At 41.2% G+C, this 263,225-nt stretch overlaps 4 protein-coding genes across 12 annotated transcripts; 3 read left to right on the forward strand and 1 right to left on the reverse strand.

The window, feature by feature from the left end:
• Positions 1–6,826: 6,826 nt before the first annotated feature.
• On the forward strand, positions 6,827–40,215 carry mapkap1 (MAPK associated protein 1). 2 transcript variants are annotated; one of them, XM_047373028.1, is made up of 13 exons: positions 6,827–7,080; positions 8,929–9,043; positions 10,317–10,755; positions 18,162–18,251; positions 19,401–19,549; positions 27,524–27,696; positions 29,285–29,461; positions 30,899–31,008; positions 33,274–33,381; positions 34,101–34,241; positions 35,893–36,018; positions 36,795–36,892; positions 39,139–40,215. In XM_047373028.1, the coding sequence occupies exons 3-13, from the start codon at positions 10,473–10,475 to the stop codon at positions 39,259–39,261; spliced, it is 1,578 nt and encodes a 525-aa protein (XP_047228984.1). In that variant the 5' UTR covers positions 6,827–7,080; positions 8,929–9,043; positions 10,317–10,472; the 3' UTR covers positions 39,262–40,215. The 2 variants fall into 2 exon arrangements, with proteins under 2 accessions (XP_047228984.1, XP_047228985.1); XM_047373029.1 differs by lacking the exon at positions 35,893–36,018.
• Positions 40,216–43,166: 2,951 nt separating this feature from the next.
• ajm1 (apical junction component 1 homolog) lies at positions 43,167–72,672 on the forward strand. Of its 2 annotated transcripts, XM_047372917.1 has the most exons (4): positions 43,167–44,085; positions 48,077–48,196; positions 48,283–48,535; positions 67,419–72,672. In XM_047372917.1, the coding sequence occupies exon 4, from the start codon at positions 67,473–67,475 to the stop codon at positions 70,740–70,742; it is 3,270 nt and encodes a 1,089-aa protein (XP_047228873.1). In that variant the 5' UTR covers positions 43,167–44,085; positions 48,077–48,196; positions 48,283–48,535; positions 67,419–67,472; the 3' UTR covers positions 70,743–72,672. The 2 variants fall into 2 exon arrangements, with proteins under 2 accessions (XP_047228873.1, XP_047228874.1); XM_047372918.1 differs by having other exon boundaries at positions 48,077–48,535.
• LOC124872670 (major intrinsically disordered NOTCH2-binding receptor 1-like homolog) lies at positions 52,683–115,543 on the forward strand. Of its 5 annotated transcripts, none has more exons than XM_047372919.1 (4): positions 52,683–52,905; positions 87,746–88,079; positions 100,051–100,299; positions 115,146–115,543. In XM_047372919.1, the coding sequence occupies exons 2-4, from the start codon at positions 87,933–87,935 to the stop codon at positions 115,338–115,340; spliced, it is 591 nt and encodes a 196-aa protein (XP_047228875.1). In that variant the 5' UTR covers positions 52,683–52,905; positions 87,746–87,932; the 3' UTR covers positions 115,341–115,543. The 5 variants fall into 5 exon arrangements, with proteins under 5 accessions (XP_047228875.1, XP_047228876.1, XP_047228877.1 ...); XM_047372920.1 differs by lacking the exons at positions 87,746–88,079; positions 100,051–100,299; positions 115,146–115,543 and adding exons at positions 59,967–60,186; positions 60,486–60,618; positions 60,891–61,095; XM_047372921.1 differs by lacking the exons at positions 87,746–88,079; positions 100,051–100,299; positions 115,146–115,543 and adding exons at positions 59,967–60,186; positions 60,512–60,618; positions 60,891–61,064.
• A 3,446-nt stretch (positions 115,544–118,989) lies between these two features.
• LOC124872343 (solute carrier family 12 member 2-like) lies at positions 118,990–209,700 on the reverse strand. Of its 3 annotated transcripts, XM_047372229.1 has the most exons (27): positions 208,601–209,685; positions 169,947–170,066; positions 167,641–167,716; positions 163,853–163,948; positions 162,204–162,343; positions 161,959–162,069; positions 161,764–161,872; positions 161,500–161,627; positions 161,068–161,152; positions 160,809–160,969; positions 160,178–160,285; positions 159,953–160,076; positions 157,121–157,222; positions 155,724–155,879; positions 154,186–154,285; positions 152,029–152,140; positions 146,498–146,638; positions 145,757–145,863; positions 143,424–143,503; positions 139,642–139,785; positions 137,593–137,640; positions 136,758–136,880; positions 135,652–135,763; positions 125,572–125,658; positions 124,145–124,280; positions 123,360–123,427; positions 118,990–122,165 (listed from the first exon to the last, which is right to left on the reverse strand). In XM_047372229.1, exons 1-27 carry the CDS (start codon positions 209,126–209,128, stop codon positions 122,030–122,032), a joined length of 3,438 nt encoding a protein of 1,145 aa, XP_047228185.1. In that variant the 5' UTR covers positions 209,129–209,685; the 3' UTR covers positions 118,990–122,029. The 3 variants fall into 3 exon arrangements, 2 of the variants coding, with proteins under 2 accessions (XP_047228185.1, XP_047228186.1); XM_047372230.1 differs by lacking the exon at positions 137,593–137,640 and having other exon boundaries at positions 208,601–209,689; XR_007039266.1 differs by lacking the exons at positions 118,990–122,165; positions 123,360–123,427; positions 124,145–124,280; positions 125,572–125,658 and having other exon boundaries at positions 136,758–136,882; positions 137,594–137,640; positions 208,601–209,700.
• Between the last annotated feature and the right edge of the window lie 53,525 nt (positions 209,701–263,225).

Consider the following 263,225-nt stretch of genomic DNA (forward strand, 5'->3'; position numbering starts at 1 on the left):
AACATCTGCGCTAGACGTGACTGCTAGGGAGGCAGCCACCACTGCTCTAACGCAATGTGGAAGGGCACACGCCACTGCATCCATTTTGGTTGAATAGTAGGCTACTGGTTTATATTTACTTCCATGTAGCTGTGTCAACACGGAGGTCATGAAATTTCCTTTGCAGTCTACCATTTGTACAAAGTCTTTGTTGTAATCTGGTAATGCTAACACACAACTTCCCACCATAGTTTGTTTCAATTTACAGAGTGCATCTTCTGCTTCAGAACTCCATTTTAGGTAGTCAGACATTTTAAGTTCCTCTTTGTACATCAGGCTTTGCAAGGGTGCTGTTAGCTCTGCATAATTTGGCACCCAACTTCTACAGTAATTAGTGAGTCCTAAAAAAGACATCATTTGTTTCTTTGTCAATGGTTTTGGTGCTTGCAGAATTGCAGTTTTCCTTTCTTCCATTATTGTTTTTCCCCCTGAACTGAGCTGATGGCCCAGATATTTCACACTTTCCTTACAAAACTGTAATTTGTTTTTGCTGACTTTGTGGCCTTCTTTAGCCAAATGTTTCAGGAGTGCTATGGAGTCTTTTTTGCATTTTTCTTCGGTTTCAGATGCAACTAGTATGTCATCCACATACGTGAGCAATTGGCTCTGTTGTGGTGGGTCAAAAGTGGCCAAGCTGGATGTAAGAACTTGGGAGTAGATGGTGGGGCTTTCACAATATCCTTGTGGTAATCTGGTATAAGTGTATCTTTTCCCTTTAAAGGTGAAAGCAAACCAGTATTGACTGTCTTTGTGTAGTGGTACAGAAAAGAATGCATTGCTTATGTCCACCACAGTGAAGTATTTTGCTTTTGGGTTCAAAGAGTTTAATAACGTGTGTGGATCTGCTACACACGGAGATCTTTGTATTACTGCATTATTTACCGCTTGTAAATCTTGAACCATCCTCCATCCCACAGATGGGGGTGCCTTTTTTACAGGGAATATTGGTGTGTTACAGGGTGATTCAGCACACTCAATTAATACTCCAGCCTTCTTTAAATCTTCAATAACAGGTTCTATTCCCACCATTGCATCTGGTTTTAGAGGATATTGTTTAACTCTGGGTCTGTACTCTGTTTTTGGTCTTATCACAACAGGAAGTGCTCCTTTTACCAGGCCAACATCAGTAGGTCCTTGTGACCATAGTCTCTCAGGAACTTGTTTAAGTAGTTCCTCTTCTTCTTTTGTGAAAAAGATGTGTCATTTTTGTTTTGGGTCTAGGTGCACTCCAGCCTGGACAGTTACTGTCCAGAACAATGCCTTTTTGGTCATTTCAGTGGACTGGCTATACCATGTGTTCATGCCGGTTACCACCCAATCCCTTGCTCTTTCACCTCTGTCCACTAGTTTTGCTAAGTTTTTCCATTCTTCCTTTTTGTCTTTGCATAAGGATATGTGTGGCCCAGAAAGTTGTCTGAACAGTGGTTTGACAGTTTCTGGCAATATTACTGCAGCTGCTGCATTTGCTTCTACATCTGAGTACACATATGAGACTGTTATCTTTGTTGGGGTCATCCTGTTCAGTTCACTCATGTACTTGGTGTCTGGCTTTGCAGTATACCACATTGTCACATGTAATTCATCTGGTGACATAACATCTTGTGGGCTCCGCATTGATTGTTTGCCTTCATCCACTAACGATGCCCCTGTTGCAGTTGGCGGTTTGTTAGGGATGTCTAAAGTGTAGTAATAATTTGGTGTTCCCGTCCCTTGTACTACATAGACTTCCTCAGGTTTGCCTCTGACCACTCTCAAACCCTCTGGGGTTGGTGTTAGGCTTAGGCAGAGGGCTATTAAGCCATCTCTTCCTAATAGGTTCACTGGACATTCTGGTAACATCAAAACTGATAACTGACATGTTTTTCCTTCTGGATCTCTGATCCATAAGGGTTCTGTTTCATTTACTTGTTCGATTTTACCTTGTGCGGCCTGAACTGTGGTACATTTCCCACTGGGTCTCACATATGGTAATTGTTCTCTAATTGTTGTCCTGCAAGCTCCACTATCACAAAGAAACGTGATAGGTGTGCCTTGTACCAGCAGGGTTATTTCAGGTCTTATTTTTTCAACATAGAATAGGTCATCTAAATTTAGTATTTCCTCATCTTCTGAGGTGGTTTTCTCTTGTATTAAATTTTGATCCAATTCTGTCCCGTTTGTCTCACGATCTAGTCATGCATTTTTAGTTTGTGGGGGAGGACCTCCCCTACAATCCCTGGCTAGATGTCCTTCTTTACCGCAGGACCAACATGCTCTAGGATTTTGTGCTCCAAAGTGTCCTCTACCTCTTCCTCTACCTCGGCCTCTGCCTTTTCCCCTGCCCTGTGACTGTTGATAGTACACAGTGTTGTCCTCCTCTTGGTAAAACACTGCGTCTCTGACTGTGTCCTTTTTACCCTTTTTACTTTTTATAACTTTTTCAGCATGCAGCGCATGATTTATGTAGTCTGCAAGCGAGCCCCCACTCATTCCTATGTAGTGCCGGTTCACCCAGCCATGTATGTCGGGTGTTGAGCCTGAGTGGAGTGCATTTTTTAGTTGCTGCTGATAAGCACCATTTTCATCCTCGCTTGGTTCCAGTCCACTGTGAACTTTAAAAACTTTCGCCATTCTTACTCTGTATTCATCAAAAGGTTCATCTGGTTTTTGTTTACATCTTCCTATTTCAGTGTAATTTGCTCTCTTTTTATATTTTCCTTTTACTCTATCCAGGAGAGGATCTAACTGGGTTGTTAGCTCTCCGCTACCAGCTGCAAGAGGTGCTCCTAATGTAGTTGATGGATTATAACCTCCCTTCACGTGATACCAGTCAGGGCCTAGTTTGCACATCCATGCTTGTTGGACTTCCATTCCATTCAGATGGTAGGCTTTTCTAAGATCCTCCATCTGCCTCACACTCTCATCCACATCCTCTCTAGGGTGTGGGATTCCTTCTACAGCCTTTTTAACATCATCTTGGGTCCAAGTTCGATAAACTCTAATTATGTCTGATTGGCCTTCTGCGCCTGCTCGTGGGTTAGGGAGTTCAATGAGGGGAAAAGTTTGCACATCCCCTCCTTCATCTAGGGTCATGGGACTAACCCTAGGTAATGGAGATAATAAATGTCCCAATGTTGCAGACCATTTACCCACTGCACCAGTGCTTCGAGTAGCAATTGGTGTTCGTGGTGTATATCCAGGTGGTGATGGTGGTGGTGGAGCAGTGGGTGCATCTATATCATTTCTCCCCACTGCCCCTCCCTGTTGCTGCAGTAACTGCTGTTGCAACGCTAAGTAGGGACCAGAATATTCATTATCTTCCCTTCTGTGAAACATTATGTTCTCATGTCCTGCTTCTTTCCATTTTGCTTCCTCTTTTTCTCTCTTTTGCTCTTCTTCACTTGCTTTTTTTTTCTCTTTATTTTGTCGCTTCCTTTCCTCTCTTTCCTGTTTTGCCAGTCTTTCTCCTTCCTCACGTTGTTTTGCTATTTTAACCCAGACTTGAGTCTGTGCATAACCTTCCTTTCTCATTTGTTTTTCATTATTTTTGCATTTAATTTTTATTTTATTCTGTAATTCTGTTAGGGCACTTGTAGACAGCTTTCCATTATAATTATAGGTTTTTATCCAATAACATAGGGGTTCTACTGCATCTTGATTTTCTTTTTCTACCGCTTTCCAATCTTTGCATGTAAGGTTATCAAGTAACTTTTGTTTCTCTTTACTTTGCCCCTTTCCCATTTTGAACTAAATTTAGATCCAGTATGTTTTTTAATACCTGGTGTATTCTAAATACTGGATTTATGTATTTGAAAACAGGATGGTGATCAAGAAGTCAGTTGTGGTAAAATCCACTTCAACCCTGTTCAGGTGGGATTTTCTTGCCTACAAGCATCCACAAAGGCTCACCATTTACTATCTGTTTTCAGTTTATATGAAAAGTAAGGACCTAATGGTCATTACGATTCCATTCACTCTTCCACACGTTTTTCAGTCACACTTTTTTACGCATTTTACTCTTACTGTAATTACTTTCACAAAAACATAACAGAGGACTCCGCCGTCCTGTGTAGAGTTTAATTAGTCTATTTCAACTAAGGGAGTCTACCCTCCTGCGGAATTTAACTGTCTATTTTAGTTCAACAGAGGACTCCGCCGTCCTGTGTAGAGTTTAATTAGTCTATTTCAACTAAGGGAGTCTACCCTCCTGCGGAATTTAACTGTTTATTTTAGTTCACCTGATAGTGTCTAGAATTGTCAGGGTTTCTCTATACTGTACTATTTTAGGTCATTTGCATTTCATCACTCATTCCTTTTAAATGAAAGACCTACTCACTGGTTCTCTGTGTCCTCGGGAGTACCGTCAGCCGTCAGACCCCAGCCTGTCAGGGAGGGACCAGTCCCGGAAAGGGTATTAGTACTGTGGCCACAGATTTGTCTGGAATCTCACTCACCCACTGGGATCGTCAAGCGTCTTGGTATCCGGCTCGAAGGACCATTTATGTTAGGTTTAAACACCAAACACTTTCACAATTCTGCACAAAGAAAGACACAGAGAAGTTAGTTCATTTTAACCTGCAGGTGAGAGTGTCTCAGAGGCTGCTCAATTACAATCCTCCATACCACACTCTGAAACAGCCCCTGCTCTCTCTGCCTTTTATTCATAAGAGAAGAGGCCCTGGTTACAGAATGTTCCAAGCACAAAACAGGGAGAGATGCACACTCATATTGATTAGAAACAGCTGCACTGACAGAATGTTCTAGAACATCCTGTCTCTATCTTGCAGCTCTTGTACATATAAGATATAATCACTCTGAACAGCAAGCTTCACTTCTATTAAAGTTAAAACATATATAATCATTAATTAACCCTAACAGGTATAAACAGATAATATTTATACATTCCAAAAGAAACTCTGTCAAAGATAAGACTATCAATGAAAAGCATTTAATTCAATCAGGTAATATGTGCAATTAATATGCACAATAACAACCTAGACTACTAACTGACCTTGGAGCTCGAAGCTCTGCGCTTTTTGGCAAAAATTTGACTTCTGAGAAGGCAAAAAACCAGGGGGGAAAGTACCTTGACTTTTATAAGTCCAAATGTCTTGATATAGTGTCGCATCCATCCTAGACTCATACAACAAAGGCTATTTCTTCTCGTCTTTGAGGCAACATAAATGATTATTTGCCAATTAAGAGTACTGACCAATGAACAGTTAACAAGGACTGTTACGTTGCCTAATGAAACTCGAATGATATAAAAAAGTAAAATGTGCGGTACAATAAAAATTGATAATTAAAACTACAAACCCAATAAAGTAACATACAAAGTTCATATAATTAACGTTTAAACAACATTATTCAAACATTATTTTTGTTTGAAATATATTCAAACTTTATTCGCTTTCATTTTGAAAAGGTCTTACAATGTTGTAAAGTTCAACAGGAAAAGATGGGGTGAAATGTCAAAGAAAAAAATGCATTAAAAAACAGGTCAATTTTAAGAACGTGATAAGTAAATTGAACAGTTTTGGCATTTTTAAGGGTTTATAAGATGATACAAAGGACAAAGTGCACTTTGAAACCAAGACTTTGATCCATTTGATGAATTGTGAAATACCCCCAAACTGTACTTTTGGGGATCTTTTTCAGCGTGGGAGTGTCTGTACTAAGCAAGATCTATTAAACATGATCCATCTCAATGACATAAAACATTTTTATGCAGAAATTGCTTTTCATGGGTCTTAGAATAAGCCATGATCAATTTCTGGTAGGTAAAATACCTCCATATTGTCCATGCTGGGGTTTTCTTGAGAGTAGGATGGACTGTGTTCAGCAAAATCGATAAAATATATTCCCTCTAAATGGAATAAAGTTATTTTAGGCAGAAATAACATTTCATGGGTCAGAAAATAAGCCTTGATCACTTTTTGGCAAACAAAATAGTGCAATATTTTTCATGTTGTGCATTTTATTTAGTGTGGAATGGGCAGTGTTTAGTAAGATCAGTAAAATATAATTTCTCAGACTGAAGCAGAGCACTTTTTGGCTGAAATTACATTTCAAAGGTCAGAGAAAAAGGCCATAATCAATTTTTGGCAGAGGAAAAACACCTAGATTTCTGGCTATTTTAGCAATTTTATAGGTGCACCGCAAGTCATTTAAGGCAGAAATTACATTTCATTGGTCAGGACATATTGGCCATAATAATTTTTTTGCAGAGAAACCATTGATTTTTGGCCAGTTGGGACTTCAGGCCTTCACTGAGATCTGTAAAATATAGTTCCTCTGAGTGAAATAAAGTTTATAATTTTGAAAGAACTCTCAAAACCAGACACTCTGGGCGCGCTCCTGCAGCAAGCTCCTCCTCCTCTAGCTGCTCGCTCCTCCGCGGGGACGCGCCCGAAAATACCCGATCAGTTTTTGTCAGACCATCACTTTATGGTACAACAACTGAATTTCAAATTGCAAGCCACAAAAACAAATGAAGAGGTTCCTCACCAACCCCAACATCAAAATCTATTTGCTGTTGCTTTACCAAGCTGTTTATTTGCCCTACATTCGGTCCGTATCTCGTTAGAGCAGTTGTACACAAAGTACTAAGCCTTTTGTCATATTTAACATGTCCTTTAAGTGGACCATACATAAGATGCTCTGAATACACAGTTATCGACTTATATCGCTAACAGTAGTTGACATAGTCACTTTGGACAGCAATAAAGATTAGGTTTGGAGGGCAGATTTGGCTTTCTGACTTGCAAGTAGTTCTATGTGACGTCAATCATAGATCACAGTTCCGACTTCCGAGGTGAAATAAACGCACCACAGTAGACAGAGTTGGCTTGCAGTTATGTTATGACTCCGTTAAATTGCATATGTTAACAATGAAAATAACTGTTTGCTTTATCTCCAGTTAACACGGATATAATGCCGTGTTGTAGATCTTTGCTCCCCCTGTGGGCTTTCTGAAGGTGGGTCTTTGGGAGGTTATGATAGCGGCTAACTACAGCCAGCTAACCAGATCCAGCCTCCGTGATTCCTCGGTTGGTTTACGAGGTAACTAAATCCAACAGATGCTATCTGTAGCCGTCTTGTGTACAGTGACATGCTGGTATCAGTGTACAATGTGTACCCCGATGCTGGATGTGTTTGTAGAGCGCAGGCGAAGCAATTTTTTTACACGTTTTAAGGCAGCTATTTTGCAAGGTTAGATCAGGAGGCACAACAATAGCTTCCTGAGCTAACATCTGCCTGCTCGGGTTTGTCTGATTATTTTTGACCATTAGTTTAAAACACGTTCTTTATATGAGCTCACCATAAAACTGCCTGTGCTGAAATGAATGTAAATTGTGAACAATATCATGACACTGAAGCTGTCCTTAACATCAGCTTGATGACATGTCTGAGACTTTCTGAGCCGACACCAGCTCCTCATATACAGGGGTTGGACAATGAAACTGAAACACCTGGTTTTATACCACAATAATTTATTAGTATGGTGTAGGGCCTCCTTTTGTGGCCAATACAGCGTCAATTCGTCTTGGGAATGACATATACAAGTCCTGCACAGTGGTCAGAGGGATTTTAAGCCATTCTTCTTGCAGGATAGTGGCCAGGTCACTACGTGATACTGGTGGAGGAAAACGTTTCCTGACTCGCTCCTCCAAAACACCCCAAAGTGGCTCAATAATATTTAGATCTGGTGACTGTGCTGGCCATGGGAGATGTTCAACTTCACTTTCATGTTCATCAAACCAATCTTTCACCAGTCTTGCTGTGTGTATTGGTGCATTGTCATCCTGATACACGGCACCGCCTTCAGGATACAATGTTTGAACCATTGGATGCACATGGTCCTCAAGAATGGTTCGGTAGTCCTTGGCAGTGACGCACCCATCTAGCACAAGTATTGGGCCAAGGGAATGCCATGATATGGCAGCCCAAATCATCACTGATACACCCCCATGCTTCACTCTGGGCATGCAACAGTCTGGGTGGTACGCTTCTTTGGGGCTTCTCCACACCGTAACTCTCCCAGATGTGGGGAAAACAGTAAAGGTGGACTCATCAGAGAACAATACATCTTTCACATTGTCCACAGCCCAATATTTGCGCTCCTTGCACCATTGAAACCGACGTTTGGCATTGGCATGAGTGACCAAAGGTTTGGCTATAGCAGCCTGGCCGTGTATATTGACCCTGTGGAGCTCCAGACGGACAGTTCTGGTGGAAACAGGAGAGTTGAGGTGCACATTTAATTCTGCCGTGATTTGGGCAGCCGTGGTTTTATGTTTTTTGGATACAATCCAGGTTAGCAACCGAACATCCCTTTCAGACAGCTTCCTCTTGCGTCCACAGTTAATCCTGTTGGATGTGGTTCGTCCTTCTTGGTGGTATGCTGACATTACCCTGGATACCGTGGTTCTTGATACATCACAAAGACTTGCTGTCTTGGTCACAGATGCGCCAGCAAGACGTGCACCAACAATTTGTCCTCTTTTGAACTCTGGTATGTCACCCACAATGTTGTGTGCATTTCAATATTTTGAGCAAAACTGTGCTCTTACCCTGCTAATACAACCTTCACACTCTGCTCTTACTGGTGCAATGTGCAATCAATGAAGACTGGCTACCAGGCTGCTCCAATTTAGCCATGAAACCTCCCACACTAAAATGACAGGTGTTTCAGTTTCATTGTCCAACCCCTGTATGTTTCCTTTTTCCTGACAGGACCTCAGTGTGAAATACACAATCTCCTGATGAACACATATAGCTATAGGCTTCTTCCATTGGAACTGATTTAGCCTTGCCAACAGCAACGCTCTAAAGTTTGTTGAAATTATAGACAGCCTTGTGTTTATGGTTGACTTTTTTAAAGAGGTTTATGTTTGCTGTTCTTTGCAGGTGTCCTCTCATGTCTGTCTGGGAAGTGTCTGAACTACAAACTTTGAATCAGATTCTTGGTTTGGTGCTTCAGTTTATCACTGATCAGTGTTCTGTTTCACAAAACGAAAATAAGGTAAGATAGAATTTCCGTGTTACCCTAGTTTCATTCATTCCAGATTGTATTTCATAAAAGCAGTCACCCATACACTGATTAGGCATACATTTATAAATAGTGTTTGTTGATCCCCCTTTAGCTGTTAAGTAGTCTTTACGTATGAGGGCATGGACTCCACTGGACCCCTGAAAGTGTAATGTGGTATCTGGCACCAAAATGTTAGCAGCAGATCCTTACATAGCCAGTATTGTTCGATATGCCTGATTGGTGTGTGTTACAGTAGAGTTTTACACTTTGAAGGTAGCTTGCTCCAGCCCATACTCACAGCCAGACTTAACTTATAATTGGTAGAAGTCCTGCCAGATGCATGTGTTTTGACTTCACAGTGGTGGAGCTAAACCTGGCAGGTCAAACACACCGAAACCTAATGTACCAAAATCAAATGTCCCATCTTTGTTGATTACTGATAATAATAGAACATATGCGAGCTTTATTAAGAAGTTCAAATTAAAAATTTAAACTCTATAGTCTTACCTACAAACAGTGCTGGAAAAAGAGGTGGTGAAAATTTGAGGTCTTTGCTTTATATTAATTCAAATTATATTTCATTCTGCACAAAATGTTTGGAGCACAGTATCCAGATTTAGCCCTAAGCAAAGCTGGGCAGATATATTTATCAAAGCAATTTTCTCAAACACCTTTGAAGTCAGGCTGTAAAACTTCTGTTTGGAATTTTAAGGTCATAATTTGAGACATCAACAGTACTAAATTCACATTGTCTTTATTTAAGATTTTCCCTGTTCATAAAGGTTTATATTTAACAATTGAATTGAAAACACTGTTGAATAAACCAACAACAAAAATCATTTTGTTTCCCTAAATTTCTTAAAAGACTCTACATCAATAACCAGACAACAGGTTACATCTCAAGGATTAAATAAGAACTCCGTTGTTGAATATTCCAGCTGCTTTCATTTTTGTGTTGCAGCAACAGGGGACCACCTATAATACTTTAGAAATGAGGCTCTCACCTTAATCTAGTGGTTACCATGTTACCAGCAGATATGAAAGCAGCAACGTGTGTGCAACCTGGTATGCAACCTGGTACCTCCCAGAGCAACAGAAAGAAATGTGTTGTAGTTCATGTTTACCCAGTAAAGTTGATATTTCATTGAAATCACAGTTTTGTTTTGTAATTGTAGCAATGAGGATAAAATTGTCTGTGTGAATAAAGTAACAGCCCTGTTTTTCAGCCTGTTTCATGTCTGAACAGTTTTCTCACTCTAACCAGGTGCTGTCACTTCTACGATGGAGCAGAGTCAATAGTTAGAAGAGCAGCAGGAGGAAATGTTTCTTCATCATAAGCCACTGCATTAACACAGTTCAACAGGGGTGGGGCTCTTTTGGCCATACTTTACTTTAGGTTCTACTTTGTGAAGCTGAGGAAATGGCTTTCTTGGACAATCCAACAATTATTCTGGCCCACATCAGACAGTCTCACGTGACCAGTGATGATACAGGAATGTGTGAGATGGTTTTAATAGACCAGGATGTGGATCTGGAGAAGTGTCAGCTAACTCTGGTGCCTGGCAGCAGCTGTGGATCATCTGGGTCAACCTCTCTTAGTGAAGGCAGTGGTAGCATGGTGGACAATCATACCTGTGACCTCTCTCAATCTATGGACATTACCTCCAGCTGGGATTTTGGCATCCGTCGACGGTCCAATACAGGTAAGCCCATCTACAGCCCCTGGCTGGTTTGTTGGGCAGGCTTTCTGTTAGCCCAGTCTGAAGTGGTCAGTATGGCTCAGGCAGCCAGAAAGCCTGTTCCACTGTAGTTCTGAGGGGTTGTGTCTGATCTGTGGCTCAATTTAGAGTGTGTGCCATTGAAATGATTGCTGTTCTGGGGAAATCATGGGATCAGATGTATTTTGATGGTTTAAAAATAATTCAGTAAAATGTGGAGAATAGACCGCATGAAATTGGAAGTAACCACTTGTAGACACCAGGACCAGTTCAGTCCAGTTTATTTATATAGGGGCAATTCACAATGAATTTAATCCAACCATACAGTCAAATTCAAAATCAGTTGCATCCATTCCAGTTTGATCCAAGTTATCAAACAATGCAGACTGTTGGCAGCATTGAGTGTGCTCTGCTATTCTGTGAAAGAAGAGAGATGAGCAGTTTAATTATGCACCTGTGACTCAGGTAGTCACACAGGTAGTTACCCTAACCCTAGCCAGTGTCATCTATGTGAAGCTGATAGGGAGAACTGTGTAGTAAGGCACAGCATTGTTACACTCTCCTGTTATTGGTGTCATATTATTTAAATTCCGCACTGGGCCACTGGTTGCTGAAATCCTATATATTCCACATATAACCAGTATGTCTTAGCAGCATCATTAAAGCAAGTGCTGTATGAAAAGAACAAAGAATATTACATTGTTTGTTTACTTATATAATTTACATATCACAGATACGATGTAACATTCTTATTGTTACCTATGTAACATATATTTATTTGTTGTCATTGACATGTTTTATTTGATTAGTACACAACTGTAAAAAAAAGGTTATAAACTCCCAAAGGAATCCAACAACAGTCTCATTCTGGAATCCAAGCAGAGCTCTTTGGTATTTCATAAGACCCTGCTGTGATAATATAACTTTAACCTTAGCAGATCTTAAAAGAGGGAAATATAATTTCAGATGGAAAGACCTGATGATATTTACTGCTTTTAAGTTTCTTGGACAAAAAAGAAGCCAAACTGCTGAAGCAGTGTGTGGAAAGTTTTAACCTGTGACTCAGTAGAAAGCAATAACTAAATGTTTTGTTCAGTATTCCGATCAGGTCATTTTGATTTTGTGACATTGCAACACTTAAGTTTTATTTACTTCTCAGCCATTCTGTCTTAAATCTGTTGCTGTGCTTGGAATCATTGTCCTATTTCACATTTGACTCTAGAAACTGTTGCATACAGAGGAGTTCATGGTCCACTTAATGACTGTAAAGTGCTCAGGTCATATGGCTGCAAAACAAGCCCACATCATTAACCCTCCATCAACGTGCTTGTTGATGAGAAGTCCTTGTTTTGACATAGTGGTGTTTTTCTGCTGTCTGTTATGGCTGAGCAACTCTTTTATCTTGTCTGTTTAGACTGTTTCTCCACAACTGATGGTTGTTCATGAGCAGCTTTGGAACATTAGCCATGCTGCATTTTATTCAAGAGAAGAGATAAGTCTTCTAAATGAGCCATACTTTTTTGTGAGTCTTTTTTTAACTCCACCTAAAAATCATTTTTCATGACTATCTTTCTGGAATTGGCTTAGTCCTCCTGAATCCTCCAGAGTTGCAAACTACTGAAACTTCTTTGTTTAAAAAGGGTCTCACACATACTCACAATCTATTGATCAGTGCATCAGTCTGCATATGGCAGCGACAGTTAAGTTCTAAATTATTCATACACATACCTGCAGTTTCATATTGAAATTACTATCATTCAACTAAGAAGTTTGTTTCTGATAGGAGACGAGATAGACATCTCTCCAAATGTAATAAAAAAAGAAAGTAGGAGGAGTATCATTCTTGAAAAATGTATTAATCTGTATTTATTTACATTTGTTTAAAAAATGGTTTGTTGAATAATCAATGAAAATAAGTCCATAAAAAAGATTTGTTGGCATTACAGCAGCCAAACCAATGTTAGAATTCCTGACCAGATTTTTATATGTTTGAACCCTATTCTTTAGCTTCCTCCATAGATTCTGAGATTCAAGTTGGGTCTCTGGCTGGGTCACTCCAACTCATTAATATTGCTTCTAGTCAGAGAAATGTGTTAAATATAAACCTAAACCTGCCAGGGCTATGAATCATTTCCAGCCTAACTGTACCAAAGAGGAACCAGTTTGATCAAAGGTATCTTTTCACACACTGTTTCTGCTTTGCTAGTCTTATAAGTAGAGCCTCAAGTTGTATGATTCTGGTGCATATTATGTTTTGTTACATTCTCTTTGTTGTTTTACTGCCTGGTGTGCAATCAATTGCCCCTAGGGGGTGTTGGACATCATGAACTACACAAAAATGTACAACATAAATATGTTACAGGTTCCTTGATTTTGCTTAGTAACTCTTACTTTTTAAATATTCTGCAGACAGAATCCTTGTACCTGGTGACCCAGTGATTCAGTCAGGATCTGGATCCTTGGGGAATGTTAAAAAATCATTTAAAACAGTTTGCCACACTAACATCAAATTCTTTTACATTTGTTATCATTGTCCTGATAGTATATTTTCCAGCAATTTAGGAGAGAACCTTCTTTGATACCATTAATACCAAATTTGCCATGGGATGTTCAATCGTATTGATTTTAATGTTTTCTAATCCACAAATCACTCATCTGAGGATTAGTGTTTTTAATCTGGGATGTGGGTTTGCTTGATGGAGAGATGCACCGATGATTTAAATCTGGTTACTCCAGTAGTTCCAAACGGTTTTGTTTTAAACTCATTTTAGCCATGCAGGAAGTCTGTATTTGGAGTCTTCCACTCAGACAGAAGAATCACTGACTATAATGTTGGTGGTTGTGATGTTCCAAAGTAACACATACAGTGCCTAATAAAATGTTTACATGCTTTGAACCTTTTAGGCAATTTGTCAAATCTACAAACTTTAACGTATTTTATTGGGATGTTATGTGTTAGGCAAACATAAAGTAGTGCATAGATTTAAAGTTGAAGAAACAGGATTCATGGTTTTCTGAATTTAATTTAAAAATGTAAACGTGTGTTGTGCATTCATATTCAGCTGTACCCTGATACCATAAAATGAAACATTTTTCTTCAGACGTCACCTAATTAGCCAGTACAGTTCACTTTTGTGTAATATATGCCTCTTTTCATTCGCGGTTCCAGCACCACACAGCTCCACTTCACTCGTCCTTGCTCTATTCTGCACTAAACCTGTTGTGTTTCCATTGACACAGTGACGTCTGATGTTATGGCTTGAAACCCCATCTCAACCATCAGAGATGTGGATTCTGGGACCTGCTGACAAGCAGGTACCAAGTAAGCCAGTACTGGGCTGGAAAAGCCAGTCATGGAAACAGTTGCAGAATGGGCTGAGTGGAGCCAGCCAAAGCAGAACTCATGGAAAAGAGACAGTATTCTTCGTTAGAAAACTATATAAAACGATATATCCAAAGCTTAGTACATCTTATTGAGCACTGTTTAGTCCAGCTGTATGACACAATTGCAAACCTAACAAACAAGCCTATGGTAATTCTGGAGGAGCTGGAGTGGTCCACCGCTCTGGTGAGAGAGTCCATTGACTGGACAGCTGCTAGTCGTACACTCCACAAATTCAGCCTTTATTCAATTCAATTCAGTTTTATTTATATAGTGCCAATTCACAACACATGTTGTTTCAAGGCACTTCACAACAGTCAGGTTCATACATTCCAATTAATCCTAACCATTGAACAGTGCAGTCAGAGTTAGCTTTTTATTCAAATTGGATAAACCCAGCAGATTGCATCCAGTCAGTGACTTGCAGCATTCACTCCTCCCGGATGAGCATGTAGAGACAGTGGACAGTCACTGGCGTTGACTTTGCAGCAATCCCTCATACTGAGCATGCATGTAGCGACAGTGGAGAGGAAAAACTCCCTTTTAACAGGAAGAAACCTCCAGCAGAACCAGGCTCAGTATGAGCGGCCATCTGCCACGACCAACTGGGGGTTTGAGAGAACAGAGCAGAGACACAAAAAGAACACAGAAGCACTGATCCAGGAGTACTTTCTATGGGAAGGAAAAGTAAATGTTGATGGATGTAGCTCCTTTAGTCATTTCACCTAGAAAGAAAGAACAGATAAACTCTGAGCCAGTTTTCAAGGTTAGAGTCCGAAAGAGAGCACATAGAGTTTGTTACAGTAGAAGCTCAGTCAATCTCCATGTCTAGGAGAGAGAAAGGGTTAAACACTAAAAGACAGGGTCATGTGGATCATCGGTAGAAGGTGAGCATTAAGTTGTTGCCCGCAGAAGCTCGGACAATTCCCCTCTCCAGAAAGGTGTCACAGGTAGACACAGAGTCAGGCCAGGTGTAGCTTCTAGGAAGAGAAAAGAGAGAGAACAAAGTTAAAAGCTGAAATAACAGCAAATAATGCAAAATTAGAGAGTAGTGTGAGAATGTAGCGAAGAGGGTGAAAGTGGTCATTATGTCCTCCAGCAGCCTAAGCCTATAGCAGCATAACTACAGAGGTAGTTTCAGTTCAGATTATTTAGTTAAACGGAGCTTATTTACAACAATGTCGTCTCAAGGAACCCCACAAAGGGTCCCACTGATGGTCATTGTTATACTAAAAACCACAAGGATTGGGATACCTCTCTCTGTCAGACTGATCACAACCATCGGAAAAGAGAAGGAGTCATACAGGTAGCAGAAATGGAGGGTGTGTTTGCACCTCAACCATAACTGAGCCGGTTTAGGCTAAACCTGACTCCCCCTTATTCCATCCAACAGGGAGGGAGGAAGGCTCCCTCCCTGATAAACTAAGCCACTCTAACTATGAGTTTGATCAAAAAGGAAAGTTTTAAGCCTAGCCTTAAAAGTAGACAGGGTGTCTGCCTCACGGACTAAAACTGGGAGCTGGTTCCACAGGAGAGGAGCCTGATAACTTATTGAAAAACCTCTAAAAGAAAGTTGTCCTTTAAAGAAACCCATAAGATATCCCATTTGCCACAAGCCAGGTAGTGGACAAGGATTGTCAATATAATCAATATTTCGATATAATTGATACTAAAACGATTAATTATTCAAAGCAGAAAGAAAATATTCTGCAAAAATGACCAGAAATACAAAAACTAGAGGGCTGCTGCTGAATACATTTACATGGACCAGATCTTTGTTTATATTGTTGAATATTTGTTTTGAATGCGCCAGATCCATGTTTGTTTTGAAACAATTTGTTTTAATATAGAAAGATCCTTAATTTTTCCTTCAGTTGTAAAATGTATTTGTATCAACAGCAAATTGACAGGAAAAAGGAAGCGCACAGTGGCTCACTATAGATAAGCAGTTATATTGAAATGATGGTATGACTGAATCAAAGATGCATATGTCTGTAAAGGATATTTAGACTTATTTTAGATGTTATCTTGTCTACTTTTTTTACCAAACAGGGAAGTGACACGTTTTAATGACTGACTGAGTCTGAGGTCCTCTGCAAAGACCACTGAGCAGAAATTTTAGGTTCAAGATGTGCAAAACCTGGAGAGACATCCAAAAAGACTTGAAGCAAAATGTAGTTTTACTTTGAACTGTTCGAATTGTATTTTGTTTTCCACTTCAAAATTATGCATGACCTTATGTTGGACTATCAGGTAAAATCCCAATAAAATACACAGAAGTTTGAGTTCATAATGTTACAAAATAGGAAATAGGTCAAAGGACGTGCAAGACACTGTAAGGAAAATCGTCATGTGACTGGTCGGCCTGTAAAGCTTTATCGGAATTCAAATGGGTCTATTTCCTTCTTGATTGATTGGTGCATCTCTGGTTTGATGAGCTACAGAAATCTGCATTTAGTGAGCCCTAATCAAATTGTAAGAATGAAAATCTGTTTTAAGCGGCTTTCAGGCAGTTTCACCTTGAAAGGTGAATGTAGTTTTGTTATGAGGGAGTCCAAAGGTAGATATCATGTTTCCTTTTGGCTCTCTTGATATTTGTGAAATGTTTGGTGGTGTGAAACTCTGGGTTATGGGAATAGGATTGGATTCTACAATCCTCTGAAATTTCGCACCTGGATTTAAATACCGACTTGTGGTGGCTGTCTCGTCAGGATTCCAACAGGAACGCTGTGAAAAGTCTGGTGCTGCTGGTAAGATGAGTGGGGTAAACCAGTACCTTGGTAATAAAGTTCAATGTTTTAACCTTTGTTTTCCTTGAACTATTAATATTTTTGTGTGTGTGCTTTAAATCAACACATTGCTGTTCTCCACTGTAATGCACATTTAGATGGATGACCACCAGTGTTGGTATTCTATACTTTGGCCGTTTTATACTAAATTATTCAATTCAGTTTTATTTATATAGCGGCAAGTCCCAACACACGTTGTCTCAATGCACTTTACAAAGTATTTGGAATGGTGCGGGGTGGTTGGGGAAGTTAGATTTAACTACTGAGTGTTAGCCCATTCTAAAATGGCCAAACTATGTGTAGGGCAGCTAAGTAAAATAATAAACTGATAAAGTTTGTCCATGTAGAGCCCACTGGTGGCCATTGTTATACTAAAAAGCACAAGGATTGGGGTACCTCTCTCTGTCAGACTGATTATAACCATTGGAAAAGAGAAGGTGTCATACAGGTAGCAGAAATTGAGGGTGTGTTTGCAGCTCAACCATAACTGAGTCGGCTTAGGCTAAACCTGACTCCCCCTTACTCCATCCAACAGGGAAGGAGGCGGAGGTAAAAATAATTGGAGAGCGTTGTTTCCATTTGCATTGTGTGAAAGGTGGGTAACTTTAAAATGGGCTAAGTCAATTCAATCGAATCATATAGATTTCAAGTCAGTGACATACATTCCAATTAATCCTAACCATTGAACAGTGCAGTCAGATTCAATTATTTATTCAACTTGGATAAAAAGTTTTTCTATCTAAAGAAACCCTGCAGATTGCATCCAGTCAGAGACTTGCAGCATTCACTCCTCCCAGATGAGCATGTAGAGACAGTGGACAGTCACTGGCGTTGACTTTGCAGCAATCCCTCATACTGAAAAAAAAAAACAGGTTTGCCTTTCTTCTTCTGGAAGGTTTATCAAAATCAGCATGGGGGTTCCCGCCCCTTAAGTTTTTGTTAGTTTTTTTTATCAGGGATTGGAGATTTAGGTATAAAATTCCAAATGGTATCGGGATTTTTATTTCTTCCTTTTTGAAGCTTTTTTTATTTGTGACATACCTGGATAATGTGTATGTGAAATGAAACATGCATAAATAGAAATGATGCAGAAGACTGTATAATATTCCAAAGTGTTGTCATGATGTAATTGACATGAACAATGAATTTTGTTCTTCAACAGATTTCTAGTAACTTGGAATTGTTTGCATGTAACACGTAAAATGTGTTTCTGTTTGCAGCACAAAGACTTGAAAGACTAAGAAAAGAACGGCAAAACCAAATCAAATGTAAAAATGTTCAGTGGAAGGAAAGGACAACCTCCCATTCTGGTATGGTTCCTGCAATTTTTCTATTTTTATTTTTGCCTCGCAGCAAGAAGGTGTTTGAGTTTGAATCTTTGACGGGGATCTTTCTTCATGGAGTTTGCATGTACTCTTTGTGCATGTGTGGGTTTCTCTGGGTTCCTCTGCTTCCTACCACAGTCCAAAAAACCCATGACAGTTAGGTTAATTGGTCTCTAAATTGTTTATCATCTAACTTGTCCGTCTATAAATTGGTAGTAGAAACTGTTTTATGTTGTAGAGGTTTTTGTTTTTACAAAAGTCTTGATGTTGCCCTGAAAAAAAAAGTTAAAGAATATGAATAATCTTTTTTACTTGAACTCTCTCAAAGCTAAAGATGATTTATCAGCATCCAAGGCTAAGTTATCATATTAGTAACAGACATGTGCTTCTTCGTACTGCTTGGAAATCTAATCTTAAAAACCTTTACCTTTTTAATAATTTTCCGTGATCTCTAAATGAAATTAAGTGGGAAATAAACAAAAAATGTAATCAAGAAATAAACACTGGCACATTAAGTATTTTATATTATCTTATAGTGTGGTTCTGAAAAGTGTAAACATGTCTGTTAAAATGCCAGGTGTTTGTGAGACAATGATAAATCATTTTAAAACTTGTTTCTCTTATACATTAATACATGACGTTTATTCTGCAGTGAAAAACAACCACATTTGTTTGGAAGATTAGATGTAAAAACATAAAGTAACAGCCTGCTGCCATAGATGTGAACACCTTAAAACTGCACTTTTGAGGGCCTCTGTATGTGCACCACAGGCTTGGTTGTAGTAGTGTTTTTTTAATTTTTTGTTTTATATAAAGTTACCTAAACAATTAGGTGTTGGCTCAATACAGCCAATCAAAACATGCTATAAAAGTAGACCTGCTAGATCTGATTATCAGTATTAAAACTCTCTTATGCTTGTTTAAACACTAAAAATGTGCTGTGTAAAAAGGCTAAAATCAATAATGTAGCTGTCTAGGTAATTACAACCAGAGAAGTTTACATTCATGCTCTTTTCTTGTCCCCTCTCTTTACACGGTAAGAATAAATCTTTATTTATATTATAGATATTTACTGAATGTTGTAGGGTTGTTTCATACGTTTTGTCTTTTGTTGCTTTCTTGCTCTGTGTCCAGCGGAGGATTTGGGGTCTCTGTTTGAAAAACGGGACTACAAAGACAGGCCGCAAACAACAGGGGCCAAATCCACCTTATCACTGCGACTGGAACAGTGTCCCCAGCAGCTCAACAATCCGTTCAATGAATATTCTAAGTTTGATGGCAAGGTAAGCTGGTGGAGAATGATGGACTAATAGAACATTTGCTAGTGATGTTTTGATGATGACCCCCGGAGCTTTATAGCCTTCCAGCTAATCTGCTGGTCAAAGCTGGTTTAACAGTCAGCTAGGTCATTTTATTATATATAGTAAATATATATATATATATATATATATATATATACAGTACAGACCAAAAGTTTGATGTTGATGAGCTTTAAGAGGTAGTCACCTGAAATGGTTTTCACTTCACAGGTGTGCCCTGTCAGGTTTAATAAGTGTGATTTCAAGCCTTATAAATGGGGTTGGGACCATCAGTTGTGTTGTACAGGAGGTGGATACAGTACACAGCTGATAGTCCTACTGAATAGACTGTTAGAATTTGTATTATGGCAAGAAAATAGCAGCTAAGTAAAGAAAAACAAGTGGCCATCATTACTTTAAGAAATGAAGGTCAGTCAGTCCGAACAATTGGGAAAACTTTGAAAGTGTCCCCAAGTGCAGTCGTAAAAACTATCAAGCGCTACAGAGAAACTGGCTCACATGAGGACCGCCCCAGGAAAGGAAGACCAAGAGTCACCTCTGCTGCGGACGATAAGTTCATCCGAGTCTTTGTGCGGCACAGAAGAGGTGAACGGATGGACTCTACATGCCTGGTTCCCACCGTGAAGCATGGAGGAGGAGGTGTGATGGTGTGAGGCTCCTTTGGTGGTGACACAGTTGGGGATTTATTCAAAATTGAAGGCATAATGAACCAGCATGGCTACCACAGCATCTTGCAGCGGCATGCTATTCCATCCGGTTTGCGTTTAGTTGGACCATCATTTATTTTTCAACAGGACAATGACCCCAAACCCACCTCCAGGCTGTGTAAGGGCTATTTGACCAGGAAGGAGAGTGATGGGGTGCTGCACCAGATGACCTGGCCTCCACAGTCACCGGACCTGAACCCAATCGAGATGGTTTGGGGTGAGCTGGACCGCAGAGTGAAGGCAAAAGGGCCAACAAGTGCTAAGCATCTCTGCGAACTCCTTCAAGACTGTTGGAAAACCATTTCAGGTGACTACCTCTTGAAGCTCATCAACAAAATGCCAAGAGTGTGCGGAGCAGAAATCAAACCAAAAAGTGGCTACTTTGAAGAACCTAGAATATAAGACATATTTTCAGTTGTTTCACATTTTTTTGTTCAGTATATAATTTCACATGTGTTCATTCATAGTTTTGATGCCTTCAGTGTGAAGCTACAATATTCATAGTCATGAAAATAAAGAAAACTCTTTGAATGAGAAGGTGTGTCCAAACTTTTGGTCTGTATTATATATATATATATATATATATATATAATTTATCAGCACAGATCAATGTTTCATTAAGTCGTGGACATTTTAAGCAAAAACTCTGATAGGTGGCAAGTTTAGAGAAAGATAATGTGATATTGTACACTATTCTCAATAGAGCGCATCATAAGGTCTCTGACACAGGGGATCATCACACAACAGCCACAAAGAACCAAACAACCCAAAACAGCAAAAATTGAACAAATTATAGAGATTATTACTCCCTTCTATGCTCGAAAAACAAAATCAAATCACCAATCAAAAGCAGATAATCAAAAGTAGATGTGTCCACTCCGGAATTTTTAACTAATTCATTCCCCAGACTAGGACCTAGTTTTTGCTAAAAAGTTTGCAAATTGATACAAGTTCCGTTTCACCCATGGTGCCTCCAAAGGATTTTGCATTGGCCTTGGAAAAGCACTTTGTTTGAAAATGCATGTAATGGTCCCTCAGCCAGGCTCGGGAGGGTGGTCCTGGTTTTCTGATAAGAAGCACACAAAAACCATGACGGATTCTGACAATATACCAACATATCATGCTCATACAGGGGCGTAGATAAGTCAGTCAGTGGTGCTTCCCATGTGTGCTGGTCTACCAAACAATATGTCATGAGGACTGAGATTTACCCGTGCTCTTTTTCTATTTCTTATTAGTGCGAGGGGCAAAATGTTTGTCCATGATAGACCTGTCTCTTCACACATTTTTTTTTTAAATTTAAGCTTAAGTGTGCCGTTCTCTCTCTCGACAGCCATGCAGACTGGGGATAATAGGCCCAATGTGTTTTTAATGTGAAACCCAGTACTTGGCTTACTTCCTGTAAAGCTATATTTACAAAATGTGTGCCATTATTACTATTGCCAAGTTTGTACATACAACAAACAAGGAATTTGACTCCGGTACACTTTGCTCTCTAGGTTTTTTATTTTTTGGTTTTTTTGTGTGTTATAAGATACATTCTGCATATATCTTTATGTCCTTAAATACATATATACAATATACACTTATACAAGGTGGACTTGCGACTTCAGTATGAGGTTGTTTGGTACTCTATGCACCTTTCTATTTATATATGTGTATATTGTACATAGTAAATATGTATATTCTGTAATGCAAAAACAAACCAAAGAGCAAAGTGTACCGGAGTCAAATTCCTTGTTTGTATGTACGAACTTGGCAATAAAGCTGATTCTGATTCTGATTATTAAATGTTCATCAGAGAAACAGCCTGGGGGAAGAAACTGTCCCTGTGGCGGCTGGTTTTAGTGAACAGTGCTCTGTAGCGGCGGCCCAAAGGTAAAACTGAACAGTTTATGTGCAGGGTGTGTTGGGTCTGCAGAGATTTTAGCAGCTCTTTTCCTGACCCTAGACCTGTATAAGTCCTGGATGGAGGGAAGGTCAGCCCTTATTATTCTCTCTGCATTCCTGATTATTCGTTGCAGTCTGGACCTGTCCTGTTTTGTGGATGAGCCAAACCACACTGAGATGGATGAAGACAGGACAGATGGCAGTGTAGAAGATGACTAGCAGTTCCTGTGGAAGGTTGTACTTCTTGAGTTGCCTCAGGAGGTACAGTCTCTGCTGGGCCTTCTTTCGAACAGTGTCTATGTGTGAAGACCATCTCAAGTCCTCAGAGATGGTGGTTCCTAGGAGCCTGAAGTGGTCCACGGCCAATACAGTTTTGTTGAGGATGGTGAGGGGGGTGTACGGGGGTGGTGTTCTTTGAAAGTCCACCACCATTTCCACAGTCTTGAGTGGGTTGAGTTCAAGGTAGTTCTGACTACACCAGTGTACCAGCCGATCCACCTGCTGTCTGTATGCAGACTCATCACCGTCCTGGATCAGTCCAATGACAGTGGTGTCATCTGCAAACTTAAGGAGTTTCACGGACAAGTCCGCTGAGGTGCAGTCATTTGTGTACAGAGAGAAGAGGAATGGGGATAGAACACACCCCTGGGGGGCACCAGTACTTATTGATCTGGTTCGGGAGAAGATGCTCCCCAGTCTCACCTGCTGCTGTCAGTCCATCAGGAAGCTGTTGATCCACTGACAGGTGGAGGCTGGGACGTTGAGCTGGATGAGCTTCTGGTGGAGGATGTCTGGTATGATGGTGTTGAAGGCCGAGCTGAAGTCTACAAACAGGATCCTGGCGTACGTCCCTGGACGGTCGAGGTGTTGCAGGATGAAGTGTAGACCTAAGTTAACAGCATCATCTGCTGACCTGTTTGCTCAGTAAGCAAATTGCAGGGTGTCTTGCAGGGGGCCTGTGATGTCTTTCAGGTGCTTCAACACCAGCCGCTCAAAGGATTTCATGACCACAGACGTCAGGGCTACAGGCCTGTAGTCATTTAATCCTACGACGGTGGGTTTCTTGGGAACCGGGATGATGGTGGATCGTTTGAGGCAGGAGGGGACCTCATATGTCTCCAGTGACTCTTTGAAGATCCGGGTGAAGATCGGAGCGAGTTAATTTGCACAGGCTTTCAGACATGATGGGGAGACGTTATCAGGTCCTCCAGCTTTCTTTGTTTCCATGCACTGAAAGAGCCTGTTTACATCTTCCTCGGAGATCTTTAGTGCAGGCAGAGGATCTGAAGGTAGGGGGTTGGTTGTTTTACGGGTCGAATTTGTTCCTGAATGGGATGAGGAGGAGATGATTTGAGGCATGAACAGCTTCCTGTCATGTCTAGTAGAAGCCATTCAGAGAGTTGGCCAGGCGAGGATTCTGTTCAGGATGGGTGGGGGGGCTCCTATAGGCAGGATTCTCTGACCAGTCCATACCGCCGAAGCATCACCAGTAGAAAGGCTCTTCAGCTTTTCACTGTAGCTTCTCTTGGCTGCTTTCATCTCCTTTGTTAGTCTGTTCCTGGTCTGCCTGTACTGCGCCCAATCTCCACTGCTGTGAGCTTCTTCCTTTTCCCTGCGCAGATTCCTGAGGTGTGGAGTAAACCATGGCTTGTTGTTCCCAAAGGTGCAGAAGGTCTTGGTCTGCACACACATGTCCTCACAAAAACTGATGTATGATGTCACCACATCAGTTAGTTGGTTTAAGTCAGTGGCTGAGGTTTCAAAAACAGTCCAGTCTGTGCATTCAAAGCAGGCCTGTAGCATCTGCTTTGATTCCTCAGTCCACTTCTTAACAGTGTGAACCTTGGGTTTGGAAGCTCTTAGTTTCTGTCTGTAGGTTGGGATGAGGTGGATAAGAGAATGATCTGAAAAACCCAGAGCAGCCCTGGTAACAGCATGATATGAGTCCTTTAAAGCTGTGTAACAATGGTCCAGTGTGTTTTTGTCTCTGGTGGGACACTTAATATGCTGTCTGTATTTGGGGAGTTCATTTGAGAGGTTTGCTCTGTTAAAATCTCCCAGTATTATGATGAAAGAGTCCGTGTATTTTTTCTCCACGTCTGTAATCAGCTCAGCGAGATGTTTTTCAGCGGCACAAGTGCAGCCATGCGGTGGAAAATATGAGCCAATTATAATAAAAGAGGAAAACTCTTTTCTTTTTTTTTTTACAGATTATGGAAAATGACTCCAGATCAGGACTACATGTTTTTCCAGCACTTTTATGTCTCTGCACCAACCTTCGTTTATATAAAAGCAGATTCCTTCTCCTCGCTTCTTCCCCGATAGCTTCGCGCTGCGATCCGCTCTGAACAGCTGGAAGCCCGGCATCAGCAGTGCGTGATCCGGGATGTTTCCACTCAGCCATGTCTCGGTGAAGCAGAGAACCGCTGATCCGCGGAGGTCCGTGTTTTTACCGGTGAGGAGAAGCAGCTCGTCCATCTTGTTACTTAGAGAGCGGACATTTGCCAGATGGATTGAAGGCAGTGGTGCGCGAAGTCCTCTTTGGTGGAGCTTTACCAGTGCCAGCGTGCTTTGCCCTCTGACGCTTTTGGCGGAGTATCCCGTAGAGTGCTGCGGCTCTGCTCGTCAGGAGTTCGATGAAGCTCGGATTGATGAAAGATGGTGAAAAAAACCCCAGAGAGGACTCTCTGATGTTGAGAAGTTCCTCTCTGCTGAATGAGACCACAGAATTGTGGCCCGAGACCACAGTACTGTGTCTCGAAAAACATATAAACACACAAAATACACAAAGAGAGAGCGAAGCTCCGAGGCTGCCATTGTCGGCACCATCTTGATTGTCTGTCAAGGTCATCTTGATGACCTGTGGTATTCCCCATCGGGGAATTATTTCAGAGAGTAAGGCCTTTGCTACTGCACTGCTGTCTGCCTGTTTTCTGGGGAACGCCTCTACCCATTTAGAGAACATGTCAACCACCACTAGACATTATTTCTTGCCTTCAGAAGGTGTTAATTAAATCCATCATTAGATGTTGAAAGGGGCCTTCAGGTGGGGGATGTGCTGCCAACCCTTTTGTCTGAATTTTACCGTGATTGTGCGAGGCACAAATAAAACATTTTTTACAGTGATTTTCTGCTACCACTGTAAATCCTTTTGTGAACCACTGTTTTGCTACCATATCAAGCATTCCCCCTTTGGAGACATGGTCTAACCCATGACTCAACTTTGCAAACCTGGGGAAAAAATGTTTGGGGAGGCTAGATTTTCCATCAGCTAAAAACCAACCTTTTTCAGAGTTAGAACATCCATTGCATTGCCAGAGCTTTCTTTCTACTGGCGAGGCAAAGGACTGCTTTTCAATTAAAGATAAAGAGGGTTCGGGGGTTGACTGTGAGGACAGAAAGGCAGCCGAAAGAAGAAGAGTAGCAGCGGCTTTTGCAGCTGTGTCAGCTGAGGCGTTTCCCAGGGAAACCGGATCAGTGTTGTGTGAGTGAGCAGTGCATTTAACAACAGCTGATTTAGAGGGTAACAAAATCCTAAAGGTCAGAGACCTGAGTAGCATTAAGAATAGGTTTACCAGGAGCGATGTTTCCACAATGCGCTAAAATCATGAACTACGGCAAATGAGTACCGGCTGTCAGAATAACTGGTAACAGACTTCCCTTCAGCCAATTTGCTGGCTTCTGTTAAAGCCAGGAGTTCTGGAGATTGTGCAAAAAAATGTTGTGTTAAAGGACCTGACAGTAGAACTTCAAAATCTGAGCATGCAGGAAAGCCCACTAGGTTAGCACCCAAGTCGCTTAACAGTAATGTTGGGCATGTTGAGGACAGAAGCAACAGGTCTAAGGTGTCCACCATGTTGTTGTAGGAGGACGGAGGACATGAAACCTTTTCATCCACCATCTGAATAAAAGGTTTCGCAGGATGGGGCAAAGCCAAAGCTGGAGCCTGTTGGAGTGCATTTTTTAAGTCTTGAAATGCTTTTTCTGCCTCAGGTGTCCAGGTAATGCAATCATGGGCAGATAGATTTTACCCATAGATCAAAGAAGACAAGGGACTTTCCAGAACAGAACAACTGGGAATGAAGCCATTCCCAGGAAGGACATCATTTGCTTTTTTTGCATGGTTTAGGAATGTTGGCATCTGCTTGAGTGCGCTCTGTGGACAAAGAATGGGAGGCAGCTGAAATCACATGTCCCAAGAAAGTAACTTTACTTTGAACAAAAACTACAGTTTTGACAGAGAGGCCTTATGTCCTTTAGCACAAAGGTGATGTAACAGTTTCAAAGTGTCTGATTTGCATTGCTGCTCAGTTGGCGCGCAAATTAAAAGATCATTCACATACTGAAGGAGGACAGAACTTTCAGTAAGAGGTAAGTCAGCCAATCAGTGCAGCATTGTAGATAGTAGGACTTTCACAATAACCTTGACAGTCTAGTGAAAGTGTAAGGTTTACCATCAAACTCAAATGCAAACCAAAATTGGGTATCAGGATGCACTGGGAAAAATGCCTCCACTCCACTCGCCATGTTTGGAGGAAGAAGATGGATGAGTACAACCCCAAGAACACCATCCCTACTGTGAAGCATGGAGGTGGAAACATCCTTCTTTGGGGATGCTTCTCTGCAAAGGGGACATCTGCACCGTATTGCGGGGAGGATGGATGGGGCCATGTATCAGGAGATCTTAGCCAACAACCTCCTTCCCTCAGTAAGGCCATGAAGATGGGTCCTGGCTGGGTCTTCCTGCATGACAACGACCCGAAGCACACAGCCAGGGCAACTAAGGAGTGGCTCCGTAAGAAGCATCTCAAGGTCCTGGAGTGGCCTAGCCAGTCTCCAGACCTGAACCCAATGGAAAATCTTTGGAGGGAGATGAAAGTCCATATTGCTCAGCGATTGCCCGAAAACTGAAGGATCTGGAGAAAATCTGTATGCAGGAGTCGTCCAGAATCCCTGCTGGAGTGTGTGGAAACCTGGTCAAGAACTACAGGAAAAGTCTGATATCTGGAATTGCAAACAAATGTTTTGGTACCAAATATTAAGTTTTGTTTTTGGATCAAATACTTTTGTCATGCAATAAAATGCTAATTAATTAATTAAAAGTCACACAATGTGATTTTCTGGAATTTTGTTTTAGATTCCGTCACTCAACCGGCAGTGTGTCAAATACTTGTTCTCCCACTGTATATTGTGTTCAAGTGTCAATAAAAAAATACGTTGTAGAAAGGAAATGGCCAAATAAGCTACAGCAGAGTTACTGAACAAATACAAGTTTGATATTCTGCATTGTTTTTTTGTTGGTATGTTGTACATAAAATGTTTCCTCTGTCTTTATGTCAAGGGTCACATTGGTACCACAGCTACCAAGAAGATAGACGTCTACCTCTCAATGCAGATGGCTCAGGAGAAAGTGCATCCAATGACAGTGGTGACCATCGCAAATGCGCGTGTTCACGACCTCATTGGACTCATCTGCTGGCAGTACACAAGTGAGGGACGAGAACCCAAACTCAAGTGAGAACGAACAGATCCCAAATCCAGTTTTATATAATACTAAATGTTGGAGCCCTTTTCTTCACTAACATGGTGTTTTCTCTCCACCTGCTTTCTTACAGTGGCTTGTAAAAGTATTCATACCCCTTGAACTTTTCCACATATTGTCACATTACAACCACAAACATAAATATATTTTATTGGAATCTTATGTAAAAGAGTGATAGACAATTGTGAAGTGGAAAGAAAATTATACATGATTTATTTATTTTTTTTATAAATAAAAAAACTGGTAAGGGCATTGTGTAAATTTATTCAGCCCTCCTGAGTCAATACTTTGTGGAACCACCTTTTGCTGCAATTACAGCTGCAAGTCTTTTAGGTTATGTCTCTACCAGATTTGCACATCTAGTGACTGAAATTTTGCCCATTCTTCTTTGTAAAACATCTCAAGCTCAGTCATTTGTGGAAAGCAGTTTTCAGATCTTGCCACAGATTCTCGATTGGGTTTAGGTCTGGACTTTGACTGGACCATTCTAACACATGAATATGTTTTGTTTTAAACCATCCCCTTGTAGCCTTGGCTTTATGTTTAGGGCCGTTGTTCCTGCTGGAAGGTGAACCTCCGCCCATGTCTCAAGTCTTTTGCAGACTCCAACAGGTTTTCTTCTAAGATTGCCCTGTATTTGGCTCCATCCATCTTCCCATCAACTCTGACCACCTTCCCTGTCCCCACTGAAGAGCAGCAGCCCCAGCGCATGATGCTGCCACCACCATATTTGACAGTGGATGATTGTGTGTTCAGAGTGATGTGCAGTGTTAGTTCTCCGCCACACACAGCGTTTTGCATTTTGGCCAAAAAGTTCAATTTTGGTCTCGTCTGACCATTCTTCCACATGTTTGCTATGTCCTCAACATGGCTTCTGGCAAACTGCAAACGGGACTTCCTGTGGTTTTCTTTGAACAATGGCTTTCTTCTTGCCACTCTTCCATAAAGACCATTAGTCCATAAAGACTAATAGTTGTCCTGTGGACAGATTCCTCCACCTGAGCTGTGGATCTCTGCAGTTCGTCCAGAGTCACCATGGGCCTCTTGGCAGCATCTCTGATCCGTGCTCTACTTGTTCGGCCTGTAAGTTTATGTGGACGGCCTTGTCTTGGTAGGTTTACAGTTGTGCCATACTCTTTAAATTTCCAGATGATGGATTTAACAGAGCTACGTGAGATGTTCAAAGCTTGGGAAATCTTTTTATAGCCTAAACCTGCTGTAAACATCTCCACAACTTTATCAATGACCTGTCTGGTGTTCCATGGACTTCATAATGCTGTTTGCTCTCCACTATTCTCTTAACCAATTTCTGTGGCCGTCACAGACCAGCTGTATTTGTACTGAGATTAGATTACACGGAGATGGACTCTATTTAGCCATTGGCAATCATCAGATAACTATTGGAGGTAAATTGGTTGCCCTCAGATAAAGGGAGCTGAATACTTTTGCACACTATACTTTTCAGTTTTGAATACTTTTTAATGAATACATTTACAAGCCACTGTATATACAGGGTATTGCTAACAATATTATTTTGCTTCATTGTGCGTCCATTTACAGTGAGAACGTGGAAGCCTACTGCCTCCACATTGCTGAGGATGATGGTGAGGTGGATACTGACTTCCCACCACTTGATTCAAACGAACCAATCCACAAGTTTGGCTTCAGCACTCTGGCATTGGTGGAGAAGTACTCTTCACCTGGCTTGACTTCTAGGCAGTCACTGTTTGTCAGAATGTAAGTATAAAAATGTACATAGTCAGTATTTTAAAACATGTTTGCGTTTTCGTTGTCCAATGAGCTAACCCCTCCTCCCACTTCCCTATTTCTGAGGGGATTGCTCAATCCAGCTCTCCATCCAACACGTCCGGACTTCCATAAACCTGAAAGATCTTACCAAGCAGGTTTACTGAAAGTTCTGTTTAAGCTGGTGTCGGGAAATGACACGCCTAACCTATGACAGTCTGCATCCAAAAGTCTCGCCCTTCTTCAACTAGTGGCCTGGACAATCGAGCCGCGCACCGCAGTCATCCACTCCTCGACAGTCACTTCTGTTAACGGCTGCTCATTTCCTAATTTTACAACTTGGACTTGGTATATGGGTTAGGTTAATTTTAGTGACTCTGCACGAGCCCCAAAGGCGCTGTTTTAACAAGTTTGGCTTAAGGCAACCTATAAAGACCCCCTAAAATCTCTTAGAACCAGGCAGCAAGACTTTTTTACCACCAACAAAAAACGAACAATAAGGTGACTCAAATAATTGACTGTCCACAATTTATCTAGATTTTGTAGATGCTTTCTTTAATTAGTAACAGCTTAAATTCAGCAGCACATAATCATTTCAATAATAGAAATGAATCATTCAACTTAACCTGTCTTTTCCTGATGCTGAAACTAGTGAGTTTGGAGAGGCTTTGAAGACAGAGGCTCATCCATGCACCCAATGGGGATGTTTCTTTGGGAAATGAGTGGATTTTCTTGAAAGAAAGGCAACTTAAATCTTCAGTTTTCTTCCTCTAAGTGGACAGGCACTGATGGTCCAGGTTTCAATGGTGAAACAGGAACATTGTTGTCATAGGTCTCAGAAAATAGTAACTTCCAGAGGCTGAAGGGTCAAAGGAAACCCTAGAGGTATAACTGAGGTTGATTCAGGACTTCCAGAAGCCTGAAACTTAGGGCAATCGACCAAGTTCACTTCAGTTGTCTGGCTTTAGTCTCTTCTTCCCTCCTTGTGTTGCTTGGTGGTCTTCAAAAGACTCGCTGTCAGCACGCAACAATACTTGAAGAGAATAGAAAATCATCAAACATCATTTCTTTGGTTACACTTGTAGTTTATATTTCTGCAAAAGATAATATATGACTCCATACAGGCCTCTCCTGTCTTTTAGTCCCAGAATGTGAAATATACATATTTTACGTTTTATTGGTTTAACTGTGAGCATTTAATAATTGTTGCATGGATTACATGCAAAAATCTCACCTTATTTTGACAATGTTTTAGAATGAAACTTCCTTTATTGTATTGTTTGTCTCACAATTCAACCATTCGAGTCAGGCAGTCTGCTGTAAGACAGAGACACATTACCACCAATTTCTTGCTTTGAAACGCTTACTGTACATTTACAGTCAGTTAGAACTGCCCATATCTAAGTGTTTTTATATTTTTCCTTTTAGAAATGCTGCTCAAGGTTTCTCTTTAATTCCTGTGGATAGTCTGAAGGTAACCATGAAGGAGATCCTCCAGAAAGCACTCAAGAAAAGAAAAGGTTCACAGAAAGGATCAGGTAATCGTGCTTTGATTCTTTAGGACATTTTTATGTAGCCACAAAGAGGAGGCCTTTTTTAGCTGCCTCTGGCTGTTCAGAATTGATCGCACAAGTTGGCGTAGCTTTGAGCTTTTATTAAGCTGTTTTCAAAGGACTACGTGAGGAATGGAGTGAAACTTACTGGTGTCAGTCCTAACTGCTACACATCAAGTTTCTAAAACATTTCCCATTCTTAAAGGGGACATACTATGCTATTAAATCCCTCCTTTTCACACTGAAATCATTCAGTTGTGGTCTATATAAAGTGGAACTGCAATGCTTTGTAGCTCCACAGGCCCCTCTTTTACCCATGTTCTGAGGTGCATTTGAGAGCAACTTGTTTTGGTGGTGTCACTTTAAATGCTATTGAGGCACTTCACACCCCGCCTCTCGAGGTCAAAGAGCACTTCAGTTTAACCTGTTCGGCCATTTTTGTAGTTTAATACAAGAGATTAGGGCAGCTCCTCAACAGAACCTGACGTCTGATTGGCTGCTTCATACAGCTAGTCAAGACTTGTTTCTTCCAAGTTTGCTATAACTCTGAGGTTAATGTCTTTGCTGGAAAGTGCAAAAATAACTTCAATTAATCTTACATTTAGGCTTAAATATTGCGACTGTTTATATTAAACTCCAAACTAGTCAAACACATACTCTCAAAAAAAGAAAGAAAAAAAAACACTGTTAGTTCAAGGGAGGCAAACCTCTAATAACTTAACAGACATATTTTTCTTTTTTATTGTTAATATTGACTAGCCAATTTCTAAGCTGCAACCATTGCGAGTTACATAGAGCAACACAGTTAACAAGCTGTGCATGCTCCTATGGTGTTCTCAGGCTAGACCAGCTGCCCCATGTGCACACCGATGCCCTGGCGGAGGGCATGGGCCACTCTGGACACGGCTCTGCCCTCTTGCGCAAAGGCCTATAATCTATCAATTCATCATCATCATCTATCAAGCAGAATGTAGCCTTTGCCTCTCTGGGTCCGTCTGGACCACAAACATAAAGCATCTGCTCGCAGAACAACTTCAAACCCAGCTTTCTGCATGCGGAGCTATGCACTCAGAGGCGCCTGCAAAAATGAACAGAGAGGGGAAATAAACTTGTCAGAGCAGAGGCTGAGATGACAAACCTGCTGCTGTGAATAGCAACGACAAAGGTTAACAAACTGTAACAGTCCAGAAAAGCAGGAGAAGAACAGAACAGAAGGAAAAATCAGCAACCGGACCATTTCTAATGATGCAGCGCAACAAAACCTGCATGTTTCAACCGTCACAACAGAGGATCTGTTTGCTTTTCCTCTAGTTCTGCTGGGGGCTGTAGCAGCCAGCCAGTAGCACACGCAGGTTAAATAGGGCAGTCTGCACCTCTTTTGCACCTGTTATACCTGTGGGCAACACGCCCAATTATTGCAAGTGCATTTTTTTATTTGTTTTTTAGCAATTTAGCGCCCCTTACTTGGAATCTTTGAAGATCAGGGCCTTTTAGCCCTAAGCTGGAGAGCCTTTGCTAAAACAAGATTTTATTTCAAATTTTGGGCAGCTGCTCTTCAAATATTTCTGTAAAACCTTCCCTTAATGTCTGCTGACTCCTGTTACCATCATCTTCCTCTAAAATAGTTGAGTCTCTTTAAATGTCCAGCATAAGCTGTAAAATAGCTGCCTTCAGTAATTGCATTTCAGTAATCACAAAAGGTTTTACATGAGGCCCCTGACTAAACTGTGTTTTAGGTGATGCTTTGTCAAAACAAAGTTAGGAGCAGGAAAATGTCCAAAATCTCTTGGTACACTGTGGCATTAAGAGTTCCTTTTACTGGAACCGAGGGCTAACCCAACTCTTTGAAAACTGCCCTACACACCATAATCCTCTCTGCACCAATTTTACACTTGACACGCTACAGTAAGACGAGTGCTGTCTTCTTGTAACTACCAAACTGAACCCAGACTCGTCCATTGGATTGGCAGACAGAGAGGCATGATTAATTGTTTCAGAGAACAGTCTCTACTGCTCTAGAGTAATTACTGAAGTCCTGACCCTGTTTTTCTGTGCCTTGACATTTGAAAAATGAAATAATCAGTTAATTTATACATTGTAGAAACTCCAAAACAGCTACCTCACTAAACATGAATCGGCCCTTTCATTAGATACAAACCATCAAGAAGAAATTACCTGACAACTGACTGACTGACAAACAATTGGAACACTTGCCAAGAACAATGGAAAATGAAACTGACTCTCCAACAGGGCCTATGTATCGACTGGAGAAGCAAATGGAGCCAAATGTTGCAGTAGACCTGGATTCTACTCTGGAAAACCAGAACCAGCTGGAGTTTTGCCTGGTCAGAGAAAACAGTGAGTAAACCCACGATGAAGGTCTACTGCAAATTCATTCTAGTGGCTGTTGTGGTCATTAGTGGTGGCAATACACCGCCCCAGAATTTGTAGACTCCAGCTGCTTTTCAGCTAACCATATATTCTTTAAACTCTTTTATCTTCAACATGAGTTAATTTCTGTACAATGTACAGCAAGTTTAGAACCACAGTCATGTAAAGACAATGTACAACTTCATGATCGCCTTCGTGATTTTGGGGGTTTATGTATTTGTACATGTCTTGGCTTTTTATGGCTTTATTTTATTTTTTAACTAACTTTTACATTTTTCTTTATATTTATTTAATCAGTAATGGCATCAGATAATCTGTGGTGTGTGGCTTAGTACACTAAAAGTCAGATTTAAATACTTTCATGCCCAGTAAAGATCAGAACATTTTGATACTAGATTACAACAAGATCAATTATTTAAAGATTTCTGTTACTGTTTTCTGTTTCTGTTACAGATAGAAACTTAGTATATTGTTTTTCTCTCCTTTAACGATTCAGTTAGCCAATAAAAATGCTTTCTTTATGGCTCTGGGATAATTCACATATCACAGTTTGCAAATCAGGATCTTGTCCAAACAGAATTCCGCTGAAAACCCCATACATGTTGGTAAAGGTTTTGTGAATGGGCAGAGATGTTAAAATCAGGAGCTCTCGGGTTTTAGCTCATGTAATTCTACTTCTGTTACAGGCTCCAGAGGTGAGGAGAGCTCAGAGGAAGACCCTACTATTGACATCACCACAGTCCAAGACATGTTGAGCAGTCACCACTACAAGTCCTTCAAAATCAGCTTGATCCATAAGCTGCGTTTCACCACAGATGTCCAGCTAGGTACATACTGCCCGTCTGTTTTTGGATAGATTCTTCTTGTATAAGCTTTGTTTTAAAAGCAGTTAAATGTATCAAATGTTTACCAACTATTAAAATATGTCCTGAATGTTCCTTGCTAGAGGTATTACTGTTGAAACGAACAGAAAGTGAAGAATTAACCAAATTTGCCAGATTTATCCATCAAAGCATCTGTTGATGTATTTAGAGACCATAAAAGGTGAAAGTTTCCAGTTTTGATGCATTGATATGCTGACCACCAGTCAGGAATACCTTGAATAATTTGAATACTTTGACAGATTGAATAATTATCTCTGTTACAAATGATCACAACCTGAACCATTAGGTAATAACTAAAAAGGGAGACACACTGATATCAACAGACCAGTTAGTATGTTTTATTAAATTATATAAGGTCTGATCAAAAATAAATGTCCCACTAGAGATTAATTTAAGACCACCGAGTATCCCAGTACGTCAGTTGTAGAGGGTGTCTGTGTTTATAACAGTGAAAATGTGCAAGTGTTTCTTCATGCATACTAAGATCACAGCGCTGTTCGCTGTGTTGGGAGAGCAAGATCAGCCGTGGAAGAGCAACAATGTCTAAACAGTCAACACCTGCCTTCAGAGCTCTCCCACCTTACCTGTGTAACAAACACAAAAATCTTCTTTGTTTTCACTTTGTTCACTAATGTGTTTTAACAGATAGAAAAATACTTGAAAAACTCCTAATCATCTCAGAAACATATAATGACATTTAAAGCTTTAAAAACAATAAGAAGTATTTTTTTAATAATTGTTTAACTGGAAGCCAGTGGTGAGATCATAAGATGAGAGTGATGTACTCAGGACTGATTTATTTTAATGCCTTTTACTTAACCCTGTCCACTTGTACCTGAATCAGCCAGGACAAATGTCTGTCATAAGTCAGGAGGATTTTTGGCTAGTTGCCTTTTTTCCAGTGTCTGTCCAGCATACAAGTATACCATGTATCACAAAAACGTTTTTGTGTTTATTGACATTAACTAAATGATAACTACACAAAAAGACAGACAGGAGCAGCACAGCAGTAGAAGTGTCTGCCTTGTCAATACAAACAAGTAGCTGCATCACAGTAGATTTACAGGGCCCATGGCATGCTGCCTTGGTGAAGCCAGTTTATATAATGTGACTGTTTTTATTTGTTGACCTAAAGAGAGTAGATGACATGAGTGCATGTTGTTGCATCTAAAGGTGTTAGATAAAAAATTATTGGATCGTTAGAGGTTAGAATGAGTTGACCATTTGCCAACTCAGACATTGTGATATATATACTCACCACAAATTGCCTGCCCTTTGCTCTTCTGTGCTCTTGCAGATACATCCGATTCAGCAGTTTACATTAACTTAGTACTGCTATGTGGCTTCCCTTTTAATTACATTAAAATACATTTTTGAGTTTGGCAAAACAGACTAAGACTGAGTTTACTTCAGGTCTTAAAGTTGTGTGTGTTCTGAACTAAATGATATGTTTTTGTTTAAAATATTATTTTGTACGGGAAACTTTGGATGAATAATGCTAGTGATTTTAACACTAAAAGTGATATGATACCTTTGCTATGTGGGCCATCCCTGTTAAAAGTGTAACAGTAAACTGATACAAAACTCTTTGCAGGCATTTCAGGAGAAAAAGTAGAAATCGATCCTGTTACCAATCAGAAGTTTTGGATTCGACAAAAACCTATCTCTATTGACTCGGACCACCTTTGTGCCTGTGACCTTGTAGAGGAGAGAAGCCCCAGTGAGTGTTCTCAGAAGGTTCTCTAAAGAGAGCGTGTGTCTGAAAAGTGACTATTTACTCATTCAGATGCATTCTCACATAAAGGAGAAAAGAGTTGTGTAATGTTTTAAAAAGAACTGTGTAACAATCTTTCACACCTCACTGTTAGAAAGTTCTCCTATTCCTTAGGCATGAAAATCAAATAACAGAGCAGAAAGATTGAATTGTTATAATTCTAAAATGTCATCATGACATTACTTGTTCCTCATCAAGCACTTGACTTATTGATTTGTAGCATTTAACTGCGTTTCCATTCAGCAGAGCACTGATCTCTTTTTTGTAAGGCCTTCAACCTAACTAAAAAGTTCCACTCATCGTCATAAGTTACAGGTTTTATATGTAGCCCACCAACCCAATCAAAGTTACTAAATCTTCAGCATGAGGGATAGACTTGTGAGTCAATACAAAATTATCAGTCTAAACATAAAACTGTTCCTTTCGGTGAAAGAGAGTCCTGATTAGAATTACTTTGCATTTAACTGGAGCTACAAGCTCCCTTGAGTACATTTCTGAACCATATCTCCTGCACATATCACATTGGTAATAGGTTTCTTTAGTTAACAAACACATGAAGCTACTCACTCAGACAGAAAGATCATTTATTTTTTAATTTTCTGGTTTAGATCTTTGTTTACTTCTGAAATTGTACAAATGCATGACCTATAATTTGTGAAAAGTGTTTTTTTATGCCTTCTGTCCTTATTGTGCTATTAAGAATGTTTTCTGTTGTTCTAAAGGTCACTCCATTTTTAAGATTACTTATCACAGCAACCATGACTATAAGGCTCTCTACTTTGAGTCTGATGCTGCTACTGTCAATGAAATTGTGCTCAAGGTGAGTTCCATCTGAATGATGTGTACACACACACATATATATATATATGTATGTATGTGTGTGTGTGTGTGTGTGTGTGTGTGTGTGTACGTATGTGCTGACAACAAAATGACACAAAAGTCATCAATGGAAAGATTTGGAGTCACACACAAAATTAAAGTGGAAAAACACACTATAGGCTGATCCAACTTTGATGTAATGTCCTTAAAACAAGTCAAAATCAGGCTCAGCATTGTGTGTGGCCTCCAAAGAAATGCCACCCCACACCATTACTGACCCACTGCCAAACCGGTCATGCTGAAGGATGTTGCAGGCAGCAGATCTCTCTCCACGGTGTCTCCAGACTCTGTCATGTCTGTCACATGTGCTCAGTGTGAACCTGCTTTCATCTATCAAGACCACAGGGTGCCAGTGGCGAATTTGCCAATCCTGGTGTTCTCTGGCAAATGCCACACGTCCTGCACGGTGTTGAGCTGTGAGCACAACCCCCATTTGTGGACGTCACACCCTCATACCATCCTCATGGAGTCGGTTTCTAACCGTTTGTGCAGACACATGCACATTTGTGGCCTGCTGGAGGTCATTTTGCCGGGCTCTGGCAGTGCTCCTCCTGTTCCTCCTTGTACAAAGGCGGAGGTAGCGGTCCTGCTGCTGGGTTGGTGCCTTCCTACGGCCTCCTCCATGTCTCCTGGTGTACTGGCCTGTCTCCTGGTAGCGCCTCCAGGCTCTGGACACTACGCTGACAGACACAGCAAACCTTCTTGCCACAGCTCACATTGATGTGCCATCCTGGATGAGCTGTACTACCTGAGCCACTTGTGTGGGTTGTAGAGTCCGTCTCATGCTACCACAAGTGTGAAAGCACCACCAACATTCAAAAGAGACCAAAACATCATCCAGAAAGCATAGGTACTGAGAAGTGGTCTGTGGTCCCCACCTGCAGAACCACTCCTTTATTGAGTGTCTTGCTAATCACCAAAGATTTTCCCCTGTTGTCTATTTCATTTGAACAACAAGATGTGAAACTGATTGTCAATCAGTGTTGCTTCCTAAGTGGACTGTTTGATTTTACAGAAGTTTGATTTACACATATATATCTAATATGAGGGCTGCACGGTGGTGCAGTTGGTAGCACTGTTCCCTTGCAGCAAGAAGGTCCTGGGTTCGATTCCCAGCCGGGGGTCTTTCTGCATGGAGTTTGCATGTTCTCCCCGTGCATGCGTGGGTTCTCACCGGGTACTCCGGCTTCCTCCCACAGTCCAAAGACATGCCTGTTAGGTTAATTGGTAACTCTAAATTGCCCTTAGGTGTATGAATGAGTGTGTGTTTGGTTGTTTGTGTGTTGCCCTGCGATGGACTGGTGACCTGTCCAGAGTGTACCCCGCCTCTCGCCCATAGACTGCTGGAGATAGGCACCAGCTTCCCCCGTGACCCACTATGGAATAAGCGGTAGAAAATGACTGACTGACTATGACTATCTAATATGTTCCTTACCCCACATGGTAGTATCTGTTACCCCGCTCAAATGCAGTGCTTCTTGAGGGGTTGAAGGTCATAGGCATCCATTGTTGGTTTTCAGCCTTGCTGCTTACTTGCAGAGATTTCTCCAGGTTTTCTGAATCTTTTCATGATATTATGGACTATAGATGATGAAATCCTCAAATTCCTTGCAATTGTACGTTGAGAAATTCTCTTAATCTGTTGGACTACTTGCTCATGCAGTTTTTCACAAAGTGGTGAACCTCGCCCCATCCTTGCTTGTGAATGTATGACCCTTTCAGGGATCCTGAAATGATTATCTGGTTTAAAAGTCAGAGAAAATAGATATGTTTTTAAGAGAGATTTAAACAGAGGGAGTGAAGAAGCCCGAGGGGAGACTATTTTGTATTTTATACCCAATCATGACACTCAGCTGTTTCTAGTTATCCTGTTCACCTTTGGAATGTTCCAAACAGGTGCTTTTGGAGCTTTCCTCAACTTTCCCCAGCTTTTTTAGAACATGTTGCAAGCATCAAGTTTCAAATGAGTGAATATTTGCAAAAAACAATGACGTTTATTAATATTTTGTCTTTGTAGTGGATTCAATTGCATACAGGTTGAATCTGTGTTCTGTTTTTATTTACATTTTACACGTCCCAACTTCATTGGAACTGGGGTTGTATATATCTATGTTGCAAAGTCTAAGATAGACCTTATGAAAACAACTTGGCATGCTAAATCGTTTCTTTTCTCTTTTCCTTTGCTAGGTGAACTACATCCTGGAGTCCCGGGCTAGCACTTCTCGGGCAGATTACTATGCCCAAAAGCAACGCAAACTCAGCCGCCGGACTAGCTTTAGTTTCCAGAAGGAGAAGAAAACTGGCCAGTAGATGCACACTGCTGATGGTCTGTCTCTGAGAATGCACAGTTATATCCGTCAGAGGCCTTTCACTCCAGCACAATGAGCATCTTGGATGTATTTCAGGATTTCAGATACAGAGACCAGAAAACAGGAGTTATTCTGCTTTCAGCTGTTGCAGGTTGAATGCCTCTGTAACTCCCATAAAAGAGCAGAATTTATAAGAAAGGTGAACTTAGTTCTTTTTCTAGAATTTACACATCGATGTTTGGACAGGTTAGCTGTCGTGTTGCAGTCAGATGTTTTCTTCATTTACTGCCTCTGTATTTGAGCACTGCTCTCCAGGATGGAAGAAGTTAGGCATGTGAACCTAACACAATACGCTAAATGCTGAACATCAGTTTCATTTCTCTATTGTTAATAGATTTGAATCCTCACAATTTTTTAGGTATTGTTAATAGACATTTTATAAAGCCAAGGCTTTACACCTCAGGCATGAGAGTTATTTACGTTCTGCAGCCGATGTATTTGGTACTCTTATCTTAAAGTAGCACTGTCAACAACAACATCCCCTGTTAGATATTTCCACAGTACTGTTGTAAACGCTGTTCATTACAATGTGATTTATCCTTTCAATTTGCAAAATCTTCATCAACACTTCAAGTTCTGTTCACAAACATAAAAAAATAACTCATAATATTATCTACATAATAATATATAACAATATATATATATATATATATATATATATATATATATATATATATATATATTCATCCATGAATGTCTTGGATTCTGTTTAGAAAATGTGCATGAGATCACAGTGCAGATATTGCAGCGCTTGTTTTATTTCCGGCACATTTTGCTTTTTGATGTCTACCTTATTTTTGGCATCAATACCACATGAATAAAATTGCTGTAAGATTGTTTAACACAGTCATCTATATTGTCATATTTACATGAATAAAAATTTCTTTCAGAATTATTTGCTAATAGTTCAAATATGAGTTATTGAAAAATGAATTGCTATACAAAGTACCATAACTGCACAAGATTTCCTTAGGAAAGCTTTAGGTATCAGACTCTGGGATCTGGCACTGATTGCAAATAACATTTCCTCTTTTCTTATCTGTCTCTTCCTATATTGTGTTAGACTTACTTTAAATAAGAGTATTTCTGTCTAAACTGTAAGATATATTAACTTCCAGTGCAGGTGTCCTGGACATCTGCTTTTACAAGACGGGTAAGATTTCTAGCAGTGGGATTTGGATTAAAATATACATCAATGCAAATACAAGGAAGGTGCTGTGCTGATAACAAACATGCATGCTTTAGCAGGAAAATTATTTGCATTCCTTTTCTAGTTCTGTCTGAGTTCAAATAGTTATGTACAAAAGGGTAAATGTTGCCTGTTTTATTTTTTTGAGGTAAAAAAAAAAAAACATACATTGAGAGAAACTTGTCAAAGTGGAAGGTCTTGACTGAATAATTAGAAAATCATAAACCTTCAGAGAATTATTTTTAGGCTGTTTAACAATTTTAAATAATTATAGTGTTCTTTGTTGCATTTCTGTGACTCTTATGAATTAGTCACAAAACGGACTCTTCTAACAATGAACACTTGATCTATACTGATATTTAAAAACAGTTACACTGCCATCTACTGGTGTGTACCTTTATGACCCCCCAACATGTGGACTCTGGATATGAAACGGTCACACATATGTATTGTATTACACCCTTCATCATCAGAGGATCAGGATGTCTTGTTGCCTCTTTTAAACAGCTTGCTTTTTGACTGTTTAATGTTTCTATTTCTATTTGTGGGTCATATTAGGACAATTGGTTGCCTTTGAAAAGAACCGAACACAGAGGATTATACACGTTCAATTCATAGCATCGGCTATGAATTGAGATTCTTAATGGTTGTGTGTTTTAAGTTTTTATTTTAGCATATTTTAGCAACACACCCCCCGCTCAACAACTGACTGCCGGCACTTATTTATTTTCCACTCACAGCATTGATTAGCAATTACTTATCAAAAAATCGGACTTATTTAGTGCAGTACCGGTGTTGTGCCGTAAAGTGATGGTCTGCCACAAACTGATCGGGGAAGATCGGGCGCGTCCCCGCGAAGGAGCGAGAGGGGGGGGGGGGGGCTTGCTGCAGGAGCGCGCCCAGCCTGTCAGCTGAGTGTCTGGTTTTGAGAGTTCTTTCTCGGTGGTTTAGCTCTTGAAGTCAACAAATAAAACAATTATATCTGTATGGTCAATATTACAGCAAAGGCGTGTCTCGTTTATCCTTTTCTTATAAAACTTGCGACGTTCTCACTATGAAAGTTTCGGTTTCACGCTTTCGTCGTTTGTCATAAATATCTGCAAATTTATATTTTAAACTATAGCAGTAAGAATAAACTTTTGATCATTTATCTGCACTAACTTTGCTTGGATTTAGAACCACTCTGTCACGCAACTTTAATGTGATGGATGTAACTTAATAAATGACTAAATAAAATTTAAAAAAAAGTTTTTTGACGTATATTTTTTTCCAAGGTGGTTATTATTCATTTATTTTGACAAAAAATAAATAAATAAAAATAGAACAAGTACTGCCCAATCAAACGTTGCAAAATTTCGAAATTATAAACTGTATTTCACTCAGAGGAACTATATTTTACAGATCTCACTGAAGGCCTGAATTAAGTCCCAAATGGCCAAAAATCAATGTTTTTCTTTGCTAAAAAATGATTATGGCCAATATGTCTTGACCAATGAAATGTAATTTCTGCCTTAAATGACTATTTTACTGATGGGCTGAATTTCACAGACCTCTGAGAATGCACTCTGTGCAAAATAGCCAGAAATCTAGGTGTTTTTCCACTGCCAAAAATTGATTATGGCCTTTTTTCTGACCATTGAAATGTAATTTCAGCCTAAAAGTGCTCTGCTTCAGTCTGAGAAATTATATTTTACTGATCTTACTGAAAACTGCCCATTTCACACTAAATAAAATACACAAAATGAAAAATATTGCACTATTTTGTTTGCCAAAAATTGATCAAGGCTTGTTTTCTGACCCTTGAAATGTTATTTCTGCCTAAAATAACTTTATTCCATTTAGAGGGATTATTTTTATCGATTTTGCTGAGCACAATCTATCCCACACTAAACAAAAGCCCAGCATGGACAATATCTAGGTATTTCACTTGCCAAAAAGTGATTAAGGCTTGTTTCCTGACCCATAAAATGCAATTTCTGCCTACAATAACTTTATTTCATTCAAAGGGAATATACTTTACTGATCCTGCAACAAACAATCATTCCCACACTGAAAAAGGTCCCCAAATGGACCAAATAGGACTATTTCATCTGCCAAAAATTGATAATGTATTATTTTCTTACTCATGAGACAATATTTCTGTCTAAAATTGCTGCATTTCATTGAGGGGGATCATATTTAAGACATCTTGCTGAGCACAGACACTCACACACTGAAAAAGATCCCCAAAAGTACAATTTGGGGGTATTTCACCTGCCGAAAACTGATTACAGCTTAGTCTATGACCCATGGAATAATATTTCTGTCTAAAAGTGCTTTATTTTAATTAGGGGGATCATATTTAAGACATCTTGCTGAGCACAGACCCTCCCACACAAAAAAAAAAATCCCCAAAAGTACAATTTGGGGGTATTTCACAATTTTTCAAATGGGCAAAAATCTTGGTTTTTCTCTGCCAAATAGTATTCATACCACAAATTTTTAAAGAGAAAGACTAATCTGCCGTAAAATGTGTATTTTTCTTTCCTGTCGATTTTAATTATCCACATCAAAGGGCACTTTGTCCTTTGTATCATCTTAGAAACCCTTAAAATTTCCAAAACTGTTGGGGGGGGGGGGGGGGGGGGGATGTCTATATTTTGGCATCAAACGTTGGTCCATGTAACATATTTTTTGGTGACATTTCCAACACTGCTCCAGATAAAGAATTGGAAAATGAGGTGAGATGTCAAAACTGAAATTTTACTGTGCAACAGCTGTGTATTAACTGATTTTGATAAGGGAAAAAGTCCATGCATTTTTGTGCAGTTATGATATTTTAAAAACAGTTTCACATGTTTATTTATAACAGGTTATTAATGTGTACCTTACACTCCTGGTCAGAAAATATAATCAAGACAATACTGACAAGCCCTTTGTCATTGACACATTTGAAATGACAAGCATATGGCAGCAGAACAAACCAAAACTTAGGGTAAGAAATGTCCTTTTCTAACCATAATTTGCAGGTCCTTCACAAAAACATATTAAGACTTTGATTTCTCACAAATAACTTCTGTTACATTGTCTTACAGATTGACCCAAAATCATATAAATATATCCTGGGAATAGTAAATGAAAGAAACCATTGGATGCTTGTGGTCCTGTTCTTCAAAATTAGATTTGTCTGCCTCTTAAAAGTACTTAGCCAAAACTATTTGTTATCTACATTTCTTTTTTAAATTCATATTGTATCTTCAAATATGAACGTTCTGATACCAGGAGAAAAGAGAAGTATTTTCTTTGACTCATTAGTTGAGAGTAAAATGAAAACCAAGCATTGCCAAGACATTTCCAGATGAACATTCTTGTATTACCGTTTACAATTGTCCAAAACGTGCAGTGGAAGGTAATAGGTTTGCATCATGGATAATTGTGAACTTATTGATCACCTAATTCATTTCATTTGTTTAACTATACATGTCTTTTAGATCATTCATGAGACTCAGTGGGCTAAATGTATCTCAATGGGCATGTGATACCGTTACTCACCCTGGTCAACAAGACTCCACCTCATGTGGTGTGTACGCACTTATGGTATGTAAATATTTGATTTTCCAAAATTTATTGAAAGGCTTTTCAAATTTCTTCAAGTAAATGTTTTTTAAACAAAACATACACCAAGACTTAAATTGTTCAAACCTTAAAAAATGTATGAAGTGTAAGGAATTAAGGTAAACGGTACAGCAGGTAAAGGGAGAGGTCTAGGAAACACTAAGTAGTGGCAAGGATGGGATATAAAGAGAGGGGATTAATGGTAAAAAGGCCTGTGTTGCATGACAATTTGCCAATAGATGCCATTATGCTGTATTAAAGGTTTTGTTGAAAATGGCTAGAGGAGAAAATCATAAAAAGACTGGCTGGCAATTTTGATGAGTGTTGAACTTAGGGTACATTAAAAACTATGACCGGTGTGGGTACCACCCTGACTTAAGCCCACAGAGCTTTCGAAGAAATTTCCACCTAAAAATAAATCCACCTTGGTGTAGAAGCAAACCTTGTTACTTCTGTAAATGCATTGCATAAAATGAGCATTTCACAGTGTGAGCAATATTCTCCACTGATAAATCTCTACACTTGACTGTGGCTCAAGTGGTAGGAACTTATCCTTTAACCGGCGGTTCGAACCCCCGCTCTGTCTGTCACAGTCGTTGTGTCTGCTGATGGAGGAGGGGTGGCCTAGTGGTTAGAGACCAGGGCATTTGCATCCCAAAGAGGCCACAAGTTCCCTGGTTTGTATCCCACAGACTGCCACTCTGGGTCCCTGAGCAAGACCCTTAGCCCCAGAATGCTCCACGGGTGCCACACAATGGCAGCTCGCTGCTCCCTAAGGGATGGGTTAGATGCAGTGGGCAATTTTATTGAAATGTACAATGGCAATGACAAATAAAGGTTGTTCTATTCTATATGCTCACACATATACAGGGGTTGGACAATGAAACTGAAACACCTGGTTTTAGACCACAATCATTTATTAGTATGGTGTAGGGCCTCCTTTTGCGGCCAATACAGCATCAATTCGTCTTGGGAATGACATATACAAGTCCTGCACAGAGGTCAGAGGGATTTTAAGCCATACTTCTTGCAGGATAGTGGCCAGGTCACTACGTGATACTGGTGGAGGAAAACGTTTCCTGTCTCGCTCCTCCAAAACACCCCAAAGTGGCTCAATAATATTTAGATCTGGTGACTGTGCAGGCCATGGGAGATGTTCAACTTCACTTTCATGTTCATCAAACCAATCTTTCACCAGTCTTGCTGTGTGTATTGGTGCATTGTCATCCTGATACACGGCACCGCCTTCAGGATATAATGTTTGAACCATTGGATGCACATGGTCCTCAAGAATGGTTCGGTAGTCCTTGGCAGTGACGCGCCCATCTAGCACAAGTATTGGGCCAAGGGAATGCCATGATATGGCAGCCCAAACCATCACTGATCCACCCCCATGCTTCACTCTGGGCATGCAACAGTCTGGGTGGTACGCTTCTTTGGGGCTTCTCCACACCGTAACTCTCTCGGATGTGGGGAAAACAGTAAAGGTGGACTCATCAGAGAACAATACATGTTTCACATTGTCCACAGCCCAAGATTTGCGCTCCTTGCCCCATTCAAACCGACGTTGGCATTGGCATGAGTGACCAAAGGTTTGGCTATAGCAGCCCGGCCGTGTACAGGTCCTTCTCAAAATATTAGCATATTGTGATAAAGTTCATTATTTTCCTAAATGTCATGATGAAAATTTAACATTCATATGTTTTAGATTCATTGCACACTAACTGAAATATTTCAGGTCTTTCATTGTCTTAATACAGATGATTTTGGCATACAGCTCATGAAAACCCAAAATTCCTATCTCACAAAATTAGCATATCATTAAAAGGGTCTCTAAACGAGCTATGAACCTAATTATCTGAATCAACGAGTTAACTCTAAACACCTGCAAAAGATTCCTGAGGCCTTTAAAACTCCCAGCCTGGTTCATCACTCAAAACCCCAATCATGGGTAAGACTGCCGACCTGACTGCTGTCCAGAAGGCCACTATTGACACCCTCAAGCAAGAGGGTAAGACACAGAAAGAAATTTCTGAACAAATAGGCTGTTCCCAGAGTGCTGTATCAAGGCACCTCAGTGGGAAGTCTGTGGGAAGGAAAAAGTGTGGCAGAAAACGCTGCACAACGAGAAGAGGTGACCGGACCCTGAGGAAGATTGTGGAGAAGGGCCGATTCCAGACCTTGGGGGACCTGCGGAAGCAGTGGACTGAGTCTGGAGTAGAAACATCCAGAGCCACCGTGCACAGGCGTGTGCAGGAAATGGGCTACAGGTGCCGCATTCCCCAGGTCAAGCCACTTTTGAACCAGAAACAGCGGCAGAAGCGCCTGACCTGGGCTACAGAGAAGCAGCACTGGACTGTTGCTCAGTGGTCCAAAGTACTTTTTTCGGATGAAAGCAAATTCTGCATGTCATTCAGAAATCAAGGTGCCAGAGTCTGGAGGAAGACTGGGGAGAAGGAAATGCCAAAATGCCAGAAGTCCAGTGTCAAGTACCCACAGTCAGTGATGGTCTGGGGTGCCGTGTCAGCTGCTGGTGTTGGTCCACTGTGTTTTATCAAGGGCAGGGTCAATGCAGCTAGCTATCAGGAGATTTTGGAGCACTTCATGCTTCCATCTGCTGAAAAGCTTTATGGAGATGAAGATTTCATTTTTCAGCACGACCTGGCACCTGCTCACAGTGCCAAAACCACTGGTAAATGGTTTACTGACCATGGTATCACTGTGCTCAATTGGCCTGCCAACTCTCCTGACCTGAACCCCACAGAGAATCTGTGGGATATTGTAAAGAGAACGTTGAGAGACTCAAGACCCAACACTCTGGATGAGCTAAAGGCCACTATCGAAGCATCCTGGGCCTCCATAAGACCTCAGCAGTGCCACAGGCTGATTGCCTCCATGCCACGCCGCATTGAAGCAGTCATTTCTGTCAAAGGATTCCCGACCAAGTATTGAGTGCATAACTGTACATGATTATTTGAAGGTTGATGTTTTTTGTATTAAAAACACTTTTCTTTTATTGGTCGGATGAAATATGCTAATTTTGTGAGATAGGAATTTTGGGTTTTCATGAGCTGTATGCCAAAATCATCCGTATTAAGACAATGAAAGACCTGAAATATTTCAGTTAGTGTGCAATGAATCTAAAATATATGAATGTTAAATTTTCATCATGACATTATGGAAAATAATGAACTTTATAACAATATGCTAATATTTTGAGAAGGACCTGTATATTGACCCTGTGGAGCTCTCGACGGACAGTTCTGGTGGAAACAGGAGAGTTGAGGTGCACATTTAATTCTGCCGTGATTTGGGCAGCCGTGGTTTTATGTTTTTTGGATACAATCCGGGTTAGCAACCGAACATCCCTTTCAGACAGCTTCCTCTTGCGTCCACAGTTAATCCTGTTGGATGTGGTTCGTCCTTCTTGGTGGTATGCTGACATTACCCTGGATACCGTGGCTCTTGATACATCACAAAGACTTGCTGTCTTGGTCACAGATGCGCCAGCAAGACGTGCACCAACAATTTGTCCTCTTTTGAACTCTGGTATGTCACCCATAATGTTGTGTGCATTTCAATATTTTGAGCAAAACTGTGCTCTTACCCTGCTAATTGAACCTTCATACTATGCTCTTACTGGTGCAATGTGCAATCAATGAAGACTGGCTACAAGGCTGGTCCAATTTAGCCTTGAAACCTCCCACACTAAAATGACAGGTGTTTCAGTTTAATTGTCCAACCCCCGTACATTTTTTTGATTAAAGTAAATATTAAAATTTTGTATCCTGGCCTGATCCCATTGCTGGGATCATATAGCAACAGGATTTTCTGAAGACTGGATTAATAAGAACAGACAAATTAATGGGCCTTTAATGCAGTTATTGAAAAGATTCAAGTACTTCACATAATACTTGTATTGTCAGAGTCTGGTTCTCCTGTCTGCCTGCTGCTAACCTGTTCTCACCACTAGGCGCCGCTAGTTGGAAGACACTGGAGATCGTGACGGGTGCGGCTCGTTATTTCATCAACCGGGGAGCTTTAAGAGGATGGATTGCCAGCACTTCGTTGCCTGAGTGTTTTGCCCTCAGCGGTATTTCAATCTGATCTGCTCTTGCCTTGAGCCTGTTTCCTGAGAATAACCTCGTGTTAATTCTTCCCTTCTCTTGCCTGTTCTAGGTTCTGGCCACAGACCGGAACCAAGCAATCCTGAACCTTCGACCAGCAGTGTGGAATTGTTTCCCTGACTTTGGACTGAATCTAGCTGGCAATCCTTAGACCCTCTGGAGCTCCTGCCTGCAGTTCGAACCCTGTCCACCCCCCAGCGTTTGCTTCAGTCTGGATCAACGTCTCTAGCTTCAGTGGTGCCGTAGGCAGTCGTACCATTCATCCCAGACTCTGACTCTCCCTGGCGGTTTCCCCTGCCCTACTAGTAAGCACTAGATAATTTTTTCTGACCCGATTCTGAGGTTCGCTCTCTTACCTGTTGTTCTCTCTCTCTCTGTGCAATACGTGGCGTTCTGTTCCCGAGCTGTTTGTTTGGCCTGCAGCCTGCATTTAAATAAAATCAACTAAACTGTTCTCTGCCTTCCAGTGTCTCTGCATGTGGGTCAAATTGGGCCTTAACATTATGACAGTATGATTGTGAGACATGATTGTAAGAAGAATTTAATGACAAAATTAAAAGTATGGCACAAGGAACAAGGATAACCTTAATAGAAGAGACCAGCAGTGAAAAATGAAAACCAGGGACCCTAAATACAGAGGTGTTGATTGGTGACAAGGAAACCAGGTGGGTACAATCAGGGGATGTCAGGATCTGTTTTTGGTAGGTTTTGGTTCTTGGTTTCTCTGCAATTCCCTGTCTGTGTTCTTCAAGGTACTGTTCATATTGGATTAGGTTCATGATTTATTCTTGTGTTTAGACTACTTTTTGGATTCCTGTGTTATTGGAGTTTATATTTTCCTTTATAAATTAAGTTAATGTTATTTTAGTTGGTCTCATTGTTTACTTGCTCCAGTTTATTTAGATTATTTTGTTACCTCCCTGTACTCCCTGCTCAATTTTGTTAATTAGTCATTCTCCCTCAGTATTCTTTAGGCTCCTTTCCACCAGTTGCTATTGTTTCAATTCAGTTTATTTATATAGTGCCAATTCACAACACATGTTGTCTCAAGGCACTTCACAAAAGTCAGGTACATACATTCCAATTAATCCTAATCATTGAACAGTTCAGTCAGATTCAGTTATTTATTCAAATTGGATAAAAAGTTTTTCTATCTAAGGAAACCCAGCAGATTGCATCCAGTCAGTGACTTGCAGCATTCCCTCCTCCTGGATGAGCATGTAGCGACAATGAAGAGGGAAAAACTCTCTTTTAACAGGAAGAAACCTCCAGCAGAACCAGGCTCAGTGTGAGCGACCATCTGCCACGACTGACTGGGGGTTTGAGAGAACAGAGCAGAGACAAAAAAGAACACAGAAGCACTGATCCAGGACTACTTTCTATGGGAAGGAAAAGTAAATGTTAATGGATGTAGCTCCTTTAGTCGTTTCACCTAGAAAGAAAGAACAGAAACTCTGAGCCAGTTTTCAAGGTTAGAGTCTGAAAGAGAGCACATAGAGTTAGTCACAGTAAAAGCTCAGTCAATTGCCATGTCTAGGAGAGAGAAAGGGTTAAACACGGAAAGACAGGGCCATGTGGATCATCGGTAGAGGGTGAGCATTAAGTTGTTGCCAGCAGAAGCTCGGACGATGCCCCTCTCCAGAAAGGTCTCACAGGTAGACACAGAGTCAGGCCAGGTGTAGCTTCTAGGAAGAGAAAAGGGAGAACAAGGTTAAAAGCTGAAATAACAGCAAATGATGCAAAATTGGAGAGCAGGGTGAGAATGTAGCAAAGCGAGCAAAAGTGGTCATTATGTCCTACAGTAGCCTAAGCCTATAGCAGCATAACTACAGAGATAGCTCAGGATAACCTAAGCCACTCTAACTATACAGGTCCTTCTCAAAATATTAGCATATTGTGATAAAGTTAATTATTTTCCTTAATGTCATGATGAAAATTTAACATTCATATATTTTAGATTCATTGCACACTAACTGAAATATTTCAGGTCTTTTATTGTCTTAATACGGATGATTTTGGCATACAGCTCATGAAAACCCAAAATTCCTATCTCACAAAATTAGCATATTTCATCCGACCAATAAAAGAAAAGTGTTTTTAATGCAAAAAACGTCAACCTTCAAATAATCATGTACAGTTATGCATTCAATACTTTGTCGGGAATCCTTTTGCAGAAATGACTGCTTCAATGCGGCGTGGCATGGAGGCAATCAGCCTGTGGCACTGCTGAGGTCTTATGGAGGCCCAGGATGCTTCGATAGCGGCCTTTAGCTCATCCAGAGTGCTGGGTCTTGAGTCTCTCAACGTTCTCTTCACAATATCCCACAGATTCTCTATGGGGTTCAGGTCAGGAGAGTTGGCAGGCCAATTGAGCACAGTGATACCATGGTCAGTAAACCATTTACCAGTGGTTTTGGCACTGTGAGCAGGTGCCAGGTCGTGCTGAAAAATGAAATCTTCATCTCCATAAAGCTTTTCAGCAGATGGAAGCATGAAGTGCTCCAAAATCTCCTGATAGCTAGCTGCATTGACCCTGCCCTTGATAAAACACAGTGGACCAACACCAGCAGCTGACACGGCACCCCAGACCATCACTGACTGTGGGTACTTGACACTGGACTTCTGGCATTTTGGCATTTCCTTCTCCCCAGTCTTCCTCCAGACTCTGGCACCTTGATTTCCGAATGACATGCAGAATTTGCTTTCATCTGAAAAAAGTACTTTGGACCACTGAGCAACAGTCCAGTGCTGCTTCTCTGTAGCCCAGGTCAGGCGCTTCTGCCGCTGTTTCTGGTTCAAAAGTGGCTTGACCTGGGGAATGCGGCACCTGTAGCCCATTTCCTGCACACGCCTGTGCACGGTGGCTCTGGATGTTTCTACTCCAGACTCAGTCCACTGCTTCCGCAGGTCCCCCAAGGTCTGGAATCGGCCCTTCTCCACAATCTTCCTCAGGGTCCGGTCACCTCTTCTCGTTGTGCAGTGTTTTCTGCCACACTTTTTCCTTCCCACAGACTTCCCACTGAGGTGCCTTGATACAGCACTCTGGGAACAGCCTATTCGTTCAGAAATTTCTTTCTGTGTCTTACCCTCTTGCTTGAGGGTGTCAATAGTGGCCTTCTGGACAGCAGTCAGGTCGGCAGTCTTACCCATGATTGGGGTTTTGAGTGATGAACCAGGCTGGGAGTTTTAAAGGCCTCAGGAATCTTTTGCAGGTGTTTAGAGTTAACTTGTTGATTCAGATGATTAGGTTCATAGCTCGTTTAGAGACCCTTTTAATGATATGCTAATTTTGTGAGATAGGAATTTTGGGTTTTCATGAGCTGTATGCCAAAATCATCTGTATTAAGACAATAAAAGACCTGAAATATTTCAGTTAGTGTGCAATGAATCTAAAATATATGAATGTTAAATTTTCATCATGACATTATGGAAAATAATTAACTTTATCACAATATGCTAATATTTTGAGAAGGACCTGTAAGCTTTATCAAAAAGGAAAGTTTTAAGCCTAGCCTTAAAAGTAGACAGTTTGTCCATCTAGAGCCCACTGATGGTCATTGTTATACTAAAAACCACAACATTTTCTCTCTGATTAGCCTCCCCAGTTCATTGGTCCACACTCAACTTCCCTCACTATTTAAACGCTCTGGTTTTCATTGTTTGCCACTGGGTCCTCCCGATGTCCACCCTGAAACTGTTTGCAACCCTGTTTGCTACCTGACCCATGTTCAGTGTTTTGACATCTTGTAAATTATTATTTCTAAAATAACTCTACAACTCACCATGCAGCTCCCTCGCTGTGCTCTGCACATTGGTTCAACTTCATGACAGGGGAATGCTGAACAGCTGAGGGAATGGACTGTGCAGGGAACCACAGAATGAACACAAGAAGCTTAACCAAACCAGAAAAGGATTTACATATCAGTTGGTAAAAATACAAGTCTAAACTAAAATGCACGGAGAACAAAACACAAGAAATAGCTAATGATTGGGAGGTCCAAGTTTATATTATCTCATTTCTGGAGACAAACCATTCACTCCTACATTACTATTCATAAATGAAACAGCCAGCGAAATTGCCGATTTAGCTGGAGAGAGGGGTATCAATGAATGTGACGGATTGTAGATAATTATGAACCCCTTATTGGGCCAGTTGTTGTGTGAAAATGTTAGACTATTCTAAAATATATTTCAAGCTGAACAAAAAATAGGAGCCTTAAGAGCCATCATCATCTGCTTACTGAGCACCCCATAAAGAACCTACTGCCAGTGTTCATAAGATCAATAATAACTGTAAAGACGCGGGTAGAAAGATTCTAATAACATTTGGGAGGACAGTCAATTTGCTTCCTAAAATCGTGATACAAAACTGACCCCAACCTCCCACTGCTTATGATTCTGTGCGCCTGCTGTCATGGAGGCGAAATCAGAGAGGGGGAGGGCGTGAGGCTGTCGAGGGTTGCGGCCACATCGACGCGGACGCTGCAACAGCGCTGCGCAATTGTGTTGCGCAGAGATTCACTGGCGACGTGAGATCAGACCGAGAGGGAGAACTCTCCCTCAGAGTCCGACCAATAAGGTGCATATTGCAGTTTTGCCCTGTGCACATGCCAGATGTCGTCATTGGGAGAACACCAACGCACTGCCCTGACAAAAAATGGACAAGCACAAGCTGGTAAGACTTGATTTATTTATATATTTGTGCTGTCGCCCACCGTGATATGTGCGGTGACTGATCACATACGGCTTTCTATCATTTGCAACTGCGGCATTTACTTGTTCTAGGTGCAGAGTGATTCGTTTTTATGTGATGAACATGGTGTGGATTGAGCAGTCTTAAAACTGTCCAAATATATTCGCTTGAAACCATTTGCAGCGTGCTGTGAGCATGCAATAAAGCAGCGAATAATCGGGCTGCTCTTTACTAGCTGTGTTCCCATCCTCGAACACTGACATCATCCTCATCAGGATTCTGGCTCCGGGCAGCAGCTCTTCATGCAGAACTCTCTACGCGCAGCGTTTTCGAGCTCAGCGCCTGAATGCGACGATCATTGGGGTGCCTGTGCTCGGCGGCTCAAGTTTATTTTATTACACAGACTGCAGGCCGTCAGCACGATGTGTGGCACTGCTGCAGAGGGTGGATCGGTGCTTTGATTACTTCACTTGAAAAACCGGACAGAGCAATGGTAAGAGCTAAGATGAGGGCCGTGAGGAGATCTTTAACATTAAATCAGGACAGGACAGTACACCAGCTATATTTAAATACCATCTTTTTACTATGGCCTAAGAATCTTTATCTGGTGTTCTTCACACTCAGGTTCTAACCATTCCAGTACCTGCTCGCTGAGGTCAGCAGAACCACAGGATGAGGAAAAAAAAACATCAGCAAAATCTGAAAAAATGAGATCATGAATCCAATGACTAAAATGAGCTCCTTCCATATGTGGCTGGGATTAGCCTTATGGATCATGAATGAAGAACTCAGTTCCTCTTCAGTTCAGTTTTTTGGGCTCTTGTAGGTCAGGTGTTTTGAACATTTCCTACTTGGGGGAGGCCTTTTAAGCAGTCAAGGTTCACTGGAGAAACAACTTAACTTCTCAGATAGTTTGGGAATGGGAACTTTACTGGGATGAACTTAAGCAGGAAACAACAAAAAACCCTAATACTAAAACACATATGCAGTCCGACACATCAAAACACAAATAAAGAATATCCAGAACCTATTCTCACAAAAATGCTACAGTGTACAAACGTAACATGTTTTGTTGTTTAAAACCGTTTACCTGTCACTTTAGGTCAATAGCTTTTTCTTCATGCACTTCTAAATGGCCTTTTAGTTATTTTAAGTTCAGGTCTGGTTTGAAGTTTTGAAAGTTTGGCTGAAATCCAACCTTCCTGATAGAAGTTAGTGTCACTTCCTGTTTGGTGGCAAAGGAATAGCATTTGGAATATCTCAGTTGTTCTGATCTGTAATTAGATAGAGTTTCAAAGTTATATTATAAAGAGGGTCAAGCTGGGGCGTTCACAAAATAAACAAGTTACTTTCTCCTGTTAGGGCAAAGGCAATATCCTCCAACTCTCGTACTAGTGTGTGTGCAGTGGTCAGTGATAGTGCACACAAAATTTTTCCTGGATCTGATGCCTGTGTGCCCAATCTGCACACAGGCATCCAGTCACTCACACCTGGCATCCAACAGTAAAACGGAGGCCCACCACCCAAGCCGCAGGGCTCTCATCCCCCAGCAAAAAAACCCAAAACAAAATGAGGGGACAATGTGGGACCACATAGCCCCTTCTTGCCCCTTCCCAATGACATGATTAGTGGAAAATCAGTGTGATTAGTGTGCAAAGTCGTGTGTGTCTACATGGGTGCCATGTTTTGGGACCCCAGCCATGGATGAAAATGAAGTGAAACATGGATGAACTCTGAAAATTGACTCTGAAATATACATAATCAAAGGCCTGTATGAATCTCTGCACCTTTCAAAATCACACTAACCAGCTAAAAAGCTGACCCCTTACAGCTACTGAGATTAGCTGCAACGCTAGTCCCTTAAATGCCCACAGGTGGATTACCAGGACAGTTTAGCTTCTCAACTTGTCACCCAGAAAATCCTGTTGTCAGAACGGTTCACATAAGATGTAGTGTTTGGGAAGAGATTAGTTTAGAGTGAAATAATCTAAACAATGCTCGTTTAATGACGTTTTTTTTTTTTATGTTTGTGTTGAGAAAACACAGCTAAATGCTAGCAGACCAGCTGCTCAGCTAAGGATTTGTTCTGTTTTTAAAATTAAGACAACTTCATCTATATGGTGGTTTTTAAACACAGACCTGCCATAACGTGCCGTCAGTGCTTATGCATTTTGATCTTTTTATTGCTGGTACTTTAAAGGTACATATTCATCTTTAAAGAGCTGTAGGCTTTCTTTTCTGAGCTTCAACCGCTAACGGCTAAAGCAAAACGTGACTTATGGCCGTCATCTTATGAGCCCACAGGCTTTGTACACACCAAGTTAAGAATCATTTATCCAGAAAGGTTGTTAGTTTCCAATCTAGAAAAATAATATTTCCCTAAATATTATTTGACTAAATGTGATAGCTAATAAAATACAATTAAGACTCATTTATCCAGGAAGGTTTGGTTTTTATTCAAAATAATATTGCCTTAAATATTATTTGAGTATTTCCTTAATATTTCCTCAAATATTATTGTACTAAATAAAGGAAGCTAATTAAACACCACTGAGAATTAATCATCCAGAAGCTTTATTTTATTCATCAAATCATTCTTCAAAATATTATTTTATAAAAATAATGTTTTATTTAATCTTGCATTGTGAATGGTTGTTTGAAGGTATACCAATATTTCCAAGACTAAATTAACTTCATTTCCAGGTTCCTCAAGATAATCCTTGGTTCTCAAACATAAATAGCATGAATGGTAATGTTGCATCACTTTATTGGCCATGGTTTTAAACTATCTTTGATGACCTTGTTCATATTGTGTATATAGTTGGTCTTCCTTATACTTTCATTTTGCTTGGTAGTTAAGTTGTATTGTGTTTCACTTTGAGTTGACTTGTTTTTGTCAATATATTCTTGTATTTTAAGAAAGTGAGTGAATTATTCCATGTGTGTCCAGAGTTTTGTTGTTCAGTAATGTCTGAGCTTGGCTCACCCCTTTCGCTATTGTTCTGATACCACTGCCTTATTGGGTTGGTATTCACTGGACAACACTTAACAGACTAAATTATTATTTAATAAAATATTAAATAATATCTTTAGAATCATAATCACAACACATTTAGTGTGCCATGTAATGTCTGAAGTGAAAGTTAAAATTGGAGCATTAACTAAACCCTGGGTGCACCACCACTGCAGATAGTAGACGCAGCAGGAATCACACCAATCCCCAAAGGCATAAATGTCGAAAAAGTGATTAAAATTGGTGTTGCGGTGGGTATAAGGCAAGGGAGGGAATAGATTGCTCCTCACAGCCACATCCCTGGCCTTCCCCTCCTACATCCTAAGGTCTTCAATTGAAGAAGGATTAGTATGTACAGTATATATTGTGTTTGGGGCTTTTCTCCGCAAAGTACTTCTTCGCTGTGCTGACATTTTACTTCCGATGTGCATCGACTCATCATACTAGCTGCTAAAACACCTGTACTTAGCAGGATGCCAGTCCCACTGCACCCTGTTTCAGATTATTAAACAAATTTTTTACATTTGGTACAGATTACCTGAGTAAATACGCAAAGTAGTTAATTCCTCACCCATTGGAATAATGATTAAGGGAAAAAAAAGCCATCAAAACCAGCCTGGTCTTTTGTGAAAAATATTTGCCCGCCAATGTGCAGAGAGTTGTGTGGAATGTATGTACCTGACTTTGTGAAGTGCTTTGAGACGACATGTGTCCTGAATTGGCGCTATATAAATTAAAAAGAATAAATTAAAAGTTTATTCATGAATAAGCTGTGATTAAATAAAATTTTTTTAGAAAGCTGAGCTTAATTTCACCAGACATACAAATCTTAAAAGGCAGCACATCATATAAAAAAATCAAAAAAACAGTACAAAAACAAAGTCATTGACATTAATCATCTACCATCTGTCTATCAATCTGGAAAGGGTTATAAAGCCATTTCTAAGACTTTAGGACACCAGTGAACCAAAGTGACAGCTGGCGAAAACCTGCAGTAGTTGTGAACTTTCCCAGCAGAGGCAGTTCAACCAAAATGACTCCAAGAGCATGTCAATGATTTAACAAGGAGGTCACAAAACAACCCAGAACATCTAAAGCAGAGCAGACCTTAGTTGAGGGCAGTGTTCAAGATTTACCAATAAGAAAGAGACTAGAAAAAATGGGAGAGTCTAAAGCCGAAATCTACGGGTGACCAAAGAGAACATAAAGACCCATCTCACTTTTGCCATAAAACGTGATAATCCCCAAGACTTTCGGGAAAATGTTCTGCGGATTGAAGAGGCAAGTGTAACGTCTTGGAAAGCACGGGTCATGTTACATTTTATCTAAAATGAATACATAATTTCAGAAACAGACCATCATACTCACAGTCAAGCATGGTGGTGGTAGTGTGAGGGTTTTGGGCTTCTTTACTTCCTCATGACCTAGAGAACTTCCTGTTATCAATGGAATCGTGAACTTTGCTCTCTACCAGATCATCCTGCAGGAGAATGTCCCTCCATCAGTACTGGACCTTAAACCCAATCACACTTTGGTTAAGCAGCTACTACTTTGCTGAGTACAAACTTTAATCACTGAAGTCAGGGGGCCACTGTGAGGGAATGGAAAGAGTAGCTGTCTTGCAATTGGAAAGTTGTCGGTTCAGTTCCGTCTGCCACAATTCGATGTTCCTCCAGGGCGAGGCACTTACCCCGAGTTGCCTACCAATCAGTGAATAGATTTGTGCGACAGGGTGACTGTGGCTCTAGTTTAAAGTTTTGTTCTGATGAACACCGTGACAAGACAAGTGCTTTATAGATTCAATCAATTTACCATTAAATGTTGTTCAACTATGTTGGAAGTTAGGCCTTTAATTAAAGGTTTTGGTTGCCTCATCCTGTGCTTCCTGTTTCCTGCATTTGAGTCCTGCTTCTAACTTTCTCTACAACAGACCATTACATAATCTCATCCTACACCATGCAGACTGACTGCAGTAATAAAGATTCCTTCACATTGGCTTGCTGCATACCTGATTTAGCCAATATGTCAAGGGACTTGACATACCAGACTTGTAAAGTAGTTGTGACCTAAATGCATTGGTTAATATAATTTTCAGCTGTACTGAATTTTTAACTGAAATATATGCAGGCAATAAGCATAAAAACAAAAATTTCAGATCTAAGTAAACATACAAAATGTGAACCTCAATGTGAACAGAATTCCTTATACAGTACTGGCCAACACTGTCTATGTCACAGACTAATTATCCACAGGCTCAGCATTCAAGGAACCTAAATAACCCAATTTCACATCCTTCTCGGGCCTGAAAGAACCAATTATTGGATGCTCTACTAAAAGCTTTGTTCTTTGTTGTGCTGTGGGTCATTTAGCACCAACAATGTACAGCTTTCTGCCTGAAACTCCAATGATGATCTAATATTAGTCTTTATTTTTAGTGAAGCAATGACATGTAGCATATATATTGTAAACATATATTAATAATACAAGTTCATATCAACTCTTCAACAAGTTTAACTCTACAGTTTATCTACTTTTGGATGTCAAATCAGTCAAAATCCAAAATGTACAAGGTAATTATCTAAATAAAATAGTAAAATACAATTCATACTGCTATAATGCTAATAGGGTTCCGTCGGACTGTTGAGTTTGAATACTGAGGAGAGAAGCAGAGTTAATTTGCCGGGGGGTTCTAGGGTGTGCAGTACAATCCTGACTGTACAACATGAAAAGCAGCGCTTATATTGCTCACTGGCCGGAATGCTACTATAGTTATTTGAAGAAATGGGATCCATTATGTTTCTTTACAATGTTGTCTCTACACAGCTCTTTTCAATAGCCCATGTTATACCTAGACTGGTCCTGTTAACTTTTTCTGAGTGTTGTTTTGTTTTGAAATTGGGATTTGGACAAAACAGTTTGACACATATTGTTCTTCATGTCATAAGAATGGGAACATATTTCTTAAATGCCAGCTGTGCTTGACACTAGTTGGCAAAATTGTATAAACTGATTAGAATATGGTTAGAAATGCTTTTTGTCCTAGGTTATGGTGCATCATACTTTTTTCTTTAAGAGCTCTGACTTTATGTAGGAAAATTGTGATAAAACCATGATTTTACTGTAAATATAAAAACATCATACTATATTTCTGGCATATTGTTCACCCATACGAGTAAGTGAATGCTGCTATGAAAAAGTACTTGCCCCATTAAGGAGTTCTTCAGTTTTTGCTTTTTTTTACACTTAAATGCTTTAAATCATCAAACAAATTTGACCTGAGTAAATACAAAGAGCAGTTTTGAAATGCGGATTTGAGTTTTTTTCTTATTTGCCCTTGAATTTCTTCTGGTTGGGGGATGATGTGGTACTTTTTGAGATATTTTAGCATACTTCATATTGTCAGACAGGTTCTATTTAAGTGATATCGTGATCCTACAGTTCTGGCAGTAATCTGTTCTGGGTGTGGTTAACAAATCTCTGAACTACTTTTTCTTTTGGTAAATAATACACATTTAGTGGCTTTTTAGGATTAGGACATCTGGAGTTAGTCTGTTGCTCCTATGTCGCTAAGTCTCACCGCACAATGGATCGTCTCAAGTTTAGTTTTACGCCATGCAACCATGCCTAGGAATTTCGCGGGTCTGACACAGCAGAACGCATTAAACGGGAGATTGAAAAGATGCTAAACAACTGGGGAATTGACAAGCAACGGGTCCATGTCATTTTACGCGACAATGCTGCAAATATGAAGGCCATAGGGAGTATGGGGGTATGGAGTGTGGGGAGTGTCGCACATTCTCTCCAACTCTGTGTGCGTGAGGGCCTGCTTTCCCAGCACAGCGTGGCAGACACCCTGGCCAACGCAAGAAAGATTATAGGCCATTTCAAACAGTCATATGGATATCAAGTGCCTACAACAAAATGTGCAGGTGAGATCTCTCTCATAACATTATTAGATCCCACCCCCAGTCCTTTTTTATTCCCATTTAGTAGGTCACTAATACTTTACCTCTGTGCTTCTCATGTGCAGACGAGATGGAATAGTAGCCTCTACATGCTGCAGAGCCTACTGGAACAAAAACGGGCTCTCGGTGTCTTTGTAGCTGAGTGCACTCTACTAGCACAACTGACAGCCACACAGTGGGAGCTGATGAAGAAGACAGCTGATGTGCTAACCCCTTTTGAACAGCTGACCAGGGATGTGAGTAGAGAGACTACAACTGCAGCTGATGTGATCCCTGCTATGACAGGTAATTTGAGGTGACTGTGGCTCAGTAGGAAGAGTAGTTGTCTTGCAATCCGGAGGTTGTGGGTTCGATTCCAGTTTCCTCCTGCCATATGTCAATGTGCCCCTGGGCAAGGCACTTAACCTCAACTTGCATATCGGTGTATGAATGTGTGGGCGTTAGTGAATGTGGCACTAGTGTAAAGCGCTTTGAGTGGTCTGTATGACTGGAAAAGCACTATATAAGTTCAGTCCATTTACCATTTATTTATATTGTAACATTTATTGATATTCTTTGAAACAAACCATTCATTTATTCATTAGTCTTCAAATGGGTTCTGTCTCGGGAGGAGGACGAGGACCAGGGAATCAAGACCATGAAGAGGACCCACCTGGAGGCAGTGGAGAAGCCACTCTTCTACATTGCGACTCTTCTAGACCCCAGATACAAAGATGGGCAAGTATAGTAAAATTAAAAAGCACCTTTTGAATATTCTGTTAAATTGTACATACAATACTTTTTCAAGAATTTAAAAAAATGCACCTTTTGTACATTGTGTTTATATAAATTTATTTTTTACATCCCTTTTTATTTAGGATGGTTCAATGGGTAGATTTGTAATTGTTTATTCATTGAGTAATGCTGTGACCTAACTGAAGAGCTGTGCTATGTGGTGTCTCTTATGTTGTTGTTTTCAATTGTGTGTTAATACATTAATCTATTTTTAGCTTCTTCACAAAGTCAGCCAACCTGTCACTTGCAAAAGAACATCTCATCCAGGAGGTGGCGATAAGAGCCGCCAGTGCAATGCCAGAGGAGCAGGGGCTGCAGCAGAGCCAGAGAACAAGGCACGACGGAGTGAAGCATGCAGCAGCCTGGACCGCACCTTTGAGGAAATCTGAGAAGAGAGGCAGTCACAGGCCCGGTCCGTGAGTACCACATCAGCAGAAGTGCAGGTACAGACATTCCTTTCAGAGCAAACCACCTCTATTCACTTCAGTACTGGAAAGAACATGCTAATCCGTTTCCCTCCATGGCTGCTGTTGCAACCCAGTATATATGTGCCCCCTGCAGCTCTGACAGTGAGAGACTGTTTGTGCTGTTGCAAACATCCTTGATGAGAACAGGAACAGACTCAAACCTGAAAAGGTAGAGATGTAGATTTTTTTTATAAAGAATACATTTTCTTCTATGGAGCCAGAAGAGGAGAATTAAGAATTAGGAGTTCAGTTCTGAAAAGCACATTACTTGCCTTACTTTATAACACTGTGGCACTTTTATTTGCTTATTTGTTTATATGCCTGCCAGGTGCTATAAGTTGACTTAGTTTTTTTATATTAGACATTTTTATTTTATACTGTTGCACTAAACTTCAATGTAAATAATTTATTTTATTTGTTATTACTTGATTGTTCAAGCTACCTCACAGAAATGTCGTTCTGTTAAATGATAAATAAGTTAAATAAAATAAAAAATAAACCCTGGATCTGTTTCTTCACTCTTCTTCATTTTTAAAATGTATTTTTGATGTATCGGATCGGGACTCGGTATCGGCTGATACTCAAAATCAAAGAATTTGGACTCAGACTCGGGGGCAAAAAAAACTGATCGGGACATCCCTAGAATTATATACAAATAAAGGAAAAAGGAACTAACAAAAAATTATGCAATAATATCACAATTCATTGTCGATATTTATGTTTAAGAACCAAGGTTTATTTTGAGGAATTTGAAAATTAGATCAAATTTGTTTTAAAACTAATTTTAGGACCACAATTGGCATGTGTTCAAACGCCCAGTCACCATGTAAATCAGTGAGTAAAACACTATTTTAATAAAATACAATTTTAAACAATGATTTGCCAAATTAGAAGTTGACTGGACAATTAATTCTTAATGTTGTTTTAAGCAGCCACCATTATTGTTGTAAAATAGTATTTAAGGAAATATTATTTGCCGAATTAGAAATAAATAATGTTTAGGAAAATTCATCGTAATGTTGTTAACTAGCCATCACATGGAGAAATGGACTACTAAAATGGTGGAGAGAAACGTCTATTCACTCACAAAATGGTGACAAACAGCTCAGTTGCCAACTAACGGCTCAATAGCCATTAGCGTTAGCTCAGCAGATAGCCTGCTAGCGCTCAAACAGTTTAATTTTTAGAACCGCAAACACCATGAAATAAATAATATTTAGGTTGCTTTATCCTAAACAATTTTTTTCTGTCCAGACAGAACCTCTTACATGAACAGTTCTGATAAATAGGAGTAAAAAAACTCCAAAGGGCGTTAATTTAGGTAGCAAAGGTGGGAGCTTGGTCTGGGAGCTTGGTTGCATGGCGAGCGGCTCATTGTAGCCACTTGTGCGTGAGCTGGCCAGAATGCAGGCGGGCAGGGCTGCGGTTTCTGTGCCGCCTACTGTAAGGGCAGTAGAAAGAAAACTGCTAGTCGACGTTTGTTTTATTGCTTGGAAATCTGTAATGCCTTCAGATACTTTCCTTCAGTAGCACAGACAAAATAATTTCACGCAGTTTTTCTTGGTTTCGGCCATAATGGAGTTGCCCAATATGCAGACAACTAATCGTATTTTATGTTGGATCCAAGAATTCTTCTAAGAAGTAGAGTTTTACTCGCCGGCGAGTTTCAGACCCTCTCATGCATTGCCTCTCCTTATGCTGCTCTAGTGATGCGGAGCAGGATAGAGAACGAGTAGTGGCTGAGAGCAGTTGACTTCACAGGGATTCCTACTGTGACTCCTTCCTGGGTCCGGCTTAACAAAATAGGTTAATGTTGTACAGTATGGATTCAGAGTTTCTTTTTTTGTTTTTTTTACCGGTCTAGTTTTTTTGTGTACAGTTCAAGTACATGTTTCATGCATGGGCGGGTCACAACATTATTTATGAACATAAAATGTTGTCTTTGACTAAATTTATATATTAGTCAAAAACACCACGAGTAAACACAAAATGCAGTATTTAAATTAAGGTCAGTATTGTGAAGGGAGATAAAAATCCAAATCTAAATCTCGGTCAAGGTCTAGAATATTAACCATATGTTTTTCCAGTTTGATTCTGGGGGTTTGGTTATGAGTCCAGGTACAAGTCTTGAATCTGTTTTAATCCTTTAAAGCCCCAATTTTTAAACACAGCATCTGCTCTTCCAGGACTAAAGTAATAGTTTCCCCATATGGGGAAATGCTGGGTGCTACCGTGCCTTGCGAAAGTATTCGGCCCCCTTGAACTGGTCAACCTCTTGCCACATTTCAGGCTTCAAACATAAAGATATAAAATTCAAATTTTTTGTGAAGAATCAACAAGTGGGACACAATCGTAAAGTGGAATGAAATTCATTGGATGTGTCAAACTTGTTTAACAAATAAAAAACTGAAAAGTGGGGCGTGCAATATTATTCAGCCCCCTTGTGATAATACTTTGTAGCGCCACCCTTTGCAGCAATTACAGCTGCAAGTCGCTGGGGGTATGTCTCTATCAGTTTTGCACATCGATAGACTGAAATTCTTGCCCATTCTTCCTTGCAAAACAGCTGGAGCTCAGTGAGGTTGGATGGAGAGCGTTCGTGAACAGCAGTCTTCAGCTCTTTCCACAGATTCTGGATTGGATTCAGGTCTGGATTTTGACTTGGCCATTCCAACACCTGGATACTTTTATTTGTGAACCATTCCATTGTAGATTTGGCTTCATGTTTTGGATCATTGTCTTGTTGGAAGATAAATCTCCGTCCCAGTCTCAGGTCTCTTGCAGACTCCACCAGGTTTTCTTCCAGAATGGTCTTGTATTTGACCCCATCCATCTTCCCATCAATTGTGACCATCTTCCCTGTCCCTGCTGACGAAAAGCAGGCCCAAACCATGATGCTGTCACCACCATGTTTGACAGTGGGGATGATGTGTTCAGGGTGATGAGCTGTGTTGCTTTTACGCCAAACATATTGTTTTGCATTGTGGCCAAACAGTTCAAATTTAGTTTCATCTGACCAGAGCACCTTCTTCCACATGTTTGGTGCATCTCCCAGGTGGCTTGTGGCAAACTTTAAACAAGACTTTTTATGGATATCTTTGAGAAATGGCTTTCTTCTTGCCAGTCTTCCATAAAGGCCAGATTTGTGCAGTGTACGACTGATTGTTGTCCTATGGACAGACTCTCCCACCTCAGCTGTAGATCTCTGCAGTTCATCCAGAGTGATCATGGGCCTCTTGGCTGCATCTCTGATCAGTCTTCTCCTTGTTCGAGATGAAAGTTTAGAGGGACGGCCGGGTCTTGGTAGCTTTGCAGTGGTCTGATCCTCCTTCCATTTCAATATGGTTGCTTGCACAGTGCTCCTTGGGATGCTTAAAGCTTGGGAAATCTTTTTGTATCCAAATCTGGCTTTATCGTTCATCTCTAGTTATTATTAGCTACATTAGTCTCCAATGCCTTTACAGCTAAATTGGGGATCATGTTTCAATACATCACTATTTAGCCGACTGAGTCTTAATCCATACCACAGTAGAATGGACAATTATATTATTGAAACAAAGCATTGCATGGTGTGGAACTTCGTGTCTGGAAAATGCCTCTCGACGTGGGACTCAGACCAACAGAACATCGTTATTTGACTGTCAATGTAGCTAATATTTAAACAAATAGTTTTAGCCTATGTCATCCTGGAGGTTTATTTACTGTTGCAGATACAGTAGCTTTACTAACCTTTTTAAGTTGCTCTCAAACATTGGCCTCGTAGCATTATGTTAACTGAAAACTCTGTGTGTTTAAATGTGAAGAGATCACAAAGCCACTTCTAACACACAATGTCCCGAAGAAAGAGCAACAATCATTCAGTACACACGTTTTATACAATGGATGACATAAAACAAAATTACAATGGTTGTGAAAAAAAAAAAAAGGTAGGGGAACCTGTTATTTAAACTTTAGACCCCCCTTCGTGGAGATTAAACCTCTCTTTGTCTCAGCCTCATTTTAATCTTGATCCCTTCTACTGCTATGTGCAGTGTGTGTGTTATCAGACACATTGTTGATCCTTCTGCTCTCAACGCCTGCGGCCTTGAGGGTGACCACTGAAGCAAGCACATCAGTTTGTATTTTTAGTACAGTCTCGATTAATGCAGTTAGCTGCTGTTTTGGCCTTCACTCCCCCACCCTTAAAAAGATAACTTTTTTCACCCTAACTGCTAACATGTAGAATTGTTTTTGCATTTTGGTTTTCCCTATCCACCTGCCTCATAGGGAATGTATGGAGGTAAATATGGGGCAAAATTATTTGTGCGTAATTACTGTGAATTTGAGGCCACAGAGAGATATGCTATAGGAGTTTTGTACTTGTAGAATTTGTTCTGTCTTTCACAATTACAAAGCAAAAGTTGCACCTCTTCAGATTGTTAAGGAGAAGTATGCAAATTGTATTATGTGACTCATACATCAAAAACACAGTTTTGCCCCCATTGATCCAAAACAATGGAGCAAAACTATTTGTGCATTGTAACTGTGAAGTTTTGTAGATTTTTTTCTGTATTTCACAAATACAAAACAAAAGCTGAACTTCTTCAGTTTCTTAAGTATAAGTGCAGGTAATTATTGAAATTCATAATTACTTCTGCCTCAGCTTCGCATCCCTTCCTATTCACTGCGTTGTTGGATTTTTAGAGGCGAGTATGTTGATCCATTGCATTTCAGGAAATCAAGAGCATGTCATCATAACTGTCCCCCATTTTTGTAAAGATCACATCTTAAGTCTCTTTTAAAAGTTTGTTTCAGAATCAGTTCAGTAATACAACTCTTAACAGTTGTCTTGTGTGCTTGGGTTAATATTGACTACTGTCTGATGAAACCATGTAGGAGTTTGAGCTGCTCCTCTCATTCCCCCACCAAACAGCTCCGAGTAAGTCTTTCTTCATTTTATCAATCAGCTTTGCTTTTTCTAGAATTATTTGTCATCTTTGTGGCCTTTTTCAGCATAAAAAAATGTAAAAGTATTTTAGTGATGGCTGATTCTTCTCACGTTGGTGAAAGAGTTGTCCAGAGGTCATAAACCCACTGTATCCTGGTAACTTTCACTAACCTCTGGACAAAACCAACCTATTTCCACACTAAGCTTGGTGCAGGATTGCTATATGACCTGTCATACTCATTGTCCCTCTGTACATCATTCAGATTTTTTTTATATATGTTTAACAACAAATATAACAATCTAAATTAAGGTTATATATTATATTCTTATCTTGTTGTTCTACACAGTTAAAACAATTTTATCATTGTGCTTGTAGTTTGCAAGTAAACAATTTTCCAGACCTCAGTCAGGGTTGGCAAAATTATTCCTTTACAGATTTTTCCATCAATTAGAATTCACTTACACAACATGATGCTGCCACCCTTGTACTTCACAATTGGTTCAAGCGTCCCCCTTCTACCACCAAATGTGACAGTGATCAACTCACCCTGTATTTATTGTACAATGTCACTTTCCTTCATCGTCTTTGCTGTGAGATGTTGGGAGTCAGTGAGGGATCCTGTCCAGCAGTTACACCATTGCCATCTCTGATGTATGTGACTGCAAGACTTTATTAAAGTATTGAAAAGTGTTTGTGTCTCACCCAGACTTTTGTCTCAAGTCTCCATGTGTCTTTGCGTTAGAATCCAGGCCACAATGAGTAAATCTTTATTTTGGATGCAGAGCCACTTACGCTAGTAAGGAGTAAATGCTGCAAGTCACTGACTCAATGCAATCTGCTGGGTTTCCTTAGATAGAAAACCTTTTTAACCAATTTGAATAATAAACTGAATCTGACTACACTGTTTGATAGTTAGGTTAATTAGAATGTATGTACCCAATTTGAAATCTGTATGATTCGATTGAATTGACTTTGTAAAGTACCTTGAGATGTCATGTGCTATGAGTTGGCGCTATTTAAATGAAACTGAATTGAATTGAATTAAACCAGAAAAAGAAAAAAAAAATTCTAAATTGGACTTAAACTTTGGATGAGTTAAGCATTTCTATTATAGGTATAATATCACCCTATGTCTAAGATAGGCCTCCATTGCATGACAGGTAATTCACTTTCATTGCACTGAAAAAAATATGATTTGATATATAATAATTCTTATTGTTTCTGAGAAACATTACTTAAAAAGGTCCTGCTTACAGATAAGGCCTTTTTATTGTCCTTTTAATGTGTCTCCTTCATGCATAGTAAGCAGAAATAACAATTATGACAATTGTTTTGCTTGCTTCCACAGGCAACCACAATATTGAGGCAACTTAATGGAGAAAAATAAAGGAATCTCTTTAAGATGACACGTACAGACCCACCTGATATACTGGTATCAACTGTGCATCAAGACATAAAAGTGATTCCTATAACTTCCCACTACAAGTCCTTGCAACCCTCCGAACAATGTGATTTTATTAATTACACAGCACTGAAGGACAGTAAGACTAAAGTTAGTAAGAGGCACTGTCGGACCGTTGACTACAAGTCTTTGGAGTACCCCAAATCGCACAAGTACTCAATGGAGTCCCCATACAGAAAAGGTGATAGGGTTGCAGCCAACCCAGATGCTGCCTGGAATGCCCTGGGCCGCCACCAGAAATACCGTTTTTCTGCTCCAGACATTTTCAGTCATAGATTAGCTCCTCAATCAGTGGTTGCAGATAGGGCGAGTGAAGTACTTGTCCCTGAAAATAAAAGAAGGACTAGGTCAAAAAGTGCCTCTCGAATTCAGACCGGCCTCACTCCTGTGGCTTTGGAAGGATCCTCGTCATCAGGAAGGAAAGGAAGAGAGTCCCAAAGAGCTCCACGAGACTCTCACTGGAGAGCTGACGCATCACCGTGTAGAGAGTCATCTTATGCAGCAACAAGGACTCATATGCATGATGTACATCCCATTAAGTTACAGCCTCAAATTGGCGACAGCAGTAGATATTCACCACACTATGCTTCTGATAAATTTGAGGACGGAAGTCTCGATAAATTGGCAACTAGCCCCCATGTTAGGTGTCGAGTGGACATTAAGCCTGATGATGCAGCATTACATCTTTCAGGTCAGAAACAGACAACACCTGCAATGGACATACCCTGGCAGAGGCAACACAGTACTGGGAGGAGTCTGACTGTGCCGCGCCATTTTTCCTACTCCAGAACTCCAACTCCCACTGATTCAATGGGTGCAGAAAGTAGGCAGGTTTATCAATACTCCCGCAGCATGCCAAACAGTTACCAACAACACATGGAGCTTCCTTTACAAAGAATGCCTTCTTCTGGTGATTATTATGGTAGAGAACACAGATCTCATTCCAGTCCTAATGTGCCAACCAAATTCTTTTATGCAGATGATGCAGCTAGATATGTCACTGCTCAAGCTCCAAAACCAGCTTCTTTTTTTCACGATGAGCGTTACACACCAGGTAAAGCATATACCCCCAAAGTGCAATATGTGCAAGATCCACGGACTCGAATAGTGCATGCTGTAGCTACTAGACCATATTATTCTGAAATGGAGACCTACCCGTACGCTGTGCAGACAGGGTACCCCAAATCATATGCAGCAAATGAACCAGGGCCATACATCATAAGTACACCCCCCACAAGTATATTGTATGGGGATGATCCAAGAACGTTTCAAATTCAGACTGCACCACCAAGATTTTATTATTCCAGTGACATGTATGCAGTGCCTCCAGAGCACCATGTCCCAGCAAGGGCATACTATACTGAAGGGCGAAGACATGCTAGAGTCATTCAACCACAAAGCGATGACTGGTATGGCTCTGATGCATCTGGTTATTCTACCAATCCAGCCTCTTACATATCTCAGATCACTCCAACCAGAGTCCGGCAAGAGCCTGTGCTGACTACATGGTATACCAACCCATGTGTAGAACCTCAAAAAATAGGTACAGATTCCAAATCTTATTCAAGGTCTTGGGACAATATTCTCAACCCACGTGTAGAAAGAGAACAACCTCTTCCTGTACAGCGAGGTCAGAGCTATGATGATCTTCTGGACTCTAGAAAGCCTTCAACAGCCACAGGTGAAAAACCAAAACCAGTGGTAGTCAATCTTTCTAGTTCACCAAGACGTTACGCAGCCTTATCCGTGTCTGATAACTCACTTATTGACAAAAGCCCCACAGAGGTATCAAAAAGTCCCACAAGTAAACTCTGGTTTGTCACTCCTGAGATAACAATCACTGATAATGACATTAGACAAGCAAATCTTAAGAAGGCTGAAGGACGATCTGCAAGTTGGGACATTCTTGACTCCAGAAATGCTAAGGGTCTAGAACTGCATGATTTTGAAAGCTCAACCAAAGAAAAGACCCATGATAATGCCTCACTTCAGCAAAGCCTTGAGCAGCTTGATGAGCTCCTAGCAGATCTTGTGACTGATTACAAGCCGCCGAGCAGACGAACAAGTGAGGAGATTTTAGACCAGTTAAAGAAGTTAATTGATGAGGAAGAAGCAGTATCTCTGTCCAGAAAATGCTCAAAGGCACATACAGAAGAACCACCACCTCTGGACAAGCAGCCAACGTCAATCAAAATGAATCCTGATGTTTTTCATGAGATGGATGGTGCAAGTGATGCAATGAAAACTGCAGAGGAGTGCTCTCCAGATCAAAGCCCAGATGAGGATGATACAATGATGTGCTCTAACAATAAGTGCCGAAGAACAGAGACCTTATTCAATGCTTGTCTTTATTTTAAATCCTGTCACAGCTGTTACACCTACTACTGCTCTCGAAACTGTCGTAGAGAGGATTGGGACATACATAAAGAAAGTTGCTTGTATGGAAGAATTGGAAGTATGTGCCGCCATATTATAAAACACTGCCGGGAGACTGCTGAAGTCCACAAAGCTTTCTCCCGTATTGCCAAGGTTGGCTACCTTTCTCGAGGTAGGGGCATTCTTTTCCTTGGTTTTCCAAACCCTTCTTCATCTAGTAGCTTCCTGCAGCATGGCCTGAATAGCTTACCAATGTCTCCTACATACCTGTCTCTTCGGGAGCTGGAAAGCTTCAAGGACAACCTGGGTGAATATTGTAATGAGCTCCAGGAAGCTGGGAAAGAGTATGACCCAAACGAGTGTTTCATCTTGAATGTATCCATTGCTGTGGGAGAGCAGCTGCCTGATGGGCCATCGCCAAGGAATCAAGCTCCAACAGTTAGAAAATTTGCAAAAATTGCATTGGCTTCCTTTAGTCCCGAGAGAAAGGTTTACAAGAAAGAAAGTGACATGGAAACACTGATCCTTACACCACCCCCTGGAACAGCAGATATTGACATGGAAGGAGAAGAAGGTCGGAAGGCACGGGAAATCTGTTTTATTAATATACAACGGGAGCTGAGAATGAGAGGAGTTTTTCTACGACATGAATATCCAAACGTGTATCAGCAGCTCTGTGAATTTGTGGAAAGCAACAAAAGGTTCACACCCACAACTATTTATCCAATTGATAAGAGGACTGGTAAACAGTTTATGTGCATGATCATGGCTGCCTCTGAGCCCAGAACGTTAGACTGGGTTGGCACACCACATCTGCTTGACGACATCATTTAAGCGGACCTTTTGTTGAAGTCAGATCTGTATAGAAATACATAAAAATTGTTGCACATATTTCTATTGGTCCAACTGTAAACAGTTGTGTATAGTGCAACTGTAGAAATTTGTTAGCAGAATTACATACATTTATAGCTGCTTGGTCAGTATTATTTGTTATCAAAATATGTCTTATCAGGTGTAAAAGTACATTATATTAGGTATTTATTTTAATCCTAAAGAAAATGCTGAAGTCCACCACACGTCATTTTCCTGGTTCTAAACTGTTACAAGACATTCCCTTTGGCTGGGATTACCTAAGCTGACATGTATTTTTTGTATTATCTCAGATAAATAAATGCTGATTATTATTTTATCCTGAGCCTTTTACATAACTCTGCATCTGTGAGTACAACATAAATATTTTCATATCTAACTTTAATGGTGTGACATGCTGGAAATAAGAAACATTATTTTCTTAGCAACGCAAATACTTTCTATGCAAAGTTATTTCACCAATCAAGTATCACATTCCTGCAGGTGTAGCATCTGCTATAAAATATATAAAAAATATACATTACTATCTAATACATCTGTAAAGAAATGATAGAAACTGGTGTAAAAAGTAAACCTTTCGATGGCATTGTAAATTCTTATCCTAAGACATAAATGATGACTAAAAAAGACAATTCTTGCGCTGCTTAAAATATCTGTTAGAATGGGCACAAACATTTATATTCATTAGAAAAAAGTATTCTTTTGATAATGAAAATGAATGAAATCTTCTGTCTAAAGAAAAGCTCTTAGAAAATCTCATAACAGTTATCTTTTTTTCTTTTCTTGCTCTGCAGAATTAGTAGAGCATTGCCGGACTTGAAAACCTTCAGAATGGATGTTAAAATGGTGCCAGTTACAAGCCCCACTAGAGGTGTTCGCCTGTACTCTTCAGTTTAAACACTGTGAATATTGAAAGTTATCTAATACAAAAACTCAACTTGGTCAAATACCAACATATAATGCAACGTCTTTAAAATACAATTTTATGAGTTGTCTTTTTAGATATTTTCACAAATGAATCAATAGGAGTTATTGTCCTTTGAACAAAGTGAGCCAGATTTTGGCATGGTAGCTGTATGGTAGGATCCTAAAATAGGAACAGAATAAGTTAGCTGTGTATTTGTGCTGAACTAGGGTTATTACTTGTATAATGTCTTTTTGGTTTTCGCAAATCAGAGTTATTACCTTGCTTATTAGATACAAAAAATTTAGAATGTTTATTGATACCACTTAGCCATACTGCCTCATTCTTTTTTAAGGTTTACTATATCCTTTGACCATGTATTTGTAGCATCCTAAACCTTACTTTTCCTAACAGCACACCTTTAAAACTTAGAGGTGAATAAAACAAATGGGTGTGGGTTGAATTTATTGTATGTTTGAATGCTTATATTCCTTCTACCAAATGCTGGTCCAGCTGACAACATTTGATACATACAAGTCTCAGTATTTCACAAATATGTAAATTTGTTGTTAATCACAAAAAAAGGCTGATCAATTTGTTGTCTGTCAGCGATATACCCTTCTCAGCCTTCCTCAGAATCTGTAACAAACAGTACATTAAAACTTGAGCATTACATATTTCCTTTTAAGAAAATGTGCTGTACAAAATTCCTGAAAAGTTGGCTGGCTGCATGTGATTTAATTTCTCTAATGTCATTTTAACATGACATTAGTAATTGCAACATGCTTGATGAATGGGCTTGTGAAAGTGAATACAATGCTGTGCAAGATGTTTTTTTTTTTGTCATTTTTATTTACCATGTTAAATACAAACAATAAGAGACCTCACTAAAATGTTTAGAAGATCCTGTAATCTTGTATTTTTTATACTTTCAACATATGTGTGTGTATTTATAAACCATGTCCAATAAATGGAACGGGAACTGCCTTCTCTCTTTTCTCCATGAGTTATTTGTTCAAGCCTTACAGTCAAGATTTATAATCAGGCTCTTAAAACAGGGAAACTGGGATAGTAGGAGTAAGTTATTTTTTCTTTTTGACAAGTTGAGGACATCTGATTTAAATTTAAAACCAAATGTCATGTGTGTTAGGTCTGTATCACAGGTAAACCAACTGAGCTGCTGGACTGAGACTTGAAGCCTCCTGTATAGTCTAGTATAGTTTGGTTGTGTTTACTGGATAACTGTGCCTTTTTCCTGTGAAAAGTGTCTTGGTGAAAGCAAATATTTCCCCAAAGATCTGCATATGTTTCAGCATTGGTAGAGATGTAGGTCAAACTAACTTTTGAAACTACTGTATCCCAATTGTGTTAAAGATGATTCTCGTGTGCCTCATCTTTTAATCATCTGTATGCCAAGGATTTACAACAACTAAAACTAATTAATTCCAACAAAAAATGTTCTACTATGCCTCATAGTCTCAATAAAGTTGGATGTAGTTCATGGACACCAGATACTTTTTAGTAGTGTAGTTTTCATTTTTCTTTTTGATTTTTATACACTACTTATGCCCTTAGCAAAATTTTGTTGAAGAACAGTTGACAGTAATTCAGACTACATTTTTCTCAGGTTTGGTCAGTTAACATTACCAAATTTATTTCTATTTTGCTAAATGTCAGGATAATGAGAAATATTTTTAAAATAAATATAAATGTTTAAATACATGAGGTGGAAGGTACACTTCTAATACACTGTAGTACACTCTAGTACACTGCTTCCTTGTCAAAATCATGAACATTTCTTTGGCACAATTTCCTGATGCCTGACAGTGCCACATTGATCAGTTCAAATAATTATAAACAGGAAAAGATTAGTAATGCCATTCAAAAGGATATTAACCTGTTTTGGTGCAAATGTGTGAATCAGTCATAAAACAAGCAGAAGACCCTGTAAAGATGCTTGCTGAAGCAGGTATAAAAGAGTGATCATTTACAGTGGAATCAGTCTAGGAGTGAGAGTTTGAAAAAAGCCCTTAAGCAAGGAAAAAGCCATTACTTCAAAAGAAAGATTACAGTTTGTAAATGCACTCAGGAACCAGGACCTTAATTTTGGTGACATGTCATATGGCCTGATGAAACTGAAATGATAGTGTTTGGATTTATTAATCATCTCTTATATCATTATATCATCTCTATATTCATTACAAGTGTTGGGGCAGCAGCATCATGTTATGAGTGTGTTTTGCTGCAGAAGAGACTAGTACACTTCTCAAAATAGATGGCTTCTTGAGAAAACAACATTGTCTGAACATATTGAAGCAACATCTTAAGACACTGGCAATGAAGTTAAAGGTTTGGGAGAAATGTTTCTTCAGAAATGACTATGATGCTAATTATGAAGAGAAATAAGTTAGAAAGAGGCTTAAGGACAACAAAGTTAATGTTTTGGAATGGCCATCGAAAGGTCCTGATCTTGGTCCCATAGAAAATTTGTAGTCAGAACTGAAAGTGCATGTGTGAAAAAGCAAAAAGTGTGTAAATCAGTTCAGTCAGGAGGAATGGGCCAGAATTCCAGCAAACAATTGTGAGAAGCTTGTGGACACCTGGAACACCTGAATTAAGTCATACAGTTTAAAGGATATCCTACCAAATATAAAAAACAATTATCTAAACTTCTGAAAGTAAGTCTTCTAGGCTTTTCCAACATCTTAACGGCATAGTAAACTAATTGTATTTCAAGTTTTACATCTGAAGAAAGTTAAATTATATAAAAAAGTCAGTCAGTTAGTCATTCCCTACCGCTTTCTCCAAAGAGGGTTGCGGGAAAGCTGGTGCCCATCTCCAGCAGTCTATGGGCGGGAGGCAGGATACACCCTGGACAGGTCGCCAGTCCATCGCAGGGCAAATGGACTCATTATTCTGGTATTTACCAAATAGAAATACTTCTGGCAATCCTGACTGAATATCAAACAGTGGGAAAGAAACCCTTTCTTTTTTTATAGTGTATGTAAAAATCTGGTTTAACCATACATAATGTATAATTAAAAATTTAACAAACTTTATATAATTCCAAACTTATGGTCTTACTTTAATTGGTAACATTTTTGTCACCATGTTTTTTACTATTAAAGCATCTGTCTAGAAATGCTGTACAGGGGCGTCAGTGCAGCATTTATGGACAAGATGGTGCCTTAGATTCTTAAAGTGATTTTTTTTCTACACCCAAACATATTTTACCTTAAATTTCCTTGTCAATAAACTCTTTCATGAGTGAACTTCATTTCAACACTGTGTTCAAGCTGTATATGGGCCAGGCCATTGGAAGAATATAAAGTAGTGGGTAATGTAGAACAGACCTCACTCTTCTGGCAAGGTAGCAAGTTCAATAGTTAGGATTAATTGGAATGTATGTACCTGACTTTTGTGAAGTGCCTTGAGACATGTGTTGTGAATTGCCGCTATATATAGAAACTGAAACTGAAACGGAAAACTCAGCATCTTTTGTGAGTTCTGACACTCTGACAAGACAGCAGAGGTTACAAAAAGGGTAATCTACTGTCTGAAAGTCTCAGGAAACATACATGCAAAAGATTAGAATACCTAAACATATTCTTTCGAAGCAGCTTTCCAAAAGTTTATAAGTCCTGATGATGAATGATGTCCAGTGTCATTAGTGCTTATTATAAACTGCTTATTATAAACTTGAGAATAATAAATAATAAATAATAATAATAACAATTGTATGTAATACCGTTCTGGATTGTTATCAGTCTTAATTAGTATGAAATGAATACATCAAATGAAATCAGGCAAGAAATACAGGTCCTTCTCAAAATATTAGCATATTGTGATAAAGTTAATTATTTTCCATAATGTAATGATGAAAATTTAACATTCATATATTTTAGATTCATTGCACACTAACTGAAATATTTCAAGTCTTTTATTGTCTTAATACGGATGATTTTGGCATACAGCTCATGAAAACCCAAAATTCCTATCTCACAAAATTAGCATATCATTAAAAGGGTCTCTAAACGAGCTTTGAACCTAATCATCTGAATCAACGAGTTAACTCTAAACACCTGCAAAAGATTCCTGAGGCCTTTAAAACTCCCAGCCTGGTTCATCACTCAAAACCCCAATCATGGGTAAGACTGCCGACTTGACTGCTGTCCAGAAGGCCACTATTGACACCTTCAAGCAAGAGGGTAAGACACAGAAAGAAATTTCTGAACGAATAGGCTGTTCCCAGAGTGCTGTATCAAGGCACCTCAGTGGGAAGTCTGTGGGAAGGAAAAAGTGTGGAAGAAAACGCTGCACAACGAGAAGAGGTGACCGGACCCTGAGGAAGATTGTGGAGAAGGGCCGATTCCAGACCTTGGGGGACCTGCGGAAGCAGTGGACTGAGTCTGGAGTAGAAACATCCAGAGCCACCGTGCACAGGCGTGTGCAGGAAATGGGCTACAGGTGCCGCATTCCCCAGGTCAAGCCACTTTTGAACCAGAAACAGCGTCAGAAGCGCCTGACCTGGGCTACAGAGAAGCAGCACTGGACTGTTGCTCAGTGGTCCAAAGTACTTTTTTCGGATGAAAGCAAATTCTGCATGTCATTCGGAAATCAAGGTGCCAGAGTCTGGAGGAAGACTGGGGAGAAGGAAATGCCAAAATGCCAGAAGTCCAGTGTCAAGTACCCACAGTCAGTGATGGTCTGGGGTGCCGTGTCAGCTGCTGGTGTTGGTCCACTGTGTTTTATCAAGGGCAGGGTCAATGCAGCTAGCTATCAGGAGATTTTGGAGCACTTCATGCTTCCATCTGCTGAAAAGCTTTATGGAGATGAAGATTTCATTTTTCAGCACGACCTGGCACCTGCTCACAGTGCCAAAACCACTGGTAAATGGTTTACTGATCATGGTATCACTGTGCTCAATTGGCCTGCCAACTCTCCTGACCTGAACCCCATAGAGAATCTGTGGGATATTGTGAAGAGAACGTTGAGAGACTCAAGACCCAACACTCTGGATGAGCTAAAGGCCGCTATCGAAGCATCCTGGAACTCCATAAGACCTCAGCAGTGCCACAGGCTGATTGCCTCCATGCCACGCCGCATTGAAGCAGTCATTTCTGCCAAAGGATTCCCGACCAAGTATTGAGTGCATAACTGTACATGATTATTTTTAGGTTGACGTTTTTTGTATTAAAAACACTTTTCTTTTATTGGTCGGATGAAATATGCTAATTTTGTGAGATAGGAATTTTGGGTTTTCATGAGCTGTATGCCACAATCATCCATATTAAGACAATAAAAGACCTGAAATATTTCAGTTAGTGTGCAATGAATCTAAAATATATTAATGTTAAATTTTCATCATGACATTATGGAAAATAATGAACTTTATCACAATATGCTAATATTTTGAGAAGGACCTGTAGGTATTGGGTCAGGAAAAGGGCAGCTAAAATCTCTGCAGACCCCACACACCCTGCACACAGACTGTTTAGGCTTTTACCTTCAGGTCGGTGCTACAGAGTGGTGTCTGCTAAAACCAGCTGCCACAGAGACAGTTTCTTCCTCGAGGCTGTTTCTCTGGTGAACACTTGACAGTCAGAGATCCAGAACAACATCATGCATACTTGGACTGATTTCATATTATATTCTATTGTAAAGTCAGTTGTGTATTTACGTACATTTAAAAATATATTCTTCTCCACTTTTATATATACAAAAAGAAATCATCACTGATAGCAAAGTGTACTGGAATTAAATTCCTTGTTTGTCTGTACAAACCTGGCATTAAAGCTGATTCTGATTTCGATTCTCCTTGTTGAATCTAACAAGTACTTTAAACTCCTTTACCTCCTCCTCCATCTCTTCTTAAGATTCAGCCCAGTTTGTAACCATCCTTGCCTTCTTTCCTGTGCTTACCACCTCCAAAGAATTTCCTCATTTTGGACTCATCCTTCCACTTTCCCTGAGGTCACTACTCTCATCACTCTCATTTTTCTGTACTAATTCCCCACTCTGGCCCATTCACAGCACAGCTGTGCCGCCACTGTCTTCTTCAAAAGTTCTTTCACCAGGTAGTAGGACTTCCTGATATCGTCTTGGGCGAGACCCTCATCCAAATTGCAAAACACTCAAATCACTTCTGGTAGTTGTTTTGTATCGTCCACCAGGCCCTTAGTCTCAAATTTCTGATGAATTATCAGATTTCCTATCTGATTTAGTGTTAGATACTGATAAGGTCATTATAGTGGGGGATTTTATCATTCCTGTTGATAAAGTGATAGCCTAAATAAAGCTTTTATTGTCATCTTAGACACAACTGGCTTTGCTCAAAACACCCGCAGGCCTACACACTTGTCTTCATATTCTGGACATTGTTTTGAAATATGGCATTGAGTGTGAAGAAATAACAGTACTTCCTCATATTCCTCATCATGTCTGACCATTTGTAAATAACCTTTTGGTATAATTTAACTGAATTATCCACAACTGAAAGAATATTTCGTTATAGTAGATCATTATTAGACAATACAATGACAACCTTTAAATAATCTGTACTCGTACTTGTAATCGTCGTCTTCCGCTTTATCCGGGACCGGGTCGCAGGGGCAGCAGACTCAGCAGAGACACCCAAACATCCCTCTCCCCAGACACCTCCTCCAGCTCCTCCGGGGGGAGCCCAAGGTGTTCCCAGGCCAGCCGAGAGACATAGTCCCTCCAGCATGTCCCGGGCCATTCCCTGGGCCTCTTGCCAGTGGGATGTGACCGGAACACCTCCAGGCACACCAGGAGGCATCCGGTATAAATGCCTGAGTCACCTCAGCTGGCTCTTCTCGATGTGGAGGAGCAGTGGCTCTACTCCGAGCCCCTCCCGGATGGCCGAGCTCCTCACCCTATCTTTAAGGGAGTGCCCAGCCACCCTACGGAGGTAGCTCATCATTTCAGCCACTTGTATCCAGGATCTCGTTCTTTCGGTCATGACCCAAAGTTTATGGTCATAGATGAGGGTAGGAACGTAGACCGACCGGTAAATCGAGAACTTTGCTTTTCAGCTCAGCTCTCTCTTCACCACAATGGACCGGCACAGCGCCCCCATTACTGTGGCAGCCGCACCGTTCCGTCTGTTGATCTCCCGCTCCATTCTTCCCTCACTCGTGAACAAGATCCCGAGATACTTGAACTCCTCCACTTGAGGGCAGGAACTCCCATCCAACCTGAAGAGGACAAACCTCTAAATAATCTGTTCCATTTTTAATGTCCTCAATATCACAGAAAAACATGGTGGAGAACAGTAATTGAAATTCTTCCATTTCACATATTGATGTTCTTGTTCATAGTGTTACTTCCTCATTGCATAGTACATTAGATTATGCAGCCCCATTAAAAAACAATGGAAATATTCCTAGGAGGGTGGCTCTCTGGTTTAATTTAGAGCTATGTATTTTGAAGCACAATGTAGAAATGGGAAAGAAAATGGTGCACTGCACACCAAGATCAGTCCTACTTAATTTGGAAAAAAAGTCTACTGTTGTATAAAAAGACACAAGGCCAGGCTACAACTTATTTTTCACCATAAATAGAGGACAATAAGACTACTCCTAAGTTTCTTTTTAGTACAGTTGCCAAACTGAGTCCTTGCTATATTGTTCTGTCCATCTCCCTAGCTCTCAGCAAAAACTCTCAGGATTTTCTTTTTGATAAAACTGATTCTATTAAAAATAATGTTCTTGAGAATATTGTTGCTAATCAAGTGTGTGAGCATTCACACAGTAATTATCTGTTTGAAGAGTATCAGTCAGGTTTCAGAGGTCAGGGATTTGGGGAACGGCACTAGGCTGGTTTAAATCTTGTTTTTTGACAGATTCCAGTTTGTTAATGTAAATGATAAATCATCTTCAAACTCCATGATTACTTCATTTGCTTCCAATAGGTACAAATATCAGGCAGCATGGGATAAATTTTGACTGTTATGTCGATGATCCTCACCTTTATTTATCCACAAATCCCGATAAATCCAACCAGTTAGATAGACTGCAGACATATCTTGAAGACATAAAAGCCTAGATGACTTTACATTTTCTGCCTCTAAATTCAGAAAAGACTGAGGTTTTCGTCTTTAAAATAGAAACGGCTTAGTCAATCAATCAATGTGGATGGCATTTTGATCAGAATATGCCATTTAAACCCCATATTAAACAGGTTTCTAGGATTTCCTTATTTCACCTCTGGAATGTTGCAAAAATTAGAAATATTCTGTCCAGGAATGACGCTGAAAAACTAGTCCATGCATTTTTTCAAGGCTGGACCATTATAATTCTTTACCATCAGGATGTCCACAAAATGCAGTTAAAAACCTTCAGCTGATCCAAAACGCTGCAGCAAGAGTTCTGATGAAAATTACAAATAAAGATCATGTTTCCACTATTTTAGTTTCCCTTCACTGACTTCCTGCTAAAATCAGAATAGAATTTAACATTTTCCCATTGTCCAATATGCTCCTAACAGAGCACTTCGTTCTCAGACTGCAGGTTTACTGGTGGTTCTTAGTCTCTAGAAGTAGAATGGAAGGCAGATCCTTTAGTTATCAGGCTCCTCTCCTGTGGAACCAGCTCCCAGTTTTAGTCCGTGAGGCAGACAAACTGTCTACTTTTAAGGCTATGCTTAAAACTTTCCTTTTTGATAAAGCCTATAGTTAGAGTGGCTTAGTTTATCCTGAACTATCTCTGTAGTTATGCTGTTATAGGCTTAGGCTGCTGGAGGACATAACAACCACTTGCCTTTCCTCTGCTACATTCTCCTACTAATATCCAAGTTTGCGTTATTTGCTGTTATTTAAGCTTTTAACTTTATATTCTGGTTTTTTTTCATCCTAGAAGCTACACCTGGCCTGGCTCTGTGTTTAGCTTTTACACCTTCCTGGAGGGGGACATTAGATGAGCTGCTCCTGCCAACAACTTAATGTTCTCCTTCTACAGATGATACACTTAGCCCTGTCTTTCAGTGTTTAACCTTGTCTCTCCTAGACATAGCTACTTGCTGAGCTTTTACTGTAACTACCTGTATGAGCTCTCTCTCATACTCTAGACTTGAAAACTGGCTCAGAGTTTATCTACTTAGCTGTCTTTCTCTCTTAGATGCAGTTGCTAAATAAATTACTACTGCCTTTCATGCTTTACTTTTCTCTCACATAGAAAGTACTCCTAGATTAGTGTTAGATCTGTGTTCTCTTTGTGTCTCTGCTCTGTTCTCTCAAACCCCCAGTCGGTTGTTGCAGATGGCCGCTCACACTGAGCCTGATTCTGCTGGAGGTTTCTTTCTGTTAAAAGGGAGTTTTTCCTCTCCACTGTCGCTACATGCATGCTCAGTATGAGGGATTGCTGCAAAGTCAATGCAAACGCCACCCCACTGTCACGACATGCTCATCTAGGAGGAGTGAATGCTGCAAGTCACTGACTTGATGCAATCTGTTGGGTTTCCTTAGGTAGAAAACTTTTAGCCAATCTGAATAATAAACTGAATCTGACTACACTGTTTGATAGTTAGGATTAATTGAAATGTATGTATGTGACTTGACAGCTGTATGATTCAATTGAATTGACTTTGTCAAGTGCCTTGAAATTACATGTGAATTGGCAATACATAAATAAGCTGAATTGAAATAAAATTGAATTAAATTTCCTTCTGGATTCAACTCTTCTGGTTTGCCTGTGGTTATGATCGGTCCTTGGCACACTTGCTTGTGGTTCTTTCTAACTATTGTTTCTCAATTTTTCACCCAACACAGTTTCATCAATGTGCTGTCTTGCGACTGAGCAGATGAGAAAGTTTCAGTGTTTTGGCAATTTATTAATTTGCTTTACTATCATGCAACAATTTTTAAACAATATTTTTGACTGCCTTTGTTTGACATCAGTCTATACAGGTCCTTCTCAAAATATTAGCATATTGTGATAAAGTTCATTATTTTCCATAATGTCATGATGAAAATTTATTATTCATATATTTTAGATTCATTGCACACTAACTGAAATATTTCAGGTCTTTTATTGTCTTAATACGGATGATTGTGGCATACAGCTCATGAAAACCCAAAATTCCTATCTCACAAAATTAGCATATTTCATCCGACCAATAAAAGAAAAGTGTTTTTAATACAAAAAACGTCAACCTTCAAATAATCATGTACAGTTATGTACTCAATACTTTGTCGGGAATCCTTTGGCAGAAATGACTGCTTCAATGCGGCGTGGCATGGAGGCAATCAGCCTGTGGCACTGCTGAGGTCTTATAGCGGCCTTTAGCTCATCCAGAGTGTTGGGTCTTGAGTCTCTCAACGTTCTCTTAACAATATCCCACAGATTCTCTATGGGGTTCAGGTCAGGAGAGTTGGCAGGCCAATTGAGCACACTGATACCATGGTCAGTAAACCATTTACCAGTGGTTTTGGCACTGTGAGCAGGTGCCAGGTCGTGCTGAAAAATGAAAACTTCATCTCCATAAAGCTTTTCAGCAGATGGAAGCATGAAGTGCTCCAAAATCTCCTGATAGCTAGCTGCACTGACCCTGCCCTTGATAAAACACAGTGGACCAACACCAGCAGCTGACACGGCACCCCAGACCATCACTGACTGTGGGTACTTGACACTGGACATCTGGCATTTTGGCATTTCCTTCTCTCCAGTCTTCCTCCAGACTCTGGCACCTTTATTTCCGCATGACATGCAGAATTTGCTTTCATCCGAAAAAAGTACTTTGGACCACTGAGCAACAGTCCAGTGCTGCTTCTCTGTAGCCCAGGTCAGGCGCTTCTGCCACTGTTTCTGGTTCAAAAGTGGCTTGACCTGGGGAATGCGGCACCTGTAGCCCATTTCCTGCACACGCCTGTGCACGGTGGCTCCGGATGTTTCTACTCCAGACTCAGTCCACTGCTTCCGCAGGTCCCCCAAGGTCTGGAATCGGCCCTTCTCCACAATCTTCCTCAGGGTCCGGTCACCTCTTCTTGTTGTGCAGCGTTTTCTGCCACTCTTTTTCCTTCCCACAGACTTCCCACTGAGGTGCCTTGATACAGCACTCTGGGAACAGCCTATTCGTTCAGAAATTTCTTTCTGTGTCTTACCCTCTTGCTTGAGGGTGTCAATAGTGGCCTTCTGGACAGCAGTCAGGTCGGCAGTCTTACCCATGATTGGGGTTTTGAGTGATGAACCAGGTTGGGAGTTTTAAAGGCCTCAGGAATCTTTTGCAGGTGTTTAGAGTTAACTCGTTGATTCAGATGATTAGGTTCATAACTCGTTTAGAGACCCTTTTAATGATATGCTAATTTTGTGAGATAGGAATTTTGGGTTTTCATGAGCTGTATGCCAAAATCATCCGTATTAAGACAATAAAAGACCTGAAATATTTCAGTTAGTGTGCAATGAATCTAAAATATATGAATGTTAAATTTTCATCATGACATTATGGAAAATAATGAACTTTATCACAATATGCTAATATTTTGAGAAGGACCTGTATATAAGTCCTGGATAGGGCGAAGGTCAGCCCTGATGATTCTCTCTGCAGACCTGATTGTTTGTTGCAGTCTGGACCCATCCTGTCTTGTGGATGAGCCAAACCACAGTGAAAAGGACAAAGACAGGACAGACTGAATTTTGTAGAATGCATAAAGAGATAAAAAGATGGAGGTGGAGGAAAGGGAGAGAAAATGGATATTTTGTAAAGCTAAGTGGGATGTGTTCAAATATGTATGTGAAAGGCACAGTGAGGAAGTTGGTTTGAGTTGAAGTTTAATTTAAATTTAGATAGAGGAAAAAATTAGAGAAGTAATATTGAAGGCAGCAAAACTAGTAATTTCTGTGAGTAATGGTGAGATGAAAGGGCCCATGGATGACACAGGACTGTAGAGAAGCAATAGGGGAAAGAAGCTGAGCCTTTAGAATACTGAGGAGAACACATCATTTTAAAAACTTCACTGAGAATAAGAAGGCAAAGAAAACAAAATGGAGGGATTTTATTGTGACACAATAGGTAGAACAACTTCTATGGCTAATGTGTGGGGAATATTCAAGAAAATGAGAGGGAACAGGAAGAACAAGAAACAAGAAACAGCTGTAACAAATGAAGATAGAAATAATGGCAAAAACATTTGCAACGATCCATAGTTCAGATAATTTATGAGAGTATGGGAAATACAGGAGGGAACAGACAAGAGAAAAATGCTATAATAGATGGTCAAACAACTAGGTAACACTATGGATGCTTCTTTCTATGCAAGAAATACAAAGAGCAATATTTAAGTTAGGATTAACAACACCAATGAAAGATCAGATATGTTATATTATGTTAAAACACTTGATAAATCAAATTGAAGCAAAATCTTGGAAGGAGGCAATTATAATACCAATTACTTAACCAGGAAAGGATCCAATAAACCCTTTAAGACTCCCGGTGATGCAAGCACCTGAGTAGTCACACTGCACCTGACCTATGGCATAGTCATCCTGTAATTTTTATATTTTTCATACTTTGCGGCACTCAGCCCCATAAAACTGGAGTGGTTACTCCGGGTGATGTTCCTGGACCTATTCCTAAGCAAGTCCATGGGTAAAATGCCTTCTAAACAACTTCCGAAGAAAAAAGATACACTGTTGGCCTCCCCTCGAGATGACGATGCTAGTGCTAGCATGGCTCTGGATCCAGATTTGACCAAGGTTGACCAAAGCAATGACAGGAAATATTGTTTCTATGATCGATGAAAAACTAGAGAAGATACTGCACAATATCACCATGAATATCTCTCAGAGTTTAAAAGAAGTTACTAACCGTGTTACTGAGGCTGAACAGAGAATATCGGTGGTGGAAGATGCCTCTTCGGACCGATGCCTACTAGCTTTAGAAAAATCAACGAAAGAACTATACGAACAGCTTCTGTGGAAGCTTAAACCTTTGTTTGTTAGATTAAAAGTGTTACTATTGTTTTTACCATTGTTCTGGGCATATGGGAGAGGTCACACTGAGCAGCATGCAAGGCCTGACTGGGAACAAATTACATAAGTGAAAATTCTTGGCATGAGGAATGACTGATGGACTTGTTATTGTAGAAGTGAACTTGTAGGCTGGATAGAAATAGTCCAGCTGGAAAGAATTATGATATCCTGAATCCTGCCAGTTCGCTTTGACATTAGAGTTCAGCGGTCCAGATAAGCTAATGAAATTGTTATGGTACAAACAGTCATGTAGACCAGTTTGATTTCCTGCAGATGTTTCCTGGAACTGCGCTTGAGAATCAATGATGTGAGTGCCAAAATGTGCGTAAGTGAAAGGGTACATCTGATTGGTCAAAAAGTCTCACATACACAACAATGAAATGACTGTTGTATATATATCTTGACTCATGAAAGGGATTTTGAGGATTCTTTGGGATTTTGTATGAAGATGTATTCAGAGATGTATTCTGAATACAAGGTCTCCTGCGTCGGCTTTGAGAGGAAACCAGTTGTCTCTTCATCATTTTTAAATTAGGAAACTTTCTTCTCCCACATAATTGGTGGCCCATACGGGGACTCTTTTTGGGTCCAGGCGGAGGGACTTGGACTGCTGAAACGGGCCCGTTGAACTAGAAGGAGTAAGATCATCTGTCTCTTCTGTTACACTTTAGAAATATGGCTGTCCATATGTCCTCCACTCTGGTTATTAAATCAAGTGAACGACATCAGATGTATCCCTTTCAAATTACACAGGACATCTGGTTCTCCTTAATGTGCCAATGCGTGCTTGGGATTAAGCCACCTTGCAGGAAAATAGCTATTTTGATATATATTAAAAAAAACGTTATAAAAGGCACGTAGTGGCCTTGAAAATAAGTAGCCGGTGGACTGAGTAGAGGTAAGTTGAAATCTCTGAAATGCCTGAGAGGCAGAGATTTTAAGCGCTGAGTAATATTTGCCTGAAAGGCAAAGAGAAACAGCCGTTAAGTGCACGTGCCCAGGTTTTGTTTTTGTTTTCTTTCCTAGGGGCATTCAAAGATGATCCCTTGGAGAGTCAAAGCCTGAAACTGAGAAAGCTGCAATATTTTTGTGATCTTTGTGGAGATTGGTGTTCTGCAGAGATGTTAAATTAATCCTGTTAAAGGGATTGGAGTCAATAATCTAATAATTAAAAATGTGTGCACATATAAAAAAATTTTATATTGACTCGCCTGACCATCAACCAACTATTAATCAGGTCAGTGGACCCCCAGGGGCATGAAGGGGCATGAAGAAGGATGAAAAAGTGTGGATGAGATGTATGAATGAAAAGGCCTGGATCCTCAGCGTATGGCAGATAGATGAATGGGTGAATCTCTGAATGATGTATGAACGATGGTGTTTGGTATTTTTGACAATTTATTCACAGACGTATGACAGGTTTTTAGGAACTCCTTGGGCGCGGGCCCCTTAGTGCTCACAAAGTCCGGACTTATGTTTGAATAACTGAATAGTTTAAATTCAAGTGAGCTTTCTTTTCTAGTCGAAGCTCAAATGTTAACTGCCTGATGCAGGAAGACTTTTGTGTAAATACAAAGTAAAGTGTTTATATTTTCTTAACCATCAAAGGACAACTGGTATGTTTAAGTCTGTATGGGGTTTAACTGAATGTTTAACTGAAGAACGTTTCCGAAATGGAGGAAAGTTTTGCACGTCTGTGAAAGTCGGTATGGGATTCAGCATGTGTGTGTGGTTGGGGGATGAGAGAAAAATGAGGAAGGGGGGCTCCCAGTTCCCCTCCGCAGGCACGATTCTCAAAGGGGGCCAGGCCCAGAGTTTCTACTGTCTACTTTTCATTGTAATGTAGTTCATTAATGTTTTACTGATAAAATGGGTCACATATCATTTTGATTTGCCTACTATAAAGAATAAGGAAAATGTAATCATGCAATTTATTACACATTTTGTAAAAATTTGATGGAAAAAATTCTCTATAGAATCACGACTTCATCTTTATCAAGGTATATTCCTTATTTTTTGTCATATTTCGAGTTCTTAGATTTTAAAGGCACCAGATAAAGCCTCAACTTCAATAATAATCTTGTGGGTGGAGCAAATTCTTGGATCAGGTTCAAACTATTCCATCAACCTTAATGGTGGGATAATACACAGGGGTGAAAGTAGTTTTAAATTCTTGCCAGTACTCAGGGGTGGAGCTAGAGGGAAGGCTGGGGAGGCACTGGGGGCATATATGCATGCATATATATATATATCTTCCTCCCACAGTCCAAAGACATGCCTGTTAGGTTAATTGGTCACTCTAAATTGCCCTTAGGTGTATGAATGAGTGTGTGCTTGGTTGTTTTTGTGTTGCCCTGCGATGGACTGGCGACTTGTCCAGGGTGTACCCCGCCTCCCACCTATAGACCACTGGAGATAGGCACCAGCTCCACCGCGACCCACTATGGAATAAACGGTAGAAAATGACCGACTGAAATTAAATCTGTCCCACTAATGTATTGGCATTACTTTAAGAAATGAAGGTCAGTCAGTCCGAACAATTGGGAAAACTTTGAAAGTGTCCCCAAGTGCAGTCACAAAAACCATCAAGCGCTACAGAGAAACTGGCTCACATGAGGACCGCCCCAGGAAAGGAAGACCAAGAGTCACCTCTGCTGCAGACGATAAGTTCATCCAAGTCACCAGCCTCAGAAATTGCAGGTTAACAGCAGTCAAGACTGATTGGTTTTCTTAATTGACCTCTTGCCCTAATTTACCTCTTGAGGCAAAGTGTTGATCAGTAATGAATTCTGGTCTGGTCCAAGTCCTAGGGTCAGGGACACATTGATTTACAGAAGCTGTATGTGATAAGTGTTAGCTCAGAGCTCAAAGACTGACATCACCATCTTCAGCATACATCAGTAGAAATTAGAAGTCAGGGATCATACATCGTGTAATCATGTCATGCATAATATGAGTCATGAAGAATCAGGAAGACATGTAACCATTCTTTATATAGCAGCTGGCTTTACGTAACATGACACTATGGTGTAGACCTTGCTTACTCTCTGGCTCTCTCTTTGCTTCTTTCCTGACAGTATTACTTCTTTGAATCAGGATGTCAATGGAAAGGTAAGCTGACCTCCACCTGCAAGTGATCCAGCTTCATAAATACCTTGCTTCTCATGAATAATTAAGCAAGCTTGCCAGCTGAAGTGAGCATGTGCATTAAGATAGGCTGCAGGCAGGTCAAGCAGTCACTGTACATGGGGCAGCAGAGCCAAGATGGATATCTCTGTTCTGCCCAACAACAATCACCCTGAAAAGTTCCTCCAACTGGATGTTGGGATGTTGGATGCTACTCATCGTATGTTCCAGGTTGGAACATATGTTTCCAGTCAGAGACGATGGCAGAACAAGGTCTATTTGCAGGTATGGAGCAACAGCTCTACAGTTACTGTACAGTATACTTATCCCTCTTTGTGACTTTGTGAATAGGTTAGTCATAGATTAAAATTGCAGCCTTAATGCAAACTAACTGCAATCTCTTTTATTTGTCATGCTGTAAAATAATCCTAGACTAAGTTAAGTCCAGAGTAAACTAAAACCATTCCCTGAAGGAACCCTAGGTTTTAAAATGGAGTTTAAATTAAACCTCCAAGGACAAAGGTGCAACTGTAGATTTATTTAATTTGTTAAAGTTAAGAAACAGATTTCTTGTAATTTATCAGTGAGGATCAGCAAATATCAACTGAATATGTTCTTGTCTCCAGCCCCCTGATACCAATGATGCATGTCACCCCCCTCTTTCCACCTCACTCCCTATCTGCTTACTTTCAAATATTAACAAAAATAAAGGCTACTAATACTGTAAAAAAAAAAAATAACAGGACTTTTGTTGGTATGCATTAAGATTTTCTGATGATTGTTTCACTTTTAGAGTCAGTGATTTAATCAGAAAAATACTGCACATGACAAAAGAAGGTAAGAAAATAACTCTTAGTTCTTAATTTCCAGTAACTCCACCAATAAACTAAATAAAATAAATCAGTAATGAAACAGATTTTCATGCAGTTATTTTCTTTGATGGGTGTGTTTAGGGATAAGAGGGACTTAAGGCCTCATGGTTGCGAGAACTGCCCTTGTTTGGAAGTGTTAAACAAGATCAAGCCTCTTCTGTCCAAAAAAGCACAATAATTTGCTGCTTCAGAACAAACCACAATACCTGAACATACACTATATAGCCAAAAGTATTTCCAGCTACCTTTAAATATACAGGAACTTTGATTACTTCCTATTGTGGGAGAATATACTTTGGGCATTACACCCTTTAATTTATTTTTATTTCAATGAAAGCCTCTTTAGGATATTATTTCATGTTATTGCAAATGTTCTGTAATAATTTGGCAATAGATCACCAAGCTCCATTTCTATGGAAGCAAATCATTACCATATTTCAAATGAAAAAGCATTTCAGCAAATGCTTTTTCATTTTAAGAATGCGGCTGCATTATTTGACCCATAAATAAAATTAATAATCAATCATCCTATTTGCATTTTCTTCTTCACGACTGCACATTTTATGCCATAATCAAAAAAAAAAACAAAGCAGACACCGCTTTTTTGTTTTTGTGGTCTGCCCGCAAAGTACTGCCCAGAACTCGAAAACGAAAAAGCATTCCGAGCGGCGGGCGCAGCAGAGTGACGTCAGCAGCTGCTCTTCCTCAAGCTCCCTGCTGACCGAGCTACCCATCTTGTTCGGTAGGGGGGCGCTGTGCACGTCTGCATTGCATTACATTGCAAACGTGCCGAGAAATTGATTTAATTGCAGCAGGGCCGAGCTCAATTTGTGGCAGTAGCAGGCAGAAATCGGAGGAGAGACCCTGAACATTTGCCTCCACTGACATTCCCAGACATATTTGCATACCTGGTCTGTGGTGTCAGTGCTTATACCGCAAATACAGGTCCTTCTCAAAATATTAGCATATTGTGATAAAGTTCATTATTTTCCATAATGTCATGATGAAAATTTAACATTCATATATTTTAGATTCATTGCACACTAACTGAAATATTTCAGGTCTTTTATTGTCTTAATACAGATGGTTTTAGCATACAGCTCATGAAAACCCAAAATTCCTATCTCACAAAATTAGCATATCATTAAAAGGGTCTCTAAACGAGCTATGAACCTAATCATCTGAATCAACGAGTTAACTCTAAACACCTGCAAAAGATTCCTGAGGCCTTTAAAGATCCTAGCCTGGTTCATCACTCAAAACCCCAATCATGGGTAAGACTGCCGACCTGACTGCTGTCCAGAAGGCCACTATTGACACCCTCAAGCAAGAGGGTAAGACACAGAAAGAAATTTCTGAACGAATAGGCTGTTCCCAGAGTGCTGTATCAAGGCACCTCAGTGGGAAGTCTGTGGGAAGGAAAAAGGGTGGCTGAAAACGCTGCACAACGAGAAGAGGTGACCAGACCCTGAGGAAGATTGTGGAGAAGGGCCGATTCCAGACCTTGGGGGACCTGCGGAAGCAGTGGACTGAGTCTGGAGTAGAAACATCCGGAGCCACCGTGCACAGGCGTGTGCAGGAAATGGGCTACAGGTGCCGCATTCCCCAGGTCAAGCCACTTTTGAACCAGAAACAGCGGCAGAAGCGCCTGATCTGGGCTACAGAGAAGCAGCACTGGACTGTTGCTCAGTGGTCCAAAGTACTTTTTTCGGATGAAAGCAAATTCTGCATGTCATTCGGAAATCAAGGTGCCAGAGTCTGGAGGAAGACTGGGGAGAAGGAAATGCCAAAATGCCAGAAGTCCAGTGTCAAGTACCCACAGTCAGTGATGGTCTGGGGTGCCGTGTCAGCTGCTGTTGTTGGCCCACTGTGTTTTATCAAGGGCAGGGTCAATGCAGCTAGCTATCAGGAGATTTTGGAGCACTTCATGCTTCCATCTGCTGAAAAGCTTTATGGAGATGAAGTTTTCATTTTTCAGCACGACCTGGCACCTGCTCACAGTGCCAAAACCACTGGTAAATGGTTTACTGACCATGGTATCACTGTGCTCAATTGGCCTGCCAACTCTCCTGACCTGAACCCCATAGAGAATCTGTGGGATATTGTGAAGAGAACGTTGAGAGACTCAAGACCCAACACTCTGGATGAGCTAAAGGCCACTATCGAAGCATCCTGGGCCTCCATAAGACCTCAGCAGTGCCACAGGCTGATTGCCTCCATGCCACGCCGCATTGAAGCAGTCATTTCTGCCAAATATTCCCGACCAAGTATTGAGTGCATAACTGTACATGATTATTTTTAGGTTGACGTTTTTTGTATTAAAAACACTTTTCTTTTATTGGTCGGATGAAATATGCTAATTTTGTGAGATAGGAATTTTGGGTTTTCATGAGCTGTATGCCAAAATCATCCGTGTTAAGACAATAAAAGACCTGAAATATTTCAGTTAGTGTGCAATGAATCTAAAATATATGAATGTTAAATTTTCATCATGACATTATGGAAAATAATTAACTTTATCACAATATGCTAATATTGTGAGAAGGACCTGTAATTCTAAGAATTAAAAGTCAATGGAAGCGCATGTCCAATTTACGAATGGCTGGGTGCACAATTTGGACATTTTTAACTCCTCGGATTGTGAATACGTGTTATGATTTGGGGTTGTTTGGTTTCTGGTTTTTTCTCATGTTTTTCACAGTTAAGGTTTTGACTCGTTCTTTTGTTTATTATTATTCTTCTTCTTAGATTTTGAATCATGCTTCTGTTTTATTTTCCTGGTCATGCTTTAGTTTTGTCGTCTTGTTCATGTTTTGTCAAGTTTGGTTTTCGGATCTGATTATGCTTTTGCTTCATGTTTTTTCTAGTTTCTGTTAGTTTGTGTTCAAGAGTCTGTTTTTGCCACAGCCACGTTTTGTTCTGTCTGTCAATTAAGTTTATTTGGTTCACCTGCTCCAAGTTAATCTGTCTCCTTTCTCCCCCTTTTCACTCCATATGTACACACCTGTTCAGGTAGTCGTCGCGGAAATATTTTTCATGCTCAAGTTTTGTTTTCGAATCATGCCATGCCTGTCTCGCCTGCCCGTTTGTTGTTTTGTTCCTGCCTCCTGCTGTGAGTGAGTTTTTGTTTTTTGTCATTAAAACCTTTTTACTTACCGACATGCTGCCTTCTAGTCTGCATTCTGGGGTCCTATATCTCGTAAGCCATAACAGAATGTTTCCGCCAACCATGGACCCCGCGGAGAAACAGAAGGCATACGCCTTGGATTGCTGGGTTGAACGGCAGAAGGAGGAGGTGATGAGGAATCTGCTGACCGACCCTCTCCACTGCTGCTGGAGCAGATGGAGCGTGAGGCGGTTCAGCGTCGTTCTCCGCCTGCTCCCCTGGCTGGGCATTCTGGTACGGCAGTGAAGGCCCTGTCCCAATTCCCGCACTACACCCTACACCCCTCTATGAAGTGTTTACTTTGTACAAGTACATGTAAGGGTTAAAGTGCGCAGGTTACAAGCATGCAAAATTGGAGAATTGGGACAGTAGGGATTACGTCATCGACTTGCACCTCTGCACTGTAACTGCAACATCAAAAAGGGCGGGAACCAGTGCTGTTTTCACAGTCTTGCTGCTAAAAAAATTATTTAAAACTGCAACAAGCAATTGTTTTGAGGAGAAGAAAGTGCAGGAAGCGACAGGTTTATACAACAGACTCTCGCCGCGCCAGTGTTTGTTTGAAAGGTAACTTCAGTGTTATGACCTACTGACTGCCCAGACTCACTCTGAACCCAGTGGTATGTTACAATGTTGAGCCTGGAAAACCAGTAAAAAAATATATTTGTCGGCTTGCTGTCTAAAGTTTACGCAGTTCTTATTATTCTGATTTGATGGCTGGTTACGTTGACGGTTGTGATTGGTTTTTGCTCAGAACATCTTCTGCAGCAGTGAATTGTGGGTAATATACTTCGGCAAAGTCCACTAAGATGCGGGCTTCGCCGAAGGGCAGATGTGGGGCACAAATGGGGCGAGGCTAAGGACCACGCTGGAGAATTGGGACACACTACGCACTCGAACCCGTCAACGGGAACGCGCAATTTAGGGACACAAGGGTGAAAGTGCGGGTATTGGGACAGGGCCGAAGTCTTCGGCCTTCTCCCGCCGCAAGAGATGTCGGCACGGAGCGCCTTCCTGTGGTTCGGCTGCCGAGGAGGTGGTTTCCCTGCCAGTCGACGTGAGGGCTGCGGCAAGTAAGCCCGCATCTTCGTCTGCCACAGTACTGTCTCCCAGGCTCGCTGCAGCTAGTAGTCCCGCATCCTCGCCTGCCACATGCATGCCGTCTTCGCTTGCTCAAGCCCATGGCTCTGAGTCTTCACCTGATGAACTGGAGGAGTGATTAAGGTTCTACGCAAGACAGATCAAGAGCTTTAGGAAGACCAGTCTCATAGTCCCTCTCCATCAGCTCCGGAGAGGAATACATGTACTGCAGTAAGGCAGTTTAACTGCCGTCCACCTCCTTCCACGCCAGGACTCCAGGGAGCTGCTGCTGCCGCAGAGCAGCCCACGCCAGGACTCCAGGGAGCTGCTGCTGCTGCAGAGCAGCCCACGCCAGGTCCACAGCCTGACTCCAGGCCAGACATACCACAGCCTGACTCCAGGCCAGACCCTAAGTCAGCCTCAACCCCCTCCACACGTCGCAGAGGACGTTGTAAGAGGGACGCCCCGGCTCACGCCACTGAGGGTCCGGCTGACGCCTCAGCCTCTGCTCACGCCACTGAGGGTCTCGGCGATGCCTCAGCTCCTGTTCCTAGTCTGCAGGGGTTCAGTGAGGAACTGGTCCTCATTCTGGCTTCTGAACCCTGCGACGAGGGGTTCGAGGAGGAAGTGCCGCCGGACTCTGTTCCTGAAGGGTTCAAGGAGCAACTTGTCCTCATTCTGGCTTCTGAACCCTGCAACAAGGGGTTCGAGGAGGAAGCGCCGCCGGACCCTGTTCCTGAAGGGTTCAAGGAGCAACTTGTCCTCATTCTGGCTTCTGAACCCTGCGACGAGGGGTTCGAGGAGGAAGCGCCGCCGAACCCTGTTCCTGAGGGGTTTAAGGAATGTTTTGTCCTCGTTCTGGCCTCTGAACCCAGAGATGAGGGGTTCGAGGAGGAAGCGCCGTCGAACCCTGTTCATGAGGGGTTCAAGGAACAGTTTGTCCTCGTTCTGGCCTTTGAACCCAGAGACGAGGGTGCGCCAGGCTCTGCTTCTGCCTCTGAGGGTTCGCCAGGCTCCACGCCTCCAGAGTTCCACAGAGTTTCTGGGGGATCCTCTACTCTGCTCGGTCGGCCTCCTGACCTACCTGCAGTTTCCCGTCGCAGGCCGCCACGGTCTCTACGCTTCTGTCAGCCTCCACGTCTTTGTCGCAGGTCTCCACAGCTTCGCCGCCGACCGCCCAGAACTCTGTGGTGCAGGTCCGGTCACCCACCGGAACTCTGTGCCTGCTTGGGAAGACCTCCTGGTCGCCCACCGGAACTCTGTGCCTGCTGGGGACAACCTCCTACCGAGGCCCCCACCGCCCGCCCTGGTTGGGTTGTCTTTTGTTTGGACTCTTGTGGGCGTCTGGTATCCACCTTTGAGGGGGGATACCAGATGCCCAAGTTTGGTTTTCAGATCTGGTTATGCTTTTGCTTCATGTTTTTTCTAGTTTCTGTTAGTTTGTGTTCAAGAGTCTCTGTTTTTGCCGCAGCCACGTTTTGTTCTGTCTGTCAATTAAGTTTATTCGGTTCACCTGCACCAAGTTAATCTGTCTCCTTGCTCCACCTGGTTTTCACTCCATATATACATACCTGTTCAGTTAGTTGTCGCGGAAATATTTTTCATGCTCAAGTCTTGTTTTTGGATCATGCCATGCCTGTCTCGCCTGCCCGTTTGTTGTTTTGTTCCTGACTCCTGCTGAGAGTGAGTTTTTGTTTTTTGTCATTAAAACCTTTTTACTCACCGACATGCTGCCTTCTAGTCTGCATTCTGGGGTCCTATATCTCGCAAGCCCTAACAATACGTTGTGGTTCGAACAAAGGTACGTTGCTCTTGTCTCCTTAATTTTACATAAAGTCTTACTGTATGTTCTTTTAAAATCAGTCGTCTGTCTTTTTTTTTTGTATATTGAGTATGAGAAAATGTGATCACATGCTTTTTAAGGTACGTTTTGAACTGATTTAAGAAGCTCCGAGTTTGAAATGGTTAAAGGGCAATTACACCTAACGTTTACTACCTTGAGCTCGTCTAAGAACAATATGTAGACACTTCAAGCCTTGATTAGAATACTTCACTCTAATCAAATAGAGAAATCAGGTTCAAAGGGATGAAGTGTTGTAGTGTTTAATGTAGATCAAAGAGTAGTAGTAGAAAATTTGGTGAAATAGGCCATTAAGCGTTTCCGCTTTGTAACGAATACTCTCTTTGAAATCACAACATCATGGTTATTATTTTATACTCAAAAGTTGATTGGAATAGTAGAGTTGATCATTTAACTGAACAGTTATTTGTAAAATTACACATACATATATATAGATTTTATTTATTTTGCTGTCTTTCCATTCACCATTTTAATTGTGTGTTATGCACTCTCAGACTCTCTGAGCGACACTGGCACAGTTGAGTGTGCACACTGCACCTGCATGGCAGGGGTAGCTGAGACCTGCACTCACATCGGTGCCCTATTTTTTAAGCTGGAAGCAACAGTGAGGATACGAGGCAGAAAAACTTTTACAGATGAGCCAGCATACTGGGTATTACCTGGCAATCTGACTAAGATTCATCCAGAAGTCGGCCATAAAATTTACTATAGTACTTCAGCTTCTCAAAAGAAGACACTTGACCAAAAACCCACACAAAAGTCCCAACAACAGCCAGAAGAAGCCATCCACAAAAAAGAAAAACCCCAACAGCAAATCTGGAAGATTTGGCTCCTCTGCTTGACACGCTACTAGAGCACAGCAAGGCTGTTGGTTTGTCAAAAATGGAGAAATATTACACACAATTCACCCACACTGAGCAGATCTTACCTCAGTCACTTGCATCTCTGCACAACAAAAGCATAGAGTCCAATGACCTGTCAGCTATTTTGCAGTGCTGTGAAAAATACAAAGATGCTGCAGTAGTGACAGATGAGCAGGCAGAAACTATTGAAAAGCACACAAGACTGCAGCACGTGTTCTGCCTGGTATGAATATAGAGCTGGATGAATTACAGCTTCCAGTATGCATGCTGTATTTGCCACTAGTTTGGAAAGCCCAGCACTGATAGTTGTTAAACAGGTGTGTAACCCAGGCAACAGTGTCTACAGTGCAAACAAGGTGGGGTGTGAAGCATGAGGGTGATGCACAAAAAGCCTACATTAAAATTACAGCAAGCAGTCACAAAAATCTACAAGTTAAACCATGTGGTTTCATCATAAACACCAACTTCCCTGAACTTGGAGCATCTCCTGATGGACTCACGATGTGTGATTGCTGTGGGAATGGATGCCTTGAGAAAAAGTGCCCTTCAAATATAGGACATGTCGCATCCAGCAGGCCGTGGATGCAAATGACAAAAACGTTTGCCTTCAGTTGTCTGGCAATGAACTTCACCTGAAGAAACAACATTCATAATACATACAGGCACAAACTGAGATCTTTGTAACAAAATCAAACTACTGTGACCTTGTTGTGTGGACCCAGAAAGACATGGCTGTGGTCCGTGTCTTTCCAGATCAGAAATTCTGGGAACCACGCCTCCAAAAAGCACAAAGTTTCTTTAAAAATATTTGTCTCCCTGAGCTTGTCGGTAGATATTTCTCAGAGCACGCCTGTACCCCAGCTTTGAGGGAGATATAACTGGGTAAAAAGTAATTGGACTACATGTAAATTGTGCTGTTCGACTTATAGTTGCACTTCTTATTTTTGTGAAGCAATTTCCCCTATATAAGGGTTTTATCTCAGATGATGTTCATCACGTTTACATAAAATGTTTTCTTTGAAGTGTTTAATTACATTAAATGATTTCTTAGAAATAGGATATATTTCATTACATATTTACTTGTTACCTGAAATGTTATGCATCAAATGTTTACTTAAAAATGTGATCTGATCACATTGGTTACCTTTTAATGTTTACTTTGAAATGTTTAATTTCCTCAGTTTTTTACTCAAAGATTGGATCTATTTAGTTACATGCTTACTTGTTACCTGAAATATGTTAAATAAATCAATATATACTTTAAATGGGATCTATTACATCAATATGTGTTGCCTTTAAATGTTTACTTTCAAATGTTTAATTACATCAAATGTTTACTTAAAATTTGATCTTTTTCATCACATTACCTGAAGTGATTCAATGAAATGTTTATGAATGTTTACCACATGAATATTTATTAAATGAGAAAAAACAGTCACTTTACTGTTATAATTCAAATGTACAAATACTTCAACAACAATGAATGCAACATTTTTTTACAACCTACATTTACATAACATCAGTACCTTCATTGCACTTTCACATTAACATGTGCAGGTTTCATTTGCATTAGGTTTTACAACCACACTGGAACACATGTTCACTAAACTGCAGCATACGTAGACAATCTTGTCAAGAAGTGTCACCTCTTCACCCTCACATGTAAGCAGCAACCTAATTGGTATAGTCCTGTGTAACATTTTGTATTTGTTTCTCATGCATCCAATCACTCTTTACACATTAATTCTAAGGTGGGCTATTGCTTGTGTTTGTTCAACATCTTTAGCATCAAGTTGACATCTCCCTTTAGTGAATGATGGAATTTTGACCTCAGCACACATCATTCCCACACTATCTTTAATATCAAAGCCTCTGTCAGCTAACACAATGTCCCCAGGTAATAATTTGGATAGAAGGCCACAGTTTTCTGTTATGTGCTTGTCTGATGCACGTCCACCCCAACCCTCGGAAATAAAAGAAATTGAACCATGTGGTGTGATGCCAACAAGGTATTTTATAGTGTGTCTTCCTTTGTAACGAGTGAAAGATTGTGCGCGTGCTTTTAAATTTGAGGGTCTTTCTGTGCCTATTTCAAAGCAGTCAACAATAATGGCTACACGTTTTCCAAATGTTTCCAAAAACTGAGGTGGCATTGTGGCTTCTAAACAATGCCTCTCAGGTCAGTTTACCTTGGGCGTAAGGCGTGCATGCAACACATCTAGGGTGTCGGACAGAGTTTTATGTGACACATTAAAAAGATGGCAAAGATGCTGAACAGGTAGATCAAGTCTAAGGGTTAGGGTTAGTGTAAGTAAAACCATTTGAAATTGTGACATTTTTTTAGATGCTGGCAGAAAAGGCCTAACAGTGTTAAACAATGATAACAAGATGACAAAGCAAGGAAGACCTGTATAATACTTGACCTTTCTTGTGTCATCCTTAAAAAAATCTTGGTCCAGCTGTTTTTCTTCAGCTCTGACCTGAGCTCCCTGTTCTCTTGTAACAGACATTTTATTTCTGCTCTTCTTTGCTCACACAACTGACATTCTATTTGTTGCCTCTTTGCTGCTGGTTCATTTACCAATTCTTCCTCTTCCCCATCTGCAGCCTCACTGAGCTCCTGTCTTGGGGTTTCCTCCACAACTTGCTCCTCCTCTATAGCCTCCTCTAAAGTATCTTCAATACGTATATCTTCTGGGGTTTCTTCAGTCTCTATAACTTGTGCTAATCCCTCTTCAACTTGTTGATCCACCATGTCCATTGCTGCCTGGCCTTCAACTTCTGCTTGTGCACAGCTGTAACGTCTCTTTAATCGATGAGCATGTCTGTCTGATGTTGAGACTTTTATTTCAGAGTGACCCATGTGCAGCGTTGGAACCCAGTCAGGATTTAACTCATCCATTTCATATGAAGGTTTGCCTTGAAAAGGACATATTGGAACACAGATCAGCATAACTGCTGTAAAACTGATAACACTAGAAAATTAAAACAGTTTATTTTACATTAATGTAATAACCCCGATGTACACTCTGTCTAAACTCAGAATATGCTACATACAAAATATAAACCCGACCTAACCTAGGTTTACCCACTTCTATAAAACTAATACTAAAGTTAAAAAAAATGTAACTAAACTAAGTTGAATTGAATAAACCATTGACGAAGTACACCAGGACAAAATGACCAACAAACCGAATTTAGACACTCACCAGAATGGAAATGTCTATAACAAATTTGCAAGTATGTTGGGATGCTGGAGAAGATTATGTCAGGACGTCTCACCGCTGATATCCAAGCCATTCGTCTCCTTTTTGTTAGGTCAGATACATGAGCTCCCTGGCGTTGTTTCCAGGTGGGAAAACAATGAAATGAAAGTCCATTTTCGATCTTGTTACCCTTTCGGTCATGTGACCGGACATTACATCCAATAACACAACAGGTTCGTACCATTGTTAGGTTTTGTGAACCTACTAAGGTTTAAAAATTCAACGCGAAAGTTTAGTCTTTGGTGCTTATGTCTATGGCCCTTCAAGATGGCGCTCATATCCCATCAGCCACTGCGTCGCTATCTAAGTCTACAACCGTGACGTCACGTTCCAAAGCTCTATATTCACTAATTTTGAATTTGATGCCTTCAACAGGCTCCAGCAAACCTGGGACAGGGGCATGTTACCACAGTGTTACATCACCTTTCCTTTTAACAAAATTCAATAAGCTTTTGGGAACTGATTATTGGAGCTATGTGGTGGACTTCTTTCCTATTTTGTCTTGATTTACAACTCCAGTAGCTCAACAGTCCAAGGTCTCCGTTGCCGTATTTCGCTGAAGATGTTACTTGAATGTTGCTCCAAAACCTGTATGTATCTTACTCAGCTCACACAGTTGTTCACAAAATGGTGAACCTCGCCCCGTCCTTGCTTGTGAACGACTGAGCCTTTCAGGGATGCTCCTTTTATAACCAATCATCACACTCATCTGTTTCTAATTGACCTGTTCACCTGCAGAATGTTCCAAACAGGTGTTTTCTGAGCATTCTGCAACTTTCCCAGTCTTTTGTTGCCCATATGCCAGCTTTTTTAGAATGTGGCTTTGCCTTTTGAGTGGGTTTTATTTAGAAAATAAGAAGAGTGTAATATGTTATATTAGTCTTTAGTTCCTCAAATTAAATAAGAAATATTTAAGAAAAAGCTTGATCGCAATCATATCAAGTCACATGCAGGCTTCAACAACCAAAAGATAGTTAAAACAATAACTAAACAGAGCTGTATTCTTCCCTAAGGGCCAGAGCACATTAAAAAGGCAGCAAGTTTAGGTTTATGGTGCTTTGTGAATTTATCTACAATATCTAATTTATTGTTTCAAATTGGTCTGCCTAAAGTTAGATGTGAATATAATGATATCTTTTTTTCAACAGAGGGAACAAACAGCACGACCTGAAAGAAAGACTCCTCCATTACCAGAGGGGAGTCCTGTGGTGTTTGTGGACCAATATCTGGAGAAGCACATAACGTCAGGAACTCTGAAGCCTAACATCAAAAGGAATCCTCTTTACGTGGATATAAAATCCATCGATATAATGGACAATGAGAAGTTTAAGCCTTCCTGGACCATCAAAGAGTATGACACACAAACCATCCATGGCAACTTGACAGAGTATGTGAAGGTATTTTGAAGTGAAAGACAGGAACTATGGAAAAGTGTTTTTTATTGGTTCTTATTGGTGTCTTTTTAGCCTGTATGTCCACATTAAGCCTAAAGAAAGGCATCAAAAAGTCAGGCTGCAATAGCCTGTTTGATCAACCCAAGGAACAATTCAGCTACATTTAAACAGCTTTTTACATTTCCCCCACTCCTACAATAGATGGCAACTGGACTCCTATTGTTGAAATAATTTTAGTTTGGTTTATTAAGACACTGCCAATTCACAAAAAGTGTCAGTTATAGAGTTACATAGTCAATTCAATCCAATCCTACAGAGAGCTTCAAAGCCAATTATATACATTCCAATTTGATTCAATTCAATTCAGTTTTATTTATATAGTGCCAATTCACAACACATGTTGTCTCAAGGCACTTCACAACAGTCAGGTACATACATTCCAATTAATCCTAATCATTGAACAGTGCAGTCAGAGTTAGTTATTTATTCAAATTGGATAAAAAGTTTTTCTATCTAAGGAAACCCAGCAGATTGCATCCAGTCAGTGACTTGCAGCATTCACTCCTCCTGGATGAGCATGTAGAGACAGTGGACAGTCACTGGCGTTGACTTTGCAGCAATCCCTCATACTGAGCATGCATGTAGTGACAGTGGAGAGGAAAAACTCCCTTTTAACAGGAAGAAACCTCCAGCAGAACCAGGCTCAGTGTGAGCGGCCATCTGCCACGACCGACTGGGGGTTTCAGAGAACAGAGCAGAGACACAAAGAGAACACAGAAGCACTGATCCAGGAGTACTTTCTATGGGAAGGAAAAGTAAATGTTAATGGATGTAGCTCCTTTAGTTGTTTCACCTAGAAAGAAAGAACAGATAAACTCTGAGCCAGTTTTCAAGGTTAGAGTCTGAAAGAGAGCACATAGAGTTAGTCACAGTAAAAGCTCAGTCAACTGTCATGTCTAGGAGAGAGAAAGGGTTAAACACTGAAAGACAGGGTCATGTGGATCATCGGTAGAGGGTGAGCATTAAGTTGTTGCCAGCAGAAGCTCGGACGATTCCCCTCTCCAGAAAGGTGTCACAGGTAGACACAGAGTCAGGCCAGGTGTAGCTTCTAGGAAAAGAATAGAGAGAACAAGGTTAAAAGCTGAAATAACAGCAAATAAAGCAAAATTGGAGAGTAGTGTGAGAATGTAGCAAAGAGGGTGAAAGTGGTCGTTATGTCCTCCAGCAGCCTAAGCCTATAGCAGCATAACTACACAGATAGTTTCAATTCAGATTATTCAGTTAAACGGCGCTTATTTACAACAATGTCGTCTCAAGGCACCACACAAAGGGTCCCACTGATGGTCATTGTTATACTAAAAACCACAACGATTGGGATACTTCTCTCTGTCAGACTGATCACAACCAAAAGAGAAGGGGTCATACAGGTAGCAGAAATGGAGGGTGTGCTTGCCCCTCAACCATAACTGAGCTAGCTGAGCTTAGGCTAAACCTGACTCCCCCTTACTCCAACCAACAGGGAGGGAGGAAGGCTCCCTCCCTGATAAACTAAGTCACTCTAACTATAAGCTTTATCAAAAAGGAAAGTTTTAAGCCTAGCCTTAAAAGTAGACAGGGTGTCTGCCTCACGGACTAAAGCTGGGAGCTGGTTCCACAGGAGAGGAGCCTGATAACTAAAGGATCTCCTACACGGATTTATGTAGACACACTAAAATCTCCAGCATTATTCAACGATGCCTGCTGATACCTACGGTGCATAAATCAAATCGATAGCCCTTGTAATTTCTGATTTATTAGATGTTGTTTGAGAGCATGTTCACGCAGTTTTGTCTTTTTCTCCATTTTTCCCTTTATTTCACCTAGTGTTGTGCCTTTAATATTATATTTTCAACAAAAAAGTGTTAATATTCTCGTTCCCCTGTCCGTTCTGAGAGAAACGGTACAAGAATGACATCGATAGACCTTATGGTTTCCGAGTTCTGGGCGGTAGTTCGGGAGCATACGCCTCCATGATTCTATTCTCTCCATGTCTTGCACTCAGACTCACACACACACACACACAAACGTCCCTGTTTTACTGTCTTTGTAAGGACTTTGCATTGACTTCCATTGACTTCCATTCATTTGTATGACCTAACCCTGACCCTACTCCTAACCCTTTGACCATCTTCGTAGAGAGCAACTACATTGTGGCCATTTTGTGTTGAGTACTTAAACATCATGTACTCCTGTTCCAACAGCTAGATAACAGTGACTGACGTTAAAGGGTAATTTCATAGACTTTTGCATATAGTCTGTTGTTAGCATTACTGATGGACTACACTAATGGCCCTGTCCCAATACCCGCACTTCCACCCTTGTGTCCCTGTATTGCGCATTCCCGTTGATGGGTTCGAGTGCGTAGTGTGTCCCAATTCTCCAGAGTGGTCCTTAGCCCCGCCCCCTTTGCGCCCCCCATCCACTCTTCGGCGAAGCCCGCATCTAAGTGGACTTCGCCGAAGTATATTACCCACAATTCACTGCTGCAGATGACGTTCTGAGCAAAAACCAATCACAACCATCAACGTAATCAGCCATCAAATCAGAATAATAAGAACTCCGTAAACTTTAGACAGCAAGCCGACAAATATTTTTTTTACTGGTTTTCCAGGCTCAACATTGTAAGATACCACTGGGTTCAGAGTGAGTCTGGGCAGTCAGTAGGTCATAACACTGAAGTTACCTTTCAAACAAACACTGGCGCGACGAGAGTCTGGTGTATAAGCCTCCTTCGCTTCCTGCACTTTCGCTTCCTGCACTTTCTTCTCCTCAAAACAATTGCTTGTTGCAGTTTTAAATAGTTTTTTTAGCAGCAAGACTGTGAAAACAGCGCTGGTTCCCGCCCTTTTTGATGTTGCAGTTACGGTGCAGAGGTGCAAGTCGATGATGTAACCCCTACTGTCCCAATTCTCCAATTTTGCACTCTTCAACCCTTACATGCACTTGTACAAAGTACACCCTTCATAGAGTGGCGTAGGGTGTAGTGTGGGTATTGGGACAGGGCCAATGATAGCCAAGATGCTAGTGTTAGCCATGATGCTAATGTTAGCATTTAAGCTAACATTAGCGTTTAGGCAAAGTTTTACTTATTGGCATAAATGAAGATTTTAAATGGTGTAAGTTCATTATAGCCAACATGCCAATGTTAGCCCACATGCTAATGTTAGCATTTAGGCTGATTTTCACTTATAGGGCAAAATGAACAAATTGAATGGAGTAAGTTAATGTTAGCCAACATGGTAGTATTAGCCCACATGCTAACGTTAGCATTTGAGCTAAGAGCATTTAGGCTAATTTTAACTTACAAAGCTAAATGAACATATTAAATGGAGTAAGTTAATATTAGCCAATATGCTAGTGATAGCCAACATGCTAATGTTAGTATTAAGATAACATTAACATTTTGTTTAATTTTCACTTATATGGCTGAATGAATATATTGAAAGGAGTAAGTTGATTATAGCCAACATGCTTTTGTTAGTCAACATGCTAATGTCCGCATATAAGCTAATGTTAGCATTTAGGCTTATTTTCACTTATAGGGCTAAATGAATATATTAAATGGAATACGTTATTTATAGCCAACATGCTAGTGTTGGCCAACAGACTAATTTTAGCATTTAAGCAAATTTTTGCTTATAGGGCTAATGGAACATATTAAATGGAATATGTTATTTATATCCAACATGCTAGTGTTAGCCAACATGCTAATTTTAGCATTTAAGCTAATTTTTGCTTCTACTTGTTCAGCTGTTTTTTAGCTGATAGATTTCCTATTTAAACAGATCAGATGACAGTTTTTATTTGCTGATTTATCAGACTTTAGCTGATATTCTGCTCTCAACCTTAGTCTCTTTCTGCCAGTTTTCAGCAGAGGAGTTTTAAATTTCTGTTTTCTGCTAATTCATTACATTTCAGCAGATTACCTGCAGTCAATTTCAGTTTTTTGTGCCATCTTTCAGCTACAATATTCAGCTGACAGCATTCACACTGCATTTTTGCAGGAAATGCACATTTTTCTAGTTAATGTTTAAAAACATCACATTTAAATTGAACAGATCTTTCCTATGAGAAGAAAAAATAAAGGACAGCATAGGTTAACAGTTTCTAGAATTGTGCCACTCAAGGGGGCAGCAGGTTGGAGTAGCTCTGTTAATTAATTTCCCTTTGGAATGAATATATTATTTTTGAATTTAATTATTTTTGAATTTAATTAACAATGTAACAACGAACATCACAACACAGTGCACTCTTAACTTTAAGCCCTAATATTAAAATCATTTTATGTGCTTGAATCTGCCAGTTAAAAAAATGTACTTTGCTGACGACTTTAAAAAAATTGGAATTGAGCATTAACAAAACTCTGAACTAATAGGTTTGATGAATGAAGGTGAATTCGGATGGTTTCTTTTCTTATATGAAGTGTAGTACCTGATATTTATGGTTCTTTCATCCTTTAGTCAGACAGTCTGTTCCAGATCCTTTTCTGAATTTGCATGTGACATGAATCATGTCTTGTCACAGGCTGAGGAGGTGGGTTGAGCTCAAGAACATCACCACAGTACATCCTCTTGTAGAGGCCAAAAGAGTCTGTTTATTTTCTTATCCCAGCATGGAGCATGCATTTGTCTTGAACGTTGGTTTCATCTATGGAAAGGATTATCCCTGGATACAATGCCTTATCATAAATGCTCATGTGTCACTCCCCTATTACCTCTGGGTCATTCCAATTGATTTGTTTCTGCCTTTGAAACACTGTAGCTGGGACTTTCCTGACAAAGTTGACATCTGACAGTCCAGCTGACATCTCGCAATGTTATCTTCCATCGAGCAAGAGTAAGTACCTGATGGATGCGCATGGTTCCTGGGTTTGGTGGAAGGCATCCTTTGCGGTGCCTGCTCAACAGCTTCATCCTGAATGTAATACAATTTGATCGAACTATCTGTCTCAGACAGAGCCTTGAACAGCTCATAAGCATTGTTGATGTCCCGGCCATGGCTCACGAGGTCATCTGCTGATCTCTTTAAGACAGCACCAACACCATCTGGTGATCCTTTGCCGTGACTGGTCTTGAAAAAATTCCAGGTCCCTCTCAGTCCTGTCTTGTCAAGCTCTGTACTGAAACTCTTGGGTGTGTGGTCTGCACAAAGTCCAGTGCAGGTTTGAAATGTTCCCATATGGCAGCTGGACTCTTATGTTTGGATGATGAAATGGAGGTAAAGTAAGTTGGTTATTGTATTCCACCAACATAAATGACCCATGTGTGAAGTGTGGCCTGTTGGTGGGATGATCCAAAGTCTACTGACTGAATTTCATTGCTGTACTTATAGGAAAGTTCTCAGAGAAGTCAATGGGGATAAGGCATTCATCATTGGCCATGCCGCTGCGCAGACCATGGCAGTACGCATACTATTGCCTGATGTTAAGGAGATGCCTCTTAAACTAGTGAAACCTATGTGTGAAACCTGTTATTTTTGTGACCCAGCTCTCTTCATTGTTTGATTTTGCTTCGTCTTCTGTGGCCCACTGCAAATATGTCACATTCTGTGCACCATTATATGAGCTTGAGAGGGGAGTGATTCTGTTTTTGCAATCTTCACATTCTCCATACATGCAGGCCTTGCTGCTAATGTCACAGCACACAAGTTATGTGAGGCTCTCTAAATTTGAAGATTCAATAAGCTTGAGCTGACAACGCTTTTCAGCCAGAAAGCTCATGTTTTAATGTAACCTGCATCGGCATGTGTTGCAATGGAGGGGTGGACAACCCAAAAGGGTCGCAGCCGGCAAAATGAGGCAAAGGAAATGTGACTAGTGTTGTTCTCTTCCAAAAACTTCCTGTGAAGGTTTTTCATCGTGTCAACAAGGAATTGTTTTTGCATTTAAATTTTGTTTTTTGTTATTGTTTGCTTTTCCCCATTGTCATCAGACTTACATCATTTCTTGTGAAGAATTTCTTCACCTTGCTCACCAGGGTAGCTTTTGGGTACCGCATCAGTGTACCTGTTGTAAGGTTGTCTGGTGGAGTTCTTACTCAGGTCTTCATTCTCACACAAAGTCGAGCGTTTCTTTGAAAAGCCCAGTGCTTTCTCAGACCATCTCTGCAGCCTGTATTTTTTGACTATCTTCCCAACAACAATCTCAGCAACTTTTTTTTTTCCCCCTTTTCATTTCTGGGATTCTTGTACTTCCTTCTAATGTCACATATTAGGGTTTCCTGGTACAATAATGTTTTTCTTTATGTATGTATATATACATGTGTGTATGTATGTATGTATGTATGTGTGTGTGTATATATATATACATATAGGGAGGATTGGCCGGCCGACGAAGGTTGAGACCTCGGCGGCCCGATCTCCAGATGCTTAGGCTGGCTCTAGGGACGTGGAATGCTGGGGAGGAAGGAGCCTGAGCTTGTGCAAGAGGTCAAGAGATATCGACTAGAAATAGTTGGGCTGTAATCTCTTCTACTCAGGATTGGCCCACATGGAGAGGCGGCGGGCTGGGGTGGGCTTTCTTGTTGCCACCCAGCTCACCCGTCTCGTGATGGGGTTTACCCCAGTGGATGAGAGGGTCGCATCCCTGCGCCTTCGGAGGACCCGGCCTTCTTGGCGTCCCTGTCGGGGGTGCTGGATAGTGCCCCTCCTGGGGACTCCATTATTCTGCTGGGGGACTTCAACGCCCGCGTGGGAAACGACAGTGACACCTGGAGAGGTGTGATTGGGAGGAATGCCTCCCCGATCTAAATCCGAGCGGTGTTTCATTATTGGACTTCTGTGCTAGTCACGGATTGTCCATAATGAATACCATGTTCAAGCATTTGTGTGTGCATCAGTGCACTTGGCACCAGCACACCCTAGGCAGGAGGTCGATGATCGACTTTGTTGTCATGTTATCAGACCTTCGGCCGCAAAGGTGGGTGAAGAGAGGGGCTGAGCTGTCCTCTGATCACCACCTGGTGGTGAGTTGGATCCACTGGAAGAGGAGAAAGCCGGACAGACTTGACAGGCCCAAGCGCATAGTGAGGGTTTGCTGGGAACGTCTGGCATAGCCCTCAGCCAGGGATGTATTCAACACCCATCTCCGGGAGAGCTTTGACCAGATTCCGGGGGATGTTGAAGACATAGAGTCCGAGTGGACCATGTTCTGCGCATCTATTGTCGATGCTGACCTCGACTAGGGACATTATCGGGCGGTGGAAGGAGTACTTCGAGGATCTCCTCAATTCTGCCATCACGCATTCCCTGGTGGAAACAGAGGCTGGGGACTCGTGGTTAGACTCTTTCATCACCCAGGCTGAAGGGACCGTGGTGGTTAAAAAGTTCCGTGGTGGCAGGGCTTCGGGGGTGGATGAGATCCGCCCTGAGTACCTCAAGTCTCTGGATGTGGTGGGGCTGTCATGGTTGACACGCCTCTTCAACATTGCGTTGTGATCAGGGACAGTGCCTCTGGACTGGCAGACTGGGGTGATGGTCCCCCTTCATAAGAAGGGTGACCGGAGGGTGTTTTCCAACTATAAGGGGATCACACTCCTCAGCCTCCCTGGTAAGGCCTACGCCAGGGTATTGGAGAGGAGAGTCCGGCCGATAGTCGAACCTCAGCTTCAGGAGGAGCAGTGTGGTTTTTGTCCCAGTGGTGAAACACTGGACCAGCTCTATACCCTCTGCAGGGTACTCGAGGGTTCATGGGAGTTTTCCCAACCGTCCCACATGTGTTTTGTGGACCTGGAGAAGGCATTCGACTGTGTCCCTCGTGATGCCCTGAGGGGGACCAGGAGTATAGAATCTGGTCTCTGTACAAGTGGAGCAGGAGTTTGGTCCGTATTGCTGGCACGAAGTCAGACCTGTTCCCGGTGCATGTTGGACTCCGGTGGGGCTACCCTTTGTCACTGGTCCTGTTCATAACTTTTATGGACAGAATTTCTAGGTGCAGCCAAGGGCTGGACGGGGTCTGGTTTGGGGACCAGTAGATTTAGTCTTTTTGCATGCTGGACCCCTCTAGCAAAGACAAACAGCATGCAGTGGGGCTGTTTGCAGCAGAGTGTGAAGCGGCTGGGATCAAGATCATCTCCTCCAAATCCGAGGCCATGGTTCTCGACCGGAAAAGGGTGGTTTGTCCTCTTCAGATTGGTGGGGAGTTCCTGCCTCAAGTGGAGAAGTTCAAGTATCTTGGGGTCTTGTTCACGAGTGAGGGGAGAATGGAGCGGGAGATCAACGGACGGATCGGTGCTTCTACCGCAGTAATGGGGGCGCTGTCCCGGTCTGTTGTGATGAAGAGAGCCGAGGCGAAAAGCAAAGCTCCCGATTTACTGGTCTGTCTACGTTCCTACGCTCACCTTTGGCCATGAACTTTGGGTCATGACTGAAAGGATGAGATCCTGGATTCAAGCGGCTGAAATAAGCTTCTTCCATAGGGTGGCCGGGCACTACCTTTGAGATAGGGTGAGGAGCTCGGCCATCCGGGAGGGGCTCGGAGTAGAGCCGCTGCTCCTCCATATTGAGAGGAGCCAGTTGAGGTGGCTCGGGCATCTATACCGGATGTCTCCTGGACGCCTTCCTCGGGACGTGTTCCATGCACGTCCCACCGGGAGGAGGCCCAGGGGACGGCCCAGGACACGTTGGCCAATTGGTCATTAACGCAAATTTCTAATCAGCCAATCACATGGCAGCAACTCAATGCATTTAGGTATGTAGACATGGTCAAGACGATCTGCTGCAGTTCAAACCGAGCATCAGAATGGGGAAGAAAGGTGATTTAAGTGACTTTGAACGTGGCATGGTTGTTGGTGCCAGACGGGCAGGTCTGAGTATTTCAGAAACTGTTGTTATACTGGGATTTTCACACACTACCATCTCTAGGGTTTACAGAGAATGTTCCGAAAAAGAGAAAATATCCAGTGAGCGGCAGTTCTGTGGGCGCAAATGCTTTGTTGATGCCAGAGGTCAGAGGAGAATGGCCAGGCTGGTTTGAGCTGATAGAAAGGCAACAGTAACTCAAATAACCACTCGTTACAACCAAGGCAGGCAGAAGAGCATCTCTTAACGCACAATACATCGAACCTTGAAGCAGATGGGCTACAGCAGCAGAAGACCACACCGCGGGCCACTCCTGTCAGCTAAGAATAAGAAATTGAGGCTACAATTCACACAGGCCCACCAAAATTGGATCTGCGCAAATCTGCAGCATCTGTGTGATGCTATCATGTCAATATGGACCAAACTCTCAAAGGAATGTTTCCAGTACCTTGTTCAATTTATACCATGAAGGATTAAGGCAGTTCTCAAGGCAAAAGGGGGTCCAACCCGGTACTAGCAAGGCAAGGTGTACCAAATAAAGTGGCCGGTGTGTGTATATGTGTGTGTGTGTATATACAGTGCCTTGCGGAAGTACTCAGCCCCCTTGAACTTTTCAACCTCTTGAGCTCCCTGTAATAAAGTGGAACACACATTAACAGAAAAAAGGCCTTATTGAAGTCTTCAAAACAACATTTTTTCAATTAACAAACTGCCCAAAAACAGAGCTGCACATTATATACAGTGCCTTGTGAAAGTATTCGGCCCCCTTGAACTTTTCAACCTCTTGCCACATTTCAGGCTTCAAACATAAAGATATAAAATTCAAATTTTTTGTGAAGAATCAACAATAAGTGGGACACAATGGTGAAGTGGAATGAAATTTCTTGGATGTGTCAAACGTTTTTAACAAATAAAAAACTGAAAAGTGGGGCGTGCAATATTATTCGGCCCCTTGCGTTAATACTTTGTAGCGCCGCCCTTTGCTGCAATTACCGCTGCAAGTCGCTTGGCGTATGTCTCTATCAGTTTTGCACATAAAGAGAGTGAAATTCTTGCCCATTCTTCTTTGCCAAACAACTGGAGCTCAGTGAGGTTGGATGGAGAGCGTTCATGAACAGTAGTCTTCAGCTTTCCACAGATTCTGGATTGGATTCAGGTCTGGACTTTGACTTGGCCATTCCAACACCTGGATACGTTTATTTGTGAACCATTCCATTGTAGATTTGGCTTTATGTTTTGGATCATTTTCTTGTTGGAAGATAAATCTGTGTCCCAGTCTCAGGTCTCTTGCAGACTCCAACAGGTTTTCTTCCAGAATGGTCCTGTATTTGGCCCCATCCATCTTCCCATCAATTTTGACCATCTTCTCTGTCCCTGCTGACGAAAAGCAGGCCCAAACTATGAGGCTGCCACCACAATGTTTGACACTGGGGATGGTGTGTTCAGGGTGATGAGCTGTGTTGCTTTTACGCCAAACATATCGTTTTGCATTGTGGCCAAACAGTTCGATTTTGGTTTCATCTGACCAGAGCACCTTCTTCCACATGTTTGGTGTGTCTCCCAGGTGGCTTGTGGCAAACTTTAAATGAGACTTTTTATGGATATCTTTGAGAAATGGCTTTCTTCTTGCCACTCTTCCATAAAAGCCAGATTTGTGCAGTGTACGTCTGATTGTTGTCCTATGGACAGACTCTCCCACCTCAGCTGTAGATCTCTGCAGTTCATCCAGAGTGATCATGGGCCTCTTGGCTGCATCTCTGATCAGTCTTCTCCTTGTTCGAGATGAAAGTTTAGAGGGACGGCCGGGTCTTGGTAGATTTGCAGTGGTATGATACTCCTTCCATTTCAATATGATTGCTTGCACAGTGCTCCTTGGGATGTTTAAAGCTTGGGAAATCTTTTTGTATCCAAATCCTGCTTTAAACTTCTCCACAACAGTATCTCAGACCTGCCTGGTGTGTTCCTTGGCCTTCATGATGCTCTTTGCCCTTTGAACAGAACCCTGAGACTATCACAGAGCAGGTGCATTTATACGGAGACTTGATTACACACAGGTGGATTCTATTTATCATCATCAGTCATTTGGGACAACATTGGATCATTCAGAGATCCTCACTGAACTTCTGGAGTGAGTTTGCTCCACTTTTCAGTTTTTTATTTGTTAAAAAAGTTTGACACATCCAATAAATTTCATTCCACTTGATTGTGTCCCACTTGTTGATTCTTCACAAAAAATTTGAATTTTATATATTTATGTTTGAAGCCTGAAATGTGGCAAGAAGTTGAAAAGTTCAAGGGGGCCGAATACTTTCGCAAGGCACTGTATATATGTATATATCAATACAGCGTCAATTCGTCTTGGGAATAACATATACAAGTCCTGCACAGTGGTCAGATTTTAAGCCATTATTCTTGCAGGATAGTGGCCAGGTCACTACGTGATACTGGTGGAGAAAAACGTTTCCTGACTCGCTCCTCCAAAACACCCCAAAGTGGCTCAATAATATTTAGGTCTGGTGACTGTGCAGGCCATGGGAGATGTTCAACTTCACTTTCATGTTCATCAAACCAATCTGTCACCAGTCTTGCTGTGTGTATTGGTGCGTTGTCATCTTGAGACACGGCACCGCCTTCAGGATACAATGTTTGAACCATTGGATGCACATGGTCCTCAAGAATGGTTCAGTAGTCCTTGGCAGTGATGCGCCCATCTAGCACAAGTATTGGGCCAAGGGAATGCCATGATATGGCAGCCCAAACCATCACTGATCCACCCCCATGCTTCACTCTGGGCATGCAACAATATGGGTATATGGGTGCTCCACTTCTTTGGGGCTTCTCCTCTACATTTTGCACAGTGCACAGAGGTCTCCTGCCACTGTTCCACACATGTTTTGCAGTCAATAATGCTCCGCAACAATGTGTGATAACTGGCTCCTCAATAAACTCTAAAAGAGAAAATGAGGAAAAACTTGTCATTCTGTGTATGTGTGTGTCCATAAGACTTAATGTGTTATTGATATACTGGGTGACATTGCTTACTTTTTACTCAACCTAAAATGTCTTTGCTAATGTATCATTACACCATGGGCTTTAACCCAAAGGTTTGCATCTGGATGAGACATGAGTGACCTTGGTTAGAAAATAATAGTTTATATGTATTTGGATAATTCAAATTCTGGAACACACTACACAAAAAGCATCCAACATAAGTGTACATGAGGGACAGTGACTATTGTGTAATTATACAAAACAACACAGCAGAACCCTTGCTTGATGGTCTGCAGCTAGGAAGGAGTAAGGATCACTCTTTTAGTGGCAGCTAGACTGGTCATCTTTTCGGCTGTTACAAGGAAAAAACATTGATATATACTGGTTGTGTTTTAGCGGCTTTGGTAATGGTAGCCTAATACTTTTTTGTCCCAAACACTAAAGAAGCCACTAAAATACAGAAGCATTAATGGCCAAAGGGTTGTGTACTGATTTGAAATAAAGTTTCAACAGTCTGAACAACAAAGGTAAGGATAAATATAAGTAAAAAAACGCAATGCATTTCAATCTTTGGACAAATAGGTGCCCTGTAACTCCTGGATGTCCGGTTCTTGTATAGCAAGAATCTTTTGTGCATTTTGTTTCCAGTTCTGTGGCCCTTTAACGTAGGGATGAAAACCAGGAAAAAAACATAAAAAATGAAGTGTTGGTGAAGTCATCCTGAGTAGTCACATCCCCTTTAACTTTAAATCACAAAAGTAAAGACTTAAAAGTAAAAGAAAATACTTTTTTTCTGCACAGCTCTGTCCTCATTGGCACTCTTGTCACGTGTGACCACATCCGAACAGATGGGCCTTTTTTCATTTCTATTTTAAAGTAATTTGATTTTTTGTTATCTGAAATAGAAAATGAAACTCAAATCATTTTTACAATTTCGCTCATCCCTTTTTGACTCCAAAAAAGAGAAATGCTATGTATTTTGATTTTAATTTTGGTATTTTAAAACAAAAATCAAACAACCACTAGTTTTTTGATATTCGTTTCTACAAGAAAAATCAAATGACCAAAAGATACACTGCCCTTACACAATGAGCAGTCTTCAAGAAGAAAATGAAAACGCAGTTTGAAAGATCTATTAGCAATTTCAGTTATGAGTCAAAAAATGCCGCTTTGACTTCAAAATGAAAACGCATTTCTGTTAATACATTTTAATTTTCAAATTTGACATTTCACTTTTTCCTGGGACATCTTTTGAAAATGAAATGTTAAACGTTATTTTATTTATCATTTATCACAAATTAAGCAGTCTTGGGAAGAAAATAAAAATGCAGTTTGAATGATTTATTTTTAATTTTATGAGTCAACAAAATGCAGCTTCATTTTGAAAATGAAAAAGCATTTTATTAATACATTTTAATTTGAATATTGGGACACATTTGCTTCCATAGTTTGGAACATTCCACAGATGAACAGTTTCATTGGAAACATGTGTGTTATGATTGTGTATAAAGGCTCATTTATTCACAAGCAAGGATGGAGTGAGGTTCACCACTTGGTGAACAACAGATTAAGAAAAATTCTCAATGTACGATTGCAAGGAATTTGGGGATTTAATCAGCTATAGTCCATAATATTATCAAAAGATTTAGAGAAGCTAGAGAAATCTCTGCAAGTAAGCAGCAAGGCTGAAACCCAACATCGAATGCGTGTGACCTTTGACCCCTCAGGAAGCATTCCATGTAAAACCAACATCATTCTGTAAGAGATATTACCATATAGGCTCAGGAACACTTCAGAAAACCATTGGCAGTTAACAGTTCGTTGCTACATCTACAAGGTCGAGTTAAAACTCTACCATGCAAAGCCAAAGCCATATATCAATAACACCCAGAAATGATGCTGGCTTCTTGGGCCCGAGCTCATCTATGATGGACTGACACAATGTGGAAAATGTGCTGTGGTCTGACGAGTACACATTTCAAATTGTTTTTGGACATCATGGACGTCGTTTTCTAAAAAAGAAAAGGACTATCTTCCCCTTCTTATTTCAGCGAGACGATGCCAAGCTACAATCTGCACATGTTCCAACAGCGTGGCTTCGTAGTAAAGGAGAGCGGGTACTAGACTGGCCTGTCTGTGGTCCAGTCCTGTCTCCCATTGAAAATATGTGGAGCATTATGAAGCGCGAAATGCAGCAACGGAGACCCTGGACTGTTGAGCTACTGGAGTTGTAAATCAAGATAAAATGGGAAAGAAGTCCACCACATAGCTCCAACAATCAGTTCCCCAAAGCTTATTGAGTTTTGTTAAAAGGAAAGGTGATGTAACACTTTGGTAACATGCTACTGTCCCAGGTTTTCTGGAGCGTGTTGAAGGCATCAAATTCAAAATTAGTGAATATTCGCAAAAACACAATAAAGGTTATCAGTTTGAACATTAAATATTTTGTGTTGTTCTGGATTCAGTTGAATATGGGTTAAACAGGATTTGCAAATCATAAATATTTTCACAATGTCCCAACTTCAATGGAATTGGGGTTATACATAGGAATTATACATAATGTGCAAACAACTTTTGGCTGCGAGGTGAGATGTCTTCAACAAACAGGAGATTAAGTCTAGTTGTCCTACATTTAAACTGTTAGCTTTGCGCCTCTTAGCTTCTATCATATGAAGTAGAGTATCAATGTTTAAAGACAGTTATGTCCTGTGTGACAAGAGCTTAATACCAAAAATTCTATTAACTTCCACCAAATGGTCTTTCAAAAGAAGGCAATGTCTTTTTAAGTTTGGGGAAAATTGTGTGATAACTCCAGTCTAAGCTAACATGTATAGCATTTCTTCTTATATAGGGTTTAAAATAGCATCACTTAACATAAATCACTGCTCTTTGCCTAAAAAGATGTATGATTTTCTTTTCATTTTTTCTTACCAAGTTCCTCAGGAACAACTTACTATTATAAAATTTGGAAATCACAGGGGACCCGATAATGATTGGTGCTCTCTGTTTTTTCCACAATATAGAACACAAAAACTCCAAGGGATCTGGACTTTTGGCTTGAAGACCTTTACACTCCAGGATTTGACTCTCTGCTCAAGAGAGAAGAAGCAGAGCAGAGGAGAAAAAGACTTTCCAAAATTGTTTCCTCAATTGTTTTGCTTGTTTGTGCTTGTCTCATTGCTATAATTGTTCCTATTGTGGTTTTCCAAAGGAACTGATTTGGGTGTTGTCATTGTGCTCTACATTACATCATCTCTAAAGAAAACAGGCAAAATACTGGCTGCTCAGCAATATGAGACTGTAATACTGTATGCCTGTGGTATCTAAACTTTCTTCCAAAAATAGTCGAGAGCCACAAAACTTCACTTATTTGATTCTACTCGCTATGAAATTCCGATGAAAATAAAACACGTGGCTAATAAAAGACAAATACTTTGTGTTGTACCTAACATTTTCTATCCTAAGAGTTTCGTTTTTTTGTTAAAACCTTTGCCTTATAAAACTGTAATAGTGTCCGTCTGCCTTAACCACCTGGGTAGTAAGGCCACATTTTTAACATTCTTAAATTGCGGTTAAGGGCCACACAAAATCAGTCTTGGGGCTGCAAATGATCCTCGGGCCAAGATTTGGATAACTCTGGCGAGTGAAAAAGTAACAATCTGGCCTAAATAGACTAATAAAGCTGCATGTCCTCTGCATAGACTGTGGAAACAAACATATCAACAGCAAACAAAAAACGATTAAAACAAGCCAAATACAAAGAAACAATAGGAAGTAGAACTTGCATATAACACCTTAAAAATTACCTTTTTTCCTTGCAACTAAACGATTAATTTATGGACATTGTAATCAGCTGTGTATGCTGCAATCTTCTGTAAATATTGTTTCTGACTTTAGGATCAGCAAACATGATTTTGAAATAGCTAAACATCTGGGTAAATGAATAGTAGAATGCACTTGCCAAAACATAGGAAAACCTATGTTAAATATGGATGTTTCTATGATGCAAAGGATCATAGAATCTATTCTAATTGTTTTTTCTTTACATGTAAGAGAATTAATGGGAGTCAACTCCTACCCCTCCATGGAAGGACAGTGCCTTTAGATGAGACACTGAACCCCACAGGCCCCCTTTGTGCCCATTTGTGCATAGAATAGGCAATGCAGGATGACCCATCTTGCTTCCTTTCAATTAAACTAACAAAAATCAATAACTGAAACATAAAACACTACAGTTAGCGTTTGCTTCATGTAGGAGCTCATGAGATTCTTTATCTACTGCTATTCTACTTTCCTGTAGTGCCTGGTTGAGCTACAGGGTTGCCTTTAATGATTTAAGGCTAAAGAAATAAAAAGATTTTTTTTTTTAAATCACAGAAACCAAAAGACAAGAGATTTCAACTGATTTTTTTTAATTTTATTCATTTATTGCAATAAAGATATACAAAGTACTTGTAATCATAACTGTTAAAATGTTAGAAAAAGTATATCTGTGACTGTTAACAGTACAGTGAATCAAATCATTACTGCTTCCACCAATCAGGTCAACTTCATCAAGGACTCTCCTTTAACCAGCTGTATCTCTCTCTCAAAAAACATTGAAAAGATTTTAAAAAAGTCAAAAAAATTAAATTTTGCTAAAATTAAAAAGCAAGTAGAATACTAACAGAAAAAAACATGCAAATTAACTTTGAACCAAAACCAAAATATTACACGAACAACAAACTGACAAATTCCATAGCTAAAATAAATACTTTCATCTCACCTAATGTAACAGAATTACTCCACTCCCTTAGACTATGAAGATTATTTACAAGTCAGGCCATGTTTGTGGAAAAGAGGACAATAGCTGCAGGTTTTTAGGACTGTGATTCTTTTATGTTGGAAACCAGTCACTTAGGTTGGACTACAGGTGTGGAATGATTTGGTAAAAGGATGCTGGCTAAGGAAGAAAAACAGTGAATGTGATCTTATTAATGCTGCCTTAGTTCAAGGTTAACAAATTACTTCTGATTTGTGGAACAGAACATTGACATATTTACTTTTTAGAACCTACTCAAAGACAAAATCAATAGGCACAAACACTAACTGGCTCTGATCATCATGTGATATATCAAAGACTACAGGTCAGACCGATGGATATACAGGTCCTTCTCAAAATATTAGCATATTGTGATAAAGTTCATTATTTTCCATAATGTCATGATGAAAATTTAACATTCATATATTTTAGATTCATTGCACACTAACTGAAATATTTCAGGTCTTTTATTGTCTTAATACGGATGATTTTGGCATACAGCTCATGAAAACCCAAAATTCCTATCTCACAAAATTAGCATATCATTAAAAGGGTCTCTAAACGAGCTATGAACCTAATCATCTGAATCAACGAGTTAACTCTAAACACCTGCAAAAGATTCCTGAGGCCTTTAAAGATCCCAGCCTGGTTCATCACTCAAAACCCCAATCATGGGTAAGACTGCCGACCTGACTGCTGTCCAGAAGGCCACTATTGACACCCTCAAGCAAGAGGGTAAGACACAGAAAGACATTTCTGAACGAATAGGCTGTTCCCAGAGTGCTGTATCAAGGCACCTCAGTGGGAAGTCTGTGGGAAGGAAAAAGTGTGGCAGAAAACGCTGCACAACGAGAAGAGGTGACCGGACCCTGAGGAAGATTGTGGAGAAGGGCCGATTCCAGACCTTGGGGGACCTGCGGAAGCAGTGGACGGAGTCTGGAGTAGAAACATCCAGAGCCACCGTGCACAGGCGTGTGCAGGAAATGGGCTACAGGTGCCGCATTCCCCAGGTCAAGCCACTTTTGAACCAGAAACAGCGGCAGAAGCGCCTGACCTGGGCTACAGAGAAGCAGCACTGGACTGTTGCTCAGTGGTCTAAAGTACTTTTTTCGGATGAAAGCAAATTCTGCATGTCATTCGGAAATCAAGGTGCCAGAGTCTGGAGGAAGACTGGAGAGAAGGAAATGCCAAAATGCCAGAAGTCCAGTGTCAAGTACCCACAGTCAGTGATGGTCTGGGGTGCCGTGTCAGCTGCTGTTGTTGGTCCACTGTGTTTTATCAAGGGCAGGGTCAATGCAGCTAGCTATCAGGAGATTTTGGAGCACTTCATGCTTCCATCTGCTGAAAAGCTTTATGGAGATGAAGATTTCATTTTTCACCACGACCTGGCACCTGCTCACAGTGCCAAAACCACTGGTAAATGGTTTACTGACCATGGTATCACTGTGCTCAATTGGCCTGCCAACTCTCCTGACCTGAACCCCATAGAGAATCTGTGGGATATTGTGAAGAGAACGTTGAGAGACTCAAGACCCAACACTCTGGATGAGCTAAAGGCCGCTATCGAAGCATCCTGGGCCTCCATAAGACCTCAGCAGTGCCACAGGCTGATTGCCTCCATGCCACGCCGCATTGAAGCAGTCATTTCTGCAAAAGGATTCCCGACCAAGTATTGAATGCATAACTGTACATGATTATTTGAAGGTTGATGTTTTTTGTATTAAAAACACTTTTCTTTTATTGGTCGGATGAAATATGCTAATTTTGTGAGATAGGAATTTTGGGTTTTCATGAGCTGTATGCCAAAATCATCCGTATTAAGACAATAAAAGACCTGAACTATTTCAGTTAGTGTGCAATGAATCTAAAATATATGAATGTTAAATTTTCATCATGACATTATGGAAAATAATGAACTTCATCACAATATGCTAATATTTTGAGAAGGACCTGTATGTGTGTATATACTGAATATAGGCCTATATATTTTTTGCTATAACATACAAATACAGAATGTGTTTGTTTTGTTCAGTGTTGCTTTACAGAAGGAAGAGTGACTGTTTCAATGTGATTATGAACATCGGGTCACGCCTTTATTTGGTTTAGTACACAAAGGTGCCTTCAGACGTCAAAACTCAGAGCTCATTTCTGTTCTGTTTCAGAGTCCATCCTAAAATAAAATAGCTTGTTCTGAGCATGAATTAGTGTATTCTTCAAAGTAGTTCATGCTGAAGAACTCAATAGACATTTATAGAACTCACTATTAGCAGTTCAAAATAGCTTGTATTGTGTAGTGGCTGCCTGGGATGGGTTATTATCAAACATTGATTTATGATGGTGAAGACAAACTCCAATTGATTATGTTTGCAAAAACTATACAAGTATAATTAGAACTGTTGGTTCCATGACTGCATCAATCAAAATCAATTAATTTCAAAATGTGATTGAATCTAATTATTGCACACACACAGGACTACAGTTGCACTACAAAATACAAGTGATTTACTGAGGAACCAAATTAGATAATGGGTAAGTTGGAGTTTTATTAGTATTTGTGTGTGAATGAATGAAGGGACAGAGGTACAGCCAAGAAAAACTGAATACTTTCTTTAAATTATTCCACTAACTACTACTAAATATGGTGATCACATGTGAAGTCAATGTTGATCACCCCAAATAGCTGCATCTGTTGGTGAATATGCCGAATTTTTAAACTGAACTGAACAAATTCTGAATAGTGTCTGGACAGCTCTTGTTTTTGGGAAAACAGTTTGTTATGCCCAACCTTGACAAAGTAAACGCTTCCAAAAACTTATTCCGAACACCAGAAATGAGCTGGGAAGTTGCTTCCCAAAAAAATAGGATGGAGCTGTTGCTTTCACACTTCTAAGGATGGGTATATTGATGATGTAAGTATTTTGACCATCCCTCTTCACTTTACACGTCAGGACACAGCGCCTAAAACACAGCAGAAGAATGATAAAGGGGAGAAAGTGCTGTGCTTATTGCAGTCAATGTGAAAAACCAGATGCATGAGAATGACGAAAAAAAGAAACTAGCTACCTGCTTGGAAGCTGGAGTTCATCAGAATACTGTACATTCCACTAACCTAAGTATGGTTTGACATTCTTCCTCAAAAACGGCATACAATCAGTGACAGATTATATGGAAGCAACAAGGTGAAGGCTGTACTTGTTAAAATAAATTTTACTTTACAGTTATACTTGTAGCTGTTTCTCAGCTACAACCACAATGATCAGCAAACATAAGAGCTGTTCTTCTGACTTGCCTATATGTAGACCCTGTGCAATCACATTCAAACGTCCTGTAAAACCACGTTGACTCTGATCTGTTAATCAAATTGACCAATTAACTTTTCTTGTCATGAATCCAAGTTTGACAGCAGAAGTGCATCATTAGGCGTCTACTTATTCGCTTTTCGTGATTGCATAAGCAATAGTTATAAATGTGTCTCTAGCTCTGTGGATTTATTTACTAAAAACCTCTCCAAATATAAATGACAGTTATACTCTGGGTTTGTGTGAGCAAAGACATGTTCTACGTGTGACCTATTTTACACGCATTATCAGAGTGGAAAAGTTTACATATGGCTTTTCATGGAACCATAGCACTGCTTCTTCAGACCAATGAAGGACGTGTTGAAGGTTCTCATCCAATGAAACAAGGGTCTTTGCACAGAAAACAACTGGATCATAACTTCAATTTACAAGATCATATGCATAGAGGTACATTTTTACTCAGCCAAACAACATTCTCTATCTAGAGGTGTGAAAATGTCACAAATATGTAAGCACTGTGAGAATTGGAGGCCACCAGTTCTCAGAGTAGCCTGATGGCAAACAAGGAGCCAAGTAAGCTGACATGAAAGTATACATCAGTGCCAAATATTACAGCTGACGGACTACTTCACAGCAATGTGCAGCAAAAACCAGAGTACACAAAACTCAGAAATACTACAAATGCATTTACATTACAAGCAAAATTAGACTTGAGACAAAACCATGGATTGCTTCCTGCATTGATACATAAATAACATAGCCAGTATGGCTTTGGAGACAGGGAAACCATTGTTAGAACAATCATTAAGGCAAGATTTTAATTAGGTTGTTGAGGAGAGTAGTATCTTTAGAGGGGAAGAACAGAAACATTACTCGGAGGAACTCTCAGTGTAGTCAGTCAGCAGCTTCCCAACAAGGCTAATTAAACATTAGATTCACATCTTTACTAACAGCTGGTTTAATTTAAAACCAAATACAATCGTATCCAGGCACTATGCCCAAAGGGTCACATGTGTCCAGTAACAGCCTATTGAAAATAATCAACAACTTTACAATGGAAGACAAACTAAGCTCGGAATCATTATGAGCAGATTAGAGGAATCTAAAAAAAAAAAAAAAAGACAAAAAGGCTTCATGCAACCAAGTGGAAATCTTTTACTAAATTCTAGCAATCAGATGGGATCACAATAAAAATGCATTAAATTATGTATCCACCAATATCATGTGTTATATTGTCAATCTGATTAGCGCTTAGAATTATTTCATCAGATCCAACCGAAAGGCACATCTGTAAGGCTTTAGAAGGTGTTGCAAAGCATTCTGTTGTTCTCTCCAATGTTCAAACAAAAAAAGGTGATTATTGCTGCAACAATAAGTACAGCATTAATCCTAATAAGTTCAAAATAATTTCCATATCATGACAACAACAAAGTAAAAATGTTGTGCATGCCTGCTTTAGAGCCTGAGAAAAAAGGACTTTGAACAGAAATGACAAAAAATAATAATAAAAAAAAACTAAAGTTACAAGAAAAAAGGACAATTTGGAATAAATACAAAAAGGGGCTGAGAGGGCAACCTTACTAATAACCCTAACCCTGACATTCCGTCTTCAAATATAGATCTTTTAAACATCTCAACCAGTTCCACGTCCTTCTTTATATCAGCAGTGGCTGTGCTTTCTACAGTTTCTGAAGTGTTATTATGCACCTTTAATTTTGGGCTTTAACTGGGACATGTGTGGCTTTGCTTGCAGCTGCAGAAGTGAAAGTGAAACCTAAAAACACAGGTTTTCTCCCCTGTGCTAGGACTAAGAATAGAAGGTGAGGACGCTCTGGTGGTTGCCGCGCACAAAGAGGATGGGGGGAAGGTCCTTAGACAGCACCTCCAGCCAGGCCATGTAGAGGGCACTGGAGACCGCTCCCTTACGAGCTAACGGCAGGCTCCTGGAGAGAGGAACAAGAATTATATATATATTTTAAAAATATATATATACACTTTGGCTACTGTGCTTTAATGTTAGACTTTTGAATTCTTATAATAAATGAATACCATTGCTGATAAAGTTTGCTACCCGTACTTAGATTATGTCTAATCAAATTTGTCCTCTATAATTAAAAACATATTAAAGAGAAAGTTATGCCTGATGCTCCATTTGTTACCAAGTAAATGTAGGTTAGCATCCCAGTCATCTGTTCCTCTTTATTAAGACAGCAAATAACAGCACAATTTAACATGTTCCTGTATGTTTTCCTAATAACGGAGCAAGAACAGTGTTTCCCTGCGAAAACTGTGGCTGATCGGGGTTTATGCAGCAGAAAGTTCTACTGCCAAAAAGACAGACACTGCTCTGTGAAGTGGATGTGGATAGGTTTGTTCAACCCCTGTTGAGTCGGAGTCTGTGGATGTGTACACCCTGCAGTCAGTCAGTTGGGTTCATATAGTTTTAGTCCAACTTCTATGCAAGATTATATACAAGATGCTGTTGTCTACAAACACTACCATTTCATAAGGCAAGATTGACGGTTATTGCCACCTGAGGTGGAAGGAGAAAGCAGACATCCATGTCGTCTCTGGAGAAGACAGTCTTCACACCAAGTAGAACAGGCAGCAGATTCCAAAGTGACTTAAAAGTTTCTTCAGTTCTGGGTGTGGCGCTGGCGGTGTAGGGGCTAGCATGCGACCACATATAGAGGCTATAGTCCTAGAAGCGGCCGTCCCGGGTTTGAGTCCCGGACCCGGTGACCTTTACCGAATGTCTCCCCCTCTCTTTGCCCCTCCTTCCTGTCTGCCTACTATCAAAAATAAAGGCCTCTAGTGCCAAAACAAAATTCTTAAAAAAAAAAAAAGTCAATTTCTTCAGTTCAACTAGAGTCTAAATTAACTGGAGTACTGAACTGTCTGCTGCTGTGGGCAGACAAACAATAGAGATGTCGTCCTCTGTTACCTGAACTTTAGATAAAATCCCTATGAATGCAAATAAACTTCACTTTTTCACCCTGGTTTGGTGTCTGGGTCACTATCTGAAGCAAAGAAAGATATTTTTTCCAGCTCGGAGTGTTTTGTAGTATTGGAGCAGAAATAAATCTCTGTTGTAGCTGAAGAACACACTTTAAAATATTGGACACACAACTGCTTACATGACGATGAGGTTGGCTATGCTTGAGTGCTCCTTCAGCAGCTCGTTGAGCCTGATCTGACGGTTGGTCTGGGAAGCAAACAGAATAGATATTTGGACACTATACATTCTACACAAACAACAAAAAAATAAAGACTGGGCACCAACATTGTTTCAGGGTAAGGAGATCAGTGATGAGGTATAAAACACACCCAGGACAAGCACATTGATGATGGACCACACTAAAGAACCCCTACAGACCTGACATGGCTCAACTTAAGCTGCAAATAAAATCACTGGACTTTTACATGCTTTTCCAGACAAAAAAAACAAAAACACTTTTACAGAATATTTTTCCTGAATCATTTGAATCAGAGGATTAGCAGGATGTTTTACAGGCGAGTTGCCTCTTTACTGTCTGTTTGGATTGATTCCTGTGCTAATTGCACAAGCTGTGTTCACTGTACTTTAGAATTATCTATGTAAGTACAACAATCTGAGTTTTTTTTACATGTCAGTATGTCCCATGTTCACATTATAATAGCAGTAGTGAGCTAAACACTTTTCACTCAGATGAATCAGAAACAAAATATCCAAAAACTGCTACTGTTCAGGTGATTTTTGTTTATCTAATGATGTTCTGGTTGTTGCTGAACTAGAGGTTGATGATCTGATTCAATGATCTTCCTCTTGTGACTGAATCAGTTAGGTTGAATGTTAAAGCCAGGCTTCATCAGGACCTAATTATGTTTAAGACCACACAGAGGAAGTATGCTGCAGTGAATCAGAGAGCAAAAGTGTGCAGACCTTGGCACGGTAGAGTTCCAGCTCATTGTCCGTGATTCTCCAGGGTTCACTGTTTTTTAATCCCTCAGCTGCCTCCAGCTCCATGTTGTCTTCCTTCAGGCGGTATGGCTCAACCATCTCCTCAAAGGCTGCCACACTGTGTCACAACAAAGGCTTCATGGTTAGCAACATGACACTGGGTGCAGAATTCCTTGTTCAGGCACTTTTACCTCAATGTGACAAGAATTTAACAAAAAGCAATCACACTGGTTCCTGCGTGTGTGTTTGGATATTACTGGAATTTAGGTTTAATTCATCATTCAGGAGAAGTGTTAAGTGATAGTGGGAAAATAGGTCATACTGTTTATTCAGTTTTACTATGTGGGTCCTAAATCAGCTTGTTGAATATGAGATGTCCTGTTCAGACTAGATATCCAATGTTGTGTTTTCACCACTTGAGGGCAGCAGTGATCCAAACGTTTAGTAGTTAAACCTCCTCTTCCTGCTGCTGCTTTCTCTATAACTGATCTGCAATTCCCTAAGACACTGAATTTTGGCTTTTCATTCTCTGTAAGCCATAATCAGTAAAACTACAAGAAATAAAGGCTTGAAATATTTCACTATGTGTAAGGAATCTATACGTGAGTTTCACTCTGAAATGAGTGACAATATTCAAAATGTTTTGAGCTGTACTTGTATTTAGGCTTCTAAAAGTCCTCAGTCTAACTGCCACATGCAAACAGAAAAACCACACAGTTTAAAATGAATGACAGATGTCTAAAAGAAGAAACTATTGCTCACATAAAGCTCAGATAAAGTACGTGTTTGATGTAGCTTTTATTGTTGCCCAGCATCAACCCATTCAGTCCTAAAGGCATCTTTTAGAAAGCCTTAAATGGTAAATGGACTGAACTTATACAACGCCATTCCAATCATAGCGACCACTCAAAATGCTTTACATTAGAGCCACATTCACCCACAATCATACATTGATACGCAGATCGGTAAGCAACTTTTAGTTAAGTGCTTTGCCCAGGGGCAGACCGACATGTAGCAGGAGGAAGTTGGAATTAAACCCACAACGTTTGGATAGCAAGACCACTCTCCTCACTGAACCACAGTCGCCTGTAAAATATGAAGAACATCTGTATGGTGAGAAAAGTCTGCTGATGCCTAAAGGAGCTCAAAATCATTTCAGAAAGGAAGCTCTTTTTAGAAAAAGACTCTTGGAGATGTTTGTTGTTGATTTTAAAGTTTTTATGTCCAAAAAATTTTGAGACTTTAAAAGTAAAATCTGACTTTAGAAGGGACCCAGTCAAGTGTGGGTGACATGTTCTGGGAGTAAGGAGGAAAGATGGTGAGGATGACTAGGAACAATGAACAATAATTACAATGGAAACTATGGATTTGGTGAAAGAAACTTTGCTTCTGCTAGAGAGAGAACTTACTGCTCCTTCTTGGGTTTGGTGTTGATGTCTCCCAGCACAGTGATGTCGGAGAAGTCTATTCTGAACTTGCTCAGTAGAGTTGCCATCCTGCACAAAAAGTAATAAACAACTCTAACAGCTGTAGGAGACACTGTAGCTTAGAGGCATGCACAGATCTCTGACTGAACCTGAAAGACTGGGGAGGCTGCTGAAAGCAGATAAAGCAGGGTTTACTTGGACCCGGAAGAAGTTTTTCCCCCAGACTCCATTTCTTCCTGCATAAACTTCAAAGGAGCGGGGTTTGCATGATTGTGTCAGTTCAAACACATCCAAATACAAATTCAGCACAATCTCATTTTGATGTAATGGAACCATACAGTGAGTGGAAGAGAACAATTCAATTCAGTTTTATTTATATAGCGCCAATTCACAACACATGTCCTCTCAAGGCACTTCACAAAGTCAGTTCAATCGAATCATACAGCTGTCATGTACATACATTCTAATTAATCCTTACTATCAAACAGTGCAGTCAGATTAAGTTTATTATTTAAATTGGTTAAAAAGTTTTTCTATCTAAGGAAACCCAGCAGAGTGCATTGAGCTATTGACTTGCAGAAGTCACTCCTCCTGGATGAGCATGTAGAGACAGTGGACAGTCGCTGGCATCGACCTTGCAGCAATCCCTCATACTTAGCATGCATGCAGCAACAATGGGGAGGAAAACCCTCTTAACAGGAAGAAACCTCCAGCAGAACCACTCGGTGTGAGCGGCCATCTGCCACGACCCACTGGGGGTTTGAGAGAACAGAGCAGAGACACACAAAGAACACAAAGAAAGAAATGTAAAACATTAATGGTTATAGCTCCTTTAGAGACTTCATCTAGGAGAGAAAGACAGCTAAGCAGATGAACTCTGAAAGAGAGCACATACAGTTAGTCACGGTAAAAGCTCAGTCAGTAGCTATGTCTAGGAGAGACTGGGTTAAACACTGAAAGACAGGGCCAAGTGGATCATCTGTATAAGGTGATCATTAAAGTTGTTGGCAGCAGCAGCTTGGCCAATGTCCCCCTCCAGGAAGGTGTCACAGCTAAACAGAGAGCCAGGCTTATAAACGTAGCTTAAAGGAAGAGAAGTTAGTGACCTGATTTGTGACAATCAGATTGATTTATTTTGCTTCACAGAAACCTGGCTGCAGCAAGAGGATTATGTTACAATAAATGAGTCAACTCCTACTAATTATTTAAATTTTCACATTCCTCGAAATACTGGGCGAGGAGGAGTAGCAACCATCTTTCAGTCCGATTTATTGATTAGTCCCAGACCAATCAATAGCTACAACTCTTTTGAATATTTAATCTTTAGGTTTCCTCATCCAAATTGCAAAGCACTAAAACCACTTCTGTTTGTTGTTTTGTACTGTCCACCAGGTCCTTACTCTCAATTTTTAGATCAGTTTTCAGACCTTTAATCTAATTTAGTGTTAAATACAGATAAGGTTATTATAGTGGGGGATCTTAACATTCATGTTGACACTGAAAGTAATAGCTTAAATATAGCCTTTAAAGCTATCTTAGACTCAATTGACTATGCACAAAACATTAACAAACCTACCCACCTTTGTCTTCATTCTCTGGACCTTGTGCTGACATATGGCATTGAGTGTAAAGAAATAACAATATTTCCTCATAACCCTGTACTGTCTGATCATTTTTTTAATAACCTTTGAGTTTAATTCAACTGAGTACTCCACACCTGAAAGAAAATTTCATTATAGTAGATCATTATTAGACAATGCTGTAACAACCTTTAAAGAATCTGTTCCACTTTTAAGTTCCTCATTATCACTGAACAGCACAGTGGAGGGCAATAATTTTGTTTCTGCCCCTTCACAAATTGATTCTCTTGTTCATAGTGTTACTTCATCATTGCGTGGTGCATTAGACAATGCAGCCCCCTTGAAAAAGAAGGTAATTATTCATAAGATGCAGGCTCCTTGGTTTAATTTAGATCTGCGTACTTTAAAGCACAAGGTTAGAAAATTGGAGAGAAAATGACGCTCTACACACCTAGAGGATTCCTACTTAATCTGGAAAAATAGCCTACTGTTGTATAAAAAGACACTTCGCCAAGCCAGAACAGCTTATTTCTCATCATTAATATAAGATAACAAGAATAATCCTAGGTTTCTCTTTAGTACAGATGCTAAACTTAGAGTCATAGCTCTGTTGAGCCATCCATTCCCTTGGCTCTTAGCAGCCATGACTTTATGGGATTCTTCTTAAATAAAATTGATTCTATTAAAAATAAATCTTTGACATACTCCTGAAGATGATAACTTCATCCTCAGCAAGTGAGACAACATAGGAAGTAACCGTAGAACTTGATTTGTGTTTGGACTGTTTTGATCCTGTGAAGCTTCCTGAGTTATCAGAAATATTAGCTTAATCTAAACCTTCAACTTGTATGTTAGACCCAATCCCAACCAAATTATTTAAGGAAGTGTTCCCTCTGATTACCAGCCCCATTTAAGGTATGATTAATCTAACTTTAGTAAATGGATATGTACCACAGGCTTTTAAGGTAGCTGTAATTAAACCATTACTTAAGAAACCTCCACTTGATCGAGATGACTTGAAAAATTACAGACCTATATCCAATCTTCCATTCTTAACTAAAATTCTTGAAAAAAATAGTTGCTAATCAAATGTGTGAGCATTTAAACAGCAATGACCTGTTTGAAGAGTTTCAGTCAGGTTTCAGAGCTCATCATAGCACTGAAACAGCTCTGCTGAAAGTCACTAATGATATTCTTGTGGCCTCAGATAATGGACTTGTGTCTGTACTGGTTCTGTTAGATCTCAGTGTTGCATTTGATACAGTCGATCACAATATTTTCTTAGAAAGGCTGGAATATGCTGTAGGGATCAGGGGAACAGCGCTAGGTTGGTTTAAATCTTATTTGTCTGACAGACTCCAGTTAGTTCATGTAAATGATAAATCATCCTTAAACACCAGGGTTAATTGTGGAGTACCACAGGGTTCAGTACTTGGGCCAATTCTCTTTACTATTTATATATATATATATATATATATATATATATATATATACTTCCAATAGGTAAAATTATCAGGCAGCATGGGATAAATTTTCACTGTTACGCTGATGATACTCAGCTTTACTAATCCATAAATCCTGATGAGCCCAACCAGTTAGATAGACTACAAGCATGTCTTGAAGACATAAAAACTTGGATGACTTTACATTTTCTACTTCTAAATTCAGACAAGACAGAAGTTGTCGTCTCTGGACCGGAGTCTTTAAAAAAGAAACTGCTTAGTCAATCACTTAACCTGGATGGCCTTAAATTGACCTCCGGTAATAAAATAAAATACCTTGGTGTTATTTTTGACCAGGACATGTCATTTAAATCCCATATTAAACAGGTTTCTAGGATTTCCTTATTTCACATCCGGAACATTGCCAAAATTAGAAATATCCTATCCAGGAGTGATGCTGAAAAACTAGTCCATGCATTTGTTACTTCAAGGCTGGACTATTGTAATTCGTTACTATCAGGATGTCCACAAAATGCAGTTAAAAGCCTTCAGCTGATTCAAAATGCTGCAGCAAGAGTTCTGATGACAATTAAAAAGATAGATCATATTTCTCCTATTTTAGTTTCCCTTCATTGGCTCCCTGTTAAATCCAGAATAGAATTTAAAATTCTCCTCCTCACATATAAAGCCTTTAATGATCTAGCTCCATCATACATCAGAGATCTGATTGGTCCATATGTTAGAGTGGCTTAGGTTATCCTGAGGAATCTCTGTAGTTATGCTGCTATAGGCTTAGACTGCTGTGGCACTCTGTGTCTACCTGTGACACCTTCCTGGAGGGGGGCACCGTCCAAGCTGCTGCCGCCAACACCTTAATGGTCACCTTATACAGATGATCCACATGGCCCTGTCTATCAGTGTTTAACCCTGTCTCTCCTAGACATAGCTACTGACTGAGCTTTTACTGTCACCAATTGTACAGGTCCTTCTCAAAATATTGTGATAAAGTTCATTATTTTCCATAATGTCATGATGAAAATTTAACATTCATATATTTTAGATTCATTGCACACTAACTGAAATATTTCAGGTCTTTTATTGTCTTAATATGGATGATTTTGGCATACAGCTCATGAAAACCCAAAATTCCTATCTCACAAAATTAGCATATTTCATCCGACCAATAAAAGAAGTGTTTTTAATACAAAAAACGTCAACCTTCAAATAATCATGTACAGTTATGCACTCAATACTTGGTCGGGAATCCTTTGGCAGAAATGACTGCTTCAATGCGGCGTGGCATGGAGGCAATCAGCCTGTGGCACTGCTGAGGTCTTATGGAGGCCCAGGATGCTTCGATAGCGGCCTTTAGCTCATCCAGAGTGTTGGGTCTTGAGTCTCTCAACGTTCTCTTCACAATATCCCACAGATTCTCTATGGGGTTCAGGTCAGGAGAGTTGGCAGGCCAATTAAGCACAGTGATACCATGGTCAGTAAACCATTTACCAGTGGTTTTGGCACTGTGAGCAGGTGCCAGGTCGTGCTGAAAAATGAAATCTTCATCTCCATAAAGCTTTTCAGCAGATGGAAGCATGAAGTGCTCCAAAATCTCCTGATAGCTAGCTGCATTGACCCTGCCCTTGATAAAAAACAGTGGACCAACACCAGCAGCTGACACGGCACCCCAGACCATCACTGACTGTGGGTACTTGACACTGGACTTCTGGCATTTCCTTCTCCCCAGTCTTCCTCCAGACTCTGGCACCTTGATTTCCGAATGACATGCAGAATTTGCTTTCATCCGAAAAAAGTACTTTGGACCACTGAGGAACAGTCCAGTGCTGCTTCTCTGTAGCCCAGGTCAGGCGCTTCTGCCGCTGTTTCTGGTTCAAAAGTGGCTCGACCTGGGGATTGCGGCACCTGTAGCCCATTTCCTGCACACGCCTGTGCACGGTGGCTCTGGATGTTTCTACTCCAGACTCAGTCCACTGCTTCCGCAGGTCCCCCAAGGTCTGGAATCGGCCCTTCTCCACAATCTTCCTCAGGGTCCGGTCACCTCTTCTCGTTGTGCAGCGTTTTCTGCCACACTTTTTCCTTCCCACAGACTTCCCACTGAGGTGCCTTGATACAGCACTCTGGGAACAGCCTATTCGTTCAGAAATGTCTTTCTGTGTCTTACCCTCTTGATTGAGGGTGTCAATAGTGGCCTTCTGGACAGCAGTCAGGTCGGCAGTCTTACCCATGATTGGGGTTTTGAGTGATGAACCAGGCTGGGAGTTTTAAAGGCCTCAGGAATCTTTTGCAGGTGTTTAGAGTTAACTCTAAACTCGTTGATTCAGATGATTAGGTTCATAGCTCGTTTAGAGACCCTTTTAATGATATGCTAATTTTGTGAGATAGGAATTTTGGGTTTTCATGAGCTGTATGCCAAAATCATCCGTATTAAAACAATAAAAGACCTGAAATATTTCAGTTATTGTGCAATGAATCTAAGATATATGTATGTTAAATTTTCATCATTACATTATGGAAAATAATGAACTTTATCACAATATGCTAATATTTTGAGAAGGACCTGTATGTGCTCTCTTTCAGACTATAGATCTGTTCTTTCTTTTTAGGTGAAACTACTAAAGGAGCTACATCCATTAACATTTACTTTTCCTTCCCATAGAAAGGACTCCTGGATCAGTGCTTCTTTGTTCTCTTTGTGTCTCTGCTCTGTTCTCTCAAACCCCCAGTCGGTCGTGGCAGATGGCCACTCATACTGAGCCTGGTTCTGCTGGAGGTTTCTTCCTGTTAAAAGGGAGTTTTTCCTCTCCATTGTCACTACATGCATGCTCAGTATGAGGGATTGCTGCAAAGTCAACGCCAGTGACTGTCCACTGTCTCTACATGCTCATCTGGGATGAGGGAATGCTGCAAGTCTCTGACTCGATGCAATCTGCTGGGTTTCCTTAGATAGAAAAACGTTTTATTCAATTTGAATAAATAACTGAAGCTGACTACACTGTTCAATGGTTAGGATTAACTGGAATGCATGTGCCTGACTTGAAATGTATATGATTCGACTGAATTGACTTAGCCCATTTTAAAGGTGCCCACCTTTCACACAATGCAAATGGAAACAACGCTCTCCAATTATTTTTACCTCCGCCTCCCTCCCTGTTGGATGGAGTAAGGGGGAGTCAGGTTTAGCCTAAACCAGCTCAGTTATGATTGAGGTGCAAACACACCCTCCATTTCTGCTACCTGTATGACCCCTTCTCTTTTCCAATGGTTATAATCAGTCTGACAGAGAGAGGTACCCCCAATCCTTGTGTTTTTTAGAATAACAATGGCCACCAGTGGGCTCTACATGGACAAACTTTATCAGTTTATTATTTTACTTAGTACCCCTACACATAGTAGTTTATTCTAACCTCCCCAAAAACCCCGCACCATTCCAAACCCTTTGTGAAGTGCCTTGAGACGTGAATTGGCGCTATATAAATAAAACTGAATTGAATTGAAGATGATTCGTCATGTACATAACCAAACTGCAATCTGTCAGACAAATAAGATTTAAACCAGCCTAGTGCTGTTTCCCTGATCCCTACAGCCTATTCCAGCCTTTCTAAGACAATATTGTGATCGACTGTATCAAATGCAGCACTGAGATCTAACAGAACAAGTACAGTCCATTATCCGAGGTCAGGAGAATATCATGAGTCAAATCATGAGTGATTTTCAGCAGAGCTGTTTCAGTGCTATGATGAGCTCTAAAGCCTGACTGAAACTCTTCAAACAGGTCATTGGTCTGTAAATGCTCACACAGTGAAGTGGTGTGTATTTGTTAAAAGAGCATGTGTCGAACTGTGAGCTAGAAAGTGCACCCGGTATTGTGCAGATGAAGGCTTTGCTGCTACTGTAGCACCCAGTTAATTTTAGCCAACAAAAGGAAGTGGGAGGGATGACAGACTGTGGAAGTAGGAGTGTGTATCAGATAACACAGCAGTGAGGGTCATCTTTGCAGTGCATTAAGGCACCAAATTTTAATAAATATAGATGATGCATGCTTTAGTTTAAATAGCCATTTGGCTTCTAACACTTATCATCCTTTTATTTTAAACAGCCTAGTGGTGGGTGAGTGGAAGTCTGTTATTTCAAGGTTTACAAACTGTGCTATCAGTTTCCAATCTGCGCCCATGCTTGGTCAGCCATACAGAGATTTGCATTCCTTGATCTCATTCTAAAATATATTTCCCTGGAAATCCATCAGCCTGGTTTACATACTTAACCCTGCTTTTATCACATTCCTGTTTACATGGCCTACAAACCTGAAAGCACCGTTTTCAATCAGCTCAAACTTTTCCTGCTGTCCCTCTAAACCAGGGGTGTCAAACGTACGGCCCGAGGGCCGGAACCAGCCCGCCAAGGGGTTAAGCCTGGCCCGGGGGATAAATGCATAACAATTACTCAGTAATGATTATTGAAGAAACAATGAACTTCATTTAACTGAAAATCTGCAGTTCCTATACGGTCCACCGGGGGCGCTGTGTTTTAGTCAGAGCAAACAACATGATGCAACACTGCGTTGGAACTAACAGCAGATGGTAGCACTGAGCTTCAGGTTCTGTAAGCGGCGTTTGGTTCTATCAATTTACCCACTTTTTCTGTTGGCCCTGGCACCCTCATCATCGAAATGTCTGCCATAAAAGAGAAAAGTAGACACAGGGTGTCAGATTTTTCAAGAAAAATTGACTTCTTAAATGGCGGTGGAGATGAATGGAAAACCCGTGTGCCTGTTGTGCCTGCAGCAAGTTTCGGTGCTTAAGGAATACAATATTTGGTGCCACTATGAAACTCAGCATGATGAAAAATAGAACAGCTTGCATGGAGAACTGGAAAACAGAAGATAAATGAAATTTTGGTGTGTCTGAGGAAACAGCAATCTATTTTCACCCGGAACAAATATATATATATATATATATATATGTGTGTATACATGCAGACACATGTGTGTGTGTGTATACACACAGACACATATACAGGGGTTGGACAATGAAACTGAAACACCTGGTTTTAGACCACAATCATTTATTAGTATGGTGTAGGGCCTCCTTTTGCGGCCAATACAGCGTCAATTTGTCTTGGGAATGACATATACAAGTCCTGCACAGTGGTCAGAGGGATTTTAAGCCATTCTTCTTGTAGGATAGTGGCCAGGTCACTACGTGATACTGGTGGAGGAAAACGTTTCCTGACTCGCTCCTCCAAAACACCCCAAAGTGGCTCAATAATATTTAGATCTGGTGACTGTGCAGGCCATGGGAGATGTTCAACTTCACTTTCATGTTCATCAAACCAATCTTTCACCAGTCTTGCTGTGTGTATTGGTGCATTGTCATCCTGATACACGGCAGCGCCTTCAGGATACAATGTTTGAACCATTGGATGCACATGGTCCTCAAGAATGGTTCGGTAGTCCTTGGCAGTGACGCGCCCATCTAGCACAAGTATTGGGCCAAGGGAATGCCATGATATGGCAGCCCAAACCATCACTGATCCACCCCCATGCTTCACTCTGGGCATGCAACAGTCTAGGTGGTACGCTTCTTTGGGGCTTCTCCACACCGTAACTCTCCCGGATGTGGAGAAAACAGTAAAGGTGGACTCATCAGAGAACAATGCATGTTTCACATTGTCCACAGCCCAAGATTTGCGCTCCTTGCACCATTGAAACCGATGTTTGGCATTGGCATGAGTGACCAAAGGTTTGACTATAGCAGCCCGGCCGTGTATATTGACCCTGTGGAGCTCCAGACGGACAGTTCTGGTGGAATCAGGAGAGTTGAGGTGCACATTTAATTCTGCCGTGATTTGGGCAGCCGTGGTTTTATGTTTTTTGGATACAATCCGGGTTAACAACCGAACATCCCTTTCAGACAGCTTCCTCTTGCGTCCACAGTTAATCCTGTTGGATGTGGTTCGTCCTTCTTGGTGGTATGCTGACATTACCCTGGATACCGTGGTTCTTGATACATCACAAAGACTTGCTGTCTTGGTCACAGATGTGCCAGCAAGACGTGCACCAACAATTTGTCCTCTTTTGAACTCTGGTATGTCACCCATAATGTTGTGTGTATTTCAATATTTTGAGCAAAACTGTGCTCTTACCCTGCTAATTGAACCTTCAGACTTTGCTCTTACTGGTGCAATGTGCAATCAATGAAGACTGGCTACCAGGCTGGTCCAATTTAGCCATGAAACCTCCCACACTAAAATGACAGGTGTTTCAGTTTCAGTGTCCAACCCTTGTATAATCCTACTCTTTCAATTTTGCGCAACTAAAGTGAAATGGGGAAGAAAAAAAATTAAAACAGAGTCTGCACACAGACATCAGAAAGACTGGTTTTTGTTAATCTCCCAAAGATTGATCTATGGGCCAAATAATCTATTAAAGCTTCCTGTCAGCGATGTTTGATTCTTGGCATGAAAAAGGAAGTTGCCCTTAGTAGTAAAACTGTATCGGCTGTGATGAAGCAATCCAGAAGAAAGCTAACCTTAGCAGAGACGGAATGTTCCCAGGATGTTGGCCTTTCAAACACTGGAGCTTTAATGGTTCACCTTCTTGCTTACAGTCTAGAATGCTTAACAATGAAGACAACTTTTCACAACAGCTTTTGACATTAGCTGATTTCTTTCCTTCCTTTTATACATACAGCAAAGTGCCATTTTAAGTGTTTTTCCATCAACCATTTCATTTTTGCAGCATGAAACATTCACAGCCTCAGTAACTTACTGCAAATCATCCAGGAGTTGCAAACAGCATATTGTTCCGTTTCTCTGAAGATACATTGGTATAAGATAAAAGCAAATTATTTTAATAGTAATGGTTGTTTATTTCAGAGAACCTAAAAAAAAAAAAGTTTCCATCCAGGGGCATCGCTGCTGGAAAAAACACAGTACTTCATGCTTTCAGCATCACTACCTCCTAACTGCTTTTATAAAGTCTGGAAACATGGAATGAAAGGATAGGAATAGTTGTAAGTTCTTACGCTCTGCGGTCATGATCAATTCTGTTGATCTTGCCTCCAATGAAAACGCGGATCTTGCACTCCTTCCACCTCTTCTTGTTAGTCAGTAGGTAGGGGATCAACAGGGTCAGACCTGATCCAAGGAAAGCAAATAACTGCTTAGCTCACACATTCTGTAACAGCCTTATGTCTGCATGTATGCCTTATTCTGGAAAAAATTGTGTACATCTTTGTACAGCCGCTATGTAATTCTTACAAAAAATGACTGAATTGCTCTCATCCCCTCAGGGAACGGGTTAAATATATATTGGAACAGAAATCTTTCCTGATCCTTAGCTTTCTAACAGACATGTAACTGTGTCACATTTCAGGTTACATTTAAAAACCACATTCAGAATGCATTGTTCACAAATGTACGTGGAAAGTTTATATATTTTGTGTTGTAGATTTATCGTTTATATGATTAAATGTTACTGATAAATCTACACTGTATAAATAATGTTGACATATTCGTAACAATTTCACATTTGTTCATGTGTTTTTTAACCTAATCCTTGTTTAGTACATCAAATCCTTCTTCTCAGTCCGATATATGTCCAACACATAACATCCAGATTCATTTGGACCAAATGTATACTGTCAGCAACTATAACTTGGATGTGTTATGAATAGCAGCTACAACTGAGCCACAAGTACGAATAATTTAGTCCATAACGCATCAGAGTGTCGATGAGCTGCAATAGTGACAGTAACATGATGATGATGATGATGAGAAGACTCAGTTGTGACTGAACACATATGATGTGCCTCAAGCCCCCTTCATGTCTTTAGACCCAGCTGAGGCCACAAAGACTCCCATCAGCAGTCTGATCCACATGCTGTCTCTGTCAGATCCACTAAGCAAAACAGCAATCGTTGATTCTACTTCTGTAAGAGTTTCACTTGTTCCTCCATTCAATATTTGCTTCAACAAAATTACAATGCAAGCTTGATTTTGGAATTTCAGTTTGAAATGGACAAAAACCTGCACCGTTACCAATCCTGCAGGGAGTGAGGTACTTCACTGGGCAACTATTTTTCTGGCTGTAGTTCACTAAACTCTGCATGTCTTCTTTTCCAAGACTCACCTCCATCGTCAAACAGCCACCAGACGTCCACTGTGCCCTTCCCCTGTTTGTGCTGGAACTGCTGGCTCGCCTCCAGCAGCCTCTGGTCAGACACATTTAAAGGTACTGTTGGACTCTTCTTGTCTGTAAGATGGTGGGCGGACAGGGAAACACACAGAGCACAGACAATCAGTGAAAGCAGTGACTAACAACACTCACCCCTCCATTAACAGTCAGAAACACTCAGATTGTAGGAACCAATTTACAGATGTTTAATTACAGAAAATGTTCATGTCCATCTGTTTCTTTGGTGAACATTTAGCTTTAATGGTGAGCTATAATAAATCAAATTTAAGTGAATTTAAGAAAGAGGAGAAACACTGTTAACAATGAAGAGTCAACAGACAGCAGCTGTAATGTGTCTGAATCCTGGAAAAGAAAGCTACAGATAACCGTCACATCTAAGGAAGGAAGAAGCTTCAGATGATTTGGAGGAACTGAAATGCTACAAAGAAAGAACTACTGAAGATCTGGGGTGAGATAAAAGCCATATGATACAGCAGGGCATCAAAGACTGAGTGTAAGCCAGAAGAGACTAAAACAGGAGAAATGATTGTTCCCCCAAGCAAAGTCGCCAGCAGGCCGGAAGCAGAGAACAAGCAGAGGAGAGACAGAAGACAGGTTGCAGGACAGTATGTTAGTATAAAGGATTTCTAAATCTACTGTGAAAAATGAGGTTACGAAGGGTGAGAGGAAGAAGAAGAAAAACTGGAGAAGAAAGCCAGCACACAGTAGAACATCTCAGTAAAAGCAGGGAGAAAAAGTTTAAGGCAACCAAATGAAAGGAGTCTCCTGCCTTTTTTCAACAGGGGCTGAGTTGTAGCTTTGCCATCTTCATCACCATCTGGGAAGTATGAAACAAAAGAACAAAAAAAACTCCCTTAATGTGAAATTCTGATTTGATGAATCCTGTATGTACCAAAACAGTTTGTGATCAGGAAGATGATGGTAAATAAAACTGAAAAAATAAGTGTAAAAAACCTTTTCAAAAGTACACTGTGAGCAGTCAACTGCTTGCCAATAAGTTACTATGCAGGACAATGAAGTGAACAGGAAACTGTAAATGGGACTTTTAGACAAACTTAACTGTTGTCTGTGGCTTCTGGAAAGTTTCTCGTGTCTGACATGAATAATAAAAGCTGAGGCAGCAACTCTTAGCCAGAACTGTCTTATTAAATCAAACTGCAGTCCACTGCCCTCTGTAAGCAACAGCAATGAATGTGAGAGTATTTATGGGCATGAATCAGTTCCAATTCTCCACACTCAACTACCTGACCAAGAATGGTCTAGGATTAAAGTGAACATTTCTTGCAGACAAGAGGGTACTTCAGAATTAGTTCTCATCATGGCTCAGAGACTGAGGCTACAGTTCTAAGAGGATTACCCAGTATAAAGTATTCATCTTCATCTTTTTTCTATGATCAGTGAAACAGCCCCTACACAGTATTTGTGGCTCCTTCCTTTGTGGTAACAGTGATTTCATTTTAACATAAACAAGACCATATAAATGTAAAACAAAATCTGAGATCAAAATAACTGTAGGCTGCTCCTGAAGTCGAGAAAGTAAAGCCCCCATTTTCTCTCAGATTTTACCAGTGCCGGTTTGCACTGGTTTGCACATGATACTGCCACCACCATGCTTCTTGATGGGAAATGTTATTGAAAGCTGGTCTAATGGCCCCACGTTCAGATTAGGGGTGGACTTAAAATAGTTTTTTTCATAACACCATTAAAGCCAATCTTTCTAAAAAGTACGTCTTGCTGGTCAAGCAGGTCAATCTTCTTGTAGAGTTGCGTTTTTTTTTTTCAGGCTAATCTTTTGCCTTCAACAAACCCCTTCTGTATATTAATATTTTTCCTTGGCTTCAGTTTTATTTGGAAATTCATGTTTAGTCTGGTGCAAGTTGGTTAAACCAGTAATGTTTGGCCTTACACTGGAATAGTGACACACTTGTTGGTATTATTGCCTAAAATCAAAAACCTTCAGGGTTTGAATTCCAGCTGAGAAAGACGTTTCTGTGAGGAGTTTGCATATTCTCTATGTGCATGTGTGGGTTCTCGCCAAGTACTTTAGATTCTCTACCAAGATCCAAAATGGTGCCCATTGGGAAAACTGGCCTGTTAAAATGGCAGGTGTCCATGTGCCTTGCACTGGGATGGACCCGACTTGCTCAAAGACTGCTTGGGAAAGGCACCAGTAACTTTGTTTCATTGGGTTAACATCTAAATCAACATATTCCTATTTTTAAAATATAGATTTAAATGACAGGTTGGGATGTGAATTGTAAACAAAGCATTAAAGAGGTCAACATTTTTTTATAAAAAGGTACTGCAAATTGCTTGTGCTTTATAATGAAAAGTCATTTTTCATGTTATTTAATGTAACAATACAACAGTTGTGTGCTAGTTTTAGCTCTACAGGTGGCACTTATACATTACACAGTCTTGGTGCCGTCTCTCCAACACATGTACCGTATACACAAACACACAGTGATGCCAAAAACATCTGTGGACCAAGATATTTGGCCCAGTCTGGGGTTGAAGGTTTCTGGGCCACTTCCTGTCTGGGCGGAGAATTAGCGTACACACAAGGGGATAGAGGGAGTCATTGATGGAAAAACAGAGATTTCCTGGAATAGGATTGAACTGATTAGTTGAATGAAAAGCTTTCCTAAAGACTGACACACATAAAACACTGAATAACTACCAATGTTATCGTGTTTTTAATATTTCCCTACCGTCATGTCTGCTATAAAAAAATCTGTGTATACTGAACTGCAGCTTCCTGTCTGAGCTTCAAGAACCAGATGGAAATGAAATGAGCGATGTGGTGAGACTGGCTGACCTTTGTGTACAGCCGGGCTGTTCTGAAGGCTGGTGGTCTTTGAAGACGGCTTGGATGAATCACAGTCTGAGTCTTTGCTTGTGTCAATGGACACAATGATGTCCTTCGCTCCTGAAGATTTATCTTGAGAGGACAACAACTCATCTGGCAAAAAGGGGAATTCAGAGCACAGATGTAAGAGAAGATGAAAGACAAAAAAATTAAACGAGTACTAAATCTGATATAAAGTTGGAGAATTAACCAGGGATGGGCACCGACTTCCAATTTTTCAAACAGTCTTTACAGTTGAAAAAATTATGTGCCTTTGGATTATTAATTATTATGCCAATATCTCTTTAAGTTCTGCTGTGTTTCTATCATGGTCATCTGGAAATAATTTGCTGCTGCAAAGAAAACAGCAGGTGGCAGTAATGTACCCAGTTGTTGCCAACTATCACATTTCCTTTCCACTTTCAGCACAAGGAGTTAAGATATCCAGAATGCCTTTCTGCCATCAAGATTTCATTTTAAAAAGATTACCAAGTGAAAACTGGAGATGGGGTCAGCTGGTTGCTTCATGCCAGAACATTTGCCCACCCTCCCCTTCAGATGATCGGACTACAGATTCAGCAAAAGCATGTGTGTACTTGCAGGCTCAGTTCCATCAGAGAGGGTGCTTTTTGTAAACAGAAAGTATTCACTGCAGGTTTTCATCCCAGTCTTGCTAATATATTTTCTTACAACAAAACCAGAAATATAGAAGCTGCTGGGGGGATTAACTGGAGTATTTAGAGCTCATTTAGTATCACTTTATCTCTGATGTTTAAAACGTCTCTCTTCAGTTAGATGTAATATCAGCTCCAAAGATAAACTTACACTCTTTACTTACATTTATCAATATTGTGAAAGGATGAAATGAACACACATTGTGAAAAGCAGCAGCCAGTGTTTTTACCAGTATTGGTATTTGAAAAAGCCAGTCTTCAGAACAGACAGGTTTATTTGAGAATGTACAAAAAAACTCCCACGTTCATTAACCTGCTGAATATGAAATATTTCCTCAGCTAAATACACCCAGAATGTTTGGTAACCTATAAATGTGGCATCCAAGCTCTAATTGACTCGTAGTGAAATTATGATGGTCTGTCCAGTTTTCTGCTTCCGGCCTGCTGGCTACTAGGACTGTAAGGGAGTTTTTAGGCCAGTTCTCACATAATTTCCAAACACAGAAAGTTTGAGAAGCATCAGTAATTCCCATGGGGTCACAGGATAGCTTTCATTTTTACAACAACCGCCAGTGATCAGTTACTGGGATGATTCAAAGCTGAGATTTATTTTGCAGATTTGTAATGTAGAAAACTCAGTACCATGTCGTAGACATCAGGGGCCTCATGTACAAAAGAGTGCGCAGCTTTCATACTAAAAGTGTGCGGTATGGAGAAATTCTGAAACTTGCGGCACACAAAAAAAATTCAGATGTACGAAGCGGTGCGTAGACATGTCACCACACACGTAGCCTTCATACATCCCAATTTGCGGTGTATTAAATACATATTCATAGTAATATAAATAGCTGGAAGTTACCCATCAGGTGTCGAAATAACCATGGCAACGGTGCTGTGACAGTCAAAGAACCCGTTTCTTTCCCGCGGAAAAACGTGAAGCGAAACGGTGTCTACACGCTATGAGGGCTGTTAGTTGTCAATTGCAGCAAACCAACACCTACCTAAATGACATTAGTGACTAAAAATCAACCGTTTGTTGGCTCAAACCCATTTAGTTCTACAATGTATGCATCTAAACCAAACGGCGCTGTCTAGCTGCTGCACTGAGCTCATTCATAGCTCAATGCTGATCATTGTAATGACATGAATATGTCTCCTATATTTCTATTAGGAAGACTGTCACCACACACACCATGTGAAGAACTTTAAATCTTTACAACCATTCAGGACATCACAGAAAAAATTTTTTAATTACATAGTAGCCAGCCATCGCGCACGGAGGTTTGTTCCCAAAACAACTATTATTGTTACTGATTATAATTGTTTTGATAGTATAAAGGAATCATGAGTTGCATTTGCACATCACAAAAAGGTCCCACATATATTGAATTAAATTTTTATTCATAAAAAGCCTTTTCACTTGGAGCTGGTGCCCTTATAGCAGTATGAGTGCCATCCATAGCTCTGATTACATTCAGAAATCGGCTCTTCGCTGCATATGAGAGCCACAGTTTAGGGGAACGTAGTATATGAGAGCAACATACGGATGAGGCCGACTCATATGGCTGGCATGGCCCAGCACAGGGATGACTGTTAATTCAATTCAAAGATACTTTATTGATCTCCGAAGGGAAATTAGAAAATACCCGACCTGTCAGTCAGCTCCCTCTGAAAAGCTCTGGTTAAAAGGACCGCAGCGTAGTGAGAACTGAAACTGGTAGCGGTAATGCCCGGTTCCTCCTGGTTTCCCTCTAACACTGAGGCCAGCTCCATGCCCTGGGCAATCTAAACCGGCCAATAAGCAATGTATCATCATGTACCAGCAGATCAGTACGATCTCTGAAGAAAATGCTCCCTCTGACATCTTTTACCCTCCAGCTGTGCCAAAGCCATCATTCCACCGTTATGCACAACTTTACACAGCTATTTATGACATGTGTGATTGTCTCCAGCTTGTCAATAATAATAATCAAAGCTGACTTGTTAGGAATTAATCTGCTGATCTGACACAGTTTTCTTTTTCAATGAGAATGAAAATGACCCATAGATGATTCACATGCATTTTATGCTCCTCACCGCACAAACCGGTGAGCATTTCCATCTACAGGTGACAAAACAGAGGAAGTTTTACAGTTTCCATCATTTTCTGAGGTGTGTTATATTATTGATGCTAAATGTGATTCAGTTTCATCACTCTGGTTTAAACCATAAAAGCTCAAACTCATGAAAAAATATCAGGTTTGATGCTCCATGAATTAAATAAACTGATTTGAATCATATTTCAGTGTATTTAGGGGAGGTGTAGTTCTCTCTGGTTTATTATTGTAGATTCAAAACGTTTGCGTGACTGCCACACATTTTTATGGCAGGTCAAAGGTTTGAGTGCATTTACGCACACTTTCACGCAACGTTCATTTTTGTACATGCCAAGTTGTGCATAAAACATTGTGCCGCAAGATGTTTGTGCATAAGTGCGCTTTGTACATGAGGCCCCAGGGTTTTATGACCAAGATTTGAAGTTTTCAGTATTACAAAAAAACAGGACATGCTCTAACTTCCTCCTGAGCAACATAAGAGTCTGAGACACATGATTTGATTTGTCTAAATACCAACACTGCATAGAGTGAAACTGTAGATGTCCAGAAGTTCATCAGTAACTCCAAAATAAAAAGATGTAGAATGTTTTTTAACCTCAAAATTAATGATCAATGGTCTTTAGGGAAGCTATTGTGCAGCTAGGAGAATTGATCAGTACTAGCCACAATAGATTAGTCTTCTGATCAGCAGAGTTAAAACATTCAGTTTAAAACCTTTGATTTGTAGCTGTAATGTGGAGATGCTAGTCATTGCCAGTATGCAGAAACTGTCATTAACACAGTAAAGCCTCCAGATAGTAACCTGACGAAAAATAGCATCAAACCCAACAAAAATAAACCAGACAGGTTTGTTCGAACCTTTAGAACCTGTATCTTCCTAACAATAAAATGAACTTTTGACTTCAGAAATTTGAACTGTTTTTATACTGTCTATATAAATAGTAAAGATGAGACATCAGTTTTAGTGGCAGAGGTTTGATACCTTGTCCTTGGATATGAGACACATCCAGCCCCTCCTTCAGTCGCAGAATAACAGCACCATACTGGAAGTCAAAGGCATCACTGAGGAAGCCAACAAATAACATCTTGTCAGCAATGAACAGAGCAAAGCATTTTGACCTCAACCCATGAAAACCAACACTGCAACTTGATCTCTGTAATGTGACTGCCTCTACAGCAACATAAAAAACAGAGAGCACATAACTGTGCATATTAATTAGCTCCATTGTTGCAGGGCTGGACAATTTATAATGTTCAGCTCTAAAACTAGAATCCCCATTCTTTTTTACAATCATGAATTCATTTAGCCCAAGTCGTTCACACACAACCCCAGGCTTCATTGATGAAAATAGATTGTTACCATACTACATTATAACAAAGACTGTGCTGTTCTTACTGTACCTACAGTGGGGAGAACAAGCATTTAATACACAGCTGATTTTGCAGGTTTTATCACTTGCAAAGCATGTAGAAGTTATTAATTTTTATCATAGGTACTCCTCAACTGTGAGTGATGGAATCTAAAACAAAAACCCGGAAAATCCCATTGTGTGATTTATAAGTAATTAATTAGCATTTCATATGACAAGTATTTGATCACCTAACAACCAGTACGAATCTCTGCTCTCTGACCTGTATTAACTGCACCTGTTTGAACTCGTTATCTGTATAAAAGACACCTCTCCACACACTCAATCAAACAAACTCCAACCTCTCCACAATGACCAAGACCAGAGAGCTGTGTGAGGACATCAGGGATAAAACAGTAGACCTGCACAAGGCTGGGATGGTCTACAGGAAAATAGCCAAGCAGTTTGATGAGAAGATAACAACTGTTGGAGCAATTATAAGAAAATGGAAGAAGTTCAAGAAGACGGTCAGTCTCCCTCGGTCTGGGGCTCCATGCAAGATCTCACCTCGTGGGGCATTAATGATCATGAGGAAGGTGAGGGATCAGCCCAGAACTACACGGCAGGACCTAGTCAGTGACCTGAAGAGAGCTGGGACCACAGTCTCAAAGAAGACCATTAGGAACACACTACGCCGCCATGGATTAAAATCTTGCAGAGCACGCAAGGTCCTCCTGCTCAATGTGATTCAGTTTCATCACTCTGGTTTAAACCATAAAAGCTCAAACTCATGAAAAAACATCAGGTTTGATGCGCCATGAACTCAATAGAACTGAATGATGTCATATTTCACTGTCTTTAGGGGAGGTTTAGTTCTCTGTAGTTTATTATTGTTGAATGAAATGTTTACGTGGCTACCACACATTTTCACAGCATTTCCAAGCCAGCACATGTCCAGGCCTGTCAGAAGTTAGCCAATGACCATCTGGATGATCCGGAGGAGGAATGGCAGAAGATCATGTCTTTTTGACATGTTAGGTCATGTTTTTGTCTGATGAGACAAAAATAGAGCTTTTTGGTCTCAACTCCACTCGCTTTGTTTGGAGGAAGAAGAAGGATGAGTACAACCCCAAGAACACCATCCCTACCATGAAGCATAGAGGTGGAAACATCCTTCTTTGGGGATGCTTTTCTGCAAAGGGGACAGGACGACTGGACCGTAATGAGGGGAGGATGGATGTGGCCATGTATCAGGAGATCTTAGCCAACAATCTCCTTCCCTCAGTAAGGGCATTGAAGATAGGTCCTGGCTGGGGCTTTCTGCATGACAACGACCCAAAGCACACAGCCAGGGCAACTAAGGAGTGGCTCCGTAAGAAGCATCTCAAGGTTCTGGAGTGGCCTAGCCAGTCTCCAGACCTGAACCCAATGGAAAATCTTTGGAGGGAGCTGAAAGTCCATATTGCTCAGGCATAGCCCTGAAACCTGAAGGATCTGGAGAAGAACAGTATGGAGGAGTCGTCCAGAATCCCTGCTGGAGTGTGTGGAAACCTGGTCAAGAACTACAAGAAACATCTGAGATCTGTAATTGCAAACAAAGGTTTTTGTAGCAAATTTCTGATTTTTCAAATACTTTTGTCATGCAACAAAATTCTAATTAATTACTTAAAAATCACACAATGTGATTTTCTGGATTCTTGTTTTAGATTCTGATATGCAAGAGTTGAAGAGTACCAATGATTAAAATGAAAGACTTCTTCATGCTCTGCAAGAGGGAAAACCTGCAAAATCGGCAGTGCATCAAATACTTGTTCTACCTACTGTATATTCCCGTTTTGTGGCAAACCTAGGGTGTCTCCTTGGGTTTTCCATAAAACCAACAGGTTACAGTGGTGTTTTTTTATTTTAAAGCCTGAGGTCAAAACTGGTCATTAATGTACGTCTTTCTTTATGTACTTGTACTTACTGGATCATATTAATGTAAGTCTCCACATTCATCATGTCACCATCTCTCCAGTCATTCTTGAAACCAAGCACCAGTGTGTTTGGCCGGAGACGACCAAGACCAGCAGCCTGAAAGAACAAAAATTCTAAATCACTAGACGCAAACAGTTTTAAGTAGATTTAGACATAATTGGCAGCTTAGTGAATAGAACAAAATCTAAAGCAATGCAACCATATATTCTTACAATGCTTGCTACAGTCACTAGTATAATAAACACTTGTTTTTGAAGAATAAGTGTTAAAACACATGTACTGAATGAAAGCAGTATTCAGTTACATACTTTACTGGTGGGGGGCCAGTTGTGAATTAGCCTAACTAACACATGGACTACTCATGTTCAGCTTTAACACTTGAGATCGAGTTTTAGCACTATCCATGACTGACTATTAAAGAACACCTCAGCAAGAGACTCCAAACTGTTCTGATTCAACAACTGGCTAAGAAGAAGAACGCTGCCTAACAAGATCTCATAGCAAACTGATCTATAACAACATGATATGAGACAACAATAGAATGTCTAAATTTCAAAATGTCAATTTCTAATGTATAATTTTAGGTAGTAAGGTTAAGCTGGGTAACTAAAACAGTACTGCAACAAAAAGGCTGATGTTTTAAGGTGGCTCAAATATACAGAAGAACTTTGAATAATAGATTGTTGCAAACAGACAGATGGCTGCCCAGCAAGCTCAACAGGTTTCTTACCTGGAGCAGGTACTGGGAACCCTGTCTTAGGTCCTCTGCAAATACTGGTGTGTAGAATGCCTTGGTCTCGTTCCTCATCAGCCAGCGCTGGTATCTGGACTGGTCTGCAGCAAGATCTTTGAAGTTGGGCTTTCTGTAGCCCTATTGGGAATCACACAGATGCAACAGAGGCCTAGAACCTTACATTCATCACTGCTAGAATAATAAATAACTCCCAATGTTCAGTAGACACCTCTTGCTTTACAACCTAATCTGATCTGCAGTCCATGGCCCTAACCACTGTTTGTTCTTCAGTGACCAATCCTTATCCCAATCAAAGAAGCAGCAGCATCACCCTGAATGTATTTCTGCCCTAAATTCTTACCCCTTCAGCTGAAATGTCTAGCTTATGGAGGAATTAATTGAATGTTCCTAATTAATGTAAGCTATAATGTAAACAGTTTGAAATTATGGTTCGGAAGAAATAGAAGCTTTGATTGACTTAGTCTTTTAAAATGACGAGAGGGTCAACAATCCAGCCCTTCAGCCAGGAAAGTTTAATGCCATTAGCTGGGAATGTTTACACCAATTACCTTGAGCAAAGTTCCTTTTCAGACCTAATGGAAGCAACAGCAACAGGGAGGAGAGCCAATGAGAGCCCACAATGTGTTTTAGAGAGCAGGAGAGTTGCTGCCAGGGAGGACTGCACAGAGCCTGCATTCATCTGCTCATTGATGTGGCATTTCGATTGTGAAACATTTATGCCCAGCAGGGGTTTTGTTTTTCACACTAAGCATGCAAACACAAGCACTTCTTTGCCATTATGGATTATGGTTTTTACCTCAGAGGTCCCACTGTCCTATGTATTCTAAATGTTTCCCTGCTGCATCATATCAGATCGATTATCCCCCGAGATCCCTCCGGAGAACATTCTGTCATTTCAATCAGAAATGTTGGAGTGCAAAAAACAAACATGTAGACCACTGGCTCCCTAGGACTTTAAAACCACTGTAGTTCATGTAGCCCGTGTGGTTACAGGTTTACAGCAGATCTTAGAAGACAATTATAACAAATGATGACTGAACAAAGTCAAGTTTTCTGTTGCAAAAGTAAGCGTAAAGGCAAGGTCAAAGGTTAAAAAAACATTTACAGGGTGCTCCAAAAACAGCAATACCTGGTTGGATCCGTGGGCCTTCACATTACGCCCTTTTTAGACTGAATAACTATCTGTCTTTGTTCCATTACGTCAGAGGTCGTCCATGAGGTCAGGAACTAGCAGTCCCTTCTCCAGCACAACTTGTCATGGTGAGAATAAGTGTCCATTTCACTTCCATGAATACAATAACTGTTTATACAGTGTGTTTGGTTTTTTTTGGCACAAGTGGCTTTTATAGACAGACAGGAAATGAGAAGGGAGAGAAGGAAGAAGATGTGCAGCAAAGGTCTCAAGGTTAGGAATCGAGCCCAGGATGACTGTGTTGTGGAGCTGAAAGTTAGAAACTGTTTGAGAGTCGTTCCTGTAAGATTCAGTGTTAGACAGAGTGTGTGATGGCTTCTGGGGACCAAGGACCGGAGGAACTCCGAGACGTCTGACCGCCAACAGGGTGCGGTAGCTCGGACAGATGTGGCTTCTCAAAAAGAAAAAAGCCTCCTTGATTATCTTCTTCTGCTTATGATCTGACCCTTCATTTTCTTTATCTTCTGTGTTTTTGGCGCCACCCTCAGACTGGGAGACAGAGCCTTTGCAGTTTTGGCTCCTAAAACATGGAATGAGCTGCTGCTACAGGTCCAGCAAGCTCCATCTCTTCCTGTTTTTCAAACTCGTTTAAAAAGACAAAAAAAACACCATTTCTCCTTTGCTTTTAACCCAGAGTGAGTTGGCATCTTTGTTTTACCATTTCTATTTACCTCTACTATTTAAAATGTTCTATAGCTCCTATGAATTAAATTATAGCAGTTTATAGTTTTATTCCTCTTTTACATTTTATTCTACAGCACTTTTGTCAGCCGTTACATTGTTTTTTAAGTGCTTTAGAAATAATGCAGTATAGTAAGGTAATTGTCCTTGCTGGCACGCTAAGCCAACGTGGTCACAAAAATCCGGACTACACAGAGGACATCCACAAAGACCACTAGCCGGCCCAGTGAGTTGGTACAGGTATGTCACACAGGGAGTCACGTGGACAGTAGAGTAGGTATGATTTAAAGGGGGACAAATCACACAAAATCCACTTTAGCCCTTAAATATACACTGCCAGGCCAAAAAAAAAAAGTCGCCACCTGGATTTAACTAAGCAAATAGGTACGAGCCTACCATTGGATAATTACTGAATGTGTGAATATGTTTCAGCTGGCAACAAGTTATTTAACCCCAACTGGTGCAATGAGTAGCTTCTCATTTCTTAAACAACCATGTCTAAAGACACATCCTGTGGTCGTGGAAAAGATGTCAGTCTGTTTCAGAAAGGTCAAATCATTGAACTGCATCAAGCAGAGAAAACATCTAAGGAGATCGCAAAAACTACCAAAACTGGGTTAAGAACTGTCCAACACATTATTAAAAACTGGAAGGATAGTGGGGACCCATCGTCTTCAAGGAAGAACTGTAGGCGGGAAAAATCCTGAATGATTGTGATCGGCGATCACTTAAATGTTTGGTGAAATTAAATCAAAGAAAAACAACAGTAGAACTCCGGGCTGTGTTTAATAGTGAAAGTAAGAGCATTTCCACACGCACAATATGATGGGAACTCAAGGGATTGGGATCGAACAGCTGTGTAGCCTTAAGAAAGCCACTAATCAGTGAGGCCAAGCGGAAAAAAAGACTTCGATTTGCTAGGGACCATAAAGATTGGACTCTGGAGCAATGGAAGGTCATATGGTCTGATGAGTCTAGATTTACCCTGTTCCAGGGAGATGGGCGCATCAGGGTAAAAAGAGAGGCAGGTGAAGTAAAGCACCCATCATGCCTAGTGCCTACTATACCAGCCTGTGGGGACAGTGCTATGATCTGGGGTTGCTGCAGGTGGTCAGGTCTGGGTTCAGTTAACAGTATGTGTTCAAAGAATGAGGTCAGCTGACTACCTGAATATACTGAATGACCAGATTATTCCATCAATGGATCTTTTCTTCCCTGATGGCACGGGCATATTCCAAGATGACAATGCCAGGATTCATCAGGCTCGAATTGTGAAAGAGTGGTTCAGGGAGCATGAGACATCATTCTTACACATGGATTGTCCACCACAGAATCCAGACCTTAACTCCATTGAAAATCTTTGGGATGTGCTGGAGAAGACTTTGCGTAGCGGTCAGACTCTACCATCATCAATGGAAGATCTTGGTGAAAAATTAATGCAACACTGGATGGAAATAGATCTTGTGACATTGCAGAAACTTATTAAAACAAAGCCACAGGAATGCGTGCCGTAATCAAAGCTAAAGGCGGTCCAACTAAATATTAGAGTGTGTTAGCTTTTTTTTTTTTGGCCAAGCAGTCTATTTTGTAGTGTACATGGAGTCTGTAGGAGTGCAGAAAAGTTGAATTTAGACTCCATGTATGGATATATTTATATTCTGTTTGGTTGTATATTTCAGTCTGTTCAGTTTTCTCCATCTATTACTTTTCTTGAACGGTTACGTCACCGTATTTGATGCGGAACAGCTAAATAAGGTCATAAACTTCTGGCTAACCAATTCGCATATCCGCCATTCTTATTTCTCGCTGTGATTTTGTAGTCCAAACTCAAGTATTCCGAAGTTACAAGTAGATAAGTCTAAATGTTCGGTCGTTGGGTGATTTAACCCACACAATTCATTACACCGTCCCCCAGCACTAGAACCTCTGAAGTACCTGGTAAAATTGGATTTTTAATGGAAATGTTCCCACATCAGTGGAGAAATTCCTTTTCGCTTGCACAAAGCACTTCAAAGAGGAGTGCCTTCAGGATCCTCTGCCAGTATTAAAAAGGATTTGTCGAAAGACTTCATCTGATTAAGAGGTCAATTCCTTCCGTCTATGGAAACGATGGACACAGCAAACCGGTAAGCTGCAAATAACATTAAAATGACAACAAACATTTTTTATTTTAGACATAAATTTATTGAGCGTTGATGACGTCCTGGCCATTGTTTTGATAGCAGTAGCATCGTGCCTTCTACTTAGTGGTGTGTGCTGTTTTTGGAAATTACATTACTATTAGGGCTGCACGGTGGCGCAGTTGGTAGCACTGTTCCCTTGCAGCAAGAAGGTCCTGGGTTCAATTCCCAGCCGGGGGTCTTTCTGCATGGAGTTTGCATGTTCTCCCCGTGCATGCGAGGGTTCTCAGGCTTCCTCCCACAGTCCAAAGACATGCCTGTTAGGTTAATTGGTCAATCTAAATTGCCCTTAGGTGTATGAATGAGTGTGTGCTTGGTTGTTTGTGTGTTGCCCTGCGATGGACTGGCGACCTGTCCAGGGTGTGCCCCGCCTCTCGCCCGTAGACTGCTGGAGACAGGCACCAGCTCCCCTGTGACCCACTATGGAATAAGCAGTAGAAAATGACTGACTGACATTACAGTTTTGCATTGTTTTTGTCTGGTTTAGTAATGGTATCTCTGTTATCAAAACTACAAAAATTGGCGAACAGAGAGGAGTGGAACATTCTTTGACCCGAAGGAGGGAAGGGTGTGAAGTACCTGATTAGCATTAGAGAGACTGCACCAAAACAAGTGCTTCTCAGAAGCACCAACTTTCTCTGTCAAGCTCTGATTTTGTATCCTCTGCTGTTTCTCTTCAATCTGGGGCTCCACAGGGCTCAGTATTAGGTCCCCTTCCTTTTTCTCTATATCTGCAACCCCTTTGGACTGCTAAATCTGATTCCCAGATTTATCTACCTCTTAAAGTGTCAGTGGGTTTCTCTGTGGACTACATGTTCAAATGTCTTAATGAAATGAAGGCCTGGATGGCGTTTAAATTTTTAAACTTTCAATGAGGCAAAACAGAATTGATGGCTTTTCGTGGCACTTCTGAGGTGCCCACCTTAGATCTTGATTCTTTGGCACAGTATGTTAGAGTGATCATCTTTAATCTGGAAGTTAAAATGGAAGCAGATCTTAAATTTATAGCTAATAATCTACCTTTTCTCATTCGAGACAGTTCGCCAAGTAAAGCCCATTCTATGAAGGCAGCTTTATTTTGAAGTTAGTGGTGCGTCCATTTGGCGTCTGCAGGCTGTTCAAAATGCTACAGCGAATCTTTTAACTGGCACAAGAACATCTGAGCACATTATCCCCATTTTAGCTTCACTTCACTGGCTACTTATACATTCAGGATCCTTTTTAAAGTTCTTTAACTTGCTCTTAAATTTCTCAATGGCTTACCTGCCCCCCCTTCACATCACTGTTAACTGAGTGACATTTCATATTTTCTATCACATAGCCACATGTCGAAAACATCAGATATATTTACAAACTTATTAAAATGTATTCATTTTATCTGTGCTGCTGATGCCATCATTAACCTTCCCCAGCTGACTTTCATAAACATTACAAATAGCTAAACTGGTACTCACCATGCGGACATGACCACAAATCATAAGGCCAACATTCTTAGTAAAGGAGTGAACAAGATCCAGGAGAGCAGGACGAGAGTTGGGATAACCAGTCATCACCAAGCACTGCGGTCTTAAAAGAAAAAAGACGGGGAAAAATAAAACTACTAAAACAATAGGTTGGTTTCAAATTCGATAGATTTATTTTTATAGCTAACATCTTTTGTCAAGACATTTATAGGATTAATGGCTTTTAAATCTGCTGACTTTGTGACCTGCACAGAGGCCTCATCTTAACACACAAATTAAGAGCAGAGTAGCGCACATCAAAGAAAATACTTTAAGCCAAGGGATTTCTTAGAAGCAAAGAGAGAAGAAAAGAAGGAGCTAAGAGGTGCATGCAAGTCATTCTAGAACACCATGCCTTTTAATCTCTGCTTGATTTGCTGCCATTGGGAACAGTCAAAGCCACATGGTTACCAATAAGTCCTCAAAAACAACACTGTACTATGCTGTGTGCATGCAAACCTTAGAGAATAAACCCACAGGAAAAAACATGTAATTAGGTTTTCTTTACTTGTACAGCAGAATTAGGAGGTTCATGTGCATAATCAACTTATCATTAGTGGGTGTACCTCTATAAAAGCAGAAGGCTCAGCAGTTTTTTAGCAGGGTTTACCCCAAAGGAAAGAAAGGAAAGATTAACTACCATGCTTTAATGTCATTTCCAAATAAGTGTCAACAGCAAGACATTTTGCCAGTTTCCATCTTAGAATCTACAGACCTTAGTCAACATGTGAAACATTAGAATTTGAAAATCACTGACGGGGTATTGTTTGTTTCAAAGGTTTGTCAGGATGATACCGAGGCTAGGTTTGAAAATTCGCTTCTCAAGTAGATACATGATCAGACTTTCAGAATATTGTAATCAGCAGACAAAACCACAGTGGAGATTTTTGAAGATGATCAAGTTGTGAGTTATTCAGAGTATATTTTACTGCAGATGTTCCTTTCTTTTACCCCACATTTTAATCTATTAACAATTAGATCCATTTTAATCATAAACAACGTTGCAACACAACATAATCATTTTAAACAAAAAAATAAATAAATAAAATAAAGAAGGCTGACTTCGTGTTAGGGCTGAACAATGGAAGGTTCTGGGTTCAAATCCCTGCCTGGGCTTTTCTGCATATAGGTTGCATGTTCTCCCCATGCAAGCGTATTTTCTCTGCGTACTCCAGCTACTACCCCACAGTCCAAATACATATGTTAGGTGAACTGGCCTCCCTAAATTGCCTCTAGGAGTGTGTGCAAGCATGGTTGTTTCTCCTGTTTCACAGTGTCAATTTTGACTGCATTGTAAAAAAAAAAAAATGTAATCTTAGTCTTGACTAAATATAATCTAGTTTTAGACACATGTCACATTTAGTCACCTGAAGTCATTATCGTTTGAGTCTAATTTTAATCTTAACTTCAGTCAACAAAACCTATTATAAATTTAGTGAGGTAAAATGTGAAGCCATAGAGGAATATATTTTTTTGAACTACTCCTTTTTTTACTCTTTCATTACTATGTGAAATATTTATACAGAATGGAATAGACTTAAAGTTGTATTTTGCAATACACAAATACAGATTTACTTCCTATTATTTGAAAAAACGTTCTCTTCGCCTAGTCTTCATGCAGAAAAAACTACTGTTTAGAAAACTATTGTCGAAATATTTCCTCAACAAAATGAACTAGGGCTGAGTGCAGCCAGTACAAACAAAATTACATATACATGTTTTTAACACATAAAAAAGCTGCAAATTTTTTTTTTTATGCTTATTCTCAAGCGCTAGATTGCGTAGATTGTAGGGTCAACTGAAAGAAATGACAGAAGGAACCTTTCACTTGATAGTTATAAAAACATTGTCCTATTTCCTTTGTGCACTATACTTGGAATGGGTTTCTTCCCAGAACAGTTTTATTAAAGTAAACAAAAGTAAACAAATGTAAAAACCCAGCACCCCCGAAAACATTTAGTAAGCAATATAAGCCATGTACTGTAAACCGTTCTTAAATATGATAGAAACTGGTATCTGTAGTTCCAGTTTCATATCCATGTTCCATCCTGTTTTATGAAAATACTCTAGATGTTTGTTTTGCGAGTAAGCACAACTACTATGTGATACCTGAAATTCTTGACATGGTCCTCCACTGCACTAAGGTGAAGTGTGTGGCTCAGAGCCTGTTGGTAGGTCAGAGCCTGGGTTGATGAGCCCCAGTTCACATCTGCAAAGATGGACACACGCAGGCAAAAACACACTGGAGTTAGCAAATATGTTTACGGATCAGTCTACCAAGCTAAAGGTCATGTAACCCATGCAGTGCTAGAGTCAGAGAAAAGGCCTACTCTGTGTGTGTAGCTGCATGTCAAACTGTGTGTGCACACACGTGTGTGTTCAGACCTACAAGAGCAGCTTTGTGTTTACCGAGGTACAGCTCAGAGCTTCATGTTACTTAGAAAACATTTATTTCTCCAAACTCTGTTTTTCACACAGGAAAGCTAAAATCAGGTGAACCTTTCTACGACACTGGATTTAGGGCCAATTCAGTTTTGCTCAACAGAAATACTAGAGACAGGGGTAGGTGAAATGAGCCAATAAGTAAAATAGTTACTCTCTATTTGACAAGAAAACCTAGATTGAAAAACAAAATTATTCTGAAAATATATTTTTTAAATACACTATTACTATCATCTACTTTTACATGAACTTTGAAGACATCCTATTATCAAACTATAAAAGGTCCAACTTGTTGGTAGACCCAGCAACTTTAACTATTCTGTAAACATCTCCCACAAGGTTTAGAAGTGCGTTTATAGTTAGATGAGAAAACCAGAATTGTAGCCTCCACTCTAATTCATCCCAAATGTGATGAAGTGTGAGGTCAGGACCAAACTTTGTGTACCTACAGCCATTGAAGTTATTGGAACGCAGAAATTCATTGATTTGGTGGTGTTAGCCAATAATCCTGGCAATATAGTGAAGAATAAAAAACATAAGCTATAAGATGTAAATGTAGAATTAGTACTCGACTGTATGTTCTGCATAAAAATAAATCTTATGTTATAGAGACCAAATTATGATTTGATTTCACTACACATTTACCAATTTAATTTTTACTAATCTAGAAAATTCTTAACTGGCGAGATAACCTATAATGAAGATTGTTAAAGACGTAGACATATTTTATTCATCTTCAAAAAGAGGACAAGACTTTAGTCAGGCTAACAAAGAGTCATTGTTCTGTTACACGCAGCAGGAAAACTTTATAATTGCTTTCCTTAACACAAAATTCATAACATCCCTTCACTATTGTTGCTGATCCATTATCAAGTATGACAACATTCAACCGTTTGTCTTGTTGAGCTCTCTGTGCTAACAACGTCAAAACAAATCTTGTCCATTAGACCCACCAGACTGGTTCAATTTAAATAGTCATATTCTATATTACATTCTGCTTCTAAATTCAGACACAGCAGAACTTGTCATCAACTTGTCATAAACTTGTAGATCTTGTTCATATGTACATTTAGAATACAAAGTAACAGAAAAACAAAGCGGTTTAGTTCTGAAAACAACAACTAAGAACGGCACACAGAACAGTTTTCATGAAATACATCATATTAGGTATTTGTAATCATGTAATAAATTCATTTGCAACTCACCTGGCTTTTTGTGGCTAACATAGATGTAGAGAGCCATAACAATGACATTGGTGAGGAGGGCAGCCGCCCAGTTGATGACAAACATCACCACACAGCACAGTATAGCTCCAGCAAGGGAAACCCACATGTTGTAGTATTTAAAGCTGGGACGCCAGCCTGTAGCAACAACAATGATTTGTCACAGAAAGGAAAAGTTTTGGCCATGCATGTGGTATAGCTAGCATGGTGACAAAAACTGATCAGAGAAAGTCTAGAAGATACAGTTTCTTTTTAAGTTTGAAACAAATTCTATTAGAAAAATCTGAATCAGATAGAGATGAAGAGGCGTTGTTGTTCTTGATAAAAGGCCATGGTCTCTAAAACAGTAAACAGTGCTGTTAAAAGCATGGACAACGAAGGCTTGGGTTATACAATGAAAGTTAGAAGCCCATTAGACTCAAGACCAGAAGGTTATAACAGCTATTCAAGGACCATATTTAACACAAAATCTAGACTAAAGGGACTTCAGTGATGGCATATAATTGCTCTGTGTGGTTACAGCATGAGTCAACAACAAACCACAGGACGTAAACGGTACACTGGATTTTCTCTTTGTCCCCTGAAAGATTTAAGGTTCCCAGAGGGAGGGCACAAATTGTCCGTAAAGGGATCCAAACACCAGCTTGTGGTTCCAGTTGCAGTAAAACCCATTACTTCTAAATGAGCCATGTACCATTTAGGTCCAGATGACCTGCTGGAGATTTTACAACAGACAACAGACAAAGAAATTGTACCTGCAGGTCTGCAAAGGATTTGGTACAGAAGGAGGAAAGAGCACAGAACTTAATAAAATACCATCTACTCAGCAGTGAACAAATACTGTAAATAACAAACTGAAGAGACTAGTTCTTTAGTTCAACTCCAAAAAAAGTTTATTTTAAAGCTGCGTTGTCATGAAGTAGGGATGTGACAAGATGTTTTGGTACAAGCTGAATCTTGTCTGTGTGTGTGTGTGTGTGTGTGTGCATGCGCACATATTGTGCTTTGACTGTTTTTCAGAACCTAAACAAATCTATTTTCACAGGATTCTTTCCATATGAACCAGTGAACCCTGAATTTGTTGTCAGAATGAAAGTATGTTTAGGAAATTTGAGATTATGCTAAAATGTTTCAAAGATGGCATACGTTGGTACACAACCCCCAACAATCCCTCAAAGCTGTGAAGGCATGTCATAGCTTAGCATCAGTCAACTGGCTAAAATCATTCATTTTCTTTCTTGATAATGTTTCATCCTTTAAAACATTGATGCGTTTGTGACCAATATCTTAACTTTTTTAAAACCTCCAATATTTAACAAAACATCTTAATTCAACATATTCTTAAAAGCTGGTTTTCTCTTGTTGCACATTGGTCTTACCTGGAGAGTTGGCCAGTGATGCATGAAACACCGAGAAATTGATCAAGGCATAGGATGCCAGGAAAAAGTTGGAGATAATAGGTGCAATTATGTTCAACTCAGCTGCAAGCAAGAGAAAAAGCAGAAAGTTAGAAAGCATCAATTCCACTTTACAAACGTTAGTATGGCAGGCTGTTAAAGGTAAAGTTGTCAAAAAAACATTTATACAACATGGATAGCAAAACAATTTCTCAATACTGCTTTTCTTGCCACAGAAATCACAGAAATCCCAGCTTTACAAGTCCTTCTCAAAATATTAGCATATTGTGATAAAGTTAATTTTTTTCCATAATGTAATGATGAAAATTTAACATTCATATATTTTAGATTCATTGCACACTAACTGAAATATTTCAGGTCTTTTATTGTCTTAATACGGAGGATTTTGGCATATAGCTCATGAAAACCCAAAATTCCTATCTCACAAAATTAGCATATCATTAAAAGGGTCTCTAAACGAGCTATGAACCTAATCATCTGAATCAACGAGTTAACTCTAAACACCTGCAAAAGATTCCTGAGGCCTTTAAAACTCCCAGCCTGGTTCATCACTCAAAACCCCAATCATGGGTAAGACTGCCGACCTGACTGCTGTCCAGAAGGCCACTATTGACACCCTCAAGCAAGAGGGTAAGACACAGAAAGACATTTCTGAATGAATAGGCTGTTCCCAGAGTGCTGTATCAAGGCACCTCAGTGGGAAGTCTGTGGGAAGGAAAAAGTGTGGAAGAAAACGCTGCACAACGAGAACAGGTGACCGGACCCTGAGGAAGATTGTGGAGAAGGGCCGATTCCAGACCTTGGGGGACCTGCGGAAGCAGTGGACTGAGTCTGGAGTAGAAACATCCAGAGCCACCGTGCACAGGCGTGTGCAGGAAATGGGCTACAGGTGCTGCATTCCCCAGGTCAAGCCACTTTTGAACCAGAAACAGCGGCAGAAGCGCCTGACCTGGGCTACAGAGAAGCAGCACTGGACTGTTGCTCAGTGGTCCAAAGTACTTTTTTCGGATGAAAGCAAATTCTGCATGTCATTCGGAAATCAAGGTGCCAGAGTCTGGAGGAAGACTGGGGAGAAGGAAATGCCAAAATGCCAGAAGTCCAGTGTCAAGTACCCACAGTCAGTGATGGTCTGGGGTGCCGTGTCAGCTGCTGGTGTTGGTCCACTGTGTTTTATCAAGGGCAGGGTCAATGCAGCTAGCTATCAGGAGATTTTGGAGCACTTCATGCTTCCATCTGCTGAAAAGCTTTATGGAGATGAAGATTTCATTTTTCAGCACGACCTGGCACCTGCTCACAGTGCCAAAACCACTGGTAAATGGTTTACTGACCATGGTATCACTGTGCTCAATTGGCCTGCCAACTCTCCTGACCTGAACCCCATAGAGAATCTGTGGGATATTGTGAAGAGAACGTTGAGAGACTCAAGACCCAACACTCTGGATGAGCTAAAGGCCGCTATCGAAGCATCCTGGGCCTCCATAAGACCTCAGCAGTGCCACAGGTTGATTGCCTCCATGCCACGCCGCATTGAAGCAGTCATTTCTGCAAAAGGATTCCCGACCAAGTATTGAGTGCATAACTGTACATGATTATTTGAAGGTTGACGTTTTTTGTTTTAAAAACACTTTTCTTTTATTGGTCGGATGAAATATGCTAATTTTGTGAGATAGGAATTTTGGGTTTTCATGAGCTGTATGCCAAAATCATCCGTATTAAGACAATAAAAGACCTGAAATATTTCAGTTAGTGTGCAATGAATCTAAAATATATGAATGTTAAATTTTCATCATGACATTATGGAAAATAATGAACTTTATCACAATATGCTAATATTTTGAGAAGGACCTGTATGTTTTTTCACTCCTTAAACAAAATGGAGAGAAAGTACAAGAGGTGAAAAGAGAAATGTCAGTTTCAACATTTTTTTTAAAATGAGGACCAGGAGTTCATTTTATTTAAAGCCGCCAATAACAAAACATTTAAAAAGGTCTTGATTTAGATCCTGGTCCAGTACCGAGATCAAACCAGGACATCACACTGGGGTTTTGGTCAGATGTCATTCGTTTAGACTTTAATAAGACAGCTTGAACATTACAACTGGTCACAAATATCGTTGAAGAGCTGAAGACTGACACTTGTTTTCTTGTGCTAATTAAGTTTTTTTTTTTTTTTTTAGGAAAAACCTGAACATTATTTGAGGGGCGACAGTCGTTGTGTCCCTGGGCAAGACACTTCACCTGTCTTGCCTGCTGATGGTGGTCAGAGGAATCGGTGGCACAGATTATATGACAGCCTCACTTCTGTCAGTGTGTAAATGTGTGTATGAACAGGTGAATTACTGATCGCAGTGTAAAGCGCTTTGGGGTCTCTGGGGACTTGATAAAGCACTATACAAGTGCAGGCCATGTACCATTATTCATAGAAAGAACAGCTATAACCTTAAAGAACAGCAAGTAACACCTTATGTATGTAAAAATATAAATGAATTTGAATAATGAATGACTACTTTAGTGCATTATCATAATTTTTAGATGATATTATGACTAACATCATTAAAAATGTTTTGTACATGTATAAAAAGTCAAATATGAACATTGAAACCTGGTATATTAAAATCAATTAAAAAGCAAATTAGATGTAATAACTAGGCACAATTTTAGAGTATGACCTGACAACCCTTTCAGTCTTTTAAAATATTGCTATTCAGGTATGGCCAACATAAACGTATTGTATGTGCTTAGATGTATAATTTGGGGTGAAAAGAGCAAAAATAAGGAAAGAGTGAAACCATACCAATAAGAATAAAGGCCAGAGCGATGCCGAAGGTCAGGATGTAGCCTCTGAGAGGCTCGTTGTTCTTGCCGTATCCTTTGGCAAATATTCCAATGTAAGGGTAGATGTTATCTTTACATAAAGCCTGCAAAAACAATGTAGTTTCATATCTTAAAAATAGAAGCAAGTAGTAAAAAGGAGTTTGCCATTATGTGTAATTTATAAGACATATCGATTGACTCTTACTTGGAAAACTTTAGGTGCGCTCACTAAAGAGGCCAGTGCAGAGGACAGAGTGGCAGAGAAGATTCCTGCTGAGATGATTGGTGAAAAACCTGAAACCAAGCTCATCACCTGAATGAACAGAGAAAAGAAAAGTCCAAAGTTGCTGTCCCACAGAGAGAGATACATGTGCTGTGTGTAAAAAATACCATCTGCGGAAAGTTAGTGTCAATGTGGGCAAAGATGAAGTATAAGGGGAAACAGCAACCTAATGTGTTGCTACAAAAATGGTCAGTAAAGTAATGAATGTTGAAATTATATTTTGATCCAGTAAAGGTCCATCTTTGCAAATAAGTTCTGTGACCAAAAAATCTTCTAAATTATATTAAAATCATGTTCTTTCTTTTTTAATTAAAGAATAAAAATAATCCATCACATTCTTACATACAGGTTAAGACAGGTTGTGCAAAAACCATGTAGGGAGTGGCCTGAATGTTTTTAGAGCACTCTGCTTTGCTTTGTGAATTCAGTGCAAACAGTTGGAAAAAAATGGAAGAGATTGCACAGCTTTGGGAATTGCTCACTTTAACCTTATTCTCTGCATAATGAAAAAAGCCAAATAAATTGTTCTTCTTTTATTAAAGCTGGTTCATACCTGGAAGTCATTTTGGAGTCCATAGCGGCAGCTATTTCCAGAGATCCTACAGCTTGAGAAGTCAAAGCCAAACTTGCAGGAAGCATTAGTACAGTTTGCCATAAACTGAGAACTGACTGTGTCATTTAAATTTCCACTGGCATCTCTCACAATACAAGACCCTAAAGTCAGAAAGGTATTATGCAAATAATATTTATGTTCTTAAAAAGAAAAGAGGTAAAATTGCATAGCTAAAGGCAAAGAGAAGGCAAAAGTCTACCTGTTGAAACTACAACCCCCAAGTAGACTATCCCTGTAATCAATATTGCAAGAAGTGTTCCTTTGGGGATAGCCATCTGTGGGTCCTGCAACAAACACATAACAGTATAACTGCAAAGTGGAAGGTGGTCAATTCATTTTAAGTATTAGAATTCATCACTGATAACACTGCTGAAACTGAGATTTTAAAAAATAACATACAAGTTTGAATAAATGTGCAGCCCAAGCAATAGTTTAATTGCAAATATCAGGGATCCAATGAGTTACGTTTTGGGGTTCTGAACATTTATCAGACATACTTGGTTGCACCTATGATCCAATATATGGACACTTAGTTTCTAAAAGGTAAAGTATGATGCATTTTAGCCAGACTTTGGTCTGTATGAAACACCTGTTCCTGAGAGAGGTTTCTTTTTGAATATAGCTGACTTACAGCAAGGTCTCCTGAAATGTTTGCACCAGCCAGAATACCAGTGGCTGCGGGGAAGAAGATGGCAAAGACAGAGAAGAACGTCTCGCCTTGACGAAAGTCCGGTCCTATGTTCTCCCACATGATTTGAGCTGAGGTAAAAATAAGTCCAAGAAGCAGATGAAATCACAGTTAAAAAAACAGTAAAATATCTGGAATATGAAGAAGCAGCAATCATGATTAGTCTGGTTAAAAGCAAAATCTCTGAATAACACAGGCGGATCATACCATCATATCTAAAGAAGCCTGCAGATTCCTTTGATTGTACAGGAATGAAGGATCCGATAAAGTAGTTCACAATGGCTGTGACAAGGACAACCAGCAAGACGATCTGGGCCTAAAGAAAACAAATTATGAAACTGTTATTTCTTAAATTCCATGCATGTCAGAGGGTGTCCCACTGTTGAGGTTAGCTGGTCATACCTTGGCCTCCCATTCCATTCCTGCCACAGAGATGCCCAGGAGAACAATTACTGTGATGGTGCCAATTATTCGGATATCATTGATCTCATCAGTCATGAGCGCATCCGCACCCTGACACACAATTCAGAAAGTTGTTAAACAGAACTGCAATGGTAAATATGCAGTAGCTGTGCATACAATAATGCTTGATTTAAATCATCAAAAAAAGTCTTATTACAAGAAATATAGGACATGAAAAGACTTACTTTGAGAAGTTCCACAACAGTTTCAGCAAAGCCAACTACATACATGGCTACAGCCACTGCATTGGCAAAGGCGAAGATCAGGCCAATAGAGCCTCCAAACTCTGGTCCCAAACTCCTTGAGATCAAGTAGTATGCTCCCCCTGTAGGAAGAACAAAGGATGGTGATGAAAATCAAGTTGCTGAGATGGTAAAGATGTGAAAGCAATGAAGGGTTAACTGTTCTGCTGATTAATGCAATACAGCAGCATTTGCAATCAAGAATAGTACATCATAAGTGTTGACAGTTAATCTGTTGCTTCCTGCTGTAATACTGTGCTGTTAATCTTCAAACATTTTTACCTCCTAAAAGGGTTACTACCAGTGAGAACAATCACACAGCACCAAAAAATCTATTCTACCTAATCTGGGCCAAGGCAAGACTTTATTTGGGTCTGGATCCCAACTGTGCTCTGCTGTGGGGACCTCTGGTATACATGGTCCTGAGCGTCCCAGTCCATTTGGTTAAAAGTGCTCATCAAACACTTCAATTACTGCATCAGCACACAGCCTACTAAATAGAATGAACATCATGACCATGCACACAGGAAAGAAACGTTATACTAGTAACTCAGAGCTCACACTGAACATTAGCTGCATGCCTGAGCTTGCCGTGTATGGCACTGAGCTCCACTTTGAAGCACTGAAAGAGCTTAACATTACAAAGATTAGGTTAGAGAATGCCTGGTAAACGGGTTTAGTGTGTTTCTGATGCACAGTGTAATACCAGTTTACAAGGACGTCTGCAGCGTTCTGTTAAATTGTTAACCCCAGAGTAACGCAATTTTGGCATTAACTAGAGGGGAGCTTTCCCAGTAACAGATCCCATCATAACCAACTATCTGCTCATAGTGCAAACATCGTAACCAGTTGGTAATTTAATATCCCTCCCTGTAAAGTGGGAGCAATAACTCTACACATCTGTTCTGACATTCCTCCTCTTGCTGCATTAGTTTCAGTGAATGTGACTTTAAACATCCCTTAGTTCCAATCATTTTTGAGGTAAGTTGGGATTTTAGCTGACACAGCTTGAATAGATTGTGACATTGTTCTACCGTGGATGGAAAGAAGACTGCTATGTGATACATTTTGGATGAATGCTCCTTGGGCACCTAAAAAAGGATCTGCTATAGAATTGGTGGGCCTTCGAACTTTATTGAGGTTCTGTTCAAAGTTTTCATTCAGTCTACTGAAGGAACACTTTGCTCAATGAGAGACTGTAGCAGCTGTTCATCTATTGAGTCATTTCTGTCCATCATGTATAAGACTACTGTCTAATAAGATATAAAATCAGATTATAAACAGTTATTGCCTTTTTGTTTGACTAAGGAGTCAGAGCCTAAGCTCCCATTGGTTAATTCTATGACACACAATTTAATCTCGAGACGTGAATTTCTCCTGTCACAGAGACATCACAGATATTAGATAGATTAACCCTGCTCTTAGCGGACTCACAATAACCCTGCACGCATTAGTGTAATATGATTGGCAGCGGGCTATGCTTATTTAAAGATGGAACACAGTTGGAAACTAGATGTTACTGGTCAGGTCTGCTCCCTGCCTCTTTGTGACAGAATGTTACTCAGCATTCTGGAAAAGAAAGTCAGAAATACCTCCTCGCACAAATCCATTGGTAGCTATGGCAGAGGTGGAGAGGCCGGTGATGGTTGTCACAACACTGGCCATGCATACGATCACACAGGAAAGAGCTGCAAAACAAAACAGAAGGATCGGTCACATGTTAACAGTTTTACTCAGAGCTCTGTGAAGATCAGCCCTCACAATCAAATGTCACTTGTGTCACTTAGTGGCCATTTTTCCCATCAAAGTGGAAACGCCCAAATTGTGGGGTGGTGTGATAGTTGTAGGTTTCTGAACAGACTGCCAGTAAATACGTACCACATGCCAAAGATCTGTAACTTGGCCAGTGTTATTAGATGTTTTCCAGTATCTGCAGGCAATAAAGTCTCTAATATCAATCATAAAGACACATCTAAACCGTGGAAAAGCCTGGCCCTGCACTCCCCCAGGCAACACACATCAGCAGCATCAGAGGTGCATCAAAAAATGCCCCCACTCTTTTCTATCAAAAAACCTACATAAGGTGCATCTGGTGGGTGGCCTCTTATGCTCATTGTATCTCTTCTATTCAACACTTCTAATAAAATTGTCCAATGGTGGAGTCCAGTACTCTGTCCCGTCTCAGCAAAGCTTAGCATAATGCATCTAATGTGGTGTTAAATGCACCATCTGACATGCGGTCCTCTTTAGGCTAAAAGGAAGAAAAATAGATATTCTGAACCCAGAATCAGATAAGAAAATCCATCTCAAAGTCATGTGTTAAACTCAGACAAAAAAAAATCAAAACACATGACCTTTATACAAGCAACACGGTGAAAAGTGACAGAATTTCCCTCATTTCTGCCTATAGGCACACATGGTTAGAATTTCTGAGTCTAGCTTTAAAGATTTTGGGTCTCAAACTCAAACACGTTCCCTGAAGCAAAATTGTATTCTGGAAGCTCAAAATATCTTCAACACACCTAAAGTTTTCCCCATGTTTGTCAATTTTACACCTTAATCTTTATTGTTACAATTGGTTTTCTGTATTAAACTAAACATTTTTATTTGTTCGTTCGTTCGTCGTCTTCCGCTTATCCAGGACCGGGTCGCGGGGGCAGCAGACTCAGCAGAGACGCCCAGACGTCCCTCTCTCCAGACACCTCCTCCAGCTCCCCAAGGCGTTCCCAGGCCAGCCGAGAGACATAGTCCCTCCAGCGTGTCCTGGGCCGTCCCCTGGGCCTCCTCCCGGTGGGACGTGCCTGGAACACCTCCTGAGGAAGGCGTCCAGGAGGCATCCGGTATAGATGCCCGAGCCACCTCAACTGGCTCCTCTCGATGTGGAGGAGCAGCGGCTCTACTCCGAGCTCCTCCCGGATGGCCGAGCTCCTCACCCTATCTCTGCGGATGACCACGTCATCCCCAAAAAGAAGAGACGAAATCTACTGGTCCCCAAACCAGACCCCCTCCGGCCCTTGGCTGCGTCTAGAAATCCTGTCCATAAAAGTTATGAACAGGACCGGCGACAAAGGGCAGCCCTGCCGGAGTCCAACATGCACTGGGAACAGGTCCGACTTAGTGCCGGCAATGCGGACCAAACTCCTGCTCCGCTCGTACAGGGACCGGATGGCCCCTAATAAAGGGCCCCCGATTCCATACTCCTGGAGCACCCCCCACAGGGCATCACGAGGGACACAGTCGAATGTCTTCTCCAGGTCCACAAAACACATGTGAACCGGTTGGGCAAACTCCCATGAACCCTCGAGCACCCTGTAGAGGGTATAGAGCTGGTCCAGTGTTCCACGGCTGGGACGAAAACCACACTGTTCCTCCTGAAGCCGAGGTTCGACTATCGGTCGGACTCTCCTCTCCAATACCCTGGCGTAGGCCTTACTAGGGAGGCTGAGGAGTGTGATCCCCCTGTAGATGGAACACACCCTCCGGTCCCCCTTCTTATAAAGGGGGACCACCACCCCAGTCTGCCAGTCCAGAGGCACTGTCCCCGACCGCCACGCAATGTTGAAGAGGCGTGTCAACCATGACAGCCCTACAACATCCAGACACTTGAGGTACTCAGGGCGGATCTCATCCACCCCCGAAGCCTTGCCACCGCGGAGCTTTTTAACCACCTCGGTGACTTCAGCCTGGGTGATGAAAGAGTCCAACCCCGAGTCCCCAGCCTCTGTTTCCACCACGGAATGCGTGATGGCAGGATTGAGGAGATCCTCGAAGTACTCCTTCCACCGCCCGATAATGTCCTCAGTCGAGGTCAGCAGTCTCCTGCCCCCACTATAAACAGTGTTGGCAAAGCACTACTTCCCCTTCCTGAGGCGCCGGACGGTTTGCCAGAATCGCTTCGAGGCCAACCGGTAGTCCTTCACCATGGCCTCACCAAACTCTTCCCAGGCCCGACTTTTTGCCTCTGCCACAGCCCGGGCCGCAGCACGCTTGGCCTCACGGTACCCGTCAGCCGCCTCAGGAGTCCCACAAGCCAACCACAGCCGATAGGACTCCTTCTTCAGCTTAACAGCATCCCTTACTGCCGGTGTCCACCACCGGGTTCTGGGATTGCCGCCACGACAGGCACTGCAGACCTTACGGCCGCAGCTATGGGCAGCAGCATCGACAATAGATGCAGAGAACATGGTCCACTCGGACTCTATGTCTCCAACATCCCCCGGGATCTGGTCGAAGCTCTCCCGGAGGTGGGAGTTGAATACATCCCTGGCCGAGGGCTCCGCCAGGCGTTCCCAGCAGACCCTCACTATGCGCTTGGGCCTGCCAAGTCTGTCTGGCTTTCTCCTCCTCCAGCGGATCCAACTCACCACCAGGTGATGATCAGTGGACAGCTCAGCCCCTCTCTTCACCCGAGTGTCCAAAACATGCGGCCGAAGGTCTGATGATACGACAACAAAGTCAATCATCGACCTCCTGCCTAGTGTGTCCTGGTGCCAAGTGCACTGATGGACACCCTTATGTTTGAACATGGTGTTCGTTATGGACAATCCGTGACTAGCACAGAAGTCCAATAACAAAACACCACTCGGATTCAGATCGGGGAGGCCATTCCTCCCGATCACGCCTCTCCAGGTGTCACGTTGAAGTCCCCCAGCAGAATAATGGAGTCCCCGGGAGGGGCACTATCCAGCACCCCCGACAGGGACGCCAAGAAGGCAGGGTACTCTGCACTACCACTCGGCCCGTAGGCTGAAATGATAGTCAGAGACCTCTCCTCAACCCGAAGGCGCAGGGATACAGCCCTCTCATCTACTGGGGTAAACCCCAACACGAGACGGCTGAGCTGGGGGGCAACAAGCAAACCCACACCAGCCCGCCGCCTCTCCCCGTGGGCCACTCCAGAGTAGAAGAGAGTCCAACCCCTCTCAAGGAGATGGGTTCCAGAGCCCACGCTGTGCGTGGAGGCGAGCCCGACTATTTCTAGTCGATATCTCTCGACCTCCCGCACAAGCTCAGACTCCTTCCCCCCCAGCGAGGTGACATTCCACGTCCCTAGAGCCAGCCTAAGCATCCGGGGATCGGGCCGCTGAGGTCTCCACCTTCGTCCGCCACCCAATCCTCTTTGCACCGGTCCCTTTTTATTTGTGTCTGTTCCAACAGATGGAAGAAGAAGAAGACATTTATGTCTGCTTTTAATTCTGCAGCACAGGACTGGCATGCTGTAAACATCCTGTTTCTGAGAAGGAACAAGTGGCATTACATCAACTTTTGCGCACACACACACACCCCCTAAACACAAGTTCTCCATTTTGTTTAACCGTAGAAATAAACTGATAGTTCAGTTTTTCTTACAATTTTGAGAATGTGAAATTTGTCAACTTACCAATTCCAGCCTGGCCAACAATCCATGTCATCCGGATAAACAGCATAACGCCCCAAATGTTCAGCATGCAGCGTACCTGTAGATAGAATAATCTGTTACACTCAAAGACTGGCCATTCTTTTTGTATAAACTCCTTTCACCAACGTGTTGCTCAAAATGCAAGCCCCTGGAAAAACTTCCACTAGATGTATGCAGCCAACGAGTCCGCTCAGAGGAAGGTACACACTGTAAAAACTGTCGGAGGACACTTAACGCTGGTGTGCCTGCAGTTGTCTACAAGGACGATATTTGATAGCTGGTGTAAACACATTTTAGAGTAATTGGCGACTGTGTCTTACAATCGGAAGATTGAGGATCACATTCCAGCTTCCTCTTGTCACATGTTGATGTGCCCCAGAGAAAGGCACTTAACCCCAAATTCCCTACCAATTTGTGCATCAGTGCATGAATTTGTGCGCGTTACTGAGTGCAAACAGGTGCAGATGGGTTTATCATTTAATCAGTCTGTTTCTACCACCAAAGCACCAACTCTATGCTGAAACAGAACTAACTACTTCTGTCAGTAGCTGGACCCAAACCCATAGAACCCATAAAATAATCAAAATGTTTTGATCAGCATATTTAAAACTCCTTAGTTTATCTTTTAAACTGCTTAATTTAAGAAAAAGCAACCCTGAGCATCTACTTTAGCATTACAAGAACAAATGCAGCAAATGCAGAAAAATGATTGACGCTCTCTTGTGTTAATGCAGCTGAAACCAGAAAACACACAAATCTCTTTTTCTCAGTGTCTGAGGTTAGATCAGACTAAACTTTGCCTGTGTGGGTTCAGTCAGGGTTCTGTTTGATAAATGCCAAAATGACATTTACCTTCATTCACATTCATAACTTTGCATACATTTCCTTATAATTTGTTCGAATTGCCTGGAAACTGAATGATTTGAGTAAAACGTTTATGGTATCTTTCCATAACCTTTTTACTACAGTTTGTTGGCCTTGTTATGTTGCTTTTGGAGAAATGGCTTCTTCTTCTCTGAGTGACCTTATTGCACATGTTGGTACAGGACATTGTTTGATATATAGGATCAATTGGAATGTATGTACTTGACTTGGAATCTATATGATTCGACTGAATTGACTTTGTAAAGTGCCTTGAGACGACGTGTTGTGAATTGCCAGTATATACGAAATCTGAATTAAACTGACTTGTTTCACTGTGAATAACAGCACTCTCTTGCCAGCTTCAGCAGCCTCTTTGCCATCAGTCTTTTACTTCTGTTCTGTGGCTGATACACAGATTTAGCACCAAAGCATATTCATCTCTGGGACAAAGAACGTGTATCCTTGTTTGAACACATTGATCTGTCACCTTCAGGTATCTGGAAATGAACCACACTTGTCCCTTCTGCTACTTTGGCTAATTTCTTTAGATGTTTTTCATGATCACACAAGGAAGCAGTGTCTTTGAGGCATCGCCTTAAAAGACAACCTCAGTTGGGCGTTCATTTAAACACAATGTTGCGAATTTACCAATCAGAAGTATACAATGCCATTACAATCATCATCTGAGCTTTCTGAAATTGTTTCAAAGAATAGTAATCTTAATTAAACATACTTTGAAAAAAGTCAAAACAAAAACTCATCTGAACAATTATTCATCTTTTTATTCTTGCATTTAGTGAACAGAAAGAATTGTGAATGACCAAAAACAGAAAACATTTAGTCTGACATTAGAGGAAAAACACTATGCATCTTTTATACAGTGTATGTAAATACTATCTGTAAATATCCACAGTTTAGACTGATCAGATATTAGAAATATCTGGTGGCATGGTAAGAAGTATTTACAGACAGGTGAGAATAAGGACACCAGCTTCCAAGGATAACAAGACAAATTAGTTGAATTAACAGTTTTTTGAAGCCGTTTTTGTATAATTTTTTTCCCACTGTATTGTGATCCATTGCAGAAAGAGAACACAATGGATGGACCCTCAAACGCTTCCTGGAAGCGACATCTTAGTAAGATAATAAGGTGGCTACAAGCTAGCACTCCGTCTGTGGAAAACCACACTGGTTCTGGTTTAATTGAACCAGTCAAGAACCAGTACCAACCCCAATGAAACTGTTTCGGTTGAAGAAACATAGTGTTCTTTATACAACCTCATTACACTTTTTGATTAACCCTAACAGGGGCAATTAAATGTGTTAATTACTTTATATGACCTTATTATAAACAATATTAATAATGCTTGGGGGTGACACAAGACGGAAAATTTCTGCTAACAAAAATGTTAAGAGCAACTTACCAGAACCCCTTTAATCCAGCCAAACTTGACCACTCCTTTAGGCTCGGCTGCCTCTTTAGCAGCAGCCTCTTCAGCCGGTGTCAGCTCATCACCATTAGGAAAGCCATCCTCAAACGGCTCCTGAGAAGAACAGATCATTTCCTCACATTACTGCACAAAACTCAAAAGGCAATGAAGCAGTAATATCTGCCTCCAAAGGAATTCTGACATGTTCTGAAACTGGGTTTGTTTTTGTTCTACCAGAGCTGCCCAAAGTAACCTTCAGGTCAAAAATGCTAAATAACAAGGAAAAAACCCCCACAGGGTAAAATGTCAATCTAGTTTAACAAACAGTTCTCTTTATACCCTCATGACAAAACAACTCATCTAACTGTAATTGGAAAAGAAAATTATGTGTTTAAAAACAAAACATTTTTTGATTATATACATTAGATAACTTATTTTAATGGACCATTTGAAGCTGAACAATAGTGATCACAAAAAGGGTATTCAATATTTGCCAGTACCAAAGTTTCTACTCAGATGACAGAGTTAAGCTAAAGGTGAAACAGCATCCTTCTGTTACAGCAGCCAAAAGCAGTAAACCTCTGTCCTGTCTGAAGAAAACATCTATCCTGGTGGGTGAGTTGGGTTTAAAGTACAGTTTTTCATGAAAAAAAGCCCCTCCCTGGGCTGCCACCTTACCGTGGTGGAGGGGTATGGGTGCCCCAATGATCCTAGGAGCTATGTTGTCAGGGGCTTTATGCCCTTTGGAGGGTCACCCAAGGCAAACAGGTCCTTGGTAAAGGATCAGACAAAGCGCAGCCCACAGACCCCTTATTATGATTACCATAAATGGAAACAGTGTGCCCTCGCCCGGATGTGAGTCACCGAGGCTCCACTCTGGTGCCAGGCCTGGAGGTGGGGCAGGCTGGCAAGGGCCTGGTAGCTGGGCTTTCCGAAGGGCTCACCACCCATGGGAGGGACCAAAGTGGTCGGGTGCAATGTGGTATGGGTGGCGCCCGAAGGCAGAGACCTTGGAGGTCTGATCCTCGGCTCTTGGGACGTTGAATGTCACATCTCTGGTGGGGAAGGAGCCCGAGTTGGTGTGCGAGGTTCCGGCTAGAAATAGCCAGGCTCACCTGGACACACAGCTCTGGCTCTGGAACCAGTCTCCTTGAGAGGGGTTGGACAATCTCCAACTCTGGAGTTGCCCTTGATGAGAGGCGCCGAGCAGGGGTGGGCATACCTGTTGCCGCCCGTCATGGCGGCTGTACGTTGGGGTTCACCCCGGTGAACGAGACTACCCACCCTTTTTGGAGTTCTTGGAGGGGGTGTTGAAGAGGGCCCCCTCAGGGGGACTCCCTTGTTCTGTTGGGGCATAATGACAGTGAGACCTGGAGGAATGTAGTTGGGAGGAATGGACATCCTGTTCTGAACCCAAGTGGTGTTTTGTTATTGGACTTCTGTGCTATTCATTGCCAAGGCGGCTTACCGGAACTGTGGTCGCAAGGTTGTTTGGTGCCTGTCGCGGCGGCAATCCTCAAACCCGCTGGTGGACACTGGTGGTGAGGGATGCCGTCAGGCTGGGAAAAAAAAAGTATTTTTGGCCTGTGGGACTCCGAAAGCAGCTGATGGGTACTGGCAGTCCAAGGTGGCTCAGGTGGTTGCTGAGGCAAAAACACAGGCGTGGGAGGAGATGGCATCGAGGCGATTCTTATAGGGGAGTCACACTCTTAAGCCTCCCTGGTGAGGTCTATTCGGTGGTTCGGGAGAGGAGGGTTCGTTGGATAGTCAAACATGGGATTCAGGAAGAGCAGCATGGAACACTGTTATTGCTGACATCTGCAAAGACACTGAAGGATTTATCTGCTCTCTCTGTCGCTCCTTCCTATCTCAGACTACAGGGTGACGGCAGCTCAGTTGTGCTGCATCCTAACCTTGCCTTTACACCTAAAAGGGTCACTAGCTCATTGAGGTCAAAAGTGACACCTCTGAATGGCTTCTATCCTCCTCCTCCTCACAACACTGAGGATGAAGCCAGGTCTCCACATCATCCCTATAGTTAGATATTCCCCACTGATGTGGTGCCAGAGGCATGCAGAGGTTTTAACGCTGCGTCATTACGCAGGTATCCTTTCGTTTTTATGCTCCACCTGAAAAGGTTTTACCCTGCCCTGCATCGTAAGACTGTTACAATTCGTAACCTTTCTCACTACTCACAGCAGCAGGTCTTTTATCTCAGCCTCTGCCCTGACCATAGATTATTTATTCTCACTGATTGGGTTCTGCTGCAGCGGGTCCTCCATCTTCTACATGTAGATGTGTTTACCATCTTTGATCTTCCTTCCCAGTTCTTTGCTCATCCTTGTTTCCAGATCTAGAGGCTCTTTCCGTCTCCTTGAGGAAAGTCTTTAATTCAGGGTTGATCCCGGACCTATTACTGGAGAAACACCATACCTTCATGAGGGGCACAGCGTTGTCCACACAGACGTTAATGTAGTCAATTCAAAAATACTTTATTAATCCCAAAGGGAAATTAAAGTCCATAATGTAGTCTGTGATGCTGTTAATGTCCTCCCCATGAAGAGCACAGAGCTCTTCTCGTATGAACTATAACAGTCCCTTACAGCTTCTTCAGTGTCCTTGGACCATCTCTTCACTAGGCGTGTCACAGCAGCTTTTCTGTGTACAAGGTTTGTTCACAGGCTGGAGGTGATCTGAGCCCCCCAGGGAAGGGAGAGGTGATGAGCTGTATGCCTCCTTGGTGTTGGCATACAATAAATCCAGTGTTTTATTCTCTGAGGTGCAGCAGATAATACACTGGGTGAAGGTGGGGAGAGTGACGGGAGACATGATTAGTCCCAAGATATAAGGAAAAGGGCCTGGGGGTGCTGTTTGAAGTCTGCTGGTATTAGTATGAAGGTTATTGTAGGCTGTTGCAACATTAGCTGAATGGACAACGTACACCTTTTATCGCAATAACACATGTAAACCCCCCGTGGCAAAAAAAAAATACACATAGCAGATAGCTGGTTTATGGAGTAAACAATGAAAGCACGGCCTCTCACACAGTCTCTGAACATATACCATAAAAAAAATAAAATAAAAACAAAGCTGTCCATAAAACATTTGCTCCATAAAGTGTACAAGGCAAAAAAACAGTATACCTAACACTTATTAAAAATTTATTTAAAAAAGAAAAACAGTGGAATCCGCTAAAACAGACTGCCTCCTTGTCGCAATAAGTGATAAGTCCTAGGTTATCCTTTCAAGAAATACACCATAAATTTAAAACCATAGTATTCCAACAAATATTTTTTTTTCTTTGATAATAGCTTTTCACTCTGAAATGGAACAGGAAAAGGTCCAAACAAACTCAGACTAAACTGACTTTAAACTCTGCAGTAGAGCATGTCAAGATACTGAATGCCCATTCTACTTCTCTTACATAAAACCTTTGGGGTGAAATAACGGTTTAAAAACAGAAATACACACAGTTGTACATTTGTAATTGGGTCAACCAGGATGATAATACCAAGTGTAAAGAGCCACCTTCACAAGCAAGGCTAAAAATCTTACTGTATTTAATTTTACACTAAAGCCACCATCACAATTTTATTGCAATTTCCTTATGTAACAAAATAACCAATGAAACAAAATTAAAAAAACAGGAACAGATTGCGAAACTTTGGCCAATCACGGTCAGTTACAACCGAGATTTCAGAAGTACTTAAAACATACGCTGTCTCAAATTATGCGTACCTCAAAAATTGCCTTTTTTTCAAAAGATTAACAGCAACACCACAGTCAGGTAAAATACTCTTGCTACATAATAGTTATTTCATGAAGCTAAAGGAAGAGGAAAAGAAAACCAATCAATCTATGACTTTATTTTTATTTTTTTTCGGCACTTTATTTTGGACAGTAGGCAGACAGGAAAGAGGGGCAGAGAGGGGGAGACATTTGGCAAAGGTCGCCAGGTCCAGGACTCGAACCTGGGACAGCCGCATCAAGGACTATAGCCTCTATATATGGTCGCACGCTTAACCCCTACACCAGCGACGCGCCACAATCAATGATTTTTAACATTTTTTTTGTGTCATGACCGAAGAACAAGATCCTGGATTCAAGCGGCTGACATAAGCATCCTCGACAGAGTGGTCGGGCACTCCCTTAGAGATAGGGTGAGGAGCTCAGCTATCCAGAAGGAGTTCGGAGTAGAGTCGCTGCTCCTCCACATCGAGAGGAGTCAGCTGAGGTGGCCTGGACGCCTCCCTCGGGAGGTGTTTCAGACACGTCCCACCAAGAGGAGGCCCAGGGCAATCTGGAGGGACTGTCTCTCAGCTACTCTGGGAACGCCTCAGGCATCCCCCAGAGGACAAAGGAGGTGTCTGGGGAGAGGGACATCTGGTGCCCCTGTAACCTGGTTCCAGATATGAGAAAGACAAGTACTTTTTATTTTTTACGTTTTTAGTGAGAAACAATTGTATAGCACTAAGTAAGATGGTGCAGATGTTTGAAAAAAAAAAAAGTTTAAATAACTTTGGAGTTGTTTTGATATTTAGAAAACCCAGTGTACCACATGTACCATCAAAACGCAGCTTTTAAAAAAATCCCCTCTGACAACAGGATTTTTTTAAAAGCTGTGTTTTTATGGTACAAGATGTACCATTAAAACGTAGATTTAAAAAAAAATCCTCTGTGGTCAGAGGGCCTTATGACAGTACCAGTGGGTTGTAGCATCTCATATGCTGTGCAGCATTTTGGATCGGTTGAATGTTTTCAACAGCTGGATTTAGACTTCAGCTAATTTTTCTCAAGTACCATTCAGCTTTATGTGATTTTAGGCAAGTCATTCAATAAGTGCAGAGGTAATTATTGCTGCTGAAAGATGCGTATGCCTTCACCACTCTTGCTTCATGAGAAACTATACTTTTCGCAACAGCAGTTTAGAGAAAGGAGAGAACCCTCTCTGCTTTGTTCTGCTGTGACTTTGTAAAGTTGCGCTACAGAACGTACACACTTAGTTCCCCACAAACGTTTTGCATGTGTTCAGCTATAAAACAATGCTGCATTCATTAGGTAAACATGTGCACCGAACCCACAGGTTTGAGCTAGATATATTTGGTACACAGAATCAAATGAATGGCTCCTTACCATGGTGGTGCAGAACTAATGAGATCCTCAAGGTCATTCAGCTTAAACATAAAACACAAACCATGCAAGACACCAACTGCTTAAGACTGGAGTTGGACAACAGCTGCTCTTTTCCTTTGTACAGTATTCCCTTACTGAAATACATTCCTTCAGTGTTGATTTTCTGACCAAGAGGTTTTTAAATCCCTGATTAGAGTCCAGTCCGATATTTGTCATCTATATATGCATATTTCAATGTCACGTGTATGGTTAAGCTGTTACCACACTGCTTTCTATCTCGCTGTGTATGCCAATGTATTGAGAAGCCAGTTAAGTGGGTCTAATCAGGAGGAAATGTAGCAAATGTATTTTGCTCTTGATGCCACCTAGTTCTGAATAATACAAAGGGTGGAATTCAGTGTTCTGCTGGGTCATGACAAGGTACGCTATGTCTCTGAAACATCTCTGTCTCATTTAATTTTTGCTTTTGGGATCAACTGAAGATCTATAAATTAAATTGTATTGCTCTATGAGGGACCCCCAAGTGGTCAGATGATATTTAGCCAAATTAACCATACCACAAATGATTCCTTCAGTTTCACTGTTAGCACGCAGCATCTGGACTTGAAACATCTGCCTAGAATAGTGTGCCGTTACTGATTCACTGCTGTGATATCACAGTGGCATTAATTCTGTAGCAGTGGTGCACATGTGCGTATGAGAGCTGTGGCAGTAATGCATCGGAAATAATAAAAGACTTCAGTGGCAACCTGCAGTATGTGATCAAATTGTTTATGTCAATGAGCTAAATGTGCTATAAATACATGTGGGGTTTTCGCCCCGTCTCATAGTGTCTTCCTATGCCACTGAGACAAAAGGCAGATATACAATAGTGTGAAGGATGTATTAAACTTATGGTGCAGGAAAATAACACACTACATTTAATCTGACTTGTTGATAATTGGGCTAATACCATATGTCAATGCGATTCCAGTTAACCATATACACTCAAAACTTACAGAAAACATTCTCTCCTGCTTCAAAAACGCTGCTTTAAACATCATAAAAATTGTATATTTCGGTTGTTCTCCGAGCAGCTCTGCCTCTCATGGATATCTGAGGACAACAGGCAGAGCAGGTCACAGTAAAAACAGGTAGGAAGGTGCAGCAGTTAATACAGTCTCTCTTTCACTCAACCATTACCAGTTTGTCGCTGTAAGGGGAGGGAAATTCTTGGACCGCCAGAAAAAAAAAAAACCACATTTGTTAGATCAACAAAATTACGTTCACGGCCTTTTGCATGTTGTACAAGAAAATTGGCCATGGTTTTTAAAAACTGGCAGCAGAAATTGGGGCTGTGTATCTCTCTGGGGTGCAGCTGACAATCACAAGACTGTAAACCAACAAAAGACAATGGGAGTTTAACTTGGGATTTTAATAGTCTTGACAACAGATTAAAAGGTTATGATGCATATACAAGCCTTCAAAGGAGATTAAAATTCGAATTTATGATTCTTTTTTGACTTCTGTTTTTATTCAAATAATGATTTTATATGATTATTTAATTTAATTACTTTGTCGTACTTTTGAGAGGCTCTTTGTCAATTAGGAATTTACTGCACTGAGTACGACTGCATCTTTTGGGTTTCAGGATATATAGTCTTTGTAATTTTATTTCGTTCACAGTTTTAGAATCAGTTTATGCAATGATGCCATATTAAGCAACTAATTTTAGCTGCAGCTACGGTAATAGAAACTGCAGGTTCTGTATAGCATTACCATGCCAAGGTCATTGGGGAATTATTAGTCTTCTACAATATCTGAAGTGAATTAAAAATATTAGCAATGTGAACTACTACGTAAGAAATACATTAAACAAACAATAAAAAACTAAGTAAACAAAAATGTACACGGAAAGTACTGGGAAAATTCCATTACTTGCACAAGATATGCTGGACATGGTCCAAAAGACAACCAGTCTGCACAGGCACCAGGGGCAAAGCAGGAAATTAAGGAGAATTGGCTGTGGTGGACAGCTAATAAACAATGGAAAGCCCTGCCATTTCATTTTAATTAATTATCGCAATCCTATCTATTAGTAATCCCAAAGTAATGGAAGCTATGTTGTAAAATAATAATAAAACTTCCAGCTAATAAGTCACACAACTTACAAAATTTAAAGGAGCAGGAAAATAGTCTTCAAGCCAACAAAGGGCGTGTTTACAGAGAACATCAGCTGTTAAGGTATCTACCACTAAAGTTAAGCGACCACTGTGGATGTGCTTTTCATCTTACTCCACAGAGTCTCTCAGAGGCATTTATGATGTTGACTTTGGCTGTAAAAGAAAGTAACTATAAGAAAAGATAAATGGCAGTCCCATTCCTGCCAGCCCCATTTTTCTCTATTTTTCAGAAAGTGAAACATTTTTATATTATATAATAAGGTAATATAATATGATTCTAAGCCAATCCAATGACAGAGCGACACCAAAGCAGAGTTGTTGTGCACTACTAAGAGGACATATGAGTGACATGATGAAAAATATTAATGGATTCAGAGCAAAGGGTAAGAAAATGAAATACAATCAGAACAGCACATCATTAAGGTAATTCATGTAGAATAATGCCGTGTCAGTATCAATTAACCCACATTTTCCTCATTAACCTACACTCCCGGTCAAAAGTTTTAGAACACCTTTCTCATTTAATTGTTTTCTTTATGTGTATGACTATTTCCATTGTACATACTGTAGATTCTCAATGAAGACATTCACAAAACTGAATGAACAAATATGCAATTATGCAGCAAACCAAAAATTGTAAAATAACTTTTAAATATGTTATTTTTTAGAATCCTTAAAGTAGCCGCCGCCCTTTGCTGTAATGACTGAAATATTAACCTCTGGCCGTCTCTCAGTGAACATCTGGGAAGTTCTTTCAAGACTCTTTGGAAAACCTTTTCAGTTGGCCACCTCATGAAGCTCATGGAGAGAACGTCAAGAGATCAAAGCAGTAATTAACACGAAGGGTGGCCACATAATTCAATGTGTGTTCATTCACAGGTTTGTCGCCTCTGGTGAGAATCTACTATTTAAATAGTCGTGAAAATACAGAGATCCATAAAATGAGAAAGGCGTTCTAAAACCTTTGACTGGTAGTGTACTTTCATAATAATGTCCCAAAGTCTCTCACTGAGCTTTAGGAACCTGGTCATTAAGATTTATATCAGGTGTGGGCATAAAATACATTGAAAGTTCATCTGTGGCCCGATTTTGTTCAGAAATATGATGCTTGTCACCTGAAAAATTACAGCCTGTAAAATGGTTACCTTGGTGACTGCAATATTGCCAAAATTGATACTTCTAAGGTTATTTATAAAGCAATTTGCAGATGAACACACACCACACATACACACACAAAGCTTTACAATAAACAATAAATCAACCTGAACCAAAAAACGCACCAAGGCTTAGCTGCCGTGTTTCAGCCTCTGTCTGTTATGAAACATAATGAATTTTGACATGTTTGTGTCTTTTTAAAAGTTAGGCCAGGATCAACATTTTTCCAGAGTATACAAACATAGATGCACTCGCTGTGCTAATTGCTTGTATTGATTGCTAAAGTTTAAAACATGCATCTTGTAGTCACATTGTGTTTGTCATAAAATAACAGTAAAACAATTTTGCAGCAACACCTCTCCAAAACACACTTTGTGACAATGCCTCTGCTCCTGATAAAAAAAAATAAAAAGTACTCACCACAAATGACAGGAAGACTAGGGAAAATATTCTATTGCAGTCCTTATTTCTTATTATAGTTCTTAAAGCATATACACAAACCATAAGTGTACATAAAAGTATACATTAAAGCAAAATCTGAATCAGCTAAGATTGGTATTTACAAAAAACAGAAGGGAAATTAGGAACCAAATTCTGACTGGTATGTAAGGACCTAGGAGGAAAAACAAATAAATCATGCAGCTAAGCCCTATGCAATTAAAAACCAGTATGAGAACAAACCTTGTATAGAGTGGCGATGCTTTTATGTGTTAGTTTTAAGCTTGCAGTAGTACTAGTCTGGACTGAAAACAGGTAGTCAGACTCTCTTAAACACTTGCTGTAAAAGCAATCCAAGAGAGATGGGAAAAGCATCTATAATCATCCTCAACCAAACAAGGTTGGATTACAGCCATCTGTAAACACAATCTGCCTCTGGCCCAACTTGCTGAAAACAGCTGGAACAAGACTGAGGTCAATCCTTGCTGCTGACATCACTATGCAACCTGAAAATTCATATTTGCCTTGTGTTGATTAAGAATGTCGAAACGACATGTCATCTGTCCTCCTGCTTTGTCAAATCATTTTATTTCATAGATTAACTATTAGGAAAGCAGAAAGTTGAAACCCATTTTCTTTCACTTTTTCTATTTACGGTTAAATGCTATTTAATATCAACACGGTATGACACAAACCTGACTAACCAATTAGTCAAATCTAATCAAGGAGGGAACAATTGAACGGTTTCAACACAGACAGGATATGAGACATTGCTCTACAGCGGAAATAGTTAAGTTGTCCGTCTGTGCTGTGGTTTCTGACCAAAGCTCTGAATAAACTTGGAGATTTAAACAACACAATACTGCTTTATATGCTGAAAGCTGCATGTTTAGAAGACTGTAGACAACACGGTAGGGAAAGTGTTTCTACATGGCTGAAGCAACATAAAGGCCAACTTTGTATTAAACTGCAAAAGCAACCAAAGCTTAGCACAGGACCACAAATGTTATCTATATAATGATTTTAAAAAGTAATGGAACCAATTATGTAATTTATATGAATGTTTACCTTTTTAAAAACCCCTTCCCAGTCAGCTGCCCACAGAGGGGCCGGAAGTACGCAAGTCTGCTTTCAGAACACCACCAGTTAAATAAAAAAAATTAAAAAAGATCCTAACACCATTGAGCCAAAATGGCAACCGGTTTCTCTTCTTTTCATTGATACCAATTTCAACCAATTCCGTGGCCTATGGTCTCTCCAGATCCAATCACATCCATCAAGTGTCGTCTGTTATGATACAGTTTTCGCCTCCTCTCACACATACAGCTCTGGCCTATCAGCTCAAACTTTGATTCTGACAATACAGGCGTGTAGCCAATGAAATTCCTGGCATAACGATATACAGTAGCTCAAGACCAGTTTAAAACGTGTAAACTGTGTTTTCTTTTTCTGCGCTCCTGTGTGAGATTGTGCATTTATCATTACCGGACAACTCAGAGTGTTTTACCAAACAACCCAAACAAAGAGTAGCTAAAACCCCTGATGAGGCAGGTAGAGAAGGGAGAGCAATTTTAAGAAAAAGACTAGTCAGATATTTCACTGTTTGCCAACTTGGAAGAGGAAGACTTGGGAGAGGATTTTATCCTTGCCCAGTAAGTGGAAACTTTTATGTACACGTTGCTCAGCTGGGAAACAGCATTTGAAAAAAGACAAGTAAATACATCACTGAACATGCAGTAGGGAGTTCTTGTGTTTATCTGTGCGTGCACATGCACCACTTTGCTCACTGGTGCAAGATCTCCTTTTACCACTTTTTGTACTTTCAATTTGCTATATGACTGTATGTCGAAGGATTCAGGAATTGCAACCTTTTTAAAGTTCATACAAAGAGGCGTTTTTTTTACAATATCACAAAATATAATATTTTAGGTCCATATTGTCCACATCTTCTACTACTATGGCTTCTACTACTACAAATGATGAAGTTAAACTGATAACTTCTGAATTAGAAACTTTTTAGATAATTACTTTCATATCTTTATATTCTTTTTATTCAGAGCTCCGTTGATGTATAGCAGTGTTTTTTCCCTGTCATTATATTGGAGGGGCGACCCAACCAAATGACCCCCACTGCCCCCCTCCGCCCTCCCTAGGCGATAAAGTTAATGATTTTATGAAATATGTTTTCTAACTGATGTAGATCACAACAGAATTCATTTTAGGTTATCTTTACTATATACACAACAGGTGTATACATTGTCATTTTATGAAACAAACAAAATGATCTTATTTTCACAATCCTGACATTTTTGCCTGTATGACTTTGCACTCTCCATATCACTTGCAGCAGATATCTGTCCCGACGAGAGTGATATGTCAGGTGAAGGAGGGTAGCAAATACAAGTAACACATAATGCAACATTCTCTCTCTTATACATTCTAGCAAACTACCAACGAACAACAGAACTGCTCCAAGCATTATCAGCACCTATGTGGAGCAAAGCTGTCAGAGAGCAGTATGTCTGCTAACTTTGCTCCACGCAGTTACTGTAATGCTCCTGCTACACTCAGCGCTCACAAACACACTGGCTTTCTGTCAGTGTTTAGAAACATAGCCCACCATGACTACCTTCATTTTACAGATGAATAAGTTTGTTGGTTCCCACTGCTCCATGGATAAAGTACATACATCAGGCCATGTGGCAGCTTGTAAACATGAACATAAACGGATGTTTGCCAGTTTTCCATGACGCAGTGAAGTGTCTCAAAGGAAGTAAATTTTAATGTCACACAGATGGCCACTAAAAACCAGGAGAACAGACTTCCAAACATGCTGGAGTGTTTCATTAAACTGTTGCTCATGAATAACAGGCTAAGAGCAGATAGGTGGATGGAGCATTTTAAGTGAACCAAGTACATGAAGGAACAATAAACCTACAGGTCTTTAAACTGAGGCTTTGGAAGGCCTCCATGTGTTCCAGATAGCAAACACATGACACATAGATGTTATAGGAACAGAGTGTTAGTGTCTTAGCTCTCCACCAACAAAATCAACACATAGTGGATTGTTTAGCACGGAGTACATTCACCACATGTAAACAGAAGTACAGTTAACGTGTGAGCAATTGTGTACAAACAGCTGACATTAAATTCACAGCAGCAAAGTTTTCTGGTATGGATTCCCTGCTGTACTGTAATAAGGACCAACAATACTAAATGCTAAAGTTGCACAATATATCAGCAATACATAATCATCACAATATCAGTGTGTCTCGGTGGGAGGTGTACTAACGTGCAATATTTAAAGTGCGTGCCTGAAACAAGCACCTAGAGCACCAGGTGGCAGTTTTGGTCCTTACAAGCTTCCATACAAGGGCATAAACCACCAGAGTTGGTTTCTCTCTCTGCTCTGCACTCTCCAGCTTTATTTAGAAAATAAATTAGTAAACATTAACTTGACTCTTGGAGGATGGGGGTCCATCCCACTCCTCAAGTAAAACTAACAGGGGAACACTGACGTTCTCCATTTTCTCCCCTCTCTACTCCTACATCAAGACTTACATAGGTGCGCTCCTCCGCCATAAGTTGGAAACAATATAGTTCCTCTCCCGCAGTAGTGAATTGTAACATGTGAACACGTACAGATGTTTGATAATTTACTACATGTGATTTTCATGAGGGTGCCGCGGGACCTAACGGCAGGGGGAGCAACCCATTGAATAATTGTAGGGGAAATTCTGCCTTGTGCAATATTAATATCATAAAGAACTGTTTGGAGTCCAATATTTGTTGGCTAATTTATGCCAAGTGGTATGAACTTGCAATTCCATGCCAATGTAATATTTAGACAGTTGGACAAAGTCTAACAGCAGCAGATGTTCACACCAGACACAAATGACATTGCCTGAAATGCTAAAGGCACAGATGAGAAGTAGAGGAAAGAAGAAAATAGACATATTTCACAGCTGACATCATCTCAGTGTTTTCCAATGTCATATACAGAATGCTACCAGACACTGTGGCTTCACTTCCAACTAAATGTATACACATAACCACCATCTATCCCTGTGCTGATAAATAGGCAGACTGGGGTGCCAGAGAGAACATATGTCATACATGTGGTGAGCCCCGCTCTAACTATGGTATAGGGATGGGCAATATGGATTTAAAATTTCAGTCAGCCTATTTTGTTGTATTTATTTTGATAACAATGACAGTGACAAAACTATTTAAAACTTCTTTTGTTTAGGCAACAGATCAGTTGCAACATCCAGTCAGAGCCCAAAACACTCAGACACACTCCAAAAACTTCCTCTCTAGTTGAGTACACCATTTACATTAATTAGTGCAATTGTACCACTAAATATAACACAATATTTCCCTTCAATCACATTTTAAAACACTGATATTAAGTATTGGTCACACAATATCAACAGTGTAAAACAGCTCGAGCAGAAAAAGTAATAACCACCCCGATAACATAAAAAAAAAAAAAACAGTACAGCAACTGCCCATCCCTACTACCTGCTTGTATAGTCTTATATTTTCTTAGAGCAAGGGACTCTAACCTTTACAACCCAAACAGCCATTTTTGCTGAATAAAAAAACTGAATAGCTGTTAAAACACAGGTTGTCTCTAATTTTAAGCCAAAGTTATTATGAGCCAGGGTTTCTGCTAACACAAAAATGCATGTTTGTAACATTAAGAAATACACAATATGGTTTATATGAAGAATAAGCTCAGTAGGCTTCCAACTGCCATGTAGTTGACATTGTTCAATGACTTCACCTTAATTCAATTCAGTTTATTTATATAGCACCAATTCACAACACATGTTGTCTCAAGGCACTTCACAGCAGTCAGGTTCATACATTCCAATTAATCGTAACCATTGAACAGTGCAGTCAGATTCAGTTATTTATTCAAATTGGATAAAAAGTTTTTCTATCTAAGGAAACCCAGCAGATTGCATCCACTCAGTGACTTGCAGCATTCCCTCCTCCTGGATGAGCATGTAGAGACAGTGGACAGTCACTGGCGTTGACTTCATACTGAGCATGCATGTAGCGACAGTGGAGAGGAAAAACTCCCTTTTAACAGGAAGAAACCTCCAGCAGAACCAGGCTCGGTGTGAGCGGCCATCTGCCACGACTGACTGGGGGTTTGAGAGAACAGAGCAGAGACACAAAGAGAACACAGAAGCACTGATCCAGGAGTACTTTCTATGGGAAGGAAAAGTAAATGTTAATGGATGTAGCTCCTTTAGTCGTTTCACCTAGAAAGAAAGAACAGATAAACTCTGAGCCAGTTTTCAAGGTTAGAGTTTGAAAGAGAGCACATATAATTAGTTACAGTAGAAGCTCAGTCAATCGCAATGTCTAGGAGAGAGAAAGGGTTAAACACTAAAAGACAGGGCCATGTGGATCATCTGTAGAAGGGGAGCATTAAGTTGTTGCCAGCAGAAGCTTGGACGATGCCACTCTCCAGAAAGGTGTCACAGGTAGACACAGAGTCAGGCCAGGTGTAGCTTCTAGGAAGAGAAAAGAGGGAGAACATAAAGTTAAAAACTGAATTAACAGCAAATAATGCAAAATTGGAGAGTAGTGTGAGAATGTAGCGAAGAGGGGGAAAGTGGTCATTATGTCCTCCAGCAGCCTAAGCCTATAGCAGCATAACTACAGAGATAGTTTCAGTTCAGATTATTTACTTAAGGAGGGAGGAAGGCTCCCTCCCTAATAACCTAAGCCACTCTAACTATAAGCTTTATCAAAAAGGAAGGTTTTAAGCCTAGCCTTAAAAGTAGACACCTTAGTGTGGTTTCAAAAGGAGTAACAATCAGCCACATCTGTTGACCTTGGGAACTTTTTCAAACATGTTTGTTTTTCTTCCAATATCAGCGCTGCGGCAGTTATAACAGCCATAGCAAGTTTGTTGTGGCTCTCTGGGGGCGCATGACGGTTGTGTGAGAAAGTGATGTCAATGTTCACTGCACATACCATGACTGAGCCTCTGTGTAAGAAAAAGTGCTCACACCTCATAAATTGCTGAGCTTAGCAGTGCTGGTAGCGGATAGTCGATCTGTCACAGCGCTGCAGCCAGAACAAAGAGGGCAACCATAGCAGGGCACATTGATTATGAAGGTTACACCAGTTATATTCTATAGCTTGAAATATTTTCCCAAAGAAAAATAAAGTAGAAATAACAGGGCAATGATGGGACCATTTCAATATCCCAAACCATTATTAAGTTTCAGTTTTCAACAGAGATTCAGTTGTGAAGCAGCTCAAGTAAATCAGGCATTAACACTACATTGAAACACTTCAGCAAGCTGTTCACAGACAAAGGGTTTCCAGTACTGTCAGTGGGACTAACTTATTAAGAAAGAAAAAGGTAGGAGGTACAAATAAATATTTAATTGTAACTTACTCCAGCTGCCTCAAATGTTACTGCAACAGGCAGCCATGCTGGAACGTATTGGACCAGGCCTTTAGGCATCTATGCAGATTTTAAAGCTGGAACAAAGGTATGGAAGCACATTGTTACCATATTTCAAATGAAAAAGCATTTTCAGAAATGCTTTTTCATTTTAAGAATGTGGCTGCATTGTTTGACTCATAAATGAAATTAGTTATCAATAATCCTATTTGCATTTTAACGAAAACGAAAAAGCAATGTCTGCTTTGTTTTCTTTTTGATTATGGCATAAAATGGGCAGTCGTGAAGAAGAAAATGCAAATGCAAATAGGATGATTGATTACTACATTTTACATTTCAAATTGAATTTTGGTATCTATTTGCTGGGGTACATTTTGAAAAAGATATCTCAAATGTCTTTTTCTTTTTCATTTTAATTAAGTGAAAGAATGAGCAGTCTTGAAGAAGAAAATTAAAATGCAAATAGGATTATTGATAACTAATTTCATTTATGAGTCAAACAATGCAGCCACATTCTTAAAATGAAAAAGCATTTCTGAAAATGCTTTTTCATTTGAAATATGGTAACGATTTGCTTCCATACAAAGGATCCTGTGTTTATTATTAAAGTGAAAATAACAGGTTCCAGCATTAGCTAACGTTCAATTCATAAAGCAACATTTAGTTCCCAAATTATGGCCCATCTATGCTAAAGAAACATAGCATATGCAATGATTTTTTTGACACTGTTAGTTTTGTTGTCGCACTGACTTTAGGTATGTCCTATGTCAGAGAGTTATGTAGCCAAGCTTTATTTCAAACGCAGATTTCCACATCCATTCACACAGAGGGAAATGTGACATAATTCTGACTGCCACAAAGAACAAGAGCACCATTTTAGTTTGCCAAATCAATCCTTTATCACAAAAAGGGGAGAGAGGAAGAAAACTAGGCGCTGAGGCAGAAAACTGGTGAAATGTTTGCTATATTTAACTTTGTGTGTTTTTCCTAATGCAGATTATAAAAAGCCATGAGAAGGGTGCACTTCATTCAACACACAGGGGCATTTCATGCTTTAAAGAATAAATTCTATATGTATGCAATTATACAGAGTAGATGGTAAATTGCGAAGATATCCATCATGTACTGCAATAAAGCCCTAAAATACAGAGATCAGTTTCAAGCCATTCCACCCAGTGGAGGGAGAATGAAAGGTTCATTCGTTACACTCTTCATAAAACCATTCTGCTTGCCTGAAACTGAATCCATTTAAGCTGATAACCTACATTGTACTCCAAGTTTAATTACTGTACATTTAATGATCCCAGAGGGGGTGTTGTTCCTCACATAAAGCTCATTGTGAATCATCTAAATCTGGAAATAAGGAAGAGAAATTGTCTGCCAGTACACTCACATGCACAAAGGTTTACAAACTGCTACCATAGAGCCGGTGTGCAGATGTCTGTTGTAAAACTGGCAGAAACTAACCAGCAGATAATGCGTTTAAGATAAAGACATTGCCTCCACTAGTTAGGAGCCACAACAGCAGTCCTGTGTTTCCTCTTCCTTCCTGTCTCCATGTTTGGTTGGTGTCATCAACACTAAATAGCAAGTGGCTGGAGAGGCAGAAGGAAGGAGAAACTGGTGCCCAAAATGGGAAAGTAACAATGCAAACAGAACTTTACATCTTCAAGAAGCACCAAACTGTGCACTAGTTGAATGCTAGCAGTTTGGGCAAGCTACTCCAATCTTCATACATAATGCACATATTTACCTGATTGACTAAGTACACTGCGCAAACAAACATATGGAAAAAATAAAGCAAGAATGCAAAGGGTAAAGCCAAGGTGCACAGGCATCTGTCTCTTGGAAGCCACATGGTGCAGGGTTTTACAGACAGGAGAAAAGGACAGCCATTTATATCAAAACAAAGCTGTCACAGTAAGGCACAAAGGGAGAGCGCCGCAGAGGAATAGCTAGAGGCTGGACTCACCAGTGGCATCACTGACCGTTACTCTGGCCTGTTTACATGAGCAGTTTGCATTTATTCAGTGGACCTAACTGCAGTATATTATCATGCCATGATCTTATCATGTCCTTGTTATGGTAACATAAGTTAGAAACACCTTTTAAATACATATGACATACTTACTGGTTGTAATGGATATCATGATAACATCACCACTTTCATCAGGTAGCTCACAAAAAAAAAAACCTAGATTTTCGGACCTCCCAAAGCAGCATTAGAATCGATTCTTGATTCTAGAATTGTGCCGCTCAAAGTGGCAGCAGGTTGGAGTACCTCTGTTACTTTTCATTCTGATTGATTCTTTTTTTGGCAACTCAAATCCCTCTTGTGGTGGATACAGTTGATTTTTTTGGACGACTGTCCTCTCCTGTGTCGGATGCTGTGCAGCTTGGAGGATTTTTCCTAATACTTTTCTACTTTTGGAAATCTGTTATGATGCATTGCCATGGCAACGGGGTTGTTTCTTACAACCAGGAGCAGCTGATTAATATCTCAAAAGCTCAAATAATACTTCAACTACAACCCCAAATCCCTGATGAGTTGAAAACAAGATGCCATGGATGCAGAGCAGGAGCTAAGAGAAGAGAGAGAAGGAGGATGTTCAAACCATCTCTTCCATCGATTATGATGGGCAATGTGAGATCGTTGGGAAACAAGTTTGATGAACTCCAAACTCTACAAAAGGACCCAGCCAGAGTACCAGGAATGCAGTATTATGCGTTTTACTGAGACATGGGTGCAGGATCATATCCCAGACTCCAGCGTCTCTCTGCCAGGCTTTCTGACCATACGAGCAGACAGAGATTTAAAGAGGAGCAGCAAATGTTAAGGAGGTGGACTGGCGGTACTTGTGAACAACAAATGTCATCCAGGACATGTTACTGGGAAGTGTCATTTCTGCGGTCCAGATATTGAACTGTTAGCGGTGAGTTTTTGTCCATATCATTTACCCATAGAGTTCACCAGTGTTATTTCGGCAGCAGTATACGTTCCACCTTCTGCTGTTGTCGACGCTGCATGCGATGCCATCAGCTCAGTTGTTGCTAAGCTACAGACACAAAACCCCAATGCTTTTGCGGCAATTTCTGGTGATTTTAACCATGCTTCACTCTCTGCTACACTTCCAACGTTTCAACAGTTTGTCAACTGCTCTACCAGAGAAAACAAAACGTTGGATTTGTTTTATGCAAATGTCAAGGACTCATACATCTCTACAGCAAGACCTCCTCTAGGCAAATCAGATCACAATCTAATTTTTCTCTGCTTGAAATATAAGCCCCTTGTTCAGAGAGAACCTGTAATAAAGAAGACTGTGAGAAAATGGTCACAGGAAGCTGAAGAAGCCCTGTATTTTACTCATCATATAGGACAGGACATAGGAGAGGGGTAGCCATCCTTGTATCACGGTGAACCGTGTTTGAAAAGTTTTCAGAAATTATAGATAAAGAAGTGGGGGTATATAATGGTTAAAGGGAGACTAGAAGGGGAGCTGCTTACTATTCTGAATATATATGCCCCCCCAGGATCTGACTGGGTATTTTATAAAGATGTTGAATCTGATGAAGGCAGGGGGAGAGGGGATTAGGATTCGTGGAGGGGATTTAAACCTTAGATTGAACCCACAACTTGACTGACCAAAATTGCGTATTGACAAAGGAAATGGCAGAAGGGGAAATAAATTCAGAAGTTTCATAAATTGAAAACCAACAAACAAACTGTTAAGGATATCATTGATTCCCTTGCTAAGAAACACTTTTAATTGGGTTTTAAACAACGGAGAAATACCAATCTCCTGAAAGGAAGCTTTCATTTTGGTTATCCCTAAGAAAAGAAATGATAGACTGGACTGTGCCAATTATAGGCCAATCAGCAATTAAATCTAGATTGTAGGTTATTTACAGCTGTCATGGCCAGGCGTTTGGAAACGATTCTGCCAAAAATAGACTTAGACAAAACAGGGTTCATAAAGCAGAGGCACACTTATGATGCAAAATATTATTAAAAGAGAACAGAAACGTTAATATTGGGACAGGATGCGGAAAAACCTTTTGACCATGTAGGTGGGACATTTTATATAAGGTTTCGAACAATTTGGCTTCAGTGAAATTAAAACTATCGCAGGGTATCAAAACTATACAATCACTATAGGACCAACCTACAACTAGGATTAAGATTAATGGGAGCCTTTCAGATAAAGGCAGCTCGATTAGTCCACTCCTATGTGCAATATATTTGGAACCTCTAAGCCGATGGATAAAACAGAATGAAAATATAAAGGGAGGGGAACAAATGATAGCATTATTTGCAGATGATGTGCTGATATACCCATCACAGCCAGACAGGTTTCTTCCAGCACTAAGGAATATTTTCTATGAGTTTGGGCTACAAATTAAATGTGAAGACCCAGGTTCTATCCTTTAACTATGCTTCGAATCAATTTATCAAAACAGACTTAATTGGGATTGGGCCTCAGTCTCTTACATACTTCAGAGTAAATTTGCCTCTGAATCTATCTGAATTAAAATGCATAAACTATTAGCCTTTAATTGCTAGGCTAAAGTCTGATATGGGAAGATGGAGCTTAATCCCCTTTACAAGTTTAGCTTCAAGCATACAAATGATTAAAATGTGCTACCAAGACTACTGTGTTTATTTAAACCTCTTCCAGTAGAAGTGGCAGATAAAGACTTTGTAGACTAGAATAAAATAATCTCAACATTTGTATAGCAAGGGAGAAGACCCTGGAATAAATTTAGAACTTTACAGCTGGCCAAAGAATGGGGGGGAGCTTAGCACCACCCTGTCTGAAAAGCTATTACAAAGCAGCACAGCTAAAGCCTCTCCTGAACATATGCGATCCTCTGGATAAGGCAAAATGGAAAGATATAGAATGTGCCATGTCACCCACAATACCACAACAAGCCATAATAAGTGATAATAAATTGAGAATACACCTAAGGGAGGAGTTGAATCCATGTCTATATCAAAGTATGGGTTGAAAGAGCAGAGTAGATTATTGAGTTGGATAGCCTAATGCAATGGATAAAACGTTCAGTACGTGATGTAGGGGTCCAAAAATAATCTGGGACCCCATTAAAAAGGAGTGGTATAAGAAGCTTAGAGGAAATTAAGAACAAATAAGGTATCAGTAATGAAGATCTCGTCAGGTACCTGCAATTGGGGCACTTTATTAAGGAACAAATACAAAAAGATTAATTTAGAGGAGTTAGAGTCAGGCATAATCAAGAAGTTTATTCAAGCAAATGAATCAAACTTGAGCATAAAAGTAATTTCAAAATTATACAAAAGATTAGAAGACCTTAAAGGCAGCAACACAACATAGGGATGATGTCAAAGGAGAACTGGGAAGGGTATGTAGACAGCAGTGAAAAACATCCTGTTCCGCCTCATGGAGAGAATTTGGCTGGAAGAACATTGTAAGATACTTTATCACAACAGTACAAAAACGTACCAGGATACAAGATGTTGTCACTTACATATTTTTTGGAGCTGCACCTATATATTAACCTATTGGCAGGATTTAAGGAACTGGAAAGAGAAAATCTTAAGGGGGGGGGGGGGGAATCTTCCACTGGCTTTTGATATTTTATACATGGGTAGAGGGATCAAAAGGCTAACGAGTTTAGCGGATAAAAATATGTTTAGGATCATGTTGATAGCAAGTAAAAAAGCCATTACTAAGAAATGGCTGAAGACAGAGACCCCTAACAGGGAAGACTGGGTTGAAGTAATGCACAATATTTATATGATGGAAAGGTTGATTTTCTCCCCGTTAGATTAGAATCTGGCAAATTTAAACATTGTTGGAAAAACTGTGTAGATTTTATATCACTACTGAGAACAGACTTTATTGACTGATAGCAAGAGTCTGAGAGAACCCCTTTGGGTTACAAAATCTCCTTCATTCTTTATGCCATTTCAGCCATTCAACTTTTAAAATGTTCAGCTCATTTAGGACATTACAGCTATGACTTTTGGTATTAATACTTTTTATACTTTTTAAAATATTCAGCTATTTGTGCCGATTTTTGGCCCATTGAAATGAATGGAAAATCTTAAAAATTCCGCAAAATTCAGCTAAAACTTTGCGCTCTTTAACAGCTTACTACTTCTGCATACTTTCAGCTAGAAACACCATTCAACTTTTAAAATGTTCACAAGACATTAAGCTATCTTCAAATGATTCAGTTTTTTGATATCTATTACGGTTCTTCTACAATTGCGATTAAGATTGTAGGCAAGATTTTTGACGTTTTTGATTTAATAATGTAATCCTATGGTGGAATTCGTCAGTTGGTAAAGTGTACACTAGGTTTTTGAATAAGAACGAACAAACTCTCCTCAATTTTCACTCTACTGGCACAAATTAGGTATCAAAATGTAGGATGCTCTTTCGCAATTCAGAAAACGTCGCCCTCATTAATGTGGGATTAACGGATTTCACGCAACACGCCCGGGAGCAACGCAAAGTCAACACACCCTGAATGGAAAACCTATAGGAATTTCAGAAAAAATCAGAGCAAAAAAATCTTTAAACTCACATGTTTCCAAATGTCTGCCTCTCCTAAACCGTTCGAGTTAAAGACATGTGCTTTGCACCAATTAATCTTCAGACCTTGCTGGTGCTCACAGTGAAGGAATTTCTTTGATACCTTTTATTGTTTTGTCATAAAAAAGGTTTGTTTAGGAGTACCAAATCTGTCCTTCCCAAAATCACTTGAAATTAAACAATTTCAAAATTATCCACTTTTCTACACTGTCACATCTCCTACACTGATTTATGTAGACACATGAAAGTCTCCAGGATTGTTCACAGATCCCTGCTGTCCAAAAATTATTTGGATACCTTTTATCGTTTCCTCGTGAAGTAGGTTTGTTTGAGAGTGAAAAATTCACCTTCACTAAGGTGAAAAATGGTCAAAATTATCCACTTTTTCACAGGGTCACACTTCCCAGACAGATTTTTGTAGAAAATTGAGAAGCTCCACGATTGTTCACCAGGGCCTGCTAATTAATACAGTGCATGAATCAAATTGATAGCCCTTATAGTTTCCGAGGTATTGGACGGTGTTCGAGAGCATGTTCAGGCATTTTTGTGTTTTTCTCCATTTTTCCCTTTTTTTCCACCTAGTGTTGTGCCTTTATTATTATATTTTCAACAAAAATGTGTTAATATTTTCGTTCCCCTGTCCGTTCTGAGAAAAACGGTCCAAGAATGACGTTGATAGCCCTTACGGTTTCCGAATTATTGGCAGTAGTTCGGGAGCATGTGCCACCATGTTATAAAGCCAGGCCATGATGAGACACAAAGTGTGGTGCTGCAGTGAGTGAGAAACAGCAGATGTTGGGCGCTCATTAATTACCATAGCAACAGAACACAGCTGCCAGTGAACTTAAGCAGCGCAGTAGAAAGAGAGAGTTACGACACTCCCATTGACTTCTATAGAAAGAATGGAATGCTGAAATCACGTGGTTCATGGAGCTGCTAATAGTTCCAAACACCAGCAGCTCCAGGATTGGACGTAGTTCATTCTCGGTGCTTCATAAGGATTTTTTACGGTAAGTTGATGAAAATACAACATTATTTTGATATTGTGAGGCTTTAGTTTACTGTTCTGTATCGCAGTTTAGCAATAATATTTTATATCGCCAGGTTTAGTTAATTAAGCATGTTAACTCGCTTGTTGTATTTTAACTGTAGCTAGCTCATTGCAAGCATGGCGGGTTTAGACGGGTCTATCTCATTGTGTCTGATTCAGCATTTTAAAATGTTCATTACAGCTTACATTTTTAGCGTTGATAATTTTCTAATTTTTATTGTAATTCCAGCTACTGAACTAGCACATCTTGAAAAATACCGTGATATTGACATGGTTAATTTAGTTAGTTATAGATTGCTTGTCAACAATGGCCACATAAATAGGGACATTATCATTAAACGTGATTGTGAAGATGAGTCATTTTTTATTATTCTTTTCCAGGTAAACCACACAAAAATGGCTTAAGTGAACTGCTGAACCATGTTGCAAACAAAGCACCACAAAGGTAACAAAATTTCTGTCCTTAAAAATAATAAGAGCTGAATCAAGATGTCTGAACAAAATGATTTCAACATTTTAAGACCTTCACAAAGTTGGCATTTACAGTCATGGGTGAAGTTGAAGTAGATATTAGAATATATCTCAAGACAGAAAAAGAAATTAAGAATTATTATTGGAACATATCAACATCAATACACAGTAGAACAGTAACAAAAAATACCTTTAAACAACCAAAGGTCTGTGGTAACAGTCAAGGTGTTTGCTTAGGGCTTGTTTGTTGGGGTGCAAGATGAGGTTTGACATTGGTTTTTCTTTGTGTTTTTCGCCTGGCTTTTACTTCCAAGATGTCCAGCGTTGGCCAGATTTTTTTTTCTTTCATTAAAGATATGTTTTGCTGCTATTCTTAGTCTCAGCCTGATGAATCTGGTGGTTATTTTTCTTTGCACATCGTGACATGAAGGAAGCATGCTTTCTAATAGATTTGCTTCTCTCTCTATCCAAGGCATTTGGGAGCTCCATGACAGATTGACTGGACCTTGTTCTGAAAAGTTTTTCAACTTTCTGGACCAGACTGAAGGCTTCATGTGATGGCCGACACAGCACCCCTGGTTTGAATTCCTTCAGTATCAATAGGGTACTGTGCTCTCCTTCCAAAGTGTCATCATTTTGCTTAATTGAACTTGAGCATCTATCACAGATGTTGGAATGTTTGATGACTTTATTTACAATGTATCCTGTAAGATGGTACAGAATACATGTTTCGTTGTTGGTGAGGTCAGGAGTATCTGTGTTTCCAATCAGCTGCTCCACACGAAGGCCAGGACTGGGAAATGTCTCCTTAATGTCCAGGAACTCTGCCAGAAGACTGCCGCCATCCTCCTGATAGCTTCTTGATTTTACAGTTGTAAGAAACTGCCCAACTGAGATTGATCTCAGTGCCTGGTGAAACTCCACTGGTGTTGGGACTGGATTCCTTTGCCTTATGCAGCTGAACACGTTTTCAAGGCAGTCCTGAGTAAACCTGCTTGTCAACACAAACATGTGTCCATGGTCAAGCATGTCTTTCTGAATACCTAAAATTGTAGATGTTGCCATCACAATTCCTGTTTGCACTGGTTTCCAGCTTCCCGTTTGACCTATTCTAAGTCCACTGAAGAGTGCTAACATGTCTTGGAGGAATTCAATATCTTTGTTGTACTCTTCCATCTTGTGCCTGCTGAGTCCCATCACAGGGTGGCGAGAGGACATGAGATCAAACCAGTGGTTCACCTGCTCCAGAAACCAGGCTGTTGTCAGATTAGAGGTGGGTCGCTGCTCCCATGTATTTCAGACCTGCACTTGCTGACTTACTAAAGACATTCAATGCAGGCCCCACCTTCATTTTGTCAAAATGACTGGGCTGAATGGTTTTTTGTGAAAGATTTGGAGCAATTTTCAAAGACATTTGTTCCTGAAAATCTACCAAATCTTTCAAAGGACCCAGTGAAACCTCATTGTGTGGCAGACTCTCTTTTTGTACAATCTCTGGTGGAATTGTGAAGGTCTGACCACTAACCAGGGCACTCTTCAAATTCTTCACCAGATGAGGGACATCTGGCATGAAGTACAGCCTTTTGTCTGGTCTTACTGGGTGTTGGACAAATGTTTTCTTGTGGCCCACTCCAAAAGCCCGCCACATCGCTCGGTTAGCACTGCCCATGTCAGTGGTGATGTTTACCACAACAAGACCTATGGAAGCTGCTCTCTCAATGATGTCTAGGATGGCTGGCTTGTAATTAGCTCCATTTGTGGAATTGCCACTAAAATGGTAAAATTTGAAACGTATTATTTAACACGGTTCGTACCAAAATTTACTTTAGAACTATATGTGTGATCACTAGTCAGTGGATCAACATGCAGTGGAAGTTCTGCTGGACTTCTCATTGCAGGATCCTTCCTCCTCTTTGGTTCTGGGCGATGAAGAAAAAGGGTTGGAACGGCATCAGCCCTCAGTCTCACTTGGCCTGACTGTGCCCTCACAAATTGTCCTTTTTCAAAGTGTGCCTGTAAAGTGATTTATTTATTTATTTTCTTGCACATTTCATTAGGCCCTTGTGCATTTTCCAGTGCAGTGTGCAGATTGAACTTACAGCACATAGTTTCCTGTTGTTGTGACCTCTGGTGATGGTGAGGTTGCTTCTACTGACTTGAACCAACCATTTTTTCCTTCTTTCACGATATTTTGGGAAGCCATACATAGGATTCCTTTCTCTGACCGATTGGTGCATCCAAATGCAGCACACCCAACCATGGTAACCTGCTGAACCTACAGAGGAACACATTTACTTTTTTTTGCCTTCTAGCTAAGATATTGATTGTTTCTGTATTGTTTTCTGGGAGGTCAGCAGATGTGGTGACTGACTTCAAAGGGAGCTGCTGCCAATGATGCCAAGGAGGATGAACCCTCATTCGGACTTGGGCACATTTCTACCTTGTCCAGATTTAATCAGATACAGTTTATTGGGGCAGATGTAATTAATAAACTGTCTAAATGGTAGTGCAAGTACTTATTTATTAAAGCTAGTTTTGCATTTTACATATCTTACAATAAATTGTTTGGTCATTTATTTTTGCACAATTCAGTTGTTTTGTCATCGAATATGATTTTAACTACATTTTCAATTAAATGAACATTTTAGTCAATGAATTACAATTTTACAACAGTTGTCAGACTACAGTCACAATCAACTCTGTTACAGATACAAGTACTCAGTTCACATGACAGCAAAAAATAGTATAATTATGTCTTCTACAAAACTTAAGAATTCATCCCAGGTCTTCAGTCATATTTTCATACAGCTACATATTTTCCTTTCATTTAAAAATAATTTAATTTTTAAATCAAATTTTAATTCTGCTCATTTTCCATCTGTAATATTTGGATTTTTCTTTTTAAAATACATAGGCAATAGATCTTTCCACGTAGTATAGATGTAGATCCGAAGGTAAGTTTGATCAGAGCTCTTAACTGCTGGCACAGATGGGTGCTATAATACATGCTATAACTGTATTCATCAGCTATAACTGTAACATCATTGGCAGCAGCTCCCTTTGAAGACAGTCACCACATCTGCTGACCTCCCAGAAAACAATACAGAAACAATTCTTTCTAGAATTGCTTCGCTCAAGGTGGCAGCAGGTTGGAGTAGCTCTGTTACTTTTGATTCTGATTGATTCTTTTTTGGGAACTATTCCTCTTGTGGTGGATACAGTTGATTTTTTTTGGACTCCTGTCCACTCCGGTGTTGGATGCTGTGCAGCTTGGAGGATTTTTCTTGATACTTTCTATTTTTGGACATTTGTTATGGTGCATTGCCATGGCAACGGGGTTGTTTCTTACAACCGGGAGCAGCTGATTAATATCTCAAAAGCTCAAATAATACTTCAACTACAACCCCAAATCCCTGATGAGTTGAAAAGGAGACGCCGTGGATGCAGAGCAGGAGCTAAGAGAAGAGAGAGAAGGAGGAAGTTCAAACCAACTCTTCCGTCGATTATGATGGGCAATGTGAGATCGTTGGGAAACAAGTTGGATGAACTCCAAGCCCTACAAAGGACCCAGCCAGAGTACCGGGCATGCAGTATCATGTGTTTTACTGAGACATGGCTGCAGGATCATATCCCCGACTCCAGCGTCTCTCTGCCGGGCTTTTTAAACATACGAGCAGACAGAGACTTAAAGAAGAGCGGCAAATGTAAAGGAGGTGGACTGGCAGTACTTGTGAACAACAGATGGTGTAATCAACGTTACTGTGAAGTGTCAACTCTGCAGTCCAGATATTGAACTGCAGTCCAAATATTGAACTGTTGGCAGTAAGTTTTCGTCCATATTATTTACCCAGAGAGTTCACCAGTGTTATTTTGGCAACAGTTTACGTTCCACCTTCCGCTGTTGCCGACACTGCATGTGATGCCATCAGCTCAGTTGTTGCTAAGCTACAGACAGAAAACCCCAATGCTTTTGTGGCAATTTCTGGTGATTTTAACCATGCTTCACTCTCTGCTACACTTCCAACATTTCAACAGTTTGTCAGCTGCTCTACCAGAGAAAACAAAACGTTGGATTTGTTTTATGCAAATGTCAAGGACTCATACATCTCTACAGCAAGACCTCCTCTAGGCAAATCAGATCACAATCTCATTTTTCTCTGCTTGAAATATAAGCCCCTTGTTCAGAGAAAACCTGTAATAAAGAAGACTGTGAGAAAATGGTCACAGGAAGCTGAAGAAGCCCTGTATTTTACTCATCATATAGGACAGGACATAGGAGAGGGGTAGCCATCCTTGTATCACGGTGAACCGTGTTTGAAAAGTTTTCAGAAATTATAGATAAAGAAGTGGGGGTATATAATGGTCAAAGGGAGACTACCAGAACCGTGAGATGCTTCCCCAATAACAAACCTTGGATCACCAGTGACCTGAAGGACCTGCTTAACAAGAAAAAAAGAGCCTTCAGAGAGGGAGACAGAGAATTATTGAGGAGTTTACAGAAGCAACTTAAAGTCAAGATAAGAGACAGCAAGGAGGTGTACAAGAAGAAGCTGGAGAGCAAGCTCCAGCAAAACAATATCAGAGATGTGTGGACAGGGATGAAGATCACAGGCTTCAAGCAGAAAGATGATCAGACCGATGGACGTCTGGACAGAGCCAATGAACTGAACGTATTCTTCAATAGGTTCAGTTCAGAAAGAAGCTCAGCATCCTCCTCTCCTGCTCACAGCCAAACAGACATCCCACCCTCCTTTGGCCCACAGGACCCACAGCTGTCCAGTAACACCTCACATTTTTTATCTTCCACCTCAGCCCTAGACCCTTCTACATGTTTGCCATCAACCATATCAGAAGATGCTGATGCTTCCTTTGCTTCCCCCTTCCACCTGTGTGTCTCAAGAAGTCAGGTGAAGAGACAACTGGAGAGACTGAATAGGAATAAGGCTGCAGGTCCAGATCATGTCAGCCCTAGAGTCCTGAAGGCCTGTGCAGAGCAGCTCTGTGGGATTCTGCAGCACCTCTTCAACCTTAGCCTGGCCCAGAAGAAGGTTCCGGTGTTGTGGAAGACCTCCTGTCTTGTTCCGGTACCAAAGAAAACTCACCCATCAGCCCTCAATGACTATAGACCTGTTGCCCTGACATCTCACATCATGAAGGTCCTAGAGAGACTCCTGTTGGCCCACCTGAGTAAGCAAACAGTAAACCATCAGGACCCCCTTCACTTTGCTTATCGCTGTGGAGTTGGAGTTGAAGATGCCATCATACACCTGCTTCAACAAACCCACTGTCATCTGGACAAAGCCAGCAGCACTGTGAGGATCATGTTCTTTGATTTCTCCAGTGCATTTAATATAATCCAACCTGATTTGCTTTGTCAGAAACTCCAGAAGACTCAGGTGGAGGCCTCAACAATCTCCTGGATTAAAGACTACCTGACAAAACAGACCACAGTTTGTGAGACTGAAGGGTTGTGTGTCTAACCAGGTAGTCAGCAGCACAGGAGCACCACAGGGGACTGTACTCTCACCATTCCTTTTCACTCTGTACACCTCAGACTTCCAGTACAAGACAGACTCCTGTCATCTGCAGAAATACTCGGATGATTCTGCAGTCGTGGGGTGGATCAGAGATGGACAAGAAGCTGAGTACAGGATGGTGGTGGACCGCTTTGTGGCATGGTGTGGAAACAATTATCTCATGTTGAACGTGACTAAAACAAAGGAGGTGATTGTAGATTTTAAGAGAAACAGGAATAAGTCAAACACTATTTCTATCATGGGAGAAGAAGTGGAGGTGATGGAGGAGTATAAATACCTCGGTGTTCACCTGGACAATAGACTAGAGTGGAGATGCAACTGTGAAGCCATCTACAAGAAGGGACAGAGCAGACTGTACTTCTTGAGGAAGCTTGGGTCATTTGGTGTTTGCAGCAAGATGCTGCATATCTTCTATAAGTCTGTTGTGGAAAGTGTGATCTCTTCTACCATCATCTCCTGGGGAAGCAGCATCAGAACCAGGGACTTAAAAAAGCTCAACAAGCAGATAAAAAAGGCTGGCTCTGTTCTGGGGACTCCTCTGGAACCTCTGGAGATCATTGTGGAAAGACGGATTCTTCATAAAATGAAGAACATTATGGAAAACCCTGAGCATCCTCTTCATGAGACTGTCCTACAGCAACAGGAGTGTCTTCAGTCAGAGGCTTCTTCAGATCTGCTGTAAGACGGAGCGCTACAGGAGATCCTTCCTGCCCACAGCCATCAGCATCTACAACGGCTCTTTGAAGAAACCTACATAATATGAGCTATAACAACATTTAATTTCCCTTTGGGATTAATAAAGTATTTTTGAATTGAATTGAATGTGCTAGCATGCGGAGAAGATCAGAAAGAGCATTTATAATAGGTATTGTTACTTCTGTTTGGATTTTCAAATTATGATTTAGTAGCCAGTAATCAGTTCATTATTATTTAATTACCAAAAGTCACAGGAAAGAGTGAAAAAATTTGTTTTTTGCATTATGTCGCGCCTGAAGCCGTTCAACTTGACTGACACCGCTGAGATGTTTGGAACTATTGAGAGCTACATGAACCACGTGACCGCCTATCGGCTAGTTCAAAGAGTGTCGTAACTCTCTCTTTCTATGGAGCTGAACTTAAGTAACCTCTGACAGAGAGTGGCTCTGAGGCTGAGCTCAGGCCATAAGCTTCCATGAGTGATCACAATAAGTCAGTCATAACTGACAACCACACTAGATTTTCAAAATAAGATCTACACAGTCTACAAAATAAAAGCATTTTTTTCACACTGAACATTAACCTTCCATATTTACAAATGATTTTTTAAAGCTGATAATAGCATAAACATTGATTTCAGCCGAGCAAGCAGGTTCTATATGACTAATGGAAATAACCCAAACTTGAAAGGACAACCCTGCTAGATTTTCAAAATAAGACAAAAAATGCTCTACAAAATAAAAGCTTTTACATTTTAAAATATAGAAAATTGCAGCACTGGGCTTCACACTAATGTTGGAGCTCATTCAGTGTAGGAAATAGGACTAGGTCAGCCCTTTAAAATAAGGATTACTGAAAGTTTCAAAATAAAAGCCTCAATCTTTAATAGTTACTAGTGATTATTGAAGCTGATAATAGCATACATAATGATTTTAGAATAGCAACCTGGTTCTTTATATCTAGTGGACGAAAACCAGACCTGAAAGGACAACTATACTGGACTTTCAAAACAACACCTAGACATACCCTACAAAATAAACTCCTTCATATTTCACACAGCGATAATTGCTGCATTGGTCTTAACATTATTGCTGGGACTCTGATGGAAATGGATCTACTTTATCCTTTCAAAATAAATACTGATATTTACAAAATAAAAGCCTCAACATTCCTTAGTTGGGGCCTGCCATAGCAATGAAGGGAGAACAGTGAGTGGCCTGACTCCCATGCCATTGCCTTGTGGCACCTATTACTACAGGTCCTTCTCAAAATATTAGCATATTGTGATAAAGTTCATTATTTTCCATAATGTCATGATGAAAATTTAACATTCATATATTTTAGATTCATTGCACACTAACGGAAATATTTCAGGTCTTTTATTGTCTTAATACGGATGATTGTGGCATACAGCTCATGAAAACCCAACATTCCTATCTCACAAAATTAGCATATTTCATCCGACCAATAAAAGAAAAGTGTTTTTAATACAAAAACGTCAACCTTCAAATAATCATGTACAGTTATGCACTCAATACTTGGTCGGGAATCCTTTGGCAGAAATGACTGCTTCAATGCGGCGTGGCATGGAGGCAATCAGCCTGTGGCACTGCTGAGGTCTTATGGAGGCCCAGGATGCTTCAATAGCGGCCTTTAGCTCATCCAGAGTGTTGGGTCTTGAGTCTCTCAACGTTCTCTTCACAATATCCCACAGATTCTCTATGGGGTTCATTCAGGAGAGTTGGCAGGCCAATTGAGCACAGTGATACCATGGTCAGTAAACCATTTACCAGTGGTTTTGGCACTGTGAGCAGGTGCCAGGTCATGCTGAAAAATGAAATCTTCATCTCCATAAAGCTTTTCAGCAGATGGAAGCATGAAGTGCTCCAAAATCTCCTGATAGCTAGCTGCATTGACCCTGCCCTTGATAAAACACAGTGGACCAACACCAGCAGCTGACACGGCACCCCAGACCATCACTGACTGTGGGTACTTGACACTGGACTTCTGGCATTTTGGCATTTCCTTCTCCCCAGTCTTCCTCCAGACTCTGGCACCTTGATTTCCGAATGACATGCAGAATTTGCTTTCATCCGAAAGAAGTACTTTGGACCACTGAGCAACAGTCAATTGCTGCTTCTCTGTAGCCCAGGTCAGGCGCTTCCGCCGCTGTTTCTGGTTCAAAAGTGGCTTGACCTGGGGAATGCGGCACCTGTAGCCCATTTCCTGCACACGCCTGTGCACGGTGGCTCTGGATGTTTCTACTCCAGACTCAGTCCACTGCTCCCGCAGGTCCCCCAAGGTCTGGAATCAGCCCTTCTCCACAATCTTCCTCACCTCTTCTCGTTGTGCAGCGTTTTCTGCCACACTTTTTCCTTCCCACAGACTTCCCACTGAGGTGCCTTGATACAGCACTCTGGGAACAGCCTATTCGTTCAGAAATGTCTTTCTGTGTCTTACCCTCTTGCTTGAGGGTGTCAATAGTGGCCTTCTGGACAGCAGTCAGGTCGGCAGTCTTACCCATGATTGGGGTTTTGAGTGATGAACCAGGCTGGGAGTTTTAAAGGCCTCAGGAATCTTTTGCAGGTGTTTAGAGTTAACTCGTTGATTCAGATGATTAGGTTCATAGCTCGTTTAGAGACCCTTTTAATGATATGCTAATTTTGTGAGATAGGAATTTTGGGTTTTCATGAGCTGTATGCCAAAATCATCTGTATTAAGACAATAAAAGACCTGAAATATTTCAGTTAGTGTGCAATGAATCTAAAATATATGAATGTTAAATTTTCATCATGACATTATGGAAAATAATGAACTTTATCACAATATGCTAATATTTTGAGAAGGACCTGTACACATCTCTAAAGTGGACTCTTAATTTACTGGCGACGGCCAAAGCAATGCAAGGACACATGATTACTGGTGAAACAAGAACAGGTCTAGATGGACATCTTAACCTTCTACCCTCAGTCATGATGCACAACGTTCTGTTGCTTTGGTTCTGTACCTCAGCCCCACAACCTTTGGCTCTGGTCCGAGAAGCACGCACCAAGAGGCAGGCCCCGTCTAAATTTCTTCCGACATTTTGTGTGAATGCTGAAGAGTGAATAATTTTAAACAGCAATTTAATAGACTTTTGAATATACGCTGTAGTAAGGCATTACCATTTTAGCTAATTTTAGCTTATATATTGCTTTTTGTATGGTAGATGGGTTAAATTAATATCAGCCTTCATGCTAGAGATAGCCAATATGCTAATGTTAGCATTTTAGCTTCTCTTTCTCCTCTCTTTGCTGAAGAACACTTTTGCGTTTTTAGGCAATTTCTTGTTTGTTTTCGTGTTTCCTGAGCGTATTTGTTGTTAGTTAATTTTTTTCTGAAATTTCTGCAATTTTTTTATGTATTTTAGCACTGACTTCAACTTCTTAGGCTATATTTTTGCTTCAGCCTGTGCTTTTTCAGCTCATCTATGGCAGCTCTTTCCTGCTTTTTAAAGTTTTTGTCAGTTTTTGCATTTCAACAACTCTTTCAACAAGTAGGTTTGAGGTAACTTTACATTGTTAAGCTGTTTTATAGCTAATAGTCTTCCTGCTCAAACAGATCAGATGACAACTTTTCTGTGCATTTTCTGCTATTTCTACAAATTTATCAGATTTCAGCAGATTTTCAGCTTGTTTCTGCCAGCCTTCAGCTAAAAAATTCAGCTTACAGCATTCACACTGCATTTTCGCAGGAAATGCAAATTTTTCTAGTTATGATTGGGATAAATTTATGCACAATACTGGTGACATAAAAGTTTCATACTGATCCAGTCCAACAGTGGAGCTGCCACACTATAGTAGCAATGAGGTGACATCAATATTTAAACACACTGCGTTTATGCTTGGCTGCCCCCGTTTGAATAAATCTACTTCGTCACCGGTTCACTTCTAGTTTGTCAATATGGAATTTTAGGATGCTGCTGCCATCTGGTCAAGAGAAAAAACACAGGAGGAGTGTAAAACTCGTGCCAAACACGCATATCTAATCCTAAAAGACATTTAATTTGAGAGTGCCATCACAACCCGTATCAGTTACACAAAAGAACCTTTGGAGTTTAGCCATTATACAACCTATACACCGGAACAATGCTATGATTCAGTAATTAACTGCTGTGGAAAAGCATTGACGAGCTACAATCAATTGGTACAATGGAATTTCCAATGCTCATTCTATCTGGGGTGTAAAACACAGAGAGGAAAACACAGCAAGACATGATATGGTGGAAACACCAGGGTCAGTATGACCTTCAAATTACACAACTCCCATTTATTTCAAAGTCCAGCTTTTGCCTAGCTCTTTGACCAAAAAGTACACACACTGAAAATGAGCTAACTACAGCAGCTTTTTGTTATCGTCCTGAAAATGCATAGCTGCTAGCTGCTCTAATTTAGAAGTGATGAAGGAGACACTGTGTAGGACATTTTGCCATGAACAGAAAAAAATATATAACTAAGGAAAACAATATAGGCTTTTTCCCCCCAATCGATGACCTTGATAGGACACATGAGCAGCTTTTCATCACAAATCACTTTATGAACGAACAGAAAACTTATCAGGTGCCTTAGAAGATATATACAGGATAGAGATCGTTTTTCAGTGTTGCATTGACGACTCCAATTAAAGACATTGATCTTGGAGCAAAAACTAGGGAATTCCTTGATAACATAATATATTAAAGATCTATAAATGTACCCAATAATTTTAATGCTGTACTTAGTATTTAACTTCACAATAAATTTATACACTGAGCAAAACAGCTACAATTACTCAGAATTACATAACAGGCTCAATGAAAAACTAAATACACAGCTGTTTTTCAATGAATGAGAAAATCAATAAAAAGTCAATTCAACCAGGGATTTTAGTCAAAAAGTAATACAGTGATGCATTTCAGGCATTTATTCCAGGTAAACTTAATGATTCTGGCTTACAGCTAATGAGAAGCAAAAATTCTATTTTTCCAGGTTAGAATATTACATCAGACCTATGAAAGGATTTTCATTACAGAAGGTAAAGACTGCTAACTGAACAGCTTCTCAGCAGGCAGCCGTTAAAACCCTACACAAGAAGGATAAGCAGGCTGATCATTTCTTTTTTTTACTTGGAATCTGTATGATTTGATTGAACTGACTCTGTAAATGCCTTGAGACAACATGTGTTGAGAATTGGCGGTATATAAATAAACTGAATTGAAACACATCCTGATGAGTCTATTCACTGTATTCACAGATACTGTATTCCCCTGGCCACCTTGTCTGTTTGTTTGTTTATTTATTTATTTGTTTTTAATGGGTCTTGTTGCAGCGTCTCAGTCATATCATATGAAGCTGATGGTTGCCTACATGTGCCAGGGCAGTTTTGCGCAACAAGAAGAATATCTCAAGACAGTATCCTAATTGCATAATTAACTTTATTAAAACCTCTTAAGCCCCACCTCTTCTTTATTTTTTTAAACACACTTGGTTGCACTAGGTTTTACCTTAGGTTACAAGAGGTTTATTAATTTCTGATTCAATCCAGCATCAAAAGGAGTCAGGCCACATTGATATTAATGTAACCCATTTAGAGTTTTCATATGTTGGAGCATGGGTGTGTCTATGTGTGTGTGAGATGGTGGGTGGGCATAATAATAACAATAATACATTTTATTTGTAATGCATTTTATATTTAAGCAAGCATCAAAGTGCTACAAATGTGTAGAAATAAGTGTGTTTGTGTTGTTTGTGCAGCAAACCCACCTGACCCAGCCACACTGCCACCCCCAGCCGTGCAGGCCAAGCCCAGTAACCAGGCTCCCAGCAGCCCAAGGACCAACCCCCGGCAGAAAGAGCACCTGGTACCAAGCAGGTAAGATCCCCCAGAGCCCCCAACATGTTGGGCAGGCACCAGCTCACCGCAGCAATCAGGAACCAGAGGGACCAAGGTAGGAGGGGCACATTGTATTTCATCCCGGAGGGCCAGTCTTCAAGAGGTTTAGAGGGAGGACCACCCACCAGAGCCAAGTGCAGTCCTCAAACAAGTCCAACACACCGCAGGGCCCAAGTACCCACACAGAGAGCACTCCACCAAGGTGGGCAGCCCCCTGCTGGGCTCCCCATGGCGCGGTCAGAGACCCTCATAAGGCCATCCCCCACACCCCTAGTCTCCACTGAATCGGCAAAGGCTCCGAGATGGGAGCCAAACCCTTTGTGAAGTGCCTTGAGACGACATGTGTTCTACAAGCAGCCTGTGATGAAACCTGCTCTGTGGGGGCAAGCACTGATTTCTGGGAGGAGAGATTGGTCCATAGGAGTGGCTATATGGGAATCCCACTGGCGGCAGAATCTCATCTTGATATCCCTCTACTGAGACTGTTTTTTTTTCTGCTAAGGAAGGTGCTGCCCCAGCACCATCTTACTGCCTCCAGCAAAAACTGTTTGGAATTGGCAGAAAGGATTTGGCAACTTTTACCATCAGCACAACCCACATGCTCTACTCGACTGTTCAACACACAAATGCATTTTTCTTACAAATCAGGCAAAATTCTGGGGAAATGAACACTTTACAACACAATGATTTATTACCAGGAAGCCTGATTACAAAAACAGAAAAACAATTGACAAAACAGAAATGATCTTACTTTTTTGTGCCAACTATAGTCTTCTTTCTCAAACAGATGAGATTTTTGGACAATAGGATGGCCAGTTTACCACAGACTCATAGACTGAACTTTGACTTAATGGCCCTATTAAAAAAACTTGAAAAAGGTACACCTTTAGCAGAACCAGAACTTTCTAGATGTTTTAAGTTCCTGAAACTACAGAAAGAGCTTTTCTATTCAATCTACAGACTGCGTTCCCTTATTAACGTTTGGTTAATTTTAAGCCAGTATTATAATTTGACCAAAGTTTTGATCTTTTTAAATGTGTTGCTGCCACAGTGCTTTCAAAACACTTTTCTACCTATTGTCAATCAGACATTTTTAATTACTTTAAGAGATGATTAGATTTCAGAGCACCCGCATGTATTAATTTCACCAGGTGCGTAGTTAGACCTGGGCTTCCGCCCGGATGTTTTCTGCATAGCCCCGGACTTCTTGATAGAAGAAATTTAGAAGTATTTAAAAGATGCAGCCACAAAATGGTATTGGACTTCACATTTTTATTTAAAAACAATCAGATTTTTTCAATTGTGTTCCATATAATCACCCCCGCTCCACCTAACCCGACGATGAGTTAAAAGGAGTAGACAAAAAATAGCTATCTGCGCACTCGCAGCACTGCGAATGCGCAACTATGCGCACAGCCAGGGACGGACTCCATTCTGGAGAAGTCCAAAGCAGCAGTTTACTCCAGGTCGACCTGCCTCCTTCATTATCTGAAAAGTTACACTGAGCGGCTCAAACGGGGCTCATTTTAGAGCAACCGCAGAGCCAACCGGAGAGTGGGAGCATGTGTGTACAGGAACAGGTGGAAGCAGAGCGGTATAACCTAGACGAAGATAGCGGTAAAACCTGAATGCTGACTCAGAATGGGCTAATTGTAAGTTACAGCTAATCACTGACTCACCCAGCAAGACATGAGGTGGAGGTTCACTCTAATGAGCATCTTCAGGGTCATGATGAGGAACTTTCACCTGAGCTACAGGTGAAGTTAAATGATCTGTGATAGAAAACAGTAGCAACCTTCTCTGTGAGCTTCTAGCAGGATTGCATCATAATGTGAAAATATCTGGTCCTTACTTCAGTCAAAATAAAAGCATTTAATCCTAACATAGCTGAACACATTAAACGTCCTTCAGATCATCACATTGCATCTCATTGCTGCAGCCGGTCTTATAGTCCAGTTCTACATGTAGACAGAAAAAAAGTGTTGCTCAGTAAACCAGAAAAAGTATTCAATAGTAAGAACTGCACTAATGTCTCACATGCTCAGCGCAGTACAAAAGACTGTGTTGAAAAATTTTTCTTTTATTATTTTTGGCAGGCCAAATTTCTTCAGAAGTGGAATGAAGGGCCGAAAAGATGATGGTAAAAGAGAACAGGTCCATAAAATAACAATTTTAATAAAATGTTTCGAAAGCTCTTGGCATAAATAAAATAAATGTATTTTAGGATTTTACCATTTGACTAAGATTTAGGAAAATCAACTTTATATCAGTTTCCTTTTTTGAAATATAAGAATAAAGACAATGGAGCCTCAGGAGTGGAACACTTTGATGAGAATGTAATGTAAAAAAGGTCATTTATGTAGATGACAGAAGAAGCACATTTATCTGGCCCAAAGTAAACATCTGAGTTTAAGAAAAACGTTTGTCAGCAAAAATTCAGATTAAGTTCTTTTCTAAATACCTCAAAATGTGTCATTATTTGCTTCAGCAAAATGGTTTTTTATCAGGTCTAAACTCCGTTTCTCCTTGTCCTTCATTCAGCTTCTTACAAAAATAAAAAGTAAAATTATTGTTAACCTTTTTTGTTTGATTCACAATGACTTACATTCAGTCTAAAACCAGCCAAGACAGAGAACTGGTACAATATGTCCTATATTATTTTAATTTTAAATTACCTATAAATTGTCTTATTGAAATCTAAATATTTTGGATTTGGGCTAAAGCCCCCAATGTTTTGAGACCCTAAAAACGCCGCTCAATTTCACTATAAAACCCTGACATTCAACACCGTTTGGTGGAAAACATACTTTGAAGTGGTAAGCATTAAAGGCAAGAAAGGAGAAATCATCTGGGATAGTTTGGAATTTTAGCAACACTACAAAGTACTGATACAAACTAGCCATTATAGTCTGCTACATTATTCTTGTCATGCTTACGGTCCCTAAATAAATATAATAGAATATTACAGAATGTGATATACACTCAGTCTGACATCACATTTAACTCTATCTAAATTAGATGCCGAGCTAAACAGCGCTGTTTCCGCATGCATCAACGCCCTCTGCCTTGAGGGAAACTTACCTTGTCCACTTCGTCATGGAGCTCCGACAGGGTGGGTCTCATAAGTTTCTCCCCCAGAGGCGCGGCCGTCTGCCGGTAAAAGTCAATTTTGGGCACAGCATCAATAGTGTTGTGGCCAAAGGTCCTCAAATAATAGGTGTTGGTATGGGTGTCATAATGGTAGTGATGCTGGCCCCCTGTAGATGAATGCAAGCTGGTCTCGCTCATCACCGTGTCTCCGTTTTGTAATCCTTCAGGCGGCATTCCCTCAGGAGAGGCCGCGCTCCCCGATCCGTTCGGATCCGCAAAATTCACCACCCTGAAGCGGCCTTTGGCTTCCTCCCCCCCGGCCCCCGGATCAGTACCCTCGGCGGAGTTTTCGGAGCTTCCAGACTTTTCCTCAGAGGCGCCCGCGGCTTCAGACACAAGATCGACCTGAAAGCGACTCTGACTGGGTGTCGGACCGGACGGCCTTTGCCCGGCATCTGGAGCTAAAACATAATTTTCCGAGACTAAAGTCTCTGCTGGCGCAGAGGATGGTTCCGACATAGCTGTGATGCAAAATGTGGAAGTTGTGTGCACAGCACTCGTATGGAACTACGAAATCAGTAAAGAACGCGCGGAGGTGCCCCTCACTAAGCCCCTGCTAGTTCCAGGAAAACACACGCGGTGCTGCCCGCTGAGGAAAGACGCAGGATGCCGAGCAGAGGGCGGCAGTAGTGGCAGATAGCTTCTTAGCTTCGTCAAGACATGCGAATACAAGCTGGAAAGTTACCACCACGCTTCTTCTCTTTCTGTGGTAGTAAGTCTAAAAGTTCCAGAAACCTTCGCCTCGCCGGAGTCAGTAGGGTCCACTTGAGAGATTTGTGGTTTTAAAAGATGCTGCTGTCGACCTTGCCAAAGCTCCTCCTACACTCACAGCCCCTCTCTGCCTGCTTTTATATACACTGCAGACGGCACCGGGGAAGGGTGGCTCCGCAGAGAAAACCATCGCGAGACTTCAGCGATTGCCTTTTTGTTTCAAACTGAGGATGAAACGTCGCGAGAGGTTTTATAACGCTTAATCAGTATGCATGACGTTATGAAAGTCCTGTGCGAGGAAGGTGAGGTGCCCCACCTCACCTTCCTCACCTTCCTCGCAAAACTAAACCAACACTAGTGATGGGATTTATAGCCCTTTGATTCATATTTTTATTTAAAAGGTGCAAAACTGAACCACAGTATGTTCATGCAAAAATATTTCTTTCTGTATATTTTTTCATAAAGTTTATGGAAGTGGGTTTTTTTCTGTTTTCTTTCTGAGCAAGTTCAGTCAAATTAGCAAGTCTTATTTAAAAATGTAACTTAGCTGTAAAGATGAAATAATCAGACCAAATACAAATCAATTTGCAATGTAATAGTTTTAGTCAACTGGACTGAATAATTGAGAATAATGTTTTATCCAGTGCAGTGACACCTGATTTATTCATTACTTCACTACAAATATCATCTCAGGGCACTCCACAAGACCAACAGATCACTAAAACTACACTGTGTTGCTAAACGTATTGGGTTACACCACCAAGTCAATGAATTCCAGTGTTCCAATCACTTCCATGACTGCAGGTGTATAAAGTTTGATGTAGAGAAACTTGACTGACCTGTACAGAGTCCTGACCTTAATCTTCTTGAAAACCTTTGGCATGAATTAGAGTGGAGGCTGCAGTTCTGGTTGTCTCAGCTAACTATGAACACCCTCCTAAGAGTTGTGGAAGATGTTTACAGAATGGTTAAAGTTGCTAGTGCTGGGTGCAGTGTTGGCACAGTGGTAGATTGCACTCACGGGCAGTCCCCTTCAAGCCATTGCAACCTGTGCTGCATATTTTCCCCCTGTCTTTAACTCATTCCTGTCTGCATACTTTCAGGAAATGACTAAATAAAAGCCACTAGTGCTGCAAAACAAATCTTATTGCTGGCAACACTGAATACATCAATAACTTGGACTTTCATATTAAGAATAGGGTGTCATCAAATGTATGTACATTTAAAAGTAGATAGACCAATACTTTTGGGAATATTGTGTAACCCTTTAGTTGTGTTTGTGGATGTTATCTGAGTACTCAAGGAACACTCTGGACCTATCAGTAGCTCATAGGTTAAAAGTAAAAAAATGTTGACATGTTTGATTGAGATCAATTTATTTTATGCATTTAAAAAATAAAAAATATCTGTGAAATAAAATCAGAAAATCTAGAATGTACAGGGCTGTTGCTGTACCACCCTAAACAACACAGAAACCTAACATAATCTGTAGCTGATCCCAACACACAATTGCTGCCAAAGCAAGACTTGGTGATGGGTGGGAAGAAAATATTCTTTTCAATAGCTAAACACCTCAGACAGAACCAGTATCAGTGAGTAAACCACGTTTCAACAGGTGTTGGAGGGGTGATGAGTGGCTGAGATCTTAACTCAAATATAAAATGACATGTATGCTTTAAAAGCATCAATATCAGCTCCTCTCTGACAGCATGGTGGGAGTATCTAAAAATGACAGGGTCTGCACAAATCCAATGCAGACCCTAACCTTACACCCATCTGGAACAACCCTGACATCCAACAAAAAATAATATAATAAACATTTCAGATTGGAGGAGTAAAGAAAGTGAATACCTGGAATATATATACCCCCAAATTACTGTCTAAAATATACAGGATACTGTCTAAAACAGATGAATCCATATCCCTTCCGATTACAAAATGGGAGCCGGATTTATCAGTCAACTTTGACCAAACATTTTGGTCTCAGACATATTTAAGAACTTTTTGTCATGCCTATAGCCTGTGTCTTTGTTGCGTTTTTGTTTATTTCTCCTAGTCTGGTTCTTAGTTTACCCTCTGTCTGTGTTATACTGTTGGTCTCCCTCCCTTGTCTACCTGCAGTCTGGCCCACTCTTGTTCCTTGTTTCCCTTATGTTATCAGTCTCTCAGCTCATTGGCTCTCCCTGCTGTTCCTATTTGTATTTAAACTCCTTTGTTGCCTTGGTTCCCTGTGGGTTCCTTGTTGTCTATTGTTAAGATCCATGATAGTCCTGGTTTCCCTGCCTAAACTGTGAGCAAGAACAAATAAATCTCAAGCTTACCTGCATTTGTCCGGGCGTCCTTCCCTGCACTTTGGGCTTGCACTCAACCCTCACCTTATGACACTTTTAAAATGACTTGTAACCCCACTTTACAATTAATACAATACAAAATCCTTCATAGAGTACACTATATAGGTCAACGGACATTCGGGATGGGTTTTGCACCATCTATTACTTGCTTACACTGCACAGGCAATATATCTGACAATTACATTCACCCACTATGGTTATGTACACCTGTTCAAAAGTTCTGGTGCTGGATATGCCAAGACTTATCAAAGTGTCTGAGATGTAATATTTCACCCTCCCGCTCAGTTTGCTTGTTGGGCAACTTAGATGGTGTCACCAAGGAGACAAATTCAGTTTACATGGTTTTCACTGCCTTATGTATCACTAAGAAAACTATCCTCATGAATTGGAAAAATGAAAATGTTCTTAGTATTAACCAGTATAGAAACCTTTGTCTGGAAAAAGCCTCCACCTCCACATCAGATCAATCTCTCTGGGCTCTTTTGATCGGCTCCATCACTTAGTGAGGGTGGGGGGCCTTTTCTTCATCCTGTGGGGCAATGTTGCTGATACAGGGGGGTGTCTGGGATGCCAGGCCCAAGGGGTCCTACGTTGCATTGGGAGGTGATGCAGCCTCTCTGTGATGCGTGCTGTGGCATTTCTGTGGCACCCTTCGGCTTGCTGGGCTGGCGTCGCGGGGTCTGCTTGGTTGCCTGGCTGGTGGTGGCAGTTTCGGTTTGTTTGTCTATAGAAGAGTGCATGTGGCTATACTGGCTGGGGGTTAGAATTTAGGTGGGCTTGCCATTTTGGGTTGGGTGTGGCTTATTGGGCGCCTAGGTGTTGGCGTGGGGCATATTTTCTCACTTTGCTGGCCTGGTTGTGGCTGTGATCCAGTGCCCGGCTGGGGGGGCATCGGGGACTGGGCGCTCTGTTGACTCTGCACCATGGGTTCGGGGTTGTTTGGGCATGTTGGTTGTGTGCCCTCCTTTGTGTGGCATATTCTAGTTGCGCTGGGCCAGCTGGTCTGCTCCTTTTTATTGGAGTGGGGCTGCGCTATTGGTTGTCATTGCAAGCTTCTGGCTGGCTCCTCTTTATTGGGGGTCGGAGGCTCCTTTGGTTGGAGAACTGGAGATCGGGGGCTTGAGGGTTTGGGCGGTTCCAGGGGGCTGGGGGTGTTGGACCGGTTTTTGTTCGATTTTCGGGGCCTGGTGGCTGTCCCTAGCCTTGGGCTCGGTGGATGTGCCTGTGCCTCACTGCTTTGTTGGAACTTGGGGAACAGGGGTGCCTGTTGGGGTCAGCCAGGGAGCTGGCTCCCTGGAGAGCATTTTGCCCCCTAGTCCTTCCCTCCCCATTCCCAGACACCTCCCTCCACCCACTCCATCACACTTCCAGTCATGTAGGGCCTTCGGGTACGTGTCATCCGAGTGCCTTGAGGGTTTTCCATATTTGCAGTCCAATTGCAGCCTGGGTTGCATGTAGACATTGAGAGTTCTAGGTTGGAAGGGGTGCATGGCAGACCCTCTTCCCCACTTGTTTTTCTTTTTAAATGCACTCTACAACAACACGCTTCTGGTCGGGGTCTGGGCTCTCTTGGGATTGTTTGGATTTTTTACATTTCAGTCCCGGCTTCGGTGTCCATTCAGTCAGGGGTATGGCTTCGTTTGGTGGAGGAGCTGGCCAGCCTTCTCGGCGCGGTGAGAGTCGGAGAGGCAGGTTCGAGAGTGGGGTGGAGGGGTTGCAGCGTCTGGGGTTAGGTGTTGTGGCCTATTTTTGGATGTGTGGTCACCGACATTTGGATTGACTGAACAGTGATGGTAAAGCTGAGCTGGTTGGTGTTTAGTCGTTGGGCTGTTGTAGCAGTGGTGATTATGTGGTGTGATTCTGTGGCTGTGGGGGCATGGTGGGGGCTGTTGGCCCCGGGTGTGTGCCGCTGGCCGTTGACTGCCTGCGTTGTGGGGTCGGGGGGTCCATTGTGAGTATGGTGCTCAGTGGTGTCCACACTGCTGCGCTTGTAGGCAGTGGCTGAGGTGGCGTTGCGCAGGGCCCTTGCCTTGTCGTTCCAGTGCACTGTGTGGTGGAGGGCGTGTTGCGGCGGGAGTGCTTGGAGCTTGCACTGTGTAGATGTGTTTTGAACGGCTTCTCATCTGTGATGGTATGCCCCTGTAGGGAGGGGATTCATGGCATTTGGGTTCGGGGGCACGTGTCCAGGTCGGGGGTGGCCCTGTGGAGAAATTCATGTTGGGGTGCATGGGGGGTTATGGGATTGATATAGGAATACTGTCAGGGTCGAGGTTTTGGAGGTAGGACCAGAGCGCAGAACATGACGAGGAGGCCACATGGTGAGTGATTAAGTTTTAATGGTTTGATGAAGACTTATAGACAGGCAGGCAGAGTACTGAGTACAGGCAGGTGATCTAAGGCAAACAGGTACAGGAGGCAAAACAGAAAACAAAGCACTAGGAACTCGAGAAGAATACAGGGGAGTTGATGAGAGGAAACAGCGAGGAACAATGAAAACCAGGACGCTAATTTACTGAGGGACGTGGAGTATGAACCAATGAAACAGGGAGACAGGTAATCAGTGTAAACATGACAAAGGAGTAGAAAAGGTTGCAGGGAGACGGGGGACTGTCTAATTAAACTAATGAAAAGAGGAAAGGTAGGAACATGAGGAACTGAACAGAAAACAAGGAAACTAGACTAAGGGAAGGAAAAAACAGATCAATAGGAAAATATAAACAAACACACAAAATACAAGAATCGAGGAAGAATTAACCAACAAAAGTAAACTAACAAAAAACCCAAAATGGCAGATCCAGACAAATTCATTGGGGGGTTGGGACTATATCGTTCTGGGACGGCTCATTTGGACAAGGTAGATCCCTCTTGTTTGTGGCCCCTTCTCTGGATGGGGACAGGGATCGTTGGGGGTGATGTCTGAGCGGGGGGCCTTAGGGTCTGGGCTGGAGTCGTTCGGGTTTTGGAGGTGCAGACACTTGTCTGGGCTGGTGCTGTGTTGGTCTGTTGTCTCCACCCCGGAATAAAGGGGACCACCTCCTGGGTCTGGGGGCTGGTTGCCACACTGTGGTATTGGTACCTGGACCTGGGAGTATAGAGTATGTATAGAGAGTGTGAGTGTGTGCACAACACCATTTTTGTGTGTCTTTACATTGGGTGTGTGGGTGTGAGTGTTTTTATATGTATGCATGAGGGTAGGAATGCGTTATTGTGACTGTGTGCACTAAGCATTACTGTTACTATTGTTACTGTTTTTGCAGATGTAGAAGTAGTCTTCTATGGAGTTACCTTGTATTCTCTTCATCCTTCTTTCTCTCATCTATTCTTTTCTCCCGCTCTCCTTTTATTCTTCTTGCCCAATCTCTCTCTTTCTGGTTGCTTTCTTTTTCTTTTCATTTCCGTCTCCATGTCCTTTCCAATTGAAATAATCCCAAAGCAGTTTCTAATAAATTTTTTTACATATATATCAAGCGGAGCATTATAGCATTAGCCGTAACGCTCCACTTGTGTAATTCTGTTGGGCTTCTTCTTGGCACTTGGACAACAATTCCGAGTGCTACTCTGCCGAATGGGACACGTAGCAAAAAAAAAAAAAGGCTGGAGGAGGCCACAGGTGATGTTACTGCTGGATAGGCCGCAAACCGCAGATCAAACAGATGAAAGACTGAAAAGCAAGAAATAAAGAAACAACATGGAAAGCAAGTGCCATATTCTGATGTCACGCTGGTGCATCTCCAAGACCTCTACGGATAATTTTGCAACCACATGTAAGCAAGCAGTCTTAAAGCCAAACTCATTGGTAATGTGGCCTCTACGCTAATTAAAACCATTTCATGTAAGGAGATGAATTTTAAAAATGTATTCTGAATTAAAAGTCTACAAAACATGACATCTCTTGCCAGTTTCTATCTGAGCCTTGCAAGAATCTTAGGTTCTGCACACGAAATTGTGTTAAATAATCTTTTAAAACATTTGGGGCGTTAGAAGGGAACCTATGATGTTGAAATAAAAAAAAAGTACAAGCTAGTGATATTGTGATGCCCCCTGTGTAGAAAGGAAAGTCTTTACAAACAACATGAGGAGTTAATGACTGAGGTATGCTTTTCTCAATATCTAAAAGCTAAACTTATACAAACTCTGAAGAATTACATAGAATATGGTATCTGCGGTATGAAAATATGTTAAATAATGCATTTTCTACACGATTAGATGAATAAAGTGTAACCTCTGCTTACAATCAAGTTGTTTGCAGTGATTTAGTATGGGGAAAATTAATAGAAGCAGATGCTTTCTAAAGCATAGGAAATATTCCATTAAACTAAAAACTATTTTCTAAAAGAATTTAACTATTAGTTAAATTAGAATATCACACAAAGCAGTGTTACACATCATTTCACAACTTATGTTACAGCAGCAGACTGTTGTGTGTGGGAGAAAACCTAATTTCTCTACAATAAAACGAGACATAACTCTGAATGGAACCTGACTGAAAGGAGCACTAGGACATACCTATTTTTCTAAAACCTTTACTGCATTTCATTTCAGATTGTAATGTTCAGCAAAATGTATTGGGCTATGTGGGCAGGTGAATCAAGTATGGAAAAAGTGCCATGACTGACAGGGAAGCACTTAGAGGGCCTGGTCTTTTAGACAATTGAGATTCCTGTGTCAAACAATGAAAGTCCAATAATTTAGTCAACATTTTATTTTCATTCATAATTCGTGTAAAACCTATGCTGTCTGAAGTTTGAGCATAAATAGTGTCATTTTGATTTAGGCATACCTAAAGATAAACAATCTACATCTAAATAATGGCAGTAACCAAGAATTTGTATGTTATCATAACTAACATGTTGATACAACGGTGCTGAGCTACAAATGCTCTGGGCAAAAGAAGAAGTGTAAATTCTGAAGGTCCCATTGTTTAAAGAAACAAATATGGATTTGTAAAGAGCAGAGAAAAAGAGCACAGGAAAAACCTGACTGAGAAGTATTCAAAGCAAAACTCATACTCGTACTCGTCGTCTTCCGCTTATCCGGGACCGGGTCGCAGGGGCAGCAGACTCAGCAGAGACACCCAGACGTCCCTCTCCCCAGACACCTTCTCCAGCTCCTCCGGGGGGAGCCCAAGGTGTTCCCAGGCCAGTCGAGAGACATAGTCCCTCCGTGTGTCCTGGGCCATCCCCTGGGCCTCATCCCGGTGGGACGTGCCTGGAACACTTCCCGAGGAAGGCGTCCATGAGGCATCCGGTATAGATGCCCAAGCCACCTCAACTGGCTCCTCTCGATGTGAAGGAGCAGCGGCTCTACTCCGAGCCCCTCCCGGATGGCCGAGCTCCTCACCCTAACTCTAAGGGAGTGCCCGGCCACCCTACGTAGGAAGCTCATTTCAGCCGCTTATATCCGGGATCTCGTTCATTCGTTCATGACCCAGTTCATGGCCATACGTGAGGGTAGGAACGTAGACCGACCGGTAAATCAAGAGCTTCGCTTTTCGGCTCAGCTCTCTCTTCACCACAATGGACCGGCTCAGTGCCCCCATTACTGCGGCAGCCACACCGATCCGTCTGTCGATCTCTCGCTCCATTCTTCCCTCACTCGTGAACAAGACCCCAAGGTACTTGAACTCCTCCACTTGAGGCAGGAACTCCCCTCCAACCTGAAGAGGACAAGCCACCCTTTTCCGGTCGAGTACCATGGCCTCTGACTTGGAGGAGCTGATCTTCATCCCATCTTCACACTCAGCTGCGAGCCGCTCCAGTGCATGCTGTAGGTCTTGGCTAGAGGGGGCCAGCAGGACCACGTCATCTGCAAAAAGAAGAGACAAAATCCACTAGTCCCCAAACCAGACCCCCTCCGGCCCTTGGCTGCGTTTAGAAATCCTGTTCATAAAAGTTATGAACAGAACCGGTGACAAAGGGCAGCCTGGAGGTGTGTTGGGGTCATTGTCTTGTTGAAAAATAAATGATGGTCCAACTAAATGCAAACCGGATGGAATAGCATGCCGCTGCAAGATGCTGTGGTAGCCATGCTGGTTCAGTATCCCTTCAATTTTGAATAAATCCCCAACAATGTCACCAGCAAAGCACCCCCACACCATCACACCTCCTCCTCCATGCTTCACAGTGGGAACCAGGCATGTAGAGTCCATCCGTTCACCTCTTCTGCGCCGCACAAAGACACGGTGGTTGGAACCAAAGATCTCAAACTTTGACTCATCAGACCAAAGCACAGATTTCCACTGGTCTAATGTCCATTCCTTGTGTTCTTTAGCCCAAACAAGTCTCTTCTGCTTGTTTCCTGTCCTCAGCAGTGGTTTCCTAGCAGCTATTTTACCATGAAGGCCTGATTCACACAGTCTCCTCTTAACAGTTGTTTTAGAGATGTGTCTGCTGCTAGAACTCTGTGTGGCATTGACCTGTTCTCTAATCTGAGCTGCTGTTAACCTGCGATTTCTGAGACTGGTGACTCGGATGAACTTATCGTCCGCAGCAGAGGTGACTCTTGGTCTTCCTTTCCTCATGTGAGCCAGTTTCTTTGTAGCGCTTGATGGTTTTTGCGACTGCACTTGGGGATACTTTCAAAGTTTTCCCAATTATTCGGACTGACTGACTTTCATTTCTTAAAGTAATGATGGCCACTCGTTTTTCTTTACTTAGCTTCTTTTTTTCTTGCCATAATACAAATTCTAACAGTCTATTCAGTAGGACTATCAGCTGTGTACTGTATCCACCTCCTGCACAACCCAATTGATGGTCCCAACCCCCTTTGTAAGGCTTAAAATCCCACTTATTAAACCTGACAGGGCACACCTGGGAAGTGAAAACCATTTCAGGTGACTACCTCTTGAAGCTCATCAACAGAATGCCAAGAGAGTGCGGAGCAGTAATCAAAGCAAAAGGTGGCTACTTTGAAGAACCTAGAATATAAGACATATTTTCAATTGTTTCACACTTTTTTGGTCAGTATATAATTCCAGATGTGTTAATTCATAGTTTTGATGCATTCAGTGTGAAGCTACAATATTCATAGTCATGAAAATAAGGACAACTCTTTGAATGAGAAGGTGTGTCCAAACTTTTGGTCTGTACTGTATATCCATCCATCCACACTCCAGTTTTTAATCAAGCAATCCCAGGTCAAACTGTATTTGGCTGTAGTCAGAAAATAAAACAGACTCTGAGTTTAATGAAATCCAAAATGTTTTCAATAAGTTTAGTATGTGTCTGTCACAAATATGGGAAGAACATTTGCATAAAATGAACAGTGAACATGCAACCAAATGTTACCAACAGTGTCAGCTGAGATTAACTGATTTTAAATGTTTATTAGCTGTCGGGGTCGGGGAGTATCTGTTTGCATTCTGTTTCTTGCCTGCTATTTACTCTGCTTAGTCCATAGCTGGCGTGGGAGCTCATGGGTGCACATGTGACAGGTGTGGCTGATCATGTTGATTGCTGCTGGGAGCATTTAAGCAGGAGGCTGCCAGTACTTCAATGCCCGAGTGTTAGCTAACAATGGTAATAGACTCTTGCCAGACTCTAGTGGTGCACTTAAGCTTTGATGTTTTCTTAGCGCTTCGACTAACCTTTGTGTGTCCTCCTTCTCAGGTTGCTTTCAAGCCCTGCCTCAGTTTCCAGTTTGTTTCCGGACCTCTGGATCTAAGATTCAAGCCTCCAGTTTCCTTCTCTTGACAAACTCCAAGCTGGCAGCTTCATGGCTCTGAGATCAGCTTGCCACAATCACAAGCGAACCTTGTTCACCCTCTGAGCTCCCATGCAAGCCCCACCACCCAGCGCACCACGCCACCTTCTTCACACCACGGACTAAGCTCAACTGGACATCCCGGAAACCTCCTTAAAGCATCCACAGACTAACCTACCATGGATATTACCCTATTCAGTTTCCTCTCGTCTTGTGCTCCCAGACTCGACATCTCTCTTTCCCCCTGGCAGTTCAATCATCTCCTCCAGTAAGCGTTTCATATTACTCTTACTATAATAATCAACCCATCACTCAGAACCTACCAGTTCTCCCCTTCTCTGTGCAGTTGGTGATGTACCTGTCCTGGTTCTCTCGCCACTACTCATTCCTCTGAAAAAAAATCTCTTAAAAATCTGTAAAACTGTGTATTTCTGCATGTGGGTCAGATTCATTTCTAGAATCATGACATTAGCATCATGACATTAGTTTGTATGCGGTGTGTTCAGCCACAGCAACATGCTAGCTTCTATAATTTGAATCATAGGTAATTTTCTGGTTAGTCATAACATTGTTACCATTGACAGGTGATGTAAAAACAGAGAATATCTGAACTGTTTCGAACTGGAAACAATGGAGTACAAAATATAGAATAATACCTTTATTAGAAGGCGCCTTTCTCTTCACTGAAAGACACCTTACAATAATAAAAATAAGCATAATAAAATACACAAAAACTACTGAATTAGACAAAGCAATAGCTATCAGATGGAATAGGCAGTCATAAACAGATGTGTTTTCAGTTGTGATTTGAAATGGGGGGAGTAAATCAATGTTTTTGAGTTGGGATGTGTTGAGGTAAAATAATGCTATTACTGATATCCTTGCGGCATGAACCTCACCCAGTCCGGATGTCGTGAGAAAGAACAGATGAAGAGCAGGAAATTAAGATTTACACAAGTTTAATTTGGAAGATAATAAGTCCAATGATTTCCAATACAAAATGAATACACAAAGAAAGAAAATTACGTAAGGCCTTACAGAGAGATCGCAGGTTTCAGCAAAGCATGGCTGTCTCTACCCAGATGTCTACCTCATTACAAATGCCAGCCCATCTTATACCCTCACTTCAAAGCTTACTGACTGTGCCTCCCCCTTATGCAGTCTGGTGCTGTAAATCAGCCAAGCTCCCTTGTAGTATCTATACCATGCCCAAAAGTCGACATTTATTGCTTTATTGTCCATACAGCCAGCATTTACTGCTTGCAGTTGTTGAGAACTTCCTAACCTCTGTTTCACCCTTGTTCCATCCTGACTCCTGCTGTGATCTCTGATTCCTCCTCAAGGCTCACTCATGTTAAATCTCAATTTAATGTTCCCACATGCAAACTAAACTAATGGCATGAAAGTACATGATTTTAATTCTCAACAATTCCCCCTTTTGACCTCTGCAAAAGAGGTCAATATTAAAAAATGTAGGAATGATAAGTAACAAATGCACACCAAAAGATTAGTACTCTGCGAAGTAACAAAGGAAAGCCATGAATTACAACTGGGCCATTAATTCCCAACCTTCAGCAACAACATTTTGCATCATATTATATGGAGTTGCATGAGTGCGTGCCCCTTTTTCAATAGTTGATGTTATGAGTAAGGGAGCGAATACATGGCACACAAAAACATCCACATGTTACTAGAATACCAACAAATACAGACAATGAAATCAGCAATGAGATGATTATATTCTTCCACCTACCAAAGGTGTCGGTGAACCACGCCTCCAGTCCCCCGCCAATTCCAGAATATTCATGCATTTCTTTACTTAACGTATGCAAGCCTTCTAAAGCTCGAGTCACTGAACCATCGGGGGCAGTATTATTTGGGATAAACGTGTAGCACATGTCATCAAACATTGCACACACACCCTGCTTTTCAGCCAACATGTTCAGAGCCAGTCTATTCTGCACAGCCATAAGAGAAGTAGGTGCCAACTGTTCTGCCAATCCTTCAACCGCATCTCAATTTCCAAACCCAGCTGCCACTTGATCAACTAATTTAAACTGTTCTGGAACTCCACGTGGAACACCAATTGCATCAATATAAGTTAATGAACTGTCCATAAGATCAAAGAATCTGGTCTTCCTCACCATTCCTCCATGTGGCGATTTCTCCCCCCAGAGAAGCAATGGAGCCACCAGCCGCACCATTGCACAGCTTCCTACTGCCTTAGTGGAAATTTGGGCTAATAAAATACTTCCACCACAATAGTAATATAAACCTTCTCAGTGCCAGCTGGGTAAGTTTTGTTACACCATGGTGGAGGGTGTAATGATTTGGGGTTGTTTGGTTTTTGGTTTCTGGTTTTTTCCTTATGTTTTTCACTGCTCCAGTCTTTAATCATGTCTCTGTTTATTATTTTCTTAGTCATGCTTTAGATTTTGTCTTCTAGTTCATGTGCGGTCAAGTTAAGTTTTTGGATCTGGTTATGCTTTCGTTTCATGTTTTTCTAGTTATGTTTCTATTAGTTTGTTTCCTTGGATTTGCGTTCTGTTCAAGCCATGTTTTGCTCCAGTCACGTTTTGTTCTGTCAATTAAGTTTGTTCGGTTCACCTGCACCATGTTAATCAGTTTTGTGTTCCACCTGTATCATGCTCCATTTAAACACACCTTGTTCAGTTAGTCGGCACGGAAACATTTTTCATTTTCATGCTCATGTCCTGCTGTTCACACGAAGCCTGTCTTGCCAAGCCTGCCCATGTCTGTTTTTGCCGTCACCTCCTGCGAGTGAGTTTTTTTGTTATTAAATATTTTTCCATTTAACATCATGCTGCCTGCTAGTCTGCATTCTGGGTTCGTCCATTGCTCAAGCCATAACAGAATGTTTCCGCCAACCACGAACCCCGCGGACACGCACAAGGCAGATATCTTGGATCGCTGGGTTGAACGGCAGAAGGAGGAGGCTGTGAGGAATCTGCCGACCAACCTGGGGGTTGTGCCCTCTCCACTTCTCCTGGAGGAGATGGAACTCGCACCTTCTGGTCCTGGGTCTGGCCACGATGCGGTGGACCTCTTTACCTTTCTGTCTCGGGAGGCGGAGAAGTCGTTGTGCCGTTCTGCGGGGCTGTCAGTGCCGCAGTCGGCTTATGATTGATCCAGGTTGGCGATTCCAGTTCCAGGGACAGGTCCCCTTCGTCGCCTTTCTCCGCTTGCTCCCCTGGCTGCGCACTCTGGTCCGGCAGTGAAGCCCTCGCCCTCATCTCGCCGCAAGAAACGCAGGCGTGGAGCACCTTCCTGTGGTTCAGCTGGGGAGGAAGTGGTTTCCCAGCCAGCCTACGTGAGCGCTGCGGCAAGTAAGCCCGCATCTTCGTCTGCCACAGCACTGTCTTCCAGGCTCGCTGCACCTCCGCCCATGCCGTCTGCGCTCGCTCCAGCCCGGTGTTCTGAGGCAACACCTAACGAGCTGGAGCAGCGTTTGAGGTTCTACGCACGACAGATAAAGAGCTTCAGGAAGACCAGCCTCATGTATTCCTCTCCTGAGTTGATGGACAGAATCAAGCAGATGGAGAGGGATTATGAGGCTGCAGTAAGGCAGTTTTACTGCTGTCCACCTCCTTCCATGCCAGGACTCCAGGGAGCTGCTGCTGCTGCAGAGCAGCCCACTTCAGGTCTCCAGGAAGCTGCTGCAGAGCAGCCCACTTCAGGTCTCCAGGAAGCTGCTGCAGAGCAGCCCACTTCAGGTGTCCAGGAAGCTGCTGCAGAGCAGCCCACTTCAGGTGTCCAGGAAGCTGCTGCAGAGCAGCCCACTTCAGGTGTCCAGGAAGCTGCTGCAGAGCAGCCCACTTCAGGTGTCCAGGAAGCTGCTGCAGAGCAGCCCACTTCAGGTGTCCAGGAAGCTGCTGCAGAGCAGCCCACTTCAGGTCTCCAGGAAGCTGCTGCAGAGCAGCCCACGCCAGGTCCACAGCCAGGTTTACAGCCTGACTCCAGGCCAGACACACCACCACTGCCTGACTCCAGGCCAGACACACCACCACTGCCTGACTCCAGGCCAGACACACCACCACAGCCTGACTCCAGGCCAGACACACCACCACAGCCTGACTCCAGGCCAGACACACCACCACAGCCTGACTCCAGGCCAGACACACGTCGCAGAGGAAGTCGTAAAAGGGACGCCCCGGCTCAAGTCATCGAGGGCCCCGGCGACGCCTCAGCTCATGTCACTGAGGGTGTCTGCGATGCCTCAGTTCCTGTTCCTAGCCTGCAGGGGTTCAGTGAGGAACTGGTCCTTGTTCTGGCTTCTGAACCCTGCGACGAGGGGTTTGAGGAGGAAGCGCCGCTGGACCCTGTTCCTGAGGGATTTAAGGAACGTTTTGTCCTCGTTCTGGCCTTTGAACCCAGAGATGAGGGTTCGCCAGGCTCTGCTTCAGCCTCTGCTCACGCCACTGAGGGTCCGGCCGACGCCTCTGCTCATGCCACTGAGGGTCCGGCCGACGCCTCTGCTCACGCCACTGAGGGTCCGGCCGACGCCTCTGCTCACGCCACTGAGGGTCCGGCCGACGCCTTTGCTCACGCCACTGAGGGTCCGGCCGACGCCTCTGCTCACGCCACTGAGGGTCCGGCCGACGCCTCTGCTCACGCCACTGAGGGTCCGGCCGACGCCTCTGCTCACGCCACTGAGGGTCCGGCCGACGCCTCTGCTCACGCCACTGAGGGTCCGGCCGACGCCTCTGCTCTGCTCAGTCGGCCTCCACGTCTTTGGTGCAGGCCTGGTCGCCCGCCGGAACTCTGTGCCCGCTGGGGACGACCTCCTGGTCGCCCGCCGGAACTCTGTGCCCGCTGGGGACGACCTCCTGGTCGCCCGCCGGAACTCTGTGCCCGCTGGGGACGACCTCCTGGTCGCCCGCCGGAACTCTGTTTTTGTTTTTCTAGTTATGTTTCTATTAGTTTGTTTCCTTGGATTTGCGTTCTGTTCAAGCCATGTTTTGCTCCAGTCACGTTTTGTTCTGTCAATTAAGTTTATTCGGTTCACCTGCACCATGTTAATCAGTTTTGTGTTCCACCTGTATCATGCTCTATTTAAACACACCTTGTTCAGTTAGTCGGCGCGGAAACATTTTTCATTTTCATGCTCATGTCCTGCTGTTCACACGAAGCCTGTCTTGCCAAGCCTGCCCATGTCTGTTTTTGCCGTCACCTCCTGTGAGTGAGTTTTTTTGTTATTAAATATTTTTCCATTTAACATCATGCTGCCTGCTAGTCTGCATTCTGGGTTCGTCCATTGCTCAAGCCATAACAGAGGGACAGTTCCCAGTTTGAACTGTGGTTTTTTAGTAACCCCTGTAAAATTGAAACAGGGATAGTCATATCCCTCACTCCGAGGAGAAAAAGGGCCTACCAGTGAGCTATTGCTAATAACCGGAAACACCTTTGCTAAGGTATGACATGCAGGGTTTTCTTTACCATGAGTTAACAGAATCATGCATTTAAATCCTAGTGGATCCATCCTCTCATATATGGGAGCAGGTACAGTGACCAGAGTGGGTCTAGCAGCCACACATGCAATACAATTGCTCATGGTCAACTCACATGCTGTCTGAGCCATTCACGTCAACCACAAATTGGACTCTGTAAATCCCAGAGCCCCTTGGATAACATCTTCCGGGGTTAAGGTGTTATAGTCTATCTGAACCACAGGGGTTTTCACTTCACCACCTTTGGCCATAACAGAAACAAGATTAATTCTAACAATTCTACCCTGATCTCGTGCGAGCCATCCTGGCAAATCTACTCCTAAATACATATAAAATCCGGAACTCATATTTCCACATCTAAGAGTAGGTGGCCTTATTGTAATATAAGGATTTTGGTAGGGGTTGCTCTGTATTCTTCCAATGCTGAGTAATATTGGATTAATACCTCCAGTTGTCAATTTACCCTTCGCTTGTCCTCTAGCCAAGGTCACCAAATGCTGAAATGTTTCTGCATATGGATTATCTGACAGTATTCGTCCTTGTTTAGTGTCTCAAATGACAAAACCCTGGGCTGGCATGCCGATGTTCTCCATACCATCCACTGCACCTTTCTGATAGATACTCAGATACACATTATATTTAGTCCAAGCTAGCTCACTGCCCTCACATGCAAACACAGAACAGAAATCAAACTGAAATGTGGTGTGTGAGCCAAGTACATAATCTAATTCGATACCTCCATGTCTTTTAAAGCATGTCTCTGATATTTCAGTCATTTTCCGGAGTAGATGACGAAATTGGGACTGGAGGGGTGCTCACCACTCTGGAAAACATCACACATCAAGAATACAATTATTCCCACAAGTGTCATTAAACCTCCCCCACATTTCCATTTACAACTAACATCCCAACCATGCATCACCATTTTTATTCTTTGGATCAGATCAATTCCACTTACCCAGGAGCTTATAACCTTCACACACTGTGGGATTTACTCAAGAATGTTGATTCAATGCCATACATCAAGTACAAAAAACAACAATAGCATAACCAATGCTCCAAAGATTAATTGACAGGAAAAAGAAAAACACCACATTCAATGATCACATAATCAAAATCAAGAGTCACATATGTTCAAATTCCCAGTCCTGAATTTATCTGTTGATTAGTTGAATATAATGACTCCTTGTAGTGGATAAATCTTCTTGAAAACCAAAAGAAAAAGTCTCTGGAGTGGATAAATCCTCTTCTTTCAATCTTGAAAACCAAAAGAAAAAGTCTCTGGAGTGGATAAATCCTCTTCTTTCAATCTTGAAAACCAAAAGAAAAAGTCTCTGGAGTGGATAAATCCTCTTCAGCTCAGTGCGATCACACCAGTGAGCCTCCAGGGGATCTATTATGCCCCTTTAAGACACCTCTGGTGCCTGTGACTTTGTAGGCTCCTCACACACTGGCTCCAATGATACCAGGTTTCTCCTTGTCCTCTCAGACAAACCGCATGAGATGTTCTTTCCAGGACTTGGAACGGGCCTGTGAACCTGGGTCCCTGGCTTGATGATGACCTTGAGCTACACCCACGTGACTCCTGGTACCACATGGACCTCTTGTTCCCTCAAGTCCTCTGGAGAACTCTGCTGCTAGGGTCTGCAACTCATTAAAGAAAGTGTTACAAGATAATTGTGCAAATTCACCTGTGTCCTGGTATCCGCTGTGCTGGTCCCAGTCTGTAGTTCATGTGGGGTGTAACCTGTGGACTAATTAACAGACATCCTGACAAACATCAAAGCAACTGGCAAAGCACCCAATTTAATTTAGTCTGTGCACAGATTTTAGCCAGTTAGTTTTCAATATTTGTGTCATGGAGTGACATTTTGGACTTTGTGGGTTCTTTGATGGTTTATTTTGTAATTTAGGTTTTCCTTATGGCTCTTTGTTTATTTCTTAGGTTATTGTTTCTATGTTCCCCTCTAGTTTCTCTGTTTACTTTAGTTCATAGTTATTCTAGTTCTTTATTTCCTCCTCTGATTTATTCTCTTGCTTAGTTTGTGTTTTCTGTTGTTTGTTTAGTCCTTTCACCCTTCCTCAGCCTTTGTATTTGTTTCACCTGTTCCTGCTCCTTCCCTGCCCCCTTATCGCACCTGTTCCCTGTTCCGTTGATTACCTGCCTTTGTCTTTCCCCAGTATATTAGTTGGTTTGGTGTGTCTGTTCGTTGCTGGTTCCTGTGTTCTGTTACTACCCCGTTCCCTACCACGTCTATGCTTTGTTTATGCTTCGCTTGGATTTTATGCTACATTTTGTCTCTGGATTCATACTTGCAGTGTTTTTGTTACGTTTCGACCTTTTTTAAGAATAAACTATGATGCGGCTACCAAGCTCTTGTCTGCGCTTTGGTCCGACCCAAAATCCTCATCCGACAATTTGGTTCATTCTTTCAACCTTACCCTGTGACTGAGAATGATATACTGTACCGAAAGCATGTTTTAGTCCCAACATTTGTTCCACCTGTTGTAGATCCTTCTTCCTGAAATAATTTCCATTATCAGACCTTATTTCTTCCGGGAGCCATGTCTGGAAATGCTATGATTAATTAAACATATTACCACAGAGTATCTCTTTCCCAGGTTGGGAGTAATTTTAAGCTTACCTGGAGATGAATGCATTGTAAGTTTTGGATTAAATTATCCAGAGATGGAACACTTCATCATATCTTTTAAATATGGGTGCCACCATTGTTCTGGATTGATAGGCACCTGCAAAATACCTACATGTGATGCTCCATGTGCCTCTTCCGAAATGTGTTCTCTCATGTTTGATGACATCACAACTTTTATCACCAGGGCCTCTCCAAAGGCCATCTTCTTCTTTTGCTCCTTTTCTCTTCCACACAGTAAGTTCCTCAAGGGGAGAACCCTGTTTGTGATGTTATACGATTTTTTCCAAGTGTAGATGTTCAAAGGTCTCAGCTTCAACACTTACTAAATTGAAGCTGCGTGCATAACCTGCTACCTTTTTAGGCAACAGCAAGGCTTGAGCCATAAATCTCATTTAATTTTCATGTTTGATTGGCTTCTGTGCTGCAGTCACAAATCCACTTCTCAACCATTGTTTCAAATCAACATGTCGTTTTCCATATTATCTAGCATACAGTTAACATACTGAATCAACTCTATATCCCCCTTTTTCTGAAACAACACTGTTGTTACAGAAACATCTAAACAAAAAGACAGTAATGTGGTGTTTCAGTAATCCTGAAAGAGCAATTGTGCAGCAAACTACAGCAGCTGTTTAAACTTAATGAACGATTCCTCACATCTGTGTTCCAATTCAGTGATGCATTAAGATTTCTCATACCCTGCTTTTTTATCAAAAGAGCCAGTGGTGCTGTCAAACCAGTGTAATTAGGGACATAGTTTCTGCTATTGGCAGTCAAACCCAAAAATGACAACAAATCTTTGTTTGGGATGATGTAAAATGGCAGATTTTTGTGCAGAAAAAATATGAGTTTCTGCTGTTGAAATAACTATTCCTAAAAAAGTAACCTGTATTCTTCAATCTGTTTTTCATTTTACTCACTTCGACACCTTTTTCTGCAAGATGTAAAAGAATAGAGTTGGTAGCTTCAATACACGCGGTTGCTGTTCGGGCTGAAATCAGAAACCACCTCCGCTGGCAACATGCAGTCCTGGAGCTGCTGGTTGAGAACTTGATTTGAGAACCAGACCCGGGGATAAGGCAAAATCATGAGGCAACCTGGTGTCTCTCAGTTGCTGATTCTTATAAGTGAACGAGAAGACATCCCTGTAGTGCTCAGCCAGTCAGCTGTCAGAGCTCCTTTTCACAGGCAGAATGGGGGTGTTTCAAGTAGACTGGCAGTGTCCCAACACGCCTGCTTTTAACAGCCCCTCAATGGTGTCAGCCATTCCCGCCTCTGCAGCAGGAGTGTGGGTACTGGTTTCGCCAGATGGGGAAAACATCCTGCTACTTAAATTCCACAGGGCCAATGTTCACACATCCAACATCAGTGGGTCCTTGAGCCCATAGATGTGGTGGACAACTGGATAAACAGCCTCAGTCAGAGATTAATCAGTGAATTCTCTGCCATGTTATCTAGATAGCTGATGATGTTCTAACACAGCAGAGTCAGAGGCAATAACTTCAACACAGTAAATGTTTAAGAGGAAATGGTCCATATTTTCCTTCTAAATATTCCTCAAACTGTTCCTGAAACCAATCTGTTTGTTTTCTCATTTCTGTCATAAAACAAAGTCACCCGTGGCAGAGCAGGTTTTTAGGCCGCAAGGAGCCAGGGCCCGAATCCAGGGTATCCAGATAAGGAAACTGGATCTCACCCCAGCACTAGAAGGGGTTTCAGGCTCAATGAAGCCCTGATAAATGTCCACACAAGGCTCCTCTACAGACTGCAGTAAATACTGATGTGTTTCAGGGCCATCCACTGCCTGCAGTTTGGTTCCATCTGGAAAAGTCCCAACCAACTCATCCTTGGAACATAGTATTGTTGCTCCCAATGCAATCAAAATGTCTCTGCCAAGTAGATTCACAGGTGTGTCAGGCGAAACAACCAATGAATGCAACAGTTTATGTTTTCCAACCATAGTGTGAAGAGGTGTAGACAAAGGCAGAGTCTGTTTCACCCCATCAGAGAAGACATTTTATTGGACGGAGGAATATTCAACCTGGAAAAAGTGGCTTCAGTGTTCACAAGAAATAGCCATGTGTCCCTTTAATTCCACTGGAACAATGGGTTCTGCCTTTTCCCATTGTCTGGACCTCTCTGTGGGGTGTGTCACTGTGGTATGATTGATGCATTGTGTGGTGACAGGAGCTTGTTGTGCCAGAGGTTGATACAAGGATGGAGGAGCTCCTTCTGGGCGTGCCCATAGCTGCGGGCCCCATGATCCGTCTGCCCACATACTAGGTAGGAGGAGGAACCAGCTCCTCCCTGTCCACCCCTTCGTCCGGTCCTCTTTCCAAACGGCCCACCCCTGGTCCGGCCACAAGGACTATATGGGTGTGACTTCCACTGGATAGGTGGAGCCAGTTGATATACATTGGTAGGAGCTAGGGGGTTTTACCACCTCCCGAGCTGCTGAAGTGGGCGGAGATGTGACAGGAGCCATTATCCAATTGGCTCCTCTTACAACCTCTGCAGTGATCATTTTCTTATCAGGCTTTTTACTATTCCTCTTCTATCTTACTGCGGTTAATTGGACAGTTTTAAGTTTTTTGTCTAATGCATCAGGCGGTTTCTTTTCGTGTTCTATTTGTTCTCTTTTTTTCCTGCAAATATCCCTGCATGTGCTGTAACAAATGTCTCTCCCACCTAGCGTGACCAAACCTCTCTAAATCTTCAGGTATTCCATCCATCACAGTTTGTCTAAAATATTGAACTCCATCGAGTCACTGTCTGTTTGATACAAGTGTCTACCGCCTCATAAAGAAACATGTGTTCACCAGTCTCAGAAAAATTAAAGCACGGTGTCTAAATTTTAGATGGGAACATGCCACGCAGCGCGTCTCCCATCCCTCCAGCCACATCAAAATAAGGTGTGGCATTGCATTGATGAGAGGTGCGTGCCGCATTCTCAATAACTTGGGGATTACTACGTGTAATGCTGCGACCCAAGATTTGTCTGAAATCTCCCAATGCTAAAGTTATACCAGCTAATAATCTAACTCTTCTAACCATGGACTCATTAAACGGATTATTAGGTGGATGTACGGTGGTGAAGGCGACACCTCGGTGTCTGTGTTTAGTTCTTTACCACACGAGCAACTGCATTAAACGCTTCCGATTTCTCTCTGCCTTGTCCTCCACATTTCGTGCATATTTGCCCTTATTCAACACACCCTCTGACAATTTATAGGTAATTTAAGATTAAAATAATATAGGACATATTGTACCAGTTCTCTGTCTCGGCTGGTTTTAGACTGTAAATTATTGTGAATCAAACAAAAAAGGTTTGCAATAATTGTACTGTTTATTTTGTTAGAAGCTGAATGAAGGACAAGGAGAAACAGAGTTTAGGACTGAAGAAAAACCATTTTGTTGAAGCAAATAATGACACATTTTGAGGTATTTAGAAAAGAACTTAATCTAAATTTTGCTGACAAAAGTTTTAGCCCATTCCGAGTTAGCATTCAGGTTTTACCGCTATATTCTTCTGGGTTATACCGCTCTGCTTCCACCTTTTCCTGAACACACCAGCACCAGCCTCCCACTCTCCGGTTGGCTCCGCGGTTGCTCTGACATGAGCCGCAAGTGCGCAAATAACTATTTTTTGTGTTCTCCTTTTACCTCATTGTCAATTTATTGTGGAACGGGATGTGAGTATATGGAACACAATTTAAAAAGCTGATTGTTTTTAAATAAAAATGTGAAGTCCAATACCACTTTTTAATATTTCTAAATGTCTTTTATCAAGACGCCCGCCCAGGTCTAACTACGCGCCTGGTTATACGTATTTCCCTTCACTTTGACAGCATTTTCCAGACATTCTTTTACTTTATTAATGTCGTGTGAATCTATATGATCAATCCAAATACGCTGCAATTAATCTATTTTGTTCTGCAAGGGGTTTCCAACCATTTCCCCTGTCAACATCCTCAAACACCTCATAATACTCCTCCATGTTACTATTTGATAACTGCAGCACAAAACCAACCAGTGTTCGAATCACAATAATTGTTTTCTCAAAATTTCACACAGCTCCTGTGTGAGCCAAATCCCGAGTGTGGAACTCTCAGCACGATGCGCAACTCCGCGTCCGGTAGAAGGGGGGCTAGGCCAGCGACCAGCTCTGGGGCACAGAGGTTTTTCATCCTAACCGCTCTTCTAAACCGCCTCAGCGCGGCCCTTTAAATACAACTCAAGTTCATCACATCATACAGTGGGGAAACTGCCAAGTAAAAACCACTTACCTTCGTCCCCGCTGATGATGCGATCCCCTTCGGTTATTCTCAAGACATCTGGGTCACGGCACCAAATTGTTGAGGTAAAATAATTCCACCAGATGTCATAATACAGCCTCAACACCCCAGTCAGGATGTCATGAGAAAGAACAGATGAAGAGCAGAAAATTAAGATTAACACAAGTTTAATTTGGAGGATAATAAATCCAATGATTTCCAATACAAAATGAGTACACAAAGAAAGAAAATTACGTAAGGCCTTATGGAGAGATCGCAGGTTTCAGCAAAGCATGACTGTCTTTACCCAGATGTCTACCTCATTACAAATGCCAGCCCATCTTATACCCTCACTTCAAAGCTTACTGACTGTTCCTCCCCCTTATGCAGTCTGGTGCTGTAAATCAGCCAAGCTCCCTTGTAGTATCTATAGCATGCTCAAAAGTCGACATTTATTGCTTTATTGTCCATACAGCCAGCATTTACTGCTTGCAGTTGTTGAGAACTTCCTAACCTCTGTTTCACCCTTGTTCCAGAGAGTTTCCACGCGTCCGTGGGTAACTCAGGAAGCCTTCTTATTCTTGTAAGCTTAATTCGCTTAGTTTTCTGGCCAATGGGAGAATGAATGAAAGTCCACGTGGGATTTCTTCTCCAGAATGATGCGCTTCAGATGCCGGTAACCATGTCTCGGTTCCGAGCTGAAAAGCAATGGGGGTGATCTCAGAGTATGTTATATAGTCGACTGTGACATCAGAGCGTCCTATCAGCCGCGGTGCCCGCTGGGATTTGTAGTTGCGGACTATCCTGGGGTACAAAATGGCTGATGATGCCGGAAGGCATAGTTGCGTCCAGCAACGCCCAAATGGTCCAATATTAAGCAACACATGGTCCAACAGCTCAAATTGGTTAAAGTTTTTCTATCTAAGGAAACCCAGCAGATTGCATCGAGTCTTATAGCATTTACTCCTCCTGGATGATAATGTAATGACAGTGGAAATAAAAACTCAGCTCAGCCAATGCCCCCCTCCAGGAAGATGCCACAGCAAAACTTAGAGCCAGGCCAGGTGTAGCTTCAAAAAAGAGAAAAAACAGAGAGAGAACATTGAGTTAAAAGCTGAAATAACAGCAAATAATGTAAAATTGGAGAGCAGTATGAGAATGTAGCAAAGAGAGTGAAAGTGGTCACTATGTCATCCAGCAGCCTAAGCATATGGCAGCATAACTACAGAAATTGCTCAGGATAACCTAAGCCACTCAAAGGAAAGTTTTAAGCCTAGCCTTAAAAGTAGACAGGGTGTCTGCCTCACGGACTAAAACTGGGAGCTGGTTCCACAGGAGAGGAGCCTGATAACTAAAGGATCTGCCTCCCATTCTACTTCTAGAGACTCTAAGAACCACCAGTAAACCTGCAGTCTGAGACCGAAGTGCTCCGTTACGAACATATGGACCAATCAGATCTCTGATGTATGATGGAGCCAAATCAATCAATGGCTTTATATGTGAGGAGGAGAATTTTAAATTATATTCTGAATGTAACAGGGAGCCAATGAAGGGAAGCTAAAATAGGAGAAATATGATCTCTCTTTTTAATTTTCATCAGAACTCTTGCACAGCATTTTGAATCAGCTGAAGGCTTTTAACTGCATTTTGTGGACATCCTGATAGTAAAGAATTACAATAGTCCAGCCTTGAAGTAACAAATGCATGGACTACTTTTTCAGCGTCACTCCTGGATTGAATATTTTTAATTTTGGCAATGTTCCGGAGGTGAAAGAAGGAAATCCTAGAAACTTGTTTTAATATGGGATTTAAATGATATGTCCTGGTCAAAAGTAACACAAAGGTGTTTTACTGTATTACCGGAGGTCAATTTAATGCCATCCAGGTTAAGTGATTGACTAAGCAGTTTTTTTTTCAAAGACTCCGGTCCAAAGACGACAACTTCTGTCTGATTTAGAAGTAGAACATTTAAAGTCATGCAAGTTTTTATGTCTTCAAGAAATGCTTGTAGTCTATCTAACTGGTTGGGTTCATCAGGATTTATGGATAAATAAAGCTGAGTATCTTCAGCATAACGGTGAAATTGTATCCCATGCTGCCTGATAACTTTACTTATTGGAAGCATATATACAGTAAAGAGAATTGGCCCAAGCACTGAACCCTGTGGTACTCCACAATTAACCCTGGAGTTTAAAGATGATTTATCATTTACATGATCAAACTGGAATCTGTCAGACAGATAAGATTTAAACCAGCCTAGCACTGTTCCCCTGATCCCTATGTTGTGGATTTTCTTATCAAAGTGTGGGAGAAGTCAACTCATTAACAAGAGAAAGACCGGACTTTGTCTTTATAAGTTTATTCAAAGGCATATCAGCGTTTGAAGACTCTGTCACTGAGCTTAGTCAGAGAAACAGAGCAACGAACAGAAGTCACAAACAGTATTTATAGCAGAATGAGGGTGTTATCTCAACTTAAAAGAGTTTAGAAATATGGCCCCTAGACCCCACCCCGGGTCAGAGGTAACCAGGTTATTTATGAGAGCACCCATCTACCCTCCCTTGAGATCCCTTGAGATATAACACTTCAGGGAGTGTTAACCATAAAACTGTCCAGCATTTGAATTTAGAGTCCACCTACTCTTAAGTAACCAAAACACAGAGGTCAGAAAGAGAGAGGTAAAGGAAAGTTCAGAGCACTAAAATAATTTTTTCACAACACTCCTTTCTTCTGATTACAAGATAATCACAATTAAAGGAAAATTCTACAAAACCATTACACAGAATTAATCAAAGTAAAACCAACAAAAAAGAATATACAACACTTTAGAAGAAACATCAAAATCAAAAAGAAAAATAATAGAATTACTCCAATCTCTATTAACCAGAATGTCCAACCACCAGTACTGAACCAGAACCAAGGATTCCAAGAGGAACCCATATTTTCTTTCTGTTGAGTCATCAGCAGATTTATCAGTTTATCATGGATACTTATCATGTTGTTAGACACATCAGGAATAAAATTGCAACATTGTTCCCTAATTAAATGACAAACAACACCCCTCTCAATCCAAAACCATTCTATTTTGCTAAATCATAGTTCTTATAGCCTGCTGCTCCTTGATCCCAACAGGACCATCTGCAGTAAAACTAAGCCTGTTTTAATGAGGTCTCTACCCATTAGATTTATGGGATACAAACTCTGACAACAGAAAACAATGCCTGAAGGAGAAGCCCATCAGGTGTTATGCATGCAATGGGTTTTGAAAATGCTCCTTCGTGAGATCTGTCCTGAGAATGACATAGAAACACTTGGTTACTGCTGAGTTTTGGAGATGTTGTAACTTCCTCTGCTTTTTAATAACTTTTAATAACTATAATAATTGACCCTGAATATTCCATGACGAAAGAGAACTTGCTTCTCTAAAAGAATTAACTGGAAAGTATCAAATGAGCTAAGTTATCACCCTTTTGAAAATTCTTTTCTAACCCTAAAATAATATTTTAACCCGATATATCTGTCAACGTCAAGCAAGCATGTCACATGAGCAGCGGTTAATAAGCGTTCTTCGTTGCAGAAAATAGGAAAAGATTTATGCAAATGTGTGTGTGTTTGTACGTTACCCCCATCGGTTTCTTAATCGCTCCAGAGTCAGACTGTCATGGCACACAGTCCTCTATCAGTCCAAAAAAACCCAGGCCCTTCCCAGGTCTGTTGGTGGGGCATTCACTCCTTCCTTGTCCACTTTAACTTCTCCAGAAGGGAGAAAGAACTTTGCTCCGGCCTGTTTCTCTTCTGCCCGCATAAGATGTGTTTTCAATATAAATCCAGTGGATCGCTGTTCTGGCAGGCAGGCAGACAGGCAGACAGGCAGGCAAGGCAGGCAGAAACGGAGTTTCAAGGAAACGCAATTTTCCCTCCTTGTTTTGTACCAGTCGACTAGTGACGGACCGTCATAACAGCATGGATCGTTGTCCATCTCAGTGGGTTTGGGCCAGACTTCTTCTGAGTTTCGTTCTAGTGGAAACTCACACTGTCATTTGCGAGAGAGTCACATCCCTGTGCCTTCGAGTTGGGGAGAGGTCTCTGACTATCATTTCAGCCTACGGGCCGAGTGGTAGTGCGAAGTACCTGGACGTCTTGGCGTCCCTGTTTGGGGTGTTGGATAATGCCCCTCCTGGGGACTCCATTATTCTGCTGGGGGACTTCAATGCCCACGTGGGAAACGACAGTGACACCTGGAGAGGCGTGATCGGGAGGAATGGCCTTCACTGATCTGAATCCTAGTGGTGTTTTGTGATTGGACTTCTGCGCTAGTCCAGGATTGTCCATAATGAACACCATGTTCAAACATAAGGGTGTTCATCAGTGCACTTGGCACCTGGACACCCTAGGCAGGAGGTCGATGATCGACTTTGTTTGTTGTGTCGTCAGACCTTCAGCCGCATGTTTTGGACACTCGGGTGAAGAGAGGGGCTGAACTGTCCACTGATCACCAACTGGTGATGAGTTGGATCTGCTGGAAGAGGAGAAAGCTGGAGAGACTTGGCAGGCCCAAGCACATAGTGAGGGTCTGCTGGGAACGTCTGCCAGACCCCTCGGACAGGGATGTATTCAACTCCACCTCCAGGAGAGCTTTGACCAGATTCTGAGGGATCTTGGAGACATAGAGTCCGAGTGGACCATGTTCTGCGCATCTATTCTCGATGCTACTGCCCGTAGCTGCGGCCGTAAGGTGTGCGATGCCTGTCGCGGCAGCAATCCCCGAACCCGGTGGTGGCCACGGGCATTAAGGGACGTGTCAAACTGAAGAAGGAGTCCTATTGGCTGTGGTTGACTTGTGGGACTCCTGAGGTGGCTGACAGGTACCGTGAGGCCAAGTGTGCTGTGGCCTGGGCTGTGGCAGAGGCAAAAACTCGGGCCTGGGAGGAGTTCGGTGAGGTCATGGAGAAGGACTACCGGTTGGCCTGGAAGCGATTCTGGCAAACCGTCCGGCGTCTCAGGAAGGGGAAGCAGTGCTCCGCCAACACTGTTTACAGTGGGGGAGGGAAGCTGCTAACCTTGACTGGGGACATTATCTGGCGGTGGAAGGAGTATCATGCATTCCCTGGTGGAAGCAGAGGCTGAGGACTCGGGGTTGGACTCTTTCATCACCCAGGCTGAAGTCACCGAGGTGGTTAAAAAGCTCCGCGGAGGCAGAGCTTCAGGGGTGGATCAGATCCGCTCTGAGTACCTCAAGTCTCTGGATGTGGTGGGGCTGTTATGGTTGACACGCCTCTTCAACATTGCGTGGTAGTTGGGGACAGTGCCTCTGGACTGGCAGACTTGGGTGGTGGTCCCCCTTCATAACAAGGGTGACCGGAGGGTGTATTTCAACTATAGGAGGATCACACTCCTCAGCCTCCCTGGTAAGGCCTACGGCAGGGTATTGGAGAAGAGAGTCGGGTCGATAGTTGAACCTCTGCTTCAGGAGGAGCAGTGCGGTTTTCGTCCTGGCTGTGGAAAACTGGACCAGCTCTCTACCCTGTAAGAATTATCATTATTGATTAATTAATATTTATCAAGAATTATAATTTAAAATCATAATTTGAAAAAAATTATTTTCTTAACCAAAAATCATTACTTACAAATAGAAATCAGAGATGTCCTCTGGTGTTGTGATTGTGGGCTCAAAGCTCTTTAATAATTACAATTAGCTATTTATCATTAATAATTGATAAATTATTAACCAAAATCACAAAAACCTTGTTTTGACAGACAAATTACTCTTGCACGAAATAAACACAAATGCTTCTCTTAATTATATATATGAAGATTTATTGAAGCCAAATAATTCTGATATATCATTATTCTGGTCCAAAAACCTTCACCTAACTAACAAGCACTATTCTACACAAAGGGGATAAAAATGACTACCTAAAAATAATAATAAAAGAAATATATATGCGCATTTAGTGTCTATGAAGATCAAACCAGCGGTTTTATGGACAAAATGTGGAATTTGGGTTAAATGGAAAGAAAAATCCTCCTGGTGTGCTGATGTTTCGATTGCTGCGATCAGCTGGTAAAAAAGTGGGGACACGCCCCTTTAGCCTCTAGCAGCTGATTGCCCCAAATCTCGATCAAAGAGTCACAAAACTCTGAGGCGGGAACTCAGTGGAAAAACTCCAGTAATAAAACTGGAACAAAGGAGTGGTTGGGCGAGGCCCAGACCGCAGTTGCTTGAATGAAAAACTTTTAAAAGTCCAACTTCTAACTCCTGGCTGATTTGGGATCAGCCGGACAAACATTAACCATGCACAATTCAGCAGCGTCGCGCAGCAAATCAAAACACAGCTCAGCATAAAACACTCCAATCAGTATTGCATGCAACAAGTTAATACCTTAGATTAATTACTGGTGATTCTAAATCAGCTTAACTATGCCTCATCCTGCCCAGACTTCTAAATGTACCTACCTAATTTAATATAAAAAGAACGAAATTACTTTGACATTGATTTATTCTCTCCACCGGATGGGTCAGGTCTGAAGAAAAACGAGGGAGGGGGATCACGCGTCCGTTACTCAACTCAAGAAAAAAACGGTAAACTTCTCATCCGTCCAGGAGGGGAAAATATGAAGAACCGTTAGTCGACTGAATCAACAAGAGGAAACTCATCTCCTTGGATATAAAACCTATGTGGGCTTTCACCTGTGCCAGGTGTTGGCGTTGTCTTCGATCGGTATATGAATCTTCTGACCTTCTTGTATCAGACAGATTTCCAGCTTTCGAGCTCTTCCGGGAGTGGCCTTGTGGAGCAAAAGTTCGCCTGCGAGCTTTTATCTCTCCAGATATGGGCCTCCGTTGCGTTGTCCTGTGAGACCCGCTGGAAATTGCAATGAAACTTTATTTCCTGCGGGTTTCTAATCCCGGGTGACATTAGAGTTGCGATGTCTGTTGAGCTGCGCATGTTCAACTGTGAGACCAAAATGGATAACTTCAACAACCCTCTGCAGGGAACTCGAGGGTTCATGGGAGTTTGCCCAACCGGTCCACATGTGTTTTGTGGACCTGGAGAAGGCATTCGACTGTGTCCCTCGTGGTGCCCTGTGGGGGGTGCTCAAGGAGTATGGAATCGGGGGCCCTTTATTAGGGGCCATCCGGTTTCTGAACAAGCGGAGCAGGAGTTTGGTCCGCATTGCCGGCACTAAGTTGGACCTGTTCCCGGTGCGTGTTGGACTCCGGCAGGGCTGATCCATGTATTTGTTATTTCAAGGCAGGACTAATGTAACTCTATATTATGTGGAAGTACTAAAATTTGTAAAAAGACTTCAGTTGATCCGAAATGCTGGATTGAGATTCTGATGAGAATTGAATGGAGATATTTTTCTTCATCATTAGCTTGTCTTAAATGACTGCCTCCATTTAAATTTTTCTCTCTCATATAACTGGATATGATCTGGAACTGTAGTACCTTGACATGACAATAGTTTTCTATTTGGGGATAAGAAAAGGTAGTTAATATTTGAACCAGTCTAAGTAAGATCCATAACTGAAGGTAATCACCTCCCTACAGCCTCCTTATTTTGCGCTCAAACATGGTCTCATCTCGCTGTAAAGTTAGATTTGTTACAAAAGTTTTAACTCGAAGGCCAAATTCAACAGATCTTCCGGTGGATTTCTGGTAACTTGTATAAACTGGTAAAAAGGTCGGAGCTACACGACCCCATAGGCTGATGTTAAATGACCCCATACTCAGGGAATGTCTTTACTGCATTCCAAGCAAAGTTTCTCATCACATCTGTTTGTAATTTTTCAAGTCCACTGTAAATTTCAGCAGAGAGATGAAAACTTGGATGGTACAAACAAGCTTAATGACTGAGTGTTATTCTGGAATGGAAGTGAAAGCTCACTTGTTTTATTTGATTTTTGAAGACAACAGGCTTAATAAACTCAGTCAGTCAGTCATTTTCTATGCCGCTTTTTCCATAGTGGGTCACAGGGAAGCTGGTGCCTGTCTCCAGCAGTCTATGGGTGGGAGGCGGGGTACACCCTGGACAGGTCATCAGTCCATCACAGGGCAACACATTAACAATCATGCACACATTCATTCACACACCTAAGGGCAATTTAGAGAGAACAATTAACCTAACAGGCATGTTTTTGGGCTGTGGGAGGAAGCCGTACATATGCACAGGAGAACATGAAAACTCCATGTTATATTTATTCAAACTGTGCCACCGTGTAGCCCCGGCTTAATAAACTATGTATCTAATATTGTTGGGACGGACAATTAAATCAAACTCAACCTGACAACAACTGTATTCTTACTTATTATTTACTTCCCTTTCTTTCCATCTCTGTTTCAGGTTAATTATTTGGCTTTTAATTCATTAGTACAGACTTTTTTTATGTTCCTGGTACTTCTGTATTTACTGGTATACATTTTCATGTTTTAAAACAAGTCAGTGTTCCTTTTCAGATTGGCAACTGACAATATAAGAAGTGTTATTCTGATTACACCACAGAGTGCTTTGTTTCATGGAGGTATGGTGTAGTTTATGTATCATCTGTGTTTTGTTTGTTTTCATGATATGTTTGGCCTTTCAGTTATCAGGACGCTGTGACCTTCCCTCAGGACTACTTCAGTCTTTTGACTACAAAACATGGTCCTGTCAAAACTTCACCCATTCTCTCTGAAGTCACTAATCCTTCCTACAGAGTGACTTTTCAGGGACAAACCATCTAAACCTGTCATACAGAACCAAGCTCTTTCTGGACCACTTCTGTTCTGACACTGCCATAAAAACACAAATGATATTCAAGGTAAGCTTGAAGCTTAGTCTTAAAAGTAGACAGGGTGTCTGCCTCGCAGATTGGGAGTTGGTTCCACAAGAGAGAAGCCTGATAACTTAAACATCTGCCCTCCCATTCTACTTTTAGAACCTCTGAGAACCACCAGTAAACCTGCAGTCTGAGAACAAAGGGCTATGTTAGGAACATTTGAAACAATCATATCTCCTATGTGATGGAGATTGATTTTTAAGGGATTAATATGTGAGAAGGAGAATATTGAATCTGGATTAGGCCTCTAGTGCCACAAAAAACAATAAAAAAGAGGCTAAAATAGGAGAAATTATGGTCTCTTTTTATGTTTCATCAGAACGTTTGCTGTAGCATTTTGGATCAGATGAAGGCTTCTAACTGCATTGTGTGAACTTCATGGGGAGAATATTTCTAATTTTGCCAATGAAAGACGAAAGTCATAAAGTCATGAGTGAGGAAAGAATAGAGCGGGAGATCGGCAGACGGATCGGTAAGAGTAATGGGGGAGCTGTGCCAGTCCTTTTTGTGGTGAAGAGAGAGCTGAGCCGAAAAGCGAAGTTCTCGATTTACCGGTCGGTCTACGTTCCTACCCTCACTAATGGCCATGAAGTTTGGGTCATGACTGAAAGAACGAGATCCCGGATACAAGCAGCTGAAATGAGATTCCTCCGTAGGGTGGCTGGGCACTCCCTTAGAGATAGGGTGAGGAGCTCGGCCATCCGGAAAGAGCTTGGAGTAGAGCCGCTGCTGCTCCACATCGAGAGGAGCCAGTTGAGGTGCCTCCTGGACGCCTTCCTTGGGAGGTGTTCCAGGCACGTCCCACCGGGAAGAGGCCCAGGGGATGGCCCAGGACACGCTGGATGGACTATGTCTCTCGGCTGGTCTGGGAACGCCTTGGGCTCCCCCTGGAGGAGCTGGAGGAGGTGTCTGGGAGAAGGATTTCTGGGTGTCTCTGCTGAGTCTGCTGCCCCCACGACCCGGTCCAGATAAAGCGGAAGATTACGAGTACGAGTATGAGTACAAGCTGTCTCTCTTACCGAAAATGAAGTAATCATGTTCGGAAGTATGCCAATGATTTTAGTTTTAATAAAATCATTTTTATTTAAAAAGAATCCCTTAAAGTCATTACTGCTGAGAATTAAGGGAATGTATGGTTCAGCAGAGCTATGACTGTGTGTAAGTTTAGCAACTGTACTAAAAAGAAACATAAGATTTTTTGTATTCTCTTCTATTAATGATGAGAAATAAGCTGTTCTAACTTGGCGAAGTGTCTTTTTTATACAACAGTACACTAATTTTACAGATTAAGTAGGAGTCCTCTGGGGGTGTAAAGCGCTATTTTCTCTCCAATTTTCTAACATTGTGCTTTAAAGTACGCAGCTCTAAATTAAACCAGGGTGCCTGTCTCCTATGGATAATTACCTTCTTTTTCAGTGGGGCTACATTGTCTAATGCAAGTATTATAGTGTATTCAGTGCTTTATCCCTAAATACTTAAATGAACAACCATATAAAAATAAACATACTGTAGTTATAAATGAAACACTCCCAAAAGTCCAACTAAAATTATAGCTTATATTTAGTCAATTAATGTTGGAATAATTGAATATAGATTTATCTTATATATTTTCCTTTTCTTTAACTTGACTATTTGATCTTATAACCTTTCATGATGTATGTGTGAGTAAGGATGTGATGAGTTTGTCTGCAGGCAAGGATCAAAGGTGGAGCTGGAAAGGAAGCAGTCACAGATGAGGGTGTCATAAAGAGGGTGGCTGATTGTGCTGAACAGACAACACACTGATCTTAAGATGATGGAGACTGTGGAAATGTGTTGTTACAAGATAATGGTGTTTATGACCTGTATACGATGCAGCTGTTTTCCCCATCCTTAGAGAGCGACATTCATTGTAACTAGGGACCCCCGAAAGATAATAAAAAGAGAGGTGCGGACAGATGGTTTTCAGAGCGGTAGGAGATTTGTAACTGAAAGCACATCCCTGTCCGTTCTCCTCGCGGCGAGTAAAGTAACAAATTCTTTGTCTTTCTCTTCTTTTTGTGATGTTATAAGTATTTTAGGTTGTTTAAACCTGACAATTAACAATATTTATGTCATCCCAGAAGTTTACATTATGATGCATTTTAATGATGCCTCTTTCAGTATTTGGTGTACTTCAGTCTTGAATGTCTAAGTATCTCCTTGTTTTTAGCTTGCTTTTTAATCACTACTTGATTGTAATTAGGAAGTTGATTGTATTATGCCCAGTTAGGTTTAAAATATTATATAGTTAGAAATACAGAAAAACATGTCATGTCCCAGCCTCTCTTTTTCATTGGCTATTTGGTAGATAATCAGTTCACACCATCAACTGCATCCTAATCTGCCTCAAAAAATTCAAACGTTTGTTTGACTGAGACTGAAGTCGATTCCAATCTCACACTTGCAGACTCGTCTTCACCCCTTCTACACTAACCAATTATTGTGCCATCTCGCCCTGCAGAATGACCCCAAATAAAGCAGACTGACACAGACCTGTGGGAATCAGGGGTAAAATAATGTAGAAAACTACATAGTTTGTCCCCAGCTCTAGTTAGATTGTTTTCTGTACGGTGAGATCCCTTTGTGTCCTTCTGTGTTCATTAACCATTTTTCTTTAGCTCTTTTGTGTATTCCATTTGCAGCTGCATTTTCTACAGTTATTTGGGCCCACCTGCCTCCTACTTGCTAATTTTCTGTTAAATTCCAGAGTCCTGGTTCTCTCAAGATTTTTCATCCATGGCTTTGTTTTTGTGGGGTTTGTATTTATGTTACTTATTAAATACTTTTTTGACACTAACTCACGGCTTTTCAATCAAACCATGACACATAAAATGGTAGAGCTCATTTAAAGTAGATGGTTAGTTGGTATGGTAAGGTAAGGTAAGGTAAGGTAAGGTAAGGTAAAGTCAGGTTATTTATATAGCGCTTTTCTGCAACAAGACACTCAAAGCGCTAGTTGGTATGGTCCCAGGTTTTAGACATGGACCACTGTTGGGACCTCAGCCATGGTTACAACGTGAAAGGCCAGTACAAACTTTCCTGGAACTTTCAAAATAAATTGCATTAACCTACTTCCGGCACAGTCAGGAAACGGGGTAACTGCGGACATCCTGTGATGTCATTGTCCAAATAAAAGCACCGTTCTTGCTACATCCTGCCTCTTCTACGTGGGTCACACTGGGACCTGGACAGAGAGACCCAGCGCGCAAATGTCTCTTTGCTGGCAAAAAGACATAAACTCTTTAAATTGGATCCAAGCGTGTCATAAGATCACGCAATCGTATGCACAAGATAAGTACAAATGAATCACTGTCTGTGTATCTGGTAGATTCATTCATGAACTGGGTAATCAAGGTACAAGCATTGCCTGACTGTTCTCTCTGAGATCTGCAGAAGCAAACTGTTTCCAGAGAGTTCCCAGCACGACGCCGAGTGCAGCAGTTTCCCAAGGAAGGACAACGGAGACCGCATTACGGCAGTTAACGTGCAGTGTGGTCAGCGGACAGAACGGGTCGCCCAGCCACTGCTCCAGAGGTTAGCTGGAAGCTAACCCTTTGTTCACAGAACTTTCTTCAAATTTCGTCGTGGCCCGGACAACTCCTCAACACGTTCATACGAGGTTTGGTGTTTGGGCAGAGAGTAATAGAGAATGATTTAGATTGAAATGATCTAAACTTTTTTCATATCATGAAGTTTGGTTTTGTTTGTGTGAAACTCAGCTGGGGCCACCAATGATGGCGGACATACAGCAATGGCACACTGGCACAGAAATGAACCATCAATGATGTGCTTTACGGTGACTATGGCCTGACCATACTTTGACTACAAACTTGGTCCACAAATCATTTGCACAGTGCCATTAGCACAGCTGCAGCACACAGGTAATCTTAAATCTTGTTTCTGACGGGGAGCGGTGTATTTCTGCAAATGGCAGGTAGACCACTGGGAGGAGCCACAGGAGCTTTTTTCACGGATTACCTGTCTGGTGTTCTACTGTCAGGGCATAGTGACAGTTTTAACAACTATGTAAAGAAATACATTTTACAAAAGTTACCTACAGTAGCTTTACGGCTATCGTTCAACCCTAACTTACGAAAAGTCCTTGATTAAGACAATTACAGATGTATTTCTAATCCTTTTTTTTGTATCTAAATGCACTGTAATAATGCGTTTGAAGAGTTTTACTAGTCAAACTAGTCCATGTATTTGATATTTCAAGGCAGGACTAATGTAATTCTATATTATGTGGAAGTCCTAAAATTAGTAAAAAGACTTCTGTTGATCCAAAATGATGGATTGAGATTCTGATGAGAATTGAATGGAGATATTTTTCTTCATCATTAGCTTGTCTTAAATGACTGCCTCCATTTAAATGTTTCTCTCTCATATAACTGGATGTGATCTGGAACTGTAGTACCTTGACATGACAATAGTTTTTAACTGGTATTACATAAACTGAATACAATTGGATTTAAATATTTGGGGATAAGAAAAGGTAGTTAATATTTGAACCAGTCTAAGTAAGATCCATAACTGAAGGTAATCACCTCCCTACAGCCTCCTTATTTTGCGCTCAAACATGGTCTCATCTCGCTGTAAAGTTAGATTTGTTACAAAAGTTTTAACTCGAAGACCAAATTCAACAGATCTTCCGGTGGATTTCTGGTAACTTGTATAAACTGGTAAAAAGGTCAGAGCTACACGACCCCATAGGCTGATGTTAAATGACCCCATACTCAGGGAATGTCTTTACTGCATTCCAAGCAAAGTTTCTCATCACATCTGTTTGTAATTTTTCAAGTCCACTGTAAATTTCAGCAGAGAGATGAAAACTTGGATGGTACAAACAAGCTTAATGACTGAGTGTTATTCTGGAATGGAAGTGAAAGCTCACTTGTTTTATTTGATTTTTGAAGACAACAGGCTTAATAAACTCAGTCAGTCAGTCATTTTCTATGCCGCTTTTTCCATAGTGGGTCGCAGGGAAGCTGGTGCCTGTCTCCAGCAGTCTATGGGTGGGAGGCGGGGTACACCCTGGACAGGTCATCAGTCCATCACAGGGCAACACATTAACAATCATGCACACATTCATTCACACACCTAAGGGCAATTTAGAGAGAACAATTAACCTAACAGGCATGTTTTTGGGCTGTGGGAGGAAGCCGTACATATGCACAGGAGAACATGAAAACTCCATGTTATATTTATTCAAACTGTGCCACCGTGTAGCCCCGGCTTAATAAACTATGTATCTAATATTGTTGTGACGGACAATTAAATCAAACTCAACCTGACAACAACTGTATTCTTACTTATTATTTACTTCCCTTTCTTTCCATCTCTGTTTCATGTTAATTATTTGGCTTTTAATTCATTAGTACAGACTTTTTTTATGTTCCTGGTACTTCTGTATTTACTGGTATACATTTTCATGTTTTAAAACAAGTCAGTGTTCCTTTTCAGATTGGCAACTGACAATATAAGAAGTGTTATTCTGATTACACCACAGAGTGCTTTGTTTCATGGAGGTATGGTGTAGTTTATGTATCATCTGTGTTTTGTTTGTTTTCATGATATGTTTGGCCTTTCAGTTATCAGGACGCTGTGACCTTCCCTCAGGACTACTTCAGTCTTTTGACTACAAAACATGGTCCTGTCAAAACTTCACCCATTCTCTCTGAAGTCACTAATCCTTCCTACAGAGTGACTTTTCAGGGACAAACCATCTAAACCTGTCATACATAACCAAGCTCTTTCTGGACCACTTCTGTTCTGACACTGCCATAAAAACACAAAAGATTTTCCAGCTTATTCTCATTTATGAATCCTCCAAGGAGCAAGACACTAATAGCAACAATAAAGAGAACATCTCATCTTAAAACCCTTCTAACTCCATAACATGCATGCCCAGCACTTTTGCAGGATTCTGTACCTATTTAAATAGATGTGTACATGTGTATACCAGACACTGTTATTCTACTGAAGTATCTATCTGTCTGTCTATCTGACTGTGCTGACTCTGGAAATTATTCGGACTAAATACACTCTTCAGCAGGCTTCAAAGTACTGGAAATGCAGTTTGTACATGTGGCAACATGTCAGAGTGCACTGCTGTGACTCACTGAATAAAACGTAACCAGTAAATACATACATTCTATAATTTTAGTGAAAAATGCCACATCATCCAAGGACCTCAATAATTAAAGAAAAAATAAAAACAAATGAAGACAAAAAAATCAAGGTCTTTATAAGAACTGGGTTTATAGTATGAGTTGTCCTCAAACGTTGATCCAGAACCCATAAGTATATGAACATTATGCTAACAATGTAGTTTGCTCTTCAGCAAAAAGGGAAACAAGAGAATACATTCAATGATGAAGGTGGTTTTGTGTTTCAGAAAGAACTGACAGAGAAACATTGAGCTCATGTGTCACACCAGCCTTGCAGAACAGTGTTAGCCTATTACCACCTAGTTGATCCATGCAGGGAGGGAGCTCATGTTCCCGCAAAACACTGCAATGCAATAACCAAGCTCAGGTCAAAGAGATGTGGATTTCAAAGGCTCAATAACAGAGTTCAAAGAGAGGTAACGAAATAAGAAAAAGTCATTTGTTTTTCATTTGTAGAGAACTTGATAAAGACAGATCATGTTTATTGAACCAGGTCTCAAATTTTGGTCATTAATCCAAGTTCTGAGATTCTCCAAATTCAGTTTATATTTAGTTTATTTACATGGTGCCAATTTACAATAAATGTCATTTTCAAGGCACTTTACAAGACAGAAAATTCAATCCAATCATACAGACAGATTCCAAGTCAATTACATACATTCCAAATTGATCCTAGTTTTTAATGTAGTAAAGTTTTAATATTCAAATTGGTTAAAATGTTTTCTAAATAAGAAAACCCAGCAGATTGCTGTGACTTGCAGTGACTTGCAGCACAGTGGACAGTCACTTACATTGTGTTGTTGAAGTTGCAGCAATCCCTCATACTGATCTAGCATGTAATTCAATTCAATTCAGTTTATCTATATAGCGCCAATTCACAACACATGTCGTCTCAAGGCACTTCACAAAGTCAGGGACATACATTTCAGTTAATCCTAACCATCGAACAGTGCAGTCAGTTTCAGTTATTTATACAAATTGGATAAAAAGTTTTTCTATATAAGGAATCCCGGCAGATTGTATTGAGTCAGTGACTTGTAGCAGTCACTCCTCCCGGATGAGCATGTAGAGACAGTAGACAGTCACTGGCGTTGACTTTGCAGCAATCCCTCATGCTGAGCATGCATGTAGCGACAGTGGAGAGAAAAAACTCCCTTTTAACAGGAAGAAATCTGCAGCAGAACCAGGTCAGTGTGTGCAGCCATCTGCCACGACCAACTGGGGGTTTGAGAGAACAAGAACAGAGACACAAAAAAAACACAGAAGCATTTTCTGTGTTGAAGAAAAGTAAAAGTTATTGGCAGTTGTAGTTTCCTTAGTGGCTTCATCTTGGAGAAAAAGACAGCTGAGCCAGTTTTGAAGTCTAAAGTATTAAAGAAAGCACATACAGTTAGTCATAATAAAAAGTCAGCTAATGGCTATTCTAGGAGAGAGACAGGGTTAAACACAGAAAGACAATGTCAAGTGTATCATCTACAGAAGGAGAGGTTGTTTGCAGCTGTTGCTGATATAACTGTAGATAATGCATAATTGGAGAATGGTATGAGAAAGTAGAGTGATTTAGAATGGTCATTATGTCCTTCAGCAGCCTTAGGCTACATTCACATTGCAAGTCTTGATGCTTACTTTAGATGTTTTGATGAAATAAATATTTTTAGTCATCATTTAAACTAATAATTAAATGCATCTGCCATCAGATTTCAGTCTGAATGGTTTGTGACACCAAAGTGGTCTGTATGTGCTGAAAGAGAACATATACTTCTCACAGCAGTACATTGTTTACGAACTAGCCAAACCTATAATGACCCTTAATAACAAGGAGAAATAAGGTAAGAAAAAAGAGAGTACAACAAATTACAATGCCCTTTTGTCGAACAGTGATAACTTATTCTGTAGAGAACTCTGTGTGGATGCATAGTCTGAGCCGTGACAATGACAAGAGCACTCTGACGGCTGATGCTTTGAAAACTATCAGATACCTATTCAATTCTGATTTTTTTAGAGGTGAAAAGATCAGAGTTGGGCCATTCTGACTGCCATGAAAAAGTCAGATATATCACATAAGGGGAAAAAGGGCGGATTTGCGCCGCATTTACCTGCAGTGTGAACATAGCCTTAGTCTATAAAAGCATAACCACAAAGATATCTCAGGATAACTATAGGCTTTATCAACACGGTAAGCTTTAAGCTTAGTCTTAAAAGTAGAAAGGGTGTCTGCCTCGCAGATTGGGAGTTGGTTCCACAAGAGAAGCCTGATAGCTTAAACATCTGCCCTTCCCATTCTACTTTTAGAACCTCTGAGAACCACCAGTAAACTTGCAGTCTGAGAATGAAGGGCTATGTAAGGAACATTTGGAGCAATCATATCTCCTATGTGATGGAGATTGATTTTTAAGGGCTTAATATGTGAGAAGGAGAATATTGATTCTGGATTAGCCAGGAAACCAATGGGGGCTAACAGAGGGCATGCGCTGGTGGTGTAGGGGATAATCGTTCGACCATGTGCAGAGGCTAAAGTCCTTGACCGGGCAGATCAGTAAATCAGACTCAAAGATGGTTGCTACACCCCTCCTCACTCAGTATTTCAAGGAATGTGAAAGTTAGATAATTAATAGGAGTTGACTCATTTATACTCACAAAATCCTCTTGCTTAAGTCAGGTTTCTGAGACAAAATAAATCAATCTGATTTTAACAAATCAACTAATCACTAACAAAGTATTTGAAGAGAGAGATATTGTGGTTAATAGTTAATACTTTCTTTTTCTGTTCAATCCAAGGAGTATTTATGTTTATGAAATCATCGTTATTTGCTTCTTATTGCCATATAATGCTGGTTTTGGGTTAGACCAAGGTGCAGAGCAGAGTGAGACAGTCACATTGGTGAGTAGAATAATTATTTTTAATAATAATAATACAGGGTAGTTTTCAGGAGAAACTGGTGGAGAACAATGACAATCTGAGAGTATACAGGTCCTTCTCAAAATATTAGCATATTGTGATAAAGTTCATTATTTTCCATAATGTCATGATGAAAATTTAACATTCATATATTTTAGATTCATTGCACACTAACTGAAATATTTCAGGTCTGTTATTGTCTTAATACGGATGATTGTGGCATACAGCTCATGAAAACCCAAAATTCTTATCTCACAAAATTAGCATATTTCATCCGACCAATAAAAGAAAAGTGTTTTTAATACAAAAAACGTCAATCTTCAAATAATCATGTACAGTTATGCACTCAATACTTGGTCGGGAATCCTTTTGCAGAAATGACTGCTTCAATGCGGCGTGGCATGGAGGCAATCAGCCTATGGCACTGCTGAGGTCTTATGGAGGCCCAGGATGCTTCGATAGCGGCCTTTAGCTCATCCAGAGTGTTGGGTCTTGAGTCTCTCAACGTTCTCTTCACAATATCCCACAGATTCTTTATGGGGTTCAGGTCAGGAGAGTTGGCAGGCCTATTGAGCACAGTGATACCATGGTCAGTAAACCATTTACCAGTGGTTTTGGCACTGTGAGCAGGTGCCAGGTCATGCTGAAAAATGAAATCTTCATCTCCATAAAGCTTTTCAGCAGATGGAAGCATGAAGTGCTCCAAAATCTCCTGATAGCTAGCTGCATTGACCCTGCCCTTGATAAAACACAGTGGACCAACACCAGCAGCTGACACGGCACCCCAGACCATCACTGACTGTGGGTACTTGACACTGGACTTCTGGCATTTTGGCATTTCCTTCTCCCCAGTCTTCCTCCAGACTCTGGTACCTTGATTTCCGAATGACATGCAGAATTTGCTTTCATCCGAAAAAAGTACTTTAGACCACTGAGCAACAGTCCATTGCTGCTTCTCTGTAGCCCAGGTCAGGCGCTTCTGCCGCTGTTTCTGGTTCAAAAGTGGCTTGACCTGGGGAATGCAGCACCTGTAGCCCATTTCCTGCACACGCCTGTGCACGGTGGCTCTGGATGTTTCTACTCCAGACTCAGTCCACTGCTCCCGCAGGTCCCCCAAGGTCTGGAATCGGCCCTTCTCCACAATCTTCCTCACCTCTTCTCGTTGTGCAGCGTTTTCTGCCACACTTTTTCCTTCCCACAGACTTCCCACTGAGGTGCCTTGATACAGCACTCTGGGAACAGCCTATTCGTTCAGAAATGTCTTTCTGTGTCTTACCCTCTTGCTTGAGGGTGTCAATAGTGGCCTTCTGGACAGCAGTCAGGTCAGCAGTCTTACCCATGATTGGGGTTTTGAGTGATGAACCAGGCTGGGAGTTTTAAAGGCCTCAGGAATCTTTTGCAGGTGTTTAGAGTTAACTCGTTGATTCAGATGATTAGGTTCATAGCTCGTTTAGAGACCCTTTTAATGATATGCTAATTTTGTGAGATAGGAATTTTGGGTTTTCATGAGCTGTATGCCAAAATCATCCGTATTAAGACAATAAAAGACCTAAAATATTTCAGTTAGTGTGCAATGAATCTAAAATATATGAATGTTAAATTTTCATCATGACATTATGGAAAATAATGAACTTTATCACAATATGCTAATATTTTGAGAAGGACCTGTAGACCCTCCTCCTCATGCAACTCCCTCACTGGTGCAGCCACACCGCCCCCTGGTGGATTGTACCCCATATTGGAAGTAGAAAATGGAACACTGGTGGTGCATGGCTTGGACATTCCAAAAGAGGGGAATTAATCTGTCAGTGGAACTTCTGGATTATCTATGCCAGCATCTGATGGGTCATTTCAGGATGCAGAAAAAGCAGCCTTTCAAGACAGAGAGGTAAGAGAAAGACGGGAACAACATCAAAGAAGCCTGAGCAAAACAAATCCCTTTCGCTCACCCGCAGAAGAATCATGTCTAATTTCAGAGGCTGGGGCACGGGGGCCAGGCTCTGGCTTACAAGGAGCAGGGACTGATCCGGAAGGTTCAGTGGCTTTAATGCTATCTGGATCCTGGAGGCCAGATAGGGTTTTGTGTCCTAATCCTTTTCTCACACCCACACCTTGTTACACCTCTACCCCAGCTGTAGAGGTGCAGGTAAGCAGGCACAGCATGCCACAGGAAAGTGGAGAAGACAGAGCAGGTCCGCAGCAAAACCATCCTGAGGACGGATCCCCAATACGCAGTCACACAGTTGGACAGTTAAGGGAACATTTACCCCGCACAGCTGCAGCTAAACCAGAAGGCTTTAGTTATGCCCCAAAAACCAATTATCCCCTTTCACAGCAACAAGGCTCTGGAGCCCCCGGTAGGTATAAACCTTTCTCTCTGGGCGACATTACTGCTCTCTGTGACAAGTTGCCCCCCATCTCTGAAGGAGCAGCAGTGTGGCTCCAGACTTTAGACACCCTAACCGCTGGCACCACTTTAGCATTGGGGTATTATACAGCAGTGGCAGGACGCTGCATGCCACACCACACATGTAGAGAGATTGAGACAGCTGCTTTTACCTCAAGAGCCCCGGATTCCTACCTCTTCACCCAGCATGTCCACTGGCTAGGTGATGCATTGAGACAAGCATACCCTGTAACCAGGGGGCGCACCATTCCTAAGTTTGAATGGGACCCTAAAATTAACCCCAGGGAATACCTGGACCAGTGCAAATCCATGTGGCAAACTCAGACAGGAACTAACCCAGCTAATGAGGGGGCACAGCGAGACTGGTTCAGAGATGCTGTCCTCAAGGGACTGCCCCAACAGGTGAAGGCCAGTATGGACGACAATCCTGACATGGCTGGAGCGGAGGCTGGAACTTGGGATCGCCATCTGATACACCACCTGTCCAAAATAAGAGAGGAACATAAGAAAGATGAGGAGGAACTTAAAACTCTGCAGACCCAATTGTTAAAAATGCAGTTAGCTGAAACCAAGCAAAAAGCAGGAGACAAGAAGAAAGACAATAAAACCCCCAAAATAATGTATGAAGGTGCGGTTTCTCAGGGTCCCCAGCCTCCTCCCTTTCCTGGCCATCAGGACACGATTGCCCCGAGGTCTGCAACCTCGGGTCCCTATCATACCCAACCAGGCCGGTTCAGGGGCAGGGGCGGGCCAAGGAGCCGTGGATTCCGTGGCGGACCACCAAGTCGATGGGGGGGTGCTGACGTTTGCTACCACTGTGAGGAACAGGGTCACTGGAGCCGAGAATGTCCATACAACCGTGAGGCATATGGTCGTGGGTATGGAACCAGAGGAGGCCCAGGACGACGCCTGTATCGAGGACGGGGTGGTCCACCGCGTGAAGGTCAACAGCAGCAACCTTCACTTCAGCCTCCAGCCTGGGATGAACCCAGCCTTGGCCCAGACCACTACTGAGGGCCCCCACAGAACCCCCCAGACAGAGGGACTGAGGACCCCTTACTGTCCGTGACAGTGTATGGACAAAACCTTCCTTTTTTGGTGGACACTGGGGCCACATGCTCAACTATTCAACGAGCCCCTCCTACCACCCTCTCCACAAGGACTACTACTGTCATGGGGTTTTCTGGGGCTACACAGGTCCTACCTTACACCAAACCCCTAAAAACCGAGATAGGGGGACAGACTTTGAACCACAGCTATTTGGTGTCAGCGGACACCCCTGTCAACTTATTGGGCAGAGACATGTTGATTAAAATGGGAGCTACCATTTTATGTGGATCTGACAGACTGTCTCTGCATCTGCCCAATGGAACTCAACTAGCCTGTGGCAACAATTCCCGCCTCTCTCATGGACAGTATCTCATACAACCCCTGGCTGACCCTATGCCTGACATATATTGGGTCCTTCTGCATCCAGAAACCACAGCGGGCGGAGGCATTCTCTCGTCTTTCCTTCGGTGGAAATCCTGGATCTCGACCCTGGTGCCCTACGTCTCTCCCCCTGACCCGCCACATGTCACCCTCTACTATGACAGGAATAACTGTGAGTGTTATCAGGAAAGCTTTGCTGAGGAGCTGGAGGGGACTTCCTGGGAGATTGCCACAGCAGACATTTATGTAGCCCCTGAAGGTGTCGTAGCCTCTGTGCAGCTGTCTACAGAGCAGAAGGACTGGTTCAAAATGTGGTCGGATGGTGTACCCCATGTTTCACTAGCCCTCCACCATGCCCACGAAGCTCGCGAGCCCCATGAACTGCAGCCTGGAAGACCTTTTCCATTTTCCAGGCCCCAAAACCAGGTTACCTTTTTTGACTGAATGTGAATAATCTACAGGTCCTTCTCAAAATATTAGCATATTGTGATAAAGTTCATTATTTTCCATAATGTCATGATGAAAATGTAACATTCATATATTTTAGATTCATTGCACACTAACTGAAATATTTCAGGTCTTTTATTGTCTTAATACGGATGATTTTGGCATACAGCTCATGAAAACCCAAAATTCCTATCTCACAAAATTAGCATATTTCATCCGACCAATAAAAGAAAAGTGTTTTTAATACAAAAAACGTCAACCTTCAAATAATCATGTACAGTTATGCACTCAATACTTGGTCGGGAATCCTTTTGCAGAAATGACGGCTTCAATGCGGCGTGGCATGGAGGCAATCAGCCTGTGGCACTGCTGAGGTCTTATGGAGGCCCAGGATGCTTCAATAGCGGCCTTTAGCTCATCCAGAGTGTTGGGTCTTGAGTCTCTCAACATTCTCTTCACAATATCCCACAGATTCTCTATGGGTTTCAGGTCAGGAGAGTTGGCAGGCCAATTGAGCACAGTGATACCATGGTCAGTAAACCATTTACCAGTGGTTTTGGCACTGTGAGCAGGTGCCAGGTTGTGCTGAAAAATGAAATCTTCATCTCCATAAAGCTTTTCAGCAGATGGAAGCATAAAGTGCTCCAAAATCTCCTGATAGCTAGCTGCATTGACCCTGCCCTTGATAAAACACAGTGGACCAACACCAGCAGCTGACACGACACCCCAGACCATCACTGACTGTGGGTACTTGACACTGGACTTCTGGCATTTTGGCATTTCCTTCTCCCCAGTCTTCCTCCAGACTCTGGCACCTTGATTTCCGAATGACATGCAGAATTTGCTTTCATCTGAAAAAAGTACTTTGGACCACTGAGCAACAGTCCAGTGCTGCTTCTCTGTAGCCCAGGTCAGGCGCTTCTGCCGCTGTTTCTGGTTCAAAAGTGGCTTGACCTGGGGAATGCGGCACCTGCAGCCCATTTCCTGCACGGTGGCTCTGGATGTTTCTACTCCAGACTGAGTCCACTGCTTCCGCAGGTCCCCCAAGGTCTGGAATCGGCCCTTCTCCACAATCTTCCTCAGGGTCCGGTCACCTCTTCTCGTTGTGCAGCGTTTTCTGCCACACTTTTTCCTTCCCACAGACTTCCCACTGAGGTGCCTTGATACAGCACTCTGGGAACAGCCTATTCGTTCAGAAATGTCTTTCTGTGTCTTACCCTCTTGCTTGAGGGTGTCAATAGTGGCCTTCTGGACAGCAGTCAGGTCGGCAGTCTTACCCATGATTGGGGTTTTGAGTGATGAACCAGGCTGGGAGTTTTAAAGGCCTCAGGAATCTTTTGCAGGTGTTTAGAGTTAACTCGTTGATTCAGATGATTAGGTTCATAGCTCGTTTAGAGACCCTTTTAATGATATGCTAATTTTGTGAGATAGGAATTTTGGGTTTTCATGAGCTATATGCCAAAATCATCCGTATTAAGACAATAAAAGACCTGAAATATTTCAGTTAGTGTGCAATGAATCTAAAATATATGAATGTTAAATTTTCATCATGACATTATGGAAAATAATGAACTTTATCACAATATGCTAATATTTTGAGAAGGACCTGTATGTCTCACCGTGATTACTATAGATCTCTCCACAGCTTGGTTGCAGCATTCTCAAAACAGGTGGCCGCCCAACCATCCGAGGTTCGAGCCACCACCTCAGACGCAGAGTGGATCCTTCTGAAAGTCATCAAACGGAAGTGGTCAGAGCCCAGGTGGACGGGTCCATTCCAGGTCACAGCGAGAACCTCACATGCGGTGAGGGTCAAGGGCAAAGGAGACACGTGGTATCATTGGAGCCAGTGTGCAGCAGCAGAGGCACCACTGAGATCGCTGCCAGAGGTCCAGCAGAACCTGAAGGACAACACCAGCACACCAGAAGACTTTTCTCACCCAATTCAAGGGGCAGAATAATCCCCTAGGGTGCGAAAGCGTTCATTTACACCTAAAGGTTAGTCTACACCTTAGGTACACCGTCAGATCAGTGGTCCCACCAATAGGGGCAGAATAATCCCCTGGTGAGACCACTCAGCTCCAGGTCCGTCTACACCTGTGAGTGAAGACCAGGACATCACACAGAAGAGGCGGATGTGATTGAGCTTTCCTCTCTTTCACTGGTGGTTGTAGCTCCTCTCCCACCGAGAACTGAACTGAACACTCTGGACTTTTCAAAAAAATAATAATAATAATAATAAAAAGGTCTTTTGTGTTTCACCATATTGTTAATCCTCATCTTCCTTTGCAGGTACCGTCGAAAAGAATGGGAGGTTAAAATCTAGGACCCAAGCCCCTTAAGGGTTGGGTCATGGTAGGTATAGGTGTTTTAGCCTTCTTCATTGTTACATTGACTTTTGGATTGTTCTGTGAACTTCCTTTCCAGACATGCTCCAGTCATCCCAGGATCAATAAAATACAATCTGAACCCCAGGGTCCAGATAAATGCCTCCAGGCGTTTGGGGGAATAGAATTAAATTACACTCTCGGCGTGACCATGACTTTCCAATTTGATCTCTGCGACGTCATCAATTGTAGCTCTTACCAAATCCCAGGCAGCACATGGTTGACGAGGCTCCACTATTACCTATGCGCTAATGTTGAACTCTCCACACACTGCGCGTCCACAAGTACAGACACACCCACCCCTTTGTGCGGTAGGGGGTGGAAAAATACTATATATTACAGCGGACCATGGAATACCGATATTTTTAACCCTGACCCGACACCTAAACTTGAAGCGCTAAACATTTCTCTGATACGAGGTAGTTTACCGAATACCGCCTCAAACGGCCCACAGCCATTTCTTTTAACACTTAAAGCCTTGACACACAACCCCCTAGGAACACACAACGCCTATTTCATGTTTGGTCTTCGACGAGGATGGAACACACAGAATCCGGAAGGCATCATTAAGATAAATTTTGTAAATCACTCCAATCAGGCAGAGTCAGACAAGGGGAGGATAAAAATAGACTACAACACCTTAAAACCCATAGATTCAGATGGCCACGGGATATACTGAAGATAACCTCTGGCTCCAATGGATAACTCAGACTGCCAAAGAACAAAGTAAATCAGATTGTGTAGCATGCGCGGCTGCAAGACCACATTTAACTACTAAACCTGCACCTCTGTATCCAGAGGACACGTGGGGTTACAATTGCATGATACAACTAACTAATGAGGCCACACCAGTTAACTGCGCCACACTAGCCAGCATTTTTCCTCCCATCCCAAATAACACTAAAACAGAACCATTTACCCCTCTACGGAGAAATGGCACATACACTTGTTTTGACTTCACTTCCACAAAACCACAGGCAAATGTAGGACAAATTCCTCGCGATTGGTGTAACATCATGGTGCCAGGCTCAGTAATAGGTCCCTGGGCAAGAGCAGGACTCTACTATTATTGCGGCGACCACAGACTGCTCACTAATATACCACAAGACACTGTAGGATTGTGTGCCATGGTTAGGCTACAGGCACCACTGATCCTGATAGGACCTAATATAACATCTGCCCCGACCACACATGATAAGACCAGGGCGTTAACACGTAGAAGAAGGAGGCACGTCATGAAAAGGAGCGCAGGAACCTTTGACCTGAGTCAAGGCTCCCCCACTTACATTGATGCTATAGGAGTACCTCGGGGAGTGCCAAATGAATATAAAATCGCGGACCAAATCTCAGCAGGTTTTGAAAATATCCCAATAATTGCAGCCTTTTTTCCGGTGACCCCAAATAAAATCGTAGACCGCATCAACTACATCCATTACAATGTCTTACGTCTAGCTAACCTAACCAGGGATGCAGTAGAAGGCCTGTCTGAACAATTGGCACCAACCTCCCTCATGGCTGTGCAAAACCGAATGGCATTAGATATGTTGTTAGCAGAAAAAGGGGGCGTCTGCGCGATGTTTGGGGATATGTGTTGCACTTTTATTCTCAACAACACTGCACTTGGAGTGCTAATACTTTTTTGAGTGCTAATACTTTTTGAGTGCTAAAACTTGTTTGGGTGCAAAAACTTGTCTGACATGTATTACTGTCTAGGGTGCAAATACTTTTGACAGTGTGAATACTTTTTGTAGGGTACTAATTGTTTACTGTCTAGGGAACAGAAGGATGGTAGAATATTATATTGGCAAACTTTGACAGACTATGGAATAAAGCACGGATGGACACCCTCCAGTTAGAGGGGTCACAACTCCCTGTCAAGATTTAGAAGGTTGTAAGCATCCTTGGGACTACAAAGGCCCGACAGGCAATAGTCCCTGGGCACAGGGCGTGGCATTGGAGGCAGGGTCAAAAAGCATTATGACAAACATTTCCTTCTGCTCCACAGGTTGTAATGACTGCTAAACTCTTTTATTTAGCATCTCCAAGTAGTGGTGAAGTCACATAGGTGACTTCAAAAGGGGGAAATTGTGGAGATATATTATGTGTGTGCATTATTATTATTATGTTCATAACCATTGTGGGAAATAAAATGTATAACCTGTGTTAGTGGCTTGCAGAATTGTTATTACACAAACTTGGCCTTGAGTGTGGTGAAGCAGAAAAATACTGAAGAACTGTAGGGGTGGGAAAAGGATGTGAAAAGATTAACGGGCCAAGTATTCCCTTCTCATATCAGCAGAAAAGCAGAGTGCAGGTGCAAGATATGCAGAATAATAACTTTCTTAATATGGTAAGCCGGAAAAGTTTGTACGTAACTATATGTGTAAAAAAACTGTAAACAGGGGCGCTGCCCATTTTCATGTGTGTTTTAATAATGTGTTGTAACCAAGCTTGGTATTCATCAGGGTCATTGTTGTGACATATCCTCCTATTCTGCTTATATCCCAGGTGCCCTGCAGATCCCCTCGGGGTTCAATAAAGTATCTTTGATTAATCTGTATTTTCATTTTCTCTTTGTCTGTCCCTCATAAAAAAACATCAGCATGGGCATTCAATAGATCAATAGACAACATGGATAATGTCGCAGTTTGCAATCTATTTAAACCAATATAGGTTCAACTCCTGCAAAGAATCGGTATTGATCACATTACTACTCTCCTGTAGTGATAGCTGATATGAGTAAAGTCCTTTAAACTGCAAGGTTATGCCATCCATGTTGGTGTAGGTGAGATACGTCTAAAACAAATTACAGTAGCCAATGTATTAGTCATACAAAAAGAGGCTTTATCTCTTATTTGGTCTTCATAAAACTTTAAAGTGCATGTAGGTTCAAGGCCCTTGATTACTTTCACTGATCATAATCCTTAAACATTTCTAAATGCTGTTTTCTGTCCCAAATTTAGAGACTTGTAAAGTGGTCTCTGTTAATGCAGTGATGATCTTTGAGCTTTTGTTTTTCATATGTCTAGGAAATAACCAGTTAAGGGATGAGCTGGGACTTTAAGATGGCTGACATATGTGCAAGTTATTCATGTTATCTATTATTAAAAGGAAATGCTAAAGATTTAGGTAGGATCAACCTTTGTAATTGCAGATTTGGTATTTTTGAATAAAATGAATATGATGAAGTTTCTTACTCGAGGTCAAAGTTCCAAACTACAGGGGTTGGACAATGAAACTGAAACACATGTCATTTGACTGTGGGAGGTTTCATGGCTAAATTGGACCAGCCTGGTAGCCAGTCTTCATTGATTGCACATTGCACCAGTAAGACCAGAGTGTGAAGGTTCAATTAGCAGGGTAAGAACACAGTTTTGCTCAAAATATTGAAATGCACACAACATTATGGGTGACATACCAGAGTTCAAAAGAGGACAAATTGTTGGTGCACGTCTTGCTGGCGCATCTGTGACCAAGACAGCAAGTCTTTGTGATGTATCAAGACCCACGGTATCCAGGGTAATGTCAGCATACCACCAAGAAGGACGAACCACATCCAACAGGATTAACTGTCTGAAAGGGATGTTCGGGTGCTAACCCAGATTGTATCCAAAAAACATAAAACCACGGCTGTCCAAGTCACGGCAGAATTAAATGTGCACCTCAACTCTCCTGTTTCCACCAGAACTGTCCGTCGGGAGCTCCACAGGGTCAATATACACAGCTGGGCTGCTATAGCACAAAACTTTGGTCACTCATGCCAATGCCAAACGTCGGTTTTAATGGTGCCAGGAGGGCAAATCTTGGGCTGTGGACAATGTGCAACATGTATTATTCTCTGATGAGTCCACCTTTACTGTTTTCCCAACATCCAGGAGAGTTACGGTGTGGAGAAGCCCCAAAGAAGCGTATCACCCAGACTGTTGCATGCCCAGAGTGAAGCATGGGGGTGGATCAGTGATGGTTTGGGCTGCCATATCATGGCATTCCCTTGGCCCAATACTTGTGCTAGATGGGCGCGTCACTGCCAAGGACTACCGAACCATTCTTGAGGACCATTTGCATCCAATGGTTCAAACATGATACATTACTGATACATGGTGCCATGTATCAGGATGACAATACACCAATACACACAGCAAGACTGGTAAAAGATTGGTTTGATGAACATGAAAGTGAAGTTGAACATCTCCCATGGCCTGCACAGTCACCAGATCTAAATATTATTGAGCCACTTTGGGGTGTTTTGGAGGAGCGAGTCAGGAAACGTTTTCCTCCACCAGTATCACGTAGTGACCTGGCCACTATCTATCATTAATTTACTCAGGTTGTCGAAATATAACCAAATCAGAAGATGACACAGATTCGATGCACAGAATTAGATTGAAATGAGGTTTTATTGTTCCAACTTAGGTAGACCTTGATTAGAGTTGTTAGAAGCCAGAGGATGAGGAAGCCCCAAGGATCCGAGCAGAGAGAGAGTGTTCTGGCGGTGGAAATATTTACAGTGCAGATTTCCTGAAGAAGAGTTCCATATGGCGACAGGCAGGCAGACAGATGGGCAGATCGACAGGAAGGCAGGACAACAAGCGATCAGGCAGGCTGACAGAAGTCCACATAACAGAGACTATGTTCCAGCAACAGACTGTGTCAGCAGCTGTCTTAAAAAGCCATGAGCTCATTAGCTGGATGAGTTGCAGCTGAGAACAATGAAGTGCCAGAACCAGCCAGCAGAGATCTCACACTATCCTGCAAGAAGAATGGCTTAAAATCCCTCTGACCACTGTGCAGGACTTGTACATGTCATTCCCAAGACGAATTTACGCTGTATTGGCCGCAAAAGGAGGCCCTACACCATACTAATAAATTATTGTGGTCTAAAACCAGGTAATTCGGTTTCATTGTCCAACCCCTGTATATCCAAGTACACACACTCAATTCAATTCAATTTGTACACCAGCTCTAGAACACTTGGCCTGCTAAATTCCGATGCCCAGTGACATCCTAACTGATCCCACTGTCCTGTCCTGATTAGCAAGCCACAAAGGTAACACATTGTATGTAGTAAAATGAATGAGAACTTGTAATAGGAGGGCTGGGTGTAGTGTGCCACTTTTCTGTGGGCTACTCCCACTCAACAAGTGTCACATGATTTCACTTCCCCAGTGAGTCAATACAACATTGCCAGTAGGCTTACAGGAAATCCAGTGACGGCCTTTCTCAATAAAACTCCTACGGTCTTTTGCTATGGGAAAAAGCGAAGTAAAAAATGGGATGTTTCTGTTATGTTTTGTGGGTTTGGAGCTGGACCAAAACACAGGCAGGAATTGGGAATGAGCATGGCAAAGATTTTATAAACAGAAATGGAAAACTTATTGGAGTAGCACAAGGAGAACAGGACATAACAGGCTCGGTGACAGGATCAGGCAGTGTAACAGGAGGATCCAGCAAAGAACACATTGACAACCAGTAAGCTTATATACCTAGGGAAGAGTGGAGAATGACACTGAATGCAGGTGAGTATCTCATGGGTTAATGTAGAGCAGCTGAAGCAGAAGCAAAGCGGGGAGACTAATTAACATGCCAATTAACTTTAGATTTTATAAGTTTTATATGTTATATTTTTAAATGCTGGTTAATGTTTTTATTGTCACTTTGTAACACTTTATTTACAAGTAAAGTGCATTATAAATAAATGTATTATTATTATTAACATGAATAGGGTTGAGCCAAGACACAAAAATCAACTATGGGAAAAAACTAAAGGGCAAAACATAATCGAGCATACTTGATTCCGCAGACCTTCCCTGGACATGTCTGTGCAGAGCTCAATTTTTATGACCGTGTATGCTGTACCACACAATAAACTGCTTGGTAGAAAAAAAGGCTCCACATCGAAATGTGAACATATGTGACACACTACTCGCAGCTGCAGGTCACTAGTACGCGCAGCCTTACAGCCACTCTGTGCCTCACACTGACAGATGTATTCCTATTCTTCATCCCTACCTACTGTGGTTTAATGGCCTTTAGCGCTATCTTCTGTTCTTTTTGTTTTTCCAAAGCTACATGGCAAATTAGTTCTGCCTCCCCGTTCGACGATGCCATGGCAGAAAGTGTGGGAAATGTAGAAATTTGTAATCAGAAATATAGGAAATTGGTACGCTCAACTATGAAGCAGCGAACAGTGCATGTGGAGTCCGTGTTGTTCACAGTACACTATGTTCTGCCCTTTACAGTGCTCCAACAGAAATAAATCCAAATGTACAAACAGAACACAAAAATTTATTAAGAAACTACACAACTAGCCAGACGTTTTAGATACACTCACTTAATGGGTCTCTTTATTTTCATGACTATGTGCATCGTAGATTCACACCAAAGGCAACAAATCTATGAATGAACACACATGGAAGTATGTAGTAAACTAAAAGAGTGAAATAACTAAACATTTTATATTCTTCAAAATAGCCACCCTTAGCTTTGATTACTGCTTTGCCCTCTTGGCATTCTCTCCATGAGCTTCATGAGGTAGTCGCCTTAAATGGTTTTCCAAAGAGTGTTGAAAGAACTTCTCAGAGGTTCATCGAGAGACGGCCAAATGTTAATATTTCAGTCATCACAGCAAACGGTGGCTACTTTAAGGAATCCAAAATATAAAACATGTTTAAAGTTCTTTTACAATTTTTCTTTTGCTACATAATTGTATATGTGTTCATTCACATTTGTTATGCTTTAAGTGAGAATCTGCTTTAATGTAAATAGCCATGAACATAAAGAAAACCATTCAATGAGAAAGGGGTTATAAAAC

The sequence above is a fragment of the Girardinichthys multiradiatus genome, chromosome 8, assembly GCF_021462225.1.
Source record: "Girardinichthys multiradiatus isolate DD_20200921_A chromosome 8, DD_fGirMul_XY1, whole genome shotgun sequence".
In the NCBI taxonomy this organism is placed as follows: Eukaryota; Metazoa; Chordata; class Actinopteri; order Cyprinodontiformes; family Goodeidae; genus Girardinichthys; species Girardinichthys multiradiatus.

What these genes read in the sequence shown, in the direction of transcription:
- mapkap1 (XM_047373028.1), top strand. Translation starts at nt 10,473, where the DNA reads ATGGCTTTCTTGGACAATCCAACAATTATTCTGGCCCACATCAGACAG. An exon ending in CCGTCGACGGTCCAATACAG is followed by an intron (nt 10,756 to 18,161) that starts GTAAGCCCATCT and finishes TTCTGTTTGCAG; the next exon opens with CACAAAGACTTGAAAGACTA. An exon ending in GGACGAGAACCCAAACTCAA is followed by an intron (nt 27,697 to 29,284) that starts GTGAGAACGAAC and finishes GTCCATTTACAG; the next exon opens with TGAGAACGTGGAAGCCTACT.
- ajm1 (XM_047372918.1), top strand. Translation starts at nt 67,473, where the DNA reads ATGACACGTACAGACCCACCTGATATACTGGTATCAACTGTGCATCAA.
- LOC124872670 (XM_047372919.1), top strand. Translation starts at nt 87,933, where the DNA reads ATGGATATCTCTGTTCTGCCCAACAACAATCACCCTGAAAAGTTCCTC. An exon ending in AGAACAAGGTCTATTTGCAG is followed by an intron (nt 88,080 to 100,050) that starts GTATGGAGCAAC and finishes TTTTTTCAACAG; the next exon opens with AGGGAACAAACAGCACGACC. An exon ending in ACTTGACAGAGTATGTGAAG is followed by an intron (nt 100,300 to 115,145) that starts GTATTTTGAAGT and finishes TCCACAATATAG; the next exon opens with AACACAAAAACTCCAAGGGA.
- LOC124872343 (XM_047372229.1), bottom strand. Translation starts at nt 209,128, where the DNA reads ATGTCGGAACCATCCTCTGCGCCAGCAGAGACTTTAGTCTCGGAAAAT. An exon ending in GGGGGTTGTAGTTTCAACAG is followed by an intron (nt 160,970 to 161,067) that starts GTAGACTTTTGC and finishes TTCTGACTTTAG; the next exon opens with GGTCTTGTATTGTGAGAGAT. An exon ending in ATCACTGGCCAACTCTCCAG is followed by an intron (nt 155,880 to 157,120) that starts GTAAGACCAATG and finishes TTGTTGCTACAG; the next exon opens with GCTGGCGTCCCAGCTTTAAA.